The sequence below is a fragment of the Protomyctophum parallelum genome, assembly GCF_964188405.1.
Source record: "Protomyctophum parallelum genome assembly, chromosome: 15".
Lineage (NCBI taxonomy): Eukaryota > Metazoa > Chordata > Actinopteri > Myctophiformes > Myctophidae > Protomyctophum > Protomyctophum parallelum.
Genome location: NC_139710.1, coordinates 46,057,518 through 46,334,599, shown reverse-complemented (window position 1 = coordinate 46,334,599; position 277,082 = coordinate 46,057,518). Strand labels below are relative to the sequence as shown.

The window sequence follows — 277,082 nt, the reverse complement described above, 5'->3', positions numbered from 1 at the left end:
TGTGCCATGTGTTGTGATGTGACTGACTGACTGTCGGCTGTCTGGGATTGCTGATAAATTGGGCACAGTAGAGAGAAAATCTGAGAATAAAGGAGGGGAATGGCTTTCTGGGATTAAGAAATATTGGATAAGGCTTGCATGGATAAGGCTAAAAAATCTATTTGGGAGAAATTGAAGTAGCAAGCAAAGACAAAATTGATGTGTGCCAAGTCTCATAGCAAAAGAAGATAATTTATTTTATTCGCCGCAAGAGGCTGCAGTGCCATCAGTCTGGCAGTGGGACGATGACAGCTAATCAAAGACTATAGCGTGACCCCCACATTACACACACCGGCTGCTCTTCAAGGTTGCCATCACCGGCTTGAATGCACAAGGCTCTGACAAGTAAATAAATAAATATGATCATATATCACCTGCTGCTGACAAATATTATACTATGCGCCTTTTTCTATTTTCACCCAAACACTAAATAACACCATAACACTGCCTGTATAGCTCTCCCTTGAGCTACAAATTCCTGCTCAGCAGCTGCATTTCTGCTTTTCCAGAGTGCCTTTGTTTGGGAAGCTTGAAGCCATAGGTATAGTTTAAAAATGGCTAAGACATCTGACAGAGCTTGTTTGTATGTGTTTTTGAGTCTGGCCAATATATCGGTCTGGGCGATATATATCTATCATAACCAATATCACCCACCCCCTCCTCCCTACCAGCCAATTGTGTTCATATTGAAAGACACCTGACAATGCCGGATGCAGAACAGTAGATTCGAACCCACAATGTGCGAACCCTCTGTGCTGGTGGGCAGGGTCTTTACCACTGCGCCACCCGACTGCCCACCACTGGCAAATTCTACTGTTTGTATGCTTGTGGATCACGCTGATGTGTTGCGGTCGCCGCTGCTTCTCGGCTGAAGAGATGGTCTTGTCCGGCTGATGATGGACAGGCGGCAGAAGCTCATTAAAACCTCTGAACTGTGAAAAGTGCCCACTAGCACGTTCACACTGGGGCCAAACGAGTGAAATATAGCAACACACGCACAGTCCACACATTTATGGGTCCATTTCCCAGCTTCACTTCCCATTTCTCATTTTGCTGTCTCTCGTACGCAACATTTGGGGCAAGAGGAGGCTCTCAGAGGACGCGCATGGTAAAATCTTTGGTGTTAATTTAACTCGAGTGTGCAAATGGAACCAATTAGACCTGTGAGCTAAAACCGATACTGAGGATTTTACTGCATGTGCAGTCATCAAAGCCCCCCTCTCTCTTCCAGCTGATGTGCATGTCCCACATACGTGGAAGATGTAACCTATTTATTTCAAATGCAAGATTCCCATATCATTTACACATTTTCCCCAATGCTCTCAATTATAAATCAGCATGGACATTTGTGGGTCAAAACCATTTCTGAGAAACATCTCATAGTTTATTGCTTAAAACATCAGGTAACCGGGTCTCGAGAAGAAATTAAATGGTAAATGGTGCATTTATATGCCTTTATCCAAGGCGCTTTACATAGATTGTGCATTACATTCACCCATTAATACACAGATTGCGGCAGAAGCCATGCAAGGTACCAACCAGCACATCGGGAGCAATTTGGGGTTCAGTGTCTTGCCCAAGGACACTTCGACATGTACACAGGAGGAGCCGGGATTCGAACCACCGAACCACGGATCATTGAGCCACAGTCGCCCCGTATTAAGTATTCAACTGTTCAATAGAAGCTGGCTTATCCACCTAAACCCAAAAACTGTGAAAAGCCTATACAAGCTCACAATGCATCGTGACGTGTTGTGAGCTTGTAGATTGTTTTTTAAAGATATTTATGGCAATTCTTGGCAATTCTTGGGATTTTTTAAAGATCTTTCTGACCATCTTTGAAAAGATAACAGGCAAAATAGGGACACCAGGTTGAAAGTGATTAAATCTCCACTCACGCATGTGATGCTGATTCACATGCATTAATTTCCATTCATCTCAACATGGTCCTTTGTACAGCAACTGTATTCATGACCTGAAAGTCCTGCAGTTACACGAAGAGATCGTCTTGGGTGAAATACATTACACCGGTGTTGCTATCTTTGTGATCGAGACACTATATCACTGAGGACGCGGCTCCACACTTCAAAGACGCGGAACATTGAATATCAGGCGGAGTCAGAGAGCAAGATAAAAGTCCCATCACTTGTGCAGCGAGGTGGAAGGTGTAATTTAACACATGTGTGATGTTCGGTCACTTGAGCAAGGGCGAGTGAGCACTGGAGGCGAGGCTTTTTGTCTGTGCATTCTGTCATGCAATGGCATTGTAAAACAACCATTTATATTCATCATCCAGTGGAAGATTGGGCATCATCGACGCATCTTAACTATTACTCTGTATTTACCACACAACACTGTTGTGACACAATAATTCACACTGATTTCTTTAAGTCATACATAGATAGATGTAGTACATACATGTAATGTATCTATGCATGTGTATTCACATGTGCATGCTATAAGGAAGATTAGAGGTTCACAAGTTATACATAAATGCAAGTATAGTACATACATGTAGTGTCATGTATCTACATACAGTATAATTACACGTGCAAGCTATAATAAGCAATATGAGAGATTGTTGCATAATTGCAACAATTTAAGGTGGAAAAAGAGACCATCAATTCATATTAGATAGTAGATACTATAGTGTTATATTCCTGTTCAATGATAGAAAAACATATTTCTTGAGTCCCGCTCAGGTTTTTAGAAACACACACTTCTCTCCAAATGAATGCAAATGAATTGCTTACTTGTATAACGAGGCTGCAAAACTGTGATCACAACAGATGAAGATGCTGCTGTGGTATTCTACTATCGTCCTCCCTTTTGTACTTGCCTCTTGTGCTGCAGTCGATGGTTACAGATGATCCCCCTAGGAAAACCGATTAGGAGGTTCAAACCAACAGCTTCCTATCTCTCTCCCTCCCTCTCACACGCACACAAACACACAGTCTCCCCGTCCTCTTCTCTCTCTCTCTCTCTCTCTCTCTCTCTCTCACTCTCTCCCTCCCTCTCTCGCCCCCCTGCCCTCCCCTCTCAGTCTCCTTTTTTGCTGTGGGCTTTGAGCGTGATGTTTACTTGACTATACAGCTGGATCCAGGCAGGGTGAGCCGAAGTCAAACAGCAAAATGTGGGAGATTTCCAAATTAATGGCGGTGGGGTGATGCACTCACTCAACCCACATCAACATCATGTTCCATGCTGACAAAACAGTGATAACACTGACTCACTGAATTGTAGACTATCCCATGCAAGGCACATGAATCTACTGACATGGTGGCACGGACAACTCATGGGAGTGAGGAGGACATGTAACTAACCAGATGTATGTCATATGCTGTATGTAGACTAAAACATATCAATATCCATTCTCAGAATAAGCTAGGGATGCTGCATAACGATACATTTTAACAGCGATACGATACATATATGGTTGACGATACGATAGACAATATTCATTCATTCATGACGATACGATACGATTCAACGATTTAAAATCGATACAGTAACTATTTAGCAAAGAAATTAAATCTGTGTGAAACATGTGGATAGCGCAGGTTTTTTTAAGGGAAACATTTATTATTATGCATATAAAGTAAACAGTGATTCTCTGGCAAATACATGGACATGAGCTGTTCATGTCCATGTATTTGCCATAGAATCACTGTTTACAAACGGTAACACCATATGTGTCACATATGGACAAACCCACACCTTGACAATTTGACATGAACACATACAGCGATATGGAATGGAAAAGCAATGAAACCCCTCTTTATTTTTTTCTTCTTAAAATTGCTACAACGCACAAGTCTTGATACAATCAATTATTTGCATTGCAAAGCGATTCGATTCAGAATATTTGCAAACGATACAATATGTTGCTGTTTTACATATCGATATACTTCGATTCTTGGAATTAAAATCGATTAATCGATGCAGTTATACTATATCGTTACACCACTATATATGTGTGAGTGATATCAAAATATATAAACAATATATATATACAAATACACTGTACAATACAATACAAATGTTCCCCAAATCTTCCAAAGTAGCAAAAATAGCCAATCAGTTATTTTCTCTATTTTGACATTTTGAAAGTACAGAATGGGGCTTAAGTGGTTTACAAAGAACAACAGTACCATCCCCATTGTGCCCCAGTAGAGGCTGAGAGGCTCAACGAGATGCCAAATGTTATGCCAGATGGCCTCAACCCCAGTCCATCCCAAGGCAAGGGAAGCCCTCAGTAAACAGATGGATACTGGAATTAATGGTGAGAGTGATATTTATTTTTACTGGTTTAGCCTATCCATCAAATTAAATCATTTCATTGGGATTTCATTAGAGATTAAGAAAAAAATTTGCAAAAGGCTCATTCCTGATTGGTGGCTTTGTAATCTGATTTTTTTTTTTTTTTTTAAGGATAAAACAACACCAACAACAAGGGACAAAAACATGTCAGGATGATGTGTAGCTTTAGGAACATATATGTTAAGATGATTCATTGTGTTGGTAAAAATGAAGAGCACAGGGTTTATTCACAATATATAGAGTTCCCCAATGTGTGAGAAATTGCAGTACATCACTGATGTTATGGCTAGCAGACACGACTACAGATAAATGAGTGTAATTAAACTCCAATCATCCATCATTAGATATGCTGTGACAGCCCCAAGGACAAGGAGGTGGAAGCAAGGCCTTATGCAGTGGTGGAAGAAGTAGCCTACTCAAATGTTTTACTTAAGTAAAATTATCAATTCCACAATATAGAAATAGTCTATAGCAGTGGTTCCCAAACTACCCCCAAATTGTATTGACAGTAATGAGCCCGCGGACCCCCATTTGAAAAGGTATACCAGGGACCCCCTCATAAGAGAAGATTTTTACGGCTCTAGCAGTGATTCTCAACCTGTTTCATTTCATGGACCCCCAGTTGTACATGCATTACATGTAGTTAAAGTTGATTTAAGTTAAAGTTGATTTAACTCTGAGAGTGTACAAATGGAACCAAACGGAATCGTTAGGGTCTGTTTGGTTCCTAACTATCACTTAGCTGGGGACCCCCTGGAACTTCCTCAAGGACCCCTGGGGGTCCCTGGACCCCACTTTGGGAATCACTGGTCTATAGGGCCTATATTCCAAAATACACCTTTGTACCAAATGAAAAGTATACTCAAATGTTTTTTTTTTAAATATCAGATCTACAAGCTCACAATGTTACTGTAGATCGTATGATTTATGAAATATAAAATATAAAATAATGGATGTTTTGTAGTCTGTTCATAATAGAATCTGTAAAGTAGTTACTTTAGTTAGTAGTTAATAATAATTGCAGTGGAGGTAACAAGATATGCACATGTACACGCTCTACAGTGGGGGGACAGGCCAACAGCACGTGCACCAAGGCCCGCCCTGCACGATGCTGATTGGAGGAAGCCCCCTTCTATCCTGATTGGACGAAGGCTTTCTCACCCACCACCAAAGCCAAAAATAGTTTTTTACCCCTGCGGTTTATTGGGAATAGGAAGGAAATATGGTCAGCACACTCTATAGTAGGGAGGATTTTTTTTTTTAAAGGGGGGAAAAAGTGATATTTGAATTAAGTTAAATCACTGAATATACCTTTAGGACCACTTCACCACTTTTCAACCTATCTTCATCAGTACTACTCGGTTTTCTACTCGGTCAGTGTCTCATAGGAGGGCTGTGGGCAGTTCAGAAACCCGTCCATCAGTGACATCATCGTTAGACAGATTTTTTTTAAACAATATATATTTTTCAATATATTTACATTTTTATTATTGTGAGAACGATAATACGATATTCCATTATCGTATTGCAACTTTTCAGTTTCTATTAGCTTGGTTTCCCCATCGATGATGTCACTGGTGGACGGATTTCTCTATGAGACACAGACAGAGTAGAAAAACATGGTGCTATTCTATCATTAGTGCGGACAAATTATATGATAGGTTGAAAAGTGGTGAAGTGGTCCTTTAAAGTACCAAATGCAGAATGTCCCATTTCACAAGTTTTCAAATGGATACAATTCATAAAATAGCACATCTACTGTAGGCCACAACCTCACAAATGTGTCCCATCCGATGCATTAGTGTGCTTGTAGATCGGCTATTTTAAAATGGCGGAAATGTAGGAGGTTAATGTATGATTTATAATAATAGTCTAAATCTACAGTGATTGATTGATTGATTGAAATCTTTATTTCACAGTATGTAGAATGGGTACATTTCAAACAAATTAAGGCACAGGTCAATACAAGAACTGTTAGTTTGTGGACAAACCATGATTAAGCATTTACACTTGTTTACAACAGAGTCCACTTTTCAATTGATCAGAACATTTAAAGATATACAAATATAGCCTACACTTCTAAAAAATAAAAAAATAAAAAAAGTATGGGGAAAGGGGAGGGTGGAACTCAGACTACAGAGGGGCCAGTTTTGAATTGCAGCCGTCTGTAGTGCTCCTTGAGAGCGGTTTTGAAGGAGTCAAGGGATTCACATGTCTGTTGTTAGGGAGTAAAAACATTTGCCTTTGAGATGTATTAGTGGAAGTAAAAGTACTGAAAATTGAAAATATTCCAGTAAAGTAGGCTACATGTTTTTCCCTGTATAGGATGATGATTTCCTTTCCCCCCCCCCCATAGAAGTGCATATTTGTACATCTTTAAATGTTCTTGTGACCAAGACGAATCAGTCACGCAGTACTTTGGCCATAGAATATTCTTTATCATTATTACTTTATAAGACATACAACCATTCATTATTTGAGTTGCACTGTTTAAAGTGCGCGAGCTATCAATGTTGTACCCCTGTGTAAAGTAGACAGCCCTGAGACTACGCCATCCGTTGATTAAACAAAGAGCAACGGAAACTCTTGTCATTCTTATTTTTAGCTTCAGTTTGTTCAAGGACACACACAGTTTCTCGTTTTACCAGGTAAGAGTAACAGTAAAACAACCGTAAAAAGGTGGAGAGAGACTGACACTGAATCATGAATCAAAATATAACATTAGTTTATTCTTCTAAAATACTCCTAAAATCTAAACTACAAAATAAACAAAATAACAAACAAAACAAATAATAATAATAATAATAATAATAACACACTCATCAGAACAGCACACACATCCATCCTTCCCCTCTGCCAGTCTCTTTATACTGACACAAGTCAAGTTCCTAATAGAAAACTTCTCCTCTTCCGTTCCCCATCTGACAGCTGTCAGTTGATGGCGCTGACGTCATCATTAGTCCGGTGGAACCGGAAGTCTCTGCTCACATACAGGGTCATATATCCAATCGACAGTGGTAGGTATTCACCTTTTTCCTAGGCTGTGTGTGTTCCACTTCCTGTTGATTTAATTGGATATCATTGGTCATCTGACCAGTTTCATTGGATTTCATTGGATCAAATCGACAGGAAGTGGAACACACACAGCCTAGGAAACAGGTGAATATATATAATAAGGAATGATCATCATAAGTCACTGAACGGATATACAATATTATATATATGCAAAACAAATAAAAAAAGGAACCTATTTTGACACCGTTCACATCCTGATGAATTGAAAATGGAGGACCCGGATGTATTGTATTGACCTGTACATTCGTTTGAACTGTAGGCCTACCCATTCTACAAACTGTGAATACAAATTTCAATCAATCAATCAATCAATCAATCAATCAATACCTCGACTTACAGAGGACAACTTTAGTTTTTTTCAACCAAGGTTCATGTTTTAGGTTGTCATTAGAGAAAGTAAAAGATGAGTGTTATTATTTTTTCTTCATTTGCTGCTTTCTTTTGTTTTAGGGATTTTAGCTCTTTTTGTGGGGGGGCGGGGGCATTCGAGCATGGGACTAAATATGTATTTTTTTTACCAAATGTTATGGTGATTTATTTTTGTATTATTTACTATAGTCCTAATAAACCCCAGGAAATTACATGTGGCCACAGAAGATCACAGGATCTACTGAATGTGAAGGTAGCCTACTGGGGGAAGACTTATACTGTGTGTGTATAGGCTCAATATGTCAGTTTGACACATTCAGTAGATCCTGTGATCTTTTGTGGCCAGATGTAATTTCTTGGGGTTTATTAGGACTATAGTAAATAATAATAATAAAAAATCGCCATAATATTTTGTAAAAAGATACATATTTAGCCCCATGATCGAATGCCCCCGCCCCCCTGTCAAAAACTGCTAAAATCCCAAAAACGAAAGAAAGCAGCAAATGAAAATTTCTATTCTAAGCTCCATCTCGAAAGTGATGGAAAAAATAGTCTATGAACAGGTTGAAAAGTATATCTTGCCAGTTGCCACTAATAAATTGCTGTACGAGTTCCAATCTGGTTTCAGAACATCCCACTCCACTGACACATGCCTCCTCTATTTGAGCGACCACATCAAACACGAGGTGGATGCTGGAAAATACTGCGGCATGGTCATGCTGGACCTCCAAAAGGCTTTTGACACCGTGAACCACTCCATACTGGTTAACAAGCTTAAAGCTATTGGTTTTGATAGCACATCAGCGAGCTGGATGCAATCCTACCTGGAGGGGAGAGAACAGATGGTGGAGGTGAACGGAACACTGTCCCCCCCCCCCCCCCCCCCCCCTCCCAGTGAGCTGTGGCGTCCCACAAGGAAGCATACTAGGGCCTTTACTGTTCCTAATATATGTTAACGACATGACATCAGCTTGTGACTGCAACTTGTTCCTGTTCGCAGATGACTCAGCACTGCTGGTCTTGGACAGGAACAAACTGCAGGTTGAAAAGACCCTCAGCTCTGAACTCGGTAGAATCTGCACCTGGCTCGCTGATAACAAACTATCCTTACACCTGGGAAAAACTGAATCCATTCTCTTCGGATCAAATAGTAATCTCAGCAAGGCAGATGGCTTCTTGGTTAGAGTGGGTGACAATATTATCACACGAAAAGATGAAATTACCTACCTAGGTTCCATCCTGGAGGCCAATCTTTCCGGTGATAAAATGGCCACCAACGTAATCAAAAAAGTCAATCAAAGAACAAGATTCCTTTACAGGATCTCCTCACTGGTCAACAAAAACACATTGAAGACCTTAACAGGATCCCTCGTACAAGGTTTCTTTGACTATGCATCCACCTCTTGGTACCACAGCACCTCAAAGGCCCTTAAAACAAGGCTCCAGACCTCCCAAAACAAACTGGTCAGGCTCCTACTTGGCCTCACCCCCCGAACCCACCTCACCCCTGCCCACTTTGACAGGCTGGGATGGCTTAGGGTCGACGACAGAGTACAGCATCTTGCAATGGGTCTGGTCCACAAGATTCGATACACCACCAAGATACCCATGTACCTGTCTAAATACTTCCTTAATGTAAACGAAGTCCACACCCACAACACCAGAGGGAGTGCAACAAACCATGTACAACCCAGATTCGGCACAAACAAGGGACTAAATTATTTTCGCTCCTATGCCATCAAAATGTGGAACGCCCTACCAACAGTCATTAAGACATGTGAATCCCTTAACTCCTTCAAAACTGCTCTCAAAGAGCACCTACGGATGGCTGCAATTCGAAACTGGCCTCTGTAAAATCTGAATCCCCCCCACCACCCCCCCCCCTTTTCCCCTCACTGTATATGTATCTTTTCCCTTTTTGCTTCCTATATGATGAATTCCCGTTCTGTTCTTTAACTACATAGAAGTGTCTATTTGTATGTCTCTAAATGTTTTGATGAATTGAACAATGTGGACCCTGTTGTAAACAAGTGTAATGCTTAATTGGGTCGTCCACTCACAGTTAACAGTCTTTGTATTGAGTTTGTGCTTGAAATGTACTGTAATTCTACAAACTGTTAATAAATATTTCAATCAATCAATAAATAAATAAAAGTTAACACTCACCTTTTAGTTTCTCTAATAACAACCTAAAACATGAACCTTGGTTGAAAAAAACTAAAGTTGTCCATGTACTTATACTTTTGTTTTCACCACTATTTAGGTTTTACTGCTCATTTTCACTGCGAAAATTTGTTGACGACGCAGCCAAAATAATACTGCGCACATTTGATCCACAACATCCCTAAAGACTACGTCACACAGGAAGTGTCATGGCGGCGCTGTGCGGCATGCAGTCACATCACAGATAGCACAGTGAACGGAGATATTTTAATAACGTAGCTGAATGGTACAAAAACATTGGAGTTTATTTCGTTTGGCTGAAAATTTGAGGAAACAAGGTAAATATCCGAACTCCAAAACATCACACATCATGTCCTTTGTTAGCGTTTGTAATCTTGCTTGCCTTGCTCCATGGTGTGTGTGTGTGTGGCCAACTGGCCATGTGTGTTGATTGATTTAATATGTTGTGATGTCGAGACTCGAGTATCGACTGACTCGACTTGCATGCCACCCACTCAAATCATTAATTGATTGAATACATCGAAAATATTTGCCACATAAGTTTTTACAAGTCGGTGCATAAGACTCATAATGCTGATGTGTTGGTATTGGTATTCTTTAATGTATTTTATTTTGTATTGATTAGATCATTTACTGACAATTCTATAACACAAACGCGTGTATATGTGGACACACACACACACACACACACACACACACACACACACACACACACACACACACACACACACACACACACACTTATTACTTGCTTATGGCAGTTGTCGATGATGACGTTTCTCCAAATATAGTATATGAGGCTGTCAGGCTGTTCAGACCGATGTGTGATCACACACACACACACACACACACACACACACACACACACACACACACACAGACAAAAGCAAACTGCTTGTTTCCACAGTCTAAGTGGTATTTCGTTTAGCCCAAAATGTAGACTCTCATAGATGTATTTATCGATTCTGCCAAATCAGATAATACAAAATCAGAGGGTCTACATTTTGTGCTAATATTTCAGTAACCAATCAAGGGGCAGTGATTTCTTTCCCCGACAATGTTGTCAACATTTGTCTTTTGTAGAACGTGTTTGTCAGCTCCTATCCTTTCTGCCCTTTGTACTCAATGTATTATATCCTCCAGTTGAACATGGCTGAACCAGGCTCTATAATAACTCTGTGTATTATTCCTCCAGTTGAACATGGCTGAACCAGGCTCTACAATAACTCTGTGTATTATTCCTCCAGTTGAACATGGCTGAACCAGGCTCTATAATAACTCTGTGTATTATTCCTCCAGTTGAACATGGCTGAACCAGGCTCTACAATAACTCTGTGTATTATATCCTCCAGTTGAACATGGCTGAACCAGGCTCTATAATAACTCTGTGTATTATTCCTCCAGTTGAACATGGCTGAACCAGGCTCTATAATAACTCTGTGTATTATTCCTCCAGTTGAACATGGCTGAACCAGGCTCTATAATAACTCTGTGTATTATTCCTCCAGTTGAACATGGCTGAACCAGGCTCTACAATAACTCTGTGTATTATTCCTCCAGTTGAACATGGCTGAACCAGGCTCTATAATAACTCTGTGTATTATTCCTCCAGTTGAACATGGCTGAACCAGGCTCCAACGACTCCGGTGGTCAGCGTGCGTCCACACCTGGAGGCAGTGGCAGGGCGACGCCGATGGGACGCAGACTGCCGGCTGCCCTGTCTCCTGGACGCCTCCCCACCATGCGCTCCAGAGACCTCACCCTGGGAGGGGTGAAGAAGGTACTAAAAACACTATTAACCCATTCTGACCTGAGATCAGATTCATACGAGGTTTCCGCCGGACACACACTGGTCTGATGAACCCATTCTGACCTGAGATCAGATTCTAAAAATGTCAGTCGCTCTTCGATTTTTCTAAAATAGCAGACATACAAGCTCGTATCGCGCCACTCGGTGGCGCGATATGAGCTTGTAGATCTGCTATTATTAAATAGCTAAAGCATAACATGATGCCGACACCAAAATGGGTGCCCGGTCAGAATGGGTTAATATACACACACACACACACACACACACACACACACACACACACACACACACACACACACACACACACACACAGACACAGACACATTCTCATTCACACAATTAGTGAGTGCTAGATGTTGTTGATTAATATGCATTGGTTCTCAACGTCAAGTCCAAGGACCCTCAGCGGTCCATATAATAATAGACCCTGACAGGTCTGTAACTCTGAGACTGTATAATCTGTACACTCTGTGTACTCTAAACACATTTTCTATCAATTACACACCCCATGAAGCTTTGAATTCATGGAGATTTTTTGTTTTTGTTGCATTTGATCGGGTATTGATTGAGTGAATATATATATTTTTTAATATTTTTGTATTGAATTTTTACGTTTCCACATAAAGATGAATCGTAAATGTATACAAATAAAGTAAGACAAACTAGAAAGGTATAAATTAAAAGCACAAGAAAATAAAACAAACAAGAAAAAAAACGAAAAGAGGAAAGGGCAAGCAGCACATCACAGTAATCATGAAACTATAGATACACAATACAGTGAGTCAGTTATTCATTAGGAAAATAATTAGTCAATGATTTGATGACCGGCAGAGTCCGGCGGAGTCTCCTATTATTGACCGCTGACCCGGTCATCAAATTATTGACTGAGGAATGTGACAAAAACAAAACGATCTCCATGAATTCAAGGCATCACGGGGTGTTAATTGATAGAAAATAAGTGATTTATTTTGCGGTGAACTACAACTTTTAGAAATTGACGATCCTGCACCTGTTTAACCTTACCACGTGTGGTTTCTCTCTCCTGCAGAAAACCTTTACCCCAAACATTATCGGCCGAAAAACCAAAGAAGAGTAAGTTCAGTTGAGATTATACATGTATCATTTGTTACTGTAATGCCTTTTGGCCACTAACTTCGTCTTTCATGACAGCGCGAAAGCTGAGGGTGGACCGAGGCGAGAAAGGAGGGATGCAGAACGGGGGAGCCGGGGGCGGGGTGATAGAGGCAGAGGCCGGGGTCGCCCAGAGGTCATCCAGTCCCACTCCATCTTTGAACAGGGTCCTGCGGAGATGACGATGAAGAGGAGAGGTAAGAGTCTGGCCCCATTTGGCAGAATAACCAGTATCATTGTACTGCTGTCACATTTTGAAAGCTTATAAGCTCAAAGGGGAGTTTGAATGAGGATAAAATGTAGACCTGCTACTATTTTTATGCAGGTGCCTATGAAAGTGAGAAGGAGGCCCCAAGCGCGGGACCCTCGCCTATCATCAATATCAAAAAAGAAAAGAGGGAGACCGAGGAGGAAACCAAAGAGATTCTCCGCAATCTGGAGCGAGACAACGTGAGTCCCTACGTGTCCTACTGTTTCTTGTGTTCATTCTGTATTCGTTCGTTCATTCATTTTTACGATGTGGCTCTGCAGGAGGTTGACATCTATAAGAGGGTCGTTCTTGTTTGTGTATGTATTTGTGCGTGCGTCCAGAACTGATCTCATAAACCACTGGAGCATTAAGCGTCGTAGATGATTCATCATCACAGGCTGGCCACATCAAGTCCGAGATCCACGCGGGAACTACGACGTTCCCATGTGGATTCCGAGATCAACATGATTTCTTTCTTTCCCCCTGTTGCCTTAGTTTATAGATGATCCTTTTTTGAGGAGTGAGGAAAGAAGCTGTCCTGTTCAGCTCCCCCTAGCTGTATCTGGATGGGGATTCAAGGAGGAATTTGCTGATGCTCTTCCTAAAGTTGAAAAGGCAGAGGAAGATGAAGGAGACACAGGACATGGGATTAAAGGTACCAGGCTCCAGTCCTCCCCCATATGTACCACCTCGTCATGACTCACATATTTTGTTGATTATTAATTGTAATACAAGAAGCGTACTGTTCAAATCACCTTGCCATTACTGTTTGTTATATTTTATTAATTAATTGGCGAAAAGAAGAAAGATACGCCCGCACACTGAGTTATACTGCTCAGTACATGAGTTTCACTTTTATTAAGGCAACGTATCTTTCTTCTTATCATTGATTTCCACTGGCCTACACACCTGTTCATACGCCTTGCTTCTAGGTGTCCGAAAGCTTTATTTCTACAATTAATTAATTGGCCAAACCAAAATGGTCTGCCATTGTATGCGGTATTTTAGTGCTGCCTAAGGGCTTGCACAAATACTTAGTTTTTACTTTTAGATGTGTGGTGCGTGCAACAGCTTTAATTTGAGTAATGCTTAAGTCTTGGTTTAGAAGATAATTACGCTATAACTAGGCTAACTTGGTATCAGGTGGTGCAACTGGCTACTGTATACACAAGTAAAAGGTCAGGTTGACCCTTCTATCAGCACCTGAGTCATACTGGCCTATGGAAGTTTTTTTTATCATAGCTTCTCATAAAAGTCTAAATTAACGCTCAACTGCAGTATTTACAAAAAAACAACATGCACACAAGACACAATGTATTATGTGGATTCTGAGTGTCTGTCAGTATGTCTGTCGTTGAATGTTTAGTTGAATTGAGTACATTGAGTAAGGATCCCAATGGAAACAAGCCACAGGCTTTCTTGGGTTTAATTTTTATTTTATTTTTTGCAAACTGCTAATAAGTATTCAATCAATCACCATCTTATGGTATAGAAATAACAACAATAGTAAGTATATTACTGAAATATACACAGAAAATTAATGATAATTAAATACTTAATTTTATACTTGTTTGTTTAGGGGTGTCGGGTTGAAATTATATTTTTGTGAATTCATTTTCATAACAGCTGAATTGAAACTATTCTAATGACTATGCACAAATACTTGCAATAAGTCAGTTATTATGTCTTTTTCAGTGAAACAGGAGCCTGAAGATGGCGCGAGTAAGAAGGTGCCAGCAGAGAATTCGTTCAGGCCTCCCCCTCTCCCTGAGCCTGAGTTTCTGCCTGACCTTCTGCACAGATTGAGTCTGGCCAAAGGTGATGAGCTGTTCTTCATGCAGCTTCCCGACTCTCTGCCTGGCCAGCCCCCCACCGTAGAGGCCCGTCCGGTGACGACGGAGACACGGACGGAAGATGGGCAGTCTTTGCTTGTGAAAACTGAATCTAAGGTACCATACAGTGCATGCTAGATCAACTGTATATATGAGCCAATATATTCTTATATACTGCATCTATGATGATGGGAACAATAGCCTTCTTTTACCTGTTGTACAATAGGAAGAGCAAGTAGAGGAGAATAATTGCACCCTGCGTGACCTGAGGGAGGGTCTGGTGGGGAAAATGGTGGTACGGAAGTCTGGCTGCGTTCAGCTCATTCTGGGAGACATCACACTGGATGTTGCTTTGGGCACTTCATGCGCCTTTCTTCAGGTAACATACATAATGCATTATATATGTTATATATAATTTTGTTTTGTGTTTTTTTTCTCATTAGCCACTCGATTTGGCACTCACTTTATGCATGCGCATGCCACATACCCTCTATTCTTTTTGTTTTTATATTGAATAAATAATAAAATATTAAATATTTGAAAAGTAGTGTTTTTAACAAGGTTCTACCCGACTGCAACAATATAATTTCATGATATTGATGTATAATTATGATTGTTATATGTACAAATATGTGTGTGATCCCACATCTCTGTCTTTATCATATCATCGCTATCGGGAAGAAACCTTGTAACTCCATATTTCATTTTATGTTTTTTTGATAAATGATAATGCCCTATTTTAAACATCATCACATGCAGTGTTGGGCAGTAGCTAGCTACAAGTAGCGACGCTACATAGCTTAACTACATTTATCAGTAGCGTGGCGGTAGCATCGCTCCTTTTGCACCATGTAGCGTTTTCTGTAGTGTAGCTATTTTTAGACCCAAGTAGTGACGTAGCGTCCACCAAAAGCTATACGTTACAAATTGACTGTTAAATAAAGATTTGCAAAAATAAATTCACCGCGGAACGTTTCTCACTGGGCGCATTTCTAGGGGCGCGTTCGGAAATACCGCACCGGAGCATACTGGCCTATTAGTTTGCATTGCACAGTGCGCTCAGTGCGCTATTTCCGAAAGTGCCCCTACTGAACTGGCTGCGGCACGCCTACTCTACACTCTGCTCCATAGAGCGAGGCTAGCAGCAGCAGGCAGCAGCAGCAGTACAGCTCCGTCAGAAAGCCCAAACCCAAATGAATGAAGAAGCCGCTTATATCGCTTTTGCTCAGTGGATGGGACATTTACATTTAAAAGCTATCGGATGGACGCGTGGATAACGGCATGGTTGTGTGCAATATCGGAGGGAAAGGTTCCATAATCCATACGCCCAACGTTAGCTTCCATGCTCTGCTTTAGCTTAAACATGTCTCGCAGGGGATTTCACCACAGCATGAAGCTTTCAAGCTTGAAGCTTACTGTGGAAGTCTGTGCCGTGGTCAGACAATGGTCTGCCCCAACCCCATGTGAAATGCACACTCCTCAGCAGTTCATTCCACAGTTTTTGATTGTATTCCTTTGTCTAAGTGTTTCCCCCCCATTAAAGTTGTTTTTATTTGATTTCTCATGCCCCACCCATAGACTGTAAAAAATATGGACAAAGCGTTCCCCGGGTCTAACATGAACGTAAAATGAAGCCTGTAATAATATGCTAATTCCTGATGTAAGTCGCCATCTTTGGTACCAGCTGGCCATTGGCTGGCTCCGTTTTGTATACCAGCTGGTCATTGGCTGCCCAGACAACGAGGCGGGACTTCCCCCCTTCTTCTCCGTTGGTTTTTATTTTGACTCGAGTGGGAGGGGAATCCCGATCATAGACTGTAATGGTAGCCACGCCCCTCAGAACATACGCGATGTTTTTTTTTCTTTATGGTCATTTTTTAAATTAATGGGACCATAATTTTCCAAAAAGAATATTATGACATTAGAAATGAGACTTTAAACTAGTGACTGGAAGAAGAAAGTATTCATGACCATGTTTATTAAGGTAATACAGTCTAGGTGAAGTTGGGCCAAAATACATGGGCCTCTATGGAGCTATGGGGCTTTTTGGGTCCGGTCCAGCGCCACAACAGGCCATTATATGAACTACCGATTTCAAATGAGGCTTCACGAAATATCTGGCTGACTGCCCCCCTGGCCCCACCACGCAAAGCACATTTGACTATTCATATAGGCACTATAAAAAAGTTTTATTCATCATTCTGTGTTGCCTAGAACTGGAGCTCTGGGGGAAAAACAGTAATATTATGAAGTAGCCTACATCTTTGTGATGTCACAGATGTACTTCATAATGTTACCGTTTTTTCAGACCTCCAGTTCTAGGCAACAAAGAATGGGGGGACTTTTTATTATTTCCACACAACAACTCAAAGGTATATTAATGACAGTAAAATGTTGAAAATTAGTGGAATTCCAAAGTCACTATTCATTGATTCACTGGGATACAAAACGAAACATAAAAAAAAGGTTTCTCACTGTTCTCAGGTCGAATATTGATATGCGATTAAAATATGATTAAACAAGATTAATTAATTACAAAGCCTCTAATTAATTAGATAAAACATTTTAATCGAGTCCCAGGCTCCCAGCTCTAATAAAAACATGAATAAAATAAAAGTAGTGTCCATGTAGCTAGCTACTTTTGCCATGTAGCCGTGTAGCTTGCTACAATTTTCTGGGGATAGCTTCGTTGTAGTTGAGCTATATTTAATAGAGTAACTGTTAGTGTAGCTTACTACATTTTCCAAGTAGCTTGCCCATCACTGATCACATGACAGTGTCACGCAATGTGTTGCCAGGTTCAGGTTGAAAGTCTTGTCTGTGAGTTTTATAAAGATTTTAACCAATGAAATAAATATATTTACAAGAGCTTTTCACTAAAATAATAACTACATTGGTTTCATTGGAGCATAGGTTATTTAATTCCATTTCCATGAAATGTAACAATTCTGGACATACCGATACACATTGTCTGCCCGACAGTGATGATATAATATTTATAGTATATTTTCTAATCTAATTAGACTCATTTATATCCCTTCTGTCCACAGGATCTGGTGTCAATTGGGACAGAGGGACGAACAGGGGATATGACGGTGTTGGGACACATCAAACATAAAATGGTTTGCGCCCCAGACTTTGAGGCTCTCCTGCAGAGCAGAACATGATAGCCAATGGATGCTACAAAGTGAAATCTTTTTCTTTCATTTAACTTGAAGAGTGAACAAGTGGAACCAAAGGAACCCATATGGGGCCATTTGTACCCTCTTTGCATTTTGCAGCATACGTTATGCAGCACAGTTGAAGGCCCATTTGATGCTACTATGCCAGAGAAACCCAAGGTCCTAATCATAAAAATGTTGTTTGTGGGTTGTTGAGCTTATGCACGGACTTAAAAAATCTAAATATATTTTATTTGTGATAATGGAACGTTTACATTTCTTTTTATATATCTATATATATACAGTACATATTATTATCCCCTTGTGGTGGATTAGAGCTCTTTCAAGCTGAAGAGTTCATTAAAAACAATTGGTGTGCCAAATTGAAATGTTTATTGTGTTCGGGTGGATACCATTGATGTGTGTGAATAAACATACTTATAAACGTAGTCGTCCCAATGTATTTTCTTTGTTTTTGTATTAATCTAATTATGATGGTGGTCGCTGAAGGTTACGTTTTCTTGGTTATAATTGTCTAGCCCTAGAATGTCTCCGTTGTTACATACAGTTGGCACAGTAATTCCACATACAGGAGCCATAGATCCCTTGCGACCGCTCCTGGTAGAAATGAAATTTGTGCGGCATCAATGTGATAAATGCTCTGTTTGTACTCACTCATTAAATAATTCCAACGACGTGGATTGAAATAGTGTCCACTAGTTTCATATCCATGTGAAAGTTCTGGCACAAAACGTGTATTTAGTCAATTATCTCCACTTTTTCACGAGGTGCACACGGACGACATTCTCTCCGGGAGAGGGCCCGGAATGATCGATGGACTGAATTTACCAACAATTCCTGCTGATTACCACAGACGTCATCACCAATTGACCAGGGAAGCACAAATGTTTCTTACCCAGCACCTATCGCAATGCACCTGCCAATTGTGTGTCCCAAACATTTGTGCTTCCCTGGTCAATTGGTGATGACGTTAGTGGTGATCAGAGGAAGTTTTGATAAATGAAGTATAGCTGTCATCCCGGGCCCCTGAGTCCGTGTGCAGCTTGTGAAAAAGTGGAGATTTGACTAAATACACAATTTGTGCCAGAACTTTCACATGGATATGAAACTAGAGGACACTATTTCACTCCGCGTCTTTGGAATTATTGAATGGGTGAGTACAAACGGAGCATTTATCACATTTATGCCGCGCATCTTTCATTTCTACCAGGAGCGGGTGCAAGGGATCTATGCCTGTGATACAGAATTTACAAAGTATGATCACATACCTTCTAGGTCTAATACTTTTCCTGCTGCTTAAAGGACATCCTTTTTTTTTTTCAACCAAGGTTCATGTTTTAGGTTATTAGAGAAAGTAAAAGATGAGTGTTCATTTTTTTTGTTTTTGACAGGGGTCGGGGGTATTCGAGCATGGGGCTAAATATTTCTTTTTTTACAAAATGTTATAGCGATTTATTTTTGTATTATTGACCCCAAGAAATTACATAATTACATGATCCACAAAAGATCATGGGATCTACTGTGTGTGTGTGTGTGTGTGTGGGTGTGTGGGTGTGTGAGTGAGAGACGCAACTTGGCCTGTTGTAGCGCCACCATGAGGTTGATTTGAAAACTGTCAAGTGGCATTTCTTCCTCAGCGTATAGTGGGAATAGGCATGCCGGCTTGGGAAGCCGTGGATATGCACGGCTTGGGAAGCCGGGGCCCGTGGATATGCACGGCTTGGGAAGCCGGGGCCCGTGGATATGCACGGCTTGGGAAGCCGGGGCCCGTGGATATGCACGGCTTGGGATATCCGTGGATATGCTCCTGAGGAGGAGGATTCTAAAAACGACTTATAAATCCTAAAGCCTTGTTTATACTTCACTGTGCAACGGTCCTATGCTGGAAAATAGCAGATATGCAAACTCACACATCTCATTCAAGACACTGAACTTGCAGATCTGCCATTTTTGCCATCCAAATGCATTATATGATTAAATGGGCCTAAGAGATGCCCTTCTGGGCACAGGTCTCCACCAGGAGGATAGGAGAGTGTGTGATGTTTGGCAAAATGTTTAGGAGTAATTTAAACGTTTGTTTGTGTGTGTGTGTGTGTGTGTGTGTGTGTGTGTGTGTGTGTGTGTGTGTGTGTGTGTGTGTGTGTGTGTGTGTGTGTGTGTGTGTGTGTGTGTGTGTGTGTGTGTGTGTGTGTGTGTGTGTGTGTGTGTGTGCGTGCGTGCGTGCGTGTGCGTGTGTGTGTGTGAGATGCAACTTGGCCCGTGGATATGCACGGCTTGGGAAGCCGTGGATATGCACGGCTTGGGATAGACTGCCATGTCTTCCTTCTCAGAATGCATTTCTTTCATGTGGATTCCAAGGGATTCGATTTCCCAAAAGTTGCGTAACTGATCTGACAGTGCCTGTTCCTCTCCGACGCTGATGTGCATCACTACTGATTGTGTCAAACTGACATATTGAGCCTATGACACACAGTGTGGCTTCCCCCCAGTAGGCTACCTTCACATTCAGTAGATCCTGGGATCTTTTGTGGACAGATGTAATTTCTTGGGGTATAGTAGGACTATAGTAAATGATTAAAACAAAGAAATCGCTATAACATTTTGTAAAAAAAATATATATAAATATAAAATACATATTTAGCCCCATTCTCCCCTGTCAAAAACAGCTAAAATCCCTAAAACGAAAGAAAGCAGCAAATGAACAACCTAAAACATGAACCTTGGTTGAAAAAAAACTAACGTTGTCCTTTAACTAGACTTATTTTCACCACCAGGTGTCATAGTAGGACAGACCGATATTACAGCTAAATGGATTGAACCAGATGGGATAGTCTAGGGATCCCATTGACCGGTGGTACGGTCGCGCTTTCATTGGCTAGTCATGTTTGTCAGGCAACTGATGGTTGTTTTAGCTAATATTTATGACTTAACTTTTTGTAAATCTATTGTTTTTGTACTAATACATGTATGCATTTATAGCATAGAAACTGAGATTTTATTTTATAGACTCAGGTTAATACACATTTTAATACGATTGTTTATGTAATCAATCATTCAAAACGATAGAGTTCAAAACTCATCAAGCTACCTAGCCTGCCCGCCCCTCCAGGCTATGGGGTAGCAGTATATCTCCCTATCAGCCTCCTCATCCAGCTAACCGCAACCGGACCGCTACCCGTCTGACTCTATTAGTGTTTTCCACCGGGTGGAGACAGATTCACACAACCTATGGTCCCACGACCAACACACACACACACACACACACACAGACAGACAAAAGAATGATGAACAGAGACGCCTCGCATCGATAGGAACAGTTAAAGGGTAAGTGTGGGAGCACTCAACGGCCGAAACTAGCTGCTTGTAAGCGCAAAACGACTTGTAAACGGATTAAAACAGCCGCACTTGTATTTGGTACACACAGTTCATTTTTAGAAGAGGGGGCTCCCTTGAAAGCTAGCATTACTGTTGGAAGTGAAGCTTCTTCTTTAGCATCCAGAGCATAGTTAGCCCACAATGCTAACTCCGGGGGCAACAACAAGCAAGCATAGAGACTTTTCTGTCGTACTGTATATTTGGCTGCATGGGATGAGACGGGATACACGCGACTAGTACTACGTAACATTGCGCCACTACTGAGGATTTGTGTTGAACGGGACTTGACGTTGCCAGTAACGCTAGGTGGATATACTAGGTAGCTACACGTGTAATAGTACCAGGGATAATAGATTAGCTTCCACCACCAGTCGTGTTGTTTTAGCATAGGCGCTGTGGTGGTGGTGGTGGTGGTGCTGCTGCATCGGGTGGATGGATGAAGGGGGCCCAACGCATCATCCCGACACGGGCCTGTTATCTCTAGTAATAACGTTCTCCAGCCCAGGCAGCCTTATCTCTAACGGTCACTCGGGGGTGTCCATATATTATGAAAGAGCAGGTCAGATAAGAGAAAGAGACACAAAACAATACAAGGAAGAAGAAATTAAGTCGTATTTTATAAACTACCAGATAACTCCCAAGGCACTGGTTTTCCCGAATTAACTCCTCAGGGGGTGGTAATTGGTAAAAGAGAGGATATTGTCTTATGGAGTGTTTTGGTCTCTATTTCAGGTCAAGTGGAAAAGAACCAACTGCTGTGCACCCCGAATTGCCTTCGGCCCCATTGTTGACATATCCTGGAAGGAACAGCTGTTCAGATAAAGCACGTGCTGTATCTGCCGTAAGGATTGGTTCATCAATCATCACCCTACCTTGATTCCATTCCCCAGGTATTGGAGGACCAGAAGTTGTCTTGAAAAACTGATGGGTGGTGAAAAGTATGAAATATGTTAATTTTGCCCAGAAGGGCAACAACAGCAACATAGCCACTTCTGCAGAGATGGATTCCACCATGGTCCATGTGAGGAGATGTTTAATTCCGCTGATGCCTTAATGAAGATATTGTTCTGACAACAGAGACTAGGGGCCACGTGTGGTCCAACCCAGACACTGTCCCTGTTTCTGCGGTTCTAATAAGGTTCTAAACGGGTGATCACTTACCTACATCTTCCATCTCCAACTGCGTTCAAGATGGAAGTTATTTTCTTCAACCCTTTTGACAACTTGTTGTGCATTCTCCTGGGCATCTCTCTCACCGTGTGGTTCACCCTGCTCCTTGTCTTCATCATCGTGCCTGCCACCTTGGGTGTCTCCTTTGGGATCAGACGTCTCTATATGAAGTCTTTGTTAAAGATATTTGAGGTAAGAGTTTGTCATGCAACACCATTAATCATGTAAACTCTTATACTTGGTCTACCACTATGTCTCTACTTTTCACTCTGCAGTTTAAATATCTTTGATTTGTGTCAAGAAAGAAAGTAGTGTTCGAAGTCATGATTTTTGACTGTACACTGTGACTACAGTACAAGTGAGTGATGCGTGGAGGATGGAATTATTCGGTTTGAGAACTAATGACATGTCAACTGTTGCGGCCCATCAGCTTGCCCCTCATACACACAATTTTGGCTGTATGGATGTATATATTGGGAGTCTGTGTTAGAAATTTGTTTCACACCTTTAGTTTACACTAAACACAAACCCAAGCCATGTACACAACCAAGGTCCAAGGTTGAACTTCATAGTTACATCTTGTGTACAGGTACATTAGAGTAAAACTTATTTTTGTTTGGCTTCCTTCAGACGATGCAGCAGCATAGATAACAACAGCAAAAAAGATGGGACCACAAGGACATTTACATTATATATTTACAAGTAAGACGCGCAAACGTGGGAAGCGAACGCAGCTCGTAAATTGCAATAACAACAATTAGAATAAATTACGTACTTTTTTTCTCCCTTTTTAGTTAGTAATTTTTTTAAGTGTTCTACTGTGTGTGTGTGTGTGTGTGTGTGTGTGTGCTACAGCTGCGCCCTCTGGTGGCGGGCGGGTGGTGTCACAGCGGGACAGACAGGCAGACACACACACACACACACACACAGACACACAGACATGATCTGCAGGGTCTCATAGTTAGTGCTCAGTGAGTTCGCAATAAAAGAAAAAACACTGACACCTTATCTTTAAAAACAGCAGTTTCTTTTCTTTTCCTGTTTGGGGGGAGGTCTACGAATATGCCAGTCCCACAAGTCTGTTCAGTGAGTTCGCAATAAAAGAAAAAACACTGACACCTTATCTTTAAAAACAGCAGTTTCTTTTCTTTTCCTGTTTGGGGGGAGGTCTACGAATATGCCAGTCCCACAAGTCTGTTCATTATTCAATAACAAGCCTGGGTCTCTACTGGTAGAGATTGCATCATAGCCAGGAGGCCTATTCTACATATTATGTAACTAGACTCCGGTTACTAGAGGAACCAGACTATCAATAGCCACTGTTACAATTGTTGTCAAATTACCCCAGTCTCCAACTTGCCAGAGGACTGCGGGCCAGCTTCAGTTCACTTGTGCAATATATGGTTGATAGTTAATTCCAGTGTTTTCTGAGGCAGATGGTCACTGTTAAAATGGAACCTTAGATGAAACCAGAGAAGGTCTCTCTCTTCTCAGGCTTTCTCTGGTTTGTCTTCAGCACTTTTCTGTCAGCACTTTTCCAGCCAGCATGTCCCTTGAGAGCAGGATCTAGTGGCAGAAATAAATATACCTCAGGGAGACATGAGAGATGGCTCATCTCAAGTAGCTACCATGCGACCTAGAGAAAAGGTGAATTGTGAATTGTTGTAGCTACACGTGAATGCACTGAACCCAATTTGTATGCGTCTGGGGTCCCCCTCGAAAATGAGATGCTGCATCTCAAGGGGCCATCTAAAAATCTGAAATTACATATAGTGTTTTGTTTACGTCTCAATGAGTGAAAAACATGAGGTGTGTGTCTGTATTCTATGGCTCTACTCACCGCTGGCATATACACAGGTCAATTGAGGGTATATGCACCCAATTGACCTGGATGTGTGCTTACTACTTTCCTATAATCCTTTAGGATAGGGGGGAGAATTGACATCAGACCAATACTTACACTAGTTCAATTACTCTATTAGTCACTTCGGCAGGTGGATGGCCATCATGCTGAATTTGTAAATAGTTGACTTACTAACAAAATCACACCTGTGTGAACTGAGTGGTGCAACTCTCCTCTCCCACTGCCCCTCTCTCTCTCTCTCTCTCTCTCTCTCTCGCGCAGGCAACAGTGCAGCACCCTCTCTCTCTCTGTTTCTGGCACAACAGCGCCACTTTTGCCCCTACTGGTACTAAACATAGTCAAGATTTTTGAGTGGTTGCACCACTCAAAAACAGCTTAGCAAAAGACGGGTGTGTTGAGTCACGTATATGAGCAACACAATCCATGTTCTGCAGTGGTGACAGACACAGAACGTATTGCTGTTTACATTACGATGACTTGGTACTCATCATTTGAAGTAAAATAGTTCCAAGTGTGCCTATTCCATGTATTGATTTGCTTGCTGCTCTGTGAGTATTGCATAAGACTACTTGGTGTGTCCCCTACCTCTGGAGCCATAATGTGCCAGTCTGCCACTTTGCTCTTTTTCAATTCACTGACCTGAAGCAGCAGCATACATATTCTCAAAGAAATATATATATAGTGTAAAATTAAAATTTCTTCTGTAATATAATTAAAAAAGTGAAAGCTTTACTATATTAGATTCATTGCACATAGTGAAATATTCAAAACCTTTTATTGTTTTAATCTTGATTTTTGAGTTGTATTCTAATATTTATTCTAGTATTCCAATCATCTTCATGCCACGCCCCATTGAAGTAATTTGTTCGAAATTATTGAGTGCATACTGCATAAATCAACATACTTTTCACAGATGGTTGACATTTCTGTATTATAAATCCTTTTCAATGGTCTCATGTAATATTCTAATGGCAAAGTCAAAAGAGGACACTTTCATTTAAACGTTGACTTATTTATGACTAGCGTAACTCTGGGAAAGCACGGTCGGTCCATCAGGATTTTGTAGGCTTAATAATTAGCTGTAACTGTAACTGACAGTAAAGTGGAGAGGCAGCAAAGAGCACTGGGGTCGTGACACGAGAAAGGCAGGGTCATGAGCTCGGCTGGATTCAAACCCATGACGGCACAATCATGGATGTGAACTTGTTGATTCACCAGGAAACCCAACGGTCACGCTTTCTGGTGAGCGTCACTTCACGCATGCTGCTTCTCATTCTGCAGAAAATGTGGCTCAACTCCAGTTCCGCATTCCAGTGAGTAGTTAGTTCGCACCAAACACCGTTTTCAGAGAGAACCTAGTATCTTCGAAATCCTCAACCTTTCAGGAATGTAGAGAAACAGTGGTACTATGCAAGTTGGCTGTTCAATGTTGACTTTTCAACGTGTTTCATGGGTCACAGTGAACTTAAACTTGTTTAAACTAGTAAAAGCCCACATAAACCTTCAAAGCAAAAAAAACAAAACGAAATCAGCAGCAGCTGATCTGCTTCGGGCATAGCCATCATGGTTTATTGCTTAACATTCCTTGTATTTTTCTTTAAATTGGACCTTGAGGTGTTTTCAGTGGTATTTAGCATGGACAAAGACATAGGCTTAAGTATTGGATGATACGGCTATTGCAACCTGGTAGCTGTGACAGTCGATTCCCTGTGGGTGGGATGATAGTATGTGAATTGGCCTCGCTGATGTTTTGTCACTCTTAAGGGAATCTCAATTTAAACCATGTTGTGTGTGTGGCATGATCTGAGTTTGGAGCAGCAGCAGTTCTCCTCCCACTTTTTTCTCTGATACTGTATGTTCTGCCTGTTGTTGCTAAGGGAAAGGGAACACTCTGTCCTTTTCCCGTCTCAGCAGACACAATCAGTTTTTTTGTCCATGTGTGCACACAGGACCCTAGGCTTTCACGCGTCAAACGTGACACGGTAGGCTGCTTGTAGCGCATAAGGGTGGTGATGAATGAATGCCATTTGGCAGATTAATTCTGAAATGGGAAGTTGTTCTCGAATTTGCTATGTGGATGATTATTACTTAGCCTATAGTCAGAACTCGCCCTTCTCAGTTCAGAAGCACTCTTCATGAAACGTAATACTTTTGGTTATTGCATGATTGCAAAAAATAATCTATATAGTTTCAAGATGGCCCATAATAAATAATTATCTCCAGCCTGATGAACCCGTTGACTGACTGCTTTTATGATTGTTACTGAGATAACGAAACCATAATCTCCGAAAGGAACAGTCTATTTCACCCCGAAAATTATTTTCTTTTATATCAATTTATTTATTCAAAGAATTGCCCCATGTAGCCTAACATTCCTGGATTCCTATCGAAAACTTCAATAGCAGGGGTCTTCAATAGAGGGGGTCCAGGACCCCGTCCCCTAGTAGGCGGTCCTCAGAGTTACTACATGGGGGGGCCGCCAAATCTTTGGGTGATGGGACCTTTTTTTTGTTGCATTAACCCGAGCATCCCTATTCTAACATTAGCCAATAATAGCAGATCTACAAGCACAGCGCAAGGCGGCGTGAACTTGTAGATCTACTATTTTCGGCAAATGGGTTTGGTGTAGAGGGGAAAAAAGAGCCGACCAAGTACAGAGTTTTGACAATGTAAGCGTTTAAATGTCTGAAAATACCCATTAACATGAATCCAACGCATTAAAATAATTATTATTTAATTATTTAACACTGTAATAAAAAAGTTGAACATGCAACACAATTTTATACATGCTGTATAATACCCCATCAACACCTCTCAGCTAACACCGGGGCTCCACCGGGCGTCAGCGTCGAGTCTCCGTCAGGGAATGTTCCCTTTTTAATCAATGAAGGGTGGCTCCACTGCCCGCGTTGCGTCGCGTGACTGCATTAAAATTGCCCGGTTCGTTTTTTGCCGCACGCGACGGAGACGCAACGCGCCCGGTGGAGCCCCGCCGTAAAGGGTCCTTGGCCTGAAACGCGCTGAAGATACAACATGCTTCGATATAGTTGTTGTTCCACTTAACCAACGAATTCATCATTTTCTCAGTTATTCTTTGAACTTTAAACGTTGTCCAGGAATTCAAGGCAATTGATGATAAAATATATTTTTGCGGGCAAAGTGTTCCTTTATACCTGTTTGTTGTGCAATTGATAAAAATAATAATTGTGTGTCTGTCTATTAAAGGTCACGTATTACTTGTCCATTAAAGGTCACACATTATACTACTTAATATAGTTCTTTGAGAGGTCCCCAAAATATGTATTTGAAGTTGTTAGCTGAAACTACCACTCAAATTATACCATTATATGTCATGCTTATTATTGTTTCAGTCCTTTTCCTGATGGGCCCTTTCTGTGTCTGTAGCTTAAATTCAAAATGGACTGCTGCTTCGCATGTCCCAATGTGTGAAGAATTGCTGAGTTTTTTTTTTTTTTTTTTTTTTAATGCCCCACTTCTCTTTTTTGCTTCCTTTGCAGTGGGCGACATTTAGGCTAGAGCGAGGAGCAAAAGAGAAGGATCATGTCCTGTATAAACCCTACTCAAATGGTAAGTACTGACTCAGACTTCCCCATGGAACTACCTGTGGATTATACCACTGTCAGGGCGCTTTCACACCCAAAGTTGGCTTAGATTAGAAGGTCCGGATCAAGGACCAAGGACCAAATATTTGCATTTTGATTTTGGTCCGTTTGGTGTTCACACTGGTCTTTGTAAAGCGTACCAAATATGTAAACAAATGACACGTGGACATGTTAAGCGAACCAAATAGTGAGGGGAGAAAGAACATGAGGGGAAATCACTGTCTACAATTTTTGGGGCAACCTTCAGTCACACAGAGAGAGAAGAGAACAGCAACATGACAGCAACAACTTGCTATTGCATTCATTCTTATTAATTATTTTATTAGCCAAATAAGAGCAACAGATGAACAGAGGAGCAGGTGTTTGAACAATAATGTGCTTGCTGCTGATGCATACAATTCACAGAGACGTATAGCCTACAACAAGGTATCCCCGATAAAATGGACTTTTCTTCCATGTGTGCACCTTAACCCGATTAGATATATATTTCTGCGCATCAAATCTGCGGGCATTTCCATGTCATCTTATGGTTTAAACTTGAAGGTGGTCAGTTAGTATTGAGCTTCAAGTCAGAACAGCTCCGCTGCAGCTAATTGAGTTGACCTAGTTTTATGTCTTTTGCTATAGTGATGTAATCAATTAATCATTTGGGACCACCTGTGTATAGCCTATTTAACATTAAATATGTCTCTGTCTCTGCGTCTCTCCCATATATATCGGGTCCCTCCCCCTCATGTACACACACACACACACACACAAAGAAAGAAACTCTCACATGAAGACTCACAAGCTTTGTCATAACTTTGCGTGGCGGCGGCGGCAGCGCATGCTTAAAATAAAACAGCCTGTCGGAGTGGACCAATAGCAGCCAGCTGCAGCCTCGCCAAAAGCCAAAAACAACGAAGCCTGTTAGCAGAAAACACCTCCCGAGGCAACAGAACAGAGGAGACAAATTAAAAAAGAAATTAAAAAAAAGTTTGATTCACACCGTCAGCTTGTTCTTTTGTTGTTCTCACTTTTAGTTAGTATTTTAGTTGTCATTGCATCGCTTTGATTACGTTAATGGACTTCTGGTATCGTCGCATTATTATTAGTAGTCTATTTGAGAAAGCCTATCAAGTCAAGGGTTGCCTTAAGTCTTAAAGAAAGAGAATAATGACTGTGCTGGCATTATATAGCCTACTGTATAGCCTAGGCTATACAAGTCATAGCCTGGTTAATAAACCAGACCGAATCAGCCGTTGGCAAAAAAAAATTGCCTACCGGCGGATTTCGGTCTGGAGAGGCTCAATTTTACGCCCATTTTCTACACACGAAAACGTGTGCGCCCAATAGGGACACGGTATGCAATATGGGCGGGCTTTGGTACAGTGACGTTCAATGCTTGAGACCTTTGACTGACAGTAGCTCTGACCAATTGCGTCAAAGAGAAAATGTTTCCCTGGAAATGAAATCCAAGCTGAGCCTCCCCAGACTAATATCCTGCGGATCCGTGCGATATTAGTCTGGTTTATTAACCAGGCTATACAAGTCAAGCATTATAGCCTATAGGCAATACTATTTTGATCAACTCACATCAATAATACCGGGTGAAAGAAATATGTCACATATTGTACAATATCCTATGAAATTAATATAGGCTATATTTAATGGTTTGCAGTGGTCATGTCATTGCAGTGCAAACTTTGCAATGACATGACAATGATCTGAAAAATGAATGAAAATCTATTGTGCCGTGCCGTCGCCCGTCGCCCCGGATCGCACACAAATAAAAGAAATTGCCAAGACCACTAACATTTTATTTAGGCATATCTCACTCATTTCTTATGCGATTTTTAAAATTAAAAAATCACCATAATCATTGGGAACTCTACTTTCAATTGTTGTTGTCAGCCAAGACTGTATTGTCTTCCAATCTAACGATATAGTCACATTACGCACAGGGGCTGCATGCGTCTTCCTGTGCTGTCAGAGAGAGAGAGAGAGGAGATATATTAAAGAAGATATAATTGCTTGCATGCGCAGAGAGAGAGAGATGCGCTCCAAATTTACCATACCGTACATACCATTCCGTGTACAACTTGTACATCTGTTATTTTTGCGCATGTGAACCACGCTGCCATTACATTTGCGCTGCGCAGTGCGCCTCGACATATATGCGTCTACTATTAAAATCAGACTGTCAGCTGTCATATCAATAGTGATCCCCGTAAAAAATACATGCTTTTATAACTAATTATTAATGCAGCCTCACAACTGCCGACGCCCGACGGCTATTTTGGCTATCGTCCTGTAGCCTATTATTCCTCTATAAAGTCCGAATGCATTCACACCAGTAACGAACCGCACCGTGGTTCATTGGAAGCGAACCGAGTCCGGCCTTTTTTAGCGGACCATGGTTCGTTTCTTTGATCCGCACCAGAGTTCGGATGCACGTTCACACCAACCGAACCAAAGGGGTAAGCGGACCATGGTTCGTTTTAAACGAACCAAACATGTCCGGTGTGAAAGCGCCCTCAGTTTACCTTATGTGGATTATGCGGTTGACACGTGCTGACTTTTTGCACTGACTTTGTTTTGCACTTGACTTTTACTATTTTTGCTATTGTTTTTTGTGTTTCTTTTCTCTCGCACCTTAACTAACGTCCATAGTATAGTAGAGTAGATCATTTGTTTGGTTTCTTTGATTCATCTCCGTTCCCTCTTGCCCCCCCCGCCCCCCCTTCTTCTTCCGTTTCTTTTTTCTATGGCAATGACAAAGGAATTACACCCACATTTTTTCTTATGTGTTTTTGATTGATTGAACAGTCAAACACTTCTTTTCTCTAAAAGGTCTAAAAGGGATAGCACAAAAATGTCATTGCGGTCTTGTTTCCATTCAGGCCTTACGCAATCAATTCATAGACGTGACATGAAAAATACCAACAAAATTCAATATCATCACAGAAAAAAAGAATAAAACTATACTGTATGTACAGAGTGGAAGAAAAAGGAGCGAATGTTTTTAACTCAAATCTTTGCTTCTGGGGCGGTCCCTGGAACAACATATTTTCAGATGGGGGTCAGCGGCCAATTAAATTTAGTTTTTTGGGTCCTTGACATGAAATAGCTTGAGAACGACTGACACAGAAACATGGGTTTTTCAGAAAACTCACGATTTATTTGTAGAATCGTCCTCGGGTCTAAATGGGTTAAAGGAAAAGTGATCATTTCCTCTCAGGCCTGTTTTAAAGATGCCAGTGATCAGCATTTTCTTTTAGGGAAGGGGGGGGGGGGCATTCCACCCGTGGGTCGCAGAACATGCTGTAGAAGGAGAATTTACATGTGACAATAAATGTGATTATAAGTAGTAGCAGTGTTGAGGGTGTGCTCCTGCTGGAGTGTAAACGTTCAGAATGTGTTGCACACTGACTGACACTAGATTTCCTCCCTCACCCTTCAATCACAGCCATCATCGCCAGGGATTCTACCTCCCTGGTGGAGGAGATCAAAGAGATCCGGCGCAGCGGCAGCAACAGAGACCTGGACTCGGCCTCGGATTTCGAGATGTCCGACATCTTCTACTTTGCCCGGCGAGGCGTGGAGAGCATCGTGGACGACGAGGTGACCAAGCGCTTCAACACGGAGGAGCTGGAGTCGTGGAACCTGTTGACGCGCAGCAACCACAACTTCCACTACATCAGCCTGAGGCTGACGGTGCTGTGGGGGTTAGGTGTGGTCATCCGCTATGGCTTCCTGCTGCCTCTCAGGTATGCATCTGCCCCGTCACCACGTCTCACATTCTGTTAAATGTAACAGGAACAGCTTCAATCTACCTGGACATCTCCTGCAGTCAACCACACATGAGAGTTAACAATAGATGAATCGGTCGCTACTAAAATGTATAGATTGATTGAATACTTTATTAGAGTTCATCATTTATTTATCATTACATTTAATTTAATGAATTGGGCGAGTCTCCATAATGTCCTCCTGGACACAGGACAGAAGGCTGTAATATCTTGCAACAATGTTAATGTACTCTTCACTAATAGATTTTAGAGAATGCTGAGCCCAGTCAGTCTGTCTACAGTCCCACATACTGTGTTGTGTAGACTGTGATTTGCCAATAGGCAGTTATTGCAGCAGTCAGCTGGAGCACAGTACTCCAGCTGTCTTGGATTAAGGACAGTGTCCTATTTCTTTCAAAAATATACACGAATGTGCATTAATAAGATTCTAATTCTCAGTCCTCCATATTTTGGGCTATTTTGCAAGATGCAATTATAGCACAATTATGAATTCGATAATAAAAGTCAAGCTTTGCGTTATTCAATTGCGAAACAAATTGCGAAAACACATTGCGAAACACACATTTTCATAATCATAAAAAAGGAATGTCCCTATGATGAACTGTGAATTATGGAAATTTTAGTCTTGTTAATCTTTATCTACTTTTACAGACTTTTACAGACTTAACTGGTTCATCCAGGTCTACTCGAGTCATCGTTAAGATGGAAAAGAATGAGCTTTCTAAATACGAATTCATAACGGCAAGTTCACAGTGTCCCGGCCTTCTCCCACAGTGCGAGGCAGGGGTGGGAGAGTCGTGTTAGCTAGCCTGGAGGAGAGCTGTAAAGGTCAATAAACCAAGGCTGGTCGGTGTGGCCCCAGTCCATTGATAGGTGGGGAGGAGACATCAGGCCATCAGTGTGCACTGTGCAGACAGTACTGTGTAGTCTCATGGCTGTGTGTGCTAGTAAACCTACTTACTCAGTAAGTTATAGACCGGCTGGCCTCCTCAGGTCATTGTCACCCCCTCTCTAAGCCGTACGCACCGTCTCCAACCATGGATGATTGATTCAGCAAGATTTAGTCGGCTTGCCAGAAGGCTTATATAAGCATTGTCTCATGTGTGCTCTGTTACACAGGTCTCTGTGCTGCACGTAGTAGCCAGTACTGAAAAAGTACTTTTTGAGGAGCACTAGCCCCTCCAATGCATGGCTTTTGAAAATTACGTCATATGGATTGGAAGCCAAGTCTATGGACTATTAATGTTTGTTAGAGCAGGGGTTTTCAACTGATTTTGACCCAGGGACCACCATCCTGACTAAGAGCAACGTGGGGACCACCACTATAAAGACCTCATGTAAACGTAGTCAATGATGCGCGAGCCGACTGTATTGCTGAATTTGACTGTATTGCTGCGTGGATGTGTGACTTGTAGTCCAGGAAGGAAGTGAGACCACATTTTCATGACAAATTTTGGTCATGAAGATGGCCTAAAATATGACTAAAATATTTAAAAACCACATAATTTACACACATAAAAACCTCAGGAAAGGGTTTATTGTGTCCTTAAACATCATTAAAATAAGATCTGTTTGCAAAAGGGGTGAAGTGGCCCTTTAATTAATAGTTTTTTTTGGGTAACTTGTATATTTACTGTCAGCTTGCATAATGTTCACCATCTTAAAGTAAAAGCATTAAACGTGTAACCTGAAGATGGTGTTCCAGATGATTCAACATGTGCTCTCTTATGACCATGCTGTGTTTGTGACTAGCAGTCACAAAGGGGAGTTGTGTCAGCATTACACATTTGTTATTCTCAGCTGCATTGGTGGAAAGTAACTAAGTACATTTACTTAAGTATATTTGTACTTGTACTGGAGTATTAACAATTTACAATACTTTTACTTCTACTCCACTACATCTCAGAGTCAAATATTATAGTTTTACTCCGCTACAATTATTTGAAAACTTTAGGTACTATTTACTTTGTAGATTTTGATAATTATGACAAAACATACATTACCCACTTCGGCCCTATATACATTTCGTCAATTTTAAAATAGCCGATCTACAAGCTCACAATGTGTTGTGACTCGCGATGTGAGTTTGTAGAAAAGCAGGTACTTTTTCCACCACTGCTCAGCTGTTGGTTTTATGAGAAATGAAACCGCTGTCAATATAGTTTTATCAGCAACATTGTGGTGTCACCTTGACTTGATAATTAATTCATGCGGGGGATAAAACGTGATCATTAACAACACTGCCAGGTGTGAGAGTCGGTTAAGTTAGAGGCATAGGGGAATATAGCATGGCCTTTAGACCAATAAGAGGACTCTCATACACCAGGTGAAATGTCTTGTTGCTGCCTTACGGTGATGTTCATTGTTACTCTCCTTTGACTACCGGTAGTGACAATGTTGTTATCATTTTGAAGGATTTAACTGTGAGTCCTTAACAAGACCTTGGAGAATTGGCACCTCTGCCAGCACTGTCTTATATGTCACACTGCAAATATATCACAGAGGGAATAGTAGACATCAGAGATGGGCAACTACTTCTTTTATTTTCCAAAATGTTTCATTGTAGTCTTTACTCTGGGGCGAGAGGTAAATGTTTCGTCGTTGTTTTGTTTTCGTTAATAAGGGGGTATTTATCTGGGATGAGATTTAACAAATTCACAATAGGCCTTGTCCTTGACCGTGTGTGAGATACAGACGCATAACTTTGTGAAGGCAATTGACTGTCATTTCGGCGTCCCAAGTCTCAATTAACACTATCCACCTATGCCTCATGCATGTTGTGTTGACAAATTTGAAATGATTCACTAAAACTAAAGACATTTTCTGTATTTTTAAGTACACAGTTAAACAGTTTGTTTTTCTAGTCTTTATTTTTTTATTTCAGTTAACAATATTCACATTTTTCAAACTAACACTAATAACCTTGTTTTGAACAACTGCTTATTAGAGATGTTCCTAACTTCCTATTATTCTCCTAAAATCACATTTGTCACCTGTTTTTGTCTGGCAGGGTGACTCTTGCCTTCACTGGGGTAGGCCTGCTTGTGTTCCTCACCTGTATCATAGGGCTACTACCAAATGGGAGGTAAGACGTTTGTTCTTCTTTTGATAAAGATTACTATTTGTATTAATTTTCTTTTTATTACCTGTCTCTTACCTGTGCTGCTGAATCTGGTTAACTACATTTAACCCTGACCTCCCAATTTAATAGGTGAAATAATTTCAACAAAAAAGGATTTCAGAACATGTCACGAGATGGCACATTGTGAGCTTGTAGAACGGCTTGTAATTTGCAAATGAGTGCTTAAGTGTTTAATCACTAGTGTTGTGTTGTTCTTCCTGAAGGACGAAGAACTTCCTGAGTGAAAAGGTCCACTTGATGTGCTACAGAATATGTGTTCGAGCTCTCACTGCCATCATTACCTATCATGACAGGTGAGGAGGAACATGACTATTTTACTGATTTGTTCATTTCTCTTAAACACGTTCATTTCTCTGTTCTCTGTACTGAGTTTTTGTTGTTGTATATAATCTCTTAAAAACATAAAATGTCATAGGACAAAAGTTGCATAGCTATTGCCTAATGACTTTAGGTAGTCATCAAGTCACTATTGCTCTAACCTTGGGGAAGCTGCCTCTGAGTGAGTCTAAAATAGAATTAAATGTCACTGTAAAATGAGGACTGGTTCTGGGTGTCACTGAAAATGATTGAATTGATGCACGTTATGAGACGCTCGGGTGGCACAGTGGTAAAGTACCTGCACACCACCGCGTCCAGGAGTTTGAATCTATCTCAGTGCATGCAGCTTTGTTGAGTGTCTATACCAGGGGTTTTCAACTGATTGTGAACAAGGGACCACCACCATCTCAAAAATATTCTACAGGTGCTGAACAAAGACATACATACAGTGACACACACACCCGATCTACAGGCTGTATTAGATGATGTCAAGACAAGGACTAGTAGAGTAATTAATTAATTAGTGGCACCAAAACCTAACTGTTGAGCAGAGGCGTGTCTACAATAAGGCGAGGACAGGTGCCTGTCCAAATCCATTTCTGCCTGGCTGATTGGCCCTTGCGGTAGAGCGCAACCCTCAATCACCCATTAGAATGTAAATGCATGCCTTTGTATCCTACTCGTCTGGCAGGTATCTCTTTGAAAACCTTAGTGCTGCGATTGTGAGACGACAATTAACACATCTTGCCTGCCCAAAATGTAATTCCTGGAAACAATACTGCTGTTGAGAGAACAAATTCTTCAAATGGGGAAGTCGAGGGTGGGGTGTTACAGTGGTGCGGAGGAATAAATAATTAACTGTGAACCAATAAACATTAAATAATTGCGAAAAACTGCACATAAATTATTACTTCTACGGGTTGGGACTCCACCTGTCAGCAGGGAGTGTTGGGCGGGAAGCAGTAGGACGCCTCTGTGTGGGGCTGCTCTCTGGCAGGTGAGCCATTAGCGGTGACGGGCTTATCTGTGCTCTCTTGAGTATTTCATTTTATGATCCTTTTATTGGAGGTTTGCACAGTTTGAAACGCTGAGGAAGGCCGACGTGCCAAAACGTGTCATTCTCTCGGTAGGCTGCTGCTCCAATACAAAGAACTGCTGCTGCAATACAAAGAACATTCTTTCACTGTACTGTACATCAAGAATCTGCACCCAGTTAAATTGTAAGACACTAACACACCTCAAAACTCCCTTTGAGTTGAGTCTCCTGACGGACTTGATCCGCTAGGCGAGTTGCCTTCAGTAGCAGTGACAACACACAGAAATGTGTGTGGGGAGGAATTAATATGCATAACAACTAAACTGGGGAGCAAAAGGGGTAAAGAATTATTGGCTACTATAATTTGTAGTAAGCAAAGGCCTCTTTTTAGCTTTTTACTCTTGACTTCCCGATCTGTAATGACTAATGAGATATATCTACCGGTAATACAAAATATTGTGCTTGTCACTAAATGCAATAAACAAACAAGTCACAGAACTTTTCTTCAAAGATGACATTCGAAACGGCTGTCAAAACCCACACCTGCTGTGACTCGGTTACTGGAGCTCCAACTCGCAAAAATAATGGCTCTCACACTACTCTCACTCCAACGCTACGAAAAGGTTAAAGAAGTAGTTGTACACTTTACCCAGGTCAGCCTGGGTAAAGTTCAAATCTCTCCCAGAACAACTGGAACATGATGATGATGATCAAGGCCCTAAACCTGTTCAGTGACACTGAAATTCTAATCTCGTACTGTGGTCTTGTAAACAAAATTATGGCTTTTTAGTTACAAAATGTAGCTTAGCTTGTAGATCGGCTATATATATATTTTTTTTTAGTGTTTTGATTATCAATGTTTTTATATTGTTAGTTTTATTAATGGGCATGGTCAGCTTAGATGAAACCCAGAGGCCTGCAACCATGGGCGTCTATAAAACCAGGATGTGTGGCGCTACTCTGTGATGACTGTCTGCTCTTACTCAGGGCAGGGGTTTCAAAAGGGCATGGAAAGAATCATATGTCATTGCGGAAAGAGAGAGTGAGAGAGGGGAGGATGTTACACCAAACGGGAAGTGGTTCAGGATATCGGTCTGACTGTATGTTTGCCTCTGAACACAATGTTAAAATACTGGTGCTACAATGCCCTAAACTGTACCTGTAAAGCGTAGTCAAGTGTGAATTCAAAGTCAAACACTGCACAAAGTCCTTTCATAGTGGTGCCGGCCCACTGCAGAATGATCCAAATAGTCTCTCTGAAGATTTTCTGCCAAGATGTTTATTTTTACATTACTGCGTCCAAAAATAAAGTTTTGGCACTTTGGCCACCATTGTGTGTGGCCACCTTCTTGTCCCTTGAAGACTACTATTTTTTTTTTTTTTATATATATATATTTTTTATCCCACAATTTTGTAACCCATTTTTCACCCCTGTGTCAATCATCTAATGTGATCCTGGGCTCTACACACCCTCCGCCAACCTGGGGAGAGCAACGGACTTAACTCATGCTTCCTTCATGCTTGAGTGTCCAAGTTGCTCCTTTACACCTGACAGGGGGGAGTTTCCCTGGTTGGACGTAGCGCGTGGAAGGAACACGTTATTCCAACCAGTTTTGAAGACTACTATTAAGTGTGAATTCAACCAGATGTAACATGCTCTCTGATTTTTAAATGAGGTTAAAAAAAATTAAAAAAAACAATCTAGTCTAGCCCCCTGGCACAATGCTATTGATTTGTCTGTTTTTTCAAATTGATTCTGAATTGTTGTGTTCAGGCTGCTAGACACAACAACACAGAGCTTTAAAGGGATAGTTCACCCAAAAACAATATTGATTATTCACCCCATGGAGACTTGAATTAATCTACCAGTATATTGTTTAGTTTTTGTTGCCAATAAATTGATGACCAGCAGCCTTTCCCTATGGAGACACACAGAGGCTCCTTTGTGTCTCCATAAGAAACGGCTGCTGGTGGAGTCTTATCGTGTTCCGTCATGCCGGCGTGGTATTTCTGGGCTCTGTATTGGCATGATGAACACCATCCGACTCTACTCTGGGAAGGACTAAAAATATACCTGGTGACACATATTAGTGACGTTCTGCTGTGCCTCTGGAGATGCGTAACTCTATCTATTGACATGTGGATAAGTCCAAGTCAACTTGGTCACAATAGACTGGCGGAGGCGGGGGAGAAAAGTGGCATGACATCTATAGCGCAGTGCTTTGTTTTCAAACATTATTTTACAGCACATCTCCGATTTCTTTAGATTAGATTAAATGTATTGTCACTGTACAGAGTATACAAATACTTAGAGTAGACAATGAAATCAAAGTATTTGTATACTCTGTACAGTGACAATAAATTGAATCTAAAAAATAAAAAATAAAATAAAATACCGTACTGTGAGTGAATGAACACCAAAACATAATTATACAAATTATACGTGTAACGGCGTAAACAGATATCGTATTTATCCGTCCGATCAAGCTACAAATTTTTGCCGTGCAATTCAAAGAGTGGTGTGTACCACAGGTGCGCAGGCGTATCGCAGGTGTATGTCATACTGAATGCAGCGGGTGCAAAGTGATCGGAAAAGCACCCGACAACCTCATCTGCATTGATCGACGCCCCATATCGCACCATAAAAGGCTTCAAGCATGTCTCAGCAGACAGCAGTTTGTCGGAGATCCATCTGTCAGTCTGCGGCTTTGCAGCCGCAGACTATAGCGGCTTCACAAATTACAATAAAAATGATTGCTGGAAAGAAATCACAGCCGCGGTCACTGTTATGAATATAGCCCGCACTCTATTAATTTAATAATTCTACACATGTAGGAGCAGGACAGTTAGGGCTTTTATGTTATGTCGTTTTTGCACCATTGTATATTACCACTGTAGGCTACTATATATGTACAAACTGACATCAATCCATCAAAGGACACCAAAGGAAATTAAAAGATTTCCAAGCTTACAACGGTGCGTGCTCCGCTGAAGCAATATAATTATAATTTATTTAATTAAGTTCGGGACCAAGGCGGGTATATGTCAATGCAAAAGTCGTCTTTTGAGAGAGAGCTAGAGAGAGAGAATGGGCCCTCGACACTGTCTGTTTGCGCGATAAAGAACAGTAGCCTATACATTCATAAGTGAATAATTATAGGTCTACCTCGTAGGCCTGGGATCCTCTTGTCTGAAGAAATTATAATCCAGTGAGTTTATCCAGTGAGTTAAACTATTCTGTGTGTGGCATCCATGTGATCAATATCAATATACATTATTATAAATTCTGTCTGTCTGTCCGTCATGTTTGTGAACAAGAGGCCCAGGCGGTGGCGTAACAGTCTGGGCACCCGACTGGTAATCCAGTCGCAGTGTGCCGCGGGTTCGATTCCCGAGCCCGACACGGCCTTTACTGCATGTCATCCCCCATCTCTCTCCCGTTTCCTGTCAGCCTACTGTCTGTCCCTTCAAAAAACCAATAAAAGGCGTAAGCCGCAAAAAATTAAATAAAAATAAATAAATAAATAAAATAAAATAATGTTTGTGAACAAGTGCGAGTGGAGGTGAGCTGGCTTAAAACTATGATGACTGGCCGACTTTCAAACACGCTGATGCCATTCATTAGGCTAATGTGGTCTTTTATATAGGGCTAATTAGCCCTATTCATTTTCCAATGTGAATCGGATCGGCAGCACACTGCTGTCTGCCCCCCCCCACACACACACACACACACCCCATACACACACACACACACCCCGACAGTCAACTGACTCAAGGAGCTCCGTAACAAAACAATTTCAATAGGCCTGCCGCCTACTGCAGGCATTACTACACTAAACAATGTTGGATTCGTACAGTGCAGAATGCAGATAAGCCTATGTTCTTATTATAATTGTGAGTTTGTTTTTTAACATGCAGCGCGAGTCAGCGAGAGCCGATCTACAAGCTCACAACCGTTGCACTTCGAGTAGAAGGCTGCCGAGTGAGCAGCCCTAATCGCGCATGATAGAAATATCCTAATAAATAAATAAAAAGGTGTCGTGCTTGCGGGGCAGTTTCTGTATGGGCTAACTTGCCTCTAGAATGCATGCATTTAGGCAAGTGATACTTGGCTTTTATATAGGCTATCATTTTTTATGTGCTGACCAATATTGGGGACACATGCCTACATATTTTATCTGAGATTTGGGAACAATTTATTGATTCAGCAATCAGCATGAAGACTAAAACCTTCTGAATAAATCTATACGCAAGTGTATGCTTGCCCTAAAGAGGTCCCATAGGATTTGGCGGAGTTTCCGACCAACCTACGTGAGCGTCAAGTTCACGGCCATTTCCATGAATACCAAATTAATGTGGGAAATCCACGTAAATGCCTTTCCGCTAGTGTTACGTAACGTTATGAGCGTAAACGCCGTTGTGAATGAGGACCAATGTGTGTGGGGGTGTGTGCATGCCTGCCTCTGTTCATGTGTGTTCCATTTTTAATGAATTTCAATTATATTGCCTTCAAACTTGCTTAACCTGCTGGCTTGAAACTTCAATTCTCACTGCGAAGCCAACCATGGCAATGATACCATCTTGCACATGTCATGTGTTTTATGCTGTCCGACTCCATTGTCCCCAGAGAGAATAAGCCCCAGAATGGTGGAATCTGTGTGGCCAACCATACGTCCCCCATCGATGTCATAATCCTGGCCAGTGACGGATGCTATGCCATGGTAAGCACATACCCCCAGAGGTGGAAAAAGTACTAGCATTTCTTACTTACTACTCCATTACAAGTAAAAGTCTGGTAATCAAAATGTAATTCAGTAAAAGTACTAAATGATTGCTATCAAAGTAAGTAAAAGTACTCATTATGCAGACTGTCAAATTTCAAGTTTTCAAATGTATCAAAATATTTAGAAAATAGCCGATCTACAAGCTCACAATGTGTCGGGAGCTTGTAGATCGGCCATTTTCAAATGGCTGAAAAGTATATAGGGCTGAAGTGGTTAATGTAAGTTTTGTAATAATAATCCCAAACAAATCTACAAAGTAACTAGTAACTAAAGTTTTCAAATAATTGTCGTGGAGTCAAAGTACAATATTTGTCTCCGAGATCAGATGTAGTGGAGTAGAAGTAAATGTATTGGAATTGTTTATCTCAAAATCGTACTCAAGTACAGTACTTACTACCAAGTAAAATGTACTTAGTTACTTTTCACCACTGGTGAGCAGTGCTGAGCACATACCACAGCCCAGCGGGAGGGACTCCGTAAACCACTGGAGATCATGTGGTTTAGCTGTTTGACTGGCAGCGCTCTGACATTTTGACCCGATGGAAACGTGCTTCTGTTTGTGTGTGTGTGTGTGTGTGTGCTCCAGGTTGGCCAGATCCACGGAGGGTTAATGGGAGTCATCCAGAGGTCCATGGTCAAAGCCTCTCCACACATTTGGTTTGAACGCTCAGAGGTCAAAGATCGACATCTAGTGGCCAAAAGGTAGCATTACATCCTGAAGTGAACACGGTGTATCATTTCTTTCTGATGTGCTTACATGTTATGGCACAACATTTAAAATAATATAGAAGAAACTGTTAACTGGTTGACGTGTGTACCGTCAATTTAAATACCTAAGTTTGATTCCCTGCACAGTGCTGATTGGCAGACCTCAATACAGTTTCAGACCGACATGTTTGTGCCAGCATGGGTGATTAGATTTATCTCTTGATCGCCTCTTGTCTTGATTGTTTAGACATGACGTCATGGGCTGCTATGCTCGATAATGGCTCGATTGACTGACTGATTTTTTATTTACAGTTTGTAGAATGGGTACAGTTCAAACAAAAGTACTGGGCAATACAAAAAAGAATGAAACCAGAAAAAGCACTAAGATTCTTTTACATCAGGGTCCCCTATTTTCAATTCATCAGAACATTTAAACACTTACACACAACACAATTCTATGAAAAAAAGGAAATCATCATACAGTTAAAGAAATACTGGGTACTCGATAAATGTGTTATCGAGTTTGTAATGGGCTCTGGTTTCGAGCTCCATGAGTGAGGGAGTGATATGGCCCCTGTGACGCTGGCCCTGTGCTATGGCATTGGCATGTGTGCTAAATGGCCTACATTTCTTACGTTTTGCAGATTGAGCGACCACGTGGAAGATAAATCAAAACTGCCCATTCTCATTTTCCCTGAAGGTGAGTTTCTTTGCCCTGGCATCCAATTTTGGACATTTTACATTTATTTAGAAACATTTTTTAAACTATAAAAAAATAAAGCTTATGGATCAGATATTTTTTATTTAGACTTTTTCTCTTGCAGATTACATTCTTAATCTTTCATGTTTTCCATCACCAGGCACCTGTATTAACAACACATCAGTTATGATGTTCAAAAAGGGGAGCTTTGAGATCAGTTCCGACGTCTACCCAGTGGCTATTAAGGTATAAGAATAATACTTTTTTTTCCTTTTTCTCCAATTTAGGCTACATTCACAAGCTTTTTGGGGAATCTAACTAAGGGCCGATTCATACTCCTATTTTAGAGCCGAATAAAAGTCTGTTCGGCTCTGTAGAGCCTACAATGTGACGTCATTTGAGGTTCGGGGGGGGCGGGTACCGTCCTAAAGTCGGTTCTTCGGTGCTCTGACGAGCCGAAATCATTTCGGCACTACAGCGCCGAAGCAGCGGTAAAATAGGAGTATGAATCGGCACTTACTGTTATGTCCTGTGTCTACTCCAGTATGACCCACGTTTTGGAGATGCCTTCTGGAACAGCAGCAAGTTTGGTATGGTCAGCTACCTGCTGCGCATGATGAGCAGCTGGGCCATCGTCTGCAGTGTGTGGTACCTCCCGCCCATGTCCAGAGAGGTGAGAGCTGACTACCTGTCAGTGGGGAGTGTTGGCTTATGAATGAATATCAACATCCTAATACTGGGGGGTCAAACACTGTTTGAAATGGACACTCATGCTTTTCCCCACTGATTTGGGGAAAAGCCAGACATTACATGTTAAAACTGTTTGCGAGCCATAAACGTCAAGACGTCTAATTGCCAATTAAGTACCGGATGCCACAGACGACAAGACGTCTTCCCTTTTTTTTGTTTTATATTCTTAATATTTTTTTATTTCATCCATATTTAGAAAATTACTCTAATCTGGTGTACAGGTGATGACATGCACATCTTGTTTTCTTCATAATAATATTGGTCTATTACATTTTAACATTTGGAAACGGCCTTAAATGGTGCAGAGAAAGCCCCATCCCTATTTTGGGTAAATATTCATCAATATGTGCCTGTTAGATATGCCCAGAAATAATACAGAACACAGGCTTCATATGGTCTTTAATCATCATGTCTCTTTGCATTTGGGGATTCAAATGATCATCAATGAAAATCATTGTTTCATTAAGATTTATGATGGTTAACCATGCTGTATGATTTAATGAAACTATATTCAAAGCGGTAATGGAAATGAATCTGTAAGTGGCCCGCCCCCAGGCCTAGTTCTAATATTATTAGACCATTGCCCTTTTCCCCATATTTGATTTGGATAAAGGCCATGACATTTGACTAATATAATCACATGATTGTTGTAGACAAAGGGCAGATGATGTTTGGCTTGTATACAGCCTCTATTCGTGATGTATTTTGTGAGAAAATAATTGACTTGATATGAACTGGATGGGTTTTGGAGTGGGAGAGGAATAACAGGAAGGGGTTTGAGGTCAAACCACAGTTTTCCACAACAAACTAAAGGCCATGTGATGCCAGGGAGAGCGGGCAGCAGCCTCTGTGATGCTGCTTGTTCCCTCCCTGTTGATGGTGAAAGCAGCGAAAACGGGAAAAGTTAATCTGGTCGTTGATCATATTTTCCTCTTGCCACTTGGGATGAACTTGGTGCATATTGTTGCTGGAGCACATAGATGAAAGGTTGCTTAATAATAATAATAATAATAGATAGTAGATTATTTGGTCGCCTACTGTGCCATTCATAATGGAAAAGGCCGTGGTGGTCAAGGTCTCTCTGCCGCTCGCTTCGCCCGCTCTAGACCTATGATTTGTCCATGGCCATCGAATGCAATTTGGTGGACTAACCATTAGGGCATTTGAACACTGATGCCTGACATGCCTGCCAGTCACAATGTGGGACAGGGTCTCCATTTGTGGGACCCCTGAAAAGTTTTGGAAATGAGGGATTGTCCTGCTCAAAGGGAGACATCTAGTCACCCTACGTGATACTGTTTTGTGTCATCCCGTAACTGTTCTCCCGGGCCTGCTGCTGTACCAGAGGAATACTTTATAACCCTAACCCAGTACTGTTAGGACCAGCCAGAGTTCACAACAATTTAACAATATATAATGCAGTACACTGTGTATTTTTTCTTGGGTATTTATTAAGTAGGGCCATTTATTTGTGCCTACTTTTCATTCATGATTTATTGTCTATCTTTGTGAAACAGGAAGGAGAGGATGCTGTACAGTTTGCCAACCGGGTCAAGGCTGCTATCGCCAGGCAAGGAGGACTGGTTGACCTGCTATGGTAAGACGCTACAGTACGATCCGGGCTCGGCAATATGTACGTCCACACAAACAAATGTGACCAGATTTGTGCCATCGCGCAACCTCCAGCTTTTTACAGGAGAAAAACTTATTTTGTTTATTTTTATCCAAAATGAGTTAATAGCACAGGCAGACCCTTCAACTATAGCATGTCTGAAATAAGTGTCAATGCTGAAATCGACATAATATGAAATAAATGCTTAAACATGTAGCTAGGTGTAATGTTAGAGACCACAGAAGGGAACCTTTCAAGCCTGTTTTGTCAACTCGCTGTTTTCTGCAAGACATTATTCTATGAGCCATATCTCCATAACTGGTGGGTCAAACTGAACAACCAATATGTCAATTTGAAGCTATGATCCCCTGCTTTCATATGACATTTAAAAAAAATCCAATGGCAGGCCCTCAGTCTAATTTGGCCACTCTGCTAGCTACGTGGTCCATCGCAATGATTACACTGGCTCTGCTAGCTACATGGTCCATAGCAATTCTGCATCACTGTTGTTTTACAAGTCACACACTGTTGACCAGACTCTCCCAGCTAGACTCGGGAGACAGACCCCTATCTTTTTTGCCTCGATTTGTCTTCGCCAAAGATTGACGATCCACAAGATCAGCTCGTAAGTTGGCTATTTCCATCCAATGTCCTCCCCCGGAATAGGAAAAGAGAGAACTGACATGCACATCCCTTACCCAAGTTTGGGCAGGTGCTGAGCGATGAACAGTATACAGAAGAATGACGTTTGGAGCACAAAGCTCTTTCTCAGACTGTCTGAGAAAGATCTTTGTGCTCCAAACATCACAGATTCTTTGGTGCAATAAAGCATTGGAGTAGGGGTAGGCGATATGAAAATATAATGTCACGATTCTTTGCGATTGTTTTTTATGGTTATTTTTCAAGTTACTTAATAGTACAACCACCTACATTAAGGTAACAAAAACGAAAAGAAGGATTAACAGACCATTTAGACCAAAATACTTCATATTTTTGGCTAATGAAACAAATCTAAATTAAGGTATAGAACTGCAAATCATAGACTGTGCATTCACTGCATCACAATATATACAACTCTTAAAAGGCATATTGTGGAGACAATGTAGCCCCTACGTTGGAGCCCTCAGTGTGCAAGTGTTTATTTTTTCTTCTCCCACAGAATAGGGACGTTAGGTTAAATTGGTTAAATTGTTTTTTTTTTTTTTTTTAGGGATGGCGGTTTGAAGCGAGGGAAGGTAAAGGACACGTTCAAAGAAGAGCAGCAGAAGCTGTACAGTAAAATACTGGTGGGAACCCAAGAGGACCGTAGTCGCTCCTGAACTAAGGAAACGCTCTGGAGACGGACTGGCTCGGACAGAGGCCCACCTTCGCCGGGGTGGGGGGGAAACTGAAAAAGAGGCGGTCAGCGCTCTTCCTTCCCCACTGGAGTTTCTTGGACCGGACTTCTCTCTCGCTGTCTCTCTCTCTCTCTCTCTCTCTCTCTCTGATGTCAACAATACTCCTTTTGGCTTCCTCAGTCACTGCCTCGGTCTGGCATGCCCAGTTCTCATTGTTGTCACAGAATGTCGAGTCCCCCCCACCCCACCCCACCCCACCCGCTGTCCTCTTTGATGTAATGGTTCCAACGGACAAGAGGGCCTGGTTTGTGTTAAAATGAAGGTGCACATACACAAAGGTGGCATGTTGTCTTCCTTGGTGACAGACAGTCTTTGGACAGGGGCAAAGTAAAGGGTGTGTTTATGCTCTTGAATTGAGTTCCTGTCTTTATTTGGTAGTTTAACCCCTTTTGAGTTCCGTTTCATTATAATGTACATGTGACGTTATGTTCATATGTTAAGACGTTGCAGGTCTGGCGTAACCCAGGGAATAGAACGAGAGCTATTGTAAATACAGGACAGTTTTTACTAAAGGGAAACCCTGTGACTGTTGGGGAATTGCATGGCACCCCAATGTACTGTAACTTGGGGGCACAGTGCCACGTTTGCAAATATTTTCATCTGCTTTTTTTCCAATGTTGAAAAGAGCCTTATATTTTAAGCTTTTGTGTTTTACAAGTAATAATTGTATCTGCACATGTGTAAAATATAGGGAGTTACTTTTCAGATGAGATCTGGAATTTGTCGTCTTTTTTTTTCTTCTGTACTGCTCTCCACGGAATGTGTAAACCGTCATGTTATGAAGTGGAGACTGTGCAACAATGGTGACTGGTAGAGCGGTGGTTCTCAAACTTTTTCATGTCAAGGACCCCCAAATTGATGTGTATTTGGTCACGGACCCCCATCTGAATAAGTTTTGTGCCAGGGACTTTATGTACACATTTAATTTATTCAAAAGTTTCCAAACGTTTTAGATATTTTTCTAAGGAATAAAAAAGCAGATGTAAAAGCTTGCAGCGTGGCACAAAGACAGTGACGCACTGTGAGCTTGTATATCTGCTATTTTTGTATAGCCAACGTATGAAATATGGAAAAAGGGGTTAAAATGATTGTGATGCTGTAGTAACATATTTTGCTAGGAACCCCCCCCAAGGACCCCTGTGGGACCCCCTGGAACCCCTCAAGGACCCCTGTGGGACCCCCTGGAACCCCCTCAAGGACCCCTGTGGGACCCCACATTGAGATGGAGGTTGTCGAAATGTAGTCTTCTTGTCCCAGCCAATATGCAACATAATCCCAACTTCATCCTATCCTCCTCCATCAGTTCACCCTGGACGCTCTTAAGCCTAGTTCAGACGAAAGATTTGAGTCGAGACTGAACTGTTTTAAGCCCGATTTATGTTCAGTCGTATGGCAGTCTCCTTCTCCTTTGAGCCCTACACTTCGCTGAATTCCCGTTACAACTGGTCTCCAGACCTAAACATGCTTATCATTATTACTACAAGTAGCTGCATAAATCATCGTCATACTAAAACCATGGACATCCTTCTTAAGCTTCTCACGGTCTTGCCAAATTTACTTAAAGTGACCTCTCGAAGCTATCATGATGTTTTTGCTTCGGGGTTCCTTTCTTTCCCCTTCTCCCATTTGGCAGCTTCTTCAAAGAGGCACCAAGGGGGTGATGGAGTACAGCTGTAGTTTTGGACTCCCTGCTAGGCTGTAGTTCAGGGAGGAGAACAACCTTTGCACCCCCAGCACCCCACTCCACAACTCTGGTGTCATTCCACTACTAGACTTTGCTGTATCAGGGATAGTCGTTTAGTTGAAGCGTCAAATCTGTTCACCAAAATAAAAAGAATCAAGAATGTGACGATCTATTGACTTTATTTTATAAAGCCATCTTTCGTGCAAGCATGTGCTCATCTTTCTCTTTCAGCGTTCCTCGTTGGAAATGCATGACATACACGCATTGGAAGCACCTGAAATGTGTGAGGCTACTAGTCACCAGTTTGCCGGTGTCGGCAGCACAGCAGCATCAAGTAAGCAGGTCTGGGTATTAATGAAGTTATTACTGAAGCAATAGTTTGCCGTACTGGTCATGGAGAATTCCTACATACGTATATGGGAGCTTTGTAGTAATACAATACAAGTATATATTCCGTTTTATCCCTGTTGGTTTGATCTAAAAAGATGTTGTGTAGTTATGTAATAGTGTGCGATTACATACAGATTTTATTTTCTCCAAATTGTGATTAACATATATACCTGGAAATGTATTAGGGCTCTAATGTAGGCCCTGTCCTGTTTTTTCCCCTACACTTTCATATTGTTGCTGAAAATAGCTGACCTACAAGCTCACAATGCTTTGCAATACAACATTGAGATCTTGTAGATCTAGGGATGCCAGGTTTCCAGTGGTTAGAGAAAGCTGTCAACAGCAGCCTGCCAGAGGTTCATGTTCAGTGTCGTACACTGAAATACAAGGATATTCCATGCCGCTTTAGTTTATGTAAATAAACGCACATTTTATTAGAATAAAGGTCTGAACATGCTTCACTGTTCCTTGAATGCCATTTCTACTTCCCTCACTGTCTCCTTCCTGCAGGAAAACCAGCTTTTCTGCATATGACAGAAATAAACCATTGCTTAGTTTTGTGACGTTTTGTCTTGACGTGTTTTGGCGTAATCACTGGCAAGCACATTTCCAGGCAACTAGCTATGTTTTTAGTGTAATCAAACGACAGAAATTCTTTGTCAAGGTGGTCAGTATAGCAGTGTTGATTTTGACAGCAAATGTTGATATACCGGTAGTTTTAAGTCAAGTTATAGTTATAGTCTTTTGAATAAAATCCCATTTCTCCTATACACAGGTTCAATGTTTGTCTTTAGTTCAAAGTTTGTTTAGTAAACGCATTGACAATGAAGGGAAAATTTACACCATGTGTCATTTACGTCATATTGTCTCTTTATTGTTAATGGCGTTTAATGTTTGTGTTGGCACCGTTTTATATCACCTAATCAACATAGACTTTAATATATTAGCCTTCACTTCACACGGGTGTGATTTATTTTATTGAGGGCCTCCTATGCCCTGTGTCTGTGTGTACCCCATAGCGATGATTTGATTGGATGAGGGCTTAAAAAGTGAGTACATGTACTGTGAATATCATGAGGTTATAGTGTAATCTTCAGTTGATTCAGTCGACAAACAAATATTTTTGGCGGACCTTCATGAGCGTCGCAATGCAGGTGCGGCCATAGTTGAGTGGTTAGTGAGCCTGCCTGGGGAGCCAGTTGTCCTAAGTACGATTCCAGGCCAGGTCAGCAATGTCCCTGAGCAAGACTCTTAAAGGAGAATTCCATACTAAAAGGCTTTCTTACCTTTCTTTGTAGTTGTTACGTCCCCACCAAAGAGGTCCAGGTGTTATTTTGTGCAAAAGCTCCTTATTGGCTATTTCCCCTACCATAAGCCCTAAATGAATTGCATTGAATTGAATGGGGCTATGGGGTGTTGTGCTAATTCGCTTATTTCCATTGCTCAAAATTATAATTTCTTTGTATATATCCTCTCTTCATAATGTAAATAATATCCCAAGCGGCACACTTTACTACATCTTTCAATGGAAATAAGCGAACTAGCATAACACCCCATAGCCCCATTCAATTCCCATTCAATTCAATGCAATTCATTGAGGGCTTATGGTAGGGAAAATGGCCAATAAGGAGTTTTTGCACAAAAAAAACACCTGGACCTCTTTGGTGGGGACGTAACAACTACAAAGAAAGGTAAGAAAGATAAGAAAGCATTCTAGCATGGAATTCTCCTTTAACCGCAGATTGCTCCCTGAGTGCCGTAGAATGGCTCCTATGGCTGCTCCTAGTTGTTAGAGGATGATTTTGACAGCAAATGTTGATATAGTTTTAAGTCATAAGTTATAGTCTTTTGAATAAAATCACGTTTCTTTTTGAGGGGCGCTAGCCCCTACTATACACAGATTTTTTATATATATATGCACCATGTCACCAGACCCTTGCCCGGGCTCTGTAAGGGCCCCTGCCCAGGCTCCATATATGGCCTGTTCTGACATCACAAGACTCCATATTTGGGCATGCCTGACACGGAACTCACTATATAGGAATAAAGGGACACAGAGAGACAGAAATCTCCATATATGGGCATAAAAAGGACATACAGATGGGTGCAACGGGTATGGCATAGTCGGTGGGGCATGGATCTCCAACCCCAAAGGAGTGGGGAGTCTGGGGACTGTTCTATTCTACGCTCGGGAACAAGCTGTCCAGCTAGGACGCCTTTTGGTGGATGTGAAATATGTCTTGATTATTCTGCTGAACACTTAATCTTGAACACCAACTATAGTCCAGGCTGTGACAAACTGCCAGCGGCTCTTTTAGAGGGGTTCCCCTTTTAAAATGCCTTTGTTTTAGCTGGTGATGGACAGGGCAACATTCTTTTTGTTTCGGTTCTGCAACAGGACTCAAACGCGCCTATTGATGAGTGTTTGGGGGGTCCAGGCAGGAAGCGGTGAGAAAGACCTCAAAAGGTTAGCTTTTGTGAGCCGTGCCATGTCTTAACAGCTCCGTGCCAGCGCTATGGTGAGCACAGAGGCAGCCAGGGCTCCAGACATCTTAACCCGGTGGTTCCCAAACTTTTTAGCCCGTGAAACAAAAGAGAAATTTTGTCTGTGGACCCAAACTAGTGAAAATAGCACATCTACAGTACAAGCACACAACGTGCCACGAGCTTGTAGATCAGCAATTTTTTATTTAGCTGAGAGTTTCCCCGGTAGAGCCATAACCTTCCCCCTCTATCAGGCACCCCGGCTGACCAGGGTGAGGCAGTATAGAGACCAGGATTACTGCATGTGTTTTGTGAGGGTGCCTATAGTGGCCTAGGGGACAAGGTGGTGCATCATATGCACATTGCACATCATAAGCAGTATTCAGAGATAGGGCATGGTTTTTCTTATTCTGTTTTTCAAATACAGTAGGCAGGTTACAGTGGTATTTTTGTATAGTCTTGACACTTGGCTTGGCTATTATTCATACATGATCATATCTGGCGGCCAGGGGCCCACTGCAGTACTACATTCTGGTGTGAATTACAAGATGTTCCCACATATCCTCCTGTCCTGTGTAACATACCCAGGGTAAAAGGTAAGTAAAGTGGCAATAAACTTGACAAGGAAGGCCATAATTAACCACACAGGGGCGGAGCTCCAGTCAAGAGTTCACAACGCAACAGTGACGGTGTGTGTGTAGCCTACTAAGTGTGCCTGGCAGTGAGTGGTCTGCTTCTCAGACAGACACAGCAGCAGATGCATCGTACGTGCAGCGTTAAGTCCGCTAAGAACCTACTAGTCCAATTAACCACCATGAAGAGCGACGGGAATCTTTTATGCGTGCTGCTTGCATTCGGTCTGCGATGGTCTTGCAATGGATTCTGATCATCACCACCACCATCATAACGAGAAGCGGCAACCCGCCATCAACAGGCAGACCCGGACAAGTTTTAAAGAAAGCAACGCCTAAACAGCAATAGTATTTTTAGGCGTTTTAGTTTATAGCCAATCTTGAAGAGTATAATAGCCTATATAGGCCTGTCTCTCACTGTACAGTCAGCGCGTCATCTGGCTGTACGATATAGGGAGTTCCTTGGGACTATTTCTGGGAGTCGATCGTTAACATGGAAACGTACACAGATGTGTTGCTTGTCACTGCGAATGTGGGATCACTGTTTGACAACGTGAGTAGACGATGAGAAGTTATTTTTTTCCACCGTTAAACTACACTGTTCAGCCAGGTTACAACGTGAAGAAGAGTTATGCGTATTGTAGCCTGCAGTTCTCATAAACAGTCTTAAAATAAATGGCTGGTGGACAGCCAGGCCCCCCAAAAAGCTCAACGCTCAATTAGAAGATGATAACGGTAATAGAAATTAATCCAACGAGTTGGCGGTGGGGCGGTCGTATGAAGTATAGACGCGCAAAATCAGCACAAGAGTGAGTGGTATAGGATATACCCTTTCTGTTTCTGTAGCTAGGAAACAGCTCATCAGAAATGATATAAAAGTAGATAGAAGTGGAGCAAGTTACATTTGTAATTGGAAATTTGAATTTCCTTACACATTTTAGTTGGAGTGTGGAGTGTGCGCAGGTGACTGGTTTCGTATACCTGTCCGGTAAACGCCAAGGTGAAACCCATGCCCATATTGAAACCCACCCCAGCCAAGATTGAATCTTGTCAAACTATCCAGAACTCTGCACAACCAGTGGTGACACCACTGGTACATGTTACTTTACACCAGTGTGGTGTAAAGTAACATGATTGTACTGTACTTGAGTACAAATATTTTTTTACTTTCTTCAGTATTTACATTGTTCAATACTTTTCCTTCTCTACCCCATTACATCTCTGAGATGCATATTGTACCTTTACTCCACTGCAATTATATGAAAACTTCAGTTACTTACTTAACTTTGTAGATTTACAGTAGTATTACAAAACACACTAACCACTTAAATTACACATTTTGAACTTCTGAAATGGGACATTGTGCACAATGAGTAGTACTTTAAGTAGGCCTATTACATTTATTTTGATACTTTTTTACTTTTTCAAGTAGCCTACATTTTGAACATGGCACTTCTACTTCTAACAGCGTATATATCTACATTGCAGTATTCATACCTTTACTTAAGTAAAACATGTGAGTACGTCTTCGTCACTGACACAACAGAAGAGGGTTTCCGTTTAAATCCCAGCACTTTGAGTTGTTCCAGCTATACTGGGCTGTCATAAAACATCCAGGCATTCAGACATGGGGGAGGAGAGCACTATACTCAATGGAAATCTGGCCCTCAGCCTGGACCATGTTTCCGCCGGTTGCCATATCTGGCAGTGGCACCAATGGAAACACTTTTGATCCCATTGTGGGAGATATCTGTAAACAGAACTCTTCCCTTGGGGCCATACGCTTTTCTACTTATTTGGCCCCTTGACTTGTATAAACAACCACTACACTTCATAACATTTAGCTGGCCTTCAGGATAACTTGCTGTACTTCACTACTTCAATCCTATCGCTATGCAGAAGTTACTGGTTTAAGAAAATAATAATCAATTTAACATGGTTCATTTCACATTAATGGCCAAGAAGAAAGGTAATGTTTGACCATATAGTATCTTGGAGATATTATCAGATTTCTTCATTTAGAACATTGCTGAGCCCTTCAAGTTGTTGCCTGTTACAGAATGTTGTGTTCATACCTGTGTTATTGCGACCACAGATTGCATTTTTTCGATGAAATCGTGCATTTCCCGTCAGTCAGTCATTCAGTCAGTCACGTCCCATATAATGGTCATGCCTCGTGACATCACGTGACATCATCAATATTAAGAGATCCCTGATGTCCTCAATATGGAACTTACCTGTTCTGACATTCCATATGTTGATCTGACCTCATCAAACCCTGTGCACTCAAGACACGCTCCATATATGGTCGGTACAGAATTCATTCCATATGTTGATTTGACCCCCCCCCCCCCCCATGCCAAAGCGTCAGCACTCGCCCAGCAGTCTGGTGTCACCCAGGCGGATGCGTGCACGCGCCCTCGCACGTCTTACTCGTATACTTCCATTATTTGCCTTTTTTGATCAGTATTGACAGTCGTATATGTAGCTGATGATGTGTCTTAATCATTATAAGTGGCAGATTTCAAACATTTTCAGAAATGGCAGATCTACAAGCTCACAACGCTTTGCAAAGTGAGCTTGTGTATATCGGCTATTTTTTTAATACAGCTTAAAGCCCAGTAGGTACACAATGATCTACAATGCAATATAGTCGGAACTCGCAACCACTATTATTCCAAAACTGAGCCGACCTGCATTGGGTCAATTCAGACCGCTGCAATTTCCTGCAACTGTTTTGCAAGTTCCAACCAAACTAGTTGACTTGTGAACCATTGGTGTGGAGTTGTTTGTTTTAGTTTATTATTCTTTTATTTTAAATTGATTAATCTCATTCTCAAATAGAAACTTTTATTTTATTTTTATATATACATATATTTTCAAGGGGGCTTTATTTATAGTATTTAGTGGAGACAGACAGGAAACGGGGAGAAGGAGATGGGGAATGACACAGCAATTAGGTCGTCTGGTTCAGGATTCGAACCCGCGACACGCTGTCAGGCTGCATTAGAGCCCATATGTGGCATGTGCCTGGACTGCTAGGCCAGAGGTCACCTCTCAAATAGAAATGTACATGAATTCTATGTTGTTTTTGTAACAAATTACTGGTCTAAACATCTATAATCGGTGGTAGGACTCTCCAAAATCGGAATCCGTATCAAACCCAAACATCTAGCATTGGTCCTGCTCTAATGGTAACCTTTTTAACATTACCACTTTATGTAACCACCTCACCTGGATTCCACCCAAGGTCTCCCACATGGGAAAACAAGCTCTGTAGCCCAGTCACCTGGGCTACAGGCAGGGCTACCCTGTTACAATCATAAGCCCCCGCTTTGACCACCCCCAATCAGGAAACCCAATCTGGGTCATGATAAACACCCGGATTTAAACCTGGGTCTACCATCTACCGCTCATCTATAGGGTGTAACCCATCCCCCTATAGTAGCCTTCATTACCTGGCAGGCCGCTACACATAGTCACTGTTTACTGTTCTACAATGAAAATATCACTATAGTACATTTATGTCAGTGCTTACACTGATCACAGTGTCATTATTGTGTGTGTGTGTGTGTGTGTGTGTGTGTGTGTGTGTGTGTGTGTGTGTGTGTGTGTGTGTGTGTGTTCAAGTATCCTTTGATTCCTGAAGTGCAAAACCATGCAGTACATGAGTAAGAGTACACAATTACTACAAATGTTGGGAAACGAAAAAGCAAAATAGAAGTTGACTAGTTTCTCCTGAAGGTATCGTTCAAATGTCCTCATGTAGCTAGGTTCCATCCTGGAGGCTAATCTTTCCGGTGGCCATAATCAACAAAGTCAACCCAAGACCAAGATTCCTATACAGGATCTCCTCACTGGTCAACAAAAACACCTTGAAGAGTCTGAAGACTCCAACAGGAGCCCTCGTACAAGGTTTCTTCGACTATGCATGCACCTCTTGGTATCACAGCACCTCAAAGGCCCTTAAAACAAGGCTCCAGACTTCCCAAAACAAACTGCTCAGGCTACTACTTGTCCTCACTCCCCGAACCCACCTCACCCCTGCCCATTTTGACAGACCTGGAATGTCTTAGGGTTGACGACAGAGTACAGCATCTTGCAATGGGTCTGGTCCACAAGATTCGCTACATCACCAAGATACCCATGTACCTGTCTAAATACTTCCTTAATGTCCTAAAGTACAAAAAAGTTATTAAAATATACTTAAGCACTGAACATTAAAGTACTTGATGGAGCAAAATAAACTATATTCTCCATATGCTGTGGACAGCCTAATTATGATTTTAAGGGTGAAACTGAAATTGTTGATCTTATTATGCCCCATAGGCTGCACTAAAACGAGTGATTTCAGCCCAACCAACCAACTGGCCATTGTCTTGACACCGACTTTTGTTTAAAGTGAACCCCAAGGATCTCTGAAGGTTTGGAGTAAATAATAAATAAAAAATCCCGATACTACCTACTGTGCTGTCTCACCTCTAGGACAAAGAGCATGTTTGCATTTAATTTTAGATGACAGGGAAAAACAGTCGATCAAAGGGTTGCCGGTGATCCAACCTGTCAGGAGAGTTTTCACGTTCCAGGGGGGTGGCAACTGGCCGAGCCCACTCCTCTGCCATGCCATGCATTTAAGAATAAGAAGTCAAATTGAGTCAGTCTTGTGTTATACTCGGAGGCCGTAAGGCTGTCCGCTGTGGTCAGATGCTGCTGTTTCTGTACCCGAGAACATCTTCCATCCGGTGCCTGCTTCTCAGAGCTTGTATACAGGAGAAACTCGTATTAAACTATACCACATACTCATTATGCAGAATGTGCCATTTTAAGTTTTTCATCGTGATATACTAGGGCTGAAGTGGTGTATGTTTTGTACTAATAATCAAAATCTACAAACTAGTTTTCATAAAATGGTAGTGGAGTAAACGTACAATATTTGCCTGAGATGTAGTGGAGTAGAAGTAAACGTATTGGAAATTGGAAATAGGCTACTCCAATAAAGTAAAAAGAAATCACACTCGTTTGAGCCTTTGATAAGTTGATCTGCTGCACCTACTATCAACTACATGACGTCATAGTAGGGATGTCAATTATCGATTCATTAATTGATAATTTATAACCTTATCGATTAACCGGTTAGTTGATAAGCTGCGTTTAAAATAAATACATTTAAGAATCTTAATTTCCCTCAATTATCTAACATAAAAATCTAAAATGAAATGAAAAGTGCACTGTCTTGTCTGTCACATCACATGCAAAAGCAGATATGTTTATGTGGCTACCAAGGTGGGGGGGACATTTCTTTAACTGGCCCACATGTGCGTTCCTCTGCCACATTTTACAGTGTGCATGCAAGGTGTATTTGGACTTTAGAGTAGGCACTGATAAGCATGCACAGTCTTGCTGCCTCAGACACTAATCTTTGGGTTCTGCCACACAAGGAAGGGCATTGTGATTAAAAAAAAAAAGAAAAAACAGGCAATTCTTTTAAATTCAAACCAAAGAATGTATAATCCATGGTGGTATAATTTCTTAGATGAAGATCTTGATTAAATTGGTCAGCGGTGGCCGAATGGTTTGCGGAGCGGTCTTGATATCGGAAGGTCGCTAGTTCGTATCCCCAGACCGGCACGTTAAAATTTCTGAAGTGCCCTTGAACGAGGCATTGAACCCCTACCATGAAATGTTCTATGAGCAGGGCCTGGCTGTAAACAAGTTTTTGAGCTTAGTCCAGTTACCCTGGGTAAACATAGTAACTTTCTTTCTTTCTTAAATGCTTTGGTTGTTGTCAAGATAAAAGTTAACTGGTTAACCACTAAAGCCCTATTTCATACCTTGGCTATTCAAAAAATTGCAGATCTACAAGATCACAAATGTTGACCCACAAAGAGCTGTGAACTTGTAGATCTGTGTAATAAAAAAGAAGGGGGTGAGAATAATAACATTCTCGAGTCTTATTTAGTAGCTTATTAGCCATTGGGGCGGCTGTGGCTCAGGAGGTAGAGCAGGTCGTCCAATGATCCGTGGGTCGGCGTGTCCACACGCCAAAGTGTCCTTGGGAAAGACACTGAACCCCACCTTGCCTCCAGTGGATGCCACCATTGGTGTGTGAAAGTGGGAAGTGAGGACGCTGGCGTCGACTGTTTGCCGCTTCACCTCCCAATGTATGAATTGTAAAGTGCTTTGAGTAAGCACGTAGTGCATCGAAAAGTGCTATAAAAATGCAATCCATTATTATTATTATTAGAGAGGCTGATGCTTGCTCACATGTGTGTTGTACAGGTTGTAGCCGGTATAGCTGTACCGGAATTACACATGACATGAGGTCTCCTACTGGACACTGGCCACTCTGGCATGCAAATACATACTGTATGCAAAGCCTATGCTGCTCAGCAGCTGTCAGTCCACCTGGCAAGGGGTGTGTGGGGTGGTGGGGGGAAGTGACAATTTAAGGACTTTTAACACCTTTTTAATGCTTAAAAAAAAATATATATACAATTTCTGCATCAAAAGTAATCAAACTGAAAAAAAAGGAACTGAGTGTTTTTTCTTTATTTTATTTTTTCTCATTTATTAAAAAAAGAATGTCTGTAATTCACTTAATTTACAACAACATGTTGGGAATGTTTGAGAGCAAGAGTGTCTGTCCTGTTGTCTGTTTTGTTTGTCTGTCATTGTTTAACTGTTTTTTGTTTTTTCATGTTTATCACATTTTTATCACACTTTTTTATTATGTATTGTATGTGGAACATTTTTATTTATTTAACAGAACTACTCATCATTGTCTAATATTCTGATGTTGTCATACAAAAAATGCCTAATAAAAACAGTATTAAAAAAAAGAAAAGTAATCAAACGGTAAAAAAAAAAACGGGTCTAACATTGGCCTAATATTAGCCGATCTACAAGCTCAGCTTGTGATCGGTTATTTTTGAGGGGCGCTAGGCTAGCCCCTCCAATGCCTGGCTTTTGGAAATTACATGATATTATGGCAGCTTCGTCTGTGGATGTTTTTTTTTTCCTAAATTTTCAGTTTAGAGCCGTTTTGGTTGCCACATGACGTAATCTTCGAAAACCATGCCTTGGAGGGGCTAGCATCCTAGTGATCCTCAAAAAAAGAAATCCAAATTGACAGAGTGTTGTGTAAGGCCCAAACCACGCCAATGATTCGCCATGCAACTCTTTTCCAGTGTTGCCAACTCTCGTGAGAGAAATAAGCCAACCCACCTCCAAAGACAAGCCAACTCTTGCAAGAGAAATATGTCAAATCTCCCCTAAAAAACAAGCCCAATAATATGCTAAAAAAATGCAAGCCCTGACTAAAAAAAAATTAAAACTCAACTCTGTAAAAACCGAGTGGTGCAACTCCCCTCCCCCCCCCCCCTCCTCTCTCTCTCTCTCTCTCTCTTTCTGCTCCGTCAGATTAGCTTTATTATGGATATAAATGAACCTAGACAGTCAGAAGTTAGATTTGCGTCCAGCAGGTGGCAGCCATGTCACATACTTCTCTCGTTCCAATTTCACGCATGTGCACACCACTCGTGCTCTTGACTGACTGATACACACGGACATTCCTGGTTGTAGGAGTGGTTGCACCACTCAAAAACAAGCCGACATTGGCAGGAAACAGACTTGGCAACCCTGCTCCTTGCAACCATTATCCCGAATGGCAGTAGCTGAGTTGCAAGGAGTTGCACATCAATGTGACATGTACGTCAGGAGAAAGATCATGGCCGACCCCTCCTACCCTGGCCACGGCCTCCTCACCCTGCTCCCCTCTGGGAGACGGTTGCGGCTGCCGAAGGCTACAAAAGTCCGCCACAGACTGAACTTTTTCCCCTCAGCCGCCAGGCTGCTAAATGACTCTGGTTTCCCTCCCACCCCTGCCCCCGCCTAGGGAGTGTCACCGGACATGTTTGCACTATGTTCCAGGATCTGCGACTAGTTACATTGGTGTGCAAACCAATAAGGCTGATGTGGTCTGCTGTACTCATGCATGTTTTAAGTGTTCTATTGGTCTTGCATTATTTAGCCCACCTCTCTAGAACTAATGAATGTAGGTACAGTTACACCTGCTGTCCTGGTCATGATAATTTCTTGTACAGTCAAGCTATCCCGTAGGCCATATGTGTGAGGATTGAATAGCATAGACAGGATATCTTAAGCATTAGTGTAATTTTATACTTTTGCTATTCAAAAACAGCAGATATACAAGGCTAATATCGCGTCACTGCTGTCATTTGTGAAACATTTTAAAGAGAAATCCCTGAAAAAGAAGGGACGCTCTGGGACACAAGAAGGAAAGCCTTGCTTTCTAAAGAGAAATCCCTGAAATACAAAAGATGTTTCTGTCTCTTTGCAGGTGGGAGAGATTCAAAGCGAATGGCTAAGAGAATTTTATACGGTGAGTTTGCGACCTCTTGTTGATTATTATGGGTGTGTTTTTGATGAATTGGGTCGTCCACTCACAGTTAACAGTCTTTGTATTGAGTTGTGCTTGAAATGCACTGTAATTCTGTAAACTGTTAATAAATATTTCAATCAATCAATCAATCTGTTTTATTTTTACATTGCTCAGGTGTGCCCAGCCTAATCACAGTACAATAATATGTATTATCCCGTCTGACACCTTGATCGAGTTGACAGTGCTCAGCTAGACCATGGCATGCACCAGTGCCGGTTGAAAAAAAGACTTACATTTTTCCAACGGCTGATTCGGTCTGGCTTATTAGCCAGGCTAATTCAGACCAAAATGACCCCCCCCCCCCCCCCCTCCGGCATATTCGTGACATAACATTTTCATATCATATCCTATACCTACAACAGACCGTCCACAACTACAAGCCGCGGTTCATCGCTCTGCACTTCCAGGAGGTCGGAGGGAAGGACTACATGGTCAACATGGGTCATGCAGACAACTTCTTCAGGTAGGATTACTGTGCTTTTTGAATGGTCCATGTCTGGACGATTCCATGCGAGCAAACACCAACTCGGGACTCCTGAATCACTGCCCTCCACACTTTCCTATCTAACATCAGGGTGTTGTTAGCTAAGCTGTAGCGCGTGCGCTTCTTGCCCTGGTTTGGCTCCCATAGTGTGAGCTTCCTTGCCACTAGTTCCGGCAGTAGTTCCTGACTGTCTGTGATGCGTGGTAGGTCCCCGTAGAGGACCACATTTCTGATGTGGTCCCTCCTTGTGACACAGACTAGTGCCATTCGTATTATTCCTATGTAGACTCCATCCACAGCCCTTTCCTGTTGTCTAATACAGCATGTCTGAACAATGTACAAATCAAACCGAATTTACCTGCTCTACAAATCCATTTGGTTCAAATATTTATACTCTTCAGAGTTAAATTAACACCAAGGTATTTTCTGTGTAGAGTCCGCCTGTTGCTTGCCCAGGCATTTTCCATTTTTATTTATTCAATCACAATCACACTTACGTAGTTGTCCTTATGTGTATTTGGCATTTCACAGCCGTTCGCTTCTGTGGAACTGGTTAGTCAAATGAGTCTGTGCGCACAAGAAGACGGCAACAATGTGAAAACAGAAGTGCAGCAGTGATGAAAGAAGCACTCACATGTTAACAATACCACAATGTAGAAATACTCTGTATACAAGTAAAAGTCTGGTGTTCAAGATTTACTTCAGTAAAAGTAAAAAAAGTATTTTCAAATGGCCGAAATGGGTCTGATGTGGTTAATGTATGTTTGTAATAATAATAAAAATAACACGTAATAAGTAACTAGTAACTAAAGTTTTCAAATAATTGTAGTGAACTAAAAGTACACTATTTTGCCTCTAAGATGTAGTGTAGAAATAAACGTATTGGATATTGGAAATACTCAAGCAAAGTACAAATACCTCAAAATTGTACTTAAGTACAGTACTTGAGTAATGTACTTTCCACCACTGCCAAATAGTCTAAAAATGTGTGTGTAAAAAACAACAAAAAAACCTTTTTGAACAACTACGACAACACCAAGTTAATACAGAACCTGTGTATTATGTGAGTATCAGAGAGTGAAAGATACATCCTAAGGCCTGACTCACACCTTCGCAACAGATTGATGTATGCTTGTTGTATGAGATGTATAGCCGATGCAAGCTCGCAATGCATTTCCAATGGGAGTCAGTCACATGGTTTGACACAACATTTGTGTTGTGTGAGGGGGAGGGGGGGCAGTCGAAACACAGCCGAAAGCCATACAACACAAATGTTGTGTCAAACCATGTGACTTCCATTGGAAATGCATTGGGGCAAGATGTAGCACACCCTTTGTATACATCTAGCATGCATCAATGTTGTATGCTAGATCGAAAGGTGTGAGACGAAGATGCACTGGGACACATCTTCAGTGATGTGCCTGAGATCATCAGGGGTTTCGGGTCATTCAACAATCATGCCACCTCCCTCAGGTGACCCAGCCAGGGTTGATCAGACCCTGGCTTGTGTCCCAGTAGCAATGGCCCACAGATAAGAGAAAATAAGGGTATTAGCTGTAATTGTTTAGTAATAATCCTTGTGTCTGCAGGAGGAGATGAGAGACTTTGACTTGAATTGTCTGCAGGATGGAGGAGATGAGAGACTTTGACAGTGTAATAATTCTTGTGTGTGTAGGATGATTGAATCCAGTGAGGAGATGTGAGACTTTGACAGTGTTTAGTAATAATTCTTGTGTGTGCAGAATGATTGAAACCAGTGAGGAGATGAGAGACTTTGACAGTGTTTAGTAATAATTCTTGTGTGTGCAGAATGATTGAATCCAGTGAGGAGATGAGAGACTTTGACAGTGTTTAGTAATAATTTTTGTGTGTGCAGAATGATTGAAACCAGTGAGGACTCGGAGATGAGAGACTTTTGACAGTGTTTAGTAATAATTCTTGTGTCTGCAGAATGATTGAATCCAGTGAGAACTTGAAGATGAGAGACTTTGACTGTGTTTAGTAATAATTCTTGTGTCTGCAGGATGATTGAATCCAGTGAGGAGATGTGAGACTTTGACAGTGTTTAGTAATAATTCTTGTGTCTGCAGGATGATTGAAACCAGTGAGGAGATGAGAGACTTTGACAGTGTTTAGTAATAATTCTTGTGTGTGCAGAATGATTGAATCCAGTGAGGAGATGTGAGACTTTGACTGTGTTTAGTAATAATTCTTGTGTGTGCAGAATGATTGAATCCAGTGAGGAGATGTGAGACTTTGACTGTGTTTAGTAATAATTCTTGTGTCTGCAGGATGATTGAATCCAGTGAGGAGATGAGAGACTTTGACAGTGTTTAATAATAATTCTTGTGTCTGCAGGATGATTGAATCCAGTGAGGAGATGAGAGACTTTGACTGTGTTTAGTAATAATTCTTGTGTCTGCAGAATGATTGAATCCAGTGAGGAGATGAGAGACTTTGACAGTGTTTAGTAATAATTCTTGTGTGTGCAGAATGATTGAATCCAGTGAGGAGATGAGAGACTTTGACAGTGTTTAGTAATAATTTTTGTGTGTGCAGAATGATTGAAACCAGTGAGGACTCGGAGATGAGAGACTTTTGACAGTGTTTAGTAATAATTCTTGTGTCTGCAGAATGATTGAAACCAGTGAGGACTCGGAGATGAGAGACTTTTGACAGTGTTTAGTAATAATTCTTGTGTCTGCAGAATGATTGAAACCAGTGAGGAGATGAGAGACTTTGACAGTGTTTAGTAATAATTCTTGTGTCTGCAGAATGATTGAATCCAGTGAGAAGATGAGAGACTTTGACAGTGTTTAGTAATAATTCTTGTGTCTGCAGGATGATTGAATCCAGTGAGGAGATGAGAGACTTTGACAGTGTTTAGTAATAATTCTTGTGTCTGCAGGATGATTGAAACCAGTGAGGAGATGAGAGACTTTGACCGTGGTTGCGTCTACGTGGACAACCACTTCAAATCAGAGGACCACTTCACGGTCAGTTCACCTCTTTGTCCAGTAGATGGAGCCCTCTACCACATAAGTGTTGTGGCGTTTTACTATGAGGGGGGGAACAGTGCAGTATAAGTAACTGATCATCAGTGGTGTGTACAGTAGCTAAGTACATTTACTCCCATACTGTACTAAGTTTGAGGAATATTTACTTTACTGGAGTATTTAAATTTTCAGTACTTTTACTTCTACTCCATTACATCTCAGAAGCAAATCTTATACTTTTTCTCCACTACAATTATTTGTGATTATTATTACAAAACATACATTACCCACTTCAGCCCTATATACATTTCGGCCATTTGAAATATGTACATACCTCAAGTAATTTTTTTATTCCAGGCTTTTACTAATTCTATATTGCAGTATTGATACTTTTACTTTAGTAAAACATTTGAGTACTTTTTCCAGGCTAAAAAACTAGAACAGGTGGGCATACCCAATGTTGTATTGTCTTCCTTGCAATTAGGTTTGACATAAAAAGGACTAATATTGCATTACATTAAAGTAGGCAGTTTTGTGTTGTCAAACTTTTGCTTATGCTATAGCGTCTAGCGTGAAGTTATGAGGTATTTGACCAACACCATGGGAGTATGTCAATTTTAACGGAGTACAATATTCTCATTTATTTTCTATTATAAAGCATTGTTTCACATATTCTTTCCACTTGAAAAATGATGATTTTCACAGTGGTGGAAAAAGTACTCAAATGTTTTTCTGAAGTAAAAGTATAAATACTGCAATATAGAAATACTCTGTTACAAGTAAAAGCCTGGAATAAAAAAATTACTTGAGGTAAAGTATATTTAGTAGAGTACAGAACTTAAGTAAATGTACTTAGTTACTTTACACCACTGATTTCATGCCCACAGTAGTGTGTTTAAAGTAGTATGTGATGACATTCTAATGTTCCGCAAAAAACTGAGCACTACATTGGGGCACATTTGCATATTTGTAAATAGAAAATGGTATTCTTTGCCTGTTTGAATATATCTCCCAATGGAGAGAGTTAATTACAATGTATGAAATATAGAAAATATAGATCTAGTGTCCAATGCAGTGCACCGTCTGTTTCAAATAACCTTATTGCCTGAATCTGTCGGCACTCCCCTGACGCTATCAACCAGTGGAAATCGCATTCCACCCGATACCAGCGTCGCAATTTCTCAGTGGAATTCAAGAGTAGGGATACCACCTCCACTGCACCGTTTTCACAGCGATGGATATTTCTACACGGGACCTCTGAGTCTGTGTTGTTTCTTACGGTTGTTTGACCCTGCATACAACATTAGACAAACTTGCAGGGTAATAGGCAGTGACATTGATCTTAAAAATATATTACAATACAGTGTGGCGTTTGGCATGGTAGGTATAGAACGGGTCGGGTACAGTCTAAGGGCCGTTCCATTTAAAGACAGGTTTGTAACGTAACTCTGGGCTCTACCCACGCTTCATATCCACATCCGTCGTTTAAACGCCGGTCTCTCGTCGTAGTAGCTGTAAGCCAGAGCATGTCGCTCTGCTGCGTTTGTCTGCGGTACTAAAGTGCCATTATACATCTGCCAGGAGGCTGCTTGGCTCGTGGGCTCTGCCTCAATCTCCACAACTCTCGCGAAAGCTCTGTCTCCTGCCACCTTGTCCAAGGACCTCTTATTACACCAGAACAGGTCTTCTGTTTTCTAAACCTCAGACAAAAGTTCAGTGTTAATTTAACCGTGAAAGAGTGTAGAAATGGAGCCTTACAGTACATCAGTTTTGTTATGGTTTAAATTGCTCTGTCCCACTTAGTCTGATGGTCTATGTGAGGGAAGTGTTTCTAAAACTATTAACTCCAACTTATTCGACCTTTAGCCATTTTGTGTGCCACGCAGCAAAATATCTTTTTAAAGATATCCTGCCATCCTGCCACCCTAATTAAAACCCACACACCCCGTTTATCCGGCTGCCTTTGTCCGCCTTCTCCTACCAAACCACACCGTTTGCCCACATTTCACTGTGCACAACACCACCGGCATGCCTGTCCAGACATAACGCACTACTTTGCATCCATGCAACTGTCATAATTACTGTACAGTTTGCATTTGCATGCAAAACCATGTTATTGCGCAACATTTCACAGTGATGCAAATTTCATCACATTTTAGGCCACACCCCACACACACACACACACACACACACACACACACACACACACACACAGGGCGCAGCAGTATAGTATTGCACAGTACAGCACAGTATGGTACGATATAGTATTTTACAGTACAGTACAGTACAGAACGGTATAGTATTGTACAGTAGAGCACATCACAGTACAGTATGGAAAGGTTTGGTACAGTATGGAAAAGTATGGTACAGTATTGCACAGTACAGTACCGTATGGTACAATACAGTATGTTGCAGTACAGTACAGTATGGTACAGTATGACACAATACAGTACAGTATGGAACAGTACAGTATAGTAAAGGCCGGTCGAATTCTAGTTTATTTAAGTACAGTAGGCCGACAGGAAATGGGGAGAGAGAGATGGGGAGTGACACGCAGCAAAGGTCATCGGGATTGGGATTCGAACTCGTGACACGGTGTCAGGCTGGATTAGGAGCCTAGTTAAAATAGCCAATCTACAAGCTCACAACATGTCAATGTAGATTGGCTATTCTAACTATTCAAAAATGTTTTTCAAAATAGTAAAAAATGCAAAGTAGTTTAGGGATAAGGGGTTTAGCATCCAAGGGCCAAATCCTGAGTGTTAATTCAACTCTGAAAGTGTAAAAGATAGATATTTACACTTTAACCACTTCAACCCTACATACTTAGTTGACTGGAGTCCCCACTCCCCAGGGCTCTATGCTAAATTAGATCCTCTGGTATTTCCCTCTACTCTAGCCCAAACTTTCTGATCTACAAGCTCAGAATGCATCTTGTAGGTCTGCTATTTTCACCCCAATGTTTGCCTCAGAAATTTTGAGGTCAGAATAGAGATGCTAGGGTTTATGTGGTTAAGACTTTACTTTGTAGTAAGTACAGCAAAGACATTTGTCACCCCTAAAGTTTTCCCCATAACGGTTGGCCTGGTCGCTGTTGCTTAAATTCACCAGTCTTGATTGGGCCCATCGTCTTCTATGTGAGGAAAGTGGCTGAGTATTTCTAAAACTATTAACCCCAACTCCTCCCAGGTGAGACCCCCAGCCTGGTGCTGGTGACAGTAGGGGTCAATGGTTGTGTCCACACGCCGTTGTGAGTGAAGTCAAAGGGGGGGACGTCAATGGCCAGGTGTTGGGGTGTCGACAGGGCAAAGTCAATACATTTAACTCTAGATTAAAACTATTGATCCCAGCCCATTTGTGCACAATAAATAAAGTGTGTGAGGGCAGTTGTAGACAGCTGGGACTGTGTTTCCCCCCCCCTGTGCCGGATCAGTTGCACCCCCACATGGCTTGCCCTGAGAGAACTGCAGAGGGCCCCCCCTCCACCCCCCCACCCCGATGCCTCATTCTCATTTCACTGGTGCCACCTGCATTGATTTTCAATTTGTTTCCCGTTGGCTCCAGATCATCAGTTATATGGCCAAGAGAGAGTTCTGGGGGGTGGGGGGGCTCTGCCCTGGGACGCTGAAGTGTGTGTGTGTGTGTGTGTGTGTGTGTGTGTGTGTGTGTGTGTGTGTGTGTGTGTGTGTGTGTGTGTGTGTGTGTGTGTGTGTGTGTGTGTGTGTGTGTGTGTGTGTGTGTGTGTGTGTGTGTGTGTGTGTGTGTGTGTGTGTGTGTGTGTCAAGGGAGCAGACTTGCATGCATTCCCAGTACAAATGGAGTTTTGATAAAAAATCACTTGTAAGTCAATATTTTTTTATTAAACTGTGCACAAACCTGATTGATGAAGATCGGTGTTTGGCAGAGTATGTGGAGGAGAGAGAGAGAGAGAGAGTGTGTGTGTGTGTGTGTGTGTGTGTGTGTGTGTGTGTGTGTGTGTGTGTGTGTGTGTGTGTGTGCACGCGTGTGCGTGTGTGCATGTGCATGCTTGCACATATGGGTGTATGTTTGTTTTGTTTGTGTGTATTTTATGTTTATTTCAGCTTCAACACACCTGTGTGTGTGTGTGTGTGTGTGTGTGTGTGTGTGTGTGTGTGTGTGTGTGTGTGTGTGTGTGTGTGTGTGTGTGTGTGTGTGTGTGTGTGTGTGTGTGTGTGTGTGTGTCCACACGCACGCACACACGCATGTGCATATTTTTATTGCAACTACAAAATAAAGAGCACGGATCAAACATACTCACTTAACCATCTATATAGTTTTATCAATTACAATAATTCAACATACAGTATTAGACAGACTATTTCTGACTCATGATACCACAATCGCAATTTGTAATGATAATCAAAATCTACAAATAGCTAAAGTTGAGTAGAAGTAAAATATTTTGCCTTTGAGATGAATTGCAAACACTCCAGCAAAGTAAAATTACCTCTATCTTGTACAGCAGTTGAGTAAATGTAGCCTACTTACGTTCCACCACTGTCTAAGTTTCACATCCTATACACTACAGTAATACAGGTTTGTAGTGATTATTTCATAACTGTCTTTATTATTATTTTCATTTTCAAATAATTAAACATACTCCCCCTCTGTGTTCTTGGTCACACATTGCACCCTCATTATAGACATTTGAGTGTGTGAAATGCACTTAGAAATTCAATATCGGTTTGATTGATCTTTATTTGCGCAGTCCTTACAGCCGTTTGTCGTGCATGTGTGGATTTATGGTGGAGACTGTGTGTCCAACAGTTCAATTCCTATGCATATTCCACATGTTATTTTTAGATATGTCATGTTCTGTGCAAGGAAATGAATAAAAAACAGATTGTATCTCATCATATCGCATCTCCCTCGCGCCGTTGCATGGGAGGAGCTAACACGTGCCTCCTGCATGTCTATAGTATGCGTCGTGATCTTGTGCTGTAGATTGTATATTGTCTATTTTCAGCACATAACAACATTGTACGAAGGGAATATAAATGTGATGTATTTATTTTATTTTATTTAACCCATTTAGACCTGATTTAAAAACATTCACTTTGAAAGAATATATATTCAATTTTTACAATTTTTCAAAAATAGCAGACCTACAAGCTCGTTAAACTTTGGGTTAACCTTTATTTAACCAGTAAAAACTAATTGAGACAAAGTCTCTTTTTCAAGTGGGAACTGGCCAAGAGGTACAAATAGAATTAGGCCTACACATCAATGCTACATCGTACATGACATTACAAAACAGACAATTGTACATCCATGGTACACCTCAAAGTACATAGAAAATACAATACAAACATCTCCAAAATAATACATCTTTAAGTGACGTAAGGGTGCAAAGTTTTACATAGGGTAGATACACAATGTACAGTATGTACAGAAATGAATTATATGTATGTACTATACTGTACTATATACTATATTATACCGGTAGGCCTACACAGAGGCTAGTACAGGTCCGAACATGTGCAAATGTTGGAGTGTACATCTGAGATGATTCTTTTGAAAGTTCTCAGGGGAATTTTCAAGGCCAATTTGAGTCTGGTCTGCAGATCGTTCCACAACCATGCACCGAGACGTTTTTTACCTCCCTCAGTTGTGCGGACGAACAGAATATTTCAAGTAGAACGCGTCTGTCACTGACAATCTCCTGTTGCATCATGAAACATGTGTGAATAGTCAAACTCTGAATAATGTCCTGAGACATGTATGATTCTCTGGACTCAGAGTGCAACATAAAACAGCGCATCAAAAAACATTGGATGTACAGTAGCCTCCCTACACTTTCCTCACTCTATTCCACCAGAATAATTAGGAAGGCAAATAAAATCATTGCAGACAACTCCCATCCTGCACATTACCTCTTCAATCTCCTCCCATCAGGTAGGAGATATAGAAGTATCAAGAGCTCAACATCTCGCTTCAGAGATAGCACTTACCCCGTAGCCATTAGACATCTGAACTCGTAGAAATATGCATATAGCACTTTAAAAAACGGAATGTAATTTCCTATGCTGGTTTTTGTATTGTATTGTCCTTCTTGTTTGTGTATCTATGGTTGTCTGTATATGTTGAGTATGAACCAAGACAAATTCCTATCAACTTGTTGACATGGCAAATAAATTATTGAATCTTGAATACGTGAAAACAACTTTGTCCTTCCCTGAACAGTGAACATGCTCAAACCCACTCATTCTCAAACTGTGCTTCGGCGACCCCCATGGGATCTTTAGTCTAGGGCAGAGGTTTTAAACTGATTATGACCCACGGATCACCATCCTGACTGAGAATCAACCTGGGAACAACTGTTGTGTTGGGGGGGGGGGGGGGTATGGGCGGAAACGCTTGAAAATGTATTCATGTCTTTTAAAGGGCTTAATTTAATTTGTTCATTTGAGGTGAATTGAATCAAGCCCTGGTTCAATTTGAGAACCACTGCTATTCCATGGTTTCCCTTATTCTGTTCTCTTAACCTTCCATATTAAACTCATGTTAACTGATTCAATGCAACGTACCGGGTATGTACAGTATGAGCAGACAGCCAGACACATGCCATTGATTATATGGGCACATTTCCTGATAATGGTGACTCAACCAGGCAATCCAGGGGTCCCCAAATCCAAGTTTCCCTTGAGATTATTATAGCTCCCTTTGCTGTGGAAGTTCTCGACGTCCGGCTTCCCAGTAACTGACAACATTGACGTGTCATCAGAGGTCACCAGGTAATTTACTACATTTGTTTCTCAACTAGTGGTCAATAAAATAAAATAAAATCTCCTACTTTCCTACATTACAAAATGCATGGTCAGGGACCACCTGCAATGCCTTCACAGGCCACCAGTGGTCCACCACAGACCACCAGTTGAGAAAATGCTTTTGGGCAGGTGTTCCATTATTATTACAAAACATACAGTAACCACTTCAGCCCTTTCTATGTTGCAATATTGATACTTTTACTTAAGTAAAACATGCAAGTACTTTTTTCCACCACTAGTCCCAGAGATAAACATTTGTTTTAATCAAATAGGGCTCATAGTGGGGGGTTTGGTTGCATATCAAAGATAGGTGGTCCTTGAAAAGGGTTGAGAATCCCTGCTCTAACCTACTTTTGGACAGGCTCGTCTCTAATTGCTGGCCACTGGCGCTGGACAGTGGGGACAGTTCAATCCCATTAAATGAGGATGGCTTTGGCACTTAAGATAAATGCTCTCTTCAGGGAGAGATCTCTCATGCCAGAGGTGGGGTGGTGGGTGGAGGTGGGGGTATACCGGTATGTGGGTGCGCGGTGGATCGTCACACCCCAGACCCTCTGAGTGCCCCCCACCCAACCAACCCCACACACACACACACACACACACACACACACACACACACACACACTCACACACAGAGTCCTCAGTCACAGCAGCAGCCACGATGGCAGACAGCAGACCTTACTGCTTAATACCTTTTAAATTGTTTTAATTTTCTGTCTTTATTGATCTCTCAGGGTGTGATTAATCAGATCAGTGGAGCAGGCAGTTAGTACATTAAAAATTGTCAGCCCATGTCAAGGATGATTGGGTGTTAAAGTGTGTGTGTGAGATAGAGTGTGTGTGGGGGAGGCGTGTGTGCGTGTGTGTGTGTGTGTGTGTGTGTGTGTGTGTGTGTGTGTGTGTGTGTGTGTGTGTGTTGCAGACACATTTTTATGGGTCCCCCTATTTTTTGTTTCCTACATTTTGTTTTTGATTATTATTATTTCAAAACAATTTCTAAAGACGTTCCTATTATTATTATTATTATTAATGAAGAAATAAAATAAAAATTAAATAAATTCCATAAATTAGAAAACAAATATTTCAGTAGTTGTAAAAACTGGTTGGAATAACGTGTTCATTGACCTCCTTCCACACACTACGTCCTACCAGGGAAACTCTCCCCTGCCAGGTGATAAGAAGCGGCCGGCTCACTCCTCATGCATTGAAGGAAGCATGAGCTCAGTTCAGGGCCCTCCTCAGGTTGGCAGAGGGAGAGTAGCGCTCAGGATTACAGTTTAGCCATTGGCACCAGGTGAAAAAATGGGTTACAAGAATTGTGGGATACAATAATAGCCATTTAACCTTTTCTTCTTTCAGTGGCTGTTTGAATTTTCTTTTTGCATTGGTTTAAAGCATCTTTTCTTTCTAGATGATTGACAAATGGAATCCTTTTCTCGCTAAATACAGATTGTATTATGTTTTATTATTTATTTTTGTAGGTATGCTGCTAGGTCACCTAAGTTGGGTCCGGTAACCCCCAGGGATCCTTGAGTGGGTGCTAGGGGCCCGGAGGGTAGCAAGATGAAGAACAGTTACATTTAATTATTATTTAACCAGCTAGCTTTCACTGTGTGTAGACAGCTGTAGAATTTTGTACTAAATCTAATTAACAACAAAAGTCTTCTCTTATGGAGGTCCCTGGCACAACACCTTTTCAAATGGGTGTCTGCAGCGTAATACACATCCATTTGGGGGTCCTTGACATGACATGTTAGTTAGAGAACCACTGGGAACTGCCAGTCTGACAAAAAATAATAATAAAAATTGTAGCCTTTCAGATAACTCTGGTTCATTAGAATGTTGATTCATTTACAATGTCCCTTTTGCCGAATTTCAACTCATACTGTACATGACAGCTTTGGGTTATTATTATTTAGTAGGTTTAACGTTTTTACTATATAAGAATGTCTAAATAACATATATTTTTAGCACTTTCTTGCATAATTATGAATATGTTTTGCACTGTTATCGTACATTGTCACAGCTGTCTGACAATTCGTTCTTCTTTCTGTCATCAGGCGTTGGGCAGCATGTACTTCATTCACAAGGGACTGAAGGACATCTACCAGTATGACTTTAATGGTAACATCTCCCTCCCACCTGACTGAAATTCACACCGACCTCCAAATAATAAACATAACTAACTAAATAGATCAACAAAACAATTATTCATCATCGATTTTGTTCCTGCCGCTGAATATACAAATGTTTTTCAGAGCACAAACACAACTATTCCCCACAGCATCACCTTCATCCGTGGCTTCATACATTAGCAGGAAAGAGCAATGTTGCATATCATTGCAAATCATCCAAGAGATTCCCGTCAGGATTTATTTATGTGTTTTGTATTTATATCAGGTTAACGTGCGACTGTATGCCGTTGAAAATCGCCGTTTGATGGCAACCCCTCGCTTTGGCCAGACATTTGCACAGCATCTGAATTTAAAGTGGGGCTGTTATTTTTCCCGTTGCATAGTCCAGTCACGTTAGGCTTGAAAAAGCTCGTCAGAAAAGGCTTATGGAAGGACCATAAACATCCTGGGCCTGCCACTTTCTGTGTGACCGGGGCCGATTGGCACTCGCTCGCCAAACACAGCCTAATGGTCCCCCATATAGATCCTCTCATCATGTATGCTGCTCTGATGAGGTTAACACCACTTTATTGATTGGTGTTTGCATGTGTTCTCACTCTTTTACCCTTCTCCACTCCCCCCCCCTCCCCCCCTCTCCTCCTCCTCTCTCTCGCTCTGTCTCTCTCTCTCGCTCCCCTCGGCCTCTCACAGTTAAGGATTTTAAAGCAGTGTCGGGACAGAACAAGTATATGGGGTCCCTGGACGGGGTATCCACGGTGGAAAAGGAAAAATTCCCAAAGAATTTCTGGCCTGATGTGAGTATGTATGTATGTATGTGTATGTGTGTGTGTGTGTGTGTGTGTGTGTGTGTGTGTGTGTGTGTGTGTGTGTGTGTGTGTGTGTGTGTGTGTGTGTGTGTGTGTGTGTGTGTGTACTTGTCTGCATGGTACATGCATAGTGCGTTTGCACGCGTGGGTGTGGGGAGGGATGCGGGTGGGCCAAACGGGAGATAAATGGGTCTGCTGGGGGTCTGCCTATTCTGACGGGGAGATGAGACAAATTATGTGAAGCAATCAATAATTACCAGCTTGTCCCTCCATTGAGTGCTTCCTTTTTGTGAATCCTTTTAATCTGAATAAAGATGTGCTGTCTTACAGTTCAAGTGGTCCAGAAAGGGCTTCATGCGGACCAGATGGATCATACACAACCAGTAAGTATTGTACACTGTAAGATGTTACTGTGACGTCTCACATCGCCTTCACAAAACTGGTGGACTCAGGTTCAGTCCAGTCGATTTTCTTATCCAGTAGAAACATTTAGTTCAAGATGTTTCCGTACAGTTTATTCTACCTCACATTCTGGACAGAAATAAATGCATGGAGGTAATACAGTAGGTACTGGACATGCCTACTGGCAACGTGAGCTAATCTCCGGCACCGTTAATCCGGTCGATGCCAACTTTTGCACACACTCCCTGGATGCCAACGATGAACAGGGCTTAAAGTTCTCAGTCCTGGGGACTGATTTCAGTCCTGAGGATTTCATAGGGGTCATTTAATGGCATCAGTGCAGATTAGCAAAAAATCATTTTCAGTCTTGGGATTTTTTGGGGCTTTAAGCCCTGGATGAACCTCTGCCCCAAAATTTCCAGAACAGCCTGTTATAGCGGCAGGAGGCCAACTTTTGAAAAACATTTTTTGATTTTACTCCTGCAGATTCTGTCAAAAAATCATGCAAATCATTACACACTATTTCTATTGTCATGTGTTCAAGACGGATCTGTCCGATATTTCATATTTTAATTCTAATTCGCTAACATTGGCTTTCAAAGTTTGCAGGATTGGCCCGTTTTGAACAAAAAGCCTCAAATCATGAACGCAGCATGCAATTTTCGTGAGATCTTCCACAGACTTTCCTACTAGGCTGAGGAATATATCCCACCCTTTTCAAATTGGCCTGTTATAGCGCCACCAACAGGTGGATTTTTGGAACAAAATGCCTCAAATCATGAACGCAGTGTGCAATTTACGTAAAATCTTTCACAGACTTTCCTACTAAACTGAGGAATATATCCCACCCTTTTCACATTGGCTTGTTATAGCGCCACCAACAGGTGGATTTTTGCAAAACACATTTTTCAAATCATCCAATTGCCATCCATGGCGTAAGAAGAAATTACACCCTTTTCACATTTACCTATTATAGCGCCACCAGGAGGCCACAACCTGACCTGCCCTGGTGGAGATCTGTCCCCCGAGGGGCACTTTATCTAGTTAGCAAATACTTTCACTGTTTTTACATGCATTTCAAATAAGTCTCTGTTGGTCTGAACAAACAACAAAGAGACTTTCCAGTTCTCAACCTCAATCTGTTTAGTAACTATTATTCACTGTTGCTGCAGCAGCCTCAAGTATAAGTCCAGTTTAGCAAACACTTCTGTTGTCTGGGTACAATAGTCACTATTTGCTCTTCTTTTTTTAACCATTGGGTGTGTGTGTGTGTGTGTGGGGGGGGGGGGGGGGGATGTTTGACTATGAAGAGGCCAGAAACTGTAGCCGTAAGGTTGTGCTGTAAGTCAACATAGCCCGTGTGTTGGATGCACATTAATTGTTTTCCGGGTGACAACTAGAGAAAGGGAGACTGAATGTTTCTCGGCCCAGAAAGACAAATGTGTTTGTTTGTGGCCACAAGTGCACTAACTGATAAGTAAGCTGCTCATAAAGTGACAGCCCTGTAACAGACCTGTATGCACACACAAACACATATTATACAGTATACATGCACGTGCACGTGTGCAAACACACACATCCATGTACCAGATAGAATTCAGGATTTGTCATTGTGAGAACACTTCCTGTTTTCTTCCTCCATCTGCCATGTCTCACATTAGTGTGTGTGTGTGTGTGTGTGTGTGTGTGTGTGTGTGTGTGTGTGTGTGTGTGTGTGTGTGTGTGTGTGTGTGTGTGTGTGTGTGTGTGTGTGTGTGTGTGTGTGTGTGTGTGTGTGTGTGTGTGTGTGTGTGTGTGCGTGTGTGCGTGCGTGCGTGCGTGCGTGCATTCTGTTCACAGAGGTCTAGACCTGGTCAATGTCCATCTGTTCCATGATGCCTCCAACCTCATCGCCTGCAACTGCAGCCCTTCTATCTACTCTGCTAACCGCAAGAAGGCACTCAGATACGTCATCAACAGGTTTGATATTCAAGACCTATTTGATTTAATTCATTCAGGCCAGGTGTGCCAACCAGGATACTTGCATTGGATACGTCTGCTGTCAGAAGCGGTTCTGTACGTGATCCAAATGCTGGCAAAAGACAGTGGGATCAGCCCTATGTTCCCTCAGCCCTATGTTCTCCCATTCCAAAACAGACCCTATGTTCCCTCAGCCCTATGTTCCCTCAGCCCTATGTTCCCCCATTCCAAAACAGACCCTATGTTCCCTCAGCCCTATGTTCCCTCAATCCGATAAGTGCAAGTTTAATAAATGTAATAGTGTAATAAGTATAATAGTGTAATAGTGTAATAAGTATAATAGTGTATAGTGTAATACAGACAGCATTTTTTTCCCAATGAAATTGGCTGACAGCTTGTCTCGTCTCGTCATAATAATAGGTTCATAATAATTACTCAAATTAATTAACTTATAATTATATCGGTCGGCCTCATGGTGGCGCTATAACAGCCCACTTTACGTTTTGGCTTATAACTCTTGAACCATATCGTGTGTACGGTTGCAAGTTGGTCATCTCCGTCAACTTTTTGCAAGATTCTATAACCTGGACGTGGCAGAGCTTGCTATGACTCATGTAGTCCTGGGTGTCGCCTCTAGACGAGGCAGGTCACGTACATAGACTTTTAGGTTTGGATAACTTATGTGAGTTGACCCTGGTATACCTATAGGGCATAGGGCATACCCCAGAGCATTTAGCTTTAGAACTGTCAGAACTGTCAGCTCAGTTAGCCTTTGGAGCATATAAGGGTAAGAGAGCACGTACTGTGTCATGGCGCAAAAGGCCCATTCATAGTCGAATGAAACTGTGTGCCTGTGACACCCAGGGGTCCCTGGAAGGGCCTCTGCTGTGTTTATATGCTGGTAGAATCTAAAGCAGCAGCATCAAATATTTGCAAGAAAAACTAAATAGGTCAAAATGGGCAGATTGTTTTACAGTTCAAAACACGCCTTCATTGAGTTGAGTGACAGCTGACATGACAAGCCTCTGTTACGGCACTCCTTATTTTAGGACCCCAGAGAACCAATGGGGTAGAAGACTCCTTATATTAGGACCCCAGAGAACCAATGAGGTAGAAGACTCCTTATATTAGGACCCCAGAGAACCAATGGGGTAGAACACTCCTTATATTAGGACCCCAGAGAACCAATGGGGTAGAACAAACGTTCCGTCCTCCGACTCTTAGGTTAGGTTTAGGTGTGCTTCCCCGTGGGAGGTTAGGGTGAGGGTTTGAGATGGTTAACATCGGTAGACTGTAGACAACTTGACTGCGTGTACGTGCGTTTGATTTGTGAGTTCTCTTGGCACAGTGCCATGGGTGTGTACGCATATCAAAACCATGATGCTTCTATGCAATGATTGGTATGAAAAACATCATTGAAGCTGAGAAGTGTCGGCTATGTGGTTGACACGCACTGTGAGAAGATGAGTTCAGATATGTACCAGTGCCACTGTCTGCTATTTTGTTTAAAGCTGCATTACACCTCAAGCAGACTGAAATTATGAACCCTTTTGGGTGTTATTTTGTCCATAAAGTGATGCTATTCTTGTGTGATCCTCAACACAGGATTTGATATATCCAGACTAAAATTATTAATATTGCCGCCACCACCAATAACCATGATAATACAGCAGCTATCTGCACCCGGGGAAATCACTTTGCCAGCTTGTGAATGTGATGGACATTTCCATTAATATTTTATTTTTGCCACGGACATGCAAAACAAGTGATCAATGATATTACCAGAACACAAATGTATAGCCTATAGTACTAATTGACTCTTGACGTGTCATAGTGTCTACTCTATTCCACTGCGCTACACATTTTAAAATAAGTCATTTATCAAAACTTATTTTTGGGGAAAAGCCGATCTACAAGCTCACAACACATTACGGCATGTTGTGACCTTGTAGATCAGCAATTGTCCTTTCTTCTTAGCCTATAATGACATGCCCAAAATTGGGATTTCAGGGTTAAAGTAGCTATATAGTTACCCAACTTACCCAGAAAGACTGGGAAGTTATCCACTGTATACTGGTGGCCGTCCTGAGACAGGCATTATATGTGGCATAATACATGGTCCAAGTATATTCCATGTTTGGGATTTCAATAAATGGGTCTTATACAGACCTTATACAGTCTTATACAGGCTAAACTAGTTTTGTTTGTCAACATAGCTTAAATAGGCCCAGGCCGTAGCGTAACGGTCTGGGCACCGGACTGGTAATCCAGTCGCAGTGTGCCGCAGGTTCGACTCCCGGACCCGACACGGCCTTTACTGCATGTCATCCCCCCATCTCTCTCCCGTTTCCTGTCAGCCTACTGTCTGTCCCTTCAAAAATCAATAAAAGGCGTAAGCCGCAAAAAAAAAACGGGAAAAAAAACGTAGCTTAAATAGTTGGTGTCAGTTCATTAAAGTGTGTAGACTAGACCCCATGCAGTAGTGTCATTGCTGTAACTTGGTATCTGTAATGTGTTCTGTTGCTGCAGGGTGAACTACTGTATGGCTAGCATTATAGTATAATTGATGCCTTACAGCCCCCCCCCCCCCCCCCCCCCTGTCTGTTTTGGAATGAGGGAACATAGGGCTGAGGGAACATAGGGCTGAGGGAACATATAGGGCTGAGGGAACATAGGCCTGAGGGAACATAGGGCTGAGGGAACATAGGGCTGAGGGAACTTGGGTACGGTCCCAAGACGGTCAGAACCTTGTAGTGACAGCGGCACGACTAAAACGAAAAGAAGTAAAATACTTTATATGACCCTAAATAACTTGCATATGGATTTACATGGACTGGCCATGTCCTTGCTAACGAGAGCATTGCCAAGTAAATTAGAGAGGCACTTGCAAACTAAGCATGGTGCTCTACGAGCGAAACCACTAGATTTATTTCAGAGACGGCAACAAAAGAGGATTCCATGCTTCATTGTTGCCCACTGGACCGCAAAGACTGTTAAACCCCATACTTGTAGTGAGCTTTTGGTTTACTTACCAAAAGTACCAAGGATGTAACCACGGCTTTCCACAGTGGAGGAAAGCCTGGTATTCATTCTAAAACTTAGCCATGAGATCCGGTAAAAAAAAGAAAAAAGAAAACAATCGTTTTCCGGTGGTGTATTCCGGTTGGCGTTGCATTGTTTTTGTTCCCCACCGAGAACCAGTGATAATTATGGCAGCATAGGACATTTGTAGAATGGGCCCCGGGTCTTAATTGAATGGGTTAATGGTGATGATACAGTATACAGTACAGTATGTGTCTACTAACACCACCACTGTTTCCTTCCTGTCAGGATATCAGACAGCAGCTGCGCTCCCCTCCCTTTCTTCCTGTTTGGAGACTTCAACTTCCGCCTGGACACGCTCAGTCTAGTGCAGGTACACACACACACACACACACACACACACACACACACACACACACACACACACACACACACACACACACACACACACACACACACACACACACACACACACACACAGTCTAGTGCTGGAACTGTAGTGTCGGACGACACACACACACACACACACACACACACACACACACACACACACACACACACACACACACACACACACACACACACACACACACACACACACACACACACACACACACACAGTCTAGTGCAGGTACTGTAGTGTAGGATGCATGCACACGCACACAGTGCACACACACAGTAGTTTATAGAATTGTGTTGCTTCCTACTAAGATGGGCGGGAAATGTAGCACATGTGACCGTGACCTGTGTGTGTGTGTGTGTGTGTGTGTGTGTGCACGCGTGCAGCACCTATCCACCTCTGCAGATGTGCAGACTGTGAAGAAGGACAGCAGCAATGAAGTGGAGAAGATCATCTGTGAAGAGAAGGACAACGACCACAAGGTGACACAAAAGGAAACCAACAAAACATGTTTTTTTATTTGTTTATTATTATATTATTATATTCCATACGTTGATTTCGTCAACTAAGACTACCTTTTTTCACTGACGAAAATATATAAAAACGAACCTATGATGACTAAAACTAAGACTAAATATATTGACAATTTCGTAAATAATAGACTTAGGGAGGTACAGTAGTGGAGAAGAGATCCAGTAGAACTAAAAGACAAGTAATTTTATTTTTGGTTGCACTCTGAAAATCACAGATCTCACTCACAGTTATTTTCAGCATGCAACCAAATGTAAAATCAGCCATTACGACACCAGTGATGCAAATAGCCTGCATCCTGCATCCTTAGACTCACTGAATTGAGAAAGGACGCAATCATGTCACCCTCCGGGGGTCCTGGGATGCAATACTGTACTCAGTACTGTACTCTTGTTGAAGTAAGAGTCATAAAATGTCCCTGGGACCCATCTAAAAGACCACCCCTGGGTCCCGGAACCCATTACATTGAGAATCTATTTACGTCACTGCGACACCATCAAGGCCCCAGTGGAAAATAAATAAATAAACGATGGTGAACAGGAGGCCGACGGCCCACCGATGTCCGGCAAACGCCACCCTACCTCCCGATGACGCATTTCACCCCGGCGGCCATTTCCCTTGGGGGGGGCCCGGCCTCAAAGGTACCCGGCCCCGATCCGGCCAGTCACTGCGTCTTGCACTGGAAAAACAGGCGCCCCCCCCCCCCCCCCCCCCCGTTCCGATTTTTTCCACTTACGTACTGGTTTCTCACTTACTGTACTGTAACATGTAATATATTCCATATGTTTTACTTCAGGTTCTTCTCCACATTGAGGCCAAGCTGTTTGCCTACCTGCACGAGGCCGTCTTCAGGGAGGACAATGGCAGAGCAGTAAGACGTTCCACTTGAACTTTGATTTAGCCCCACACATCTGTATAGCGGATTTGAATGTTATCAACCCATATCAACCAGTAGGTTACTTATCAAGACCATATAATGGAGCCAGTATGCTCCACTGGAGTGGAGACGTTGTTGTCAGCCATTGTCCGACGAGTTTTCAAATGTACAAAATGTACATATCCTTTGACAACTTCACAATGCGTTGCATCGCGACACATTGTGAGCTTGTAGAACGGCTATTTCTAAATGGCCGAAATGTATAAAGACTGAAGTGGGTAATGTATGTCTAGTAACACTGCTAGTAAAAAAAATCACACCCGTGTGAAGTGAGGGGCGCTCCTATCATCATACATCATCTCATTCTGGCCAATCACAATTTGCGTCCTCACTTTTCCATCTTTACTTTTCTGCCCTCACTTATATCTTCAATGTGTACTTTGCTCAGCCAATCAAATCATCGCTATGGGGTGAACAGCCAATCGCAAGCCAATGTTTGTGTTTACACAAACCCTGAAAGCTGGGCAGATGAGGGGATAGTGCCCTTCAAAAAACACAAGAAAGGAATACATACATATATAAACACATTGTGCAGAAGTTAGAAGCTTTCTCTGATTGAGAACTTCCCCTAATTTGAAGAATCACACATAAAGAGTATACATATTATAAAAACAAGAAATGATCCCATGTGTGGCATATGAGCCAGGCAATCATACTACACTCAGTATGACTAAGTGATGACAATGTCGTCAATACAAGTAAACTGCTGAACTGCTCCGGAACACGTCTGACCTCGAGGAGCGACTGGACAAAATAGAGGAGAAAAGCACATGGCAGGCCGTGCCGTACCATAGGAAAACAATGGCTTTGCTGATGACCCACATTGATCACATGTCTAACTTTATCCCACATCAGTAACTCAGCATTCCTTGACACAATACAATACACTGCCTAGCAACAATCGAATAATCACAGTGGAAATATACTCCTATTAATGGTGATTGATAGAGTGATCTGATAAAACGACAGTTTATCTGGCGTGCACATGCTTTGCCTTTGTTGTGCATGTGCGATTATTGTGAGTGCATGATTTATAGGACCCTACGTCAGTGTTGTGCGTAATCTTATATTCAGACATCGTCCTTAGCAGTCTCTATTTATTCTCATCCTTCAGCTTTTAAAATATGACAAGGAGGCCACAGCCTTTCACGATGTCATCAGGGAAGAGGAAATCCTGTTTCCACCCAGGTACAGTACGTGTGTCGTCTTATCTGAGCTACAGTACGTGTTGTTGTCATGTTGAACCCTCAGCCTTCTGTCTCCATAATACACATTCTCTGCAATTCACACTGCTGCTAATGATACCCTACCTGCCTTATAAGGATTATTATGCCTGCCATTCTACCTCTACTTTTAACTGACAATATATATATATATATATATATATCTTTTACTCCATTACATCTAGTATTATTAATTTTATTATGATCAAATAAAGCAGTCTTATTTTCTTTTTCAATGCTTTCAAAATGTAATTTGAAAATAGCTGATCTACTAGCTCACAGGGTTTGTAGATAGGCTATATTAACTATTTGTCATGATATGACTAATAGTATAGTAACAGTAAGTACGTATGTAGACCATAAGTGGATAAGACACTCTCTCCATCTCTTCTCTCTCTCCTCACAGTTACCCCTACAGTGAAGAATACACTAAACCAACGCAGTACATGAACACGCGCTGTCCATCCTGGTGCGACCGTATCCTCTCGTCTCACTCTGCCCAACAGTTCATCCACAGAGTCAGTATCTGCCAGACATCGCCCGTTAAAACCGAGAAAGCATCCGTGTCATTTTAGATTTTAGCATGGATATTCAAAAAATTGCAGATATTTCTTCTTAGTAATTATTTGTTTGGTCCAAAATATTGTGTTTGTTGTCATGATTTGTCACGACTCGAGTTGGCTTCGTACGACGCTTAAAGGTCTTTAAATAAATACTTTTTGAAATGTCTATGGGAAAAATGCATTGGGATTCATTTCCTGGGCCTGGCGTCGTCATGAAAGGGGGCGGCACTGTGACGCTCTATAGTCAGACATTTTTAAACCAATCTTTGCTTCTGGGTGGTCCCTGGAACAAAATATTTGAAATGTGGGTCTGTGACTAAAAACATTTAAATGTTGGTGGTCCTGGTATAGCAACATAACGGTAGGTTTTTCAGAAAACTGTTTTAATGGATCTACAACTTTGACATTGCAGAGAGATGACAGTGACAGTGTGGTATACAATACCCTGGGTCCTAATGTCTGTATGGGAGACCACAAGGTAAACGCTTTTAACTTTGCATACACATTTTGGGCATGTCATTGTTGTTTCAAACAGTTTTCCAAAATGTCCAAAAATAGAGAAGTAGCAGATCTGCAAGCTCACAACGCATGTTATGAGCTTGTAGATTGGCTATTTTCACTATTCGTCATAATGATGAAATGTATAGTGATGAAGTCAAAGTGGTTAATAGCGTTACATGCTGTGTGTTCTAACAAATACCTATACAAATAGGTAGATAGGTACGCACAGTAAAAGTATACTAACTTTCGTATGTTGTTGTCTGCCCAACACAGCCTGTTTTCTTGTTCTTCTCAATGAAGACAAATGAACATTGACTCGGATCCCTCTTAATGGTAAGAGTCTGTGAGTGCCAGCCTGCGAGCATGTATTGCATTTAAGTGTACTCCACTGTGTAGTCTGTGTAAATGTGCGTGCATGCGTGTGTTTGAGCTTGTGCACTTGCTTGAATGTGTGTGAAAATTCCAAAGGGTGGGAGGGAGGGTGGGAGATCAGTGTGTGTAAAAAGAGTGATCACAGTAATCTTGTTCAGCTCAGGGGTCTGGTCCCCAGAGAGCCATCGCGGCAGACTGGCCCAGTGGACTGGCGATATGAACTAAGATGAAGTGGCGAGGGGACACAGCCATTCCTTTGTGCATAATGTAGTCGGACCATCAGTGATCAGCACTTTTCTCTGATCTATGTCCATTGAATCCTCGGCACTGTCACTATAGCTACAACCAAGTGCAATGTTGGCCCACTCTTCATTAATTACCAGATGGACGGCCGGCTGGAGAGACATACATTTTAGCCGACGGTGGGTATTGGCATTTTTACGGTCGTGATTTTGTTTTGCTGCCGTTTAAATGGCCTTTTCAGAGGATGGACAACTTTTTCATGAGGATTCCTCTTTGGACAGACCGAGAATAATGAAACCCCATGTATTGGTGGGACTTAAGAGTTGTCAAGGAGTTTTCTTTTACTTGAACAGGAATGCACTGCAGAGGGGATTCTTAGTTCTAACTTCTAGGCTTGCCCCTTTGAGAAACTTACAGTAGGCAATATGGCACATCATCTTTTTCTTTTTTATTGTTGCCATTTTATGCATTATTATCAGTCAGTCACTGTAGAGAAACGAGAAACCAAGGGCAAAGAAAGAGAGAGGAGAAACATGCAATACAAGACGCGGCTCGCCAACCGCCATAATATAGTTACAGTGTATAGTACCTCTGTGAGGTTATGGTTCAGTGATTTCTGGGGGAAAGAAAGTGTCCATACAATGAGCCTGCAGTACTTTGGCTACAATTTCCTAGAACCAGCACCTTAATAATAATAATAATAAAACTTTATTTGTATAGCACCTTTCATGACATGAAATGCAGCTCAAAGTGCTTTACAGAACAATGGACAATAAAAGAAAAGCAAGGCAACGACATTAAAAAACAAGCAGTAATGCAATACAGTGAGGACATGAATAACAATTATAAAAAATAAAAGATCAATTAAAATCAATGTAAAAAAAAAAAAGCTGAGCTTTAAAAATGTCTACAGAGGCTGCCTAACGAAGGTACAGTGGGAGCTTGTTCCATGCCGACGGCCCGTATAGAAGCAAAAAGCTGCTTCCCCGTATTTTTTAGTTGCCATTTTTTTAGGCAAAGCGAGCAGGCCAGCAGTGGAAGTCACAGGTAGTGAGTCTTAGTCTAGGTAAACCAACCGAAACGCAGAATTCAATTCCATTTTTATTCAGCAAAATGAAATTGAATTCCGCTACCGGATTTACCAGGCTATCAGCACCTAACTTACTACAGTACCTGCTTGGCTACAGTGTCCTAGCACCAACACCGTCATTCCGTGTATGTTAAATGTTTTCCTGTGCCATATACCGCAGGTCCAACCGCAGCAACCTCTGAGGTCCTGCCCCACTACAGAACGAGTACCAAGAGGTTCAGCAATAAGATTTCTACCCTCCTCTTCCTCGTCTCTGACAGGAACTCCACCATCCCCCTCCCTGGCCTACACCACCACCACCAGCACCATCACCAACCTCTCTCTCCCTATCCACACTTCACTGATGTCTCACTCCCGATCTCACGGCGACGTATTGATTCCCACGGCTGTGGGTGACATCGGCGCAGATTTGATCATCAGCAGCATTATGGATTTTTTGTGTGACAGACAATTTGCCGGATGGACCATAAGTCTTCCATCCTCCGACCTGAACACATGGTTGACATCAGGGATGCTCCCCGCCGGATTCCTCCTCCCTGCGGTCGTTGGCCTTTGTACGCAGTGTGCGAGATCGCTTTGAGAATGTGGCCAGATGATGTTAAGACTTTGAGGATACGGGTGCTCAGTGCTGGGTAGTCTTTTGGCCCGAGTACCCGTACATCAATATTATGCATACATCTCTCTCCACAGTGCATGTACTGTATGCATACACACATGCACGCCCGCCCGCGCACAGCCGCACGCACACACACACACACACACACACACACACACACACACACACACACACACACACACACACACACACACACACACACAGTCACACACACACACACACACACACACACACATATAATTATATACTTACTTACTTAACCAAGTAACCAAGTAAATACCCTGACACTTTTACAGTGTCAGGGGTTTATATCTGAATATTGGTCATCGGTTCTACTGACATGCTTTTATTTTGTATTTTAGACCAGTTTTACTTCCGTTATTTATTTTGTATATCTGTTTACTGTTCATTTTGCAGTACTTTAACCTAAATAGTAGTCTTCAAGAGACCAGAAGAGGGCTGAAAATACTGGTAGCCAAAGTGGCATTACTTTATTTTTGGACGCAGAGTATAAAGAAACCAAACGTTTCAGCAGGTCTTCTTCAGGGTATGGCACTCATAGGCCAGCCAAGTCTATGGACTTTTAATGTTTCTTGAGAGCCTAATTATAATTTCCCCGTCCCAGCCAAAGTCTATGGAATTTAATGTTTGTTTAGGGTAAATTATGTTGTAATTTCTTCCAGCCCAAGTCTATGGACTTTAATGTTTGTTTAGGGGAAATAATCAGTGACACCTTGCTGATATAAATACATCTTGTTATAAATTTATTTCATTTTTCACGGACATGAGAACATCAACATGACCCCAAAAATCTCTTCACACAAGTGTGATTTTTATTTATTTACTGTGTCCTAAAATATAATATTGGCACTTTGACTAACAGAGTGTGCGGCCACCTTTTTGTCTCTTGAAGACTACTGTTTAGATCATTCGACCGTGGACCGGCACCACTATAAGGACTTTGGTGTTTGTGTAGCATTATCGTGACCATTACTTTAAACTAACAGAGAAACATAAGTACAAGAATGCTACTTCACGGTCTCCTTTGTATGTTTGATCTACTGACCTAGATTGAAATATAGATAGTGTAGCTCTAGCAGAGTAGTGAAGCCTTTACTGTAGCTACTGTAGCATATGTGCAGGCGAAGTTATTATCACACCTCACGCTGTGTGGTTTTTGTGTTGATTATGACCATAAGGTCAATATATTGGATTTCAAACAATGCTAGATTAACTATTGTTTGTTGTAGAAGTGGTGGTCAGCACTTGACAAGTAGCTGCCCTACACCTCCCACAATACGAGCAAGGAAGCTGGCATTTCCGTTCACGAAAAGTAGCATCCTTGTATTTCTAATCAACGACAAAATATCTCCAAACCTTAACTTAATCTTAACGAGGACCATAGCATCCCTATATATTCTTTGGCAGACACTCCCAGAAAATGGTCAATCTTCAGCTTTATTGTGCGCGTGTAGAACGGCTATCTTCGATGAAGCTATTTGGTGTAGCAGGGGAAAAACAGGTGGCCTAGTATAGCCCCTTAGGGGATGCCTGTCGACCAAGTATAGGGTTTAGGTGGTTAATGACTCCACAACAGCAATGCGATCTTTGTGTTGTCCTTCTTGTGCTTACCATCTTGTGTTTTATTAATATACCAAGTGCTTTATTCCATGAACTATACTTGAGATTTTTCAAGACATACTGAATGTTGACATGAATGAATGGACATTTTCATTTTGTCTAACTCAGCTGAATCCACACCCCTTACCACATACTTACCACACTGTAGTAAAGGAACGCAGATGTTTTGGGATGACGGGCAGTGACAACACACACACACACACACACACACACACACAGCTGGATGTGCACACATGCGATTTGCAGGACTACAAACACTAATATTGCAATAATACAGATGCACAGAAAGCAACTTGCCCACATCAACAGAGGATTTCTTTGTTTATTATTATTATTGTTTTGCTTAGCGTTGCAGTACTAGTTTCATGGTGTATTTTCCTTAAGTGAATTATTTCTCTGGTTTGATTCCATAGTTCTGGATTTAATAACTAATTCAAAACCTTTGAAATGTATAGACCAACGTCTGCATGTTAGTAATTTATTATCTTTTAATATTACACACGGTTCCATAGATATTTAACCCCTTACATTTCCTGGTTGCATTCAAACAGACAAATATATATTGCATTCAGCCCTCCTCGTGTGAGTTGGGCTCTCGACTATATAAATGTAACCATAGTTAAAAACCAATGGACTCATCGTAATCATGATTGATTTAATAATTTATGTGTGTGAGTGGGGGTGGACGGCTGGACGCGTGTCTATATTAGACTTGTATACTTGTATCATGCTTTGGTCATCAACGCACTAGCCTAATGCTCCCTATAGTGTTGGAAATGAATATAGTTAGAGTGTACAGCACCATTAGATCAAAGCACCAATGCAGTCATTTATTCAGTCAATTAAACACTACATTCCTGTGATATTTCCACTTTTTGCAAATTAATAAAAAATATTTCTCTCACAAGCATGTTGCAATGTCATACTCGGCATACTCGACTGATTACAATCTCTTACCGGTAATAGTGATAGTCTGCTCTTCCAGTTTGAATTGAATAGTTTCCATTCCATTCCATTTCCATTTCCATTGCACATTCCTGCGGGCACAGTTTGCTTTCTGAGAAATACTAGAAGGCATGTTGGTGGAAATAGCCAATATGCAAAATGCAATGCGTTGTCAGCTTGTAGAGCAGCTCGTTATAGCATATGACTAAGTCCAGTGGCTATTTCCACTACTTACTGTAATAAAAGCATTTTTTCACCCTCTAATTAATGGATTTTTATTATTTAGTTTTTAATGGGATTCTTTAAAAAAAGTTTAAAATTGTGATTTTGTTTTTGTCATACATTTATTTTTTTATATATAAAATAAATCATTGAAAAATAAAATAAAAGGGTATATTACGCCCGACCCATACTGATTGGTCCATGACTCCATAAATGGGTCCCAGCCCATCCCACTGTTTTGGGAAACAATGCTATATATACTACTATATATAATGAGGTTATATGAGGCTATGAAAAAGGCACACGGTTGTCTTCATGTGATGAACATGTGTTTCTTTCCAGTAGTTTTCCAGAGGTAGACACTAGACAGACCAGAATGGTTAGGTAACAGGCTATACTACTGCCGCATGCCATCGGCATAGAGTACAACTCTCTGAGTAAACATTTTGACGTGTTGCTCTCTGGCCGAACCGAACCGCAGGTTAAGCAAACATTAACTCCTTTCAAGCTGGCCTCCCTGTTTTTGGGTATGTATTATTAACCCATTCTGACCTGAGATCAGATTCTAAAAATGTCTTCTACATCCTGACAGTTTTCTAAAAAAGCTATGTTTCTATGTCAGTCGTTCTTTGATTTTTCAAAAATAGCAGACCTACAAGCTCGTAGAGTGGCGTGCTATGAGCTTGTAGATCTGCTATTTTTCAATAGCTAAAGCATAGCATAATGCTAACACCAAAAGGGGTTCCCGCCCAAAATGGGTCCAAATGGACACTTACAGGTCCATTACCAAATGGACCCTTCTATTTGGTACCATTTGTACACTCTTTACAGTTTTTGTTGAGTTGAGTTACTGGTAGTCCTTGAAATTAAAAAGTTTGAGAACCACTGGACTAACAAATGACCTTTAGGTAGGTCAAGCAAAAATCGTTAGGCTAGATGGTTGAGGATTCTATTGCACTCGTCGTGCTTATAGCTTTGGCAAAAAAATGTCCCAAGGTGAATGATTTGATTGCGTTCTATATTCTGCGGTCATAGAATTCAGCTGTGGGGTGAGCCATGCTTATTTGGTGGCAGAAAAGAAGAATGACAACAGGAATATATGAGATATTAAGCCTGTGCTCTGAAGGTGGAATGGACAGGCTATTTAGGGCAGTCAGAAGTGGGCATCTTGTTCAGATGGATGGCCTTTAAATGCCAAGCAAGGATGAAAGAAAGAAAAAGACAAAAAGAAAGAAAGAAAGAAAGAAAAGGCTGATGAAATGGGGACTGTGACTCTGAATCAGACATATATACCCCACATTTCAGGCATGTTCATGCTCACTCATCGTCAGAAGAATGGGGACATGCAAAGATATAGGAAACAAAAAAAGATATTTGTGGAAATGTGTTACTTTTTTGTGTTAGCTCGTGTCATTCACTCTAGTAGCATTAACTGTTTATTAAATGAGCATCAAGGCTAATAAATAAATCCAGCTTGATGTGACTATTACAGTATCTCTATACTGTAAGTGGAAGATTTGTCTCTGAGTTCATTCTTGGCTCAAGAGGTTTTTTTTGTGTAGACATTTGTTGATTCTCAATTTACAACCAAAGCTGTGACCTTTGGTCACCATTAACATTAAACTATTACAGTAGGAACCATATGCTTTAACAGCAGTTTGCTGAACAGGGTGTGTCTCATTTGATCCTAAATGTTGATTGGAGTGGTTCTATACGGTCATTGATTTTAATGTTCGGACGGCTTGCTGTTATATTCAATGCAGCTGCAGAACACTGGTAAATTACACAAGATTTGACCTTTGACCCTTAACTGTCCTCCATGATTGTGCCTTTCTTTCCACTGTAATTTCATGTTTGTGTTGTGCATAGCAGTGGCAGCCATTTTGCAGTGCCACTCGAAAATAAGCTATTCATTTTTCCCATATAGAGATTTCCAGAGATATTTATATAAATTATTTAAAGCCTAGAATCAAGCCATCCAGCCTCCTTGTGAATCATGACCATAAAAGCTTTGATTCAGAATCAAAGGTTTTATGGTCATGATTCATCAGGATCCTGGATGGCTTGATTCTAGGCTTAAAATAATTGATAGAAATATCTTTGAAAAAGGAATGAGCCCAAAGGAATGGCTCATTTTCCAGTGGAATATAGGGCACCGCTATGTCCTATTCCTTTCATGAAAGAGTGTTTTGTTTATAAAGGATGACACATTGACCATCAAAATCAATAAATAATTCACAATAATTTATTGTACAATATTTCAGAGGTCCACTGAAATTAAATGCTTGCAGGTTTATCACCACGTAGTGCTTCACCTGCACACTAAACTTTACTTCAGTCCCGTTATAACAGTGTTTCCAAACGCCTGTGGTCACCTCACTTAAAGCTTTTAATAATACCGCTAACTGTATGAAACATTTGTCCCACTGCCGGCTTTCTTTACATGGTGATTTTTGTGAACCCAAGACATTATATATATTTTTTCATTCTCCACAGTTAAATAATAGAGTGATGATTTAATTTGAAAGTCAAAAATGTATTTGGGTCAGATGAATTGAATATGAAGGACCCAAATAGAAACAAGGCTTTTTGGGGTTTTAAAAGCCTCTTTTATTTAACTGTACCTCCTGTGCTTTCTTCTGCAAACTGTTAATAAAGTATTCAATCAATCAATCAATCAATCAATAATGTTTCACTCTCAGGGTTACTGTGTGGGTTGTGAAGTAAGAATTGATTGTATATGGCAATGTTTACATATAAGTGGATGTACAGTAAAAGTGTTGCTGCTGTTTTTATTTGTAACCTCTGGAATAAAACATTGCAGGTAGTAAAATTAAAGTTTCCCATTTGCAAGTCAACAGTGCAAAAAAACAAAAACAAAGCTGCATGTGCTGATTGTGCCCAGCACAATATCTGATTCGGAGATAAGTGTATAAACAATGGCAAAATAAAGCATAAAGAAATCGTCTTATAGCCTACCTACACCCTCCTATGTAGAAGTAAAACGCGAGCCTAATGTAGACACAAACAGAATCGTGCAGTATTTTTTATGTTGTTTTCTCAGATTGGATTTGAGTTTCTTACAAAAATGATGGGGCTGCTGCACCAGCTCATCTCTTACTTACAAGATAAATCAGACTTGTTTTTTGGTATATAGACTAAGTAAGCATATGTTGAACATGCTTAATACAGGTCCGTCCAAGTATATGTTTTGAGTGACATCTGTAGGCCTATACCTTTTGGTTACAACATGCGTGTTTGTGCACGCACATGTGAATACGTGTGTGTGTGTGTGTGTGTGTGTGTATGTGCAGTGGTCGAAAGTGAAGTACATTTACTTAAGTAGGCTACTGTATTTGAGTACAATTTTGAGGTATTTGTAGGCTACTTTACTTGAGTATTTCCATTTCCAATACTTTTACTTCTACTAACTCCACTAGGCCTACATCTCAGATCCAAATATTGTACTTTTACGCCACTACATTTATTTGAAAACTTGTGTTACTAGTTTCTTTGTAGTTACTTTGATTTTGGTTATTAGTATGAAACATATTAACGACTTCAGCCTACAAATAGCTTGTAGATCTGCTGATTTTTATACATTTGAAAACTTGAAATGGGACATCTGCATAATAAAGTAATTTCTACTTTTTGTAGCCTACATTTTGATGCCAAAATAGCTTTTGTACTTTTATATACTTTGTATATTTGAGTACTTTTTCCATCAATGTGTGTGTGTGTGTGTGTGTGTGTGTGTGTGTGTGTGTGTGTGTGTGTGTGTGTGTGTGTGTGTGTGTGTGTGTGTGTGTGTGTGTGTGTGTGTGTGTGTGTGTGTGTGTGTGTGTGCGTGCGTGTGCGTGCGTGCGAATGCGGGTGCGCTCTCATCACATCCCATGTGACATGTGCGTCACACGTCTCAATTCAATTCAAACGTGGTGCGGTCCAATGCGCAGCACGGAGAAGGCTCTGCGGTGCTTGCGCAGCAGCAGGCGGATCTTCTCGTCGTCAGAGTCCGGGTCCAGGGGCTTGTTGTACTCCTCGTCCTCCACCTCGTTCTCCGAGGCGTCTCCCCCCACGCCGCCCGGACCCCCGTGGCAGCCGGCCTGCGTGGAGCTGGGCTCCGACGCGCTCTTCTTCCTCCACTTGGTACGTCGATTCTGGAACCACACCTAGTCAGGAGAGGCAGAGAGCGAGAGAGATCCGTCATTATTCTGTCTGACAGTGACTCACAACACAAGGAAGCTGCAGTGCGGTCACGTTAGTCACGTAGCCTACTGGAGAAAGTTGACGACGATTTCCAGCAAATCCAAACTTGTTTGAGGCTGAAACAACGCGCTCAAACAGTTTGGGGGTATAAAAAAGGGGTCTGAAAGTTCAGTAGCTAGGCTACTACTAGCTCTGGTCCATAGCCGTAAGCAGTAGAAGCCTAGAAGGCTATGGACCAGAGCTATAGGCTACTTAGCTATTTAATGCGAAATTAAAGTAGTCACTCGTCACTGCCTAGCCTACGTATGGCCAGTGACACACGCGTGCGACACACACACACACACACGCTACATCATTTTCTTAGTTTTCTTCAGGACCAATAATAATTGGAATAAACAAACAAACAAATTGATCAGATCAAACAGCCCTATATTGCAAATAAATCACAGGTTACAAGTTTCGAAGTTCAGACTCCTTTTAAAATAATGGAACAATAAATAAATCTGGTCCAACAGTATGAGTACAGGATTTGGGAATTTAAATCTGCTATACGCTTCCTTAACTGGTAAAATGTCAGGTTATTTCATTGGAGTTTGAGCCCGCATTTGATAAAGGATGGAAATCTAAACCAGGGGTAGGCAACCTTAGGCTAATAGGCACGCAGCGGGTGCCAACATTGGCACAGGGGAGGGTGATCACTGGCATACATGTGAGAGAGGGTTTTTCTTTACAATTTTTATATATAAAAAAACCCAGTTAAATTAAGTCCCCTCACGTATAGATCTATGCAAATTACATCCTGCACAGTGACATAATTATACATTCATTCAAACTCCTATAACTCTGACTGGGGAGGGAGTCTGGGAGATTTTATATATATATATAATTTGGATGTGGTGTCACTGGCACACTGACGACTATCAAGAAAATAAAAACATGGCACTTCATGTCAAAAAGGTTGCCGACCCCTGCTAAACTCTTCAATTATTATAATGAACTTCACTTCAAGGAAGGACATAGTGTATGGCCATTATTAACCCAAACGTTTTAGCCCGTGACCCAAAAGGGAAATTATGTTTGCCCGGGACCCAAACTAGTGCATTTTCACTTTCCATATATATATATATATATATATATATATATGTATATATATATATGTAGTAAATATTTTTCTTTTGATCTTGCCTACCTGTATGGGCATCACCAGTGACATTTGCACTGTCTCAACCTTTTAATGCTGTTGATAGATGTAACACAAGTGCACTAACTGCACTGAGTAGTCATTCTATACAGAATGTGACAGAAATGTAAATGGCCTCTGACTGTCGGGTGGAAACCTCATACAGTATGTCCGAAAAACTAAAACTGCTACTTTTCAGGATTCAAATTCTAAATCAGCAAAAGTAGCAGATCTACAAGCTTGAAAACGCTGCGATTTGTGCCACATTTTGAGTTTGTAGATAATATGCTAGTTTTGATGCTTTTGTGTGACACTGCAGTTTGATGCAGTAGGGTGTTGGTTTACGGGGAGTACCGTGACTTGTGACTATCATGCCCAGGAGGGAATAAGACAAAATTTACCTTGACTTGCGACTCTGTCATGCCCAGGGAATAAGCCAGTCTGGCTCTCTCCGGTCCCGCCAGGTACTTGGTTTGCTCAAAGGTTTTCTCCAGGGCAAATATCTGATGTCCACTGAATGTTGGCCTAGTGTGTTTCTTCCTGCCTGACATCTCCCCCAGAGTATTATTGTCTGGAATTAAAAATAAATACAGAACACTTGAACACGTAAATAATATACTTGCACGGGTACGTAAAAGTATATTCACACGGGATAATCTAATACATTATTCCAGATCACTGAGAAGTTAAATCTAAATCAAAATAATTGCACGTTAATTTTGTTTGCAACTTATCAGAAGCAAAATGACAAGAAATACAATTTTACATTTAACATTACCAATTATTCTGGCATGTGGCATTCAATGTATCAGACATTTTCATACGGCTTTATCTTTTTCACATATGACTCGTAAATATATAGCGGCATCGATATGCCACATTAATTCATCACCCAAGTTTAGTTGTACCATAAAACAAATGAAACCCTTTGCAACAGGAAATGCATGTCATCATTACACATATAGTTACCGTCTTTGTGTTCACCACATTCTATGGGCTTTCATAAGACACTGTGATGCTTCATAAATACATACAGACTTCACTAGAGCAACACTTACTGCCAACTGCCAAGTCATTTACTTGAGTGAAAGCATCTGGCATCTCTGTCAGCAAAGTAACAAGACATGTTGACAGAGGAAGGTAACTTCTGCACGACAGAGAAATGGTCTAGCAAGGAGAGGAACTTGTTCTATTGTGTGACTCGTGTGCATGCGGAGGTCAGACAAGAACGTTCGAGAGACTCACTGTTGGCGCATTGCTGCCTCCCTCCTCGCCAGTCGTAGCCGTTCTCAGCCCAGCAGCTGACGCTGCGAGCCTTCATAGGGCAGTCCGGCTTAGCGAAGCCGTTGTAGTCACGGTTATAGTACATCCCGGCGCCGGTAACGGACGGGCCAAAGCCTCCCATCGTGGAGTATCCGGAGAGCAGTGTGGTGGTGCCTGATGTTCCCATGCCCACCATGGAGCGGCTGAGGATGTCGCTGATGCCGTGAGGGGTGCCTGCTGCCAGCTGGTTGTTCAGGCCCGGGTTGAGTTTATAGAAGGAGTTGGGTACGGAGTATTGGCACACCGGTGCCTTGAGATCCGAGGGGAACTGATTCAGGCCGTTGTTGAACAGAAAAGACCCCTGGATGTTTGGATCCATGGGAAGTGTCTCTGTCTCCGGGTTACACCGACTCACTTGCCCACAGCAACGTCCAGTTGGTCAGGTCAGGTCAGGCGGACCCAGTTTGGCCCACGGGAGTCCACTTGTGCACACCTGACAGATTTATAATCGCGCCCCCAGTCTCTATATGTTCAAATGATTAACTCAATGGATGCTGCTATCCGCTACCTTTTCACCAAGTTTCTTCCAATAAGTCCCTGATGTCTGCGAAAGTTGCTACTACAGCGTGGAGTATTCTAGTGCCAATAGAAAGGCTTTCTTCACTCTCTCCCCTCACCTGTTCTTAGCCATAGTGTGGTGTATGATAATTCCATAATCACCTTCAGAAGGATTTCACAGTGGCTCCTAAAAGACCGATGCCTCCCGTCAGCTTTCTCCTCAGGGGTCATAAATAAGCGTTATCTTGAAAATGGAAGTGGCACCTTGATAAAGACTGGCCACATTAGAATCCCGCCCTCGATTGGTCGGGCTCAGACCTCCAGTGCATTTCCATTGGCTCCCCAGTGAAAGCCAAGCCTGTCATTGGAAGGCAGCAGATTGATAGTGTTTTGAACAGGTGGAGTGGGAACAAGTTGGTTTTTGATGGCCTGCCATGCACGGCCAGCCGAGTGTGGTGGAGCAGAGACGGCTTGCTGCCTGCATGGACCTGAAATACACAGAATAACACTTTCCTTGTTCCCAAAATACAGTTTTTAGTTTAAATTGATGCCAATGTGTTGGGTTCTTAAAACAAATTATTCCTTGTGTTCATATTATAACCCTTTTTTGGCACATTGTTTATTAAACATTCTTATATAGATATGACTGTTGCCTTCTTTCTTTTTTGTCCCCTTTTATTTTCCTGTATTAGAAAATATGATTGTATGAGTGCAATAATGAATTAAAAGGGGTATGTCAGACATCACTTATAATCTTTGTGTACTTATAGACGCAACTGTAGCATTTTATAAGTATCATTACAGAATGAATACGTTTAGCTTTAGCCTTTTGATTGAGATGTACCCAGAGGCAAAAAGGAAATCCTAGAAATGCATGTGAACCTTCTAATTCAAAGCATAGCATTTCTGAAAATGTTTCCCTCATAATGGGGATAAATTGTCTTGGGATAAATTGTCTTGCTCAGCCTACCAGCAGCTGTAATTCAGTAGACATGTGTGATTGACTGCATCTCATATATCTCTTCATTATTCATCATCGTCACATTGATATAACATTCAGTGGAGTTTTAGTTCAAGTGAGGGCGAAGCTTATGAGACCTTTTGGAAGTGGTTACAGATTGAATTGGAGAAGTTCAAAGAACAAATGCAGTATATCAAAACATGATCCCCCTGGGGAAAATAACATCACAAACACTATACACAAGTAAAAACACACAAAATAACATACTGAATATTGTTTTACCAGCTTGATACTTCCTGCCTTTTCTTAATTTCATGGGAACTGCTTATAAAATTATTTTACTTTTTCATTACCGGTATATGTTTGAGTTACACTTAAACTTGCACACATACATTCTATTTGCTCTTAAACATGATAGAATGCAGTAGATTGACATGGCCTGTGCTTTTAGAGCAGTAGTTTAGTTCACCCAAAAACTACTTATTTTCTATCAATTACAACACTTTATATGTTGAGAGTGCAGCTGACTCAATTCTATCCCTCCAAGAGAAGTCTGCACAAACACGCGTGCACATGTGACACACTCACGCACACACATGTAGATGCACGCACACACGTGTAGACAGCGTGCACACAAAGATAAATGCGTGAACACAGATCTCAGCAGCACCCTCACTTTGCATACACACTCACGGCATTGTTACTTTGCAAGCACAGAGAACATCAATTATTAACAGACTGTGTGTGTGTGTGTGTGTGTGTGTGTGTGTGTGAGAGAGAGAGAGGGGAGTACCCTAACCATGGTAAGGGGTGGGGGAAGTTTGGGATTTCCCCAGTTGGATGAGGACCCTGGTTCATTGAAGGGGCAACGAGTGGGCATGTTGAATGTGTTTTGTGTGAGTATGAGAGGCTTATACTGTAACTGTAATAATAGTTTTATAATCTTCTATAGGCTATACTCAACAAAAAACAACAATGTATCCCACAAAAAATATATACAAATAGGCTACTGTGCGTAAATCACAAGTACAGTTGTAATTTGGCGTATCATCCTTTTCTTTTCTTTTTTTTCATATATATTTTTTATCCCACGATTTTTGTAACCCATTTTTCACCCCTGTGTCAATCATCTAATGTGATCCTGGGCTCTACACACCCTCCGCCAACCTGGGGAGAGCAACGGACTTAACTCATGCTTCCAGGCGTATCATCCTTTAATATGCTTTATTTATCATTCAGGCGGGCTCTCCATTGTTCCGTTATTTTTCATTTATATGTAGCTTTGTTCAATGGCAGCATTTATTGTATTATTGTGCCTTGATAATTATGAACCAAAAGTATCCTGTTCTATAGTCTTCTAGTCTTGAATGTTGAGCTCTTTAAAAGAAAGGGAGCAGGGTCAATCTGAATAAAAAATGAAACCAAAACGGTTATGCAAGATGACAGAAAGAAAGGACAGTAACTTTCCAAGACTCCAAGAATGAGGATGATGCAATTCTGGAATTTTGGCTGCTCCTCCTCTGGTCCTCATCATCTTGTCACATGAAGACTTGACTCAGTGTCGGTCACATGAGCACAACGTGCATTCTCCTTTAGGGGGCAGCAAAACTCCCCAGCCATTATTTAGGTTCAGAAAACTGACAGCTTCTATACTAGTATACACTACATAGTATATATAGTCTACTCTACATGCACACACCTAACTGCAGTGCAGCACGTGAAAGACCCATTGAGTTTTGGTTTTGTTATTTCCTTCGACTGTGGCATTGAATTCACAATATGCTCATTTAGTGGGACAATGCAATGTTTAAATTGCCCATATCTTGTAAAACCTTTGCCCTTCCCAAACATATGAAGCGGGTATCAGACACATGAGCAATACAACATTAACCACAAGGACAACAATATCTTATAACGAAACTGATATCACTGCGTAGCTGTGTAAATGTTGAACTTGTGTACAGATCAGATTCAACGGCAGATTGTGTTTTTGATTCATTGAGTACAAAAGGACCCCAATGGAAAACAAGCCAATGAAGCCATAGCCATATAGGCTTTCTTGGGTTTAAGTCTCTTGGCAGACCTTGTATCAAACTGTACTTTTGTTTTGTAAATTGCTAGTGCTAATAAAGTATTCAATCAATCAATAAATAAATCAATGTTGTTGAGGTTGAACTGGGGCTTTGCATTGATAGAAAATGCCCTTTGTAACAGATTGATTGATTGAATAATTTATTAGTCAAAAAAGGATAACAGAAAAACAATCCCTAGGTAGGCCTACTTGTTTCTATTGTGGTCCTATGTATCCAATTCACCAACATAGCATAAAAATATTATACAATGCAGTGCTGAAGCCAAGCATCCACACAGCACAGCCAAGTATCCATCAGAAAATGGTTAAATTATGCTTGTATGTGTAATGAAATGTTGGTGTGGTACACTCAACCAGACCAGCATTGTCTAACACATAGTATAATAAAACGGGGTATAATAGTCACAAGTAATAATGTTATAACAGTCACTGTTTAGATCACTATGCATTAAGTGTCCACTGACATTTTTGTATTTAATGAATTCAATGAATAATTTCAAGTATAAATCTTCAAACTGGAATCCTGCACACTGTCTGCGCTTACAGACTGCCTGATAAAGGTCTGACCGACTGAAACGTTGCTAAATCAAATTAAGTGCAGTGAAATGTTGGTGTTAACCACTTTCACTTTCACTTATAAGAGATTCAGATATAGCAAAAAAGAAATGGCATACTCACATACAAGCTCACAACACATGGCACTGGGATGTTGTGAGCTTGTAGATCTGCTATTTGTGCTACTTTTGTGTGACAGTGTAATTTTGAGCTAAATGCAAAATAATACACTTTTGGGCGCTCAGAGTTTGGCACCAAGCCAAGGGAAGGCGGTCTCAGCCTCCTGCCTGAGTAACTTTGGGTACTTTTCCAAAGTCCCTCCCCTTTGGTTGTGATTGTTTTGTATGTCAGCCTCTTGCACGTGTGTGGACCAGCAGGGGTATAAAAGCAAACCACTACACCCACCTCGTCAGAAAACCAAACAACTCAACAAGACACAGATGTATGTAAATAGTCTCCTAGACATGCTCGACGCACTCCCTGACCTCTTCAAGATGATGGACAAGATCTGCACCACCGAGTCTAGTAAGGCTTTGTTTACATTATATACAACTCATATTACTACATGGTAAAATCCTGAAATGACCTCAGAGTCCTGCATTTAACAAAATGTGACTCAATGAAAATCGTTTCACCTTTAGTCTTATCGATGATTACTCATCGTCTAAAGATGAGGATGCAAAATATCACCATAAGCCGAAATGTATTGCAGCATTACAAGGCAGGGATGCAATGCATGATGTAAGCAGGAAGTAATGCATGTCCATGCAGGCCTATGACGCTTGCAATGCTTACAGTAAAATGATGCTGCAGATTATGTCATTCAGACAGCCACATAGTTCATTTCTGATCAACTAGTAGGCTAGTTTTGGTTAGACCAGGGTTTGTTTATGAGAGGGAATTAGTGTATACACTACACAGTACTAATTCCCTCTCATAAACCCTGTACAAGTGTACAGCAGTGTCACTTTATCGCTATATCACATATGTATGCATTAATAGCACTCATTTTCCACTTATACGTATGAATGGATTCTTTTCAAATATAAACCTAAAATTGAGGAGATGATTTTTTCATTTGCCTTTTGGCAAAAGAAACATATCATCATAAACTGCCTATGCAAATGTTAACAGTTGCTTATTAGCTTACCATATGACACATGACTTACCATAGCCAATAGAAAATACATTCAGAATTGTGATGGGGGACTTCTGGACAGATAAGAAGTTACTTTAATTTTTACTTGGCAGTCAACCTTGTTTTCATCTTCCCCTATCTTTTCTTTTTTAACCATCTTTCAGTCAACAAACCTCTTCCTCTTAGCGCTGTGTTCATTTCATTCTGTAAAGCACAAATCTAATTTTAGATCTAGTTTTTATTCACTGCAGTATGTAAAATAAATCATCACACTCATTCCATTCATTCAGAGTAAACATTCGTTGTTTGCTCTTCCATGACCCTCGTGTTCCTCATATTTAACCACTTTGGACATGTCATAATGAGCAATGTGAATATATTGTTTAAACATTTTCAAGCGACAATAGATCTACATAGGCCTACAAGATCACAACATATCGCAATGCAATGGGCCTACTTTGTGAGCTCGTAGATCGTCAATTTTCACTACTAATTATTATTATTTATAGAGCTGGGAAAAACTGAATCCATTCTCTTTGGTTCTAATAGTATTTCCTTTACAGGATCTCCTCTCTGGTCAACAAAAACACCTTGAAGACCTTAACAGGAGCCCTCGTACAAGGTTTCTTTGACTATGCATGCACCTCCTGGTACCACAGCACCTCAAAGTCCCTTAAAACTAGGCTCCAGACTTCCCAAAACAAACTGGGCAGGCTCCTACTTGGCCTCACCCCCCCGAACCCACTTCACTCCTGCCCACTTTGACAGGCTGGAATGGCTTAGGGTCGACGACAGAGTACAGCATCTTGCAATGGATTCGATACACCACCAAGATACCCATGTACCTGTCTAGATACTTCCTTAATGTTAACGAAGTCCACACCCACAACACCAGAGGGAGTGCAACGAACCATGTACAACCCAGATTCGGCACAAACAAGGGAATAAATTATTTTCGCTCTTATGCCACCAAAATGTGGAACGCCCTACCAACATGTGAATCCCTTGACTCCTTCAAAACCGCTCTCAAAGGGCACCTACGGACGGCTGCAATTCGAAACTGGCCCCCGTAAAATCTGAATCCCCCCCACCGCCCCCCCGTTTTCCCCTCGCTGTATAGGTTTCTTTTCCCTTTTTACCTCCTTTATGATGAATTCCAGTTCTGTTCTTTGACTATATAGAAGTGTCTATTTGTACGTCTCTAAATGTTTTGATGAATTGAACATGGTGGACCCTCTTGTAAACAAGTGTAATGCTTAATTGGGTCGTCCACTCACAGTTAACAGTCTTTGTATTGAGTTTGTGCTTGAAATGTACCGTAATTCTGCAAACTGTTAATAAATATTTCAATCAATCAATCAATCAAAGCTGTTAACATTCTATGTGCTCCAGTTTTCATTTTATTTTAAGCAAGCTTCCTCTCTCTCTCTGTCTCTCTCTCTGCAGGACCAGAGGAGTCAAGGGCTAAACACACCGTCTGCGAACGCCGCGCGTCAAAACAGCCGCCGCCGTTATTCTCACCCGGTGTGTGTAGGGCTTCACACAGGTGTGGGATGTTCTGTCTCGGTCCTTTAACCTTCCACATGCAGGCCGTGGGTGAGCAGGTCAGCCTGAGCCAAGGGGACAGACTGGCAGAGAGGACTCCGGGTACATTCAGACATGGCCTGGTGTTCAGCAGCCGCCCGCTGAAGGTACGGGAGAGGCTGCGTCTGAGAGTGATGGTGGGAAACACTCCGAAATGGCAAGGGGCGCTGCGAGTGGGCTTCACCAACGTTCCACCGACGTCCAGGGCTCTCCCTCTGCCCTCCATGGCTATCCCCGACCTCACAGACACACCCGGGCACTGGGCCGCACCCTTACCTGAGAGCCTCTGCTGCTCGGGTTCAGAGCTTGAGTTCTGGGTTTCTTCTGGCGGTAACATCTGCTTTAAGAAGACGAACGACGTTGCCAAGTATAAACTGAAGGGAGGAGTGAATTTCTGTCGGCCCCTATGGGCCATGGTTGACGTCTACGGACAAACATGCTCCATTCTACTACTAGGTAATTCATCGTAATTCCACATCAACCCATCAACCCAGCCCTATAGTGTTTTTTACATCTTGTAGATCTGACCCAAAAGAGATTTGGGTCAGTGGGACAAAATTAGGGGATGAAGTACAGAGCCCGGGGGACCCATGGGTGAAAGATTTAAAACATTTTCAAGTGGTTAATTAGCCTGCTATTTATTTGGAGAACAATGCTTTTTTTTAACTTGCCATCCCACTTCACCTCACATTTGATTTCTTGTTGCAGGCTCAGAGGTAACAGGACCTTTGAGATCCCGGAGGTCATGCCCCACTCCGGAACACCTTTTCTCACCTGATGTCGACAACCAGTACAATTTGAGCTGTTCTCCAGAGGGCATCTGCAGAAACACGGACAATTGTATTTCCTATCTGGCCAAGGAACTCAAATCAGGTAAACTAAACAGGCTCAGTCCAAGACACAACGATGATGTTTATAAATCAGTAGTCCAAGAAATATACATTCAAGTTGTTATTGCATACTTTTTCATGATGGTGTAGATTTAAAACAATCAATGCGTCTCTTTTCCTGCGTATAGAGACTGTGAAGAGCTGTGTGGCGTGTATGGCAGAAGATGCCAGCGTCACTCTGCGCTGCGGCCACACATGCTTATGTCACCAGTGTACCACCAGGGTGATCCAGGAGTTCGGCACCTGCCCGCTGTGTCGAAAGTCTATCTGAGATACACTGAGAGGAGGCCACAGGCCAGCCATGCACTGTTAATGTCTATCTGAGATTCACTGAGAGGTGGCTACAGGCCAGCCATGGACTGTTAATGCTGTGAAAATGAATTCTGCTGCAGAAGGTCCCAGGGAGGGGGCTAATGATTATTTGGTTATTAACCACATTAACCCTGGCTTCCATATTCTGGCCATGCCATTATAGGTGAAAAGATCAATTTTCTAAATGTTCTCAAAAAACAATTGCAGATCTACAAGCTGTTGATGCGACGCATTATGATCTTGAAGATTGGCCTTTTTCGCCATTCATCGCACAACAAAGTACGTACTGTAGGACTCAAGCGGTTAAATCTATAAACAGTGGTATAAACAGTGTCACCCCAGCGACCCTGGGATCTTTCCAACCTTTCTCCACTGCAGGCTGCTTACTGGCCTCAGTGAAGCACTTTGTTTGAAGCACTATGAAGAAGCTGTGGAAAGTGAAAGTCAATTACAAATGATAGTTCTGAGGTCTGCTGGACTTTTGATTTAAAAGTAGCCTATACTGTGATTGGATTGCTGTGATGTAATGCAGATTATGGATGTATCATGTACCTATGATTGTTTATAGGATGTTGTGTACTGTTGTTTTGTCTGCCTTTTATTTTTCAACTTTTACTGATCCTGTATTTAAGGTTTGTTTGTCTTGTTTTCTGTTGTCTTTTTTCTTTGGGGTGAAAATTGTGTTTACTCTTGTATGTCATACTTGTTGTTGTTATTTAAGAGAAGCTGTTAGTGCCACCATTTATTATTTTTCAACTCCTGTATTTAAATAATAATAATAATAAAATAAAATAAAAGATAGTTCTGTTTGTACCTAATCTCTCACTGAAGAAAAGGCTTATTGCACTAAAGACAATGAATGTACTGTATACAATTGTATACTTTATTCCTATATAGGGAATATATGGATGGAAAAAAAACATACGTACTTTATATACTTTACTTTTTGATCTCAGGGTTATATTTGATAATACTCTATTAGTATTATACGTTATTGTATATGATAAATGATTAGATTCTTAACATAGTGTGTACTTTGTTATTCTTTACCTATTTGTATTATATTTATTTTATGTATTATTTATGTGTTCAGAAATATTGCTACTTTTATTGTGCATGATCGTCATCACATTAATTAAGTTATTGTGCTGATTATAGCCTATTTGTTGTCAATGTCAAGACTTGAATTTACCTGATAAAAGTCTGTCCAATCAAGATGACGAGTCCCTCACTGAATGTTAATACAAATTATACAATATTGAAAACATGGTGCTGACTGCTGAATAATTATTTTGACAAGAACCCGCCTGTAAAATAAACGCATGCACTTCTTATTGTGGCCACTAAGGGCCAGTGTTGAATTGCTAAAATAAGAGTAAAGTAAGAGTTTGTTTGATGATTCTGAACCAATTATTATTACAATACAAGGCAGTGATGAAAACCCAGTAGGCTATAGGAAACAATACAAGCTCATGCATGGCTATAATTGTAGTCGATAATGTCACATTGTCACCTACCCATATGCTGCTGTAGTGATAAACTGAAGTCAAGTCAGCCTTTTTTTCAAAGGCTTGTGCACAGCTTGAACCAATCAATTTCCATGGCAACCCTAACCTCGCCTCACCATGGAAACCCCAGTCCAGCCAGTACTGGAGAAGTATATCACTATTGAGGGCAGGCAGATTTGCTTTTTGTAAGCGACTTCGTCATTCTGGGCTGTTGTCTGTAACGTCGCTTGGGTTTGTTTTTCCATACCTCGTTGCTGGTTTCTCTCTCGAAATCTGGCACGCGCGCGCGCGCGCGTGTGTGTGTGTGTGTGTGTGTGTGTGTGTGTGTGTGTGATTGCGTGTACTACACGTGGTGACGCGCACGTTTGTTTACTGCATGTGTGACTATGTGAAAGTGTCATGGCGGAGCCCATATCTCGTTTAATTCAAATGGACATATAATATTCCTCCTTATCTCCTTCAACTGCTCCAATCCAGCACAAAGAACAGTCAAAGTAAGTTGTTGAGTCCAATGCAGATTATGATCCCATTCCCACCGCCGCGGGATTCAACTTTTCCTGTTCGTATGTCCTTATATTTTAATATTCACAATTTTAAATATATAGTGTCAGGATGACATGCTCATTAATATGTTGCAGGAGATTTGTGGTATTGTATGTAATATCGGTACCACATTTGTCATGGTATGTGTGAGTCAAGTCATCTATGCCACTTTGGAAAAGAACATGGCATGACATAATTGTTAAAGAGGGCAGAACTGGACAAGTAAATAGTTAGAAAGTGTTTCAAAGTGTCAAATTACAATTATAACTAAATCATAATAACACTCAACAAGCATAATTCATGGAAACCCTTTGATCCTCAGACCTCCTCAGCTCTGATCAAGGTTGGGCACCCCGTCCCCAATCAAACTACTATTGTGACACTGCATTCCTTTCAATCCTGACATTACTTACTTAATCCTCTTCGTGCTAGGTAGCACATAATTAAGGTCTTCACCAACGAACGCCAATGCAGTCTGTCTTCTGCCCAATGTTGCAGTTGTCCCCAGGTCCACCCCAACTCCTTCATTTCTCTCTCCACTGATCTTCTCCAGGTCTCTTTGGGCCTGCCTCTCTTCCTTTTCCCAGGTGGTGTCCACCTCATAGCTACCCTTGGGATGGCACTTGGGTCCATTCTGCAGACATGTCCAATCCACGTCCACCTTCTGAACTTGATGACACCTGACAGTGGGGTCAGGCCTGTTTTCCTGTAGAGGTCTTGGATAAAGGCGCTATATAAATGCACCATTTACCATTTTATAGTTACATTCTGGAAAGAAAAGCAACACGTAAAATCTTTTCATTGCTCCGTCATTATCCCTGTTTATTCAGGTTCAATTGTTAATGAGGTACTCAGCAGCCCTGAGACCTGTAACAGAGGCTTGTCATGTCAGCTGTCACTCAGCTGTCAACGATTTGGGCTGTAAAACAATCTGCCCATTTAGTTTTTCTTGCAAATATTTGATGCTGCTGCTTTAGATTCTACCAGCATATAAACACAGCAGAGGCCCTTCCAGGGACCCCTAGGTACCAGGGTCAACTCACATAAGTGACCTCCGACGAGACAAGCTGTCAGCCAATTCATTGGGAAAAAATGCTGTCTGTATTACACTTAATACACTATTACATTTATTGTGGGCTCGCCACAGCGACTTCCACATACTTTATGCTAGAAATGTAGTTCAAACTTCAAACTGTTCAGCTCTTTGCAGTGATGTGTGCTTGTATTTTAATTTTTACAAAGTTTTATACTTTTTATACTTTTTAACTTTTTTTTACATCCTTTATAATGAGAGTCGATGGAAGAAAGGTCCCATTTTTCACAGTTAACTTTTTTGAGCTCTTATTACTCCGTCATACTTTCACTTTGAAACTTCATTTAAACTTTATAATGTTCATCTATCTTTGAACTTTCATTGGTGAAAAAGTTGTTTTGAAAAAGTTTATACTTTTTAAAATATTTAACTTTATTTATAGTTTTTCCTCCCATAGACAATGTATGGGATTTTATCTCTAAATCAACCTCACTTTTGCAGCCTCATTACTCTGGCATACTTTGTCGTAGAAACGTGATTTAAACTTTAGAAAGCTCACACTTTTTCGTGGTTCAAACCGTATTCGAATACGTTAAACGTTTTTTCCGAAATCGCAGTTCAATCGCAGGCCGTTTCGCCTAATTAGTGCCAACTTAGAGTGCGGGGCTTCTTTGACTAGAAACTGAAATTCTTTCCTTGAAAATTTACCAAACAAATTGTCGTCCCGGCCAAAATATTCATTTTACAAGCATGTTCTTTGGTCATTTTGTAGCCACACAGGACCATTGAAATCTCCCAGTCATAGTGCTGGCAGTCTTTTACACTTCCACAGCTGAGACATATAAGGGCTTAATTACAGGGCTGAAATTAAAGTTACAAGATCTCAATGAGTTGCTCTGCGATACCTTGTGAGCTTGTAGGTCTGCTATTTGTGCAATTGGCTGGCCTTTACACAGCTCTCGCAAGAGCACGCACGCACGCACACACGCACACACACACACCCTGTCTTCCTATTGGCTGGCCTTTACACAGCTCTCGCAAGCGCACGCACGTTTGGTTTTTTTTCAATTAAAAAAAAAAACTTAAAAATTTAATTAAATTGAAAAAATGAAAAAAACTTACAAAAACTTAAAAAACTTAAACTATAAAAAAATTATCAAAATGATCTAAATGAAAACTTTAAAATAAAAAATGTAAACCTTTTTTTTTTTTTTTTTTTACTTAAAAAGAAAAAAACCTCAATTATTTTGACTTTTTTTTTTTACATTTAAAGAAAAACTTTTAAAAACACTTCTACAACTTCCACATACTTTATTCCACTTTATGCAGTTATTTATGCTTAAACTATAGTTTTTACAAATGTTCATACTTTTTTTAACTTTTACTTCAGCTTTAATACATTTTCTACTTTAGTTTACAATATGCTACAGTCCCGAAATTTTGATTATGGATTTAGACCACCAATGGGAACACTATTACTCCGGTCCCCGAGTTTCAAACTTGACACAGCAATAACTTTATACATTGCATTTTATGCGAGCCCACGCAGTTTCTACAGGAACTGCTTTCTAGTTACACTTGCACTTATCGGATTGAGGGAACATAGGGCTGAGGGAACATAGGGATGACCCCGGTGTGGGAGATGCATGCAGCACGGGAAATTCAAATCTTTTCAGTGAGAAAACAGAATACCTATAGAAAACTAGTAAAATGGACATAAAGAAGTAGCTCAAAATGCTGCAAAGATTTTATCCATCTACACCTGAAAAATCAGACCCAACACGAGGTGATAAAAGACGATGAAGAGTGTGAAATATGCCGGGGTGGGTACCCAGATGATGAAGGTCCTCACCAAATTGCTATGGTAGGCCACCGGGTGGTGCTATAATGAAAGCTTCTTTACCAATTTTAATTTAAAAGCCATATAGGAGTTGGTTTTCTGGAAGAATCTGTACATGTATGCAAAAACAAAACGTGAGTGGCAAATAGACTTCTAAACAAGTACAAGGTTAATATAGCAACAGTAATAGGTTAAATATAACATAAATTAGGACATTGGAGACATCAAAGTGTCAATGAAGTGAACAAGACATTTGATCAGGCTCTTTTGACGTTAAAAGTTCTGTGATGTTCTGGGTGACTGATATAAACCCATAGTATAGTGTTCAATACAATCTTAACAGCATGGAATTTGGCACATTGTGAAATGCTTTGGAGAAAGGCACTATAAAGTATAAATGCACCATTTAGCATTTCATTTATATTTATCATAACGACATGAAAATCATGGTTTTATGTTCCTGTTTTTGTGTTCTATTGTGTATTGCAACGATTTTGTCCAGGCTGTATGTGGGCCAAAAGAGGGACTTTTGCCCGAATCAGTAACTCTTTATCACAATGATACAGGCAATACATTCTATTCTATTCTATGTTCAGACCCACATAATGGACAGACAGTGGTGGACAAAGAACTCAAAATGTTTACTTAAAAGTATTGTTATGCAATACCACAATGCAGACATACAAGTAAAAGTCCAGTATTCAACATATACTTTTTAGTTTTAGTTACAGTACATTGCAAGTCATGCAATCTCACTTCTCCCTTCTCTTTCCAGAAGCTGCCAGAAGCTCCCAGACTGTGTTCTGTCATTATTACAGCTGTCACTCCCGCCACCCACCCCCCCCCCCCCCCCCCCCCCACTCACACTACCACCACCACACTCAACCAACCTTGGCTTACACCTCCCACCCTGGCCCGCCCTGCCCCCGGCACTTTAGTGACATAGACATTTGCTAGTGAGTTCTCTTTCTCAGCTGTTACCATGTGTGTGCCCTAAATAGACATTATCAGGACCAGACCAATGTTTCCGAGGAGGGGTGATGATTACAGTTAAACCACAAACTTTGGTTGCCATGTATATACTTTTGTTTCAGATACTTAACATTTTGAGATGTTCAAATATAGATGTAACATAAAAAACAAAATAAAAACTTAAAATATCGAGCAGTTGATTCCCCAGCAGATTGTTGTAATCTTCTCTCTTTTGGTCTTTGCAGTATGTTCAACTTCAATGCACCCCTATGTGTTATGAGAGGTGGTACCCACCAGGTTCTGTCCCACCTCATTGAGATCCAATATAAATCTAAATAATGTAAGGGGGACTGCTAATGTAAGACAAAAAACAACTTGGTGGTAACTGCAATCAGGGATTGAAGCTCTAGAACTAGAACAAGAAGAGAAGAGAACGGAACAGAACAGAACAAACAGAAGACACGAGAGTAACAGTAAAGGTATTTACAGCTTTCATTTTAGATTTTAACCACTGTAACCATTATGTTAGACTTTGGCTATTCAAAAATAGCAGATCTACAAGCTCATATCACGTCATTGAGCTTGTAGATCTGCTATGTGCTATTATTTTTTAATATATATTGAAACTTTAATTTATATATAATATTTTGAGATGGCCTGGGTCTCGGCAGCCAAATACATATTATTTTGGGGGCTCCTTGACATGAAAAAGTTTGAGAACCACTGATATAGCAATGTACAGTAAGTTCTTCAGAAAACTGTTTTAGAAGACATTTTTTTAATCAGCTTCAGGTCTTAATGGGTTAAGTGGCATGTTCCTACTGGGAGAGAGAAGTGATCGACCATTGAAATGAAATAAATGCATGGAAAATGGTTATTGTTAATTAGAAGAGTAGTATCTGTGAAAAGAAAGACCCCCCCCCCACTGTGGTGGTACGTGTCAATGCCCAAATAAGGCATGAGGGGAGGCCATTTAAAGTTAGAGATAACACGTGCATTGTTGAAGAAGGAGAGACCCAGGTCAGAGCACACTGCACAACCACAGTGGTGAGAAACTTGACTTTATGAACTAACGATAGCAACAAAGCACTGTATTATTATTACTAGTGTCTGTTGTAGTATTTAATTTCTTCAAGTTTTTCGGAATTCAAGTTTTACACTTTGATTTGTTTATCTCAGAGACTGAAAAGTAAAAAATTATTTTAGTGTAATATTACTGTGGTGCTTTAACTGACAAAGGGTTCAACTACTGTATTTTTGTTAAACTACCGGTACTTGTTTTGTTTTTAAGACTACATTTTAATTTAAGACATGCTTGCTTTCCATAACTGCTGACCCGCAGAGATTTCACACCCAGACCAGTGTTCATTTTGACAGCAAATTTTGATTTAGTTTAGTTTAGGATAAAGTCTATTTAGTTTTAGTCATATTTCAGTCGTCTGAAATGTTGTTTTAGTCTACTAAATATACGATTTTTGTCGACTAAATCTACAGTTGATTTTGTCAATTAAATGTACTGTATGTTGACGGGCCTTGATGGCGTCGTAATTCCTGACTTGGTTGCATGATGTGACGCGTTGTGAGCTTGTTAATTTCAGAGCGCAATCAAGCATAAAATGGTGACGACATTACTAATTAATTTTTTATCCCCCATCAGATGGAAGACCCAGTCCAGTTAAAAGATGAGGGGAATACGTATTTCAAGGAAGGAGACATGGACAAGGCCATTGAGAGCTACACAAAAGCTTCCAAGCTGTGCAAAGACAAGAAGATGCTGGCCATCATTTACAAGAACAGGTCTGCCTGCCACCTGAAAAAGGTAAGCACCTCATTGAGCAAGCAAGCAAGGGTCTCCTGGACCCCAGATCTTTTGAGATGGTGGTCTGCAGTTTAATAAGTAACAATTTAAGGGACATGAAATCTCTTATAGGGTCTCCTGGCGCCCAAATGTTTTCAGATGGGGGTCTGCAGTTTAATAATATCTAACGATTTTAGGGCCATGAAAATGTTCTAGAACCACCACTGGTGGGAGAGAACTGATCTTCATGCCACACGTTTCTTGTCAGCATGAGAGAAATCATACTATAAACTTAAAGAGTGAATGAGGCTTCATTCACATTCTGCAAATCTTTAATAGAATATTCTTCTTCTCTTTCAGGAAAACTACACCCTCGCAGCCTCTGATGCCTCCAAAGGTACAACAAACATGGATTTGCGTTTTAGGTTATTGGATTTTTTTAGATTTGAAGTTTTACATTGTAATTAGCAAAACGGTTCAGTATTTTTAAAGGCACCTTTTTAAACATCTGTGATCATGCTGAAAGCTGAATAAACATAGACATGAACATGACAGGACACCACCCCTAAAATAAATCACATTATTTCATGTCCAAAATAACACTTTATTACAAACTCACATGCATATTCCTGCCTGGGCTCCTTTCATTGGCTCCCAGTCACACCTAGGGCTGATTTAAAAGTCGTAATTGTTAAAAAAGAATTATAAAAAAAAGGATTTCAAGTTGTATTTGTTTTTAAAGCCCTGAATGGACTAGCACAGTGGTTCTCAAGCGTTTTAGCCCATGACCCAAAAGACAAATTTGACGTCTGTGTGTTATGAGCTGCTTTTTAATTTATTTTATTATATTTTCAAATTTATGGAATTTCTTAGATTTTTCATTGATTTCTTCATGGAATTAGTGGGGGATAAAATGTAATTGGTTTTAAATTCATGATTCAAATTCATTGGGAACGTTTGTTTTTGAACATTTCTTGTCCGCAACCCGCAAATGGGTCCCGCCCCAGTGTTTGTGAAACAGTGGACTCGCACCTCCCTCCACTACAATAGCCCTTGACACCTCTAGGTCACTTATCCTCTGACCAGGTGCTTCTCTAACGTTCCCGTGAACCCAGCTGAAGCAAAAGCCTGATTGGGCCTTTTCAGTTGCTGCCTCAAAATGATGGAATAGCCCCCTTCCCTTGACACTTTTAAATCAAGACAAAAAACAAAAACCTTTTGCTGCCTGGCCTTTGAACCTTTTCATACCACCTTCTGTCCTTGGTGTTATAGTAATTTGCTTACATTTGGCTTTAACTAGCCTACATCAAACCTGTTCCAGGGCGATCAATTGGCACATTGACGCACTGCCTGGGAGCTTGTAGATCAGTTATTTTTGCCAAAGATATTTAGTGTAGAGCAGAGGTCTTCAATGTTTTTCAGACCAAGGACCCCTCAGTTGAGAGAGAGATGAAGTAGGGAACCCCAAACGTTTTAATAAATTCCATATTGATTCCAACTTGACCTTTCACTCTGTACTTGGCTTGATCATTTTTCCCCCTCTTGACACCAAACATTTTTGCCAAATTCCAAATTCCATTCTATTGTGAATAACAATGGTCTTGACTTGTGTTTTGAACGACAGCCATCGATGTGGATCCAGCGGACGTCAAGGCGTTGTATCGGCGATGTCAAGCTCTGGAGAAGCTCGACAAATTTGACATGGCCTTCAAGGACGTCCAGAGGTGTGCCACCATCGAACCCAAGAACAAGACCTTCTTGGCAGACCTTCGCAGGCTGTCGGCCATAATCCAAGAAAAGGTCAGTCACCTGTCAGGAATATGGAGAGTTTTCTCCGGAAACAGAATGACAAATGTGTTCATACTACATCCAGTAATAGTAGAGTCTACTATTACTGGATGTAGTATGAACACTACATGTAGTGAAACTGTCTACTAAGTAGACAGTTTCACTACATGTAGTAACTTCATTTTGAAGCAGTTTGCTGGTAGTTCAACAGAATCCTTTTTCTTTCTTGTAGAACTAGTTACTGCTATGAGACTGGTAAAGATTAACTCTTTTTTGTTCCCCGAGCACAGATGAAGACAACTTACTCCACGGACGCCAGGGTGAAGGGCATGTTCGACATCCTGATGGACCCAGAGGCAGATTCGGATAAGATAGAAAGAGTTAGTACTGTCTTTTATTCCCTTTTACTGTGTCACGTGTGGTGTAACGTGCTGTGAGCTTGTAGTTCTGCTATTTTGGCTATTAACCCATTAAAACCGGGAGAGCATCTGTGTCATTTTAGCTATACTGTTTATATATAGCAACACATGTTTTTTTTAAAAACTCTTGGGATTTTGAACAGTGGTCAAAAATAGCTTAGTACAAGCTCACAGCGTGTCACTTTGTGCCATCACTTTGTGCCGTTACTTACTCACTTCATGCCATACTCATCATTTTGGTAATTCCTCTGCACAAAACGGTTTGAGAGCTACTGATTCATTTAGAAGGTATTCGTAGAATCGGTCTTAGTACTGGATACAGTAAATGTTGGACAATATTTGAATATTTTGGAAGAGTTTTGCCTACAATGTCATTGTCCATCCGATTGAAAGTGGTTTAACTTGTGGTTCTTTTGTATCCAGGCTGCCAACAACCTGGTGGTCCTGGCCAGAGAGGACGCCGGAGCAGAGAGGATCTTCCAGAACAACGGAGTGCCTCTGCTGCTGGGCCTGATAGAAACAACCAAAGCAGATCTGATCCTTGCTGCTGTCCGCACCTTCGCAGGAATGTGTACCGGCCACAAAGCTCGTGTGAGTAATAGTACCAAGCATCCTGTTCATTCATAATCATAATACTGTACACGCAAATACATATATGCATCTGCGTGTATTACGAACATCCCTTGAAGTTTGTTTGGTATATTTGTAGAAACAATATACACACTGAGACAGAGTAGATACATTTTAGCACTTACAGTTACAGAGACACGAAAGCACATATGACATAGGCTGTCTAATGTCTATTATAGTTCACCATATCTGGCAATAAATCAAAAGAATGTGTTGGTTACAAACCCAAAGAAATTAGTTAGTTAGAATCTACTTTTTTAAGCTCAGTGAGGAACAGGTGTGGTCATTATCAAGATTTGATCCCAGGCCTGCTAAACGTACAGTGTGACTGACATAATGTTTCCATTAACCTCATCAGACCATGGCCATCATTAACATGGTGGGCGTCGATAAGCTGTGCAACATCATGGCTCTTGACAACGAGGCGATCGCCCTGGCAACATGCGTCCTCTTCCAGTCCATCAACGACTCGCTCACCCTCGTTGACCAGAGGATTTATGGGAAAGAGGAGGCTCTGGTTTTGGGTAAGAGACACAATCCTTATTGTTTACTGTGAGCAGAACAATGAGTTTGTAATGGGCGATTTGATATGGACTACAGCTAAGATTTCACACAGTGTGTGTACTGCAGAGATATGCCTGCCATGGCAGAGTTCAGTCAGAGACAAGCAGTTCTGGAAAAAGTACTCTAATTTTCTACTGACGTAAAAGTACCAATAGCCTACTGCAATGTAAAATGGACTCGAGTAAAAGTACAAAAGTATTGGTATCAATTTGTTTTTTATTCATTATGCAGAATGTCCAATTTCACAAGTTTTCAAATGTATAACATGTATAAAGATCTTAAAAAAATAGCTGATCTACAAGTCCACAATCCATTGACGCATTGTGAGCTTGTACTGTCAAAGTACAAATACCTCAAACTTTTACTTAAATACAGTACTTGAGTAAATGTACCAGTAGTCCCATAGTTATTTTCCACCACTGGAGAGACAAGTCATTGTACACTGTTTCACGCAGATGCGGCCAAGGATCTGAAGACCATTCTGCTGTCCCTGCTGGACATGGTGGTCAGTATGAAGGTGTCTGGACACGGCAGGGACCAGGCCCTCAATCTCCTCTCCAGGAACGTTCCCCGCAAGAACGTGAAAAACCTAGACCACTCCAAAACCCTGTTCACCATTGACCATGGTGAGTGGGGCCGCAGCGGGATTAGAATCGGTGTTGAAAACACAATATAGAATCAGAATCTCTTCTTATATCTGCAGTCTCACTATGTCACTACATTACAGATACATGTCACATATTCTACAGATATTTGTGTAAATGTGTTTTAAGCACATTGCACTAAATTAATTGATTGATTGATTGGTCGGTAGGACAATTTATTGATAACCATCTTGTCCCCAGGCTTGAGGAAGATCATGAAGGTGTGTGGTCAGGTTCCTGACTACTTGCCTGACCAGCTGCCCATGACGGAGAACACACAGCTGATCGCCAGCATTCTGCTAACCAGACTTTACGATGACCTCAAGTGTGACCCCGAGAGAGACAACTTCAGGGACATCTGTGACGACTACGTCAAGTGAGTCCGTCGTTCTCCCAGTCAGTGTTACGTTCTCGTTCACCGCACAGACAAATTGGACTGGCAGGTTGGCCTTGATGTATGCATTGCAGGCAGACCAGTCGGTGACTCAAAGGTTTCTAATTGCTGTCTTTCTAAAATAGCAGATCTACAAGCTCCTAACATGTTGTGATGCTCGACGGTGTGAACTTGTTGCTATTTTCCTTGTTTGTTTTGGCTTATAATGACACGCCATGGTTAAAGTTGTTAATACTAAATAATATACAAATCAAAACCCATAGAGGGAAAGTAAATAATTTAACTGAAGTGAGATGTGGATCCAATTGAAACAAAGTGAATTCAGGCTATATAATCAATCGAGTTGACCTGAATCCAAAATGAACGGACCTCATCCTCCATCTTGCGACAGGAACAAGTTTGACCCCCACGACATGGACAAGAACATCCACGCCATGAACGCCATCTCGGGCCTGCTTCAGGGCCCCTTCGACGTGGGCAACGCGCTGATAGGCCGGCAGGGCGTGTTGGAGATGATGGTGGCGCTGTGCGCCTCGGAGCGCGAGGTGGACCAGATGGTGGCCGTGGAGGCCCTGATCCACTCCTCCACCAAGATGAGCAGGGCGTCTTTCATCATCACCAACGGAGTGGCCCTGCTCAAGGACATCTACAAGAAGACCACGAACGAGAAGATCAAGATACGCGCCCTCGTGGTGAGTGCTGTGCGAAATGCGCCGTGCGGAGTATTTATGTTGAAGCTCATAATTAACCGCTCGAAACTTGTGGGGGGAGCCAAAAATAGCAGATCTACAGGATCGCGTGTCGCAATAATGTGACGCGTTGTGAACTTGTAGATCAGCTATTTTTGGCGAAGACGTTGGTGTGTAGACGGAAACAAGCGGTCCAAGTACAGTTAGGGTTGTCACAATTATTACATAATCGTCTAATCGCAATTATCTTGTCATAATCATCATAATCGTTTCCATGTTAAAAGATGTTCCTACATTCGTTAAAGCAGAAATAGCAGATCTACAAGCTATACAAACTTTGTGATGCGTTGTAAGCTGGTAGATCAGCTATTTCTACTATTTTTTACCCTTTTTAAAGTAAAATTTTTACAAAAAGGCCAGTAATTTTGGTATATTTCAGTTATTTGTCATATCTGCCCTGTGCACTTTTTCATTACGAAACCTAAAAGAAAATATTCCAACGCCAAAAACACAATCGCAATTATTGTGTGTTACAATGAATCGCCAATTTAAATGTGGAATCGTGACAGCCGTATAAGTACAGAGCCAACTCCTGTTCAGTCTATTAAGTCTACTCTAGAGGGTTTAAGTTCTTAAAATAAAGTGTTTTGAATTCTAGCCAAATGGATAGACAATCCCTCTCATAATGTGCTTTATGTGCTTTGTGTGTGTGTGTGTGTGTGTGTGTTCTCTCACAGGGTTTGTGCAAGCTAGGTTCAGCTGGAGGCGATGACTACGCAATGCGGCAGTTCGCAGAAGGCTCCACGGAGAAGCTAGCCAAACAGTGTCGGAAGTGAGTTATCCTGTGATACCTGAGACACTTTTGTTACTTATCCATGTGTCATTACGCTGCTGCTTTTACAGTCAGCCTTTTTTTTTATAGTATGCACTATCCCACTGATTCGCAAATTACAGCTGTTTTGAGCAGAAACTTTGAAAGTTTTATCATTTGTATTACTTCTATCATCAAACTACAGTGTCACATGATGCGACAACGCTGCAGGGCTATTCTATATATGTCTATATATAGACATATATAGACATATGACAAGTATTGACAAGAGCTTGTGACTAAATATCTATTTGGAACGGAGGTTATTTTTTCCCATTTCCTGAAAACAACTACAAACCCATTTCCTGTGGTAAACGTCCTGTCTCACTCTTCCAGGTGGCTCACCAATCCCCAGATCGACGCCAAAACCAGGAAGTGGGCCATCGAGGGTCTGGCCTACCTGACCAACGATGCTGACGTTAAGGACGACTTTGTTGAGGATGACCTCGCCATGAAAGCCATGTTTGAGCTGGCCAAGGTATGAAACCAACCCACCGACAGAAACACAATGTGACACCAGTTGTCATAATGCATCTGGGACCCAACCATGTGTGAGTGTAAAGGTCATAGGTTAATGAAAAGACATTCTGACATTTGGGCTAAAAGGACAACACAAAAAAGACCGGGGGACTTGTTTCCATCGTGGTCCTATATTATATTTACATTGACACAACACAGCTAATCATCATCATCTTTCCCCTTGTGTCAACAGTCCAAGGACAAGACCATCCTGTATGCTGTGGCCGCCACCCTCATCAACTGTACCAACAGCTACGACAAGAAGGACATCGATCCTGAGCTGGTTCAGCTGGCTAAGTTCTCCAAACAGCATGTCCCCGAACAGCACCCCAAGGTGAGGGGATGGGAGGGGCGGGTACCCACTTCATCCATCCATTCAGACAGTAGACTATACATTTGACACAACATCCACTCTGACAGTAAGTCACACAGTAGACAAAAAAAATAGAGCAAAACACTTAAAGGAATACTTTTTCAACCATATCTACACATCTTCACGACTTCACCAGTAGGAGTAATGATCAATACATCACGGACTGCTTGCACAGACAACGGTATCTAGTCTCCTCTCCGCCACTAGGGGGAAATGTTTTCAAAGGGTCAGACTCAAAACCAGGCAATGATGAATTATGGGTATTGTAGGATCATAGGACAAAGCTTGATGAATACAATGGGACCATGTTTGTTGTTGTTTTTTGCCACATTCAACACAATTTGTTGTCACAAATTGAAACACCCGCAAATAAAGTATTATTTATTTTAATAATACCGTACATATTGTTTTACCCATTAAGACCGGGAAAGCATCTGTATCTGTGAAAATCCTCTGTGAAAATTGGAGCAAAATATATTTATTTTAACGTTGTGCCTTCAGGTGTTTAATAACTGTCTCCTGTGTTGTATGTGTCCTCAGGACAAGAAGGACTTCATTGAGAAGAGAGTTAAACGGCTCCTGAAGGGTGGCATCATCTCAGCTCTGACCGTCATGGTGAAGGCAGACACGTCCATCCTTACTGACCAAACCAAGGAACTGCTGGCCAGGTGAGACACACACACACATGGCACGGTTCAATACAGAGCTGGTCATTTCTGCTACAATGTGATAAATGTGAAAATATTTATACAAGTGTCTAATTTTATACCTCAGGGTGTTCCTGGCTTTGTCAGAGGACGCTAAAGACCGTGGAACCATCGTCGCACAAGGCGGAGGAAAGGTCTGTATAACACACAGTGATGTGTGAGTGTCCTGTCATAGCAAAGATTTGTGATGAGATGTGATCGAGTGACTCACTGAATATTCGAGCCTCACGCTCAAAGGCTCTTCGTCTCATTAACCCATATAGTTCGATATAGTCGATTTTACAAATGCCTTCTAGTGTAATCAATTATTCAACATTTCTCAAACACTTTCAAGATTTTTCTCAAAAATGGCAGATGCACAAGCTCGCAGTGTGGCACAAAGTGCCAAAAAACACGCTAAATGTTATCCCTTTCCCAGTTTAAGTACAATGTTGAGGCATTTCAAATTTCACTACTTTTACTTCTACTCCCACTACATCTGATCTCAGAGGCAAATATTATACATTTACACCACTACAATTCTTTTAAAACTGTAGTTACTAGTTACTTTGTAGTATTATTATTCAAAAGAATATACATTAACTACTTCAGCCCTATATACTTTGGCTATTTGGCTGTAGCCGATCTACAAGCTCGTGTCACACATTGTGAGCTTCTAGATCTGCTATTTTCAAATGTTTTTTATTTTATTTCATTTTATTAAATTATTTAAATTATAATTTTTTGTATTTTGTTTTTTTAATTGTGAAATTGGACATTCCAGAGTATTTCTACCTTTCCGTATTGATCTTCCACCACCATCAGTAACTATATGTATGTATTGCTCGGTCCTCAGGCTCTGATACCATTGGCCATAGAGGGGACAGTTACAGGAAAGATAAGGGCCAGCCATGCCCTTGCCAGGATTGCTGCCATTTCCAACCCAGAGATTGCGTTCCCTGGAGAGAGGGTGAGAACAGCTCTGTGTTTCATAGCGGTATCTAAATGTCCCTTTGTCTCCATCTTTCTGTTTCTTTCTGTCACACTGTCTCACTGGGTCTTTCTGCCTCTCATTCTACAGGTATATGAGGTAGTGCGTCCTTTGGTCTCCCTGCTTAGCACAGACAGAGATGGAATGCAGAACTTTGAAGCCTTGAAGGGCCTTACTAATCTGGCTGGTTTCAGTGAAAAACTAAGGTGAGCCCTGTTAACAGAACAAGAATGCACTCTGTAGAACACAAACATCTGCCAAGGCCTATAATTCTCCCCAGTTTGCTCTTCTGGGCCATAATGGAAACAAGTCAAGTCCCCAGGACTTTTTGGTGTTAACCTTGTGCTGTTTACATTTTTGACATATTCAATAAAATCTCTAGAGTAAAGATCATGGGGTCACCAAATCAAGATCATGAGGATACTGGGGAAGTAGATGATGTTACATTTTGTCTTGCTTTGAGGCAATGTCAGTTGCAGTTGCATCTTCCTTGCTGTCAGGTAAATGTGTATTGGATGTGGCTGTCTCCCCAGGCCAACAGGATATGGGCATCTATTTTTTGCTGTATTATTACTTTGTAACCAATTACCAGTCACTATATAATAACAGATTAGTACCTGTACTTAGGCCTGTAATTTACCAAAGGGTAGCAAAATATGTAATTTTATAGTACTTTCTCACAAGAGATACTAGTAAATATCATCATTGACAATATAAGCATTATTTCACTAAAGGAAAGACGAGTCCTTGTTCATGTTAATTGAGAGCTCTGGGGATCTTGGAGCTTATTTCTTCCTCTCGTGGATACCGTGTCTGATTCAGTTGTTTTGTTGTCTCTCTTCAGAGTGAAGATCGTGAAGGAGAAGGCTCTACCAGAGATCGAGAACTACATGTTTGAAGAGCATGACCAGATCAGACAAGCGGCTGTCGAGTGCATGTGCAACATGGTTACCTGCAAAGAGGTGAGACATACGCCTCTTCAACAACCTGATTGCATAATCAGTATAATTAAGGTTTCAAAACCAAAGGACTGAAAACAAAATAGCGACCATTTAATTAATTGAGAAGTTTTAGTTCATTTTCTGTCTGTTTATTATTATGGTTCTCGTAAGGCCTTTTGCAAAGTCCAGTGAGATGTTAAATGTTACAAACAGTAAGCTTCAGGGATCGTAGATAATGTGCAAACTTAGAAACTGTAAAAATGTTCCAGGGGCATGTAATGCCTGGCTGCTGGCTTATAAAAAACCTAGCCTGGGAAGCATTCCTTTCATTCCCCGGGATCAAGGGCATCGTGATTTTAGGGCCTATATAAAACACGTTTCTTCAAGTACGTCTTGGAATAATTTGTTTGGTATATCCATATTTTATTCCAACTCGTAGCGACTGGAGAGACTAAAGACAAACAGGCGGGAATCAAAACAAAGAGACGCCGAAACGGGAATAAGATTGTTTTTTTGTTTTTATTTTATTTTATCATCCGGTCTAGAACGGATCAAACGGCGATTTAGCAACACAGACCAGGCTTTCCTCCGAGGTGGAAAGCCTGGTGACACGAGGTTAGAGAAAACCTAAGCCCACAAATAGGGTTTGTGACACTGTCTTTCCCAGCTCCCAAAAATCATCCTCTACCCGACCAGATAACGGTCCATAAATAAAGCAATGAAGTTTCTGCACCAAAAAGATAACAAAAAATGTCTACGAAATATAATCCACATTGAAAAACGATTTGGAGAAGCATGCAATATAAATGCACCATTTACAATTTAAAAACCTTGAACTTTGATTATGTGTGTGTATGTGCTTTCAGGTCCAGGAACGTTACATGGAAGATGGTAATGATAAAATGAAGTTGCTGGTGTTGTTGTGTGGTGAAGAAGATGATAAGCTACAGATAGCTGCAGCCGGCGCTATAGCCATGCTCACTGCTGCACAGAAGAAACTCTGCAAAAAATTGACACTGGTGGTACGTATACTTACATTATGTAGTGCTTAACGTAAACTGACAGAGTTTCTCAAGATAAAACATACTGGGAGGTGTTTTGTCAGATTATACAACAGGTCGTTTGGGGAAGCAATCTGATTGGTTGAAATAGCTATCTAGCTGTGCTTCAAACGAGCATGATGGAACGCCTAATCAAAACATAAAAATCAGCTGTGCTGAATGTCGCTGCTCTTCCAGAGAGGGTTGCTAGGCTAGCGATCTGGGGACATTTTCGGTCGTAGTGGCTACATCTGTCATTAAAGAAAGTTGACGTGGGTAATGGTAACTGTTGTATAATCGCATTATTACACTCCAGGGTCATGCTTTACCGTCATTAATGGCACTTCAGGCGTAATAACGGTAAAGCACATGACCCTCTCGTGTAATATTGCTTAATTCCTTCTCACAATAGATTGATGGGATTAAGTATTCCTTCCTTACTTTATATATCAGCTACAGTATGATTAGAACACATTCAGATTGAAAAATGTGCACTCGTTCTCACCTATATATGGAGGCGAGGCGTCTGAAGGGGACTTTAGCCACGAGAAACGTTAGGCGAGCGAGGTGCCGTGCCGAACGTTGCGAAGTCACCTTCAGCCAACTCAGTGCCGTCCGAGTTATGTCCCGATAGTCTTGGTACCTCCGAGATGGCAACACCGCCTCACACCTGACACCTGTCAGTTAGTGGAGTTAGACAGGAAACGGGGAGAGAGAGAGACAGGGAGTGACACGCAGCAATGGTCGTCGTCGGAACCGGGATTCGAACCTGCGACACGTTGCATTAGAGCCCATATGTAGGGGTATGCTCTTGGACCGCTAGGCCCCACTGTAAAGATATATTTTTCTATACACACACAAAATGGCAAATAAATAGCGTGACAAAGCTTCTCTCCTCCTTCCTCAACAGACCTCCCAGTGGCTGGAGATCCTGCAGAGGCTGTGTCTCCACGAACACCCGGCAGTGCAGCACCGCGGCCTGGTCATCGTCTACAACATGCTGTGTGCTGAGGACGAGGAGCTGTGCAAGCAGTTGATCGAGTGCGAGATGCTGGAGATCCTGACGATCATCGGCAAGTCGGAGGACAACCCCAAGAAGCAGGTCGTGCTCGACGTGGCGCGGACCTGCCTCGTCAAAGCCATGGACATGGGTCTCATTAAGCCTTTTAGCACGTAGAAAGTCGTAGAAAGTACAGTAAACCCTCATCACCAATGGACTTTTATATTATATTTTATTTTCCTCTGTTGAATTTTTTTTACATTAACCACTTGAACCCTAGCATAGGCTATTCTAAGGAGAACTTTAGACAATTGTAGCAGATCTACAAGCTCACAACGCCTTGCGCTGTTGTGAACTTGCATGTAGATCGTCTATTTTTGGCAAAAAGATAGAAATAAGAGCAGACTAAGTACAGAGTGAAAGGTCAAGTTTACTATAGTATTGACGGTTTAAGACAGTGATTAGAGACTGAAAATGCACATTAGTTAACAAGAATCCAACACTGATGATAGTGCTGTCAAACAAGTCTGTGAAGCTATCTATCTATTTCACTGTAGCCTATGAAAAAGTTTAATCTGCAACACAATTTTATACAATATGTAGTGAGGGTCCCCCATCATGCTTCATCTCTCTCTCAGATAGGGGGTACTTGGGCTGAAAAACCCAGGGCTGCCTTCAAGATATATATTTTCTGAAACAATATTGAAGAGTGGCTAGTGAAACGCTTAGGATTGAATGCTCTGCTTTTGATATTGTCACATTTACTGTAATGTTGTAGGATTTTATATCAGACTGACCTTTTTTAATGTTGTTAAGATGTTTGTTTAGTATTTGTTTTATTAAATAATTTAAATAAAATAATAGAAAAAACATTTAGCAATTGTATGTTTAATTGTATTAACTGTGGATGGGGTACCACGGTACCACAACAAAATAGCAAATTGTTATTATGAAAGTCAAATAATGAATCCTTATGTTAATGCTTAAATTAATGAGAAGTGGTGGACAAAGCAGTGAGGATCAGGAAGTTTAAAGGGTGGCCAGTGAGCTGTTTTAAGCTCGAGGGAAGAGAAAAAAGGAGAGGGGTCATAAAATAAGTGGAGTGCCATTGGAAGTGGAGGAAAGCATTATTGTGGGAGTTGCTGGTGTGTGCGAGGCGAGAAGGCTATCTCGGTTCAGGTGTGAAGAGAGTGGAGGGGAGCACTACGGTGTCACAGCATGCAGGTCTGGAGAAGAACACACAGGAGGAGATCGCATGCAGTCAGGAGATTCCTAAATGTGGGGGGATGTCTCTGGAGATGAGCTGAACAATTTTTTGAGAGAAGGGTTCCCGTCGTCTCAGACGACTGGGAGTCTGGGACCGGATAATAATCAATGTGGAATTGGAACCATAGACTGTGATGATGTGATGTGCACACTGTCAGCTATAAAATATATAGAGCACCGAGCGGAGTATCACCCTGAACTGTGGAGGGCAGTAATACGCGAAAGCGTCTACACCACACTGCCGGAAATTCCAACAAAAGAAGAAGAAGAAGGCTGGTCTGTGATTGGCTGATGGGGGGGGGAAACAACAGTAGCCTGCCAGCCTTCTTCCACCATTGACCTCGATGGAATGGGAATGTGGTGAATTTCGTGGGAATCCTGCTGGGACATAAACAACGATGGCTTCATCTCCTGGATGTGAACACTACGTGCGCAGTTGTTTATTAAAAGTGAGTTTATTTCGTGGGATTATTATGTCACTTTTGTTGAATGTGAAAATGTTGTAAGTGAAGTGTAGGTGCTACTCTCCATGGAACAATTCCAGTATACTGATACACTACAGCTGCAGGGTCACTATAGTCAACATTTGGAACGATGTTTTTTAATTAACATTGTGTGTGACGTGTTGTGAGCTTCTAGATGAGATATTTTCTAATAAACTAAAAATAAAATGAAACAAATTGTTTTGGGGCCCCATGCTGCTGTGCATCTCCGGACTGAGTCCACGTTAACCATGACTGAGTATATATGGTATATATTGGCTACAGTCAGTGTTGCCAAACTTGCCAAGTCTACGAAAAATACTTTGCAACACACTGTGACGATGGGAGTCATGGGACACGTGATCACATATATAGTGTGTGTGTGTGTGTGTGTGTGTGTGTGTGTGTGTGTGTGTGTGTGTGTGTGTGTGTGTGTGTGTGTGTGTGTGTGTGTGTGTGTGTGTGTGTGTGTAGTGTGTGTGTGTTATGGGGGGAATAGGAGGGGTAGAGGAAGGCAGGTACTGTTGAAAGCCTTGTGATGGAATAATACACAGTGGCCTCGGGAATACAGACACCGTAACTGCTCGGTCTGGTATTCCTAAACGTAACCTCAGTAAACTATGCTTAAACGGTTAAACCTACCTTATTTCTAACCTTAACCTCTGTAAAACGGTGCCAAAACCTAACCCTATTCCACAGTGAGAACAGGTAAAAGTATGCTTAACCCTAAACTTATTTTTAACCTTATTCTCAGTAAAAAAAAACAAGAATCGCGGTCACCTGTTTTTAAGGTTGCAGAACTATACATCTTACGATCAGGAGTCAGGACATGAATAAACAAATTACTACAACTACATGCAAATGCAATTAAAACACTAAACAAGATGAACAAACCTAATTTGTATCATGAAGGAAAACGTAATATAGGTTGCTGTTGTTTGGTTTCCGGACGTTGATGGCTAACCATCCTCTCAGATTCTTAACCACAATCATAGCCACACCTGAACCAAGAAAAAAAGATAAGGTCCGCGGCACACTGGATGATGCTCCAAAACCTAAAACAGTTGTATTGAATGGTTCCTTTACTACACCATGGACGTGCGTGCGGCTTCGAGCTTCTCGACACCTACCTATACAACTCTTTCTCGCTCGTGTCTCTGGTCTTAATTATTTTCTCCCCGGCTATAGGCACCCTGCTGTGGTAAACTGTATGTCTGCAGACTGTGCCACGATGCAGAAGAGAATCATCAAATGGACCGCTTCCGCGTCAAAGAGGTGGAGTGCACGGGGTGTCAAACATTGCAGCAGGTATAATAGATCTTCTTTCAGCTCAGGACAGTGTTTCACACTCTGGTGCCTGCACTCGGCTAACCAATGCCAGCAACAGTCTTCATGGTAGAGAAGATATTGAGTATGCTGTCAGATTGATCAGATTTCTCTCTCCCTTCATTATCTTCTTAATTTCATTGCTACGTAGCTTCAAGCTGTGCATGTGCAACAACAACCTCTATTAATCTGTATTATTTCCTCTAGGCGCAGCAGACATGCCAGCAGTGTGATGTACAGTTCGGGGAGTATTACTGTGATATCTGCCACTTGTTTGACATAGACAAGAAACAGTACCACTGTCAACCCTGTGGAATCTGTAGGTGAGCAGTACATCCATCTACTTGTATTAACCCATTCAGGTAGGGACCCCTTTTGGGGTTCTGTACAGTATTCAAAAATCACAAAAATGTTATGCTAGCAGCATATAAACATTTTAAGTTTTTCAGAAAACTTTAGTCACTGTCAGGATTTAGAAGGCATTTTTAGAATCGCCCTCAGTACTAAATGGGTTCAACAAGGGCTGTTGGCTTTCAAAGTTCACCAGTTGACTATATCAGACATAATATATATATTATTATATTATATTTGTATAATAGAAATGAGTCCCCAATACAATAACTGCCTGCCATGTTGCTCATTGTGGTCACACGCTTACCAGCATTCCACCTCCAACATTGTGCTTCTGTCATATTTTCATAAGCGCATTTCTAAACTTTTGCATAACTTAAAGGGATATTTCACTTTCAAAGTGAAATATCCCTTTAGCCATTTAGACCGAGAACCACTGTACATATTACTTTTCTATCCGGGAACTCCTTTTGGGGTTGCTATGTACACTATATAACAACATAATTATTTTGTAATTGTCTTTAAATATTTCAGGATCTACATGTACAAAGCACCATCTCTTCAGTTAATTCTATGTATATATTTATTTACAGTTACATCTAGTGCTACACCAACCCTCCTCTAAAAGCAGGTTTCAAAATATTCCTCAAACTGGATTTAAAATCGGCCTCAGGTCTAAAATGAACATGAACAAACATGTTAAACACAAGGCTTTAAAACATGATTTTCATTGGATCGGATCCTTAGTTATGCTTATGTGGGCTTCCAATGTACATGTAGTATAAGTAATGTATACTGTTTTGTATTGCTGAACTAAAATGACCTACTGTATGAATTAACACTCGGCTTTGACATAATGCAGGATTGGGCCACAGGAGAAGTATTTCCACTGTGAAAAGTGTAATCTGTGTTTAGCCAGTGATCTGCGTGGAAACCACAAGGTGATTGATAATCCTTCCTTACCACTTTGTGTCATACCAAAACAATGTTATTCTTTACGGACAAATGACCTTTATTACATAATGCACTTTATTTTATTTTAGTGTGTTGAAAATGTGTCAAGACAGAACTGCCCTGTATGTATGGAGGTAAGCAATTCACCATGGTAAGTATTATGGGATGCCTCCATGTTATTTGTTTTCATTTGGGTTTATGTAATCATTATTTTCTTCACAATGCAGGACATTCACACTTCCAGAATCGGAGCCCATGTTCTTCCATGTGGCCACCTTCTGCATAAGTAAGACATTATGATATTTATCATAATTATTATGATATATTCTTATGCATTTTAAGCCATGGGTTCCCAAAGTGGGGTCCGGGGACCCCTAGGGGTACTTGAGGGAGTTCCAGTGGGTACCTAGCTCAATTAGAGATAGTTAGGAACCAAATGAACCCTTTATGGGTCTGTAACCAAGTTGTTTAGAGCGCATTCCCCGGCAGCAATGTGGAGGGAAACAGCTATTTCTTCTAGCTGAAAAATTCATTACAATATATAACACAAGTGACCAGTTCATATTTTTGACCGACCTTTCTTTTTTTCCCCTTCCTCTTCAGAACATGTTTTGAGGACATGCTCAGAACTGGGTATGTTTCATAACTCCTTTTCATCACGTTATTTGAATGATTAAAATGATTAATAATCCTGTTCAAAACCAAATATCACAGGGCAATAGTCTAGTCTTGCACCTACTGCACTCGGACAAAATGAAACAGGGAAATAAGAACATTGAACAGTGAAGCTGCATTGCCAGACTACTAATCAACACAAAGAAATGTGATCATATTACACCTGTCCTAGCTGCACTCCACTGGTTACCGGTTAGTTTTAGAATAGGTTTTAAGATTTTACTGATTTACTTTTAAAGCCAGGCAGGGACTGGCTCCTAGCTAGATCAAAGCCCTGCTGCCCCCCATTGAACCAGGGGCAGGGTGCTGCCTAAGATCCTCGGGCATGGCCCTCCTGAAAGGCCACCCGTCTCGCCTGGTTACACGTGGAAATCCGGCTTTCGCAGTCCGGGCAGCCAGGCTGTGGAATGCCCTACCCGTGGAGCTGAGGCTGGCAAAATCAGTGTCGTCTTTTAAATCACTTCTAAAAACCTACTTGTATTTTAAAGCCTTTTCTTAGTGGCTTCTGCCGTTGTTATGTTTTTAATTGTTCATTCCATGTTAATTATTTGCTAAATTGCTACCCATTGATTTTATGTATTTATTTGTGTATTGTTATTTGCCGCACTGTAAAGCACTTTGTAACTTTGTTTAAAACCCTGAGGTGCTATATAAATAAACTCATTATCATTATCGTGTGATATGCATCCTGGCTAAACCAAAATTACATACAAAATAACTAAACTACTGCTTGTTTTGGTACAGTGCATATCGCTGCCCTCTGTGCATGCATTCTGCTTTGAGCATGGAGAGCCAATGGAGGGAGATAGACAAAGAGATCGCTCAGTCACCCATGCCTACTGAATACCAGGATGCTACTGTCAAGGTAGGGAATAGGGCTGAGAAATAAAGGAAAATATCTATTTTTCAACAAATTTACACAAAGTAAATCAGGTTTTAATTGACTGAAATCTATGCATCTATTTAACCACGTAACCCTGTGTCACACTTAATCGTGCAATGGTCGAGTACAAAAAGACATGGGAGAAAGAAAAGTTTTAAAATATATTTTCGTGATTGGAAATTACGAACATGACCTCGATGACAGTTAAACCTTTTTTTGTTACCATTTGATGCAAGGCTGTTCTTTTCAAAGAGACTGAATGAATCATGTTCATGCATTATGTTGTTGTACACATGCATTACATTTCAAATGCAATGGACTGTGATGCAGGTGTGCATGATTTTTTTTTTTTTTAAATGAATCATGGTCACAGTGAAAATGTATGTTGTAATAATGTAATAACTACGCTGGATATGTTTTTGTAATATGTATATTACTTTCAGCATTATCACAGATGTTTAAAAAGACAGGTGCCATAAATACACTGAATTATTTTGCCGATTCAATATAAACTTCAAATCTAAAATGCAATTGCCTATCTAAAAATCCAATAACCTAAAACACTAGTCTGAAATCCACTACGAGTATGAGATCAGGGATTTCTTGTATCTCAGTTTGGCATGTACGTTTAATCTAATTTTGGCATGTACGTTTAATCTCAATACTTTTGAGCAATGGGGTGGGGGATTTGTATGTAGACCTACACTGCAGTGCATACTGTTGGAGGTCCGGTTCTGTGTGGTCTGGGGGACCCCAGGAGTCCTTGAGGACCACACTTACGAGAACACAGTTCAAACACTTGACACGTGTTGTATTTTTCAGCTATTCAGAAATAGACAATCTATAAACGTGTTGTCGATTATGGTGTGAATTTAGAAACTAGAGAGTTGTGCAAAAGACAGTTGGACTATCTTGCTCTTCTATTGTTTGTCTTGGACCTTGGTCCCAAGTTTCCTGAAGGTGGGATACCGGTTTCCTGTTTGGCTGTTTTCCTATACGTAGATTAATTTGATTAGCTCCGCAGCAGATGTGAACGGGAAGCACACATAAAGGTGTTATTTATGTTTCCTGTTCAAATCTGCTGCCAAGCCAATCAAACGAAGCTATGGGACACTGAACCTTCTGGAAATCTTGCACTACAGTTATGCTCTGAGCCAATTAGCATTTTGGACACAGGCTATGGGACTATTATATGTAATCCAATATTACACTCTCTTGCCGCAGATCATATGCAACGACTGCCAGGCTCACTGCACGGTGCCTTTCCATGTTCTGGGGATGAAATGTGGTGGCTGTGGCTCCTACAACACAGCCCAGGATGGAGGTCTTATCCAGCAGCCCCCTCCCAACCAGCAGATCCAGGAGAATGAGCCAGAAGCGGACACAGAGAACGAAGCTGAGGCGGACACAGAGAATGAACCTGAGGCGGACACAGAGAATGAACCTGAGGCGGACACGGCGTCTGAGGCAGAAACGGACACCGAACCAGAACAGCAACATCAAGCTCAGTGACGCTCTGAAACACCAGGTGCCCCCCACCCATATTGACCCATGTTAAGATTACCCCCCACACACACACGCACAACAACTTCAATGCTAAAAATATGCTATATTTATTTACATTCAATTCAACATTGCGGCTGTTCTACAATGAAGACCCCAGTTAACATTTTGAACTTCGATAACCTCAGACCCAATCGTCATTCAAATTTCTGTTGCTTATAAACACAACCTTTTATTTGTATGAGACATAGGCCCTCATTTATCAATCGAGTGTAAAGTCTGCCACAGATTCGAGTGCAGGTTTCGTAGTACACCCACGTCGCCACGGCATTTATAAAGTGATTGCAAACAGCTGATCCTTCCTTAATTTCGTTCCGACGTTAATAAATGTGACGGCTGAAATCTATCTGGCACGCACTATGAAATCAAGCCTCGCCCTCGTTTTTGCGACATGAACAACTGCAGTACGATCTTGGAAACCATAGTTACATCAAGTCAAGCCTTCCTTGTCTTGCTGACCGCCTCACCCCCCTGCCTCTCATACACACACACACAGACGCACGCACGCACATGCAACTTGCAAGCAACTGTCACTGTGTGTTAGTTGTATATGCAATTATTAAAATGTTTATTCATTTAATCTACAACAAGATTAGTGAACGAAAACCTGAACCTGTGATTATGTGAAGCATTAATTAAATAACATTGCTCACGACGTCATTGGAATGAGTTTGGACGCGCACAGCCCGTGACAAATGCTGTTTTCCTCCGCTCCTCTTCTGTCTGTCTCTGTCACTGACCTGCATGCACGTTTATGACATTACTCACTGTATATTAGATTGCCTCCCTGCGCAGCCTAACTTCACAAAGTGAAGTTGGCGGTAACCCGTGAGTTTCCATATTTTTCCCACTTTGCGCTGCCTCGACACTGTCGGCATATGTCACATTTATTGGCATTCGAGCGCGTCGGGTTTATCCTTAATTAAAAGGACGAGACGTAACGCGAGAAAGACATGGCTGTAGATTGCAGCTGCCGTTGGTGGTAGACTTGACTATAGCTGCATAGCCTCGGTCCCAGGCTATCTGCGAAAATAAAATCTAAAGCTGCAGCACTGCAAATGCCTCTCGATCCAGTCATGGAATTAAGTTAGGAGGGGGGGGGGGGGGGGGGGGCTAGGGGGGCTAGCGGTATGCGCTCATGCAAAACACTATTTAAATGGCTTAAAGCATTGTTTTTTTTTAATTGCGCGATTTTAATAAGCTTGCACACTTGGTAATATCCTACCAATTTCATATGACATGCCTTTACAAAATATATTTTTTTCACATGTAGGCTATTATTAGTTTTATACATTTTAGGAGTGAAAACATATGTTTAGATGCCTGTGACAGCCTCTCAGCTGGTCAAACAATGCTGCTCCGCTGTTCTACGACAGAAAAACAGGTGAGGACAAAGCGTACGACAGCTCCCGACCAGACGTGAGTTTTGTCAAGTTCAATTTCAAGCTTTGGCGGAAATGGTAAATGCAGAAAATGTCGGTAATTTCGGCGTGCACCCATATTTTGGCGTACGCACAGTTGATAAATGAGGGCCATAATGTGCTATATGGTATGGTTATTAAAGAACATTGTCTCAAACTTTCGCCATCGGTCTGTGCAACTACAGTGGATGTCTGCCTCCCTCCCCACCACTTTATTTTAGCAGTCACGTGAATTTTCAAATCAAATTAGTTGAAGCATATAGCTTGCTTCTTAGCAGAAATTATATTTTAAAATATCTCTTTGTAAACAAATGGACATATGACTGCTTCCGCCCATGACTTTTAGGAGGCACGGTCACAGACTGTATTGCATTCTAAGATTGTGGAATAGTTCTCTGGCTTGGGAGACTGTTAAAAAGATATACGTAGTGGAGGCTCTATTTTATACTTTAGTGTCAAACAGTGAAAAGAGCAGATCTCCAAGCTCACTTTTTGAACGTTTTTGAAAACATGGCCAAAATAGCGATATTACTGGTTGGGTAGCATGCTATTATGTGCTTGTTATACATGCAATCATATAAAAATACAACTATGAAAATACATCATGGGAATATGAAGGATTGACCAACGCTAGTGGCCACCATGCTACCAGAAAATATTGCGATTCAAGAGTCAATTAAATAACATTATCTGAGTCGGAGCACAATTTATGTCTTTGTAGTTCTGAAAGATGAGATTGTAATGTTGGCTCTTGTTTTATATAAAATAAGACATAATTAGATAAATATTAAATCTAGTGAAGATAAAGGGAATGAAGGGGACAATGTTTCGCCCATGTAGGGCTTCGTCAGGAAATATGAGATCGTAATGTTGTTTTTATAATGTTTACATCTCAAGAACCACCCCACCGGTCGACCTGAAACGCACTGCGAAAAATATCAATATAATGCAATATAATGTAAATTGTAATTGTAAACATTTTTTATGATCCTTAGGGTCATCCAAATAACATATTAAAAATGACGAAATTAGTGGATCATGGTAAATTCAGGTGTTGAAAGTTGGGGCATGTGATGAGTGTTTTTCGCTTAATGCTTGGAATGGGTTCAGAATCATGAAAAAGCCCTAGTTTGACAAGTCACATGCTACTTAAAGTAGTAACTTTCAACCCCTGAATTTACCATGATCCACTAATTAATGTTATTTGGTTGACCCTAAGGATCATAACAAAACCTTGAATGATTACTATTGCAATTTATTTTGGTTCAAACCTTAGATTCAGTGGCCTAGGTATCCAACGGGCAAAATCCTAGTAGTATAAAATGTATACTACATTTAATGTGAACACAGCCGCACACACCATCATTATGGTAGCATGCTAAACTTTGGGAAGTGAACCTGTGTAAACAGAGCCAACTGGTACTCTTGAAACAAACTGGCCTTTATGGTAGCCCGTTATTACATTTCAAATGCTTTAGTTTGCTGAAACAGACGGCTTGAACCGTTAATGCAATGTTTACCATGGCTGCTACTGGCTTGGCTCCTTGTCAAAAGCCTGCTGATACAGCAGCTGTATCTGACCTTTGAGTCCGATACAGATACCTTTGAGTCAGATGTTGAAATGTGTTGGTCTGTGAAACTCGGGTATAGGGCCATACAATCGTTTTATCCTATATTAATTTATAATTGCATTAGCTACTAAATGGATTATGAGTACCGGTAGTTATTTTGAACTCATGCAAGTGTTGAATGTGTTTCAAAATAATGGTGTAGCCTACAGACAGTGTAGATTACCAGAGCAAGTCCTGTTTTGTATTCCTGACGTCTGCCGTCAGTAATTCAGTCCTCCGCTGTATTCCCGTGGACTGGATGAGAGAAAGAAGCACTTAATTTCACAATGATAATGCATGATGGAAGTTGATATTGAAGTACCATGAACTCAAATAAACTCTTGCAATGAAACATTGATTTCTATGGTATTCTTTATTAAATACACTTAAAGAGATGGCACCAGTATGACTTATGTACATCACATTTTCATTTTTCATCATCACTCTACTGACCAATACATTTGGTTCTTGTAGTTGAGGTGTTGTTGCTCAGTGCAAGAATTCCATACAGATCATCTCCAGGGTTTTGCTCAGACTGCAGGCAAATCTGATTTGTTTCTCAAATCTTATCTTTAGGACTGACTCCACACCGTTATTTGTTATAAGTGACCTAGCTGCATTGGTTGCTGTGGCAACAATGCAACATCACAGGCGTGAGTAATGCTTAACTTATCTTTGAGGAGCTCACAGTGTGACTCATTGTGAGCTTGTAGATCTTCTATTTTATTCATTTATTCTAATTTTCGACATGAGAAACCAATCTGATTCCAGTCAGAATAAGCCAAAAATCTGATTTGGGCTGCCAGTCTGTTCACAGCCTAGGAGGTTGTTGAGAATCACTGTGTCCCCTCGACACTTTATCATGCTGCTAGTGAAAATGTGAAAGTAACAAAAACACATACTTTGACATTGGGTGCTATTATAATAAAGCATCCAAAGGCAAAACAATTGTAGCACCATAAACTGCTAAACATAGAACAATAACATGGTCCAAAGTGTACCTGTAATTAAAACTAGAACTAACTACACCCAGATGACACTGCTATATAAAAATAAGACCCGTTGATAAATCATACAGTAGTACTAAATTATTATGTGACGGCCCAAAGAAATACACATTGTGTCATTTTAATGGCTTATGCGACAACCGTTAAGCATCTCCCCGAAGTGGACTAGACTCGGGTGTCGATGTGAACTGGATGGTAAAACAAACGGGAAAACCGTTGGGCACTACTTGTGCGGCTACGGGCATGAGCTGGGCGGTAACGGCAGACATGGGCAGGAGTGTCTGGTAGACGACTGGATATGAGGGAGGAGGAGTCCCCTGCGGGTTTGTGGCGAGGGCGATTGGCAGTGGTTCCACCGAGGTGCCGGCGACATCTAAAGCAGGTTCAGGCTCTGGAAGAACAGCGTTTTGTGAACCGTCCATACCAGGCAAAGCGTGCTCTACTATGGAATTGTCCGTGAGAGGGGAGGCTGGTGAAATACTCAAGTCCAGCGATGGGTCAGCGATGTCCGTAGAGATCTGTGGGTCCTCGACAGCGACGACAACATCTGGCAGGGTCGATGGGATGTCTAGAGCGATTGCAGCAGGATCGGGCTCTGCAGAGGGGAGGTGATTGCCTGGGGTTGCAGTCTCCAACATGACAATGGGTGCTTCTGTCACCAGTGCCGGCTGTGCAGTCATCTGTGGTGGCTCCTCCAGCACCGGCTCCTGCGGTGCCAGCTCCAGCACCGGTTCCTCCTGCGGTGTTGGTTCCAGCGCCGGCTCCTCCTGTGCTGGCTCCTCCTCTGCTAGCTCCTCCTCTGCAGCCTCCTCAGGAGCGCCTGCCTCTTCCGATACTTCCGATGAATCGGCCTCAGTCTCGTCTGATGAATCCCCAACCCCATTCAGGCACACCTGTTTAAAACAAATGAATGGTATGATGATAGGAAAGCACTTCATCCATTTTATACTAAATGCTCATTATTACTCAGTCTGCATCTCATAGGTGTGCTCTGTGACTGTTTTGATAGGCCAATAGAATCTACAGCGATTCTCTTTCTGGAAAGCTAGCATGCTGAAATAGAAGCATCAAAACAATTATAATAATCTTTGAAATTACTAAACCTGACCACAGATGGTCACTGGTAGGCAGCAGGTTTCTGAATTGTTCAACCTACGAGCATTATTGAGGACCAATTATATGAAAGTTGAATGAGTGAACAGTGAAGTTCTTTAAATCTATGACAAGATCATACATATTATATAGACTGGATTTTGAATAATGATCTGAAGGTAGCCCCAAGCATTCTTAATGTTTGGAAATCATCTCTTCATTTTGCACACATTTTTACAGCTTAATTGTGTCACTAGGAGTAGGAACAGCCTGATTGTAGGGATGTTGAGGCACTTACAGGTGCGGACAGTGCAGTTGCAATGAGGAAAGCGCAAAGTATGATCCTGAGAATATCCATCTTCTCTGCGTTTGCTGAAAGAATAAAATGACGGTTGAAATTATCCCAGAAACACAATACATAGTTGAACTGTTTTCTCAAGCTCATCTTAAGAGTTATTTTCTGAACTACAAGACAAAGATTAGTAAACAAACCAATTAAACTTACAATCATCTTGAAACTTTTACTCGGATGCTTCTTGTCATCTAACACTTTCAACCAAAATAGATATAGTATATAGGTTACAAATGAAATGTTCTCCAAGCACATAGTCCTACCTTGATAGCCCAAGTACCTCCTTGGTCCTTTCCCCTCGTCAACACAAAGAGGGTATGTTCAAGTAAGATCCTATTGGCACCTTCTCAACAAAAAGATGGTAGATCTGCTATTTATTTGTTTCGAGGCTTGCATGAACGATAAGACATTTGACTCGGTCCATCTCTTTATATACCAGTAGAGATGTGTGGGCACATGCAAAATGTCAATGATAATTCATTGGCTGGTTCCCTTCCCTGTAGTAATATTATACTCCGAACTAGACTTTACTAGTTAAGGCTAAATTGATGAATACCCCAGACACACTGAAATGAGAGACTGCTGAGAAATTATTATAGAGAACAATTTACAAGCGAACCAGAAATGCAGTCAACGGCGGTAAACATGTTTTTGTGGTTTGATGTAAACAATGGAAAGAGGAACCGGGTTTAGACTCTTTAAGTGCCTGTTATCATACCAAGCCCTGTAGTGTAGTCGTCATACTGACAACCGGGATGACAAAGCATTTTGAGGAAGTCTGTGCTTCTTTGCAAAGATTATCCCCCACCCCCCAAAAATATATATAAAGTATATTTGCACGTCATCAACTTATGTCCAGTAGCCAGTTTTATATGAAAATAAATATCTCGTCAAAGGTGCAAAAGTGGTGACAGTAGTGTTCAGGACAGTTTGTGTCTTGAAAATATTGTAACATTTTCAATGTAGAAATTCTGTTCCTAGTAAGAGTCCGAAATGTACTAAGTCTGTACATTCAAGTAACAAAAGTAAAAGTACTCGTCGAATGCCCCATTTTACAATTTGTATAAAAAGATAAGAAGTCCAAGGCACTCCGTTCCAGTCAGGTAAAAAAAGATAAAAGAAAGACCAACACGTTTCGGCTACAAGCCTTCGTCAGGGTCCCAGTACAATTTGTATATTTTGAAAATAGCAGATCTACAAGCTACAAGCTACAAGCTACAAGCTCACAATGTGTCAGACACATTGTGAGCTTGTAGACCGGCCATTTTCATTTTTCAAATGGCTGAAATGTATATGTAGTGCGTAATGTATGTTTTGTAATAATCTAAATCTACAAAGTAACCAGTAACTATAGTTTTCAAATCATTGTAGTGGAGTAAAAGTACAATATTTGGATCCGAGATGTGGTGTAGACAATATTGGAAATTGAAGTAAAAATATCTCAAAATAAAAAGTACTTGAGTATGTACCTAGTTACTTTCCACCACTGTAAAACTGCAACCCATACATTTACTAGTAGTATACTTTAAGAATTATTTTTGAATATCTGTACTTTACAGATACAGTATTGTATTTTTCTATAACTTCACCCCAATACAATTTAAAGACAAATATTGCACTTTTGACAGACTACTGTACATTTCTAGGGAAAAAGTACATATGAATTAACCACTTGGGACAGATCATTTTATTTGTGAAGCACATTTCAACAGGGCAATTCAGTGTGCTTAACACACTTATACAATGACATTAGGATGCAATAAACAAGTAAAAATACCATACAATTACAGTGCAGAAGAGAAAGAAAACTTTACTGAATATTTCAAATAGTGAAAATAGCTGATCTGCATGTGTTGTGAGCTTGTACATCTGTAGATGTATAGATCTTGGTATTCATTTCAGAAATATTCTGGAATTCTTTATTTATTTTTTGGTGGGGAAAATGTCTGAAATTTCAATACAGAAATGCACTTTGACTAAGTACTGGGATGGAGTAATTTGTCCACCACTGGTCAAGGGAGATATTGTGAGCTTCAGGCAGTAGAACTGGACACCAGGGTGGGATGACAACCTCCAAACACTGCAGATGAGCTAGTTCTATAGCATTAACCCTTTACAAATGCCGACCCCCATCTCAAAATATTTTGTTCCAGGGACCCCAGAAGAAAAGACTTGAGTTAAAAATGTTGGCTTTAATAAAAATGTATATTCAAAGATTTGAAAAAAAGAGAGCTTGAATAATAGCCTAATTATAAAATGACAGATGCTTCCCCAGTTTTAATGGGTTAATACATATACTACAGATATATATTATATAATTTTTCTAAGCTTTAATTTGTCATTCACAAAAAAAAATGAAAAAGAGATCAGAAGCAACAAGCGCCATGACAATAATATACTGTAGACTAGACTGTACATGTTTCTGCATACCTAGTACAATTTATAACATGGCATCTCTTTTGGGCAAGTCATGGGTGGGGGGGGGGGGGGAACAAAACAGTTAAATAGCCGATCTACAGGCTTGCTTTTAGATCAGCTATTTTCTCCTTCATTGTACGACAAGAAATTATACATAGGGCTACAGAACAGACTACAGTAACACGTTTCTTCCTAACCTGTAGTAGAAGCCGGTTTGAGACCATTTCTCTATGATGATGGTGATGAGGAACAACTAGGGACATCTACAGCAGTCTTCTATTCCAGTGGTTCTCAAGCTGTGGTCCGGGACCCCCAGTGAGGTCCCCACTTGAATTTCGAGGGGTCCCAGATGACAGTGAAGTGACAATTTAAGGACTTAAAGGACAACTTTCGTTTTTTTCAACCAAAGGTCATGTTTTAGGTTGTTATTAGAGAAAGTAAAAGATGAGTGTTCATATTTTTTTTCATTTGCTGCTTTCTTTCGTTTTAGGGATTTTAGCCGTTTTTGACAGGGGGCGGGGACATTCGAACACGGGGCTAAATATGTATTTCTTTTTTCAAAAACAGCTAAAATCCCTAAAACGAAAGAAAGCAGCAAATGGAAAAAAATTAACTCATTTTTTACTTTCTCTAATAACATCCTAAAACATGAACCATGTTTTAAAAAATTCCATTATTGGATTCAAAGTAAACAAACCATACTATAAAACTGGCCAAACATTGGCCTCATTGTCAAAGAGGAAAAACAAAGAATGAAAATAGCTGATCTACAAGCGAACAGAGTCAAACTAAATTGAATGCCTCAACTCCTACATTCCAAGAGCTCATCAAGGTGGGGGTATGATTTTGGGAGGGTCACAGCCTGAAAAGGACAACAACAACTGAATCTATCCCACCCTACTCTCCTCCCTCAGGAACACGAACCAAGACGCCTGGCAGGACGACCATGGATCCATCAATGGACTCATGCTGGTTCCCTCCTCCAGATCTGCTACTGGGGGATAATTCCTCATTACCTGAGGTGTTAGCCACTTCATTTGGATACACAAAGAAGGGCACTTCAGATTGTCCCCGAGTGTTCCCCCCTCCTCCTCCTCCCACTGCGTCTTGGTCTTCTTCATTAGGAAACACAAAAACTGAGTGGCCAGAATAGTTGCCACTTGCGATGGAGGGAAGCTGGAATACTCGTGTCTCCTTACCAGAGATGCTTGGGAAAATGAAAATGGGCGCGGCAGCGGGTTGGTGATCGCATTTTCTCTCTTGAGGGCCCGGGTTGATTGTTGGGTTATTGGTTTTCTGAGGTTTTGGAGGCCCTGTAATGACTGGAATGTAGAAGGTAGGCGTGAACCGGTAGTGGTTGTAGTAGTACACCTGGTTAAACAAAAAAAGCTTAAATGAAATACAATACAATTTAAATATTGAAATGGCAAATGAGAAACTTTATTCAACATTGATCTGAATGAAATTGAATTGTTACTTACTGGAGTGAGAATGCGTCGTACTGGAAAACTGATGGATACTTCAGTGCAGAACAACAAAACAAAAGCGGCCCTCAATGCCATCTTTCTGTAGAAGAAAAATGTGTTTGTTCTATACATCACTGTTTATACAACTGAATGGGTAAACATGTAAAACATTGAAATGTCATACAGTAGCAGTAGTTTCTCAAGTTGATCAAGTATCTAGTGAAAAAGTAGCTACATATTTTTAAATGTTATTGTAGCAGCACTGCAAGTGCAAGGTATCAATACTCACAAAACCTGCTGATGTAGAAGAAATTAACATACCCTAAGCAGAAGACCATCAAGCTCCGACTCGGTATACACTGCGAGGGTACGGTTGAGCGGCTGCTTTATCAGAGAGATTAAAGTTTGATTAAAAGGCGGCGAAGAACTGGTCCACAACTGAAATAAACAAAGTCATTAAATCTGGGACCTATTATACTATTAGACTGAGGTGAGTTGGTTGAGACACACCCAAGAGGAGGATCCTTGTCCACAGGAATGCTTATGTGAACAAGAACTAGTCTAGATAGATACTTTATTTGTCCTTTCGGAAATTTGTTTTGTGCACAGCAGTCATCAGGATATACATAAAACATGCAAACAAACAGATCACACAGTACATAGACAATAAAGAAACAGTGCCAACAGAAGGCCACCAGTCATAGTTCCAAGAGGCATCACATCACACCTTATGCACGGAACTGAGATGGGGCCTGCTTGTTCATAAGTCCTATACTTATGGGAACAAACGATCTTGAGGCCCTAGCCTGCAGGGAAGGTACCATATACCGTCGCCCTGATGGTAAAAGATGGTATTGGCTGTGTAACGGGTGTGTGTTGTCCCTAGTAATAGCTTTCCTCTTCCTGAGTACCCGGGTCTCATACATTGAGGTCATACTCTCAAATCGTACCCCAGCTATTTTACTGGACACGCTGACGATTTTATGGAGTTTGTTCTTATTAACCAATGATAATGAGCCATACCATGAAACAAAACAAAATGTCAATGCACTCTCCACAAAGGATCGATGAAAAAGTGCCATGATATTTTTTTCAACGTTATACTGTCTCAGTCTGCGCATAAAATGCAGCCTCTGCTGACCTTTCTTGTAGATGGAATGAGTGTTGGAATTCCATGTCAGCTTGGAATCAATCGTTGTACCCAAGTACTTATATTCGTCCACAATCACTACCCCATCCCCACCAATGACCATTTCCTGGTGTGCATGGGCACCAGTCCTAAGGTTCAATATGACCTCCTTAGTTTTTTTTATATTAAGCTGGAGGATGTTACTCCTGCACCAACCGGCATCTACTCAAAGATGTGAACGATTTATCAGACGAGATATATCAAGAGCTTGCTTCTAAAAGTGAACATCTTACTTTAACATTATTTTTTAACTTTTAGTTGGTTTTAGACAGTAGCCTACCTGTATATTAAAAAAAATCTGTGGTGGAAATTAAGTAGCCATGTACATGTTAACAAGTCCTTCACCTTTCCCCTCTTCAGTCCCCAATCCCACTAGTGATCTACCAGCCCTCCCTGCATAGCATTCTCTTCCTGTTGGTGCATGGCTGGCAGATACGACCAGGGTCCAACCAATCTGAGAACCCATAGGAACAGCAGCGCCGCCAGTCAACAGTGTCTCGAGAGACTAGGGTCCAACTGGTCATCATCCTGCGCAGGTAATACTGTATCTTGGAACGGTTCCAGAAGCCAGGCATCTCCAGATTGGGGTCATACTAAAGGCTACACGTTATATTGTTCCTGACATTTCAGAACATCTTTTTACACTTTAGTGTACTAGTTCTGTACTCTACTACATCTCAGAGGCAAATATTGTACTTTTACTCCATTGTTTTGAAAACGTTACTTTGTAGATTAAAATTACTACAAAACAAATTGAGAGCTTTTAGACCTGCCATTTTAAAGTAACAAAAATAAAGGACTCTTTCCACTGATAACAATTCGATCATGTGCATCTTGGGATTCATGTGGCCAGTATGGTCAGTCATCCGATGAATATATGATGTATGACTCAAATTTGGGCAAGGTTTCCTAGGATGTGGTTCGCCAATCGGTTAAGGTGTGTACCACCACATACTATAGGTTCTGATGCCTGACAGCGAGTCCGGGGTTCGATTCCCGAGCTTAGTGGACCTTTGCTGCATGTCACTCCTAGAGTCTTATTTCCCATCATTCTCTTCACTCTCGACCACCAACTAAGGCAAGGGGGAGAGAAGGCATGCCACGGGACAAAGGTCCCTGGATAGAATTCTGATGTCACAAGCATCAAGTTGGCAAGTGAGTTTATCCTAAACGGCTTAGGCTATATACACATTTATCAGCAGTGATACATTCGTAAGATCTTATCTAGTCTCGAGACAAGATTCCCTCTCATGTTACACCCATGAAGACTATTAGAACATTATCCTATGATTTGTCATAAATTGTCAATAGGAGGGGAATGCTCTGACAAAATGAATACAGACACATTTTGGCATAAAGCTCAAGTCCACAAAAAATACATTCCAGCAGTAAACCACCAAAACATTGCATGATTGAGAAAGCGAAGCATTCAGTAATTTGTGGTATATTCAAATGAAGAGTGAATTCAGGTTCTTATCGTCTCATCTAAAACTCAACCTAATACACAGGTGGTCCAATTGCTGGGTGCATCGTACTGAAAATAACATCACAGACAACCATAAGAAAAAATCTACCATGTTTTATTTAATGCAAACATGCAGCACATTAATTTGCCTTAGTCCACAGAAGACACCGCTTCCTGCAAAAGGAGAAGAAAAGGCTAGACAGTCATCCCAGAGGAACAGTAAAACATAATTTCTGGGTGGTAGAAGTTATAATAGTTTGTGGAAAGGATAGTTTGCTGCTTAATTTATACATTTCTTGGTGGTGCACACCAAAATAGCAGATGTACACGCCAACAACAATGCATATCAGACTTACCTCTGCTTTGTCTGTTTCACTGGTACGAGCATGTTGTGTGGTTAGCGCAGCCTCAGCTTTATTTTCAAGGTCGGTCATACTGGTTTCCTTCACCACTGGGCTAGCTCTCCTGGGAAAAGTAGCATGAAGTTTCTATGGCATCTTAGACAATGGTTTACATTGTGGGGGAACACATTCTGGGTAATTAACCACAAAAATTAAAGTGTAGAATGTTTTCCCCTCGTGTAAAGATAAGCTAAATAAAATCCTCAAAGTAAAAGGGAGTAAGTGATTTTTCGTTTTATTTTTTAACTGTTAAATAGCTCTATGTTCTGATGGTAATAATTACTTATTGCTATAGTGTTTGTTCAGTCTCTCCAGCTCTTTAGTAACTAGAAAATACAATTCAAGGTCAGGATACCAATTCTATCAAATGAAAGAATGTGATGTATGATGATATCACTAAATAATTTCAGTCATCAATGTTTATATAGCTAATTGTGTATATTGCGACGTGTAGCTTTATTCTTTTTGGGCTATTATTGTTGCCCGTCAACAGAATGAGAAGATCCTTTAAATAAATACAAAAAGGAGCAAAAACCTTATGTTGCCGTTCTTCCCCTTCATAAAAACGGCACACAGGACAGCGACGACCACCAGCGCAGTGACGACCAGACCTGCAATTCCGTAGATGATGGGGCGCTGCATGGTCTTCAGCTGGCAGAAGTCGCCAATGTAGCCCAGAAAACACACACAGCTCGTGTCCCCGGCGTCGCTCTCCACGCAGTGCCCTTGACCGTTGCAGTGACTCTGGCTGCAGTTCTGGGCTCCCAGCGGCCTGGTCTGGACGCTGATGTTCAGGGTGGAGTTGGTGGTGGTGGGGGGGCCGTGAAGGACGGGGGGTTCAGACGGAAACGGAGGGGAGCTCCGAGGCTCTGTGGAGGGTACAGCGGCCATGGCTACTAACCCCCGTTTCTGAAGGACACCTGGCGACAAGGAGGGGATATCGCATTATCGCAATATTCATCAACGTGCACCTTTATGTAACTGCATCATAATTTGGGCAATATAATACATCTAATTTTAATATATATGCATGTACATACAGGTGCGGGCCCAGGGGGCCGGGCCTCGGTCGGAGATGCGCTGCCACCCCCGTCAATCATTTAATCCACACTACGCACCTGCCCCTTATTATAGAGCGAGCGGCCCAAGACGTCAGCTGCTATGGCTATACCCGATAACATGCTCGACAAGCCAAAAGCTTATTGATACTCGGGTCTCGATAAATGCCGAACCGGGTTTGTAATGGACCCGATTTTCGGGCTCCATCCCTAGGTGTGCCGCCCCGTGTCCGAAAAGGTTGAGAAATGACAGAGTTACTGTGCGGCAGTCCCTCTACTGTACTGTCACACCCGAAAGCATCATATATACAGTTAATATGTGCGTGTGTGTGTTTGTGTGTGCGTTGGGTGTACAGATGGTGAAAAACAACCATGTTGTTTTCGTGCTCATACCTACCCACCCACCCAGCCAGCCAGCTACCCACACATGGCTCCATAAGGGAGTCGTTGCATCACTAAAATATCACCTATTCTGTGAGATTACCCAATAACTTACAGTTCTCATCCGAGCGGTCTGGACAATCTACATGGCCGTTACAGAACCTTTCAGCAGGACGACATGAGACACCGTCCAGACACAGCCTACTACCAGCCGGGCAGCTCTGCCGTGGGGCACAGTGGGTGCCATTCATGGAGATGTGGTCATGGGCACACTGGCATGTCCGACCACCTGGGTTGGCCAGGCACAAATGGTGGCAGTTGCCATTGTTTATCAAGCACCGATTGGAACCTACATGGCGTGAGACATAACAGGATATCAGCAAATTCCACGTTATCTGCTTTTGTCTCTGACTCAGGACAATCATTTGCTGGCCTGGTGTTTATTATAAGCCTTAGTGTGTTGCCAAATGGGTTAGGCTAGTCTGCTAGAATGGGAAAACACTGACAGTTCAGACAACCACAACGATATTTGAATGCACATTTTTACAATTTTCCATATAACCAAGACGTTTACTGACCATACAATATGGTCATATTTCAGATATCTGAATTATCTTGTAATGCTCCACGTACATCAAACAAACGTCATCGAGTGGTCTTGCGTGTAGATGTAGACAGACTCCTCACAAACCTGTTTGGGAAGCCTTGCTGTAAGCCTTCAAGCTGACCACAGCTGTGCCGTCGACCTCAAACCACATCTTGTTCTTCTGCTGCGGTTCATCTCTGAACCAGAGCCTAGTCTTATCTGAAAGGAAGCGTATCGTTGAGGATAATTGTTAATGAGAAATCAACATGGGAGCAGCCTGGCTCCAATGTGGATCTGGACTTCATGTGCCCAGCCTGTGACAGTATATCAGTCATTGATTTCTAGGAATTTGGGTTAAGGTTTCAGCACAGAGCTACAAAGCTATTAAAATCTCAGTAGTTTAGAATAATCACAGGCTCCTAATAAAAGTAAATATTCTGAAAACCATAGCATTAGCCATAGCCCCATCCCATGTTTTGAATAAATTAGGGATCTAGCATGTTATGATGGCTCCCAGAATTCAAATCGAACTCCTATGCATACAGTATATTATCCTTACCGCCACTGGTCACCCAAAGCAGCACGTCATCACTTACAGCCAAGGCAGCCAGGCCATCGCCAGCCTTGAACTCTTTGTATCCGGAACCATCAATCCCATCAACTTTGACAGAACTAATAACACCAGGGCCTGAGAAAAAAGGAACCTTAATTTCAATGATGACATGACAAGTTAACTCCTCCACCCCCTCATCCAGAGCCTTCTATTGGAGATTTCCATCAATGAGGGGCCAAAAACAGCACCGATCACATGGTTCATGTAAACTCGATTAGTGACATACGCTCAAGTGCACTCCGTAAACTCCCAGTTCAGGTCTTTGTCCTGCAATTGGACTGGCCCGATGAAGTGAACGGAGTTGACACAACTCTCCTTACATGGCTCTGCCATCACCCAAATGAAGAGACTCCTTTACCGTTATCAGCCCAGTAGATCTGTTCCCCTTCATTGGAGAAGACCAGGGATGTGGGCGAGACAGCCTCCCGCCACACCACACGTCGTTGAGCACCGTCCATGTGAGTGCACTCTACCGTAGCAGCCAGGGAGCCCTCGTCGTGCACGCCCTTCTTGTTGACGAAACAAATCCACCCACTTGGTGGATGAACGGCGGTCGACTCAAGACTGCCAACACCATCCTTGATGAGGACGGCGGTATGTGCGCCGGTAGCAGATGTGACGTGTAACCGAGGCTGCTTCTCGCTACTCCAGTAGACGTTGCCGGTCGTCCAGTCCAGGGCCACAGCAGTGAGCGTGTCTGCCAGGAGTTTGAGCAGCTGGCCACGGGGAGTCAGCATGGCCATCTTAAGCTTGAAGAGGCCGAGCGAGGTCGTGCCACGGTCCGTCACAAACAGGGTTTGGTCACGCATGCTGTAGTCAAAAATGGCCGCATGGTTGACATCGGGCAACTGCATGGCTAGATGCTCTGGCCAACCGTCCAGCTCTACTCCTCTTGTGTGCAGGCCCTGCAGGTCGATCTGTGAAGACAATGCTTTTCAAATTGAGAGAAAGTTCAATACTTTCTGTATTTGTCAATTTGTTAAAGATAACAATAGCACATGTTCAAATGGTAAGAGCAGTTCAAATTACAGTGTAGAATTAATGTACTTAATACGAGTACTTAATACTTACGATACTGAATGTTAACCGTTTTGCACAATTTCCATAATGACAGACATCCACCCAACAGTCAAACAACTCTCATATTTGTACCCCCAACGTACAGTACACCTTCCACACTGCTCACAATACAATTATCAGTATTCCATTCTTATGGTAAAATGGGTTCAAATAAAACCAAACATTGTGACACTAGCCTACTGTACCCGTGTGACAGTGGCTGGAGAGAGCAGCAGCACGAACGCAGAGTTGACCGGCATGTCGGAGCAGGTGCGCACATCGTCAGCCAACAGGAGTCCAGAGGGACACTTGCACACGGCCTGGAGGCCTGGCGTCAAAACGCAGAGGTGAGAGCACTGCATGTCCCCACACGGGTTCTCTGGACCTCTCTGGAGCAACGGGTGAATGACCTGAAACCAAACCAAACAGGTTGAATGCATATTAATAGAATCAGTGGTTCTCAAACATTTTAGCTCACGGCCAAAGGAGAAATTAGACGTTTGCCCGGGACCCAAATTAGTGAAAATAGCATAGTCTACTCTACAAGCTCAATTTTCACTACTTCTTAAACACTAGTTTTTGAATTTATGGTATTTTTGGAATTAGTAAATTTTAGAAAAATGTCTGAATTTCAGATTTATGTTTTATTTTGGGGGGACTTCTTTTAAATATTTTGAATGAAAAATTAGGGAAATAAATAAAGGGGATATTTACTCGCGACCCATAAATATGGACCCACGACCATTTCCATATCTGGTCTACCGTCTAGATATCGATGAGTAAATATCTGTTGTCCATTATCAGTTGCCTTACATTTTATGGGACATAATTGTGCTTTATTATATGGTCCAAAATAAAGTTAATAGTAAACATTTGTCTTGCCTTAATGCCAAAAGGCTGTCTGGGTCTTTTGAAGAGGATCTGATGGTTTTTGCCTGTGATCTTGTGGGCGACCTGCACGGTCCTCCTCTTGGCATCGGACCAGTACAGCTGGTCATTGAAGACCGACACAGAAAATGGCTTTGTCATCTCCTTCATCTGTAGTATCTGTTGATGAGTGGGAATGTTACATGACATGCTGTGTACAACGGTTTATTTCTGCTTTTTATTTTTATTTGCAAAAAATGGGTGAGCAGCATAGGACACGTCGTAAGACAGTGAAAATAGCTAGCTGATCTACAAACCCACAACGCATCGATGCACTGTGAGCTTGTAGGTCAGTGGTTCTCAACCTTTTCAGGCTGTGGACCCCCCCCCCCACCCTGATAAGCACTTGGAATGTAGGAGTTGAAGAAATACATTTTCTGTTCCACAGATAATTACATGCCAAAAATAGGGACACCAGCTTCAAAGATTAGAAGAAACGCCACTACGAATGATACTGTAGCATTGTCATGGAAATCTGTAAACAGAGCAAATACTTCCATTTCGAACGCACTGTTCAGTAAAAAGAATAATATAAAAGGACCACGGATTTGCTTGTACCTGGATGTCCTCTCCATCCAATGTAGCCGATCCTATTGAACCGAACCTCTCATCCGTCCAGTAGACCCGATCCGACAGGGCGTCGACAGCCACGCCACATGGCCAGCCAAGGCTTGTGGTGACCACTGCCCGTCTCTCTGATCCATCCATCCCTGCACGCTCAATCTTCACCTCATTCCCAATCTCTGTCCAGAACATGAACCTATAAGGCCGAAAGAAAAACAAAAGATCCAATTATCTCCTCATACAAAATTTGAACAAATGTATTTCCCACTGCCAGAGCATGTGCTCTCTTCCAAATATCAAGCAGAAACCCTTTAACACCATATTATACCAACCCCTTCTGTGGCAGCAGGGCCAGTGAGCGAGGCTGTTCCAAGTCTTCGTCCAGGATAACGCAGTACTGCTGCAGAGCTTTGTTTGTGGCTGTGGCCAGTCTGACAGCCAGAATCTCACTACGGACTCCGTCAATCCAGTACAGGTTTCTGCCCAGCCAATCCACAGCTACAGAATCAGCCCTGACACCTATATGAAATGACAAGGAAGAGAAAGTGGATTAGTAAAACACTGCCATGATGATGGAACGCAACAGCAGTCATTGACGGAACAAAAAGCAGTTACTAGATGCACAATGAGTCTTTCAACAATATGTACCTGCTGAAAATGGCTGCTTGGCATAGTGTTCATTATAGATAGATAACAGATACATAAAATGCATAAACAAAAGACATTTCGTAACACTGGCTTTCCAGACTTCTCCAGATTTCCTATTGCTAAGAATGCTACTATAGTACTAAAACTCTAAAATCCCACTTATAAAACAATATAATCACCGTCACCGTTCATAAGAGACAAATATTGCACGGCAATGTATAGTTTTCCATTCACAACCCTGTGTAGTGTGTAATGTAGTGTCAGTCTCAATCATTTCTAAAGAGAATAAAAAGTCAGTTTAAGTCCCGACTATCAATGCAGCACAATTGTTGCACAAACCTCTGATGAGCGTGCCCTTTGTCTTGTTGTCTAACGAGGACCACCCGATACCCTCCGAGTCCATACTGACCCAGAAGGCCTTCCGCTCCCTCCAGTCATAGTCCACAGAGAGTATGGGTTTCTTCGCAGTAGATTGCAGCACATCCAGACTGCCACTGTGTAATCCATAGAGGAAGAGGCCTGTCTGGACTGAGGCCAGCAAGAAAGGCTCACCTGGAGGATAGGGATGAAGAGACCCAAGTTGTAGTCAACCAGACACACGCAAGTTTAGGCCTGGCTGGCTGGCTGGCGACCGGATTATGGTTGGTGGTGGGTGCGTTAAAATGACCGGATTAAGGTTGGTGAGGGGTACGTTAAGGGTTGGGAGAGGGTTAAGGTTAGGTTTAGGTGTGCTGCCCTGTGGGAGGTTAGGGTGAGAATGAATGGTCTAACCAATGACTACAACTCAATGGTGATTTGTGTCGTGTCCTCAAAAATGGACACCAAAATTGACGGAAAACAATCCATAGGATATAAAACCAGTGTTCTCATTTTTAGTCACATTGTATGACTTGAACACACAAATACAAACTACTTTCTCACAGAACAATGTTCCTGACTTATTCTGGAATGTAGAGACAAAAAGGAAAAATACATGTTTGTATCCTGTGTCTTGAGCAAGATGTCATTTCTGTTTGGAACGGCTGTGCAATTTGTTGGTGACTAAGCATTAGGCAATTGGCACCGGGTGAAAATATTACAGCCAATCATGATAAAACATTTCCCCCGTAATGTTTTACCCGTGATTTTGCAGTGACGTCCGTCCACCTCCATGACATAGCCCAGGTGGCACCGACACTGGTATGAACCTGGTGTGTTGATGCACACGTGACTGCACATTCCTGGGCTCCTTCCTTCACACTCGTCAATGTCAACACAGGTCAGTCCGTCCTCCAGGAGCCTGAAGCCAGCTTCACATCCACACCTCTGCATGGCACATATCAAACATGTATATCAAGCCAGCTTTACATGCACACCTCTGCATGGCACAGATCAATCATGTACATCAGAGCAGAGTAGAAACATTACACACATTGTGGGGACAGACCTACAGTATCTATTCTAGTACATATTCTGATTCTGGAGTCTCACCAGGCCTTGTGGTGTACTGTAGCAAGTCTGAGAACAGCGGGCAGTGTCCTGGTCCAGACACCTGGTCACACAGTCCCCTCCCTCATCAGAGCCGTCGGCACAGTCGGTCTCAGTGTTGCACACCAGGGCCACATCCAAACACTCCAGACTGCCGCACTGGAATTGGTAAGGACTGCATCCTGCCATTCTACCTGCATGGGGTCAAAGCCATAGTTACCAGTAAGACGCCCTGAGGGCGATAAGTGACCTTGCCCTTTGCACGCACCCGCCTCCTGGGTGGCGGCAGACTGCTGGGCCCGCAAGGGTGCATTTGGTTTAATTTTACACTGTTAAGAGTTAAAGTCAAGATTTACAAGGGTCCATTTGGTTATCCTCCATCATTTCTCTGAGGACCACCTGGAACCCCCTTAAGGACCACTGGTGGTCTGCGGACATGATATGATTTTTTTTTAGTAGCCATGTTGCCACTTTGATTACATTTTTGTATTCATTTCCCAAACTGCTTGGGGGTTTTGTTTTCTTCCTCATTTGTCAAATCATGTTTTCCCGATTTCTATTCCATATGTACATTACAAGCATGACTCACATTGTGTCTCGTCACTGGCGTCATCACAGTCTTGGATGCCGTCACATTTCCAGGCTATGGGAACACACTTTGTCTTGGAGGCACAGGACCACTGGAAGTCTCCACAAGTCAGTGGAGTCACAGGACAGTCCTGGAGGAGTAATAGATTCATAATAGATTCTCCAATGTAACGGCTGTTCAAGTGGCATCCATTTATAATGTACAGATTAAAACTACATTAATGGAATTTCATGTTCAATTCCCTGCCGGCTTGGAATATTTGTTAGTCCTCTGTCGAAAAGCCAACACCAAAATATGAACACTAATACATTACAATACTAATATCTTTACAAACAATGAAAACTGTTGCAGAACCTTCAGGGGGGGGGGGGGGGGGGGGATCGTATTTTACAGATTAACTGCATAAAATGAAATAACTTGAATTAGCTTTTTTTTTTTACACCTACTGTACCTTCTCATCAGAACCGTCTTTGCAATCCTGGTCTCCATCACATAACCATTCAGCTATTAGACACTCCTTGCTCATGGGACAGCGCCGTTTGCTGTTGCAGACAGGCAGCTTGGTGCAGGTCTCCTCGTCGGAACGATCCTTGCAGTCCGGATGGCCATCACAGTGCAGGCTGGCTGACACACACTGGCCACTGGAGCACTTAAACTGACTTGCACCACAACCCTCGTTGGATATGGTGACGGTAGGTGCGGCAGGTACATCTTCACAGGAATATTATTATAATAACTAACTACTTAAAAAAGTGGGTTCCAAATACTCAAAAGTATAGGAAAGAAGTCAGCAGAGAAAACATGCTCCTCTATGACAACTTACCGCAGTTGGCCTCATCACTGCCATCTGTACAGTCCTTTTCTCCGTCACAGAGAAGGTTGTCAGGCAGGCATCGACTGCCTTCGTCACACTGATGAGAACAGCCCTCCAAACGCTTCGTACAGCTCAGCTCATCAGAGCGGTCCTGGCACTGCGACACGCCGTCACACACCTGCCTCTGGTCGATGCAGCTCTTCCCGTGCGCGCACTGGAACTGGCCTGAGAATCACACACTGCCTTAGGAGAATAAAGGTCTTCAAAACACTTTTATGAGAATACAGCAATTGCAGTGAACATTCAAATTCACTAGAGGACAGCAAAGTCACATTAATGCCCAATGAATGCTGAAGATTCAAATTGTATTGATCACAGTAATACTGTCTGTGTCCACTAATTTGGGTGTTTGTGTGCATCATTATATTAGTATAGTATAGTCCAATAAAATTGGTCCTTTTGTGGGTTGCACTTGGTTTATACCACTTATGAAGTGGCTCTTCATCTGGTCAACTTTGACCAAATGAAGAGCCTATTCACCTATTGGCTCAAAACGTTGGAGCAGATGAGTGTGCAGGTTTATTTATCAACCGTCACCAGAAATGACCAGTCCCCGACTCCCCGTACACCATCACCATTTACCAGTTTCACATGATGTTAAGCACCCTTCCTCATCTGAACCATCTTTGCAGTCTGCTTCTCCGTCACACACATGGCTGTAATGGACACACTCCGTCAGGTCCGTGCAGGGTTTGTAGCCCAGTTTACAATTGATGGAACTCGACGTCGTATTGGGCCGACTGGAACTGGAGGTGAAAGGGGAAGGTCCTGCGGTGATGGCATCATCTTTCTTCTTTTCTTCTTTAATCCCGATCCAAGAGCCATGGATAAGTGAGAGGGACTATTGTTATTCATATGAAGAATTTGATGACAGTGTCATTTTGTGCAGTGTGGGTGATGGATACAGTAAGGATCTAGCAGCTTATGCCAGTTAAAGTAGTTAGATCTGTGTCTGATGAGCCAATACACCAACGGACAGACATGCGGAAACAACGGTCGGACATGCGGTCGAACATGCACTGCTCCCGTGCTTGCGGTTAGGGTTAGGCTCAAGGACACTTCGACACCAACTCTGGGGGAGTCCGGGATCGATCTGGGAACCTCGCAGTTTCCCATCCGGGCCACTCAACCCCTGAGACACTGCCACATTCCTAAGCCAATAATTTTGATGACCGGATTGTCAGTCAATAGGAGACTCTTAGACTCTACCAGTCATCAAATTATTTGCTTACTGAATGGGGTATGTAATGGAGAGAAAATAGTTGGGTGAACTACTCCTTTAAGCCTAGAGAGACAGGGCCCTGCATGTTGACCCAGGGTCGGATACAAATCCGGGTCTGTGCATCAATTGCTCCTGATTTGCAGATTGGTGCCTTGCATGGTTTCACCTGCCATAGGTGTATGAATGTGTGTGAATGGGTGAATTCGGATGAAAGCACTATATAAATGCATCATTTACCATTTACCAAAAACAAAAGATTATTATTATTATTACTTTGGGTGAATGACTCCTTAAACCCCATCAACAGATTATTAAAACCCACCACAGTTGGCCTCGTCACTGCCGTCCACACAGTCTTTCTCCCCATCACAGAGGAACGTGTCTGGGAGACAGCGTCTGTCACACTGGTGAGGACAGTCCTCTGTGCGCTTCATACAGCTCATCTCATCAGAGAGGTCCTGACACTGGAACTGGCCATCGCACACCTGCTTCTGGTCAATGCACTTCTTCCCATGGGAACACTGGAACTGGCCTTTTGGATGGAGAAATGTAGAGTTTTTATTTTCTGCGTTGTGTGTAGTTTAAAAAACTAAAAGATGGAATTTTCCTAAATAGCAAAAAAAAGAAAGAAAATGCCCATACAGTACATAGTACAGTGCTTCTGGTTTCATTGTGTGTTCAGAAGTTGATAAACATGCAAGGAGCAGAAAATAAACTTCCAGCTCATATTCTATGTTTACAACAAAAAGAAAAAGGTCAAAGGCACAACCGAACACAGGCCTATGTTGTCGACATTAGGAAGGGAACGCGTGTCATTTCCTCTTTGTAAAATAAATTACATGCATCTGCAGCAGGGGGGGCTTCCTGCTGGATAACGACATTTGACTGACATTTCGGAACACATCAACTTAGTCACATTGGAATCCCTCACATCTCATTCTCAAAAACCACAGAAACGGACATTTTGTACGTTGAATATTATGCACCGTAGTTTTGACCAAACATTTGAGGCAGTATTCAAAAATGATAAATTATGCGTTATTGGCAGTTTTTTTCCCCTTTTTTTTATGTAGAATGTCCCGAGACAGGAAACTTGAGGCAGAGAAGGGCGAGAGATGAAGTCAGGTTTGTGCTGCTCTCATCCTCCTGAATCTCATTGAGCATGTTAATTGGGTTTGTGGTGCTTGGCCAAGTTGGCTGCACAACCTTGAACCAGGTACCCCAAATTCCATGTTTTAATAACTCTGGATAACCAGGACAGATTGTCAATCACACAGTTTAACAAATGTAATACAAAGTATCCCTTCTGTGATTATACATGTAAACGTTGGTGACAGGCATCTAGTAGGTGTAGGCTACTAGTATTCCAAGCAGCAAGCAGTTAAACCAGCCATAAAACATAGGACATACTAAATCATCCAGCACTAGACCATGCACTAGATCAGTGTTTCGCAATCAATGGGCAGGGAGTCAGGGACCCATTTTGGGGTCACAGATCCATTTTTATGAGTCACCTGCGAGTGGTTTTTCTATATTTCCTACATACAATTAATATACATTTAAAAAGATTAACACAAGGAAACATTTTCTTGTATTGGCACCAATGCAAGTAGTCACAGCTCTTTGCAACATGCAACTACTCGCAACCATTATCCCCAATGGCAGTTGCAAGGTGTTGCATTGGTGCACCACATGAACAGGTGTTGAAAACTAGCACTCATGCTAATACACTGTATGCTGCTGCAATGCAATGCAATGTGCAGTGATGTCAATGACAAAAAACTGTTTTGTTGCAAGGAGTTGCAACTAGTTGCATTGGTGCAGTTTGGCCTTTTAAGGGCCCCATGGGTGTCTCGGTCCCAGGACCGAGACACCCATGCAAGTTTATCATTTGGGTCTCGAACTGTCAAGTTTGGGGACCACTGTACACATCATTGAGACACAAACAGTACCTGCAGTACATGTCTCTGCACAATCCTCCTCATCCGATCCATCGCTGCAGTCACTTTCTCCGTCACACACATGCTTGTAGGGGACACATTCTGAGCCCTCATTGCAAGGCATAAACCCCAGGCTGCACCTCACTAGAGGCCGTCCAGCTGAAACAAATTGGTGTACAAACACATATTAGGTATTGGACAATGATAGTTAGATGTCACAATTATTGTGAAAGAATGTCACTTTAAACCACTTGAACCCCCAGCATTCCTACTCCAGGGGGAATGTTTGCCAAAAATAAATTTGTGTAGCATAAAATGCACTATTTTATTGAATTTGCTGCTTTAAAAAAGCGTATTCATCCCATTGTATGATGGATAAATTTAAATCTGCACAATTAGTGTGAGCAGCTTTTTTTTCACAATAAACTATAGGATTATTATCCCATCTCTAGCATTTAAATGTCATTTTTTAATTAATTGTAATGATGCAAGGTTCCAACTGATGAGGTGCTTTATCTCCAGGTGGAACTTACTCTTAGAACAGAACAATGACTACAATGCTGATTACAATGGGTGGAAGTATCTGGCTCACCTTGCAAGGGCCCTAGTTGGAAAGCCACAACACAAAGAAGCAGCCATACAACCATGGCTGCAGATGAATAAAAAATCGACCAGATGCTGACCTGAAGCATTTATACTGGCACCAGGTGAGACCAATACCAATTGGATTCATGATTTGGGCAATTAACGCCTGACAGGTATTCATCAGTCTGTGTCGTTATGACAGAGTCATAATATGTCGTTAAGGGACGATTAATAAAATTGAGAGAGTAAAGGACAAAACAAGGATTAGATTTAAGCATTAGTCTATCATCACTTGACTGCAGCATCCAAGGTTTTAATTGTATTCTTGTCACCAATAGAATAAAACATATATATGTACCACTTTGAAAGCATTAATGAAGAATTGAAATTTGAGAGAGAGAAAACGAGAAAACAAGGTTTAGATTTAAACATCTTTGTCTATCATAATAGGCCTGTGTGTCTGCAGCACCCCAGGTTTTAATTGCATTCTTGTCACCAATTGAATTAGAAAGCATTCATTAATTAATGGAAAAAGTATTGATGTCGGCTTTAAATTGCTTGGGGAGTCAAACTATTCCCCCCCGATGATGACAGATTGATACAAAACCCATGCTGTCAAATAAACATAAAAAGATTGTCACGCAAACGAACCAATCCCGTACGTCCCTCTTCGTAGTTCTGCTTCGGGTTGTCCAATCGTTTTTCGAGCAAGGCGGGACTCGCATCCTTGATGTCAGCCAGCAAGTTCATGTGAGCGTTTTGGTTCCTCCAGTTCTACCTAACGCCGAGGCTAACTAACTAGCAACAGTAGCAGCTTCAGAAGAAAAGCCAACAAGCCTCCTTGTCAAATAATTCCTGCTGCCATAGAAAACCGTTCACGTTATTTTCATGCCAGAGAGGCGTCTGTTGAGCTGTGTGCACGTATTTCCCCGCGAAAAGTGGAATTCGGGAGGCTAATAATTGGGGTAACTATTGCAATGCTGTTTGGTTGTTTTCACGACTTTGGTGCGTGTTGTTTTGTGTGTTAGCAGAGCAGGCTAGCTAGCGGCTAGCGATGAGGGGGGGGGGGGGGGGGGGACTCTCTCTCTGTGTATTAGAATAGTTCAAGATGTGAACTCGTTTTTTCTCCCCCGGTAAGAGGAGGTGTGTGTGTGTGTGTTTTGTTTTAGGGAAACGGTTTAAACATATTAACTGCCGTACTGAAACGGAACGACTGATTTGTAGATGTTTAAATATCGGGGTTTCCCATCCCGTGTCACACACAGTGGTGAAGCTGACTTTGTTTTGCCAGCTAACGTTAGTTAGCCCAAGTAGCGCGAGTTGATTGTTGCGCAAAGCAGTTTTTTTTTCTGGGATCACAACAAAAGGATTTCTGATAACAAGCTAGCTGCCTGCGTTCCGCTAACGTTAGGTGTAGATGGCCTAACCCCCGCAGCAAGCCTACTCATATATTGATTGTTTTGTCTTCATTATTGTGAATTTAATGGAGAAATAAAACACCTAAAGACAGACATATTTCGGCGTTTATTCTGCAACTGTGTTGCCAATGCAATCGGTTAGCTGCTGCTGCTAGCGCCCGTGAAGTGAAAGCAAAGCAAGGCCCCCCTACAGCCAGAGATATACGTTGGTTGGCGCGGGTGTCGCGCAACAAAAACAGACCGATCTACAAGCTCACAGCGCGTCGCGTCGCAACGCGCTGTGAGCTTGTAGATCTGCTAGATTCGCTGCTGCGCGACACCGCGCTCGACGAAGTATATTAAAGCCCTAGCCGGCCCTGCATATCTCACACACACACACACACACACACACACACACACACACACACACACACACACAGTACGAAGCTAGCTACTGTAACCGTTAGCTCAGCTGTCAAATACTCCTGTGGATCAATTCGATTGATTTCCACTATGAGCTATAATTCTCAGTTCAGCTATTTGATGGCTTTTAATGGTGTTTGTTTTCCTGTATTCACCAATGCAACAACACACTCAGGCACACCCTGTTATGTTGGTCAACTTCATAAGTTTGCCATCATTAGCTACATGTTATTTAAACATTATTTGTGACCGGAAAGTGCACTGTCTGCGAATGCTCTAGTTAACCATATAGCAGACAGTCTTATGAAATGTTAACAGTGTTGCTGTGGCAGATCAATACTATTTGTTGTAATTCATTATTGGCATTCCTTTTACAATCATTGTTTGTGTAATGTGTTTATTATTGTCATATTGAACTTGGCAGCAGCAGTCTAGTTATGACTGCTATATTATTAAGACAATCAGTGCTGGGATTTCTTTCAAAATAGAAGCTCGGGGTGCCTGGAAGATATGGCCGCTTTTACTCTGTAAGCCCCCCCTTCCGTTCCGGAAAAAAACGGGAGACATATTTTTGCTTGCTTACCTCGCTAAGTTTCAGATAAAAGTCGCTGATGATCTCTCTTCATATTTTGAAAGAGAGGCATGTTGAAGTCAAAAATGAAGAGCTTAGTATATCCATCTGGTCAAAACCACGAAGAGCTCCCTAGATTACGTGCGCAGAGCGCCAAGCCTTTCTTTGTGAACGGTAAACGGGGAAGTGAACGACAACGCAAGCAAGGAGTATGGTGCAGAATGAGAGGCAAATATCTTTCTCTCGGTTGATATCTATGAAAATGTGCTAGTACACGTCCTTTGGATTCATCGGTTGGATTAGTTATGACGTTCCCACATGTCGTACGGTTTGAATGTGTTAACTGTGAATTTGTTTGTAATTGTATGTTTTTCATATGTGTTTGATTTTCCTCCAAAGGTTTCTCCGTCTTAAAACTGCTTGCCCTGGCTTCCAACCTGTGACTCCCTGGGTCAGTAGAGTGGGGCCACCCCAGAGCAAGGGCCCAAATCTGTGCCTCCTCCAGGTCCCCTCTGCTTCTGTGTGTACGAGCGAGTGTGTTCTTCTGACTGAGTTCTCTGGAAGAGAGACCCTCGGCTAACCCCCCTCCCGCGACCAAGATGTCCTCCATCCTGCCCTTCACTCCACCGGTGGTAAAGAGGCTGCTGGGTTGGAAGAAGTCTGCCAGCGGGCCGGGTGGAGCGGGCGGAGGCAGCAGCGAGCAGAACGGCCAGGAGGAGAAGTGGTGCGAAAAGGCGGTGAAAAGCCTGGTGAAGAAGCTGAAGAAGACAGGCCAGCTTGACGAGCTGGAGAAAGCCATCACCACACAGAACTGCAACACCAAGTGTGTCACCATCCCCAGGTACAGTATGCCGCACAACGGTGGAGTAGTGGTCACATTAAGTACGGAACTCCTTTGTTTTTATGCTACGTCAAGATACTCGGAAACAACTGCCACCACATTGGTCTAGCACTTAATTCACCTGTGTGTCTCACATGTTTATGCAAAAACGTTCTTGTTTGAGACATAGTTCAGAAGCATGGGATGCCAAAGCATAGTCTGAGCACTTCTAGACCCTAGTTTCCTTCCACAGCTACTCGACTGTAGTCAAGATGTGCTTTATTCATGTATGTGATCCAGGGGGAAAGATCGATGCTCCACTAGGAATAAATGAGACGTTTTCTATTATTGGAAATTAAAAACAGAAAAATAACTGTGCTGACAGTTCATGGGTGGCAGACATTACAAGGGGTCAGTGAGGATGTTATCAGCCAGTCAGCCTTGATGCCCTAGACTCGTGTTCTCTGGGAACATGGTGTGTTAACAGAATCGTTCTTCACTGATGAGCTGCCAACAACCACGTCACAAAGTCGGTTGTTTGGATGTCTATAGATAGTTGCCTGGCCGTTATCGCCTGAGAGTTCTCCTGTTTTTATACTGAAATGATTGCTGGCTCGATGTGAATGAAATGCTTTTCCCTTGCAGATCTCACTCGAGTAGTAAAGGATTTCCGCACCTTAGAGGGAGGGAGAAGTTGTTGATTTTGTTAGGGTGGGAACTGGGAATTCTGGGAAATTACAACCAGGCACATTTATTGCAGTTTACCTAGCAGCTTTGCAGGTAACCAGCTGTCATTTAGAGGTACCGTTGTATTAAAAACTAAAATCTTGCAACATAGTTTTGCTATGCTGTCAGGAACTGAATATAATGTGGTTTGAAGGGTAGTTGAGATCCCACTTGAGTTAATAACGCAAATTACATGCTATAGTCTTTAGCGGTAGTAGTCTACTATTGTCCTGGTCTTCAGAAGCAACTCTTACGTCATTCGTCTTCATTCCATTTTTTTGTTTTCCGACCATTTTATTGTGAAGTTTTGAGAATGCTATAAAACGGAAAGATAGTTTCTTTCCAAGGTTGCCCCCCTTTTTTCTCCCTTTGAGTGTCTTCAGTGTTTGAACGTCTCCAGATAAGTTCACCGACATACACGGTTGTACAGTAAAAAAAAAAGTTGTATTTAAATACAATGTCATAATTGTTTAAGAATGTTCTTTGTTTCACCAACAGTCTCATTGTGTGTTACTGAATGCCATTTTATGTTTTATCCCCTCCTTAATTCTGTCAAAAAGGCTTCTCTTATTTGAAGTATCCCATCATTCATTTCTCAGATGAAAAGGAATTTGATGTCTTTTCTTCCTGAGACTCCAATAAAAGAGGCCTTTTAATGTTCGCATTACCCATACTGATACTTCTGAATGATCCATGTCCCATGTTTATCATTTGTTTTTTTGTTTTGTTTTTGTTGTTTTCTCTGTGCACAGCAATTGCTCTGAAATATGGGGACTGAGTACTCCAAATACGATAGAACAGTGGGATACCTCAGGCCTATACAGCTACCCTGACCAAACCAGGTGACTATCCTCCTCAACCTATTGTATGGTGTTGCATACAACTTTGATGTGGGAAAGTTGTCATTTTGCAGTGTTGGGTGAGGGGAAATGAGAACGTGTTTATTTTGCTTCTCATTCTCGACCCCCCCCCCCCCCATTCGACTTATCTGGCCACTTTATACATCTTATCCAACATTTCGCTCCCCATTTGCCTCCCAAATCTCTCACCGACACTTTCTGGTTGCCATCCAATCAGATCCCTGGACGGGCGCCTGCAGGTCTCCCACAGGAAGGGTCTTCCCCATGTCATCTACTGCCGTCTGTGGCGATGGCCTGACTTGCACAGCCACCATGAGCTACGCGCCATCGAGGCCTGCGAATACGCCTTCCACCTCAAGAAGGACGAGGTGTGCATCAATCCATACCACTACCAGAGGGTGGAGACCCCAGGTGAGCTGCCATATACTTTTGTTTTGGTTGTAGACCTCCAGGGGTTTGTGTGGTTCAGTGCCAAGAAACAAGAATATTTAACCAAAAATAGCCCAGGTTCCAGGCTTTTTTCACATTTACTTACTTTTTAAGTAGACACAGAATATAGTTGGAGGTGATCTCCCTACTCGTGTATTGAGAAATTTAGACCCTGGTGTTGGGTAAAACACCTAGTGGTTGAAAATGTCAGTAAAGTTATTTGAAGCAGACGGTACCCCACATTGGATGCTATTTGTGCTGCCATTTTTATCGTAGTTAGGACATAATGCAATGCATGCAATTGCCTATATGTCAGGAGACGAGAGACACAAAACTAACGGATTGTAGCTTTACAGTGGTGCTTTATGCCTAGGCATTCAGTCTGGGGAGCCCCAGAGATCCTTGAGGGGGTTCCCGGCAAAATGATTGATGGTTGGGAACAAAATGAGCCCTTATGAGTCTGTAGCTCTGATACTGTAGAAGTGGAAGGTTCCATTTGGTAACACTTGTAACACAGATCGTAAATAATCTCAATTGGTGGTTGTATTTTACAGTAGACCTTTAGACTGGAGGTGGGGAATAATAGGTTCTGTACATCTTTTTCACTTGGTGTCTCCTCAAAACATCTCACAGCGGCTGATTATAGCCATAGTTCATATTAGTTGTAAATTAATCCATCTCTACCCACTTCCCCAACGTATGTTACCTGCTGGTTAAAACACCCTGCTGTTTACCACCCAGTAGTATCACTTAGATGGAAGTCAGCAGTCCTCTATATGTGAAATGGCAATAGAGGGTATTCGTGTGACATCATCAAACCCGGAAGTTATGCAGGAATGCCTACTGAGTGTCAAAAACTACTATCTGACATTGACAACCCATGCATCCAAACAGAAAAGTCCTATCTGATTGTAACAACGCTAAACAATGTTAAACTCACTTTGCATGTTGCTTTGCCACTCAATGTGCCATTCACTTTAAGCATGCGCAATTGCGCATTCCCTCTATTGGCAAATTATTGTTCTAGGTAAGAAAGAATATGTTTTGGGTGTTACTGTTACTCGTTGGCTTGTGATACAGGTCCTGAACCTCCTTTCATATTAGCCTAAGTTGTTGAATGTTAGCTGTTCCGTTACCGTATATGGCTTTATAAGGACATAAGTACTCTAAAGCAGAATTCTGTCTCTCTCTTCTCCACCCAAGAGGGGGTGCATGCATACTTAGTTTAGACTAGTCATTGGTTAAGGTTAGGTTTAGGTGTGCTGCCCCGTGGGAGGCCCACAAGAGACCTCTCACAGCAACTTCAACCATAATCATAAACTTTACACAGTACACATTACACATCATGAACACCTCCTTGTCCTGTGGCAACCCTTCATCTGTGCTCATAATTACATACCATAGAAATTATGCAAGCTGTTACGATACTTGGTTCTCTTTTTGTATGGCATCTTGCTGTACTCTACAACTTACTGTTGTCCATCTAAGTTGTGCTCTTAAAATGCTTAACTTATGACTTCGTATGAATGAAACCTCGTATGAATCTGTATTCGTATGAATGAAACCTCGTATGAATCTGATCTCAGGTCAGAATGGGTTAAAATGCTTAACTTATGACTTGTTCATTGAAAAACGTCACCACATAATCTTACTAAACATTATGCCTACTGCATAGAAGACTTTGGGGGAGACGCGCCATCCCCCCACTTCTCTCACGCCTAAAATATTTTATGGGCAAAAATATGTTTTTGGACTTACTTTTATGGATACAATTAAGCATTGTGAACCCTGTTTCTAAATAGGCTATAAACGACTGAATGTTTTATAGTGCGTGTCTGTCTGCACGCGTTGCGCACGTGCACGCAAATGTGCATGCAAGTGCGCGCGCATGTGTTTTATGGGCGTTCCCCCACTTCTAAAAGTAGCACTACAACACAGAGGAAAGCATTATTGTTTTTAATTTAACACCCCAGAATTTGTAGCAGAAGGGCCATTTGGATGTTGACAATGCTCATGACACGTTATTGAACTTCACATGAACCATGACTAAATACTTGAATGAGATTGAACATGCTTGATTTAATCGGAACCTTGAGAAGTAAAGATGAAAAAATTGACTTATTGCGACCAAAGATGGCATAAATGGAGGTCTCTGTCCTATCAAATAGTATCGCTCGGCGCTCAGGACAGAGATTAATCACAGGACGGAACTTTATTTATATTATAACTGAGCGCATCGCTCCACAGGCTGGGAGTGCCTGTTAGGCAACATTCGATGTCATTACCGGTTGGGACGTCATCCAAAAATGTTCCCCCCCCCCCCCCATTTTTGTGGATGAGACCGAAAATCTTAAAACTTGAATAACTCTTGATCTAAATCAATCTGTCCAATTCTAACCAAAGATTGTTTTTGACGGACCGCCGCGGTCCCGCCGCTAGTCGCGTTAGAATGAATCATAACTACCGTTGTTGTCGATCGCCTCGGGGGTGTTTTGGCTACATCTAGCTACATCCAAGATGGCGCCTGGGTTCACCTTGAAATGTGCTCCGTTGCTGCAAATCGCTGGGCGCTCTGATTTAATGGTCCTAAATACCCCCAGGCGATCGGGGTGTTAACTATAGAATTGTGCCTTTTTCGTCACTCAAAATCCCCATACATGGGGAAAGCCCCCATATATTGTGCCCAGGTCTCGTGGCATCACTATGACATCATCATCCTCATACATGGGGAAAGCCTCCATATATTGTGCCCAGGTCTCGTGACATCACTATGACATCATCATCCTCATACATGGGGAAAGCCTCCATATATTGTGCCCAGGTCTCGTGACATTACTATGACACCATCAGGGATATTAAGCCCATTAAGCTCTAGACGGGCCTGCCCCAAAGTTATTTCTGCAGCTGCGCCTGGTAGCCGGCGAAAACTAGAGTTCTCAACAGGCCCGAAAATTAAGACCCTACATGGGCCCTCATCAAACCCTGTACACTCAAGTCACTGCCCCTGCTGCCACCCTTAGATCTCCATATATGGCCTGGATGGTACTCCATTGCAAGGTGTTGAACATACAAAATATTTGGGCATGTGGCTTGACACCGAACTCTCATTTAAATGTCACATTGATCACATTATAAGAAAAGCAAATTTCAGCATTGGTGTACTCGCTCTAGAAACTGCTTCTCATTCTCTGTCAGAAAAAGACTAGTTCTACAACTTATCTTACCCATATTTGATTACCGGTATGCTGATGTCGTGTATCAAACCACATACAAATCCAATTTGAACATTCTCAACATAGTTTATCCTAGGTTATCCTTTTACTACTCACCACTGTACTATGTATGAGAATCTTGAGTTGCCCTCTCTCACTATAAGAAGACAGCGCCATTGGACCCAGTTTATTTTTTAAATGTATACACAATATCTCTAACAGTTTCTAGTACCATCCACTACCAATTTGCAGTTGAGGCACTCCGCCCAACCCTATTTTTCTGTTCCAACAGTCTTCAATGCATTGGGTAAGAAAGCATTCATATTTAAAGCCCCCTCTGATTGGAACAATTTACCAACACATATTCGAACCATTCCATCCTTTATGTTAAAAAATGCAGTGTCTTCATATATAAGACCTCTTGTACATGCCCATATCTCACTCCATTTTATCTATTATCTATATATTCATTACTTAATATTATAATATTACTTACGTACTCCTCTTGTCCACCATGGGACATAAGGTTTCAATAGGATTGTTCATTGTAGTTTCTTACTATATTACTATACGCTCATGCAAACAATGAATCAATGAGATTAACTAAATGTTTCTCTTTATCAAAAGTTCTCCAATGCTGAAAACCAAATTAAATGTATCTTAATGCTGACCTATAGTGACAGTGATACTGACGGAACAACTTTTCCATCTTGTTGCTACTCTGCTTGTCTAGTGCAATACCCTGTTTTGTGTTTTGTAACTGTTTGTTTTGTGTTTTGTTTTGTTTTCCTTTTTATTTTCTGTTAATCACCTTGTATTGACTGTATGCTTGTGGACCCTCGAAAACGAGATATTGTATCTCAAGGGGTATTCCAAATAAAGAATTTCAATATATATATGGAGCTGACCTGTTCTGACATTCCATATGTTGATCTGACCTCATCACACCCTGTACACTCAAGACACGCTCCATATGGTCAGTGCACGCGACCTCGCCCTCATGCGTCTTACTGGTTAGTAATAAATAAGTCCCATAACTGCTCAAAATGTAATTTCAACTGTTCTCCATTTAACTCTGCAGTGTTGCCTCCCGTTCTTGTGCCAAGACACTCGGAAGTTCTGACGGAGCTACCACCGCTTGACGATTACACTCATTCCATACCTGAGAACACAAACTTTCCTGCAGGAATTGAACCTCCTAACAACTACATACCAGGTTAGTGCAATTTCATCTAAGGGTCAGGAGGATGACTGTCTGACCAATCAAAGCATCAAAGGTTGGATGATGCACTAGAAGAGGAGAATTGCGTGGGGGTTTGGGTGGCATGCCACACAAGGCTAAAGTACCCGTCTACCACTGCAGAATCTAGGTGTTAAGTGTTAGGGTTCATTGGGCATAGCGACTAAATGGGGTTGGGAGGGTAAAGATCCACATCGATGGTGGAGACGGCAGCAACTGAAATGTGCGTATCCCAAATTGTCTTTGCATTGAAGTCTTCAAAGAACAGCAAAATGTGCAAGTGGAGCTAATATACCAGGGGATGCATGGTTATCTGAGATGGAAGTATGTCCGGGCCATGAAGGAGGCTCAGCATGACAATATTTATATTCTTGTCATCGTTTTTGCTTTTAGACTAGTTGGTGTATCTAGTATTATCCCTAATAACAATGAGTTCAATAACATGTTCTTTAATTATAATTTTATTATGTTACAAGGATGCCACAGTGAGTAAGCTGTTGTGTTTGTCCTCTAGAAACCCCGCCCCCAGGCTACATCAGTGAGGATGGGGAGGCAAGCGATCAACAGATGAATCAAAGTATGGACACAGGTACCCTAGACTAGACACTCCCTGTCGGTTTCTGTTATTCCCATTGCCGTTCAAACTCTCTTTCTCCAAGTCAACAGTAAAGCAGCTTCTATAAATCATGTTAAATGGTTAACTTCCTGTGTCCTGTACCTGTCAGGTTCTCCAGCAGAGCTGTCCCCCAGCACCTTGTCCCCTGTTAATCACAGCATGGGTAAGATATGCGCACTTAGCTCATTATAAATCTAACACTACTATAGACAGAGCTGAGCTTCTTTTTTTCCTGTTGGCTGTTCCGTTCAGGGGTCGCCAGTCGCCACAGAGAGTCATCTGCCTCCATCTCACCCTGTCCACTGCCTCTTCTCTCACACCAACTAACTTCATGTCCTCTTTCACTACATCCATACATCTCCTCTTTGGTCTTCCTCTAGGCCTCCTGCATGGCAGTTCCAACCTCAACATCCTTCTACTGATATACTCACTATCCCTCCTCTGTACAAACATGTCCAAACCATCTCAGTCTGGCCTCTCTAACATCTAACTCTGATGTGCTCATTCCTGATCCTATCCACCCTTGTTACTCCCAGAGAGAACCTCAAAATCTTTTGTCTGTTACCTCCAGCTTTGCTTCCTGTCTCTATACCATAGCTAATCCCATCTATTTTGCATGATATTCAAGATATATTGTTTGATGTTAAAAATGAACGAGTACTACTTCAGTCTAGATAATTTGATTATACTAACTTAATGTCGACATTGTTTTCACGTTTTCCACGTCATGTAATGTATAATAAGGTTTGGACTAACTGCAAGTGTAAAATCTAGGCAGTATTATCAATATGATCATATAATAGTGCTGTAATAGTGCACAACTAAATTGATGCAATGGGGGGGAAAGGACGATATAAAGGTGTATAATGTCCCGTTTCAGACCTACAGCCGGTGACCTACTCTGAGCCAGCCTTCTGGTGCTCAATAGCCTATTACGAGCTGAACCAGCGCGTGGGAGAGACCTTCCACGCCTCACAGCCCTCACTGACAGTGGACGGCTTCACAGACCCCTCCAATTCGGAGCGCTTCTGCCTCGGCCTGCTGTCCAACGTCAACCGTAATGCCACCGTGGAGATGACCCGGAGGCACATAGGTAGGTTCCTTATAAACACCCACTGTGTGTCACTAACGGAAAGAAACGCTTCATCCCTAATTGAACTTGCCTGTCTTCAAGCACAGTCACGGGTTCGAAATATAACGTGACCAAAGTTTCATTTCTGCAAATTGTATTTGTGACTTACAGAAGTTGGTGACCCTAGGGTCACTGCTTTTCAATTTCAGCTGTCATCAGAAGCAAAGGCTGTTTTGCCTTAGCAAAGGCTATGTTTCAGGTATCTCAGGTAAACATGTTAGTTTTAATTCTAGATCATATTAACTTTGAAGAATAAAACAGGGAGGGCTGACATGCGCACACGTGTAGCATGTATGTGCAACCTTTCTTTTCTCCACAATGCACATAGTGCAGCATGTACACACACATACTACAAAGACAGTGTTCTATTTCACCAATTTACAATTTACAATTTAGGCATTTAGCAGACGCTCTTAATCCAGAGCGACTTACATTTAAGCAAGAACAAAGCATGGGAATACATCACATAAAAAGCATTTATCATGAAACATGCGTAAGCTAAGAAAGTAACAGTGGAATATTTATATAGTGAAACTATACATACACTATACATATAAACTATACATCTTTACTACTATGCTATATATGTGTACTATGGCGTGCTATGACTACATACAATACAATTACAGTGCTGTCTACATAACATGCTATAAGTCTGTATCAAATGCTATATAATCCAACAGAAATGCTATCTAAGGGTTTAGGGTAAGTGCTAAGGGCCATGATGGAGTCTGAAAAGGTGGGTTTTCAGGCTACGGCGGAAGATTGGGAGTGATGCTGCAGTTCTGACTGCAATGGGAAGTGCATTCCACAGTTTTGGAGCCAGAAGGGAGAAGAGTTTGGGACGTGTGGAGCGTTGTCCCGGCGTTTTTAGTGAGGGTACTTCCAGCTTCCCTGCGTTGGCTGATCTGAGTGCGCGGGAGGGTTTGTAGGGTTCAATCATACTTGTAAGATATGGGGGAGCCATACCTTTGGTTGCTTTGAATGCCAGCATCAGAGTTTTGTATTCTGTGCGGGCAGCGACCGGGAGCCAGTGGAGGGAGCGGAGCAGGGGGGAGACATGTGAGAATTTTGGCTGGTTGAAGACCAAGCGAGCTGCTGCATTTTGGATCAGCTGGAGAGGCTTAAGTGCACATGCTGGTAGGCCAGTAAGGAGGGAGTTACAGTAGTCGAGTTTTGATAAGACTGTTGTCTGGATTAGGAGCTGGGCTGATTCCTGGGTGAGGAACGGTCTAATTCGTCGTATGTTATAGAGTGTGAACCTACAGGATCGAGTGACAGCTGTGATGTGAGGTTTGAACGAGAGCTGACTGTCCAGGACAACACCAAGATTCCTGGCTGTTGGGACAGACGTTACCAGGGCGTTGTCTACGGAAATAGTTAGCTCCCGCATAGGGCAGGACTTAGCTGGGAAGAAGAGAAGCTCAGTCTTGTCTGGGTTCAGCTTGAGATGGTTGGAGGACATCCACTGTGAGATGTCAGCCAGGCATGCAGTGATGCGCTCTTCCACCTGAGTGGTAGAGGGGGGGAAGGATAGGAACAGTTGTGTGTCATCGGCGTAGCAGTGATAGGATATATTGTGGGCAGAGATGATAGTGCCAAGGGATTTAGTGTACAGTGAGAAAAGGAGGGGACCAAGTACAGATCCCTGTGGGACCCCAGTTTGGAGGGTTCGGGGGGATGATAACAGACCTTTCCAGGAAACCTGGTAGGTCCGGTCGGTGAGGTAGGAGGAGAACCACTTTAGTGCCGTTCCACCGATGCCTAGCTCCGCTAGGGTGTCTAGGAGCAGCTGGTGGTTCACTGTGTCAAATGCTGCTGATAGGTCTAGGAGAATCAGTACTGCAGAGTGGGAAGCAGCTTGGGCAGCATGTAGTGCTTCTGTGACTGCCAGCAGGGCAGTTTCTGTGGAGTGGGCCTTCTTGAATCCGGACTGGTTGGGATCCAGCAGGTTGTTCTGTGAGAGATGGAGAGAGAGCTGTTGTGTGTTGGATTTTACAGTTACTTCAGAGGCTAGACCAGGGTTCCCCAATTAATTTTCTGGGGGCCGAGTCGGCACGCGCGAGATCGAGGTCAATTTTCACCCCATTTGAAAAGGACCCCCAGTTTGACATGCAGAGGCTACTGACCCCCATGTAATGCCCCCCCCCCCCCCCCCCCCCCTTATTTATTTATTTTCTGAAGTTCTTCCAGGGGCCACAAGGGGTGCTCTGCCGGCCGCAGATGGCCCGCAGGCCGCTAATTGGGGACCCCTGGGCTAGACGGTCATGACGTAGAGGACCACAATGCGTAGAGGACCACATTTCTGACGTGATCCGTCCATGTGGCACCTAGTGCCATTCGTAGCATTCTTGTTTAGACATCATCCACAGCCCTTTCTTGTTGTGCTGTGAGGGTCCATGTCTCTGCCCCATATAGCAGTACTGACTCCACTGTAGCTATGAACGGCCGCCTCTTGAGGTGTTGTCGCATGTCTGATTACCACAGGTGATTGATGTCTGTTTCCATTTTTTGTTCACAGGAAGAGGAGTAAGGCTTTATTACATTGGCGGGGAAGTATTTGCTGAATGTCTGAGCGATAGCGCCATCTTTGTCCAGAGTCCAAACTGCAACCAGCGGTATGGATGGCACCCTGCAACAGTCTGCAAAATACCTCCAGGTAAAGGCCTCGACAGAGTCCGTTTTGACTAGTGTTGGGGGTGAGAGAGAAGACACACAATGCACCCAATCAGGGCGTGACGTTGCGTACGTCAGTGACACCCTCGGCCAATCAGGGCGCTGCGTGCGTACGTCGGTGACACCCTCGGCCAATCAGAGATTATGAATTGGTTTTGACTGGACAATAGAATTGTTATACTTCTAGCTAGCTTTAGTTATCAGGCTGTCAACCAAACCACCCTGGGATTTCAAGATCATGCAAATATAAACAACTGAAGAGGCTGAGAAAAGGAACCATGAACCACTAGTGGATAAATATGATCATCCGCAATGAAAAAAGCATAAAAAGCATTACTACTTTTCCTGCTTGTGTTGTTGGGATCGTTCCCAGATTGATGGATGACGGAATGGAGGCGAGATATTTCTCTCCTCCTCCATTGCTTAGCGCTTTCTGCGTTGATTTCGTTCAACTCTGTAAAGCACTTAACCGGTGGAAAAGTTGACATGACAATCATTGAATCGCATTTCTCTCTCACAATTTGGCTTAGGTGGTTACTTTGTTGCAGCCGCTGCAGTTGGTCCACCCCCCATATATTTACATTTCGAATCTTAGTGGTGGTGTCTCTAGATTTTATAGTATTCAACCAAGAAAATGGAGCGACAGTCGCATCCAAGGCAAACTGGCATTGTGGTTGATCTAGGGGGGCATGATCATTTCTTTATTTCTTTATTTAAATGATGCAATGACTGTCTACAGAAAGTGTGTTAACATAACGGTAAACAAAGTATTGAGCATAATGCAATGAGAAAAAAGTGAGCATAGTTTGTCCCCAAAGGTAAGTGTAGCTATTGACATTTTGGAATTAAATAATTCCACACATTAACTTGCTTGGATATCAAACATAAACGATACTAATTAGACAAAACTGTTCGAAGCCCCAGAGCACCACAGAGGGTTATTCCGGCCCTGGCCAGACTTACCAGCTAATGAGAGTAGTAAGCTCTGTCGCCAAAATGACAACATATCTGAGCTATATTATGTTAAAGTATGCCAGACATTGATGGAATTAAAGCTATGTTTTAGCCTGATATGAGACTGAAGACTGAAGCAGTCCACTCAAGTAGAGTCAAGTGAGTGCAGTCTACGGTCTGGATACATGAGGGGTCATAAGTGCTATATTTATTATATATATATAATGTATCTATATTTATATATATCACCCATTCTTGAGATAAGGGACAAAACTTTTTTCAAACTAGATTTTTTTTTTTTTTAAGATACATTCAAATCAAATAGATGTATTTGTAGACACGGGTCTCAACTACCAATCTTGAGAAGGAACAGGTTTTTCGCATAACATTTATTTCTAAAATGGGACATTTATGCACTTAAAGGTATATTCAGTGATTTCACTTACCGGTAATTCAAATATCACTTATTTTTTTGTTTTGTTGTGATAATCCTCCCTACTATAGAGTGTGCTGGCCATATAAGGAGTTCCTCCCTGTCCCCAGTTAACCCCTGGGGGTAAAAAAACCTTAGGTTTCGTTTTTGACTCTCTATCCTGATTCATGTCAACTCCGTCAGACACACTAAAATCCCTTTTAATTGAATTTGATAATTTCAACAATAATATAAAGTCCTCAGTTATCTTATAATGGCTTTCAGTAATCAAGTTAAGTAATACAATTATTTTAATATTGTTTTGTTCCAATATCACACCATTATGAAATATCCAATTTCTCAAATCCGTCATTTCAACCTTTATTTTCAATATTATAACATGAAAACCATGTAAAAAGAAAAAAAATCATCATTACGTATCATTTCAGTTGGTGTTTCAATACATGAGCACAAAAGATTTAACATCGAATTTTCTATTTCTATTTCTATTATTCATATCAATTGACATTTAGAAAAATAAGACTCCCAAAATGTTGTACTTCATAATTAATTCATATTGAAAATCTCACCATGTATGGAACAGAGCAGAAAACCCACGACGATGGCCAAGGTTCGATGGTCCATGTTCACGGCGTCTTCCTCTTCAGCATAGGATCAGACATAACCTCTTGATGACAGTGGATAGCCAGGATTGAGGGGAGGAGAAAAGAGGGAAACGGAAGGGTGGTCACAGAGGTCACCCGGAAACTCCCACTTCTACTAAGTTTTTTTCTTCTTCCTCTTCCGTTTTTTGCCACCGTTAGTTTGTGGCTTTGCCTGTCACCCCCTGACACATTCAGTTACACTTCAAATGTGTTGATGATAGACTGTGCTGCAGGGGTTGGTCCTCATCACATTCTGGTAAACAACATGCTCACTCTGCGCTGGCTGATAAGGGCTATATTTGTCCCCCTAAACCTGCCTGGGTGCATTCTGGAAGGCTGTGACTTGTTTTTGACAAAACGCAGTTTAACACAAGTTACACATGTGTTAATGACGGTGGTACATAATATTGATATTGGTTAATATGGGTTATTATGTCTTGTTTAAAATTAACACAAATATTTGTCATTACCACACAAGTTTGCATCAGACACACCCTTTGTGGTAGCAATTATACAATATGTACAGTATGTTAACATTTGCCCATACAAGTTACAACTGATGACAGAATGAACAAATGTCAGGTGTTATACAAGCTGCTATGTACCATACCTTCCGTTTGCTTCTCTCTATACAGTCATTTTATGTTCAAACTATCTAAAAAAGCGCTTAAATGCTGTCAATATGGTCAAGTTGATATATTTGGCTCGGTTCCTCGTCGTTACTTCATAAAAACCCAGAAAAAGACAGCACTCCACATCCTATATTGAGTTGCCAGTGGACCAGACAGTGTGTTTGTGTGGTTTGGGAGGGGGAGATAAGTATGGTGGGCTGCTATCTCTCAGCCCACTAGGGCAGCAACTGGGGTCTTTGTCAGAACCGCCACCTCACACTACCACCTGCTGGAAGGGACTGATAGAAGACTGCTGCAGGTCTTTGGCAGAAATAGCAGCATAATACCCAGAGCATATGAACTACAAGTAGCAGTACTGGTAATTATTATCCGATATTACGCCACATGGGGCTGATAAGGGTACAAATTGAGATTGTATGGAGCCTAGTCAATTCATTAAATTACTATTTATTTTATTTATTTTTATTATCTTATCACTATAAGATCATAGTAATAAAGGTACATGCAACCATTAAACAAAACTTTACAGGAGACTTTTAAGTCTATAGTTTTAGGTCTTCTTGACAATAATCTAATTTAAGCCTTTGAATGTGAGAATATTAAAACAATCACTTAGATGTGTTAGAAAAGACTTGGAGGAAAAGGTCTATTGCAACGATATTACAGCAGAATTCATCATGTATCGTGAACACACTTAAAATGATTTTCCCAAAAGAAAAAGATAAGCACATCACCTATACACACACACACAATTCATTTTCAATATGAGCACAGCATTTCCAAAGGTGCTTCGACAACAAATGATTGCTTATGCCAGCTGATTTACAGACTGAACCTTTTTGTTTTGTTTATGATGGAAAACAGCATGTCCAAAACAATGGAGGTTTAGTGCTTTGGTGGTGAATTGTCGTATGAGATAGTGATACCTATATATATATATATATATATATATATATATATATATATATATATATGCCGCTTTTGATACAGAGTAGTATTGATGCGTTCATGTTTATGCCAAGAAAGTAATATAATGCCATCGGAATTCGATACCCAGCCCTATTCTGGACACACAAAATCCACCCTTAAATGTAGGGTAAGATTGTCTACTTGTATAACCCATTGTCATGAGTGCCAAGTAGGACACCTGCTGGTTGAATGTGTTAAGTTATTTAAAGCGTTAGTAGTGTGTGCATATATACCGGTACAAATATTTTAACAAGAAAGAAATGTCACGTGGACAACTATGTCCGACCCACTGACCCTCCCTGTTCCCTGTAAGGTTGTAACTTGAAGATCTTCAACAACCAAGAGTTTGCTGCTCTGCTGGCTCAGTCAGTCAACCAGGGCTTTGAAGCAGTCTACCAGCTCACCAGGATGTGCACAATCCGTATGAGCTTCGTTAAAGGCTGGGGAGCCGAGTACAGGTGAGCATGGCCATACTGAGCAGCAAAAAGGAAGAAGAAACATTCGTATAAAACCAAAGTATAAAATAATGTTTTTTTTTGTTTGTTTTCTTAGCTCAAATCTAAAATTACTATACACAACCTATATACCGGTACATATTTTAGCGTGATGATGATTAAGTTTAAAACGAGTAATGCACTGTTTGGATGTCATCTTGAATGAGATTAAAAACGAGTAGTTCTTTAATCAAAACCTGCTGTGTTGGAGGACAATGAAGCATGGGAATCAAACTGGTGAGCTTAACTTTTATTGGCTTTTATTGATGTGGGCCTCGACACGTCATCACGCAGCTCGTTTTCAGGAAGTAATTAAAAAAATATTTCTATGGACTTTTGATTAAAAAAATATAAAGGGAAGCTCTGCACACTCAGATCTGCGCACAATCAATTTATTTGGCAAGCTTTCAGTCTACTGACCTTCAGGCACATGCCTGAAGAAGGTCATGTTCCCTTTGTGGCTCCAGCACCTCTCAAGTTTTTTTCAGCGGATGAGCGGTGGTTCTTTTTCTATTTTTGTATGGACTTTTGATATAAACACACAAATGAGAATTTGCCAAATTCTTTAGGCATCTATTATATGATGACCACGGATATGGTCTAAAAGTGTGATTTCACTACACCTTTAATGGTTAAGTTCTGTCACTATGATTGGATATCATTCATATTCACATTCAGAAATAAAATAATAAGTCCTTTCCAGCAGCTTTAATGCAAAGACTGGGGTGAACCAGAGCAGCAGAAGTAACAACACTTTAATCCTTTTGTGTCTCAGGCGGCAGACTGTCACAAGCACTCCTTGCTGGATTGAGCTGCATTTGAATGGACCCTTGCAGTGGCTGGACAAGGTTCTGACCCAGATGGGCTCCCCGTCTGTGCGCTGTTCCAGTATGTCCTAAATGGCTCGAGGAACTACCCAAACAACGTCAGCCTATTTACAAAGATCATGAATTCTTAAACTTGTGAGTCCTATCATGAAAAAATAGAACCCCCACAGAATGAATTTCTGTACATAACTTCATAGTATTTGTGGCCCAGTTCCACTCCCAGTTTTAACTTTACACGTTCACACACACAAGCATACGTATGGAGATTGGACACACACACACACACACACACACACACACACACACACACACACACACACACACACACACACAGGCCCAGACATATATACACATCAATACATAGACTTTTCAGTATAGAATTTGGCACTTTGTTACCCATCTATGTCATGCACCTTGTTAAATTGCTTTTCCCCAAATCCTTAATATTAGATCTATTTGTGGTACAAATGAAATGTATATTGGTTTTTAGTCCAGGAAGCAGGGGGAAATAACCAAAAATATCTGTGAATAGTTTCTCAGTATTGGATATTGCTTGTATGAGTAACACAAGCTTGAATGCTAAAATGAAATTTTTTTTGGTCCACCCCAACCATTGTTCTGAACCTAAGTTTACTTTTCTCTGGGAAACTTGGACCCATGTTTTTGTCTGGGGGGAGTTGGCTTGGTTAAGAATTATGGCCTTGGTGGCCGATCCCCTCTAAGGGGACAACGCCACATTGTATTTACGAAATTAATTCCCAAAATGATTTCACCCATTGCCCAAACAACCCCGCACCCTCTCCTTTATTTTATTTTTTCAACTCTTTGACGTGTGTCGTTATAAGACACACCTCTTAATGGACAAATAGGAATGTTGGCAAGAAAAGAATCAGCAAGAACCCTAAACGAACCGCCATAATTGGCCTGGCTGTAGTTTACTTCTTAGTCATTACACGGCACTCTTCCGTGTCCTAGTAGGTTGGTTTGATTTGCACCCCCTTACAGAAAGTGGATTTAGAAGCTAATGAGACTTGGGCCTAGGTTTGCTGGGTGCACTGGGCAGGGACCAGAAAATATCAAGCTGTTAGAAAGGATTTTTTTCATTTTCTTTTTCATTTAGTTTTTGACACGACACTGGGAGTCCTGGAGCTCTCCAAGGTGAAGCGTCTTAAAAAATAAAAAATAAATAAAAAAAAAGTCTCTCACCGGGAGAAATTGAAGGCATCAATGAATTTCATTCTATATTGTTTTTAACCTATATCCCCTTTCTTTTGCTACTTTTTTGTATTCTCATGTATTTTTATATATAAATATACTTAAGATTTTCTGTCCTTCACTTTTTATTAAAGTAATATTTTCAAGACCACAGCTGTTTTTAAAGTGACATGGAGACCATGGATCATTCCTGTTTTACTCAAAAAGGTTCAGCTTGAATCCAATTCCCAATGAAAGCCCTTTGTCTTGGTAAGAAAAATCACTGCCCCACATGATGTAGCCTGTTTTTTTTATCTTATTACTTTTTATCTTTCAAAAAATAAATCTGGTGCATTTAAAGTACACAAAATGGTTGATTTGCCTGTAACCCCAAATCTGCTTTCCTTCCTATGGTTTTAATGATTCCAGAGGCATGTTGTGAGAATTTTCATAGTCATTCATCTCTTCACTTAAAAAAATTTGAATAATGGCTCATTTGACCTCTTGACGCCTTTTTTGGTGCTTAGATAAAGGTAAAGGTGAAGCAGATACAATTGGCTTTAAAATGTTACAGAAACATGGCAGTATTCCAGAATCTTATACCAGAAAGGAAGAGCGAATGAGTCTGCACACTGGGACATCCTGTGTTTTAAATGTGTGTATTGTATTCGTTCCTGTCTATGAAATACTGTATGTTAAACAAAGACTTAAACTAGCTTGCAGTATGCCATTCTCGTCATTACATGGCTGTTGCAAGTGTTTTTTTTTGTTTTTACATTCGTTTTTTCTTTTCCTTTTTTTTTTTTTTTTCCTTCTCCCCAAACCTCCTTTATATTGATGTAATACATTTGTTTACCTTACAGCACTAGTGATTGTACTTTAAGTGCACCTAGTGGAGTTTGGATTTTGGGGGACTGAACCATGTGTTTAGGGTCCAGTGTTACATTCTTTTATCTTTGGCCTACAAACATATGAATGTGAAAAGAAAAAAAAAAGCATTGCAAATCTGATGTGGACCAGACGACGTACATATACATAACAGTAGTACAGTATGTGTGTATTTAACAGTAATCTTTTTTGCAAAGCAAGTCAGTACAGTAGATGTCGCAGTTGTTTTACCAGTAGAGGGCGGTATTGATAGAGCAGTTTTTTTTTTTTTCGTTTTTTTTTTTGACCATAAGCTTCTCAGGCGTGTGGCATATTATGCAGACTTCATAAAACACTAATAAAGATTTTTATTCTCATGATGATTCTGGCTTTGTGTCCATTTTAAATACAGAATGTACCTCAAGGCATGCACATAGATGTTTTGTGGAGTGGGATAAAGGACCAGACAGTAGTTATTTTTCATTAATTCTCACAAAACTCAATTGTTTTCTGCTGCATTATATGGACACCAGAACCTGAGTACGGTGGCTACCAGTGCAGAACATACATCTGTATGAGTCTGACATCGGCACCGAAAAACCAATTCAAATCATATTTGAACCATAGACTGTAAACTGACCTCCCACCATGACAAGCAAGTATTTTGGGGCTCCGTCTTTTGAGCTAATTTAGAACTTCCTGTCTGAGAGCTAGCTAATTTAAGACATCCGGTTGCCTTCAGAATAAAATAAGGCTATTTAATTAATAATTATTACATTACATTATTAGTATTATTATTACATTACAGTTATTGTAAAGACACACATTATGTTTCTGTGTAAAAATAAGTAATTAAATAACATCAAAAAGTTATCTAAATGGATAAATGCTATTCACTGGAGTGAATATTCTATTATATTCTAAAAACGACTTATAAATCCTAAAGCCTTGTTTATACTTCACTGTGCAACGGTCCTATGCTGGACAATAGCAGATATGCAAACTCACAGCACATCTCATTCAAGACACTGAACTTGCAGATCTGCCATTTTTGAACACACTATAAAGTTAACCATTTATCATGCTGCTCTACGTGGCACTGCATTCTGTGACATTAAACCAAATGGCATTTTCCACTCTATGACACTACTGTTCTACATTTTTGTCTAATAAAATAGGCTATTAATTTAATCAATCAAACTGCATTAACTAACAGAGATACTACTAACCAAGCTATCCATGTCAACATGCTCTATAGGAGTCTCAATAACAGGTATAAGTAACGTTTAATGTTTAGTAATGTTTAATGTAGCAGAAGAGGCCATTCATTGAACAGAGTTTTGCACAATTTTAACATCCCAGATCGATTGAAATATGAATCTACTGTGCTGTGCTACACCATGATATATTAAGAGTACAAACTGTACAATAACATTCCATTGTGAATAAAAACCTATTAACCACAGTGTAATGCTAAAGGTTTCATCACAGGGCTGTCTGCTTCATGTAATATCATTAAAAGTGTTGTTGGTGACAGTTATATGAGTTGGAAGCATTAAGACCCATTTTAACCCTCAATGGCTTCCTTTCTGACAAATAACGTTATTGTAAAAAAAAAAAAAGATTATATTTTGCATTAGAAGCGGATGGGACCAAGGGACCCGGATGTAACGTAAGAGGACTACAATAGATTCGCGGTTAAATCTCGCGGGCGTGGCCTCACACCGGAAGGAAGTGCCGCCGCCCTCAAATACGGAAGAGACGCGTGGAGGTAGGTTTGGTCAGTGAGTGTTTGTTTGGAACGTGCCACGTCACCATCGCGGGTCCGTCTTCGGAGCAAGTAAGTGATTAAATGTTATTTAATACTTAACGCTGTTGTTGTTTGTGTGTTCAAACGTCTATCACTTGAAGTTACTTGTTATGATGTTTATATATGATGTTTGTACGAAACTGTAAAACAGTGTTTCAGTAGCCGAATGGTTAGTGTCGAAGGTTTATAAACAACTATGCCCGGCCTCAATGTTTACTAACCGTCGACAGTACCCACTCGACTACCGAAACACGGCTTTAAAGAGTAGTATTTACATATCTAAACACAACAAGTAACTTCAAAAGTGATAACATGTTTGAGCCACGGACCACCATTTCACATTAATAGACTCTCACAATGGTGGTCAGTGGCTCAAATGGGTCTGAGAGACTAGATGGCCTCAAATGGTGGTCCGTGGCTCAAACGCTGAATAAATAATCGACTAGAGGTGAAAATAGTATTGTTTGGTAGGTAAAAGGACAAACATTCTGTGAAAATTGGCACGAAGCAACAAACATTCTTTGAAATTGGTGGGAAACGATCCCGGGCACTCATGTTAACAAAGCTCAGTCACTAACCACTATGCTACAATCAGCATTATATAATCAAAGGATCAAAAGTAGCAATCTTCTACATTCTCTAATTGTGTAGTTTTTTTGGAAATTAAGCAGATGCTTAACAACAATTGAACTATTGAGAGTGTAAAGATCTACTATTGGGGTCAATTTGGTTACCTAAATTAAATTGCTCTGTATTGTGACAGTAATCATTGCTATAGTGTGTGTTCAGTAACAGTGTTAAATAGCTCTATAGTGTGACAGTAATCATTGCTATAGTGTGTGTTCAGTAACAGTGTTAAATAGCTCTATATTGTGACAGTAATCATTGCTATAGTGTGTGTGTTCAGTAACAGTGTTAAATAGCTCTATATTGTGACAATAATCATTGCTATAGTGTGTGTGTTCAGTAACAGTGTTAAATAGCTCTATATTGTGACAGTAATCATTGCTATAGTGTGTGTTCAGTAACGGTGTTAAATAGCTCTATAGTGTGACAGTAATCATTGCTATAGTGTGTGTTCAGTAACTTGCAACACAGCAGCCAAGTATATGCAGAACACATATACACGCATTTGACATAACACAAACAACAAGACAATTTACATACATAAAGACATGAAGAAAAGAGCAATATCCACCGCTTAGATTATCCTGTGGCTACTACAACTCCTGATTAAACCCTTTTCTATTTATTAAAGAGCTGGAGAGACAGGAATATTCCTGTTACTGAACACACACTATAGCAATTATTACTGTCACAATAACTTTGTACTTTTGCTACTGATGTTTGTGTGCAACATTTGAGCTGGTGTCAAGTCACCTTAATTCAAGTGATAGATTATATACAGGGGCATGCCATATGGTCTACCACTCTACCTGCACAGCCTTTGTGATTACTGGTAGATCACGATGTACCTTTTGGGCACCCCTGCAATACAGGATTCCTGTCCAGAATTGTTTTTTATTAAATATAGAAAGTTTAAGTGTAGGGTTTGTCATGTTGGTGTTCTCTATAACTTTTCGTCCTGGGCATGACGTTAAACTGTCCAGTGTAACTCCAAGTTACATGGGGTGGGTATGGTTTGAGAGTTTGTGATGCTCAGTTCTTTTTTGCGTCTCGGTTCCTCAGGTGGAAGCTGCATAGTTGGGTTTTTGATGGGTTGGGTTTCAAGTGGCTGGTCGTTTGTTTAGATATTGAAAAGGAGGGGGGCGAGCGCGCTACCTTGTGGGAGGCCGTTCTTTTCGGCTTTCCATTTACTCCTCTGGTCATTTAACTGAACATAGAAGCGCCTGTTGTTGAGGAGGCTTTTCCTGACCATTGTGCGGTGTTGGACAGTGTCGTAGGCAGCAGAGAGATCTCTGAATGCTGCTCCAGTTATTTGTTTCCCCTCAAACCCATCCTCAATGTGTTGGGTGAGGTTGAGCTCTGTCCAGCACAGGAGCGGCTGGGACGGAAACCAGCTTGGTCTTTAGTCAGCTTGGTATCTATGAGTGGCAACAAGGCGTTGGAGTAGCAGCTTCTCATATAGCCTTGTAGGTGATGCAGAGGGAAATGGGTCGGTAGCTCTTTGTGGATAATGGGTCTATGCCAGGTTTAGGGATTGCAACCACGTTGGCCTTTTCCCAGACAGAAGGGATGGTTTTCTGTGCTATGCATGTGTTCAGCATCCCCACAAGCCAGGTCTTTGCGTTGGGTCCCAGGTGCTGTAACATTTCTGCCAGTAGGTCATCAATCCCTGCTGCTTTTCCGGGTTTCAACTTTCCCATTGCAGTTTCACGTTCTTCTAAGTCGAAGGGTTTGGTTTGAGGGCTGGCTGATTGTGGTTGGTCTGATACCACTGTGCGATGGTATTCTATGTGGGTCGGTGGCGGTGTTGGTTACAACTGTTGGCCAGTTGTGACCAAGACCGCCACCGACCCACAGGAGAATACCATCGCACAGTGGTATCAGACCAACCACAATCAGCCAGCCCTCAAACCAAACCCTTCGACTTAGAAGAACGTGAAACTGCAATGGGAAAGTTGAAACCCGGAAAAGCAGCAGGGATTGATGGCATACTGGCAGAAATGATACAGCACCTGGGACCTATCGCAAGGACCTGGCTTGTGGGGATGCTGAACACATGCATAGCACAGAAAACCATCCCTTCTGTTTGGAAAAAGGCTGGAGTAGTTGCAATCCCTAAACCTGGCAAAGACCCATTATCCCCGAAGAGCTACCGACCCATTTCCCTCCTCTGCATCACCTACAAGCTCTATGAGAGGCACTACAATTTCTGAACAGACTATATTTACATCAATATGTCTGGGCCCCCACCTACTCACTCAGGGTTGACGTGTCACACCTGCAGTGATGGGAGGGGCACCAAAATGTGGTATTTTGATTGTTTAATGGGGGCACTCCCTTAGTATAAAAGTGTATGTTTTGTGTACACATGACCTGATGAAGATCAAATGGATCGAAACGCTGTCAGTATTTCAACAAAGAACGTCTTTCTTATACCTGTGGTGTGCGGGCTCCATCCAATACCTACACCAGTTGTGATGCAACAGAGTTTGCTGTGACCGTTGTGAATTATGGGTGGTGTGGTTTTTGCCAAGACGGTGGATTGTGGCCCATGCCTTCCTGCTGTTATTTCACATGTTGGTGTTCTCTATATCTTTTCGTCCTGGGCATGACGTTAAACTGTTCCGTTCGAGAGGACCAGCGACCCTCGAATGTAAACGGCCACGAAAGGAAATTATGTGTGTGTGAGGTGTTCTCTATAGGTTGGGTTTCAGGTGGTTGTATTGTAGTAGCTTGACATTTCTTGGAGGGCACTTTCAAGGACAGACTCAATCTTCTGGAAGTCTGCTTGTTGGGTCGTAATGCAGAGGTTGTCGGCATAGATGAAACGCTGGCATTAGGCATTGGGTAGTGGCTGGTCGTTTGTGTAGATATTGAAAAGGAGGGGGGCGAGCACGCTACCTTGTTGGAGGCCGTTCTTTTGGGCTTTCCATTTACTCCTCTGGTCATTTAACTGGACATAGAAGCGCCTGTTGTTGAGGAGGCTTTTCCTGACCATTGTGCGGTGTTGGACAGTGTCGTAGGCAGCAGAGAGATCTCTGAATGCTGCTCCAGTTATTTGTTTCCCCTCAAACCCATCCACAATGTGTTGGGTGAGGTTGAGCTCTGTCCAGCACAGGAGCGGCTGGGACGGAAACCAGCTTGGTCTTTAGTCAGCTTGGTATCTATGAGTGGCAACAAGGCGTTGGAGTAGCAGCTTCTCATATAGCCTTGTAGGTGATGCAGAGGGAAATGGGTCGGTAGCTCTTTGTGGATAATGGGTCTTTGCCAGGTTTAGGGATTGCAACCACTTTGGCCTTTTCCCAGACAGAAGGGATGGTTTTCTGTGCTATGCATGTGTTCAGCATCCCCACAAGCCAGGTCTTTGTGTTGGGTCCCAGGTGCTGTAACATTTCTGCCAGTAGGTCATCAATCCCTGCTGCTTTTCCGGGTTTCAACTTTCCCATTGCAGTTTCAAGTTCTTCTAGGTCGAAGGGTTTGGTTTGAGGGCTGGCTGATTGTGGTTGGTCTGATACCACTGTGCGATGGTATTCTCCTGTGGGTCGGTGGCGGTCTTGGTCACAACTGGTGGCCAACAGTTGTAACCAACACCGCCACCGACCCACATAGAATACCATCGCACAGTGGTATCAGACCAACCACAATCAGCCAGCCCTCAAACCAAACCCTTCGACTTAGAAGAACGTGAAACTGCAATGGGAAAGTTGAAACCCGGAAAAGCAGCAGGGATTGATGGCATACTTGCAGAAATTATACAGCACCTGGGACCTATCGCAAGGACCTGGCTTGTGGGGATGCTGAACACATGCATAGCACAGAAAACCATCCCTTCTGTTTGGAAAAAGGCTGGAGTAGTTGCAATCCCTAAACCTGGCAAAGACCCATTATCCCCGAAGAGCTACCGACCCATTTCCCTCCTCTGCATCACGTCTTTCTTATACCTGTGGTGTGCGGGCTCCATCCAATACCTACACCAGTTGTGATGCAACAGAGTTTGCTGTGACCGTTGTGAATTATGGGTGGTGTGGTCTTTGCCAAGACGGTGGATTGTGGCCCATGCCTTCCTGCTGTTATTTGTCATTATGGTGTTCTCTATATCTTTTCGTCCTGGGCATGACGTTAAACTGTTCCGTTCGAGAGGACCGGCGACCCTCGAATGTAAACGGCCACGAAAGGAAACTGTGTGTGAGGTGTTCTCTATCATTTCATTCCAGACTTCACTGTCTATCTCCTGTGTTTTCCATTCATCTTGAGCGTTACACAGTCGTCTGATGTGCGGGGGGAGGTGCCGGCTAGCGCATAAAGGCACGGACGGGACAGGTGTTGTCTTGACCCATCCCGTGATGATGCGACAGGTGTCATTTAGGGCTGTGTCGACCAATTTGGTGTGACGTGATCGGCTCCAGCTTGAGCAGGCATACTCTGCTGTAGAGAAAGACAGGGCCATGGCAGTTGCACGGATTGTTTGTGGGTCTGCGCCCCACTTGGGAGTTCACTAGTTTTCACAGGATGTTATTGTGGGTGTTGACCGTGGCTTTTGTGTTCTCCAGGTGTTTTTTTGAAGAAGAGTGTCCTGTCCAGTGTAACTCCAAGATACATGGGGTGGGTATGGTTGGAGAGTTTGTGACCATCCCAAGTGACGCTCAGTTCTTTTCTCGCGTCTCGGTTCCTCAGGTGGAAGCTGCATAGTTGGGTTTGTGTGTCTTTCTTTTTCTGTCTTTCTTTCTTAGGACGGAGATCAAGGTAGACGCCATAGGAAGGCTCAACACTAGCCGATGCCCCTAGAGATCCATCCCAAAGCTTCCCTCAGGGAGCACAGCAAGCCAGCTAGCCAGCAAGCCTGCCCAGTCAGCCAACGCAGCCAGTCAGCTCCGCCAGTCAGCCAGTGTAGAAAGTCAGGCTGCCAAGCCAGAGCATATCAGCCCTTGCAGTCAGCCATTGCAGCCATACCAGCCTTGCTCAGTCAGCTCAGCCAGGCCTCTCTTGAGGCCTGGCTCTCTGTCTGCCTGGCCCGGTCTGCCCTGCCCTGCCTTGCAGCAACAGAACCAGCCTTTCTGGAAAGCCAGCCAGCTCAGAATGCGAGCTGAGCAAGCCAGTGCAGCAGCAAGCCCAGACTAGGTTACCGCAGCCTTACTGTGCAGCCACAGCCACTCAGTCTAGACCAGCAGGAGCTGGCCAGGCTCCAACCCTTGCAGCGCAGCCTTAGGCCGGACAGTCCCCCTGCCTGCACTTTGTTGCCTTCCTGGCCTGTCTGCCTGCCTAGGCGCCTCGGTCTTCCTGTCTGTCTGCCTTGGCCTGCCAGTCTGAAACTGGTTTAGACTAACTGCGTGCTTGCCAGCTGCGCTGGCTTGCTGAGCTCGTATTCTGAGCTGGCTGGCTTGCCAGCAAGGCTGGTTCTGTTGCTGCAAGGCAGGGCGGGGCAGACCGGGCCAGGCAGACAGAGAGCCAGGCCTCGAGAGAGAGGCCTGGCTGAGCTGACTGAGCAAGGCTGGTATGGCTACAATGGTTGACTGCAAGGGCTGATGTGCGCTGGCTTGGCAGCCTGACTTTCTACACTGGCTGACTGGCGGAGCTGGCTGGCTGCGTTGGCTGACTGGGCGGGCTTGCTGGCTAGCTGGCTTGCTGGACTCCCTGAGGGAAGCTTTGGGATGGATCTCTAGGGGCATCGGCTTGTGTTGAGCCTTCCAACGGCGTCTACCTTGATCTTCGTCCTAAGAAAGAAAGACAGAAAAAGAAACACACACACAAACTCAACTATGCAGCTTCCACATGAGGAAGGCAGGCAGGCACGCAGGCAGGCACAAGCTGCCTGCGTGCTTGCTTCGCCCTCCAGTTGCTGCTCCAGTTATTTGTTTTCCCTCAAACCCATCCTCAATGTGTTGGGTGAGGTTGAGCTCTGTCCAGCACAGGACGGGACGGAAACCAGCTTGGTCTTTAGTCAGCTTGGTGTCTATGAGTGGTATGAGGCGTTGGAGTAGCAGCCTCTCTTGTAGGTGATGCAGAGGAGGGAAATGGGTCGGTAGCTCTTTGAGGATGATGGGTCTTTGCCAGGTTTGGGGATTGCAACCACTTTGGCTTTTCTCCAGACAGAAGGGATGGTTTTCTGTGCCATGCATGTGTTCAGCATCCCCACGAGCCAGGTCTTTGCGTTAGGTTCCAGGTGCTGTATAATTTCTGCCAGTATGTCATCAATCCCTGCTGCTTTTCCGGGTTTCAACTTTCCCATTGCAGTTTTGAGTTCTTCTAGGTCGAAGGGTTTGGTTTGAGGGCTGGCTGATTGTGGTTGGTCTGATACCACTGTGCGATGGTATTCTCCTGTGGGTCGTGGCGGTGTTGGTTACGACTGTTGGCCACCAGTTGTGATGCAACAGAGTTCGCTGTGACCGTTGTGAATTATGGGTGGCTCCCTGAGGTCCTTGATCGCCATTGGGTCCAACAGTGGTCATTGAAGCGTGCACACACATGCACACATGCACCTACACACACAGGGGCACATGCGTATGCACACCTGGACCTTTAAATGAACAACAACACAAAAACTAAGGCACTGGTGTCGGACTTCTGGTTTACCGGAACGGGGTTCAACTCCCTGCAGTGCCCTGCTCAATGTGTTGTATTTCATTCATTGGTCCATGGTCTCAGGTCATTGAGCGGCGCGCTATAGTGTGCGATTCTTCATCATTGTTGAGGATTTTTTAAAGGTGAAAATCAAGGAAAAGCAAAAGGCTATAGTCCATGGTCACGGACCGCATACTGGTCAAGGTCATTTATACTGGTGAAGATCATTTACTAGTCTTCTAAAGGTCATTTATACTGGTGAAGATCATTTACTAGTCTTCTAAAGGTCATTTATACTGGTCAAGGTCAATTACTAGTCTCATGAAGGTAATTTATACTGGTCACAGTCATATACTGGTCACGGTCATTTCTACTGGTGAAGGTCATTTATACTGGTCAAGGTCATTTGTACTTGTCAAGGTCATTTATACTGGTCAAGGTAATTTACTAGTCTTATTGAAGGTAATTTATACTGCTCAAGGTCATTGATATTGGTCAAGGTCATTAAGTGGCACGCTATAGTGCGCGATTCTTCATCATTGTTGAGGATTTGAAAAAAGGTTAAATTGCAGAAAAGCGAAAGGCTAAAGTCCATGGTCACGGAGGGCATACTATAGTATGTTGTTTTTCTTTTTTTTGGTGGTGTGCGGGCTCCATCCAATAACTACACCAGTTGTGATGCAATAGAGTTTGCTGTGACCGTTGTGAATTATGGGTGGTGTGGTCTTTGCCAAGACGGTGGATTGTGGCCCATGCCTTCCTGCTGTTATTTGTCATGTTGGTGTTCTCTATATCTTTTCGTCCTGGGCATGACGTTAAACTGTTCCGTTCGAGAGGACCGGCGACCCTCGAATGTAAACAGGTGTTGGGACAGGGTCAGGTGTTGTCTTGATGCATCCTATGATGATGCCACAGGTGTCATTTAGGGCTGTGTCGACCAATTTGGTGTGACGGGATAGGCTTGTAGGTGATGCAGAGGAGGGAAATGGGTCGGTAGCTCTTTGGGGATAATGGGTCTTTGCCAGGTTTAGGGATTGCAACCACTTTGGCCTTTTTCCAGACAGAAGGGATGGTTTTCTGTGCTATGCATGTGTTCAGCATCCCCACAAGCCAGGTCTTTCCGTTAGGTCCCAGGTGCTGTATCATTTCTGCTAGTAGGTCATCAATCCCTGCTGCTTTTCCGGGTTTCAACTTTCCCATTGCAGTTTCACGTTCTTCTAGGTCGAAGGGTTTGGTTTGAAGGCTGGCTGATTGTGGTTGGTCTGATACCACTGTGCGATGGTATTCTCCTGTGGGTTGGTGGCGGTCTTGGTCACAACTGGTGGCCAACAGTTGTAACCAACACCGCCACCGACCCACATAGAATACCATCGCACAGTGGTATCAGACCAACCATAATCAGCCATCACTCAAACCAAACCCTTCGACCTAGAAGAACTTGAAACTGCAATGGGAAAGTTGAAACCCGGAAAAGCAGCAGGGATTGATGACCTACTGGCAGAAATGATACAGCACCTGGGACCTAACTCAAGGCCCTGGCTTGTGGGGATGCTGAACACATGCACAGCACAGAAAACCACCCCTTCTGTCTGGAAAAAGGCCAAAGTGGTTGCAATCCCTAAACCTGGCAAAGACCCATTATCCCCGAAGAGCTACCGACCCATTTCCCTCCTCTGCATCACGTCTTTCTTATACCTGTGGTGTGCGGGCTCCATCCAATACCTACACTAGTTGTGATGCAACAGAATTTGCTGTGACCGTTGTGAATTATGGGTGGTGTGGTCTTTGCCAAGACGGTGGATTGTGGCCCATGCCTTCCTGCTGTTATTTGTCATTTGTCATTATGGTGTTCTCTATATCTTTTCGTCCTGGGCATGACGTTAAACTGTTCCGTTTGAGAGGACCGGCGACCCTCGAATGTAAACAGCCACGAAAGGAAACTGTGTGTGTGAGGTGTTCTCTATCATTTCATTCCAGACTTCACTGTCTATCTCCTGTGTTTTCCATTCATCTTGAGCGTTACACAGTCGTCTGATGTGCGGGGGGAGGTGCCGGCTAGCGCATAAAGGCACGGACGGGACAGGTGTTTTCTTGACCCATCCCGTGATGATGCGACAGGTGTCATTTAGGGCTGTGTCGACCAATTTGGTGTGACGTGATCGGCTCCAGCTTGAGCAGGAATACTCTGCTGTAGAGAAAGACAGGGCCATGGCAGTTGCACGGATTGTTTGTGGGTCTGCGCCCCACTTGGGAGTTCACTAGTTTTCACAGGATGTTATTGTGGGTGTTGACCGTGGCTTTTGTGTTCTCCAGGTGTTTTTTTGAAGAAGAGTGTCCTGTCCAGTGTAACTCCAAGATACATGGGGTGGGTATGGTTGGAGAGTTTGTGACCATCCCAAGTGACGCTCAGTTCTTTTCTCGCGTCTCGGTTCCTCAGGTGGAAGCTGCATAGTTGGGTTTGTGTGTCTTTCTTTTTCTGTCTTTCTTTCTTAGGACAGAGATCAAGGTAGACGCCATAGGAAGGCTCAACACTAGCCGATGCCCCTAGAGATCCATCCCAAAGCTTCCCTCAGGGAGCACAGCAAGCCAGCTAGCCAGCAAGCCTGCCCAGTCAGCCAACGCAGCCAGTCAGCTCCGCCAGTCAGCCAGTGTAGAAAGTCAGGCTGCCAAGCCAGAGCATATCAGCCCTTGCAGTCAGCCATTGCAGCCATACCAGCCTTGCTCAGTCAGCTCAGCCAGGCCTCTCTTGAGGCCTGGCTCTCTGTCTGCCTGGCCCGGTCTGCCCTGCCCTGCCTTGCAGCAACAGAACCAGCCTTTCTGGAAAGCCAGCCAGCTCAGAATGCGAGCTGAGCAAGCCAGTGCAGCAGCAAGCCCAGACTAGGTTACCGCAGCCTTACTGTGCAGCCACAGCCACTCAGTCTAGACCAGCAGGAGCTGGCCAGGCTCCAACCCTTGCAGCGCAGCCTTAGGCCGGACAGTCCCCCTGCCTGCACTTTGTTGCCTTCCTGGCCTGTCTGCCTGCCTAGGCGCCTCGGTCTTCCTGTCTGTCTGCCTTGGCCTGCCAGTCTGAAACTGGTTTAGACTAACTGCGTGCTTGCCAGCTGCGCTGGCTTGCTGAGCTCGTATTCTGAGCTGGCTGGCTTGCCAGCAAGGCTGGTTCTGTTGCTGCAAGGCAGGGCGGGGCAGACCGGGCCAGGCAGACAGAGAGCCAGGCCTCGAGAGAGGCCTGGCTGAGCTGACTGAGCAAGGCTGGTATGGCTACAATGGTTGACTGCAAGGGCTGATGTGCGCTGGCTTGGCAGCCTGACTTTCTACACTGGCTGACTGGCGGAGCTGGCTGGCTGCGTTGGCTGACTGGGCGGGCTTGCTGGCTAGCTGGCTTGCTGGACTCCCTGAGGGAAGCTTTGGGATGGATCTCTAGGGGCATCGGCTTGTGTTGAGCCTTCCAACGGCGTCTACCTTGATCTTCGTCCTAAGAAAGAAAGACAGAAAAAGAAACACACACACAAACTCAACTATGCAGCTTCCACATGAGGAAGGCAGGCAGGCACGCAGGCAGGCACAAGCTGCCTGCGTGCTTGCTTCGCCCTCCAGTTGCTGCTCCAGTTATTTGTTTTCCCTCAAACCCATCCTCAATGTGTTGGGTGAGGTTGAGCTCTGTCCAGCACAGGACGGGACGGAAACCAGCTTGGTCTTTAGTCAGCTTGGTGTCTATGAGTGGTATGAGGCGTTGGAGTAGCAGCCTCTCTTGTAGGTGATGCAGAGGAGGGAAATGGGTCGGTAGCTCTTTGAGGATGATGGGTCTTTGCCAGGTTTGGGGATTGCAACCACTTTGGCTTTTCTCCAGACAGAAGGGATGGTTTTCTGTGCCATGCATGTGTTCAGCATCCCCACGAGCCAGGTCTTTGCGTTAGGTTCCAGGTGCTGTATAATTTCTGCCAGTATGTCATCAATCCCTGCTGCTTTTCCGGGTTTCAACTTTCCCATTGCAGTTTTGAGTTCTTCTAGGTCGAAGGGTTTGGTTTGAGGGCTGGCTGATTGTGGTTGGTCTGATACCACTGTGCGATGGTATTCTCCTGTGGGTCGTGGCGGTGTTGGTTACGACTGTTGGCCACCAGTTGTGATGCAACAGAGTTCGCTGTGACCGTTGTGAATTATGGGTGGCTCCCTGAGGTCCTTGATCGCCATTGGGTCCAACAGTGGTCATTGAAGCGTGCACACACATGCACACATGCACCTACACACACAGGGGCACATGCGTATGCACACCTGGACCTTTAAATGAACAACAACACAAAAACTAAGGCACTGGTGTCGGACTTCTGGTTTACCGGAACGGGGTTCAACTCCCTGCAGTGCCCTGCTCAATGTGTTGTATTTCATTCATTGGTCCATGGTCTCAGGTCATTGAGCGGCGCGCTATAGTGTGCGATTCTTCATCATTGTTGAGGATTTTTTAAAGGTGAAAATCAAGGAAAAGCAAAAGGCTATAGTCCATGGTCACGGACCGCATACTGGTCAAGGTCATTTATACTGGTGAAGATCATTTACTAGTCTTCTAAAGGTCATTTATACTGGTGAAGATCATTTACTAGTCTTCTAAAGGTCATTTATACTGGTCAAGGTCATTTACTAGTCTCATGAAGGTCATTTATACTGGTCAAGGTCATTTGTACTTGTCAAGGTCATTTATACTGGTCAAGGTCATTTACTAGTCTTATTGAAGGTCATTTATACTGCTCAAGGTTATTGATCAATATCAATGACCTTGATGACCCCAAGGTCATTAAGTGGCATGCTATAGTGCGCGATTCTTCATCATTGTTCACGATTTGAAAAAAGGTTAAATCGCGGAAAAGCGAAAGGCTATAGTCCATAGTCTCGGAGGGCATACAAAAATGTGTGGTGCTATACAGGCCGTTCTGGAAAATTTGGGACAGAGGTTCATCGTTGGCATCCAGGGAGTGTGTGTGCAAAATTTGGCATCGACCGGGTTAATGGTGCTGGAGATTAGCTGTTAACAAACTGACGGACACACACACACACACACACTCACTCAGAGTGCAAAACATACTCTATCCCCATGGCTTTGGCCTGGTGCCATACCGTTATTAATTATTGCCTACAATGTCAATTGTGAAATTACTTTACCGTTGCAATGCAAAATTTTTCAACGAATGGACCTCGTAAAACAAAACAAAAACCAAGGCACTGGTTGTGGTACTTCTGGTTTACCGGAATGGGGTTCAACTCCCTGCAGTGCTCTGCTCAATTTGTTGTATTTACATGGTTCATTTTTATTTTCTGCTCATTGTGTTGCCTTTTCATAGATGATAACCCCCAGGTTCTTTAATGTGTTTGCACTCCCTACAGTTAGGTTACCAAATCTATTTATTTATTATTTCTGTTCACTAGAACTAGAACCAATTACCAAAGTAGGCTTTCTAATGACACAACTCGCCTTTGTTTTTATGTGTAGCAAAAACGTTCTTTTTATTTACGCCAAAGAGTAGAGGCTGGTCTGCATTCATGCGAGCGGGGAAGTTTAGAGTAACATAGCTCTAAATGAAACGCATTAGAGCTATGGACCAGAGCTAGTAGTCATAGCACTTCATGGTATATGCATAGTTTATATAGTTTCATTATAGATATATTAAACAGAGAGGACTGGAGTCAATTGGGTTATATTATGTTTAACACTAATTTGAAGCTGTCAAAATCTGACAGACTTCTGGCGGCCATGGCCACGCCCACCTTTTGGTAACGCCCACTTTCGGCCAAGCCCACAAAAAGGACCCCCCATGTCATTTGCCAGGCAGGCTCCACTCTCAGACAGATATTTGGCTCTGTCTTATGAGCTAATTTAGAACTTCCTGTCTGAGAGCTAGCTAATTTAAGACATCCGGTTGCCTTCAGAATAAAATAAGGTTATTTAATTTGTTAATTAAATAATTGTCAATGCCCCAAGGCACAGCACTTTTTTGAGCGTTGACCTCAGTAGAAGGTCTGCTGCCGTGAATTTTACACCTCTCCCACTTAGCGGAGAGTGGGGTGTGGTACAGGACATCTCCCCGAACGCGTGGGTATACTGCATCTACAAGTAGTACAAGATAAATTGAAACCATTGACACCTACTTCGATGGTTCAGTTGTCATCTATGCCGGGGAATTTAGCAGCTCTCATTCAAGCGTTTTTTCAAAATCCAGGTCACACATTTGATTGCAAAACAATCTGTGGTGTCACTCAACAACTAGTGAATAGCATCTTACTTGGCCTTAGGAATGCACAATGACCCATTAGATTTTATACACAAACTAGTAGTTTGGTTGAGTATGTGTGGTGTCCACACAGTTGTTCAAGCAAAACATACAGACATCTGTACATTCTGTGCCTGGACAGTTGAAAGCAATTAACAGAACAATAACGGAGGACAATTTGGAAGAAGATGATGATGATGTGGTTTTATGCAATGAAAGTCTAAATGACAATATGTGTGAAGCTATACCATTACCAATTCTAACATTTCTACAACAGACATCTGCTATCAAAAAATGTCACACACGGCTTGAAGAAGCAGCAGCGCAGGACTCAACATTTAGACGGAAACTTGAGAAATTCAATCTAGCCAACACATCAGTGTCATTAGTGTCTCAGAAATGTTCTAGGACAGAAGTATGCACCATATTAAATAGATTTGTAGAATACACACTTCGGTCTCCTTTCCTTGGAGATGACCTGCTTTGCCTGAAAAGTCTTAGTCTGTATAGTTGTACTCAATGTGGTGACAAGGCCTTACCATCTACAAAGAACATGTCACAATTCATAGTGCAGCCACTTGACGTGTCACAAAAAGGCATCTTAGACACTATTGCACAAATATTACCTGCTCAATCTGAACAATGTGAAACATGTCAGCAGGAAAAGAGCTTATCAACATATGAAGTAATTAACAGCCCACAGACCTTACTTCTCCTGTTAAGAGCTGGCACAAAAATTCCAAAAACGTTCAATTTATCCTGTCTGTACCACCAAAATGAGTATGCTTTGACCAGTATGTGTGTATTTTTCGACAGGCCACCATATGCGTCATTGTACATCCTTAAAGATCATAAATGGCATATCTGGACAAATGAATCGAATGACACAGCAGGCTATACCTTTGAGCTGATGCAAAGAACATCCGCTCGACAGCACACAAAGACAGTAGTCACAGGTAGTTTCTATGTCGTGTCATACGAGAAAATAAACAGTCGAGAAATAATCAAGTTTCGTCAGGACAAACAAATGCATAAATGCACAGACAGATGCAATCAACGCACACAAGTGACACCCATTCCAAAGCTAGAGGTAACTCCTTGACCTGACTTAGCTTGCGTAGAGAAAGTGATTTCATGTCAATGCCCCAAGGCACAGCACTTTTTTGAGCGTTGACCCCAGTAGAAGGTCTGCTGCTGTGAATTTTACACCTCTCTCGCTTAGCGGAGAGTGGGGTGTGGTAGAGGACATCTCCCCGAACACGTGGGTATGTCCAGATAGTTGCCTCGCGGAGGCCTCTTTGTCCAGTGTCCATTCTGGGTCCGGAAACGGTACTTTTTGTCAGCATTGACCCCAGTAGAAGGTCTGCTGCTGTGAATTTTACACCTCTCCCGCTTAGCGGAGAGTGTGGTGTGGTAGAGGACATCTCCCCGAACGCGTGGGTATGTCCAGATAGTTGCCTCGCGGAGGCCTCTTTGTCCAGTGTCCATTCTGGGTCCGGAAACGGTACTTTTTTCAGCGTTGACCACAGTAGAAGGTCTGCTGCTGTGAATTTTACACCTCTCCCGCTTAGCGGAGAGTGGGGTGTGGTACAGGACATCTCCCCGAACGCGTGGGTATGTCCAGATAGTTGCCTCGCGGAGCCGTCTTTTGTCCAGTGTCCATTCTGGGTCCGGAAACGATACTTTTTGTCAGCCTTGACCCCAGTAGAAGGTCTGCTGCTGTGAATTTTACACCTCTCCCGCTTAGCGGAGAGTGTGGTGTGGTAGAGGACATCTCCCCGAACGTGTGGGTATGTCCAGATAGTTGCCTCGCGGAGGCCTCTTTGTCCAGTGTCCATTCTGGGTCCGGAAACGGTACTTTTTGTCAGCATTGACCCCAGTAGAAGGTCTGCTGCTGTGAATTTTACACCTCTCCCGCTTAGCGGAGAGTGGGGTGTGGTACAGGACATCTCCCCGAACGCGTGGGTATGTCCAGATAGTTGCCTCGCGGAGCCGTCTTTTGTCCAGTGTCCATTCTGGGTCCGGAAACGGTACTTTTTGTCAGCCTTGACCCCAGTAGAAGGTCTGCTGCTGTGAATTTTACACCTCTCCCGCTTAGCGGAGAGTGTGGTGTGGTAGAGGACATCTCCCCGAACGTGTGGGTATGTCCAGATAGTTGCCTCGCGGAGGCCTCTTTGTCCAGTGTCCATTCTGGGTCCGGAAACGGTACTTTTTGTCAGCATTGACCCCAGTAGAAGGTCTGCTGCTGTGAATTTTACACCTCTCCCGCTTAGCGGAGAGTGTGGTGTGGTAGAGGACATCTCCCCGAACGTGTGGGTATGTCCAGATAGTTGCCTCGCGGAGGCCTCTTTGTCCAGTGTCCATTCTGGGTCCGGAAACGGTACTTTTTTCAGCGTTGACCACAGTAGAAGGTCTGCTGCTGTGAATTTTACACCTCTCCCGCTTAGCGGAGAGTGGGGTGTGGTACAGGACATCTCCCCGAACGCGTGGGTATGTCCAGATAGTTGCCTCGCGGAGCCGTCTTTTGTCCAGTGTCCATTCTGGGTCCGGAAACGGTACTTTTTGTCAGCCTTGACCCCAGTAGAAGGTCTGCTACTGTGAATTTTACACCTCTCCCGCTTAGCGGAGAGTGGGGTGTGGTATAGGACATCTCCCCGAACGCGTGGGTATGTCCAGATAGTTGCCTTGCGGAGCCGTCTTTTGTCCAGTGTCCACTTTATAAAGTCCATGCACTCCAGTGAATAGCATTTATCCATTTAGATAACTTTATTATTATTATTATAAGGATTTAATTACTTATTCTTACACAGAAACATAATGTGTGTCTTATAGCATCATATAGCATCATTTAAATGCTTAATTTGTAGTTTTAATGTGCAAATTAAACTTTTTTTCAATACTCTAGAGGGTACTCTTATTTTGAAGAGATCGTCCACCGGAAGTCTTAAATTAGCTCACTAGATTAGCTCACTAGACGCTGCCGTATTTTGGAATGTAGCAGTTGAGTCATTTTCGTTTCATTTTTGTTTGACTCGGTTCAATAGATATATATTGTGAAAATGGAAGATCTACAAGCTCACAATCCACAATGCCTCAAGTTGCGTGTCATTGTGACTGAGCTTGTCGATATTGTAGCTATTTTCAAAATGATTTAAATTTGTTTAATTTTGAAGCAGTATGCTTAATGCTTCTTAGTATTAAAAAGTATTGACCCCAGATATATGGTGACCCCTTCAAATCATGTGGGCCCGGGACCCCTAGCTCGGGTCCATACTGCCTTAAGCCAAGGGATGACCAGAGCTAGGGGACACCCTGGGTGTCCCGACCAACATGTTGAGAACCACTGCTCTAGTCTACCGATAACCGACGTCCGAACCGATACAGACCCAAGTTGCAACGCGGCGGGTGCGGTGCCAGTCACTGCAGTCAGACAGTTTGTCCCTCGCCAGATGCCGTACACTACACGTCAGAAGAAAATAACAGACAGAGCTCCTTTTCTAGTTGCTAAGAGACAACATGGCTTTTACCTTATATTCTCTTATTCAGGCGGCGATTCTGTGTGTAAACGCCGTTGCTGTGTTGCACGAAGAGAGGTTTCTTAGTAAAAGTAAGTACCTGCAGTAACGTGATATGCCTGAAGTGCTTTGCTGAAATCTTCTAAAGTTAAGCTAACGTGACGCTAGCTTTATGGGCTATAGCAACTCAACCAATGGATGAGTTCAACCCACATACTTTTATTTCTGTGATCAAGGCCCTGTAAAATTGTGGGCCAGCGATTACACATCTTTTTTAATATGTTTTGGTAGTGCGAAATCACAATTCCAATTTAAAGAACCCCATGGAAACGAGACATCTAGGCTTGCTTTTAAATCCTCTTTAGGAGACCTTGTATCGAACTGTACTTTCCTGTGATTTTGTTTAGCAAACAGGCAACTGCTAATAACAAAAATAATGAAACAAAAAAACGATACAGTATAAATGCTTGTGTATGAAAAATTAGGGCATTTTCCAAATCGCTTAAACAAGTTGTCACAACAAATTACATTTGTTGCACCTGGTACTAATGTTGTATTGTTCACATTGATGGGGGGCCAGCCACCATTGGTGGCTGGTCACATTTCTGTAATGAAACAGTACGTTTACACCTATTTATGCTGATTATTTTCTATGTCTCCTTCCATCTTAGTTGGCTGGGGTGTGGACCAAAGTGTTGGAGGATTCGGTGATGAACCAGGCATCAGAGTTCAACTCATGAACCTTATCCGCTCTGTCAGAACGGTCATGAGAGGTATGCTGTTCACTCACGCACGCATTTACAACACACACACACACACACACACACACACACACACACACACACACACACACACACACACACACACACACACTCACTCACTCACTCACTCACTCACTCACTCACACACACACTCTTGCTCTCTCTCTCTCTCTCTCTCTCACACATTATGAAACTTACAATACATTAGTTATTATATAGTAGGCTATGTCTCACCTCAACTTTTAGACCTATCTTCAGCTCTGACAGTAAGTTGTGCATGAAGACTCCATGGTCTTCTAGCACAGTAAGGATTCCAAATAACCATTTGAAAGTCCTGTCAGAAAACGTGTTTTAGTAAAATATCTCCACTTTTGTTCTGCTCGGCTGTCTTCAGAACTGCCAACATCTTTGCTTAAAATCACTTTTTCCATGTGTCTTCTTCCTCCACCACAGTGCCCTTGATAGGAGTGAATACTGTGGTTATCGTACTGCTGCTGCTGTTTGGCTGAGTGAAGACGACATTACTGGAAGCTAGCAGACACAACCACATCGACAGCTGACGGCAAAGAATATTTGTGTGACCTCAGGAACACCTGTACATAAAGAAGACTGACTTGTACGCACACAAAAAATGAATACATGTACAGAGTTTCAGAGTCGAAGTCTATAAATCACTCCTTTTGCAATGTCTCGTCAAATCCTATTATGTACAGTGACCGTACAGTCAAGTCCAGCCATTCAAATTAAGACCCTACAACCTTTTGGGATGGTTACATTTTTCAGACAAATTCAATGCATTTACACTTTCATTGTTGAATTAAAAAAAAAGTTATTCAAGCAAACATGAAATGCTCTTTAAAACAAGTTGATATATGTTATGTATAACAAATCATTAGAAAATTGCAGGTCTACAAGCTCACAATGCGTCACGTTGTGACATTGTGAGCTTGTAGATTGTGAGTCAACGCATTGTGAGCTTGTAGATCGACTATTTTCAAATGGCTGAAAATGTACATTTTCAAAATGTACATTTTCAGCCACATAATAGTGGTTAATGTTATTTTCATTGTTTTGTAATAATGAAAATCTACAAAGTAACGTTTTCAAATAATTACAATACAATTATTATAATTGTATATACACAACAGGTAACGGGATAGGTGAGCACCTCTGTGTTAAAGTGGCTATTTTTGTCTTCCAAAATATTAAATAAATACATGATTAGAACATGTGTAAACATTTGACAATTAAGGTCTAATAGTTACGCAATTTGCTATAAAACCTGTATATCCAGTCATTGTGGGTCATAAACAAGAAGTTGAAAGATACTTTTAAGTCTCATGTACCAATACACAAATGTGATGAGGTCATCACATTTGGGCAAGTGGCTATATGGCCGTTTTTACCCAAGGAGTGTTTTTCGTGCAAAAAAATATAATGCTTGGAATGTTCAGAATCATGAATAACCCCTAGTTTGACATGTCACATGCTACTTAAAGCATAATTCAAATGTTCAACCCCTGAATTTACCATGATCCAAATTCCTTATTATAATCAATTTTTCATATCTTATTTGGATGATCATAAAAAACCTTTAACGATTACTATTGCAATTTATTTTGGGTCACGCCCCTTTTAGCTTAAATTGACTGGCCTACTATATTCGTTTCGTCTGAGTTGGGTATTAGGCGAACGCACTTTGTTTGTCCTAGTACACGTCCCGTTACTGCCGCAAACAAAACATGGCAGCATTAAATAATATTGCGTGTAACTGTAACGCACGGAGCGGCGTTATTGTTTCGCTTGCTGCATGTTCCATTTATTTATTCTATAAGCATATTTACTGCGCTCATAAACTGCTAAAACGTAATGTGTACAGCAGTCAAACGCTTCCAAGCTCGGTGTATCTCGTCATCAAGTACTTGACCATGGCCACTTGTAGGAGGAGGACTGGTGTCTTGTACACAAGGAATGGAATGTGTGAAGTTGCTTACACTGTCCTCAACTGTAGGTACGTAAACTACTTGAACTTCCAATGAGCTTTTCTTTTTGTTGCATTCGGATGGATACAGGTGGGCAGTCAGTGGGGCATCTGGGATTCTTGGCAGTTGGCACAGCCTAGCCCAAACATTTAGATTCTCGTAGAGGGTTGTTTGTTTTATAAAGTAAAGTAAACTTTACATTATGTGAATTAGAGGTTCTCATTGGAACTAGATGTGGATTAGCTCGGTCCATAGACCCTTAACCCTTTTGATTAATTGATTGAAGTATTTATTAACAGTTTGCAGAATTACAGTACATTTCACAACTCAATACAAAAACTGTTAACTGAGTGGACGACACCATAAAAGCATTACACTTGTTTACAATACGGCCCACCGTTTTCAATTCATCAAAAATAATCGTTTAAAGGCAGAATTAAGCATTAGAGCTATGGACCAGATAGATGTGGATTATGGACTAGTCTGTACTGTACATCATGATCAGACTTGTTATATAAGCATGTTTTAATCATGTATAGTTTTGTATACTTTACTTTTGGGGGAAAAAATGCCAATTTGAGGTGCCCACTCTTCCCACACCTATACTACCATTCAGATTATAGGCTACCTACCTTGTGCAAACTTGCATTTTCTGTTAACATGTTATGTTCTGTTAAACCTTATTAACTAAATCCTACTCCAAATTTTCAAGGCTTGAGATTGGGCAGCTGAGGCGGTGGTGTGATGCAGCAGGCTATGGCTGGGACTACCCCGACAGTGAATACAGAGACATCCCACTGTGCTTCCCTGAAGCTCTCTGTCAGCGCCTGCTGCTCATGGTCCTCTGTGACGACAACTTCAGGTTGAGTCCAACAGGTAAAAGATAGTGCCTACTGCAGGGGCTTCTCAAAGTGGTTGCTGCTGTGAGTCTGTGACACAAGTCCAGGACTTCATCAATATCACTTCAGTTTAACCACTTAGACCCCCAGAGTTAGTGACAGTGTCGAAGTGTCCTTGAGCAAGACACTGAACCCCTAATTGCTCCTAATGTGCTGGTTGGTGCCTTGCATGGTTTCCGCCGCCATCAGTGTATGAATGTGTGCGTTAATGGGTGAATGTAATGCACATAATGCACATTCTATGTAAAGCACCTTGGATAAAGGCGCTATATAAATGCACCATTTACCATTTACCCTCGATACTTCTTTTTCGATTTACAGTAGCCTACACCAAATCTCCTTGTCAAAAACAGACAAATCTACAAGCTCACAAAAATTGTTGATCTACATTGGTGAATGTTCCCCCCAGAATAGGGATGCTGGGGTTCAAGGGATTAAATGTCTAGTATAAAGTTATTTTCAAGCAGTCCTAATGGGAATAATGAAGAGGATCCAAGGCACTCTGTTCCAGTGAAGTGAAAAAAGCCTTTATTGTAAGCTTTAAGGCATGGCAAAGATCATTACACAAAAGGGAGGACCAACGCGTTTCGGCAATCAGCCTTCGTCAGGGTCCCATAGTTATGACGTGCAGCAAGACGTCATTATATAGCGACCATGATTGAAAACACTTGACAACAATCAGTGTCACTGTCAGTCTAATAAGTGTCAGCACAATAAATGTCAGAACATCAATGTCCGCACATTAAAATCTACATCATAACAGTTGTGTCCATACAGTTTCAAATACAGGGGTATCAAAACGACGAGTTTTGTAGAAAATAAAAATAAAAAGACACCAGCAAAATGTTGTGAACAGTGTGTGAGGAGGAGGAAACCTTTTTAGAGAAAAGGGGAAAATTCTATTTCGTCATTGAGACCTGGGAAGTTTGTGGCTTTCAGGGTTATAATCCAGAAGGTTTCTCTCTGAAGCAACTGCTTTAATCTATCACCGCCTCTCACAGTTTTAGGGATGAGTCCTAATGGGAACTGATCGTTTTCCATGTAACATAATGTATCTTAGTTGGAAAGATTTATATGTAATATGTATGGTAAAATATGACATAAATTAAAGGTGCTATAAAGTAGCAATCTGGCAACAATTACACTTGTTTACAACAGGGTCCACCCTTTTCAATTAATCAGAAAATGACCTGAGACAACGACTGGTCTACTGTACTGAACCATACAAGTAAGACGCGCAAACGCGGGAAGGACCACTTCACCACTTCACCACTTTTCAACCTATCTTCATATAATAGGTCCTCACTAATAATCATGATAAAATGGCACAATGTTTTTCTACTCAGTCTGTGTCTCATAGGAGGGCTGTGGGCAGTTTAGAAACCGTCTTCCAGTGACATCATCATTAGGCAGATTATTTTTTTAAACAAGATTTCTTTACAAAAATGTTTAGATTTTCATTATCGTGAGAACGATGGCTTCCATTTTCGCATTGCAACTTTTCAGGACTAGAAAGCCTGCCGTTTCTATTAGCTTGGATTCCCCATCGATGATGTCACTGGAAGACGGTTTCTGAACTGCCCACAGCCCTCCTAAAACAATTGCGCCATTTTTTTCATTATTATTAGTGAGGACCTAATATATGAAGATAGGTTGAAAAGTGGTGAAGTGGTCCTTTAATGTAATTGTAAATATGAGCTGGAACACAATAGAGCACCGAAGTCTGACGTCACTTTCAGTAGAGGGCGTCAGTCCCCAGGTTCATGTATTTTTTTAGTTGCATTGAAATCGCCATAGGAGGATTTTTAGATTGCTTCATATAAGAACTGTGTTTGAAACATGTCATCCCGGCCGCTTCACTCATATGGATATGAAGAATCAACTGACTGAGAGAAAACGCTAATGTTACTGCTACTGAATTAGTTACATTTTCGCTAGAAGCAGACTGTATCATATATGAGTGACTGACTGTTGCAAACGATACAGAGACACCTCCCTGACAATAACGCAGAGACAGCTTGTTTATTTTTGGACCACAACGCTTATAGTAGACGATATTAAGATCACCCCATGTTATTCTCCATAGAGAAATTACTTCCGCGAACCAGGGGAATCGAAGGGATGAGCGAGTTACGTCAGGACTTCGGTGCTCTATATGCACTGTCAAGTGCATATTGTGTTGTTCTTGTGCCTGGTAGGGCTCGGTGTACCAAAATCTTGAGGCAAATTTGAAACTTTGCATATACTGTATGGGCAACAAGGAAAGCTTATTTTGTATTGTTTTTTCCCCATTCTATGTCATTGATTAACTAGGTCTAATCCGTGTGCGCCAGAGCTTGAAAACCCTGCAGCCAATTGACGAACTGAAGAAGGGTCCGTTCACGCTGCAGGTCCGAGTCCTGGGGTACGAAGTGGTTGACGGCGGGGTGGAGGTAGACGTCTTCCTCTCTGCCTCCTCCCGCTCTGGTCAGCCAGTGTGGGAGAGTGTAGTGACACTTCTGTCCACAGACAAGCTCCACAAAGACACCAGACCTTTGCTGAAGGAGGACAGTGAGAGTGAGTTATATTCAGCGCAGAATTGTAGGATTGTTATAAACAATTAGTTGTTACTTTAGAATAGAAATGAACCCATTAAGACCTGAGTCTAAAACCGTATTCTGCTAAATATTATGTTGCTATGTCAGTGGTTCTCAAACTATTTCATTCAAGGACCCCCAACATTATATGTATTTGGCCACTGACCCCCATCTCAAAATATTTCGTAAAGTATAGGCTATTTTTGCAAATTGTGAACATTTGGGGTTAAGGATTGCAATTTATTATATTCATGTCCTACAGGATAATGGCAAGACCAAAATAGAAATGCCAGCTTCAAAGTAGATTCAATCATGTAGGGCTGAGAAAGAGCAAGTAAGGTATATGTTTTTCTGTCTGCTCATGTCTCTCTTTGTTTTGACAGAAGAATGGCCTGACTCAGGCAATGTAAAGACTAGGGTACAGATGAGAGTGCCTGGGACAGCAGGGCTGACATGTGTCTGGTCCTTCCTCGACGACCTCCCACACTACCTCCTCACAATACCAGCCAGACTCTTCGGCTACAGATGCTGGAGCTCTCCCAGTGTCTGGATACTGTCTGTCTGCCTGGCGGAAATAGAGAAACATAAAGGTACACTGCGTACACACAAGCTTACCATTGTTTTGCAGATATCCTGGCCTGCACAGTTACTAGTGAATGCTCTTGTGCTGATTAGTGCAGGAATAATACTCCACACTAGGGAACGGGCGATATGACAATTACATTTCACGATTATTGTGGCAAATATATCACTATAATTAAAATGCTTAAAACTTAAAATGCTACGCTTATGCCATTGACCACCCCCTGCGCCAGCATCCATATTCTGGGGGAACATAAGCCAAAAATAGCAGATCTACAAGTTCACAACATGTTGCGTTGCAACATATTAAATATATGATGAGAACTGACATCTGATATGTCCAAATGTTACATTTTATCTTTATTTTCTAAATGGATGTTATACATTTCCCTCCCCTATCATCATGTTTGTTGTTGTGTCCAACTGTCCATTGTCCAGACCTTTATTTTAATTATTTAATCCATGTACAGATTATTGCTTTTTTCTTCACATTATACTGTTTAGACTGAGGATATATTATGTATTGCCTTGTGTTTCCCTTGCTTACTGTAAATCCCTCTGGATTAAGACCGTCTGCTGAATGCCTAAATTGTTTAATTCATTTGATCAGGGACCGGAGCCATCAGAGCCCCCATCTTTGTCACAGCCCGGTTTAAGGAGCCCCTTTCAGTACCAGGCAGGGTGGAGATCACTTTCTGGGGGACCACACCAGAGGAGGGCCTGTCTTCTTCCCAAGGAATAACTTTCCAAATGGAGCAACACAAAACCAGGTTACCTAACATGACGGGATTCATCAGTAGCGCTTCTTGAATAGTGTTTATCATTTTGTTCAGTTATATCAGAAGAAAACATTTTGCAATGAGTTATTTCTGATTAATGAAAGATGAGTTTCAGGTTTCAGCTTTACTGCTCGTGTTTCATTCCAATTAAATTTCACCATTGCATAATTAACAGTAAACATATATGCAATATAATACGTCTTTTTTATTATTAATATTATGATATTCTGAATTCCATATTATCTGTACTGGGAAAATATATGACTTTGTCTAATTTGTTCCTTATGAATTGGTTTCTGTATTGTATATTCCATAATTATGTCCTATGCTATGTCAAACAGTGTACTATAAGCTGATGCAGGCCGAGGCCTTACAGGGACTGGAGGCTTCTGAATATTTGATTCCTTTTATATTCCTGTTTTACAGCTTTCATGTATGTGAAAGTATTTTCTTCTGTATTATTTATTGTACTACAGTACATTCAGTGACATGGTGCTGAGAGAAGGGGCTCTTCATGCTTCCTTGCACAGAATCAGAAAGAGGAAGATGGCTCTAAATACGTCCTGCAACGTGCAACCTCCTATTGTCAACTCAAATCAAAACATCACTTTTCATATACATTTCCCTAGACAGGAAATGTATATAGAAATGAGTTGAGGTGAACCTCAAATGACCCATTGTCAGTGTTCTGATACTGTAGATCCATGACTGACTAACCAGCGGGCTCTTTCTGCCTTGTTCCGCCCTGGTTCCACCTTATTGTTGTTTATGTTGAATTTGTTAAAACATTCAAAAACATTATTTCTGCTGCACCTGAGATGTTTCTTTTTATTTGGACCATGTTTAAAATAATAATTAATTGAATACACTGAATATCCGTATGAAGCAACTGGAAAAACCTGTTTATTTCAATGGTAGTGGATGGAGAGAAATTATTTTTGTCCAACCAAGAAACAGCAACCAATCGGTGAGAAGAGGGTCACAACCACAGGCGGGACTTGACAAAGGGTCAATTGGAGATGACGTGCGTGCCCATATCTCTGAAAACACTTGAATGCAATTAGCAACCCCTTCCCCGATTTAGGGGCTGTCACCCAATTAAGCTTGCTGTATTGGTTTAGTGAGAGCGATCGGCATGAAGTATTCATGCATTCATTCATACTCCCTCGATACATCAATGTTGTGTTTGTGCATTGTGAGATGTAAGGGCAGGAGGAACGGCTGGGAGGGAGGGAACACTTATTGGGTGTGGGGTAGCCTAGGTAGGGACTGAGTGGGCTTGGAACTGAAGTGAAAGAAAAGCGTCTCCGTCTGTGTAGAATCAATCCACATCATCGGAAAAGTCGAGCAGAGTTCCATCTCCTGAATTCATACGGCTGCTCGCTCTGTTGATCAGCCGTATCATGGGATCTACGTGACTACAAGCCTCCCCTTTTGATCAGCTGTATCATGGGATCTATGTGACTACAAACGTAGTAGGCGTCATCTATTGGTAAGCATTTTTCTCTGATATAATTCTGTGATATTGTTGGAATATTATATATATATATATAGTGGAATATTATGAACACAAATTTGATACAATGACTTTTTTCAGTATGGTGGGTTGGAGCAGGAATATAATGGATAATAATAACACTGACTGATTTTATTCTACTTTTTGTCAGACTACTGTACTGACAGACTACTTTATTCTACTTCTTTATTTATTTTTTATCTGACCCGAAATAATAAATACGTTTATTTTCTTTTTGTGCATTTCTGAATTGCATGGTTCAGATTAGAGCTACTTGGGAGTATATTACCAGAGGGTACCACAATGGGCCACACTTTGGCTAGATAAATTAAGATGGTTGTCGGATGCAATTAATGTTAGATTGTCTTGAGGTGACGGATGCAAAAATAATAATCATGAACACCAATTCACCAACTCTTTACCTAGTTGTTAATTCAATGGCAGAATTGAATTACTGCCACAGTTTGATGTGATCATGAATATAAGTACAGGAAAATGTGAATATCGATTGTCCAGATTAGAATATATTCAATAGTTTATTTTTAAATGCAAGGGTCAGCTTAGACCAGCCTCCTCTGTAATTAAGTTCTGCCTCGATCACTATAAAAAATCTGTTGTCAGTTTCGACACAATGACAAGATACAGTATGCACATACAGTAGTAACTTGCAGACCAAAAGCATTAATGCAACAACTGTGTTTAACCGGAATCCATTTTTCATCTATTGTTCCTCAGCTGTTTCATCATGAGCGTAAATTTGTGCCATTATTTATTCATGGGGGCCTGATTCTGTCATGCATAGCAGTTAGTCAAGTGGAACAGGGGTGTTACTACTGTAAATGGAATTGCAGTCCTTCGAGGGCGTCTGAATTGGCAAATGTCTTCATTTTCATAAGTCATGATTCTAGTCCTCTGGTTTTCAAAAGTAGGGGTCACGGCACCCAAGGGAACCAACTGGAAACAAGAGGTAATGGGAAAGAAAAAACAAAGTAAAACGGTAGTCAGTAGGGCCACAGTTGAGGAACAGTATAATTCTTTCATTGTGATGCAATTGATGTTACATGATCGTGGATATTATTGTTTTAAGATTTGTATTTTGTTTTAAACAAAATGTTTACAATTATTGTTAAGAGTGGGGATGAGCATATCTGACGTGTCTTTGCTAAATTTAGAGTGAATGTTCCTAGATTCATTCATTCATGTAATTTTCAGTTGTGTGTGCGACTGTGCGTGCGACCCGTGCGTGCATGCTCTCGGTGCTCAGAGATGGAATGGGTGGAAGAGAGACTGAGCCTACTTCACTTTAGAAGACATCGTTTCCGCTCCTTTGGGATTAGCAGTTATTTCTTAAAGGAGCAGCTTGATTTATTTACGCTATTCTAAAAGGTAGACGCTAAAGGGCAGCATGTACTCACTTCACTACACTGCAGTTTAAGTTGTTCTACAGAACACATTTGACCTGCTGTTTCTTTGTTGGTACAATGTTCAAATCATGTTTTTTTATATGCCTACATTAAGATAAGATCTTTATTTGTCACTGTATCGTACAACAAAACTTTGTTTAGTGCATCCATACAAACAGAAAAAACACTAATGGAGTAACACCGTCATAGTCAAGTCATCACAGTCTGTTGTTAATATATTGTCAAAAGTCAGATTATTCTCTGATCCAAAACAACTGTCACAATGTGACGATAAATCATAGCTTAGTTTAAACCGCTTTCTTGGGCATGGCATTTTACAGGCACACATTTTCAAAACATTTCAACATTTGAAATCTTTGTGAGCTTGTAGTCGTAGATCTGTAATTCTTACCATCCTGCGACAAAATACAAAAATATAGGGCTATATACAGGTCTATCTCAATGAATTAGAATATTTTGTAAAAGTTCATTTTCTTACGTAATATAATTCAAAAAGTGAAACTTTCATATATTCTCAATTAATTGTGCATAAAGTGAATGAATAATGAATGTTTTCTTTTTCTTTCTACCCTGATCAAGTTCAGCAGAACAGCAGGGTAACCAAGGAACGGGGAAGCCCATCAACCATCTACTTCTTCCCAGCAGGGGGCAGCAGAACGCAGGTCTACAATGACCTGATGTATCCTCACAACACCTGCATCACCATGGAGCCTGGCTCACACACCATGAGGTACGAGGTTGGCAGCAGAGGGAAGGCGTCTTGTGGGTCACACATGGCCTCTAATGGGAAAAGCCAGAGGGAGAACCTCATAGACCACCAGAACTCCACAAAGGACTCCTCGTGGATGCTGGACTCCAGCAGCCAGGCGTACTCTGGCCCAGAGGACACCTCCACCACGGACCCTCACGAGACCCTGACGGAAACCTCGACGCTGACCTTTGTAGACGCCCACACCATCAACGAGTCGGAGCAGGGGAGCCCCGTCCTTCTTCGGGGGACGGCGCTGGCGGAGGGAGGGGCCTCGGGGCTGCTTTACGTCAAGGAGTTTGTGCTGATCGACGACGAGGACGACGAGGACATGTCCCTGAGGGAGAAGACGGTGACGGACGTGTCGTCCACAATGGACGGGAAGGCGGCGGACCTGGTGTGCGGGAGGCTGTTCAGCGCCTCTAGCGGCTCGCTGTCCGACTGTAGAGACGTAGAGACATCCCCCATCGAGGCCCCTCCCACCAGAGAGGCGGGGGCCATGCCCAGAAAACAACAGCACTGCTGCTGTTTTTGTGCCATTCTATGACCCTCGGAGCAAAGATACTGTACATGAGACTTGACTAGGGTCACTTGCTTCAGTCCTATATATCTGACTGTCCCACCACAGGATGTGATATAGTAGGATATATGATCGCTATAGTTCAAGAGCAATTATTCTTTACGATAGAAACTCAGACATTCAAGTCCACACTGTAAAAGAAAAAGGATGGACCTTCCATAAGGAAGGGACTGAACACAGAGATGGACAACTTAGCATGATGCATTCCTGTTCGGTCCATCCCTTTTTACAGTTTATTTTCCTGACACCTACAGGTTTATGTGCAGGAGTCCTCTTTGTGTGTGTGTGTGTGTGTGTGTGTGTTATATATATATATATATATATATATATATATAGGTATCACTATCTCATACGACAATTCACCACCAAAGCACTAAACCTCCATTGTTTTGGACATGCTGTTTTCCATCATAAACAAAACAAAAAGGTTCAGTCTGTAAATCAGCTGGCATAAGCAATCATTTGTTGTCGAAGCACCTTTGTAAATGCTGTGCTCATATTGAAAATGAATTGTGTGTGTAATATGTGTATAGGTGATGTGCTTATCTTTTTCTTTTGGGAAAATCATTTTAAGTGTGTTCACGATACATGATGAATTCTGCTGTAATATCGTTGCAATAGACCTTTTCCTCCAAGTCTTTTCTAACACATCTAAGTGATTGTTTTAATATTCTCACATCCAAAGGCTTGAATTAGATTATTGTCAAGAAGACCTAAAACTATAGACTTAAAAGTCTCCTGTAAAGTTTTGTTTAATGGTTGCATGTACCTTTATTACTAAGATCTTATAGTGATAAGATAATAAAAATAAATAAAATAAATAGTAATTTAATGAATTGACTAGGCTCCATACAATCTCAATTTGTACCCTTATCAGCGTAATATCGGATAATAATTACCAGTACTGCTACTTGTAGTTCATATGCTCTGGGTATTATGCTGCTATTTCTGCCAAAGACCTTTGCAGCAGTCTTCTATCAGTCCCTTCCAGCAGGCGGTAGTGTGAGGTGGCGGTTCTGACAAAGACCCCAGTTGCTGCCCTAGTGGGCTGAGAGATAGCAGCCCACCATACTTATCTCCCCCTCCCAAACCACACAAACACACTGTCTGGTCCACTGGCAACTCAATATAGGATGTGGAGTGCTGTCTGTTTCTGGGTTTTTATGAAGTAATGACGAGGAACCGAGCCAAATATATCAACTTGACCGTATTGACAGCATTTAAGCGCTTTTTTAGATAGTTTGAACATAAAATGACTGTATAGAGAGAAGCAAACGGAAGGTATGGTACATAGCAGCTTGTATAACACCTGACATTTGTTCATTCTGTCATCAGTTGTAACTTGTATGGGCAAATGTTAACATACTGTACATATTGTATAATTGCTACCACAAAGGGTGTGTCTGATGCAAACTTGTGTGTTAATGACAAATATTTGTGTTAATTTTAAACAAGACATAATAATAACCCATATTAACCAATATCAATATTATGTACCACCGTCATTAACACATGTGTAACTTGTGTTAAACTGCGTTTTGTCAAAAACAAGTCACAGCCTTCCAGAATGCACCCAGGCAGGTTTAGGGGGACAAATATAGCCCTTATCAGCCAGCGCAGAGTGAGCATGTTGTTTACCAGAATGTGATGAGGACCAACCCCTGCAGCACAGAGTCTATCATCAACACATTTGAAGTGTAACTGAATGTGTCAGGGGTGACAGGCAAAGCCACAAACTAACGGTGGCAAAAAACGGAAGAGGAAGAAGAAAAAAACGTAGTAGAAGTGGGAGTTTCCGGGTGACCTCTGTGACCACCCTTCCGTTCCCCTCTTTTCTCCTCCCCTCAATCCTGGCTATCCACTGTCATCAAGAGGTTATGTCTGGTCCTATGCTGAAGAGGAAGACGCCGTGAACATGGACCATCGAACCTTGGCCATCGTCGTGGGTTTTCTGCTCTGTTCCATACATGGTGAGATTTTCAATATGAATTAATTATGAAGTACAACATTTTGGGAGTCTTATTTTTCTAAATGTCAATTGATATGAATAATATAGACTTTGTACAATAATTATATATAAAAAAATATATATATTATAGTATAGGTTTATAATAAAAGTTAGTTTAGTGTTTGATACCTTATAACACTGAAGGGAAATAGTGCAAACAATAATAATCACAAACAAAAGACACGTAGGCCTATGGGTCATTTATTATTAATAATTGCAAACTAATCCCAAGTCCTGCACCTTATGAAGCACTGATTGTGTGTGTGTGTGTGTGCATGTGCGTGCGCGCGCGTGTGTGTGTGTGTGTGCGTGCGCGCCCTAATGATGTGTTCTTTCAGACATGCAGGCAATGGGCCAGGTTATGGATGTGTGTGCTACATGCCATGCCAATGCCACATGTGATGACAAGTCTGACGGCTCTGGGAAAGTGTGTAACTGCATGTATGGCTTTGTTGGAAATGGAAGAACGTACTGTCAAGGTAGGGGTTTGCTTGAGGTGGACCTTTTAATTAAGTTATTATATATAGATTTCCGTTTCACTGTGATTGTGAACTGAAGTTTCGAATGGTGAATCAAAAGTATTCACAATTACAATTATTTTACCCTAATCCTGCTCAAGTTATCGCACTGACAAGCTGTTTCAAACCTATTTTGACATGGTTCTCAACCTTTTAAGGCTGTGACCCCGCAAAAGAATCATAATTTGAACTGGGGACCCTCCACCTTGACCTGCACTTGGAATTGTAGTTAATCAGCGATTGAGGCATTACATTTAGTTTGACTTGGTTCCAAACAATTATTGTGAAAACAGCCGATCAAATCGGCTATTTTCACAATGTTTGCATCTTTCTTATATATTATTTGACAATTTGGGCAATGTTTGACCGGTTCTAACCCTGACCCACAGGTTGAGAACCACTGTACTAAGGTGCAAAAATAAAACAAAATGGTTGTTCCTTCTCCCATGCAGACAAAGATGAATGTCAGATAGGAGCCAATAAGATCTGCGGGCAGCACACGTCCTGTCACAACACTTACGGCAGCTACTACTGCACCTGCCTGGCAGGATACAGCCCTACTAACGACATGAACACCTTCATCCCAAACGATGGAACTCACTGCCAGGGTGAGTAGTAGAGATCAGTGGTGGAAAAAGCATAGAAGGTATGCACAGCACATGCATAAATTGAGTTGCAAATCGAGTGGCAAAGTAAGTGGCAAAGTGAGTATAATGCCGTTTAATGCAATCAGATAGGACTTCTCTGTTTGGATGTATGGGCTGTCAAGGCCAGAACGTATTTTTTTTTGCCACTGAGTAGGCGTTCCCGCATGCCCTCTATTCGCATTTTCTATTTAAGACCAGAGGCTGATTAATATGAACGTATGTTGCCATATCAGTGGTTACCAAACATTTTCATAATAAGGACCCCCAAAATGATTTGTGTTTGGTCGTGGATCCCTCCATCTCAAAATATTTTTTTCCAGGAACCCAGAAGCAAATAATTTAGTTAAAAAAATGTCTGCTTTGAAAAATATATATATTTAAAGGTTTGCACAAATGTTCATGATATTTGAATAGCCAACCAATGTGCTATACCGGTATATGTATGTATATCTAAAATACAAAGATGCTTTCCCGGTTAATAAAGCATTGTGAATTTAATTTATGAGAATCAAGGTATGGTTTTATTGAGATGCGTTAGTGCTGCTATACTGTATGTACTGGGTGGCCCGCTGTATCCATGCTTGTGCTGTGCTTTTGTTGGTGCAGATGTGGATGAATGCAGGTTCCCTTGGAGCTGTGGAGAGGGAGGGCAGTGTACAAACCTGGACGGTGGCTTTGAGTGTCGCTGTCAGGTGGGGTACCGTGTAGACCAGGGAACTGAGCCCTTCCACCCACAGCGAGACAAGGCCTCCTGCAAAGGTATGGCAAGTTTTGGTATTATATCATAATTAATGGATTACGTAAATGTGTTTAAATGTCCAACTGGTGTCTTGTTCAAGACTGTTTAAAAGTAGTGTAAGGGATATATATTGGTTATTTGATTTTATTTTGTTGTGGGAAAAGGTTGAAACTGTACTGTATATTCAGATAGTTATATCATTGCTATAGTGTATTTGTTCAATATCAGGAGTATCTCCGTCTCACCATCTCTTTAATAAACCGAAAATAGTAATATTTTCAGGTCGGTTGCCAGTATCTATTTATCAGCTTCCATTTTATAGTGTTACAGATTCAATTTTGTTGGTACTTCCAATTTCATTTGTCTATTAGGCCTATATCCTGTGTCATTATCATGTGTGAGTTCTTATCCTGTATTGGATATCATTTATATCATGGCCTGATAAGGCATTTTCTGTTTACTAAAGAGCTGGAGAGATATTGAAACCTGTTACTGAACAAATGTAATCTGATAACAATGTTATCAGGTTATAGAGCTACACTTATTTTAATGAAAAGAATCACTCACTGTACCTTTAATATTCTTTGCAGTCATCTTCAAATAAGATGTGTTTGTGCTAACTTTATTTTGCAATCAGATATGTCATTGTCGAGTCGCTGTCAGAAAAGTACTGTATACAACATTGTCTTTCAACTTCTTCTGTATGCTGTTTTACAGTAAAACGTTTATTTGTCTGATGAACCATTCTGCTGTTGAAATGAGCTCAGTAACTGGAGAATAATGGAACCCACTCCACTGTTCACCACAGATAGGGGTCATGTCAATGAGTTTCGTTGCCCACATTCAATCCATTAAGACCTGAGGCTGATTCTAAAAATGTTTTCTAAATCAGTTTTCTGGTAAACTGTGTGTTTCTACAGTATGTTAGTGGTTCCCAAACATTTTCATGCCAAGGACTCCCGAAATTGTATTTATTTGGCTGCAGAGTCAGACCCCCCATCTCTCCATCTCAAAGTATTTTGTTCCAGAGGCCCCCAGAAGCAAAGATTTGAGTTAAAATGTTTGCTTTAAAAATATAGACATTCAAAGATTTAAAAAAAGGAGATCTACAAGTTCATAGTTCATAGAGCTTATATCCCTGCTATTTTTGAATAGCCATACAGATGCTTTTCCGGTTTTAATGGGTTAAACTGTACTGTTTCCTGCTCATTTGTCCTTTTCCTTCAGTCGTGGACTGTGGTCAGCCTCAACCAGTAGAGGACACAGTGCTGCTGTCAGCCACGGGGACAACGTATGGCAGTGTAGCTACGTTTGGGTGTGACGATGGATTTCTGTGGAGCAGAGGAGATAACTCCTCTGTGTGTGGAAGCAATGGATCATGGGAAGGCCCAACACTAGTCTGTGAAGGTAACAACACGAAACATGGCAGTTGACTATTTTCATACTTCAAACTCGAGGGGTGGGAAACCCCACCTCCCCTCCCCTCCTGATCTTTCATCATAGCTTTCATCATATCATGTTACAGCTTCACACTTCACATTTGGAAATGATTCATGAAACTCTGAGCCATGGCTTTGTTAGTGCCATGCTACCCATTGAGATGCAGGAATAATAGAACACCAAAACATGGTGGTCTTGAGCCTAATTTATACTTTGTGTGCCCTTTCATTCTTTCAAAATGGCGACCCAGATTCCTTTTTTTTTTTACCACCAAGACGTCCACAGACGTCCTGGGCACTACATGCGGTAATTCCTAGGACATCTGTGGACGTTTTGGGCACAAAAAGTGTTTTGGTGAGCATGCAACGTAATTATAGCCAGGTCAGAATTGGTACCACTTCAGGTGGCTGCTATAAGTTATGATACAATGTGATAAGAGTATTTTCTAGAATCTAGAAAATACTCTTATCACGTTGTAATTATCTAGATAACATTTTAAAATGACACCCGTGTGAAGTGAGGGGCTGCTCTTATCATCGTACATCATCATGATGAAAAATAGACACTAAGCCGATTTGCTCAGACACTATATGATGTAAAATTCTCCATTCATTGTCAATGGGAATTTAATGTTTGTGTAGGACGAAATCTACACTAATAGCTGAATGGCAAAAATAGTTATCAATTGAGGATTTATGGCTCTTTCAGTGCAAGAGGTGTTTGGGCATGGTTGCAGCTGTATGTATATTGCACCTCCCTCAGCTGTCCTCAGGGAGGTGCAAGGCCAAGGCGTGGGAAAGATGGGTGCAACTCGGGATGGCGCAAGAAGCGGTAAAGATGGGTGCAACTCAGGATGATGCAAGAGAGCGATGAAGCAAAGTTACTCTCAATGTGAAAGAAAAGAGAAGTGAAGTGATCAACACAGTTGAGAAGTTTTTGTTTGCTGAAGCAACTAGGAACTAGTGTGACGGAAACTACAAAGAAAATGTGAGAAGAAATAATGATACAGAGAAGGAGAGAGTTACTTGGCACAGGTCAAGTTTTTGGCCTTTCTCGCTATGAGGGGAAACCCTGAAGGCAGCTCTCAATGTGTTTTCAGACATTGTAAGGACTTAAACCCTCAATACTTTGTAAACTTGAACTTTGTACCGACCAGCTGCAGATCTGCTCTTTTGTTCCCTTTACACGAAACCTCTTTGCCGAAAATAGCCAGGTTTTGCCAGATTTGGGTATAAGATTGATAATTATTATAAGTAGGATGGAGCCCTCTGGGCGTAGGTCTATAGGCTCTTCTGTCATTGACCATGTTCTAGTAACGTCTCGCAAAGCTCTGTGATCTAGCCAATAAGCTTAGCTTAGCTTATCTATGATAAACCCACAACAAAACAAATGTGTTCCCAACCACATACACATTATGACCTTTTCTATCTTTAAAATAGACCATCACACAAATCCTGGCACATATATGCCACGTGAAGCACTACCTATCACTCAAGGTGTTTGGTAGACCTACCAGATGTGCCAGAACCGGCGCCTCCTCCCAGACCTGTTTGATTTCCCAGGAGCCGCAAGCCCCTCCCAATTGCCATTTGCCAGTTCCATCAAGGGGTCATCCAAAGCTTGAAGCCCAAATCGGGGACCATTGGTATTTAGAATGATGATGATTGTTAGCTTGTCGTTTGCAATAGAAACGTGGATCCAGTGCCAGTGTGCAGAGAGTTACATCCATGAGGGACATCAATCAGGGTTGACTATAGAGGGTATGTGCATGCATAAAGTGAATGGCAAATGGAGTGGAAAATCGAGTGGTAAAGTGAAATTTATTTTGTTTAACATCGTTTTAATGCAATCAGATACGACTTTTCTGTGTGGATGTATGGGCTGTCAAGGACAGAAAGTATTTTTTTCCACTCGATTTGTCACTCGATCTGCCATTCACTTTATGCATGCACATACCCTCTATTGTCAATAGCTTGTAGTGTAGAGCTATTGTTCCCTGTTCCCTGCAGAATAGGGATAATGTCCCTCTGGATCTTCAACAAGAGATTGTCCAGAGGGACCGAAAAGTCTGTCCAATTAAAAAAAGAAGGATGCTGCTGAGCAAGAGCAGTGTGCTGGATTTCTGTTCATGAAATATGTTTTTTCATGATTGCTTCAGTTGTCATTGTCCAACGCACCTGCATCTGAACGAAGTGGATGTGCGAATATTTCCTTTACATAGCTACCTTTTTTTTTTTTAAGATATTTTTTTGCGGCTTACGCCTTTATTGATTTTTGAAGGGACAGACAGTAGGCTGACAGGAAACGGGAGAGAGATGGGGGGATGACATGCAGTAAAGGCCGTGTCGGGTCCGGGAGTCGAACCCGCGGCACACTGCGACTGGATTACCAGTCCGGTGCCCAGACCGTTACGCTACGGCCTGGGCCTTTACATAGCTACCTTGAGGAAAAAGTATCCTTAGCAAACAGGAACATTTTTGGACCCCAACTTCATCTGTGACAGGTCAGGACAGTCCAAAAAAGGCAAGATTTGCTACCTTGTGAAAACACTGGCCTGGTTCACATGACCTATCAGTACAAAGTTCTACCCACAGAGCCAGAGGGATTGCAATAGAATAGATGACTTAAAACACTGTTTTTCAAAAATTAAATCATTGTTTCCCCATCTTGATTTTGACAATTGACCTATAGCTAAGCCCCTCCCCAAACTGCTATGGTCCAATCACAGCTAAGCATAACAGGGGTTAGACAAACCTCTCCACCAATAGTTTTCTATGATAAAACATTGTTTTAAAAAAGAAACGCCACGCACATATTTTTCCAGTGCATATGGCAGGCCTTGTTGTTGGATTTGGAAGAGATTTGGAAGCTCTGGTTCCAAAAATGAACAAGTATTTAAAGTGTAAAATCATTAATTAATTAATTTATTAATTAATTGATTAATTAATTAATTCATCCATGCTTTTAAAATATTACAATGGAGTTTTGACAGGGATCAAGACCTGGAACTGACTCCACACTCAAATTTCAACCAGAATGTTTAAATGTTGCTCTTCTTCTGCATGTCAACACTTTGACCCCATGCAGAGGTTGAATGTGGCCCACCTCCTGCAATCCCTCATTCAAAGATTTTGTGGAATAAAACCTCAAAAATGGGCTCGGAGGTGGCTTATCAGTGTAACTCTGGATATCGCAATATGGGTGGGACCAACATCTCCACCTGTACCCCTACTGGACAGTGGGAGCAGGTATCTGTGCTCTGTGAAGGTATGGCCATTTGATTTATTGAAGAACATTTACAGGGCTGTGGTCAATTAACTTTAAATCCACCCAATTCAAAATGTCCAGTGACACTGCACGTCACATAATAATAGTTTTATTCTATATTGATTTCTGAAGACATAACCCTCTCCCTCTGTTCCTCCATTGGTTGAAAAGTAAATGGAATTGGTCTTGAAATGATCTCGCTGTGGTGCATTGTGGCACATTATTTCCTTGTAGAGATTTGGTGTGGGAGTCCCCCTGTCATTGCATCTACTGAACAGGTGTGGAATGGCAGCTCAACCCCTGGAAGCACTGTGCAGTATCGCTGCAAAAAGGGCTTTTATGACAAAGGAGGAAATAACCTGTTAGTGTGTAACGAAAGTGGTTATTGGACACAGCCGACACTGTCATGTCAAGGTAATTAAAACAACTCTACAATTTGCTGAAGGTTTGAATAAATTTGAGGGATTCCACTTCAAGATCTTACATCAGGGCCCAGGGGTCATCATCACTTGTGGAGGACATTTTTGTCAAAATTAAATTCTTGCCACAGACATACAAAATGAGCGGACAATAATATCACCAGAAACACATTAAGAGTTATCCCTGAATAACCATAATAGCTCTGTAACTCAAATGTTCAAATGTGTACACGCACATAATTATGGGGGTCCTTTGCTTGCAAATAAAATGTTTGAGAATTACTACTGTAGTACTGGTGGACTAATGTGCCATAATGTCATAGTCAATCAGTGTCATACATTATTCTAAAGAAAACCTACAGTAGATACTTGACATTCAGTAATTGGGTCTCAGTAAAAAGATCATTATAATGTGTATAAAAGAAAAGCTAATATTTGTCACAGACAAGGCCAAGTCTTTGCCACGGACGCATTTGTCCTGTATGCACATATTCATGACCCCTGTGTTACACTGGAGTTGCTTCAAATTATGTATATTTCTGCTGATTTGTGTCTTTCACTGTCTTTAGAGATATTATGTGGGGATCCTCCTATACTGCCTCACACTGGGCAAGTATGGAATGGCAGCTACACTTCAGGAGCCTCTGTGTCTTACTACTGTAAACTAGGATTTTATAATGAGGAAGGAAACGGTATCTCCCTGTGCACAATAAATGGTTACTGGACAAAGCCAAACATCTCATGCAAAGGTAACACTTTATTCCGAAACGTGGAAACACAAATGTTCTCTGCTCTTTCCAAATCATGTGTGATAGTAATATAGTCATATTATAATCATGATCTATCCTTCCATTTATTTATCCTATGAGTGATTTACAATGAGTTGATGAGTTGAATTAGATTGCTCAAGGGTATGTGCACACAGGATACACTGGAGACCTTTCAGTCGATCTAACCACTGGTTTAAATATGAATCCAAGATTAGCTGATCATTTTGGATCTAGAGGAATTATATTTGGTGCATAGTTTCTCTTAGGGCTAGAGTCCTTTTTCCGATATCGGAAAAGCTTAATTCCAATACTGCCTAAAATACTGGTACTCTACTACTACTACTCTATGCCGATCCGATACCACATAGTAATGTACATGTCACACACAGTAATAAACTATTCTGTATTTGAAATGCTTCAGTTGACGTTGCACTACCTGTTTAATACTCTTACTGTACTATTTACATTATTATTTTACTAACTTGTAGCTGCACTTTTTATTTATTTATTCCTTATTTATTTATTTCAAGGACTCTTGAACTTACTGTCCTAGATATACAGTATATTTTTTAATTACAGGGTATCGGATCAGATTTAATTACAGGGTATCAGATCGGTACTCTGTATTGACCGATAGGCAAGTCATGGGCATTGGAATCGGTATTGGGAAGGAAAAAGTCGCTACAGCTCTACTTAGGGTCATATGGTTGACAAATTATGAACAACAATGATTCATGTAGAACCGCGTTGAATCTTAAATGTAAAGTGATAACATACTTGACGTATATGCATGAATGAGTTGATGCCAAATCATGTAAAATATTCATATGGTTATTCTGAAAACATAATTTTCTCCATGGCTATAGAAGTCGTATGCGGTGAGGCTCCTGCCATCTCTAACTCGGTTATGATGTGGGATAGAAACATCTCAGTGGGTTCTCGGGTGTTTTATCAGTGTAACTCTGGATATCGCAGCATTGGAGAAGGAAATGTGTCAATTTGCTCTGCCAGTGGAGAGTGGGATTTGGCCTCTATGCACTGTGAAGGTGATAATGATATTAAACAGTAGACCTACAGATACTGTACAGATATTCTACTAGACAGATGTTCTTAGCTTGCTTATGATTCTTGATGACTATTTCTATGAATTTGATGTGTTGTTCTTGCTTACTGTAAATCGCTCTGGATTAAGAGTGTCTGCTAAATGCCTAAATCTTAAACCTAATATTTGTCCAGGAGGTAACCTTAAAACAGTTTATAAAGTATTTTGACAATCAAATGAAAGGAAATTGCCTTGTGGTATCAGTAATCACCTGGAATACTGAGTAATCGTAACTCCCTGTTACTTTCAGAATACATAGAATATAGAATTATGATAGAATATACTTTGCAGTGTATACAGTACTTACATGTTACAGCCAGCCTTATATACAATAAGAATGACTTGTGACTGTTTTTTTGTTTTAGAAATTAAATGTGGCAAACCTGTATTTAAACCACACGCTAAAGTTCTATGGAACAACAAATCACACATTGGTAGTGTGGTCTATTACCAATGTGATGAAGGACATTACACCACCAGTATCCAAAATTACTCTGTGTGTGGAAAAGATGGATCCTGGGAGGATATTGACATGTGGTGCGAAGGTGCAACTTCTAATTACCATTAAATGGACAAACATTGTATGTGGCATGTCTGTCCATGTTGATAACCTATTGGCAAACTCATTTCTACATGCAGAGATGAGCTGTGGCTCCCCACTAACCCTTCCCCACACTAAGCTGCTGTGGGACCATTCCAGCAGCCCGGGAAGCGTGGTTTTATATGAGTGTATGGATGGATTTTACCATGACAGTGGACATAATATTTCAACATGTTCATTGTCAGGACAATGGGGTGAAGTGTCTATAACATGCAAAGGTATGGTAACCATACTGTATGTCAAACTGAATTTGAATCAAAAGGAGGACTTTTGTGTGAGTTTCTCTGCCTTATTGACAACTTTATGGTCCTTTAGCCTTTGGATGGCAGGAAGCTCACATAATTGCCACACATTTGACTAGCATACATTCCTTCTTTTTGAGGTAACTAGAGCGGTGCTCGTCATTGGGCACTGGCCTACTTGGAACGATGCAAGTTGGAAATGAATGCCCCACCCAGATAGTATGTATGTCTGTGTCCCTTTTATGCCCATATATGGAGTTCTTTGTCAGGCATGCCCAAATATGGAGTCTATGCAGATGTCAGAATGATGTCAGAACAGGCCAGCCACATATATGGACACTGGGCAGGGCAACGTTTTTCGAATTGGTCTTAAGACCTGAGGCCCATTCTACAAATGCCTTCTAAATCAGCATTTATCCCACCTTCAAGATTATTATTTTTGCTCGCAGCAAGCTTGTACATCTGCTATTTTTTAAGATAAGATAAGATAAGAGATAATTTGATTATTTCAGTTAAATTCCTTTCTCCAATGTTTTCCAACTAGCCAAGTGCGGTCCAGTGCCGTTCCTTGCCAACTCAGAGGTGGTGTGGCACAACAGGAGTGTGGTGCTGCATCAGTGTGAACCTGGCCACCACAGCTGGAGGGGCAGTAATGTCTCTGTGTGTGGAAGCACTGGGAAGTGGCAGGAGGCCACTCTGAGATGTGTAGGTGAGTGTGGGAAATGTAAGCCCCCTTTAGACTGCTGTAAAATCCACCTCAAATACCATTTATTTCTCATATGCGAACTTTTCGACTGTTCACACTGCATTTGCACAAATGCATGTGATCAGATCTGTCACTTATCTGTGTATTCAGACTGAATCAGATCCGTGCCACATCCAGATTGGACACATGGAATCCGTATTTATTTTGTGTGTGGTTGGATCAGGTTACTGCGTTCAGACTGAGACGGAGCTCCTGAAATCAGATTCGAATGAGATTTGAAATCACCTCTGAATGTGTCTCAAGTCGCATTTGTAAAAATATGATTTCCATGGGACATGTTTGTGTTTAGACCTGTTTAAACCAATCGGATTCCAATCTGGATGTGGCAAAGATCTGGATTTGGCTGCCAGTTTAAATGGGGCCTAGGAAGTCAAGATTTAAACCTTTTCGGCCGTGCATGTGGTCAGGTGGTGCTACCAACTGTAGTCACATTGTTTTATTAACCACAATCGGAGATCTCCAAATGTTTTACTCCACAACTCAGCAGCAATATGAGTAAATAGCAATTAAATGATGTAAAAAAACGCAATACAATAACAATCCTAACATAACGCAATACTGTAACAATTCTGTCACCAAACGTTCATATATCTTACAGAAACCAAACCAGCAATCAATGACTTGATTATTTTTAATGAGAAGTGTCTGCGGTGGAAAGCGGAGAAATATGACGAGGATACAGAAGATTATACAGTAAGTCAGGACAGTAGACTGACAGGAAATTGGGAGAGAGATGGGGAGTGACACACAGCAAAGGTCGTCTGGATTGGGACTCGAACCTGAGACACGCTGTCAGGCTGAATTTGCAGCCTAGGTGCCCAAGACCGCTATACACGTCCCTGGGCCTTTATTGGATTTATTAATGAATAGGACAGGTCTTTGCAGAGCCTTTCTCTTGCATATTTGTACTATTTTGCACTACAAATTTAGTTTTGTATTGTATAACCATTGAAACTGACCATTTTATGTGGAATCATACCACAGGTGATATACGTGGGCTCCAGAGAGTATCAGGGATCCTTTCACGATAAGAGGAAGCACTTTCTCAGCTCCAGGGACGACCAGTTGGACCTCTGTCTCAATCTCCTGCCTGTCACCAACTATACCATCTCCATCACTGCACTCTCTGCAAAGTTCACAACTATAGCCACAGCTAATACGAGCTTACAAGGTACAGTACGGCCTACGACGTTCTTTTTGTGCTGACTCATTTCCTTATTTTCTATATTAGCTTATACTGTAGCTACAGTATTGCTGCTGACATGAGCAAACACCCTCTTGGGCCAATAGGTTTATCTTATCTAATTTAGACAAATCAGATGTTTAAAGATGTTAAATACTAGGATTTAGTTTGAGAGTAGGAAGTAGGAAGATAAACCACACGTAAACAGACAGTAATCAAATATATAATTATTTTTCCTTTCATTCCAGTACCCAGAGCACCGGTTATATCATATGAAGAATTTGAAACTCCATTGCCTATGTTAAGGCTATACAGATCCCCCAGCACACTGGACCCAATCAGGTAACACAAGATTTCTGACTTACATCATACAGTAAATGGTGTGCTGTAATCTTAGCTACATTACATTTGCCACATTGGTGAGTCGCTTACCACCGCAGCGTGATGTCATGTTGTAGTTTTCGTAGGTCACCTCATCACCTAAAACTGGAGTATGACAGTTTTCTAAAAAACATTGTATGTTTCTATATCAGCAATCTGGGAACCCATTGACAAAAATAAAATGTATCGTACATTTGTATTGTATTTGTATTGTACATGTATTTTGAAGCAAAGATTTGAGTTAAAAATGTTTGCTTTAAAAAATAAAAATAAAAGTATTTGGCCGCTTGTACCCATGATTTGTGAATCTAAGAGATCTTTTTTTCTCAGTTTGTACCAGGTGTTTGTGCTGTCAGTTGAGGGGACGATGGTTTTTGACTGTAGCGCACCCGGGAGCCAGGATTTTTCCCCCAAAAGGAAGTACCAAGCGCAGTATGTCGCTGCCCAGTTCCACATCATACATGTTGGAAAAGAAATGAACTTCACTGTGGGAGATGGTCTCTACTATGATGGCTTCTACAATGCTCCACTGGAGCATGGCAGAGACTATTACATCATCTTAAGAGCTGTCAGTCAATGGAAAAGGGTTGGTCCAATAGTTATTTAGTAAAAGATTGTTCTTGATTTCACTGTAAATAGAACATCCCCAGTCGCCAAAGAACTTCTTACATTTAAGACAGTGGTATTAACTTACAGTACATATAGCCTATATGTTTACTCTCTCTCTCTCCCTCTCTCTTTCTCTCTCTCTCTCTCTCTCTCTCCCCCCCTCTCTCTCTAGGCTTTTAAAAGTTCTTGTGTTCTATGGGCTAAAGTAAGAGGTAAGCATATTTGGGAAGTTACCTTCCAAAATAAATAATAAGTAAACCTTTCTGTCCTATTGAAAATATTCAGAAAATATTACTGATGAGTATTCAAAATGTATGAATATATTATACAACTAGAAAAAGTGCCCTTCTGGGCACAGGTCTCCACCAGGAGGATAGGAGAGTGTGTGATGTTTGGCAAAATGTTTAGGAGTAATTTAAACATGTTTGTTTGGGTGTGTGTGTGTGTGACGTTTACATTGCCACAGCAAAAGTGGAACAAAACAATGAAAATTAGAGGTAAAAACACTTTTCGGCCAGTTATAGCGCCACCTTGAGGCTGAGTTGAAATTGTTCATGTGGCATTTCTTCCTCGGCCTAGTGGGAATGTGCGTGCACAATTTCACGGAAATCACGCAATGTGTTCGTGATTTGCAGCATTTTGTTTGAAACTGAGCACTCCTGTGAACTTTGGAAGCCAATCTTAACCAATCAGGATGGAGTCTGAGAAATCTGAAAGACGCGTTTCGTTGAATGGCTCTAGAGAGACTGTGTACCAATTTGCGCGATGTTTGGACAAAATCTGTAGGTGTACTGTGCAAAAACTTGTTTTGCACAAAACGGCCTCCTGGTGGCGCTATAACAGGCCGTTCTGGAAATTTTGGGGCAGAGGTTCATCGTTGGCATCCAGGGAGTGTGTGTGCAAAATGTGGCATCGACCGGGTGAACGGTGCGGGAGATTAGCTGCTCACGGACACACACACACACGGACGGACGGACGGACGGACGGACGGACGGACGGACGGAGTGCAAAACATACTCTCCCCCCATGCCTTCGGCCTGGTGGAGACAAAAACACATGAATGTATATCTATCCGTATACCGTAGTTCTTTTTTTTTTTTTTTTTGATATATTTTTTTTGCGGCTTACGCCTTTATTGATTTTTTAAGGGATAGAAAGTAGGCTGACAGGAAACGGGAGAGAGATGGGGGGATGACATGTGGTAAAGGCCGTGTCGGGTCCGGGAGTCGAACCCGCGGCACACCGCGACTGGATCACCAGTCCGGTGCCCAGACCGTTACGCTACGGCCTGGGCCGTATACCGTAGTTCTGAAATACAATCAGTGGAAATGAACACACAGACATAACAAACAGACACTTTGTCACAGTCATACAGTCATACCTATATACTAGGTGCTAGTATATAAAAACGACTAACGTTTCGACCTACAGTATGCGGTCTTCATCAGAGTCATGTGATGACTCTGATGAAGACTGGTCGAAACGTTCGTCGTTTTTGTGCTGCTCCAGTGTCCTCTCCTCCTGCATTAAGTGTCCTTGTTCCTGTGATGCACCGGACCAGCCGTTCCAGGCTTGAGGCGCGTTAGACTCCCTTTGTTCTTAAACACAATTTATACTTAAGGCATGTATACATTTCAGGCAAGGCAACTTTATTTGTACACCACATATACACTGAGGCAATCCAATGTGCTTCACTGAATAATTCAGATTCAATACTAACGTAAAATATTACAGTGGTCCAGGCATATAGCCTGACGGCGTGTCGGTCCTGATCCCGACGACCTTTGCTGCGTATCACTCTGTCCCTGCCTGTCTCTCTCTCCCCATCTCCCCATGCAGAATACAAAATTATTCTCACACTTTTAGAACGATTTTTTCATTCAAATAAAAGCTATTCAAAAACTCAACAAAAATGTGCCTAAGCAAGACTTATCCAGTTTGAACCTGGTGTACTTTCTTTTTTGTTTGTGTGCCCTTAAAGAAAAATCACACCTATGTGAAGTGAGCGGTGCAACAATACATATATTGTTTGTTATACTGTGCTGCTCTGTACTGTATTGTACTGTACTGTACTGTACTGTGATTATTTTGGGAAAAAGTCTTGAAAGTCTTTGAAACATCTAGACCCCCATGAACGTGGCCAGGGTGTCGGCAACCATCCCCATGTCCGAAATGGTGGAGAAGTTACCCTGTGGGGGAACTCTGCGGGGGGTCCCCGGGTGGTCCCCGGAAAGAACGTGCCCAGGACCCCCATGAACACGCCCAGCATGCCGGCCGGGTTCCAGTGAGCCTCCCCGTGTTCGAAAGGGTGGAGAAATGATGTAGTTACCGTGTGAGGGTTCTCAGGTGGTCCCAGGAAAGAACGTGCCCAGGACCCCCATGAACAGGTTAGGATACCGGCCCGGTTCCAGCGAGCCTCCCCGTGTTCGAAACGGTGGAGAAATGACAGAGGTACCGTGTGGGGGTCCTCAAGGGGGTCCCCGGGAACGTGCCCAGGCTCGTACTGTAGTGTAGTCTGTGCCACTTGGTGTGGGGGTGTCCGTACGCATACATACACACATAGCTGCTTAATGGAGCGGAGGCACCGCTCAAAAAGAACATATCTTCTAACTAACAATGCACCGCAAATTCTTGTCAGCCGGCGATACAGCCGTGCGACTTGTGCGAAATCAGTCTGATGTATTTTGGTTCTTGTTCCAGGTACATCTTATGTAATGAGGGTGTCATCTCTGTCAGCTGCTGGGTCAATTGGACTGATAGCCTTGGTGATTTTTGGTGGATACACCTACATCTGGTAAGTCTGTCTGTCTATCTGTATGTACTGTACAGTGGTGGAAAACATACTCCAATGTTCCAAGTAAAATGTATACTCAAGTAAAACTATAAATACTACAATATAGAAATACTCTATTACAAGTTTATGTCTAGAATTCAAAGGTTTTGGCATCACAATGCCAAAACCACTAACTACTTTTTTATGTATATGATGTATGTATTGCCATGTTTTTTGTTCTTGCTTAATGTAAATCGCTCTGGATGTAAATTGTAGTTACTTTCCACCACTGGTAGGCTACTGTCTGTCTGTCTGTCTGTCTGTCTGTCGAGCGACCATATAGTAAACTGTCGTACATTTTTTTTTCTGTTGTTTTGCATTATGTTTTATTGCATTATGTATTACCATATATGATCAAATGTGTATTGACCTGTAAATAGTATTTATACCACCACAGTATTGTACGCAGGGTTAGGGGTCTATTCATATTAGTGACTCATATAGGAATAGACTATGTGACAACCAGGTATAGTCTGGTGACCACCGGAGAGATGGGTGACAGCCGGAATGTAGACGACACCCGGGTGAGCAGTATGGGTACGCCCCAGCCTGTGTCCTCTGTGAGGAGGAAGCCCAAGAACCCTTGGTGAGGCCTTTAGGAGGGACAATATAATCCACCACTCCTGAATGAAGTGCCTGGTGCTGGGAGTCTGGTGCAACGCACAGGTCCTGGGCCTGGTGAGAGCAGGAGTGGACCTGGTGAGACGTAGGAGGGGCCCGGACAGGAGTCAACCCACAGAGCCTAGTCCTTCCACGCGCCAGAATCTGGTTCTCCCAGTCCTGGCAGAGTAGTTCCGGATTAACGGATTGTGTGGCCCTGGTTTTTCCCTAATGGGACTCATTGAGGGTAGCTACTGGGACGTAAGTCGGGACTTGATCACCCCGGCTGGGATACATCACTGAGGACACGTACGTCCCAGGTGCATCCATGCGATGTTTTTTGTTATACACACAGGGATACACATAAGTTAAACATAATATATTAATATTATAAAAATAATCTTATATAATGTTAGTTCATCTCCTGGTGATCTTGTACCTTGTCTTCCAGGTTCTTCAAGAAGGCATGACACCGCCTATCTCGCCTCGTACATACTGAAAACTCGACACTCCGAGAGGAGCATAAGGTTACGGTCCTTGGACTTACAGCACATGAAACTCTCATCTTTATCTTTTTTTTTTCAGTTCACTTCACTCTCAGTTGTTCTTTTCCATGTGGACTTCATTGGTCACAAAAGTGCTCTCAGGACTCTTGCCTGGAGCCCTCTGGACTGGAGGGCAAACATAGTCAAAGTGGATGCCACTTTGACTATGTTTGCACCCCTTGGTTCTCCAACATCCCAATGTCACTAAAGACCAGTGGTGTGTTCTACCATTATACGCTATAGACGTACTGTAGTATGCCGTGCAGACATTTGTGAAAGAAAGCGTATACCGTCTGCTAACCATTTAATCCTTTGACCATGCCTATACGTGCAAATGTTGTGTAGGGAATGATTATCATATGGCCCCGGGCCTCCGAAAAGACTTAGAACACACCACTGCTTCAGAACTCCCAAAATAAAACTGATTCGACTACTTCTTGGCCTGCGTTCCATGACATATCTATCAGTTTGCTATGTCTCAGGGTAGAAGATGGGGTTAAGCAATTAAAATTAGGATTGGTTTTCAAGATTGTCAAAGGGGCTCTTCCCCTTTGACAGTGATAACAGCGAGTGATAACAGCGATCTGTTACCAACTGTCTACTAGTAAATTATCTTTCTACTGCACTGCCACCAAAGTGTGGAATGCCCTGACACCATCTCTTAAAATATGTGGATCACTGGCCTCCTTCAAAACAGGCCTTAAAATCCATCTTTTAGGAGGCCAAAAGGGGAGTCTACAGTTTTCATCCCCCTTTTGTAATTTTTCTACTTTGTACATATAGTTTTATATTTGTTGATGATATAGTATTTTGATGTTATTTTGATGCTATCTTGACTAATTGAATACATAGGACCACAATGGAACAGTCTCCAGGACTTTCTTGTGTTTATCCTTTTAGCTCAAATGTCTGACATGTCTTTACATTTCTGTCTAATAAAGTATTCAATCAATCAATCTTTCCTTGTTTGGTGTACATTGAAGGACAACCTTCAACACCTGGTTGATGTCGGCATTCTCAGCACATGTCCAAGCCACCTCTGTTTCATCTGTTCTATGAAGCATGTGGACTATGAAGCACCAAGAGGTCTTTGTTGAAGATCTTATGGGGACAAAATGTAATTTTTCATGAAAGTACAGCCAAAAACCATGTCGTCGAAACCAGGAGGTTTCTTTTCACCTTTTTTTTAATCGTCGAAAATCATGAAAAACAAGATACTGTAGTATGTCGTCAAAAACCATGAACTATATGTACTGTATGTCGTTTTTTTTCATGATTTTCATCTGCTTTCAAATTTGAGAAATTTATAATAATAATGGGTTCACTTGGTTAAATTACATTTATTTATTGTATTTGCAAAGATCTGCTATTTTTCAATAGCAGATCTACAAACTCATAGCACAGTGGTTTTCAACCTGGTCCGGGGACCACCAGCCCCCTTGAGGGGGTTTCAGCTAGGTAGTCCCCAGCTAAATGAAGAACAGTTGGTAACCAAATGGACTCTTATAGATCTTTAACTCTTGAGAGCGTAACCCGTACATGTCCATTTGGTTTCATTTGAAACTATCAAGAGTTCAATTATTGTTAAAGATCTGCATAATTTAGAAGAAGTCTACACAAGAGAATGTAGAATAATTGTTATTTTGATCAACTTTTGCCTGTTGTCTCTCCTTAAGTACCATCATCAATCAATACACATGCTGTATTGATGATGGTACATTTATTTTACCATTTGTCAATGGTACCTTTCCAAGTGTCTCCCGTTATGGCACTATTTCCTATTATGGCCAGCATGATTTTCGTTTAAAAGAATGTTATTTAGAAATGTGCCAAAATGACTGAATTCTGTGCCACGTCAGCCTACTTTTATTTATCTGTTTGGAAATGTGTCTGCATTTATCAAATAAATGACTGGATGTGCCACAAGTCCCTTTTCTGTACTTTTATGTCCTATGCAATATAGGCCTACATGTTGTATGGTCTACTCTAAACTAAAAGACCTGGAGGCGTGATCAATGCCATTTGGCTATTCTGAGTGGCCAAAGAGCATTGATCACGCCTCCAGGTCTTTAGTTTACTCAAGTTAGGGAATAAGACCTGGTACTTAAGACACGCAACATACAGCCCTAAAGGTTTCTCCTAAAGTCCACGAAGTGCAGTAGGCTAGCCGAATGATATTATAAAGGCAATTATTAGGGTTATGTGCTCTCAAACTATTATAGGCTTCAACTCTATTCCTTACAATGTGATGGTAGGCCTATAGGGCTTCTTGTATTTTCTACTGAATGTCATGCAAATGATACCATGCCAAGCCTGCAATGAATGTTCACACCGTGGTGCCCTTGGGGAATCCAGGCACATGCTACAGGAGGCTTCAATTATTTTGTGGAACGCCCTACCAACAGTCATTAAGACATCCCTTGACTCCTTCAAAACCGCTCTCAAAGGGCACCTATTATTTTCCCTTTTTACCTCCTTTATGATGAATTCCTGTTCTCTTTTTGTTGTACTGTGTGTGTCTATTTGTACGTCTCTAAATGTTTTGATGAATTGAACAACGTGGACCCTGTTGTAATCAAGTGTAATGCTTTATGGTGTCGTCCACTCACAGTTAACAGTCTTTGTATTGAGTTGTGCTTGAAATGTACTGTAATTCTGCAAACTGTTAATACATATGTCAATCAATCAATCAATCAATCATTTATTTGGCTTTTGAGCCACGGACCACCATTTGATAACATTTAGCCTCTCAGACCCAAAACGAAATAATATTTTGTTGTCGTTGGATAAGATTCCATGCTTTTGGCAAATGTTTATCAAAATAACAATCCTTCTACATTCTCTAATTGTGTAGACTGAAAAAATGAAGTAATGCAGATTAGATGTTTAACAGTAATGTGACTGTTGAGAGCGTAACATGGTTTCATTGTACGCTCTAAATGAAGTAATGCAGATTAGATGTTTAACAGTAATGTGACTGTTGAGAGCGTAACATGGTTTCATTGTACGCTCTAAATGAAGTAATGCAGATTAGATGTTTAACAGTAATGTAACTGTTGAGAGCGTAACATGGTTTCATTGTACGCTCTAAATGAAGTAATGCAGATTAGATGTTTAACAGTAATGTGACTGTTGAGAGCGTAACATGGTTTCATTGTACGCTCTAAATGAAGTAATGCAGATTAGATGTTTAACAGTAATGTAACTGTTGACAGCGTAACATGGTTTCATTGTACGCTCTAAATGAAGTAATGCAGATTAGATGTTTAACAGTAATGTGACTGTTGAGAGCGTAACATGGTTTCATTGTACGCTCTAAATGAAGTAATGCAGATTAGATGTTTAACAGTAATGTGACTGTTGAGAGCGTAACATGGTTTCATTGTACGCTCTAAATGAAGTAATGCAGATTAGATGTTTAACAGTAATGTGACTGTTGAGAGCGTAACATGGTTTCATTGTAGGCCTACGCTCTAAATGAAGTAATGCAGATTAGATGTTTAACAGTAATGTGACTGTTGAGAGCGTAACATGGTTTCATTGTACGCTCTCAAGAGTTAAAAATCTACAAGGCTCCATTTGGTTACCAACTCTCCATCATGTAGCTGCATGGGGACCATCTGGAACCCCCTCAAGGACCACTGGGGGTCCCCGGACCACATGGGGACCACCTGGAACCCCCTCAAGGACCACTGGGGGTCCCCGGACCACATGGGGACCACCGGGAACCCCCTCAAGGACCCCTAGCTGGTTGAAATCCACTGCTCTATGACAATAAGCAATACCTAGAGCTATTTATGTAACGTGAAATCACTTCAAGTAGTTAATGCTACCAGTGGCCAGCAGAGGGCAGTGCAGTCCTGTTGTGTGAGGATAGAGGCAGAAATTAAATAAAAAGTTCAATACGACAGTCATCTTTCATGTCAAGGACCCCCAGATGATGGCAGATCCCCCCGCGGACCCCCATTTGACAGAATATATGACAGAGACCCCCATAAGAGAAGATTTTGATGGCTCTAGCAGTGATTCTCAACCCGTTTAAACCTCAGTCTCTATCCTTTTAATACTCTATGGTTTAAACCCGTTTAACCCGTTTAATTTCCAGTTTGACATGCATTAGTCTACGGACTAATTTCTATCTCTGAGACCCCCGATTTATATTGCAAAAAAATATATCTATGTTAATTTAACTCTGAGAGTGTACAAATGGAACCTAATGGACCCATTCGTGTGTGTGTGTGTGTGTGTGTGTGTGTGTGTGTGTGTGCATGCGTGTAACTCCACCCAGGTGCAGCCACGTGTGTCCGTGATGATCCAATAACTCTGACCAATGACGAACGGACTTTCATGTGACGTAGAAGGTTTAAATAGGGACACGGAAATGCGCACAGAGCATGTTTGGGCTGAGCTGCTGCAAGGTATGTTTGTTTGTTTGATAAAACACACGGTTTTATCCACCTTTAAACACTGCTATCCTTTAAACATTAGTGTTTTTATAGTACTGTTTATTGTTTATTGTGGCAGAAAATGGACAACAATGTGTTGAATGTTTGTAATTGAGAAGGAAGGAAACAAACAAACAAAATGTTCCAAACACTGGAAAGTAAATGATTACATTTTAATACTGACGTATAGTGTGGGAAATACTCCATTATTTGGAAACTTTGAACTACTAGCTGTATACTTTTGTAGATTTGGATTATTATTTCAAAACCTACTATCCTACATTTTTGTTTTTTACCACTACAGCCATACATTTGAACATGGCTGATCTACAAGCACATAATCGTGCACAATACAATGCTACACATTGTGACCTTGTAGATCTATTTTCAAATTATTTTGTGAAACATTTCAAATGGGACATTCTGCATAATCATTTTGATGCCAATACCTCTTTACTTTTACTCAAGTTGTATAATTAATATAATATAATTTCGAAGATCTTCTCCCTTTTCTTTAACATCTGTATTTCACTTTAAAAAAACACTCATTATCTACTTGGGCTTATGTGAACACCCCAGACAGTTTTGAAGTTGCTTGATTCAGTAATTGGCTATTTGATATAAAGTTTAACTGCCTCGCCCCTTCCTATACAAACTCATTGTAACTTCAAAATCCATTTTTTACCATGATAGATTCATCAAACAAATACCCAACCTTTTTTCTCTGATTGTATTATGTTTTGCCTCAAACCTTGACTGTGATAGATAGATAGATAGATAGATCTTTATTTGTCATTGCAACGTGTACAACGAAATTAAAAGTGCCAACCAATCAGTGCATCATATAACAAAACAACATACTGTACAAGCTAAAACAAAAACACACATGACTTCTTGTTATTGCACAACCCCAGCAGCACAAACATGTAATTTCAGCTGTTATCGCACAACAAACCCTTATTGTACTTAAGATGGCAGAGAAACTAAAAAGTGTCGCAGCAATCCTATATGGGCTATGTGTTAGTTTTGGAGGTAAATGAATACCAAAAAAGAGATCTACATTCTTGGACTGTCGCTTCTTGGAGCCAATTCTACAGGCCTACTTAAACAGTCTGCTGTGTTCACATAAGCCTGAGTAGACAATAAAATGACAAAGTGTTTTTGAAAGTGAAATATCCCTTTCAATATTGTATGAATTTGACACTGTATAAAATCTGGATAAAGAGTAATGTTGGATTTATGTCTGTCTTGCAGGTTAATCATGTGACCTTGGATGCAGTCATCAGGAGATGGCTGGTATTGGTAATAGAGTGTCTACTCGGCTGGGCTGAAACGTATAACGGTGTCAACGAACGCTCCCTGAGATTACGAGGCGTACGGTGCTCGGGACGTATTGTGCCATACAACCTACGCGGCTCTATTAATACCAGCTATCTTCAACCGAGCGACGGAAGGCCCCCCACGGTACGTACCTGGATTACATGTGGCTGTAGTAGAAACTAGGGCTGTGTCACCATTACAACATGTTAAGTTTACTATTTCATTGTCATACACATGATTGTGTTTGACGTTGAACATATGAATACATGCATGGCTTTTAGGCTTAATTTTTTTTTTGTTGCATGAGGCAGATATGACTAATTATATACACTAGCCCTTACCCGTTGTGAGATATTGCCGCAGGGGGTACTGCACTCTGGGTGTGTTTCCGCATTTTTAATTCACTAATAAATCCATTATTAATTTATAATTTGTTAAATTGGGAAAAGGGCTTCGTTAAGACCTCCATATTATTATGGTCAATGCCTGTGTGACAAGTGGGAGCGATTGGTGAGGAGATACGGCGGTGTTTCTGACAGACAAACTCATTCAGAAATTGACTGAATTATTATATGATTTTCCAAAAATAAATTAAAGGGACACTTCACCCCTTTTGCAACCAGATTTGAATGATTTTTCCTGGGTGTTTTATGTGGGTAATGTGCCCATGATGTCATGGACACTGGGCTCTCTTCCTTCCCAGACTACAATTCCCATAGAGTGTGTGTGTGTGTGACACTTAGCTATACTAAAATATATAAAGACATATTACCCACATAAACCCCAGGAAAGTGCTTGTCTCCCCAACAGCATCAAAATAAGAGCTGGTTGCAAAAGGGGTGAAGTGTCCCAATTGACCTTGTTCAGACCGCGGCCATCTTCCCAGCAAGGTACAACTTCCCATTGACAGACAGCCCATTCATCCAAACAGAAAAGTCCTATCTGATCGTATTAAACAACATCAAACTCACCAGCATTGCAGCTGTAGGGAAAGCTTGAATTATCCTTTCTCTCTGCAAAGTGTTCAAAAAAAAATCCACCGTAGACATGTTTTGAGCTACTTCCTGTCAAGAAATGTGATTGAATGTTTTTATGTGTTAGAGTTTGGAAGCGCTCGTTGAATATCACTCAACAGCCCATGCGTACCACCTGTTTTGACTGTGCACATCATGCAGGAGGCAGCAGGAGGTTGCTTTACTGATAACGAGTGCTTCCAAACTTCTGATACTTAGAAAATAATCATATGGAAGTAGCTCATAAAATGTCTACGGTGGATTTGTATGAAACAAACACTTTGCAGAGAGAGGATCATTCAAGCTTTTTGTACAGCTGCAATGTTGAGTTTGACATTGTTTAATGCAATTGGATAGGACTTTTTCTGTTTGGATGACTGGGCTGTCAATGGGAAGTTGCACCTACTTGGCACCTTGCTGGAAAGATTGCCGAGGTCTGAATATAGTCAAATTAGCTGATGTACAAGCTAAACACTTGAGCAGGTAGATCTGCTATTTCCATCTCTGTTTTTAATGTTTGAATTATAAGCCTTTAAAGGCAAGGTATTCTCAGAGTATACAAATTGAACCACAGATCTGTAACTGTGTACAATTGGAACAAAGTTACAGGTCCATTTCGTGTCACAATTAAATTAAAATTGTCCCTTTTTTTTTTTTTTTTTAAGGGACATTGACTGCAATTTCTTCCAGCAGTGAATAGTATTTTTAGTAGATAACTATAGCACAATTTGAAATATGCGAGCTATGGCCAGTGTGTTTGACTGGATTGCTGAATTCCTACAATGCTTTAGTGCACTTTCCGTCCTTGTGGAGGCTGCATGGAGTGTGACTTTGTAGTCCAGGAAGGAAGTGAGACCACATTTTCATGGCATGTTTTTGGTCATGAACATGGCATGACAAAGAAACTTAATGCACATATACAAACCCCAGGAAAGTGTCTAGTGTCCTAAACATTAAAATAAGCTCTGGTTGCCAAAGGGGTGTAGTGGCCCTTCGTTAATCACAATTTGACACTTTTAATACAGTAAAATAATGGTGACACAGCCCTGTCAGTGACTGTTATGACTTCCAAAATGTCATCCTGTAGGCCGACAACTAAATTTGTTTATTTCTTCCCCTGTCATTTCAGACCGTGAAGCTGACAGTTTGTACCTTTAATACCGGTGTCTTCCTCTGCTGCTGCTGCTTGCCGTTATCATTGAAGGTTAGTATTTAACCTTTTGATTCCTACTTCTTGTGTAAGTGGGCTACATGCTACCATACCATATGTTGTCATTCGCTCCATGTATCGTTTCACACCATGTGTGTGTGTATAATGCCTAGGACCCTAGGCATTATACACACATTATACATACACTTCACTTTCATCTTTTCTTTGCTTATAATAAAGTTATCTATTTTAGTTGTCTGAGTTTTTAATCGCATTTTGCTTTATTTTTTCTGTAAGTAATTTCTTTCTTCTTGCCTATATCTATTGCCCTAGTTCTTCACTAGTGGACTTTGTGTGATTTATGTCTGTATCATTATGGTAGCATGTAGCCTGCTCAACACTGTTCACTAGGGGTGTAACGATATAGTAACTGCATCGAAAACTTAAATTTCAAGAATCTAAGCATATCTAAATGAAAACGGCAAAACATTGACTATTGTTTTGCAATGGAAATAATCTGTATCGAATCGTTTTGCTATGAAATTAATCTATTGTATCAATACTACATTTTTGTGTCGTATTACTTGATTTAAAAAAAGTCTATATATTTTAAATAGTTACTGTATCGTGATTCGTATCGCTGTTAAAATGTATCGTTACAGCCCTACTGTTTACAGCCTTCTATGCTGTAGATCTGTGCAAACTAACAGGAACAAAATTATGGCCGATGTGTCATTTTGTTCCTTGGTTAGTGTGTGTTTTGTTTAGTGCTGATATTGAAGGTAAGTGATGTAGTTTATTATCTTTGACTGTCGGGCAGAAACCTTGTATCTCCATATAGTTCACCCTTTTGTAAATTAACTTCCTTACTTGGTCATGCTACAGTGTCAAACACTAAAGTAGCAAAAATGGCCGATCTACAAGCTCACGATGTAAAGATAATCCATTATTGAATATTTTGTTTAATATTAATTAATATCATTGGATCACAGGTCCTTTTTTTTTGTCCAGAAAAGTAACTATTTTGGTCGTACAAGGTTTCTACCCGACCTTCATCTTTTCTCTTCACTATTCTTTGCTTTAATAAAGTTATTTGTTTTTGTGGTCTGAGTTTTTATTTTATTCGCATTTTATAAGTAATTTCTTTCTTCTTGCCTTTCTATCACTAGTTCTTCACTAGTGTATGTGGTGCGTGATTCGGGTCGCGTCTCGCGTACAGTTTCTTAATTGATTGGAACTGTATCGTTTTACATTTCGTCATCCCATCGGTTCACATCACATATGAACACAGGCCGGTATGTGATGTGCATTCATGTGATTTTATTTTGGTGATTATTTCACAGCAATTGCGGATAGCTCGCCGTTCACGTCGGTCTGCCTCATTTTATTTAGGTGAGGTACAGAACGGGAAATGATGTAGGCGCATCATTCACGCCATATGAAAATTGTTTATTGCTGTTGTGTTCTGATGTCATCCATAGTGTTGTGTACTAATGTTCATAGTGTTGTATGTTGTGTACTAATGTTCATAGTGTTGTATTGTATACCTGTGCCCCTGTATACAAATACAGGGGCACAAAGAACATTAAGCAAATTAGAATGCTGCTGCCATTGCATAATTTGCACCTTGTATAATTCATGTCAATCGTCCACAAATGGCATGAATTCTTTCTCTTTCTCATTCACTTATTTCTGTGAATGTTTTAAAATTGATATGTAGGAAACATGGGACAACTGGCTGGAAAATACTCGTGCCACGAAAACCTAATGACGACTACTTGGGCAGAGACCAAGAAAATCAATTAATTTTATTGTTTATGTTCATAAAGCGCTCTAAGTGCTCAAAGTCAACAGTGCAGCAGCAAACATCTCTAGGTCATAAGACCATTGTCGGTGCTATATCATCAGATCTAATTTGTGTAAAGCTTCGTCACGTCATCCCCACATCACATAATGCACGCAGGGTAGGTTAGGGTTAGGTATGTGATGTGGATTGATGTGATGTATGTCTTTTATAATGTGCGAGTGAAGCTTCATTGCGTCTTTACACATACCATATGAACACAGGCCCGGTATGTGATGTGTATTGATGTGATTTATGCTTCTATTTGCAGTTAAAACTTCATCATTCACGCCGGTCAGTAGACGAGGCACTGACGATGGGCCGATGACCCAAACGTTTTCTGCTGCACTTTTCACTTTTAGCACTTTGCAGCACTTTATGAGCATGAACAAATAACATTAATATATTTTCTTAGTTGACGTCTAGGAGTTTTCCTTAAGGTATTTGTGGAGTCAGTCTTCCAGTTTTCAACAACAGTCTCATGGTAATGATAAAAATAAACACAAAACGAGGCACAGGCATGGCGCTTCTGGTTTACTGGAATGGGGTTCGATTCCCTGCTGCGCTCTAATCATTGTGTTTTGGCATTTACAAACTTTTTCGAATTGTAGGTGCCCTTCGAGAGCGGTTTTGAAGGAGTCAAGGGATTCACATGTCTTATTTTATTTATTTGACCGGGACAATGCACATTAATCAACATGTCAGTTTTCACATCAATGTAAATGGGCCAGAGTTAGCCAAAGCTAAATTTCATCTGTAGTCCCTGCAGGGCAGGCTCTTAAAGTGAATGATAAAAGAAAGACAGAGTGTAGGTCGCCTGCACACAACACCATGCGTTGATGCCATGTGTGCATATGTGCAGGCACCCAACACTACGTCCATACAAAAACACAGTACAATACAGATAAAAGGGTCAAAGTGTGGGGTGCCCGCACACAACACCATGCGTTGATGCCATGTGTGCATATGTGCAGGCACCCAACACCATGAGTCCATGACGATACACAATACAATACAGATCAACATGGTACAGGGGACAGAACAGCTGCAAAGTGAAGTGAGAAATTACACCGAATACTAATTAGTGCTAATGGTTACTCATGATTACAGATTTGAATTGTTTTTAGCCACCTTTTCAGGTTGAATTTGAAGGTCAGATAGTTGGAAGTCTCTTTCTTCTGTGGGGAGACTGTTCCAGTGATGGGAGGCTCTAACAGAGAAGACTGTTTTACCAAACACACTACGTCTGATTGGCACTTCACAGTCCCCTCTGGTAGTCGCCCTTGTTGCTCTGTCACCACTGTCCCTTCGATCTATGAACTGGTTCAGTGGTGGAGGTGCAAGTCCATTTAGGATCTTAAAAATGAGACGAGCATCTGCAAAGTGTTTGAAGCTGTTAAAATTAAATAACTTTGTACAAAATGTACATTTGAACTATGTGGCAATGGTGGTAACGGATGGGCTTTTGGTCAAGTTAATGTCTGCTTGTACAGTGATTCTATGGGTTTTAAAGTTGTCTGATTTGTCTGACCAGGTTGTGAAACAGTACGACTTAATGACTGTTGGTAGGGCGTTCCACATTTTGGTGGCATAGGAGCGAAAATAATTTAGTCCCTTTGTGCCGAATCTTGGTTGTACATGGTTTGTTGGACTTCGTTTACATTAAGGAAGTATTTAGAAAGGTACATGGGTATCTTAGTGAAGTATTTAGACAGGTACATGGGTATCTTAGTGAAGTATTTAGACAGGTACATGGGTATCTTGGTGTGTCGAATCTTGTGTACAGACCCATTGCAAGATGCTGTACTCTGTCGTCAACCCTAAGCCTGCCTGCCTGCCAAAGTGGGCAGGGGTGAGGTGGGGTCATAACTTGACCTATGAAGAATCTGTTGTTCACACTTTTAGAACATGCATGTGGTCATTATTAGGATTATATCAATCATTGGATGCCCCAAAAATGACCATTTGTAGATCTATTTTATTTACTAGTAGTATGCTGGTGAATGATACAATTTATGCGTTTAGCAGAATCTCTTAATCCAGAGCATGCTTACATTATATTAAGCAATATCAAAGCATGGCAATGCATCACAAAGTAGTTGTCATGTGTAAGCTAAGAACGTAACGGTGGAATATTTATATAATGAAACTATACATATAAACTATGCTATACCATAAAGTGCTAGGACTACATAAAATGCTATTCTAGTGCGGTCTACGTAACATGCTCTAAGTCGACATAAAGTACTCTAAGGGGCTATGATTGTATTTTAGTGTCGTGCCACCTCGCTGTGGTAGTGTGGGGTCACGACCTACAGTCACCTCGCTGTGGTAGTGTGGGGTCACGACCTACAGTCACCTCGCTGTGGTAGTGTGGGGTCACGACCTACAGTCACCACCTCGCTGTGGTAGTGTGGGGTCACGACCTACAGTCACCTCGCTGTGGTAGTGTGGGGTCACGACCTACAGTCACCTCGCTGTGGTAGTGTGGGGTCACGACCTACAGTCACCTCGCTGTGGTAGTGTGGGGTCACGACCTACAGTCACCTCGCTGTGGTAGTGTGGGGTCACGACCTACAGTCACCTCGCTGTGGTAGTGTGGGGTCACGACCTACAGTCACTGGCAAATCGGACACTGATGGGACTGCGTCTTTCAAAAAGGTTTTGTATTCACGGAAAAGCGGAAGGCTATAGTCCATGGTCTCGGACGCGCTGCCGTCCACCTCCCATTATACAGGCTGACTAAAAAGCTGAATAACTCGATCTATATACGGAGGTGGTTTGGATATGAATGTTCGGAGGTCTCTGCTGATTTATCCGGTGGTTTAGATGGAAACATTGGCGCTTTCTAGAGCAAGGATGGCTTCATTTTAGCTTGCTAGCAAACACTATTTATGTAGCATTAAAGATGAACGGCCAAAACAGGATGTGGGGTCCAGCATGTGCAGCATTGAAATGGCCTCGGCAGTCTGAGGTTGGCTGTGTGTCCAGCAGGTGGCAGTATATGGGTTAATTACAGCCTTGCTGGGGCCTCTACAGTGTTAAATACAAGCACTACTGGGAGACAAACACAACAAAGGTGAGGTGTTGGGTGGAGGGGTCCCCTTACTCACTTTTTTCTTTGTCGGGTGAGCGAGTACTGATGACTAGCTATAGGCTTTGTCGTAGAGAGGTTTTTAATGGTCCTAAATGTGCAGAGCGTGTCAGCCCCACAGACCGAAGCCGGGAGAAGGTTCCACAGCGGAGGTGCCTGGGACCTAAACGCCCTGCCTCCTATTGTAACTTTTGATATTTCTGGGACAGTAAGCATTGTTGCATTCTGTGAACGCACTCGTGTTCTGTTCAGGATTGTAGGGATCGATGTGTTCTTTGAGATATTGTGATGCCTGGCCGTTGAGAGCTTTGTAGGTGAGGAGGAGGATTTAGAACTGTATTTAACCAGGAGCCAGTGATGGTTCTGATCACATGGTTCTGTATTTAACCAGGAGCCAGTGATGGTTCTGATCACATGGTTCTGTATTTAACCAGGAGCCAGTGATGGTTCTGATCACATGGTTCTGTATTTAACCAGGAGCCAGTGATGGTTCAGATCACATGGTTCTGTATTTAACCAGGAGCCAGTGATGGCTCTGATCACATGGTTCTGTATTTAACCAGGAGCCAGTGATGGCTCTGATCACATGGTTTTGTATTTAACCAGGAGCCAGTGATGGTTCTGATCACATGGTTCTGTATTTAACCAGGAGCCAGACAGCCAGTGATGGCTCTGATCACATGGTTCTGTATTTAACCAGGAGCCAGTGATGGTTCTGATCACATGGTTCTCTGACCCCTAGTGTGGGGTTTCCTCAGCATTACTACAGAGGAGTTCCAAATATTTTTTTCATTTAGTATTCATTCATTCGTTCATATCGTTAATGTAATAAATAAATCCATCCATTCATCCATTTTCATTTATTTATTACATTAACGACATGAACCCTAGAATCACTATTCTGAGGGTTAGCAAAACAAATCAGATCTACAAGCTCACAAGCTAATGATTTTTGAGGTATTGAAAATAGATGAAAATCGTGAAAAAACGACATACTATAGATAGCCCATGGTTTCAGACCGCATGCCGTTTTTCATGATTTTGCAGGATTTGAGGAAAAAGTTGAAAATAATTGACCTGTAAAATTACAACAAAACAAACTAAGGCACTGGTGTGGTACTCCTGGTTTACCAGAACGGGGTTCAAGTCCCTGCAGTGCTCTGCTCAATTTGTTGTATCGTTTATTTAAATTTTCTGCTCATTGTGTTGCCTTTTCATAGATGATAACCCCCAGGTTCTCTACTTTGTTTGAACTCCCTACAGTTTGGTTACCAAGTCTATTTATTACTCATGATTTATGTTCACTCCGAGACCATGGACTATATATATAGCCTTCCGCTTTGACCCGATTTCCCCTTTTTTTCAAATCCTCAAAAATGTAGAAAAACGGCGTGCTATAGTATGCCGTACGGTAGGGGCTATAGCCCATGTTCAAAAATGATGAAAAACGAGGTTAAAAAAAAATCAAAATTTCAAAAACGATGGGCTATAACCCATGTTTTTTTAAATTTTGATTTTTTTTCAAATCCTCAAAAATGATGAAAAACTGTGTGCTATAGTATGCCGTACGGTAGGGGCTATAGCCCATGTTCAAAAATGATGAAACGAGGTTATTTCTTTTTTCAAATTTTCAAAAAACGATGGGCTATAACCCATGTTTTTTGAAAATTTGATTTTTTTTCAAATCCTCAAAAATGATGAAAAACGGCGTGCTATAGTATGCCGTACGGTAGGGGCTATAGCCCATGTTCAAAAATGATGAAAAACGAGGTTAATTTTTTTTTTAATTTCAAAAAACGATGGGCTATAACCCATGTTTTTAAATTTTTTTTTTTTTTTTCAAATCCTCAAAAATGATGAAAAACGGTGTGCTATAGTATGCCGTACGGTAGGGGCTATAGCCCATGTTAAAAAATGATGAAACGAGGTTATTTCTTTTTTCAAATGTTCAAAGAACGATGGGCTATAACCCATGTTTTTTGAAAAATTGATTTTTTTTCAAATCCTCAAAAATGATGAAAAACGGCGTGCTATAATATGACGTACGGTAGGGGCTATAGCCCATGTTCAAAAATGATGAAAAACGAGGTAAAAAAAAAAAAACGATGGGCTATAACCCATGTTTTATGAAATTTATAATTTTTCAAATCCTCAAAAATGATGAAAAGCGGCGTGCTATAGTATGCCGTACGGTAGGGGCTATAGCCCATGTTCAAAAATGATGAAAAACGAGGTTTAATTTTTTTTTCAAAATTTCAAAAAACGATGGGCTATAACCCATGTTTTTTGAAATTTTGATTTTTTTTTCAAATCCTCAAGAATGATGAAAAACGGCGTGCTATAGTATGCCGTACGGTAGGGGCTATAGCCCATGTTGAAAAATGATGAAAAACTAGGTTAAAAAAAAATCAAAATTTAAAAAAATGATGGGCTATAACCCATGTTTTTTGAAATTTTGATTTTTTTTCAAATCCTCAAAAATGATGAAAAACGGCGTGCTATAGTATGCCGTACGGTAGAGGCTATAGCCCATGTTCAAAAATGATGAAAAACCAGGTTAATTGTTTTTTTTCAAAATTTCAAAAAACGATGGGCTATAACCCATGTTTTTTGAAAATTTGATTTTTTTTCAAATCCTCAAAAATGATGAAAAACGGCGTGCTATAGTATGCCGTACGGTAGGGGCTATAGCCCATGTTCAAAAATGATGAAAAACGAGGTTAATTTTTTTTTCAAAATTTCTAAAAACGATGGGCTATAACCCATGTTTTTTTTAATTTAGATTTTTTTTCAAATCCTCAAAAATGATGAAAAATGGCGTGCTATAGTATGCCGTACGGTAGGTGCTATAGCCCATGTTCAAAAATGATGAAACGAGGTTATTTCTTTTTTCAAATTTTCAAAGAACGATGGGCTATAACCCATGTTTTTTGAAAAATTGATTTTTTTTCAAATCCTCAATGATGAAAAACGGCGTGCTATAATATGACGTACGGTAGGGGCTATAGCCCATGTTCAAAAATGATGAAAAACGAGGTAAAAAAAAAACGATGGGCTATAACCCATGTTTTATGAAATTTATAATTTTTTTCAAATCCTCAAAAATGATGAAAAGCGGCGTGCTATAGTATGCCGTACGGTAGGGGCTATAGCCCATGTTCAAAAATGATGAAAAACGAGGTTTAATTTTTTTTTCAAAATTTCAAAAAACGATGGGCTATAACCCATGTTTTTTTAAATTTTGATTTTTTTTTCAAATCCTCAAGAATGATGAAAAACGGCGTGCTATAGTATGCCGTACGGTAGGGGCTATAGCCCATGTTGAAAAATGATGAAAAACTAGGTTAAAAAAAAAATCAAAATTTAAAAAAATGATGGGCTATAACCCATGTTTTTTGAAATTTTGAAATTTTTTCAAATCCTCAAAAATGATGAAAAACGGCGTGCTATAGTATGCCGTACGGTAGAGGCTATAGCCCATGTTCAAAAATGATGAAAAACCAGGTTAATTGTTTTTTTTCAAAATTTCAAAAAACGATGGGCTATAACCCATGTTTTTTGAAAATTAGATTTTTTTTCAAATCCTCAAAAATGATGAAAAACGGCGTGCTATAGTATGCCGTACGGTAGGGGCTATAGCCCATGTTCAAAAATGCTGAAAAACGAGGTTAAAAAAAAATTCAAATTTTCAAAAAACAATGGGCTATAACCCATGTTTTTTGAAAATTTGAATTTTTTTCAAATCCTCAAAAATGATGAAAAACGGCGTGCTATAGTATGCCGTACGGTAGGGGCTATAGCCCATGTTAAAAAATGATGAAAAACAAGGTTAAAAAAAAAAAAAAAAAAAAAAAAACGATGGGCTATAACCCATGTTTTTTAAAATTTAGATTTTTTTTCAAATCCTCAAAAATGATGAAAAACGGCGTGCTATAGTATGCCGTACGGTAGGGGCTATAGCCCATGTTCAAAAATGATGAAAAACCAGGTTATTTTTTTTTTCAAAATTAAAAAAAACGATGGGCTATAACCCATGTTTTTTTTATTTTGAATTTTTTTCAAATCCTCAAAAATGATGAAAAACGGCGTGCTATAGTATGCCGTACGGTAGGGGTTATAGCCCATGTTCAAAAATGATGAAAAACGAGGTTAATTCTTTTTTTCAAAATTAAAAAAAACGATGGGCTATAACCCATGTTTTTTGAAATTTTGAATTTTTTTCAAATCCTCAAAAATGATGAAAAACGGCGTGCTATAGTATGCCGTACGGTAGGGGCTATAGCCCATGTTCAAAAATGATGAAAAACCAGGTTAATTATTTTTTCAAAATTTCAAAAAACGATGGGCTATAACCCATGTTTTTTGAAATTTTGAATTTTTTTCAAATCCTCAAAAATGATGAAAAACGGCGTGCTATAGTATGCCGTACGGTAGAGGCTATAGCCCATGTTCAAAAATGATGAAAAACCAGGTTAATTGTTTTTTTTCAAAATTTCAAAAAACGATGGGCTATAACCCATGTTTTTTGAAAATTTGATTTTTTTTCAAATCCTCAAAAATGATGAAAAACGGCGTGCTATAGTATGCCGTACGGTAGGGGCTATAGCCCATGTTCAAAAATGATGAAAAACGAGGTTAATTTTTTTTTCAAAATTTCAAAAAACGATGGGCTATAACCCATGTTTTTTTTAATTTAGATTTTTTTTCAAATCCTCAAAAATGATGAAAAATGGCGTGCTATAGTATGCCGTACGGTAGGTGCTATAGCCCATGTTCAAAAATGATGAAACGAGGTTATTTCTTTTTTCAAATTTTCAAAGAACGATGGGCTATAACCCATGTTTTTTGAAAAATTGATTTTTTTTCAAATCCTCAATGATGAAAAACGGCGTGCTATAATATGACGTACGGTAGGGGCTATAGCCCATGTTCAAAAATGATGAAAAACGAGGTAAAAAAAAAACGATGGGCTATAACCCATGTTTTATGAAATTTATAATTTTTTTCAAATCCTCAAAAATGATGAAAAGCGGCGTGCTATAGTATGCCGTACGGTAGGGGCTATAGCCCATGTTCAAAAATGATGAAAAACGAGGTTAATTTTTTTTTCAAAATTTAAAAAAACGATGGGCTATAACCCATGTTTTTTTTAATTTAGATTTTTTTTCAAATCCTCAAAAATGATGAAAAATGGCGTGCTATAGTATGCCGTACGGTAGGTGCTATAGCCCATGTTCAAAAATGATGAAAAACCAGGTTATTTTTTTTTTTCAAAATTAAAAAAAACGATGGGCTATAACCCATGTTTTTTGAAATTTAGAATTTTTTTTAAATCCTCAAAAATGATGAAAAGCGGCGTGCTATAGTATGCCGTACGGTATGGGCTATAGCCCATGTTCAAAAATGATGAAAAACGAGTTTTTTTTTTTTCTTCAAATTTAAAAAAAACGATGGGCTATAACCCATGTTTTTTGAAATTTAGAATTTTTTTAAAATCCTCAAAAATGATGAAAAGCGGCGTGCTATAGTATGCCGTACGGTATGGGCTATAGCCCATGTTCAAAAATGATGAAAAACGAGTTTTTTTTTTTTTCTTCAAAATTTAAAAAAACGATGGGCTATAACCCATGTTTTTGAAATTTTGATTTTTTTTTCAAATCCTCAAAAATGATGAAAAACGGCGTGCTATAGTATGCCGTACGGTAGGGGCTATAGACCATGTTGAAAAATGATGAAAAACTAGGTTAAAAAAAAAATCTAAATTTCAAAAAACGATGGGCTATAACCCATGTTTTTTGAAATTTTGAAATTTTTTCAAATCCTCAAAAATGATGAAAAACGGCGTGCTATAGTATGCCGTACGTTAGGGGCTATAGCCCATGTTCAGAAATGATGAAAAACCAGGTTCATTTCTTTTTTCAAAATTTCAAAAAACGATGGGCTATAACCCATGTTTTTTGAAATTTTGATTTTTTTTCAAATCCTCAAAAATGATGAAAAACGGCGTGCTATAGTATGCCGTACGGTAGGGGCTATAGCCCATGTTCAAAAATGATGAAAAACGAGGTTATTTCTTTTTTCAAAATTTCAAAAAACGATGGGCTATAACCCATGTTTTTTTTTATTTAGATTTTTTTTCAAATCCTCAAAAATGATGAAAAACGGCGTGCTATACTATGCCGTAAGGTAGGGGCTATAGCCCATGTTCAAAAATGATGAAAAACCAGGTTAATTATTTTTTTCAAAATTTCAAAAAACGATGGGCTATAACCCATGTTTTTTGAAATTTTGAAATTTTTTAAAATCCTCAAAAATGATGAAAAACGGCGTGCTATAGTATGCCGTACGGTAGGGGCTATAGCCCATGTTCAAAAATGATGAAAAACGAGGTTAAAAAAAAATTCAAAATTTCAAAAAACGATGGGCTATAACCCATGTTTTTTTTAATTTAGATTTTTTTTCAAATCCTCAAAAATGATGAAAAATGGCGTGCTATAGTATGCCGTACGGTAGGTGCTATAGCCCATGTTCAAAAATGATGAAAAACCAGGTTATTATTTTTTTTCAAAATAAAAAAAAACGATGGGCTATAACCCATGTTTTTTGAAATTTTGATTTTTTTTTCAAATCCTCAAAAATGATGAAAAACGGCGTGCTATAGTATGCCGTACGGTAGGGGCTATAGACCATGTTGAAAAATGATGAAAAACTAGGTTAAAAAAAAAATCTAAATTTCAAAAAACGATGGGCTATAACCCATGTTTTTTGAAATTTTGAAATTTTTTCAAATCCTCAAAAATGATGAAAAACGGCGTGCTATAGTATGCCGTACGGTAGGGGCTATAGCCCATGTTCAAAAATGATGAAAAACGAGGTTATTTCTTTTTTCAAAATTTCAAAAAACGATGGGCTATAACCCATGTTTTTTTTTATTTAGATTTTTTTTCAAATCCTCAAAAATGATGAAAAACGGCGTGCTATACTATGCCGTACGGTAGGGGCTATAGCCCATGTTCAAAAATGATGAAAAACCAGGTTAATTCTTTTTTTTCAAAATTTCAAAAAAAAAACCCATGTTTTTTGAAATTTTGAAATTTTTTAAAATCCTCAAAAATGATGAAAAACGGCGTGCTATAGTATGCCGTACGGTAGGGGCTATAGCCCATGTTCAAAAATGATGAAAAACCAGGTTAAAAAAAAATTCAAAATTTCAAAAAACGATGGGCTATAACCCATGTTTTTTTTAATTTAGATTTTTTTTCAAATCCTCAAAAATGATGAAAAATGGCGTGCTATAGTATGCCGTACGGTAGGTGCTATAGCCCATGTTCAAAAATGATGAAAAACCAGGTTATTATTTTTTTTCAAAATAAAAAAAAACGGTGGGCTATAACCCATGTTTTTTGAAATTTTGATTTTTTTTTCAAATCCTCAAAAATGATGAAAAACGGCGTGCTATAGTATGCCGTACGGTAGGGGCTATAGACCATGTTGAAAAATGATGAAAAACTAGGTTAAAAAAAAAATCTAAATTTCAAAAAACGATGGGCTATAACCCATGTTTTTTGAAATTTTGAAATTTTTTCAAATCCTCAAAAATGATGAAAAACGGCGTGCTATAGTATGCCGTACGTTAGGGGCTATAGCCCATGTTCAGAAATGATGAAAAACCAGGTTCATTTTTTTTTTCAAAATTTCAAAAAACGATGGGCTATAACCCTTTTTTTTTTTTATTTAGATTTTTTTTCAAATCCTCAAAAATGATGAAAAACGGCGTGCTATACTATGCCGTACGGTAGGGGCTATAGCCCATGTTCAAAAATGATGAAAAACCAGGTTAATTCTTTTTTTTCAAAATTTCAAAAAACGATGGGCTATAACCCATGTTTTTTGAAATTTAGAATTTTTTTCAAATCCTCAAAAATGATGAAAAACTGCGTGCTATAGTATGCCGTACGGTAGGGGCTATAGCCCATGTTCAAAAATGATGAAAAACGAGGTTATTTCTTTTTTCAAAATTTCAAAAAACGATGGGCTATAACCCATGTTTTTTTTTATTTAGATTTTTTTTCAAATCCTCAAAAATGATGAAAAACGGCGTGCTATAGTATGCCGTACGGTAGGGGCTATAGCCCATGTTCAAAAATGATGAAAAACCAGGTTAATTTTTTTTTCAAAATTTAAAAAAACTATGGGCTATAACCCATGTTTTTTGAAATTTAGAATTTTTTTCAAATCCTCAAAAATGATGAAAAACTGCGTGCTATAGTATGCCGTACGGTAGGGGCTATAGCCCATGTTCAAAAATGATGAAAAACGAGGTTACATTTTTTTTTCAAAATTTCAAAAAACGATGGGCTATAACCCATGTTTTTTGAAAATTTGAATTTTTTTCAAATCCTCAAAAATGATGAAAAACGGCGTGCTATAGTATGCCGTACGGTAGGGGCTATAGCCCATGTTCAAAAATGATGAAAAACGAGGTTATTCTTTTTTTCAAAATTAAAAAAAAACGATGGGTTATAACCCATGTTTTTTGAAAATTTGATTTTTTTTCAAATCCTCAAAAATGATGAAAAACGGCGTGCTATAGTATGCCGTACGGTAGGGGCTATAGCCCATGTTCAAAAATGATGAAAAACGAGGTTACATTTTTTTTTCAAAATTTCAAAAAACGATGGGCTATAACCCATGTTTTTTGAAAATTTGAATTTTTTTCAAATCCTCAAAAATGATGAAAAACGGCGTGCTATAGTATGCCGTACGGTAGGGGCTATAGCCCATGTTCAAAAATGATGAAAAACGAGGTTATTCTTTTTTTCAAAATTTAAAAAAACGATGGGCTATAACCCATGTTTTTTGAAATTTTGATTTTTTTTCAAATCCTCAAAAATGATGAAAAACGGCGTGCTATACTATGCCGTACGGTAGGGGCTATAGCCCATGTTCAAAAATGATGAAAAACGAGGTTACATTTTTTTTTCAAAATTTCAAAAAACGATGGGCTATAACCCATGTTTTTTGAAAATTTGAATTTTTTTCAAATCCTCAAAAATGATGAAAAACGGCGTGCTATAGTATGCCGTACGGTAGGGGCTATAGCCCATGTTCAAAAATGATGAAAAACGAGGTTATTCTTTTTTTCAAAATTTAAAAAAACGATGGGCTATAACCCATGTTTTTTGAAATTTTGATTTTTTTTCAAATCCTCAAAAATGATGAAAAACGGCGTGCTATACTATGCCGTACGGTAGGGGCTATAGCCCATGTTCAAAAATGATGAAAAACCAGGTTAATTCTTTTTTTTCAAAATTTCAAAAAACGATGGGCTAAACCCATGTTTTTGAAATTTTGAAATTTTTTTAAATCCTCAAAAATTATGAAAAACGGCGTGCTATAGTATGCCGTACGGTAGGGGCTATAGCCCATGTTCAAAAATGATGAAAAACCAGGTTAATTTTTTTTTCAAAATTAAAAAAAACTATGGGCTATAACCCATGTTTTTTTAAATTTAGAATTTTTTTCAAATCCACAAAAATGATGAAAAACGGCGTGCTATAGTATGCCGTACGGTAGGGGCTATAGCCCATGTTCAAAAATGATGAAAAACAAGGTTACATTTTTTTTTCAAAATTTCTAAAAACGATGGGCTATAACCCATGTTTTTGAAATTTTGATTTTTTTTTCAAATCCTCAAAAATGATGAAAAACGGCGTGCTATAGTATGCCGTACGGTAGGGGCTATAGACCATGTTGAAAAATGATGAAAAACTAGGTTAAAAAAAAAATCTAAATTTCAAAAAACGATGGGCTATAACCCATGTTTTTGAAATTTTGATTTTTTTCTCAAATCCTCAAAAATGATGAAAAACGGCGTGCTATAGTATGCCGTACTGTAGGGGCTATAGCCCATGTTCAAAAATGATGAAAAACGAGGTTACATTTTTTTTTCAAAATTTCAAAAAACGATGGGCTATAACCCATGTTTTTTGAAAATTTGAATTTTTTTCAAATCCTCAAAAATGATGAAAAACGGCGTGCTATAGTATGCCGTACGGTAGGGGCTATAGCCCATGTTCAAAAATGATGAAAAACGAGGTTATTCTTTAAAAAAAAAAAAAAAAAAAACGATGGGTTATAACCCATGTTTTTTGAAAATTTGAATGTTTTTTCAAATCCTCAAAAATGATGAAAAACGGCGTGCTATAGTATGCCGTACGGTAGGGGCTATAGCCCATGTTCAAAAATGATGAAAAACGAGGTTACATTCTTTTTTCAAAATTTCAAAAAACGATGGGCTATAACCCATGTTTTTTGAAAATTTGAATTTTTTTCAAATCCTCAAAAATGATGAAAAACGGCGTGCTATAGTATGCCGTACGGTAGGGGCTATAGCCCATGTTCAAAAATGATGAAAAACGAGGTTATTCTTTTTTTCAAAATTTCAAAAAACGATGGGCTATAACCCATGTTTTTTGAAAATTTGAATTTTTTTCAAATCCTCAAAAATGATGAAAAACGGCGTGCTATAGTATGCCGTACGGTAGGGGCTATAGCCCATGTTCAAAAATGATGAAAAACGAGGTTAAAAAAAAATTCAAAATTTTCAAAAACGATGGGCTATAACCCATGTTTTTTGAAATTTTGAATTTTTTTCAAATCCTCAAAAATGATGAAAAACGGCGTGCTATAGTATGCCGTACGGTAGGGGCTATAGCCCATGTTCAAAAATGATGAAAAACGAGGTTATTTCTTTTTTCAAAATTTCAAAAAACGATGAGCTATAACCCATGTTTTTTTTTATTTAGATTTTTTTTCAAATCCTAAAAAATGATGAAAAACGGCGTGCTATACTATGCCGTACGGTAGGGGCTATAGCCCATGTTCAAAAATGATGAAAAACCAGGTTAATTCTTTTTTTTCAAAATTTCAAAAAACGATGGGCTATAACCCATGTTTTTTGAAATTTTGATTTTTTTTCAAATCCTCAAAAATGATGAAAAACGGCGTGCTATAGTATGCTGTACGGTAGGGGCTATAGCCCATGTTCAAAAATGATGAAAAACCAGGTTAATTCTTTTTTTTCAAAATTTCAAAAAACGATGGGCTATAACCCATGTTTTTTGAAAATTTGAATTTTTTTCAAATCCTCAAAAATGATGAAAAACGGCGTGCTATAGTATGCCGTACGGTAGGGGCTATAGCCCATGTTAAAAAATGCTGAAAAACCAGGTTATTTCTTTTTTTCAAAATAAAAAAAACGATGGGCTATAACCCATGTTTTTTGAAATTTTGATTTTTTTTCAAATCCTCAAAAATGATGAAAAACGGCGTGCTATAGTATGCCGTACGGTAGGGGCTATAGCCCATTTTCAAAAATGATGAAAACGAGGTTAACTTTTTTTTCAAAATTTCAAAAAACGATGGGCTATAACCCATGATTTTTGAAAATTTGATTTTTTTTCAAATCCTCAAAAATTATGACAAACGGCGTGCTATAGTATGCCGTACGGTAGGGGCTATAGCCCATGTTAAAAAATTATGAAAAACGAGGTTATTTGTTTTTTCAAATTTTCAAAAAACGATGGGCTATAACCCATGTTTTTTGAAATTTAGATTTTTTTTCAAATCCTCAAAAATTATGAAAAACGGCGTGCTATAGTATGCCGTACGGTAGGGGCTATAGCCCATGTTCAAAAATGATGAAAAACGAGGTTAATTTTCTTTTCAAAATTTCAAAAAACGATGGGCTATAACCCATGATTTTTGAAATTTTGAATTTTTTTCAAATCCTCAAAAATGATGAAAAACGGCGTGCTATAGTATGCCGTACGGTAGGGGCTATAGCCCATGTTCAAAAATGATGAAAAACGAGGTTACATTTTTTTTTTCCAAAATTTCAAAAAACGATGGGCTATAACCCATGTTTTTTGAAAATGTGATTTTTTTTCAAATCCTCAAAAATGATGAAAAACGGCGTGCTATAGTATGCCGTACGGTAGGGGCTATAGCCCATGTTCAAAAATGATGAAAACGAGGTAAATTCTTTTTTTCAAAATTTCAAAAAACGATGGGCTATAACCCATGTTTTTTGAAATTTTGAATTTTTTTCAAATCCTCAAAAATGATGAAAAACGGCGTGCTATAGTATGCCGTACGGTAGGGGCTATAGCCCATGTTCAAAAATGATGAAAAACGAGGTTAAAAAAAAAAATCAAAATTAAAAAAAACGATGGGCTATAACCCATGTTTTTTTAAATTTTAATTTTTTTTCAAATCCTCAAAAATGATGAAAAACGGCGTGCTATAGTTTGCCGTACGGTAGGGGCTATAGCCCATGTTCAAAAATGATGAAAAACGAGGTTAATTTGTTTTTTCAAATTTTCAAAAAACGATGGGCTATAACCCATGTTTTTTGAACTTTTGAAATTTTTTCAAATGCTCAAAAATGATGAAAAACTGCGTGCTATAGTATGCCGTACGGTAGGGGCTATAGCCCATGTTCAAAAATGATGAAAAACCAGGTTAATTTCTTTTTTCAAAATTTCAAAAAACGATGGGCTATAACCCATGTTTTTTGAAATTTTGAATTTTTTCAAATCCTCAAAAATTATGAAAAACGGCGTGCTATAGTATGCCGTACGGTAGGGGCTATAGCCCATGTTCAAAAATGATGAAAAACGAGGTTAAAAAAAAAATTCAACATTTCAAAAAACGATGGGCTATAACCCATGTTTTTTGAAATTTTGAAATTTTTTCAAATCCTCAAAAATGATGAAAAACGGCGTGCTATAGTATGCCGTACGGTAGGGGCTATAGCCCATGTTCAAAAATGATGAAAAACGAGGTTAAATTTTTTTTTCAAAATTTAAAAAAACGATGGGCTATAACCCATGTTTTTTTTTAATTTTGAATTTTTTTCAAATCCTCAAAAATGATGAAAAACGGCGTGCTATAGTATGCCGTACGGTAGGGGCTATAGCCCATGTTCAAAAATGATGAAAAACGAGGTTAAAAAAAAAATTCAAAATTTCAAAAAACGATGGGCTATAACCCATGTTTTTTGAAATTTTGAATTTTTTTCAAATCCTCAAAAATGATGAAAAACGGCGTGCTATAGTATGCCGTACGGTAGGGGCTATAGCCCATGTTCAAAAATGATGAAAAACGAGGTTAAATTTTTTTTTCAAAATTTCAAAAAACGATGGGCTATAACCCATGTTTTTTGAAATTTTGACATTTTTTCAAATCCTCAAAAATGATGAAAAACGGCGTGCTATAGTATGCCGTACGGTAGGGGCTATAGCCCATGTTCAAAAATGATGAAAAACCAGGTTAATTCTTTTTTCAAAATTTCAAAAAACGATGGGCTATAACCCATGTTTTTTTAAATTTTGAATTTTTTTCAAATCCTCAAAAATGATGAAAAACGGCGTGCTATAGTATGCCGTACGGTAGGGGCTATAGCCCATGTTCAAAAATGATGAAAAACGAGGTTAAAAAAAAATTCAAAATTTTAAAAAACGATGGGCTATAACCCATGTTTTTGGAAATTTTGAATTTTTTTCAAATCCTCAAAAATGATGAAAAACGGCGTGCTATAGTATGCCGTACGGTAGGGGCTATAGCCCATGTTCAAAAATGATGAAAAACCAGGTTAATTATTTTTTCAAAATTTCAAAAAACGATGGGCTATAACCCATGTTTTTTGAAATTTTGAATTTTTTTCAAATCCTCAAAAATGATGAAAAACGGCGTGCTATAGTATGCCGTACGGTAGGGGCTATAGCCCATGTTAAAAAATGATGAAAAACGAGGTTAATTTTTTTTTTCAAAATTTCAAAAAACGATGGGCTATAACCCATGTTTTTTGAAATGTTGACATTTTTTCAAATCCTCAAAAATGATGAAAAACGGCGTGCTATAGTATGCCGTACGGTAGGGGCTATAGCCCATGTTCAAAAATGATGAAAAACCAGGTTAATTATTTTTTCAAAATTTCAAAAAACGATGGGCTATAACCCATGTTTTTTGAAATTTTGAATTTTTTTCAAATCCTCAAAAATGATGAAAAACGGCGTGCTATAGTATGCCGTACGGTAGGGGCTATAGCCCATGTTCAAAAATGATGAAAAACGAGGTTAAAAAAAAATTCAAAATTTTAAAAAACGATGGGCTATAACCCATGTTTTTTGAAATTTTGAATTTTTTTCAAATCCTCAAAAATGATGAAAAACGGCGTGCTATAGTATGCCGTACGGTAGGGGCTATAGCCCATGTTCAAAAATGCTGAAAAACGAGGTTAAAAAAAAATTCAAATTTTCAAAAAACAATGGGCTATAACCCATGTTTTTTGAAAATTTGAATTTTTTTCAAATCCTCAAAAATGATGAAAAACGGCGTGCTATAGTATGCCGTACGGTAGGGGCTATAGCCCATGTTAAAAAATGATGAAAAACAAGGTTAAAAAAAAAAAAAAAAAAAAAAAAACGATGGGCTATAACCCATGTTTTTTAAAATTTAGATTTTTTTTCAAATCCTCAAAAATGATGAAAAACGGCGTGCTATAGTATGCCGTACGGTAGGGGCTATAGCCCATGTTCAAAAATGATGAAAAACCAGGTTATTTTTTTTTTCAAAATTAAAAAAAACGATGGGCTATAACCCATGTTTTTTTTATTTTGAATTTTTTTCAAATCCTCAAAAATGATGAAAAACGGCGTGCTATAGTATGCCGTACGGTAGGGGTTATAGCCCATGTTCAAAAATGATGAAAAACGAGGTTAATTCTTTTTTTCAAAATTAAAAAAAACGATGGGCTATAACCCATGTTTTTTGAAATTTTGAATTTTTTTCAAATCCTCAAAAATGATGAAAAACGGCGTGCTATAGTATGCCGTACGGTAGGGGCTATAGCCCATGTTCAAAAATGATGAAAAACCAGGTTAATTATTTTTTCAAAATTTCAAAAAACGATGGGCTATAACCCATGTTTTTTGAAATTTTGAATTTTTTTCAAATCCTCAAAAATGATGAAAAACGGCGTGCTATAGTATGCCGTACGGTAGGGGCTATAGCCCATGTTCAAAAATGCTGAAAAACGAGGTTAAAAAAAAATTTCAAATTTTCAAAAAACGATGGGCTATAACCCATGTTTTTTGAAATTTTGAATTTTTTTCAAATCCTCAAAAATGATGAAAAACGGCGTGCTATAGTATGCCGTACGGTAGGGGCTATAGCCCATGTTCAAAAATGATGAAAAACAAGGTTAAAAAAAAAAAAAAAAAAAAAAAAAAAACGATGGGCTATAACCCATGTTTTTTAAAATTTAGATTTTTTTTCAAATCCTCAAAAATGATGAAAAACGGCGTGCTATAGTATGCCGTACGGTAGGGGCTATAGCCCATGTTCAAAAATGATGAAAAACGAGGTTAATTCTTTTTTTCAAAATTTCAAAAAACGATGGGCTATAACCCATGTTTTTTGAAATTTTGACATTTTTTCAAATCCTCAAAAATGATGAAAAACGGCGTGCTATAGTATGCCGTACGGTAGGGGCTATAGCCCATGTTCAAAAATGATGAAAAACCAGGTTAATTCTTTTTTCAAAATTTCAAAAAACGATGGGCTATAACCCATGTTTTTTTAAATTTTGAATTTTTTTCAAATCCTCAAAAATGATGAAAAACGGCGTGCTATAGTATGCCGTACGGTAGGGGCTATAGCCCATGTTCAAAAATGATGAAAAACGAGGTTAAAAAAAAATTCAAAATTTTAAAAAACGATGGGCTATAACCCATGTTTTTGGAAATTTTGAATTTTTTTCAAATCCTCAAAAATGATGAAAAACGGCGTGCTATAGTATGCCGTACGGTAGGGGCTATAGCCCATGTTCAAAAATGATGAAAAACCAGGTTAATTATTTTTTCAAAATTTCAAAAAACGATGGGCTATAACCCATGTTTTTTGAAATTTTGAATTTTTTTCAAATCCTCAAAAATGATGAAAAACGGCGTGCTATAGTATGCCGTACGGTAGGGGCTATAGCCCATGTTAAAAAATGATGAAAAACGAGGTTAATTTTTTTTTTCAAAATTTCAAAAAACGATGGGCTATAACCCATGTTTTTTGAAATGTTGACATTTTTTCAAATCCTCAAAAATGATGAAAAACGGCGTGCTATAGTATGCCGTACGGTAGGGGCTATAGCCCATGTTCAAAAATGATGAAAAACCAGGTTAATTATTTTTTCAAAATTTCAAAAAACGATGGGCTATAACCCATGTTTTTTGAAATTTTGAATTTTTTTCAAATCCTCAAAAATGATGAAAAACGGCGTGCTATAGTATGCCGTACGGTAGGGGCTATAGCCCATGTTCAAAAATGATGAAAAACGAGGTTAAAAAAAAATTCAAAATTTTAAAAAACGATGGGCTATAACCCATGTTTTTTGAAATTTTGAATTTTTTTCAAATCCTCAAAAATGATGAAAAACGGCGTGCTATAGTATGCCGTACGGTAGGGGCTATAGCCCATGTTCAAAAATGCTGAAAAACGAGGTTAAAAAAAAATTCAAATTTTCAAAAAACAATGGGCTATAACCCATGTTTTTTGAAAATTTGAATTTTTTTCAAATCCTCAAAAATGATGAAAAACGGCGTGCTATAGTATGCCGTACGGTAGGGGCTATAGCCCATGTTAAAAAATGATGAAAAACAAGGTTAAAAAAAAAAAAAAAAAAAAAAAAACGATGGGCTATAACCCATGTTTTTTAAAATTTAGATTTTTTTTCAAATCCTCAAAAATGATGAAAAACGGCGTGCTATAGTATGCCGTACGGTAGGGGCTATAGCCCATGTTCAAAAATGATGAAAAACCAGGTTATTTTTTTTTTCAAAATTAAAAAAAACGATGGGCTATAACCCATGTTTTTTTTATTTTGAATTTTTTTCAAATCCTCAAAAATGATGAAAAACGGCGTGCTATAGTATGCCGTACGGTAGGGGTTATAGCCCATGTTCAAAAATGATGAAAAACGAGGTTAATTCTTTTTTTCAAAATTAAAAAAAACGATGGGCTATAACCCATGTTTTTTGAAATTTTGAATTTTTTTCAAATCCTCAAAAATGATGAAAAACGGCGTGCTATAGTATGCCGTACGGTAGGGGCTATAGCCCATGTTCAAAAATGATGAAAAACCAGGTTAATTATTTTTTCAAAATTTCAAAAAACGATGGGCTATAACCCATGTTTTTTGAAATTTTGAATTTTTTTCAAATCCTCAAAAATGATGAAAAACGGCGTGCTATAGTATGCCGTACGGTAGGGGCTATAGCCCATGTTCAAAAATGCTGAAAAACGAGGTTAAAAAAAAATTTCAAATTTTCAAAAAACGATGGGCTATAACCCATGTTTTTTGAAATTTTGAATTTTTTTCAAATCCTCAAAAATGATGAAAAACGGCGTGCTATAGTATGCCGTACGGTAGGGGCTATAGCCCATGTTCAAAAATGATGAAAAACAAGGTTAAAAAAAAAAAAAAAAAAAAAAAAAAACGATGGGCTATAACCCATGTTTTTTAAAATTTAGATTTTTTTTCAAATCCTCAAAAATGATGAAAAACGGCGTGCTATAGTATGCCGTACGGTAGGGGCTATAGCCCATGTTCAAAAATGATGAAAAACGAGGTTAATTCTTTTTTTCAAAATTTCAAAAAACGATGGGCTATAACCCATGTTTTTTGAAATTTTGACATTTTTTCAAATCCTCAAAAATGATGAAAAACGGCGTGCTATAGTATGCCGTACGGTAGGGGCTATAGCCCATGTTCAAAAATGATGAAAAACCAGGTTAATTATTTTTTCAAATTTTCAAAAAACGATGGGCTATAACCCATGTTTTTTGAAATTTTGAATTTTTTTCAAATCCTCAAAAATGATGAAAAACGGCGTGCTATAGTATGCCGTACGGTAGGGGCTATAGCCCATGTTCAAAAATGATGAAAAACGAGGTTAAAAAAAAAATTCAAAATTTCAAAAAACGATGGGCTATAACCCATGTTTTTTGAAATTTTGAAATTTTTTCAAATCCTCAAAAATGATGAAAAACGGCGTGCTATAGTATGCCGTACGGTAGGGGCTATAGCCCATGTTCAAAAATGATGAAAAACGAGGTTAAAAAAAAAATTCAAAAATTCAAAAAACGATGGGCTATAACCCATGTTTTTTGAAATTTTGAAATTTTTTCAAATCCTCAAAAATGATGAAAAACGGCGTGCTATAGTATGCCGTACGGTAGGGGCTATAGCCCATGTTCAAAAATGATGAAAAACGAGGTTAAAAAAAAATTCAAAATTTTAAAAAACGATGGGCTATAACCCATGTTTTTTGAAATTTTGAATTTTTTTCAAATCCTCAAAAATGATGAAAAACGGCGTGCTATAGTATGCCGTACGGTAGGGGCTATAGCCCATGTTCAAAAATGATGAAAAACCAGGTTAATTTTTTTTTTCAAAATTAAAAAAAACGATGGGCTATAACCCATGTTTTTTTTAATTTTGAATTTTTTTCAAATCCTCAAAAATGATGAAAAACGGCGTGCTATAGTATGCCGTACGGTAGGGGCTATAGCCCATGTTCAAAAATGATGAAAAACGAGGTTAATTCTTTTTTTCAAATTTTCAAAAAACGATGGGCTATAACCCATGTTTTTTGAGATTTTGACATTTTTTCAAATCCTCAAAAATGATGAAAAACGGCGTGCTATAGTATGCCGTACGGTAGGGGCTATAGCCCATGTTCAAAAATGATGAAAAACCAGGTTAATTATTTTTTCAAAATTTCAAAAAACGATGGGCTATAACCCATGTTTTTTGAAATTTTGAATTTTTTTCAAATCCTCAAAAATGATGAAAAACGGCGTGCTATAGTATGCCGTACGGTAGGGGCTATAGCCCATGTTCAAAAATGATGAAAAACGAGGTTAAAAAAAAAATTCAAAATTTCAAAAAACGATGGGCTATAACCCATGTTTTTTGAAATTTTGAAATTTTTTCAAATCCTCAAAAATGATGAAAAACGGCGTGCTATAGTATGCCGTACGGTAGGGGCTATAGCCCATGTTCAAAAATGATGAAAAACGAGGTTAAAAAAAAATTCAAAATTTAAAAAAACGATGGGCTATAACCCATGTTTTTTGAAATTTTGAATTTTTTTCAAATCCTCAAAAATGATGAAAAACGGCGTGCTATAGTATGCCGTACGGTAGGGGCTATAGCCCATGTTCAAAAATGATGAAAAACAAGGTTAAAAAAAAAATAATAATAAAAAAAAACGATGGGCTATAACCCATGTTTTTTAAAATTTAGATTTTTTTTCAAATCCTCAAAAATGATGAAAAACGGCGTGCTATAGTATGCCGTACGGTAGGGGCTATAGCCCATGTTCAAAAATGATGAAAAACCAGGTTATTTATTTTTTTCAAAATAAAAAAAAACGATGGGCTATAACCCATGTTTTTTTAATTTTGAATTTTTTTCAAATCCTCAAAAATGATGAAAAACGGCGTGCTATAGTATGCCGTACGGTAGGGGTTATAGCCCATGTTCAAAAATGATGAAAAACGAGGTTAATTCTTTTTTTCAAAATTTCAAAAAACGATGGGCTATAACCCATGTTTTTTGAAATTTTGACATTTTTTCAAATCCTCAAAAATGATGAAAAACGGCGTGCTATAGTATGCCGTACGGTAGGGGCTATAGCCCATGTTCAAAAATGATGAAAAACGAGGTTAAAAAAAAAATTCAAAATTTCAAAAAACGATGGGCTATAACCCATGTTTTTTGAAATTTTTAAATTTTTTCAAATCCTCAAAAATGATGAAAAACGGCGTGCTATAGTATGCCGTACGGTAGGGGCTATAGCCCATGTTCAAAAATGCTGAAAAACGAGGTTAAAAAAAAATCAAATTTTCAAAAAACGATGGGCTATAACCCATGTTTTTTGAAAATTTTAATTTTTTTCAAATCCTCAAAAATGATGAAAAACGGCGTGCTATAGTATGCCGTACGGTAGGGGCTATAGCCCATGTTCAAAAATGATGAAAAACAAGGTTAAAAAAAAAATCAAAATTAAAAAAAACGATGGGCTATAACCCATGTTTTTTAAAATTTAGATTTTTTTTCAAATCCTCAAAAATGATGAAAAACGGCGTGCTATAGTATGCCGTACGGTAGGGGCTATAGCCCATGTTCAAAAATGATGAAAAACCAGGTTAATTTTTTTTTTCAAAATTTAAAAAAACGATGGGCTATAACCCATGTTTTTTTAAATTTTTAAATTTTTTCAAATCCTCAAAAATGATGAAAAACGGCGTGCTATAGTATGCCGTACGGTAGGGGTTATAGCCCATGTTCAAAAATGATGAAAAACGAGGTTAATTCTTTTTTTCAAAATTTCAAAAAACGATGGGCTATAACCCATGTTTTTTGAAATTTTGACATTTTTTCAAATCCTCAAAAATGATGAAAAACGGCGTGCTATAGTATGCCGTACGGTAGGGGCTATAGCCCATGTTCAAAAATGATGAAAAACGAGGTTAAATTTTTTTTTCAAAATTTCAAAAAACGATGGGCTATAACCCATGTTTTTTGAAATTTTTAAATTTTTTCAAATCCTCAAAAATGATGAAAAACGGCGTGCTATAGTATGCCGTACGGTAGGGGCTATAGCCCATGTTCAAAAATGCTGAAAAACGAGGTTAAAAAAAAAATCAAATTTTCAAAAAACGATGGGCTATAACCCATGTTTTTTGAAAATTTTAATTTTTTTCAAATCCTCAAAAATGATGAAAAACGGCGTGCTATAGTATGCCGTACGGTAGGGGCTATAGCCCATGTTCAAAAATGATGAAAAACAAGGTTAAAAAAAAAATCAAAATTAAAAAAAACGATGGGCTATAACCCATGTTTTTTAAAATTTAGATTTTTTTTCAAATCCTCAAAAATGATGAAAAACGGCGTGCTATAGTATGCCGTACGGTAGGGGCTATAGCCCATGTTCAAAAATGATGAAAAACCAGGTTAATTTTTTTTTTCAAAATTTAAAAAAACGATGGGCTATAACCCATGTTTTTTTAAATTTTTAAATTTGTTCAAATCCTCAAAAATGATGAAAAACGGCGTGCTATAGTATGCCGTACGGTAGGGGCTATAGCCCATGTTCAAAAATGATGAAAAACAAGGTTAATTCTTTTTTTCAAAATTTCAAAAAACGATGGGCTATAACCCATGTTTTTTGAAATTTTGACATTTTTTCAAATCCTCAAAAATGATGAAAAACGGCGTGCTATAGTATGCCGTACGGTAGGGGCTATAGCCCATGTTCAAAAATGATGAAAAACCAGGTTAATTATTTTTTCAAAATTTAAAAAAACGATGGGCTATAACCCATGTTTTTTGAAATTTTGAATTTTTTTCAAATCCTCAAAAATGATGAAAAACGGCGTGCTATAGTATGCCGTACGGTAGGGGCTATAGCCCATGTTCAAAAATGATGAAAAACAAGGTTAATTTTTTTTTTCAAAATTAAAAAAAACGATGGGCTATAACCCATGTTTTTTTTAATTTTGAATTTTTTTCAAATCCTCAAAAATGATGAAAAACGGCTTGCTATAGTATGCCGTACGGTAGGGGCTATAGCCCATGTTCAAAAATGATGAAAAACGAGGTTAATTCTTTTTTTCAAAATTTCAAAAAACGATGGGCTATAACCCATGTTTTTTGAAATTTTGACATTTTTTCAAATCCTCAAAAATGATGAAAAACGGCGTGCTATAGTATGCCGTACGGTAGGGGCTATAGCCCATGTTCAAAAATGATGAAAAACCAGGTTAATTATTTTTTCAAAATTTCAAAAAACGATGGGCTATAACCCATGTTTTTTGAAATTTTGAATTTTTTTCAAATCCTCAAAAATGATGAAAAACGGCGTGCTATAGTATGCCGTACGGTAGGGGCTATAGCCCATGTTCAAAAATGATGAAAAACGAGGTTAAAAAAAAAATTCAAAATTTCAAAAAACGATGGGCTATAACCCATGTTTTTTGAAATTTTGAAATTTTTTCAAATCCTCAAAAATGATGAAAAACGGCGTGCTATAGTATGCCGTACGGTAGGGGCTATAGCCCATGTTCAAAAATGATGAAAAACGAGGTTAAATTTTTTTTTCAAAATTTAAAAAAACGATGGGCTATAACCCATGTTTTTTTTTAATTTTTAATTTTTTTCAAATCCTCAAAAATGATGAAAAACGGCGTGCTATAGTATGCCGTACGGTAGGGGCTATAGCCCATGTTCAAAAATGATGAAAAACGAGGTTAAAAAAAAATTCAAAATTTTATAAAACGATGGGCTATAACCCATGTTTTTTGAAATTTAGATTTTTTTTCAAATCCTCAAAAATGATGAAAAACGGCGTGCTATAGTATGCCGTACGGTAGGGGCTATAGCCCATGTTCAAAAATGATGAAAAACGAGGTTAAAAAAAAAATTCAAAATTTCAAAAAACGATGGGCTATAACCCATGTTTTTTGAAATTTTGAAATTTTTTCAAATCCTCAAAAATGATGAAAAACGGCGTGCTATAGTATGCCGTACGGTAGGGGCTATAGCCCATGTTCAAAAATGATGAAAAACGAGGTTAAAAAAAAATTCAAAATTTTAAAAAACGATGGGCTATAACCCATGTTTTTTGAAATTTTGAATTTTTTTCAAATCCTCAAAAATGATGAAAAACGGCGTGCTATAGTATGCCGTACGGTAGGGGCTATAGCCCATGTTCAAAAATGATGAAAAACAAGGTTAAAAAAAAAATAATAATAAAAAAAAACGATGGGCTATAACCCATGTTTTTTAAAATTTAGATTTTTTTTCAAATCCTCAAAAATGATGAAAAACGGCGTGCTATAGTATGCCGTACGGTAGGGGCTATAGCCCATGTTCAAAAATGATGAAAAACCAGGTTATTTTTTTTTTTCAAAATTAAAAAAAACGATGGGCTATAACCCATGTTTTTTTTATTTTGAATTTTTTTCAAATCCTCAAAAATGATGAAAAACGGCGTGCTATAGTATGCCGTACGGTAGGGGTTATAGCCCATGTTCAAAAATGATGAAAAACGAGGTTAATTCTTTTTTTCAAAATTTCAAAAAACGATGGGCTATAACCCATGTTTTTTGAAATTTTGACATTTTTTCAAATCCTCAAAAATGATGAAAAACGGCGTGCTATAGTATGCCGTACGGTAGGGGCTATAGCCCATGTTCAAAAATGATGAAAAACGAGGTTAAAAAAAAATTTCAAAATTTCAAAAAACGATGGGCTATAACCCATGTTTTTTGAAATTTTGAAATTTTTTCAAATCCTCAAAAATGATGAAAAACGGCGTGCTATAGTATGCCGTACGGTAGGGGCTATAGCCCATGTTCAAAAATGCTGAAAAACGAGGTTAAAAAAAAAATCAAATTTTCAAAAAACGATGGGCTATAACCCATGTTTTTTGAAAATTTTAATTTTTTTCAAATCCTCAAAAATGATGAAAAACGGCGTGCTATAGTATGCCGTACGGTAGGGGCTATAGCCCATGTTCAAAAATGATGAAAAACAAGGTTAAAAAAAAAATCAAAATTAAAAAAAACGATGGGCTATAACCCATGTTTTTTAAAATTTAGATTTTTTTTCAAATCCTCAAAAATGATGAAAAACGGCGTGCTATAGTATGCCGTACGGTAGGGGCTATAGCCCATGTTCAAAAATGATGAAAAACCAGGTTAATTTTTTTTTTCAAAATTTAAAAAAACGATGGGCTATAACCCATGTTTTTTTAAATTTTTAAATTTGTTCAAATCCTCAAAAATGATGAAAAACGGCGTGCTATAGTATGCCGTACGGTAGGGGCTATAGCCCATGTTCAAAAATGATGAAAAACAAGGTTAATTCTTTTTTTCAAAATTTCAAAAAACGATGGGCTATAACCCATGTTTTTTGAAATTTTGACATTTTTTCAAATCCTCAAAAATGATGAAAAACGGCGTGCTATAGTATGCCGTACGGTAGGGGCTATAGCCCATGTTCAAAAATGATGAAAAACCAGGTTAATTATTTTTTCAAAATTTAAAAAAACGATGGGCTATAACCCATGTTTTTTGAAATTTTGAATTTTTTTCAAATCCTCAAAAATGATGAAAAACGGCGTGCTATAGTATGCCGTACGGTAGGGGCTATAGCCCATGTTCAAAAATGATGAAAAACGAGGTTAATTTTTTTTTTCAAAATTAAAAAAAACGATGGGCTATAACCCATGTTTTTTTTAATTTTGAATTTTTTTCAAATCCTCAAAAATGATGAAAAACGGCTTGCTATAGTATGCCGTACGGTAGGGGCTATAGCCCATGTTCAAAAATGATGAAAAACGAGGTTAATTCTTTTTTTCAAAATTTCAAAAAACGATGGGCTATAACCCATGTTTTTTGAAATTTTGACATTTTTTCAAATCCTCAAAAATGATGAAAAACGGCGTGCTATAGTATGCCGTACGGTAGGGGCTATAGCCCATGTTCAAAAATGATGAAAAACCAGGTTAATTATTTTTTCAAAATTTCAAAAAACGATGGGCTATAACCCATGTTTTTTGAAATTTTGAATTTTTTTCAAATCCTCAAAAATGATGAAAAACGGCGTGCTATAGTATGCCGTACGGTAGGGGCTATAGCCCATGTTCAAAAATGATGAAAAACGAGGTTAAAAAAAAAATTCAAAATTTCAAAAAACGATGGGCTATAACCCATGTTTTTTGAAATTTTGAAATTTTTTCAAATCCTCAAAAATGATGAAAAACGGCGTGCTATAGTATGCCGTACGGTAGGGGCTATAGCCCATGTTCAAAAATGATGAAAAACGAGGTTAATTTTTTTTTTCAAAATTTAAAAAAACGATGGGCTATAACCCATGTTTTTTTTTAATTTTGAATTTTTTTCAAATCCTCAAAAATGATGAAAAACGGCGTGCTATAGTATGCCGTACGGTAGGGGCTATAGCCCATGTTCAAAAATGATGAAAAACGAGGTTAAAAAAAAATTCAAAATTTTAAAAAACGATGGGCTATAACCCATGTTTTTTGAAATTTAGATTTTTTTTCAAATCCTCAAAAATGATGAAAAACGGCGTGCTATAGTATGCCGTACGGTAGGGGCTATAGCCCATGTTCAAAAATGATGAAAAACGAGGTTAAAAAAAAAATTCAAAATTTCAAAAAACGATGGGCTATAACCCATGTTTTTTGAAATTTTGAAATTTTTTCAAATCCTCAAAAATGATGAAAAACGGCATGCTATAGTATGCCGTACGGTAGGGGCTATAGCCCATGTTCAAAAATGATGAAAAACGAGGTTAAAAAAAAATTCAAAATTTTAAAAAACGATGGGCTATAACCCATGTTTTTGAAATTTTGAATTTTTTTCAAATCCTCAAAAATGATGAAAAACGGCGTGCTATAGTATGCCGTACGGTAGGGGCTATAGCCCATGTTCAAAAATGATGAAAAACAAGGTTAAAAAAAAAATAATAATAAAAAAAAACGATGGGCTATAACCCATGTTTTTTAAAATTTAGATTTTTTTTCAAATCCTCAAAAATGATGAAAAACTGCGTGCTATAGTATGCCGTACGGTAGGGGCTATAGCCCATGTTCAAAAATGATGAAAAACCAGGTTATTTTTTTTTTTCAAAATTAAAAAAAACGATGGGCTATAACCCATGTTTTTTTTATTTTGAATTTTTTTCAAATCCTCAAAAATGATGAAAAACGGCGTGCTATAGTATGCCGTACGGTAGGGGTTATAGCCCATGTTCAAAAATGATGAAAAACGAGGTTAATTCTTTTTTTCAAAATTTCAAAAAACGATGGGCTATAACCCATGTTTTTTGAAATTTTGACATTTTTTCAAATCCTCAAAAATGATGAAAAACGGCGTGCTATAGTATGCCGTACGGTAGGGGCTATAGCCCATGTTCAAAAATGATGAAAAACGAGGTTAAAAAAAAAATTCAAAATTTCAAAAAACGATGGGCTATAACCCATGTTTTTTGAAATTTTTAATTTTTTTCAAATCCTCAAAAATGATGAAAAACGGCGTGCTATAGTATGCCGTACGGTAGGGGCTATAGCCCATGTTCAAAAATGCTGAAAAACGAGGTTAAAAAAAAAATCAAATTTTCAAAAAACGATGGGCTATAACCCATGTTTTTTGAAAATTTTAATTTTTTTCAAATCCTCAAAAATGATGAAAAACGGCGTGCTATAGTATGCCGTACGGTAGGGGCTATAGCCCATGTTCAAAAATGATGAAAAACAAGGTTAAAAAAAAAATCAAAATTAAAAAAAACGATGGGCTATAACCCATGTTTTTTAAAATTTAGATTTTTTTTCAAATCCTCAAAAATGATGAAAAACGGCGTGCTATAGTATGCCGTACGGTAGGGGCTATAGCCCATGTTCAAAAATGATGAAAAACCAGGTTAATTTTTTTTTTCAAAATTTAAAAAAACGATGGGCTATAACCCATGTTTTTTTAAATTTTTAAATTTTTTCAAATCCTCAAAAATGATGAAAAACGGCGTGCTATAGTATGCCGTACGGTAGGGGTTATAGCCCATGTTCAAAAATGATGAAAAACGAGGTTAATTCTTTTTTTCAAAATTTCAAAAAACGATGGGCTATAACCCATGTTTTTTGAAATTTTGACATTTTTTCAAATCCTCAAAAATGATGAAAAACGGCGTGCTATAGTATGCCGTACGGTAGGGGCTATAGCCCATGTTCAAAAATGATGAAAAACGAGGTTAATTTTTTTTTTCAAAATTTCAAAAAACGATGGGCTATAACCCATGTTTTTTGAAATTTTTAAATTTTTTCAAATCCTCAAAAATGATGAAAAACGGCGTGCTATAGTATGCCGTACGGTAGGGGCTATAGCCCATGTTCAAAAATGCTGAAAAACGAGGTAAAAAAAAAATCAAATTTTCAAAAAACGATGGGCTATAACCCATGTTTTTTGAAAATTTTAATTTTTTTCAAATCCTCAAAAATGATGAAAAACGGCGTGCTATAGTATGCCGTACGGTAGGGGCTATAGCCCATGTTCAAAAATGATGAAAAACAAGGTTAAAAAAAAAATCAAAATTAAAAAAAACGATGGGCTATAACCCATGTTTTTTAAAATTTAGATTTTTTTTCAAATCCTCAAAAATGATGAAAAACGGCGTGCTATAGTATGCCGTACGGTAGGGGCTATAGCCCATGTTAAAAAATGATGAAAAACCAGGTTAATTTTTTTTTTCAAAATTTAAAAAAACGATGGGCTATAACCCATGTTTTTTTAAATTTTTAAATTTGTTCAAATCCTCAAAAATGATGAAAAACGGCGTGCTATAGTATGCCGTACGGTAGGGGCTATAGCCCATGTTCAAAAATGATGAAAAACAAGGTTAATTCTTTTTTTCAAAATTTCAAAAAACGATGGGCTATAACCCATGTTTTTTGAAATTTTGACATTTTTTCAAATCCTCAAAAATGATGAAAAACGGCGTGCTATAGTATGCCGTACGGTAGGGGCTATAGCCCATGTTCAAAAATGATGAAAAACGAGGTTAATTATTTTTTCAAAATTTCAAAAAACGATGGGCTATAACCCATGTTTTTTGAAATTTTGAATTTTTTTCAAATCCTCAAAAATGATGAAAAACGGCGTGCTATAGTATGCCGTACGGTAGGGGCTATAGCCCATGTTCAAAAATGATGAAAAACGAGGTTAATTTTTTTTTTCAAAATTAAAAAAAACGATGGGCTATAACCCATGTTTTTTTTAATTTTGAATTTTTTTCAAATCCTCAAAAATGATGAAAAACGGCTTGCTATAGTATGCCGTACGGTAGGGGCTATAGCCCATGTTCAAAAATGATGAAAAACGAGGTTAATTCTTTTTTTCAAAATTTCAAAAAACGATGGGCTATAACCCATGTTTTTTGAAATTTTGACATTTTTTCAAATCCTCAAAAATGATGAAAAACGGCGTGCTATAGTATGCCGTACGGTAGGGGCTATAGCCCATGTTCAAAAATGATGAAAAACCAGGTTAATTATTTTTTCAAAATTTCAAAAAACGATGGGCTATAACCCATGTTTTTTGAAATTTTGAATTTTTTTCAAATCCTCAAAAATGATGAAAAACGGCGTGCTATAGTATGCCGTACGGTAGGGGCTATAGCCCATGTTCAAAAATGATGAAAAACGAGGTTAAAAAAAAAATTCAAAATTTCAAAAAACGATGGGCTATAACCCATGTTTTTTGAAATTTTGAATTTTTTTCAAATCCTCAAAAATGATGAAAAACGGCGTGCTATAGTATGCCGTACGGTAGGGGCTATAGCCCATGTTAAAAAATGATGAAAACGAGGTTAAATTTTTTTTTCAAAATTTAAAAAAACGATGGGCTATAACCCATGTTTTTTTTTAATTTTGAATTTTTTTCAAATCCTCAAAAATGATGAAAAACGGCGTGCTATAGTATGCCGTACGGTAGGGGCTATAGCCCATGTTCAAAAATGATGAAAAACGAGGTTAAAAAAAAATTCAAAATTTTAAAAAACGATGGGCTATAACCCATGTTTTTTGAAATTTTGAATTTTTTTCAAATCCTCAAAAATGATGAAAAACGGCGTGCTATAGTATGCCGTACGGTAGGGGCTATAGCCCATGTTCAAAAATGATGAAAAACCAGGTTAATTATTTTTTCAAAATTTCAAAAAACGATGGGCTATAACCCATGTTTTTTGAAATTTTGAATTTTTTTCAAATCCTCAAAAATGATGAAAAACGGCGTGCTATAGTATGCCGTACGGTAGGGGCTATAGCCCATGTTCAAAAATGATGAAAAACGAGGTTAAATTTTTTTTTCAAAATTTCAAAAAACGATGGGCTATAACCCATGTTTTTTGAAATTTTGACATTTTTTCAAATCCTCAAAAATGATGAAAAACGGCGTGCTATAGTATGCCGTACGGTAGGGGCTATAGCCCATGTTCAAAAATGATGAAAAACCAGGTTAATTATTTTTTCAAAATTTCAAAAAACGATGGGCTATAACCCATGTTTTTTGAAATTTTGAATTTTTTTCAAATCCTCAAAAATGATGAAAAACGGCGTGCTATAGTATGCCGTACGGTAGGGGCTATAGCCCATGTTCAAAAATGATGAAAAACGAGGTTAAATTTTTTTTTCAAAATTTCAAAAAACGATGGGCTATAACCCATGTTTTTGAAATTTTGAAATTTTTTAAAATCCTCAAAAATGATGAAAAACGGCGTGCTATAGTATGCCGTACGGTAGGGGCTATAGCCCATGTTCAAAAATGATGAAAAACGAGGTTAAAAAAATATTCAAAATTTTAAAAAACGATGGGCTATAACCCATGTTTTTTGAAATTTTGAATTTTTTTCAAATCCTCAAAAATGTGATGAAAAACGGCGTGCTATAGTATGCCGTACGGTAGGGGCTATAGCCCATGTTCAAAAATGATGAAAAACAAGGTTAAAAAAAAAAAAAAAAAAAAAAAAAACGATGGGCTATAACCCATGTTTTTTAAAATTTAGATTTTTTTTCAAATCCTCAAAAATGATGAAAAACGGCGTGCTATAGTATGCCGTACGGTAGGGGCTATAGCCCATGTTCAAAAATGATGAAAAACCAGGTTATTTATTTTTTTCAAAATTAAAAAAAACGATGGGCTATAACCCATGTTTTTTTAATTTTGAATTTTTTTCAAATCCTCAAAAATGATGAAAAACGGCGTGCTATAGTATGCCGTACGGTAGGGGTTATAGCCCATGTTCAAAAATGATGAAAAACGAGGTTAATTCTTTTTTTCAAAATTTCAAAAAACGATGGGCTATAACCCATGTTTTTTTAAATTTTTTAATTTTTTCAAATCCTCAAAAATGATGAAAAACGGCGTGCTATAGTATGCCGTACGGTAGGGGCTATAGCCCATGTTCAAAAATGATGAAAAACCAGGTTAATTATTTTTTCAAAATTTCAAAAAACGATGGGCTATAACCCATGTTTTTTGAAATTTTTAATTTTTTTCAAATCCTCAAAAATGATGAAAAACGGCGTGCTATAGTATGCCGTACGGTAGGGGCTATAGCCCATGTTCAAAAATGATGAAAAACGAGGTTAAATTTTTTTTTCAAAATTTCAAAAAACGATGGGCTATAACCCATGTTTTTTGAAATTTTGATTTTTTTTCAAATCCTCAAAAATGATGAAAAACGGCGTGCTATAGTATGCCGTACGGTAGGGGCTATAGCCCATGTTCAAAAATGCTGAAAAACGAGGTTAAAAAAAAAATCAAATTTTCAAAAAACGATGGGCTATAACCCATGTTTTTTGAAAATTTTAATTTTTTTCAAATCCTCAAAAATGATGAAAAACGGCGTGCTATAGTATGCCGTACGGTAGGGGCTATAGCCCATGTTCAAAAATGATGAAAAACAAGGTTAAAAAAAAATCCAAATTAAAAAAAACGATGGGCTATAACCCATGTTTTTTAAAATTTAGATTTTTTTTCAAATCCTCAAAAATGATGAAAAACGGCGTGCTATAGTATGCCGTACGGTAGGGGCTATAGCCCATGTTCAAAAATGATGAAAAACCAGGTAAATTTTTTTTTTCAAAATTTAAAAAAACGATGGGCTATAACCCATGTTTTTTTTAATTTTTAATTTTTTTCAAATCCTCAAAAATGATGAAAAACGGCGTGCTATAGTATGCCGTACGGTAGGGGCTATAGCCCATGTTCAAAAATGATGAAAAACAAGGTTAATTCTTTTTTTCAAAATTTCAAAAAACGATGGGCTATAACCCATGTTTTTTTAAATTTTGACATTTTTTCAAATCCTCAAAAATGATGAAAAACGGCGTGCTATAGTATGCCGTACGGTAGGGGCTATAGCCCATGTTCAAAAATGATGAAAAACCAGGTTAATTATTTTTTCAAAATTTCAAAAAACGATGGGCTATAACCCATGTTTTTTGAAATTTTGAATTTTTTTCAAATCCTCAAAAATGATGAAAAACGGCGTGCTATAGTATGCCGTACGGTAGGGGCTATAGCCCATGTTCAAAAATGATGAAAAACGAGGTTAAAAAAAAAATTCAAAATTTCAAAAAACGATGGGCTATAACCCATGTTTTTTGAAATTTTGAATTTTTTTCAAATCCTCAAAAATGATGAAAAACGGCGTGCTATAGTATGCCGTACGGTAGGGGCTATAGCCCATGTTCAAAAATGATGAAAAACGAGGTTAAAAAAAAATTCAAAATTTTAAAAAACGATGGGCTATGACCCATGTTTTTTTAAATTTTGAATTTTTTTCAAATCCTCAAAAATGATGAAAAACGGCGTGCTATAGTATGCCGTACGGTAGGGGCTATAGCCCATGTTCAAAAATGATGAAAAACGAGGTTAAAAAAAAATTCAAAATTTTAAAAAACGATGGGCTATAACCCATGTTTTTTGAAATTTTGAATTTTTTTCAAATCCTCAAAAATGATGAAAAACGGCGTGCTATAGTATGCCGTACGGTAGGGGCTATAGCCCATGTTCAAAAATGATGAAAAACAAGGTTAAAAAAAAAACAAAAAAAAAAAAAACGATGGGCTATAACCCATGTTTTTTAAAATTTAGATTTTTTTTCAAATCCTCAAAAATGATGAAAAACGGCGTGCTATAGTATGCCGTACGGTAGGGGCTATAGCCCATGTTCAAAAATGATGAAAAACCAGGTTAATTTTTTTTTTTCAAAATTTAAAAAAACGATGGGCTATAACCCATGTTTTTTTTAATTTTGAATTTTTTTCAAATCCTCAAAAATGATGAAAAACGGCGTGCTATAGTATGCCGTACGGTAGGGGCTATAGCCCATGTTCAAAAATGATGAAAAACGAGGTTAATTCTTTTTTTCAAAATTTCAAAAAACGATGGGCTATAACCCATGTTTTTTGAAATTTTGACATTTTTTCAAATCCTCAAAAATGATGAAAAACGGCGTGCTATAGTATGCCGTACGGTAGGGGCTATAGCCCATGTTCAAAAATGATGAAAAACCAGGTTAATTATTTTTTCAAAATTTAAAAAAACGATGGGCTATAACCCATGTTCTTTGAAAATTTGATTTTTTTTCAAATCCTCAAAAATGATGAAAAACGGCGTGCTATAGTATGCCGTACGGTAGGGGCTATAGCCCATGTTCAAAAATGATGAAAAACGAGGTTAAAAAAAAAATTCAAAATTTCAAAAAACGATGGGCTATAACCCATGTTTTTTGAATTTTTGAAATTTTTTCAAATCCTCAAAAATGATGAAAAACGGCGTGCTATAGTATGCCGTACGGTAGGGGCTATAGCCCATGTTCAAAAATTATGAAAAACGAGGTTAAAAAAAAAATCAAAATTTTAAAAAACGATGGGCTATAACCCATGTTTTTTGAAATTTTGAATTTTTTTCAAATCCTCAAAAATGATGAAAAACGGCGTGCTATAGTATGCCGTACGGTAGGGGCTATAGCCCATGTTCAAAAATGATGAAAAACCAGGTAAATTTTTTTTTTCAAAATTTAAAAAAACGATGGGCTATAACCCATGTTTTTTTTCAAGATACTTGGTAGATGATTGGATGGGACCGTCTGTCTATCACCGTGTGGGCGTGCAAACACAACCAATCATATTGACGTGTCTATATAGCTTCACATCCGGTTTCGCCCATGTCCCGCCCTTAGCTCACGCTGATTGGTCCGGTACGGAACGGATTTTTGTCAGCTCAACTGTCTGAGAGATCCCAGATGAATGCTGTGTTGGGGAACATGGTTACCCAATACCGCCCTCATCTGGCAGAGTCAGGTTAAGGGGCTATAGCCCATGTTCAAAAATGATGAAAAACCAGGTTAATATTTTTTTCAAAATTTAAAAAAACGATGGGCTATAACCCATGTTTTTTTAAATTTAGATTTTTTTTCAAATCCTCAAAAATGATGAAAAACTGCGTGCTATAGTATGCCGTACGGTAGGGGCTATAGCCCATGTTCAAAAATGATGAAAAACGAGGTTAATTTTTTTTCTCCAAAATTTCAAAAAACGATGGGCTATAACCCATGTTTTTTTAAATTTAGATTTTTTTTCAAATCCTCAAAAATGATGAAAAACTGCGTGCTATAGTATGCCGTACGGTAGGGGCTATAGCCCATGTTCAAAAATGATGAAAAACGAGGTTATTCTTTTTTTCAAAATTTAAAAAAAACGATGGGCTATAGCCCATGTTTTTTTTAGTTTTTGTTTTTTTCAAAACCTCAAAAATGATGAAAAACGGCGTGCTATAGTATGCCATACGGTATGGGCTATATTATATAGCCCATGTTCAAAAATGATGAAAAACGAGGTTATTTTCTTTTCTCCAAAAATTCAAAAAACGATGGGCTATAACCCATGTTTTTTTTTTTTTTTTCATTTTTTTTAAAACCTCAAAAATGATGAAAAATGGCGTGCTATAGTATGCGGTACGGTATGGGCTATAGCCCATGTTCAAAAATGATGAAAAACTAGGTTATTTCTTTTTTCAAAAATTCAAAAAACGATGGGCTATAACCCATGTTTTTCTTTTTTTCCCCATTTTTTTCAAAACCTCAAAAATTATGAAAAACGGCGTGCTTTTTTTTTTACCTCGTTTTTCATCATTTTTGAACATGGGCTATAGCCCCTACCGTACGGCATACTATAGCACGCCGTTTTTCATCATTTTTGAGGATTTGAAAAAGATTCAAATATTCAGAAAACGATGGGCTATAACCCATGTTTTTTGAAATTTTGATTTTTTTTCAAATCCTCAAAAATGATGAAAAACGGCGTGCTATAGTATGCCGTACGGTAGGGGCTATAGCCCATGTTCAAAAATGATGAAAAACGAGGTAAAAAAAAAATTCAAAATTTTAAAAAACGATGGGCTATAACCCATGTTTTTTGAAATTTTGAATTTTTTTCAAATCCTCAAAAATGATGAAAAACGGCGTGCTATAGTATGCCGTACGGTAGGGGCTATAGCCCATGTTCAAAAATGATGAAAAACCAGGTCATTTTTTTTTTTCAAAATTAAAAAAAACGATGGGCTATATAACCCATGTTTTTTTAAATTTTGAATTTTTTTCAAATCCTCAAAAATGATGAAAAACGGCGTGCTATAGTATGCCGTACGGTAGGGGCTATAGCCCATGTTCAAAAATGATGAAAAACAAGGTTACTTTTTTTTTTCAAAATTTAAAAAAACGATGAAACCCATGTTTTTTTTAATTTTGAATTTTTTTCAAATCCTCAAAAATGATCAAAAACGGCGTGCTATAGTATGCCGTACGGTAGGGGCTATAGCCCATGTTCAAAAATGATGAAAAACCAGGTAAATTTTTTTTTCAACATTTCAAAAAACGATGGGCTATAACCCATGTTCTTTGAAAATTTGAATTTTTTTCAAATCCTCAAAAATGATGAAAAACGGCGTGCTATAGTATGCCGTACGGTAGGGGCTATAGCCCATGTTCAAAAATGATGAAAAACGAGGTTAAAAAAAAAATCAAAATGAATTTTTTTCAAATCCTCAAAAATGATGAAAAACGGCGTGCTATAGTATGCCATACGGTAGGGGCTATAGCCCATGTTCAAAAATGATGAAAAACGAGGTTAATTTTTTTTTTCAAAATTTCAAAAAACGATGGGCTATAACCCATGTTTTTTGAAATTTTCAAAAATGATGAAAAACGGCGTGCTATAGTATGCCGTACGGTATGGACTATAGCCCATGTTCAAAAATGATGAAAAACGAGGTAAACTTTTTTTTTTCAAAAATTCAAAAAACGATGGACTATAACCCATGTTTTTATAAAGACACCAAAACTATATAATATAAAGTACACACCAAAAAGAAATGCATGAAAACAACAACATATGCACCAGGTTGGATTTATTCAACGCATGCAGGAGGCCACTTTTTAAAGCTTAGGACAGTATAATTTTTAACCATATGTTTTACTTTTTAAATTTTAAAATTAAAATGGAGAAGCAGAGCTTCACTCCAAACAAAGGGGTTTCTACAGGAAATGTCTAATTTCGTCTTCGTGGTTTAGGCCCCTCGGCATCATGGTTTGAAGAGTATGAATGTATTAACTTTCTCTTCTTAATAAGAGGTTATTTATGTTACCTCCCCTTCTTGGGGTTTTTTACATGCTAGTCTATACCAATGTATCTCAGGGAGGAGACACTATGGTTTGCTTCAGCAAAAGTGTAAGGCCACTGGACTGCGTTGATCCCTAGTGCGTATGTTGCTCCGGTGTTCAGCAATCCTGGCCTTGAGAGCTCTGGTGGTCTTTCCTACATAGGCGAGACCACAGGGACATGATATTAGATACACAACATTGTTTTGGTTACAGGTAATGATCCCTCTAATTTTTATTTTCTTCCCTGTGTGAGGATGGTTATATGTGGTGCACTTGGGACATCTAGAAAAGTACCTTTTCTTAGGGGAGGTAGATCTGATTTAACCAATACATTTCTCAAATTTGGGGGACGTTTGTATACCACCCTTGATCTTTGAATACATTACCTACTTGTGGGTCTTATATGCCATTGTTTTTTAATGATGTCCCTAAAAAACATTGGCATATAGTTAGTACAGACCCACAAGTAGGTAATGTATTCAAAGATCCCCCAAGGGTGGTATACAAACGTCCCCCAAATTTGAGAAATGTATTGGTTAATTCAGATCTACCTCCCCTAAGAAAAGGTACTTTTCTAGATGTCCCAGATGGGAACTATAGATGTGGAGCCTGCACACAGTGCAATTTCACTACAAAGTGCACCACATATAACCATCCTCACACAGGGAAGAAAATAAAAATTAGAGGGATCATTACCTGTAACCAAAACAATGTTGTGTTCTAATATCATGTCCCTGTGGTCTCGCCTATGTAGGAAAGACCACCAGAGCTCTCAAGACCAGGATTGCTGAACACCGGAGCAACATACGCACTAGGGATCAACGCAGTCCAGTGGCCTTACACTTTGCTGAAGCAAACCATAGTGTCTCCTCCCTGAGATACATTGGTATAGAGCATGTAAAAACCCCAAGAAGGGGAGGTAACATAAATAACCTCTTATTAAGAAGAGAAAGTTAATACATTCATACTCTTCAAACCATGATGCCGAGGGGCCTAAACCAAGAAGACGAAATTAGACATTTCCTGTAGAAACCCCTTTGTTTGGAGTGAAGCTCTGCTTCTCCATTTTAATTTAAAATTTTAAAAAGTAAAAAGTAAAAAATATGGTTCAAAATTATACTGTCCTAAGCTTTAAAAAGTGGCCTCCTGCGTTGAATAAATCCAACCTGGTGCATATGTTGTTGTTTTCATGCATTTCTTTTTGGTGTGTACTTTAGTTTTGGTGTCTTTATGTAGTTCATCTGGTAGTGTTCTTGATTGTTCTTTATGTATCTGCATCAGTATTTTCCTGTTTTTCAGTTTTTTGCTAAGTTTTACCCTACAAAAGGAGAACAATGCAACAAATAGAAATAACATTGGAAATGGAAATTAAGCCCACAGACCTAGTATAGGACATGTTGGATCTTTATTTGATGTACCGATAATTTGAATATAGACATACATGTATGTTTTTTTTTTAATTGGTTTTAAAATGTTTTTAACTAGTGCACTAAAACTTCTGAACAGACTATATTCACATCAATATGTCTGGGTCCCCACCCACTCACTCAGGGTTGACGTGTCACACCTGTAGTGATGGGAGGGGCACCAAAACGTGGTGTTTTTGATTGGGTAATGGGGGCACTCCCTTATTATAAATGTACAAACTTGTGTGTATGTTCACATGACCTGATGAAGATCTAACAGATCGAAACGCTGTCAGTATTTAAATAAAGAACGTCTTGCTAGTACCTATGGTGTGCGGGCTCCATCCAATTCACTTAAGTTTCTTTTAGCCCAGCACCCAGCCTGTCGATGTGCGTATTCTACGTCTGCTAAAGTTTGTCCTATTGCCATAGAGAATGCATTGGGCGTTTAAGTTAAATAACTCTATAAAAGAAACTATAAAACATTTCAAAGTAAAAAGTTCCAGCATGTGTCTCCACAGTAAGCTGAATAATAAAAAGTGTGAATGGAGTTTCTAAGTGAAAGTGATTTTTGATGTGCCAATATCTGCCATTGAGCCCCATTGTAAATTTGAAAGCACTATATTTCTAAAACTATGAAACATTTCAAAGATTCCTTTTCAGGCAAACATGTCCACAGTAAGATGAACCTAAGTAGGCTAGAATGGGGTTGCTAGGTGTAAGTATGTAGGACTAGTAGTAGCATGCCAAAGTTTGTGCAATTGCCATAGAGAATGCATTGGGCGTTTAAGTTAACAGTGAATTGCTAAGAAAAGGAGTCCTAGTACAGTCAACCTAATTTGAACGATAATCGTTAGTATGATATAGGCCTACCATAGTAATATAGACACTGGGGATGCCATCCAGCCAGAGAAATGGCTGGATGGCACTTATACCCGCCTTCTAATTAGAGAGCAAAATATCTCTTGGAAGAGCCACCCAGCAACCTTTTATGATTATTTTTTTATCATCGAAACCCAGCGACGACATACTATACTGTAGTATGTCGTTTTTCATGCTTTCCTGCTTGGCCACCGTTATTGCTGCTTGCAGCTATATTTATTATTATAATTTAAGCAGAACTGTGTACACTTTCATCTGCCTTTGCAATACAATGCATATTGCCATTTAAGGGTTATGCAGTAGTTACAAAAGTAAACTGTCTATCTTCAATGCATAAGGAAATATGGCTCAAGACCCGTACTACTCTGGCTCTCATTTGTGGTTGAATTTGTTCTGAGGGTGGGTAAGCCAATCAGAGGCAATACAGAATTCCTGGTTTTTCATTTCATCTTGATTTTGTTGAATAATTCGGTAGCATTTACATGTTTGCCACCACTCCTACAAATATCAATATTGGATTAAACCAGATTAAGCCCTCAAAACGAAATAAGCATGCAAGTACTAGTACGTTTATTTTCTAATTGTGTACTTTTTAAAATTCAACTAAACCATATGGACAAAATAAATGAGCATCACGTCATTGACCCATATATGAAAAATAAAAGGGTTAGTCTATAAAATTAAAAGAAGGTTGGGCCACTGATATTAAATGTGAGATTTGCATCTCTGACATACAAACAAGAAAAAAGCTTTTTAGGTATATATTTAATGTATATACTGGTATACATTAAACAAAATCATAAGTAATCTTTTTAAACATCAACGCATACTCATTTGAATGCAAATTCAAGTGTATTACATAACAGAAAAAAATAAACACCAACCAAGAAAAAGAATCAACACCCCAAAAAAGCAACAAGTGCTGTTCTGAGTTGAGGTTAACTTGAGCCTAATATACCCTTTGTTGTACAATGGCGTCTCTCGTCAAAAATATAATTTTCAAGCAACACCTTTGTACGATTAAATGCTTATTAGGCTATATAATTATGCAAACGACCCTTTCAACAAATGTCGCTCGACAAAAGTGACTGATTTTAGTATTTTTTCCGCAATGAGAGGGTCATGCAACAAAGTATAAATTAGACTTTAATTACTCATGCTCTTTGATGTAACAAAATTGAGATTCTCTTTAAAGGCCCTAAAAGGAAGCGATAGTACAAAGTGACAACTCCTGACAATTACTGGACTTCATATTTCACTGCGCAGAACCTAAGAAACAGGACATCTGTACCATATTCAGCAGCGGCAGCAGACATAAGAGCAAGCTGAGGGCAAAAGCCTGAGTTACACTTAGTTGCGTGCCAGTGTCACACATCGAAAGTACAAGCTGAGCTTGTAGTTATGCTTTTGTCGGTGTGTGACACAGGTGCGCAATGAATCAGGCAAAAGGTTAGCCCTCCTGGACTGTTAATGCCTTATCTGTACTTTGTTGCATGACACCATGGTGCGATAAAGGAAAAATAAGACTTAAAAGGGTCTCTGACCAGAGACAAAGCTTGATGCTTACTCATCTTAGGTATTACTCAAACAACACAAGGAACACTTGTAGTAAAACATTATTATTGTTCTTTTACAAAGTGTGGCAAGACGAGAACTGTCAATTAAGCAATCGTATAGGCAATAAGATATCAAAGTCCACATTTAGTTCAAGAGAACCAAATATTCGATCCAATAAA

At 40.5% G+C, this 277,082-nt stretch overlaps 15 protein-coding genes across 20 annotated transcripts; 11 read left to right on the top strand and 4 right to left on the bottom strand.

Moving 5' to 3' along the window:
- Nucleotides 1-10,175: 10,175 nt before the first annotated feature.
- polr3d (polymerase (RNA) III (DNA directed) polypeptide D) lies at nucleotides 10,176-18,840 on the top strand. Its single transcript, XM_083783995.1, has 9 exons — nucleotides 10,176-10,304; nucleotides 11,600-11,767; nucleotides 12,846-12,889; nucleotides 12,968-13,125; nucleotides 13,254-13,378; nucleotides 13,674-13,833; nucleotides 14,874-15,127; nucleotides 15,237-15,389; nucleotides 18,061-18,840. The coding sequence occupies exons 2-9, from the start codon at nucleotides 11,606-11,608 to the stop codon at nucleotides 18,175-18,177; spliced, it is 1,173 nt and encodes a 390-aa protein (XP_083640121.1). The 5' UTR covers nucleotides 10,176-10,304; nucleotides 11,600-11,605; the 3' UTR covers nucleotides 18,178-18,840.
- A 2,523-nt stretch (nucleotides 18,841-21,363) lies between these two features.
- LOC310872343 (glycerol-3-phosphate acyltransferase 4-like) lies at nucleotides 21,364-47,170 on the top strand. The gene is made up of 13 exons (XM_083784124.1): nucleotides 21,364-21,516; nucleotides 22,300-22,929; nucleotides 28,120-28,189; nucleotides 31,673-31,973; nucleotides 35,026-35,100; nucleotides 35,361-35,450; nucleotides 41,139-41,232; nucleotides 41,882-41,997; nucleotides 42,648-42,703; nucleotides 42,864-42,949; nucleotides 43,248-43,376; nucleotides 44,971-45,050; nucleotides 46,276-47,170. Exons 2-13 carry the CDS (start codon nucleotides 22,759-22,761, stop codon nucleotides 46,382-46,384), a joined length of 1,377 nt encoding a protein of 458 aa, XP_083640250.1. The 5' UTR covers nucleotides 21,364-21,516; nucleotides 22,300-22,758; the 3' UTR covers nucleotides 46,385-47,170.
- A 153-nt stretch (nucleotides 47,171-47,323) lies between these two features.
- inpp5l (inositol polyphosphate-5-phosphatase L) lies at nucleotides 47,324-87,486 on the top strand. Of its 3 annotated transcripts, none has more exons than XM_083784126.1 (16): nucleotides 47,324-48,480; nucleotides 60,012-60,053; nucleotides 60,476-60,576; nucleotides 63,506-63,593; nucleotides 72,442-72,505; nucleotides 73,207-73,310; nucleotides 73,653-73,705; nucleotides 75,564-75,683; nucleotides 79,014-79,098; nucleotides 79,512-79,607; nucleotides 80,453-80,527; nucleotides 81,708-81,781; nucleotides 82,223-82,334; nucleotides 82,792-82,857; nucleotides 83,154-83,213; nucleotides 84,846-87,486. In XM_083784126.1, exons 1-15 carry the CDS (start codon nucleotides 48,355-48,357, stop codon nucleotides 83,193-83,195), a joined length of 1,248 nt encoding a protein of 415 aa, XP_083640252.1. In that variant the 5' UTR covers nucleotides 47,324-48,354; the 3' UTR covers nucleotides 83,196-83,213; nucleotides 84,846-87,486. The 3 variants fall into 3 exon arrangements, with proteins under 3 accessions (XP_083640252.1, XP_083640251.1, XP_083640253.1); XM_083784125.1 differs by having other exon boundaries at nucleotides 84,746-87,486; XM_083784127.1 differs by lacking the exon at nucleotides 47,324-48,480 and adding an exon at nucleotides 51,766-52,205 and having other exon boundaries at nucleotides 84,746-87,486.
- A 4,449-nt stretch (nucleotides 87,487-91,935) lies between these two features.
- nkx6.3 (NK6 homeobox 3) lies at nucleotides 91,936-95,037 on the bottom strand (the record flags this gene model as incomplete). Its single annotated transcript, XM_083784355.1, has 3 exons — nucleotides 91,936-92,178; nucleotides 93,797-93,966; nucleotides 94,641-95,037. 3 exons carry the CDS (start codon nucleotides 95,035-95,037, stop codon nucleotides 91,936-91,938), a joined length of 810 nt encoding a protein of 269 aa, XP_083640481.1.
- Nucleotides 95,038-99,234: 4,197 nt separating this feature from the next.
- Nucleotides 99,235-103,699, top strand: LOC310872321 (E3 ubiquitin-protein ligase NEURL3). Its single transcript, XM_083784096.1, has 4 exons — nucleotides 99,235-99,349; nucleotides 101,409-102,002; nucleotides 102,255-102,419; nucleotides 102,565-103,699. The coding sequence occupies exons 1-4, from the start codon at nucleotides 99,265-99,267 to the stop codon at nucleotides 102,705-102,707; spliced, it is 987 nt and encodes a 328-aa protein (XP_083640222.1). The 5' UTR covers nucleotides 99,235-99,264; the 3' UTR covers nucleotides 102,708-103,699.
- A 5,289-nt stretch (nucleotides 103,700-108,988) lies between these two features.
- On the top strand, nucleotides 108,989-122,854 carry unc45b (unc-45 myosin chaperone B). The gene is made up of 20 exons (XM_083783768.1): nucleotides 108,989-109,123; nucleotides 110,302-110,463; nucleotides 110,803-110,839; nucleotides 112,067-112,242; nucleotides 112,521-112,610; nucleotides 113,073-113,240; nucleotides 113,638-113,803; nucleotides 114,299-114,469; nucleotides 114,689-114,863; nucleotides 115,273-115,573; nucleotides 116,308-116,402; nucleotides 116,778-116,919; nucleotides 117,154-117,294; nucleotides 117,874-118,001; nucleotides 118,108-118,174; nucleotides 118,876-118,989; nucleotides 119,101-119,216; nucleotides 119,855-119,972; nucleotides 120,818-120,973; nucleotides 121,902-122,854. The coding sequence occupies exons 2-20, from the start codon at nucleotides 110,302-110,304 to the stop codon at nucleotides 122,166-122,168; spliced, it is 2,790 nt and encodes a 929-aa protein (XP_083639894.1). The 5' UTR covers nucleotides 108,989-109,123; the 3' UTR covers nucleotides 122,169-122,854.
- A 717-nt stretch (nucleotides 122,855-123,571) lies between these two features.
- rchy1 (ring finger and CHY zinc finger domain containing 1) lies at nucleotides 123,572-132,880 on the top strand. The gene is made up of 9 exons (XM_083783609.1): nucleotides 123,572-123,706; nucleotides 124,928-125,047; nucleotides 125,273-125,388; nucleotides 126,279-126,357; nucleotides 126,460-126,504; nucleotides 126,598-126,656; nucleotides 126,974-127,003; nucleotides 127,790-127,910; nucleotides 129,153-132,880. Exons 1-9 carry the CDS (start codon nucleotides 123,656-123,658, stop codon nucleotides 129,438-129,440), a joined length of 909 nt encoding a protein of 302 aa, XP_083639735.1. The 5' UTR covers nucleotides 123,572-123,655; the 3' UTR covers nucleotides 129,441-132,880.
- A 636-nt stretch (nucleotides 132,881-133,516) lies between these two features.
- On the bottom strand, nucleotides 133,517-135,361 carry LOC310872858 (uncharacterized protein). The gene is made up of 3 exons (XM_083785029.1): nucleotides 135,237-135,361; nucleotides 134,920-134,993; nucleotides 133,517-134,422 (listed from the first exon to the last, which is right to left on the bottom strand). The coding sequence occupies exons 2-3, from the start codon at nucleotides 134,977-134,979 to the stop codon at nucleotides 133,673-133,675; spliced, it is 810 nt and encodes a 269-aa protein (XP_083641155.1). The 5' UTR covers nucleotides 134,980-134,993; nucleotides 135,237-135,361; the 3' UTR covers nucleotides 133,517-133,672.
- A 6,135-nt stretch (nucleotides 135,362-141,496) lies between these two features.
- On the bottom strand, nucleotides 141,497-145,990 carry LOC310872693 (low-density lipoprotein receptor-related protein 6-like). The gene is made up of 8 exons (XM_083784736.1): nucleotides 145,816-145,990; nucleotides 144,909-145,467; nucleotides 144,497-144,625; nucleotides 144,043-144,156; nucleotides 143,467-143,700; nucleotides 142,448-142,832; nucleotides 141,868-141,976; nucleotides 141,497-141,685 (listed from the first exon to the last, which is right to left on the bottom strand). The coding sequence occupies exons 1-8, from the start codon at nucleotides 145,969-145,971 to the stop codon at nucleotides 141,662-141,664; spliced, it is 1,710 nt and encodes a 569-aa protein (XP_083640862.1). The 5' UTR covers nucleotides 145,972-145,990; the 3' UTR covers nucleotides 141,497-141,661.
- A 435-nt stretch (nucleotides 145,991-146,425) lies between these two features.
- On the bottom strand, nucleotides 146,426-155,175 carry lrp13 (low-density lipoprotein receptor related-protein 13; the record flags this gene model as incomplete). The annotated part of the gene is made up of 14 exons (XM_083783523.1): nucleotides 146,426-146,656; nucleotides 147,095-147,296; nucleotides 147,433-147,619; nucleotides 148,088-148,300; nucleotides 148,867-149,053; nucleotides 149,219-149,409; nucleotides 149,805-149,934; nucleotides 150,256-150,515; nucleotides 150,628-150,843; nucleotides 151,261-151,479; nucleotides 152,223-152,432; nucleotides 153,853-153,999; nucleotides 154,433-154,444; nucleotides 155,088-155,175. The coding sequence occupies 14 exons, from the start codon at nucleotides 155,173-155,175 to the stop codon at nucleotides 146,426-146,428; spliced, it is 2,493 nt and encodes an 830-aa protein (XP_083639649.1).
- smad2 (SMAD family member 2) lies at nucleotides 155,173-175,924 on the top strand. Of its 2 annotated transcripts, none has more exons than XM_083784122.1 (11): nucleotides 155,173-155,390; nucleotides 157,216-157,657; nucleotides 159,115-159,204; nucleotides 159,440-159,633; nucleotides 163,945-164,079; nucleotides 164,618-164,680; nucleotides 164,829-164,882; nucleotides 165,600-165,812; nucleotides 168,373-168,510; nucleotides 172,473-172,617; nucleotides 173,429-175,924. In XM_083784122.1, the coding sequence occupies exons 2-11, from the start codon at nucleotides 157,416-157,418 to the stop codon at nucleotides 173,550-173,552; spliced, it is 1,398 nt and encodes a 465-aa protein (XP_083640248.1). In that variant the 5' UTR covers nucleotides 155,173-155,390; nucleotides 157,216-157,415; the 3' UTR covers nucleotides 173,553-175,924. The 2 variants fall into 2 exon arrangements, with proteins under 2 accessions (XP_083640248.1, XP_083640247.1); XM_083784121.1 differs by having other exon boundaries at nucleotides 164,618-164,692.
- Nucleotides 175,925-194,253: 18,329 nt separating this feature from the next.
- On the top strand, nucleotides 194,254-195,918 carry ier3ip1 (immediate early response 3 interacting protein 1). The gene is made up of 3 exons (XM_083785012.1): nucleotides 194,254-194,400; nucleotides 194,980-195,081; nucleotides 195,523-195,918. The coding sequence occupies exons 1-3, from the start codon at nucleotides 194,310-194,312 to the stop codon at nucleotides 195,576-195,578; spliced, it is 249 nt and encodes an 82-aa protein (XP_083641138.1). The 5' UTR covers nucleotides 194,254-194,309; the 3' UTR covers nucleotides 195,579-195,918.
- An 891-nt stretch (nucleotides 195,919-196,809) lies between these two features.
- On the top strand, nucleotides 196,810-202,317 carry LOC310872166 (uncharacterized protein). The gene is made up of 5 exons (XM_083783886.1): nucleotides 196,810-197,080; nucleotides 197,764-197,927; nucleotides 200,264-200,506; nucleotides 200,910-201,116; nucleotides 201,719-202,317. The coding sequence occupies exons 1-5, from the start codon at nucleotides 196,812-196,814 to the stop codon at nucleotides 201,916-201,918; spliced, it is 1,083 nt and encodes a 360-aa protein (XP_083640012.1). The 5' UTR covers nucleotides 196,810-196,811; the 3' UTR covers nucleotides 201,919-202,317.
- A 702-nt stretch (nucleotides 202,318-203,019) lies between these two features.
- On the top strand, nucleotides 203,020-206,364 carry LOC310871646 (uncharacterized protein). Of its 2 annotated transcripts, none has more exons than XM_083783265.1 (2): nucleotides 203,020-203,379; nucleotides 205,412-206,364. In XM_083783265.1, exon 2 carries the CDS (start codon nucleotides 205,505-205,507, stop codon nucleotides 206,120-206,122), a length of 618 nt encoding a protein of 205 aa, XP_083639391.1. In that variant the 5' UTR covers nucleotides 203,020-203,379; nucleotides 205,412-205,504; the 3' UTR covers nucleotides 206,123-206,364. The 2 variants fall into 2 exon arrangements, with proteins under 2 accessions (XP_083639391.1, XP_083639390.1); XM_083783264.1 differs by having other exon boundaries at nucleotides 205,407-206,364.
- Nucleotides 206,365-207,343: 979 nt separating this feature from the next.
- Nucleotides 207,344-225,904, top strand: susd1 (sushi domain containing 1). 2 transcript variants are annotated; one of them, XM_083783877.1, is made up of 19 exons: nucleotides 207,344-208,125; nucleotides 208,502-208,642; nucleotides 209,134-209,289; nucleotides 209,935-210,087; nucleotides 211,295-211,474; nucleotides 214,595-214,774; nucleotides 215,009-215,188; nucleotides 215,763-215,942; nucleotides 216,830-217,009; nucleotides 217,431-217,610; nucleotides 217,705-217,884; nucleotides 218,453-218,617; nucleotides 219,273-219,367; nucleotides 219,659-219,845; nucleotides 220,106-220,199; nucleotides 220,569-220,824; nucleotides 221,020-221,059; nucleotides 223,548-223,641; nucleotides 224,732-225,904. In XM_083783877.1, the coding sequence occupies exons 1-19, from the start codon at nucleotides 208,071-208,073 to the stop codon at nucleotides 224,748-224,750; spliced, it is 2,715 nt and encodes a 904-aa protein (XP_083640003.1). In that variant the 5' UTR covers nucleotides 207,344-208,070; the 3' UTR covers nucleotides 224,751-225,904. The 2 variants fall into 2 exon arrangements, with proteins under 2 accessions (XP_083640003.1, XP_083640004.1); XM_083783878.1 differs by lacking the exons at nucleotides 216,830-217,009; nucleotides 217,431-217,610; nucleotides 217,705-217,884 and having other exon boundaries at nucleotides 224,866-225,904.
- The last annotated feature ends 51,178 nt before the right edge of the window (nucleotides 225,905-277,082 follow it).

Coding starts and splice junctions, on each gene's coding strand:
- polr3d (XM_083783995.1), top strand. CDS start 11,606: ATGGCTGAACCAGGCTCCAACGACTCCGGTGGTCAGCGTGCGTCCACA. Junction 13,126..13,253: donor GATGACGATGAAGAGGAGAG/GTAAGAGTCTGG, acceptor ATTTTTATGCAG/GTGCCTATGAAAGTGAGAAG. Junction 15,390..18,060: donor CTTCATGCGCCTTTCTTCAG/GTAACATACATA, acceptor TTCTGTCCACAG/GATCTGGTGTCAATTGGGAC.
- LOC310872343 (XM_083784124.1), top strand. CDS start 22,759: ATGGAAGTTATTTTCTTCAACCCTTTTGACAACTTGTTGTGCATTCTC. Junction 41,998..42,647: donor CGACATCTAGTGGCCAAAAG/GTAGCATTACAT, acceptor TACGTTTTGCAG/ATTGAGCGACCACGTGGAAG. Junction 43,377..44,970: donor TCCCGCCCATGTCCAGAGAG/GTGAGAGCTGAC, acceptor TTTGTGAAACAG/GAAGGAGAGGATGCTGTACA.
- inpp5l (XM_083784126.1), top strand. CDS start 48,355: ATGTGCTCATCTTTCTCTTTCAGCGTTCCTCGTTGGAAATGCATGACA. Junction 48,481..60,011: donor CGGCAGCACAGCAGCATCAA/GTAAGCAGGTCT, acceptor GTCTCTTTGCAG/GTGGGAGAGATTCAAAGCGA. Junction 63,594..72,441: donor AATCAGAGGACCACTTCACG/GTCAGTTCACCT, acceptor TTCTGTCATCAG/GCGTTGGGCAGCATGTACTT.
- LOC310872321 (XM_083784096.1), top strand. CDS start 99,265: ATGTATGTAAATAGTCTCCTAGACATGCTCGACGCACTCCCTGACCTC. Junction 99,350..101,408: donor GATCTGCACCACCGAGTCTA/GTAAGGCTTTGT, acceptor CTCTCTCTGCAG/GACCAGAGGAGTCAAGGGCT. Junction 102,420..102,564: donor GGCCAAGGAACTCAAATCAG/GTAAACTAAACA, acceptor TCCTGCGTATAG/AGACTGTGAAGAGCTGTGTG.
- unc45b (XM_083783768.1), top strand. CDS start 110,302: ATGGAAGACCCAGTCCAGTTAAAAGATGAGGGGAATACGTATTTCAAG. Junction 118,002..118,107: donor ACCAAGGAACTGCTGGCCAG/GTGAGACACACA, acceptor TTTATACCTCAG/GGTGTTCCTGGCTTTGTCAG. Junction 120,974..121,901: donor GCAAAAAATTGACACTGGTG/GTACGTATACTT, acceptor CTTCCTCAACAG/ACCTCCCAGTGGCTGGAGAT.
- rchy1 (XM_083783609.1), top strand. CDS start 123,656: ATGGCTTCATCTCCTGGATGTGAACACTACGTGCGCAGTTGTTTATTA. Junction 126,657..126,973: donor TGTGGCCACCTTCTGCATAA/GTAAGACATTAT, acceptor CTTCCTCTTCAG/AACATGTTTTGAGGACATGC. Junction 127,911..129,152: donor ACCAGGATGCTACTGTCAAG/GTAGGGAATAGG, acceptor CTCTTGCCGCAG/ATCATATGCAACGACTGCCA.
- LOC310872858 (XM_083785029.1), bottom strand. CDS start 134,979: ATGGATATTCTCAGGATCATACTTTGCGCTTTCCTCATTGCAACTGCA. Junction 134,423..134,919: donor CAACTGCACTGTCCGCACCT/GTAAGTGCCTCA, acceptor TGTTTTAAACAG/GTGTGCCTGAATGGGGTTGG.
- LOC310872693 (XM_083784736.1), bottom strand. CDS start 145,971: ATGCAGTGCTCTCACCTCTGCGTTTTGACGCCAGGCCTCCAGGCCGTG. Junction 144,157..144,496: donor GCTTTGGGTGACCAGTGGCG/GTAAGGATAATA, acceptor GCTTCCTTTCAG/ATAAGACTAGGCTCTGGTTC. Junction 142,833..143,466: donor AGACCGCTCGGATGAGAACT/GTAAGTTATTGG, acceptor CCTTGTCGCCAG/GTGTCCTTCAGAAACGGGGG.
- smad2 (XM_083784121.1), top strand. CDS start 157,416: ATGTCCTCCATCCTGCCCTTCACTCCACCGGTGGTAAAGAGGCTGCTG. Junction 164,883..165,599: donor CCCTGTTAATCACAGCATGG/GTAAGATATGCG, acceptor GTCCCGTTTCAG/ACCTACAGCCGGTGACCTAC. Junction 172,618..173,428: donor GGCTGGGGAGCCGAGTACAG/GTGAGCATGGCC, acceptor TTTGTGTCTCAG/GCGGCAGACTGTCACAAGCA.
- ier3ip1 (XM_083785012.1), top strand. CDS start 194,310: ATGGCTTTTACCTTATATTCTCTTATTCAGGCGGCGATTCTGTGTGTA. Junction 194,401..194,979: donor AGAGAGGTTTCTTAGTAAAA/GTAAGTACCTGC, acceptor CTTCCATCTTAG/TTGGCTGGGGTGTGGACCAA. Junction 195,082..195,522: donor TGTCAGAACGGTCATGAGAG/GTATGCTGTTCA, acceptor CCTCCACCACAG/TGCCCTTGATAGGAGTGAAT.
- LOC310872166 (XM_083783886.1), top strand. CDS start 196,812: ATGGCAGCATTAAATAATATTGCGTGTAACTGTAACGCACGGAGCGGC. Junction 197,928..200,263: donor CTTCAGGTTGAGTCCAACAG/GTAAAAGATAGT, acceptor TTGATTAACTAG/GTCTAATCCGTGTGCGCCAG. Junction 201,117..201,718: donor GGAAATAGAGAAACATAAAG/GTACACTGCGTA, acceptor TCATTTGATCAG/GGACCGGAGCCATCAGAGCC.
- LOC310871646 (XM_083783265.1), top strand. CDS start 205,505: ATGTATCCTCACAACACCTGCATCACCATGGAGCCTGGCTCACACACC.
- susd1 (XM_083783877.1), top strand. CDS start 208,071: ATGGACCATCGAACCTTGGCCATCGTCGTGGGTTTTCTGCTCTGTTCC. Junction 215,943..216,829: donor GCCAAACATCTCATGCAAAG/GTAACACTTTAT, acceptor CCATGGCTATAG/AAGTCGTATGCGGTGAGGCT. Junction 218,618..219,272: donor GGCCACTCTGAGATGTGTAG/GTGAGTGTGGGA, acceptor TATATCTTACAG/AAACCAAACCAGCAATCAAT.